At 41.8% G+C, this 288,358-nt stretch overlaps 2 protein-coding genes across 22 annotated transcripts; both read left to right on the forward strand.

Annotated features, from left to right (window-relative positions):
* The first annotated feature begins 4,713 nt into the window (after positions 1-4,713).
* On the forward strand, positions 4,714-42,858 carry LOC126353915 (histone H1-I-like). Of its 2 annotated transcripts, none has more exons than XM_050003148.1 (3): positions 4,714-4,987; positions 29,246-29,717; positions 42,433-42,858. In XM_050003148.1, the coding sequence occupies exons 1-3, from the start codon at positions 4,972-4,974 to the stop codon at positions 42,557-42,559; spliced, it is 615 nt and encodes a 204-aa protein (XP_049859105.1). In that variant the 5' UTR covers positions 4,714-4,971; the 3' UTR covers positions 42,560-42,858. The 2 variants fall into 2 exon arrangements, with proteins under 2 accessions (XP_049859105.1, XP_049859104.1); XM_050003147.1 differs by having other exon boundaries at positions 4,858-4,987; positions 29,243-29,717.
* Positions 42,859-83,696: 40,838 nt separating this feature from the next.
* LOC126353916 (cyclin-dependent kinase 11B) lies at positions 83,697-211,618 on the forward strand. 20 transcript variants are annotated; one of them, XR_007565232.1, is made up of 15 exons: positions 83,810-84,022; positions 107,358-107,511; positions 127,758-127,864; positions 144,086-144,444; positions 145,155-145,346; positions 162,954-163,193; positions 167,406-167,688; positions 169,306-169,450; positions 170,572-170,716; positions 176,359-176,588; positions 183,430-183,546; positions 186,528-186,676; positions 193,205-193,397; positions 208,556-208,787; positions 209,200-211,618. XR_007565232.1 is itself a non-coding variant. In XM_050003149.1 (14 exons), exons 1-14 carry the CDS (start codon positions 83,901-83,903, stop codon positions 208,649-208,651), a joined length of 2,532 nt encoding a protein of 843 aa, XP_049859106.1. In that variant the 5' UTR covers positions 83,697-83,900; the 3' UTR covers positions 208,652-211,618. The 20 variants fall into 20 exon arrangements, 10 of the variants coding, with proteins under 10 accessions (XP_049859106.1, XP_049859107.1, XP_049859114.1 ...); XR_007565233.1 differs by having other exon boundaries at positions 167,409-167,688; XR_007565234.1 differs by having other exon boundaries at positions 162,996-163,193; positions 167,409-167,688.
* The last annotated feature ends 76,740 nt before the right edge of the window (positions 211,619-288,358 follow it).

Below are 288,358 nucleotides of genomic sequence, written 5' to 3' on the forward strand. Positions count from 1 at the left end.
GACCTTTCCCGCCAAAGGAATTGTCTTTGCTTTCTTTGGCGGCGGAGAATCAGCATGTTTCGACTGCTTTGACTGTTGTTTTGTGTCTGCAGTATAGTAGTGCACCCTAGTTTCATCTGTGGTCACAAGCTGGAGCAAAAAATCTTGCCAAACATTGCTCTGGTATGTCCATTCTCGTGCGTTTTTGTTCCAGCATCAAGAGTCGCAGCACCAATCTTGCAGATAATTCTTTCACTTCTAATTCTTCAGTTAAAATGTGATATACCGTTTCAGATGACATGTGGTATGCGTGATCAATTTCACGCACTTTCAGTCGGCGTTCCTCCATGACCATTTTGTGCACTTTTGCTATGATTTCTGGAGTAGTGAGAAATCTTGGCCTACTGTTGCGCAGATCATCATCTAAGCTCTCCCGATCAAATTTAAATTCATTTGTCCACTAGGTAACAGTTGAATACGAAGGAGCAGAGTCCCCCAGTGTATTCTGCAAATCGGCATGAATGTCCTTTGCTTTCATATTTTTCTTTATTAAGTACTCAATCACTGCTCGAATCTCGAATTTTTCCATCATCGTAAACCACTACGCGAGAACAACAGAGCCACGTCACCGCCACAGTTCTCTTCCAAGGGCACTGACATGGCTCGTGTTTACAAGCAGCAGTTCAAAGAATATCACGTGAACAACTCGTCGTGCTAGAGCTGACCTCTCGTGGTGATTCCGAGAACTTTTCAAACCACCCTCGTACAACCACCGTCCGCAGTGCTCGACGATCCCTGTCCTCCAGTTCATGAGTCTGCGTAGTGTTGGTTTAGCTTTGGTTGTTCCTTCGCATGTCCACTTCACATTCCCATCACCTACCGTCGACTTGGTCAGCTCTGGAAGGGTTGAGAAGGTTTTGCATTTGTTACTCAGGTGACATCCAGTGACTAGTCCACTTTCAAAGTCTCTGAACTCTCCCGGCCAACCCATTCTGCTGTTACTGCTTCTGTACTAACGACACACAGCCTCCTTTCAAACTGCCGGCTCCTCCCCTCGTGTCTTCTAGTGGTCAATTCCGCACTGCGAAGCGGTGTCGGTGTACTTTCAATCAGATAGTGTAGATCAAGATAAGATGGGAGATACGAAATTGCGAGAAGATTTTGACATAGCACTGGAATATGTGTGTCGAAACAAGCGTCCTGGAACAGACGATATTCTGTCATAGCTACTGATATCCTTGGAGAGCCAGCCATAACAAAATTCTTCCATCTGATGTCCAAGATGCATGAGACAGGCAAAATATTCTCAGACTTCAAGAAGAACGTAGCATTTCCAATTCCAAACAAAGTAGTTGCTGGTATGTGTGAAAATTACTGAACTATCAGTTTAATAAGTCGTGGCTGGAAATTATTAATACGAATTCTTCACAGAAGAACTAAAAAAGCTGGTAGAAGCTGACCTCGGGGAAGATCAGTTTGGATTCCAGAGAAATGTAGGAATATGCAAGGCAACAGTGACCCTACGCTTTATCTTACAAGATGGGTTAATGAAAGGCAAACCAACGCTTACAGCATTTGTAGGCTTAGAGAAAGCTTTTCGGAATAGTTATTGGAATACTCTCTTTCCAACTCTGAGCGTGGCAGCTGCAAAATATAGGGATCAAAGGGCTCTTTTCGAATTGTATGAAAGCCAGGCAGCAATTATAAGTGTCGAGGGCATGAAAGGCAACCAACAGTTGCGAAGGGAGTGAGACAGAGTTGTGGCCTATCCACAATGTTATTCAATCTGTACACTGATCAAACAGTAAAGGAAACCAAAGAAAAATTTGGAGTAGGAATTAAAGTTCAGGGAGAAGAAAGGAAAACTTGAGGTTTACCGATGACATTGTAATTTTGTCAGGGACAGCAAAGGAGTTGAAATCCGGTTGAATGGAATTGCCAGTGTCCTGAAAGGAGGATACAAGATGAACATTAACAAAAGTCTGACAAGAATAATGGAATGTACTCGAATTAAATTAGATGACGCTGAGGGAATTAAATTAGGAAACAAGACTCTGGAGGTAGTAGATTAGATACACTATTTGGGGCGTAAAATGACTGATGATGGCCGAAGTAGAGGGGGTATAAAATGCAGACTAGCAACGGGAAGAGAAGCATTTTTGAAGAAGAGAAATTTGTTAACACAGAATGTAGATTTCAGTGTTGGGAAGCCTTTTGCGAAGGCATTTGTCTGGAGTATAGCCGTGTATGCGAGTGAAACATGGACGATAAATAGTTTGGACGAAAAGAGAACAGAAGCTTTTGAAATGTGATTCTAAGAAGAATGATGAAGATTAGATGGATAGATTACGTAACTAACGTGGAGCTACTGAACAGAATTAAGAAAACAAGAAATTTGTAGCACAAACTGAAGAGAAGGAATCGGTTGACAGGAACATTCTGAGGCATCAAGGGATCACCAATTTAGTGTTGGAGGGAAGGTTGGGGGTAAAATCGGTAAAGAGAGAATAAGAGATGAATACAATAAGCAGATCAAGAAGGATGTAGGTTGCAGCAGTTATTCGGAGAGGAAGAGGCTTCTACAGAATGCAGTAGCATAGAAAGCTGCTTCAAACCAGTCTTCGGACTGAAGACCACAACAACAACAGTGTACATGTAGGCGTAAATGCATGTTGTCTACAAGTATGTCTACTCTCTTGCTGGAAAAACCCAGCAGCTCCAAAGCTTTTCCGAGCACGTAGAGTCGAAATGGATGTCTCTTAGCCAGAAGTCAGAGCTTCATTGTCATTTGGCGAGGCCAGCAAGGAAGTAGTAACGTTCTCAAGTGTGCAATACATTAAGTTTATAGCAGTCATCATGTACTTTAAATATCTTAGAAGAAACGACAACATTTTCGGCGGAAAATGTTATACTTTTAAAATACTGCAGGACTGTGGAGGCAAGTTAACGGAAAATAATCGTATCTTAGAAGATATAACGACCTACCTACGAGTTTCGCGTCAGATAAATCTGGAACAGAGCTTCAGCTTGGTATTCGACACAAACTTGGTGTTCGCAAAAAGTAACGGGAACTTTGAAATTCGCCGTGTTGTGTTACTCTGATCCGCGGGCGTTCTTCATTGTCGTTGGTAAAGAAGTCTGAGGAAGTTTCTAAACGGTTTTAGCTGTATCTGGTATTTAGCCCGCTGTCAAAAAGGGTACATGTGTTTTCACAATATCAGTGATTATTATTATTATTCTGTAATAAAATGGATCATAGAATTTGGACTCAGTTTTGCTGTAAGTACGCAATAAAGTGAAGCAGTTTTAGAATTGTTAAATATTGCTTTTCGTGAGCTTGCTATGAGTAAAACAAGAGCTTACGATTGGTATATGCATTCTGAAGGCCGTGAAGACATTAAGAGCACCTCGTACGCCTTAGCACATCATCAGTAAAAGTGAAACAAAATCTATGAATAATTACCTAATCACAACAAGAGAAGTTGTTGATGATGTTGGTGCATCAATTGACTCTCGCCATGAATTTTTTTCGGATGTTTTTAGTATAAAATGTACAATAGCAAACTTTGTTTCAGAAATTTGGAATTCAAAAACAGCGGCAAATATTAGTTTCTCAGGAGTCTCTAGACGAAGTACGAGCTAACGACGATGCAGAAACACTGATAATAATAATTACGTGTGACTCAGTGGTCGAGCGTGAGCCTTTCAGTAAGACGGCACTTCGGTGAGTTGCGTGTCCCTAATCCACACCAGTTATCCAGACAGGGAGAGGGGATCTACAGTTAAACGTGGAGTCCTCACATCGTCGAGAGGGAAAGCGAGATTAAAGACAAACTGTAAATTCCCCTACATCTGGCCGGGATTCTGTCCCGCAACCTCTTGGTTTCCAGGCCACTAAACACGGCCTTATAGAACTTCTAAAAAGTGACATAATAGGTAATGAAACTTGGGGTTTACGGATATGATGTCGGAACTGAATCACTCGCCTAGTAGAAGCATTCTGCATCCCCAAGACTGATTAATTGGTTGAGTTGGGGTAGGGGACGAAACAGCGAGGTCATCGGTCCCATTGGATTAGGGAAGGATGTGGAAGGAAGTCGACCGTGCTCTTTCAAGGGAACCATCCCGGAATTTGCCTGAAGCGATTTAGTGAAACCACGGAAAACCATATCAGGATGGCCGGACGTGGCTGAACCGTCGTCGTTCCGAATGCGAGTCCAGTGTGCTAACCACTGCGCCACCTCGCTCGGTATCAAGATCGGAAAAAGCTCTGCTGAGAGAGGTAAACGCTATCGCCAAGATCGAGTTCCAGAAGTGTTTCGTGAGTTGGATGAAGCGCTGACATATCTGTGTCATATATGATAGGGACCATTATAAAGCGGATAACATTGATGTAGACGATTAAATAAATTTAATCAAAACAACCCTTGTAAACGAATGGTGCAGCAACTCTGGCACAACGAAGAAACAAACAGAAAAATTTATAAACTTGTTCATATATGTGTGTTGTGCTATTCATTTTTTTTTATTTCAAGTGCAAAATTCAACACGGAGCTTTTTCTGATAGTACTGTCGGCCGCTGTGGAAAAAGCTCTGATGGCTGTTACGATTTACCTACATCCGTTCTGACAATACATAAAGATGTTCTCCTAATGATATGGCATTCGATCTTTCTATTTCTCTAAGATGGTCTCTGCATTGAAAATACTAACGTACCTGATCGGTAGGAGTATGTGTCACTCAGCCGATTTGGAAGGCCGAGTTGCTTATGTCTGTCTTGAAAACATCCGTTTCTTTATGAATAAAGAAATGTCGGGCAACATTTTCTTTGCACCAACGACCAAACAGAAATACCGAGGTGTTATCACTGCGCTATCAAGGAAAGGTTAGTTTTGTTGACACGAGAGGTCTCTGCAGTCTACGCCAGAACCTCCCTTCGAAGGTTGACTAAGTTACTCAGTGTCCGCCGTGTAGCGTTGTTGACAAGGACACATGGAGAAGAGTTGGGGTAAGACCGTGCTCGCTGAGTGAATGTTGTGTGTGATAGCTTTTCTGTGAACGAATACTTTTACCGCATTTTCTTATTTGTCGGGTGGATTCAAGCTTGAGTTAGCAGTCCGAATACAGCCGCAGCTGTTATTTTCAATAAAATGTTGTTGCCTGTTATATAGCCAGAAGTTTCCGCCAGTATAGCTAGTTGCATTTCAAGGTGGTATATCTGACTTACTGTCAGATAAAGGCGGAAAAGGTGTTATGATGAGGGGGTAGCGTAATTGGAAAAGTTTTATGGAATATTTTGTTTGCTGGTGACTGATCATACGACTGTAGTGGACTTGTTCGCTGGAAGCTACCAGTAGATTATTTACGCACTTGTATAACTGCTTGTGATTCTGCTATAGGTGTGTTTAAAGAACAAAACTCTCGCGTGATGTTGCATGGAAAGGAAAAATGCTTCCAATAATCATTGAAGCTTTTATTAGTTCGTAATAGTGTCATTTTAAGGACTAGAGTAATAATTGACAGTGTTCGCTCCTTTTACAGTACTGACAGCTTCTGTGTATTGCATACGTGTGGTGGATCTGTCAATGTTAACTTCGTTCTTTGGAAAAAATGTCTTGGAAATATCAACTTAGATGGTGAGCTTTTACCGCATAGTAGTCAGAATGCGCCCTTTGTTTCGCCTTATCTGACAGATTGGTCAGACTTGCTCTGAGGACCGGGTTCTATGAAAACGTCCCGTATCTGTAAGTCAGTTTACTGATGGAGGGTAAAGGTAAACACTTATATCCAGATTACGTACGTTATCGGATAGGGCGCTAGCTTGCACCACACCGCTTCGTATGCTATTTACTTTCCTTTAGGCTACTGATTTTGAGCAGCTGTTGCTATTAAGTGTCTAGGATTATTTTACTGATTGCTCATTTATCGTGCGTCTGTCACTTAAGGTCGATATTTTTCTAAGATCTACCAAGAAATCTGACGTGGCGCAAAAAGGGGTATTATACTGTTGTCAAATATTTCGTCGTGGTTTCTTCAGAATGAGTGGCATGTAGTAACAGAACAGCAGTGCGAGAAAAGCAGAGAAATTTCTATTTTAACGCTGTTAGGTACGTAGTTCCCAGTGACCTCTCCAACAAGAGTATGAAACGTAATTGAACTGATATCCCTCCTGTTAATGTTAACATAATAGTGCAATGCAGTGCGTACAGTTAAAGTAGCATAGCTGTAATCGTATTTTCGAAAATGCGTTAACATGAGGATTGAGCTGTGACCTGATGATCAGACGAAATTGAGTAAATATATCCACGTGCTTGCCAAGTACTTTCTGACGCTTTACGCAGACAGTATCGGGTTGGTGCACAGATTCTTTGTTTTTCCATAAATTTAATAAACGATAGACGACTTTGGGCATCAATGTATTTTCGTTCATCACTTAAGTCTGCCAAGGCTGGGATAACCGAGTCGAAGACTGTAGAAATCACGTGGTATGGAAGCGAAGAACTTGAGCCATGTTCGGAGCCCTTTCACCCGGAAAGGAAGCTCATTGGAAGCGGAAAAGGTGAAACTCTGAGGGCGGAAGATCAGGTGAATAACGTGGGTGCGGAATGATTTCTCAGCCCAGCTCCTTTTCAGTGATTTTTGTCAATCAAGCAAAATGCGAGCAGGAGCTATCGTGGAGTAACATCACTGCACGCATTCTTCCTGGTGGTTGTTCTGGGATTGCGTCTGCAAGGCTTCAATTGTTGACAAATGTCAGCGGTGATTATCCCACCTCGGGGTAGCAATTCGTAGTAAACCACACCGTCGCTGTTCCACTACACGCACAACAATCTTTTATGGTCTATGTATGGGGAGTTGCTGCTTTGTTCGGGCTCAACTATTGCTTTTTCCTTGTGTTAGCGTAAAGACACCATTTATCAGTAACGATACAGGATAGGTATCGCTGGTGCTCAGACATCCGCTGATTTTTCGTGTTTTTTAAATTTATTTATTAGAGCATGCTGTACTCACGTATTCCAATTTTGAACCTGCCCCACTGCAAGCAGAGGTCGCACGATGATGAAATGATCAGTTCATCACATCTGCCAGTTCTCGAACACACCGACTTGGATCATTGTGGATTAATGCTTCTAAACGATCTCAACCAAATCCCGAAGGTCTTCCTGAACGTAGAATCACTGTCAGAATGATTCTCCTTAACACGAGAAAGATTTCTTGCCGTGCTGTCCAGTAACATTATCCCCCATACACGGCGCAAATATTTTGGGTGCCGTCGCCCGCGACTGCACTCCAACATGAGAATGTTCCAATTTCCTCAATTGGGATTCCAGTTTCTAGCATCCACAGCTCTATTCACTATCTCCAAATCACAAAATGACAATATGTAAACTCAAATAGAAACGGTGAACGACAAAAAATTGAGTCAATAAATAAATCCATAACAAACGGAATAAAACCTTGTAAAACAAAAACGCTACTAAATTATGCGCCAACCTAGTAGCTCGTTTCACTAATTTTACAGATTTCACTACTATTCACACATTCAAAACTAGGCACGGCTTTAAAATTCTTGGATATTAGCTGCTATTAAGTCTTAGAAAAGTACTTTTGGCCTTGTCCTTGTTTCTATGCCTTGCGTGTGCCTACAAAGTTTCTCGGCTGCAGCACCTGTGATGCTTTACTCTTGAAGTGCATATCTTAACCTACAGCTAGCCCATGTTCCATCACATTTGGCACAATACTTAATTTCTATTAACTTTCAGCTACCACTGCTGCATCACCAGTGAACTGTATTGTGCTAATATATTATTATATATATTATATATGTTATTATATTATATATTATATATGTTATTATATTATATATTATATATGTTATTATATTATATATATTATATATGTTATTATATTATATATATTAATAGTGCATGGCAATGTTTCATTATGACAGCGTGTTAATTCTGTAAATATTAGCTGTTCCAGTTTACCTCATTGTAATCACCTATTTAGATAATCTGAAAAAGGATCGGGGTAGTACTATATTCAAATGTTTTAAGTTTTTTTATGCTAACTTGTCCCACACCCACGAGAATCACCTCATGTTTTGAGTCTATGGAACGAAAAATGAATCTGATCTATCTTAACAAAAAAATTCAATTTCCTTTTCAACAAGTAAACTGATGACAATGAACTTGGCTTAGATCTTTCCTTGTTTTGACTTATACAGACCTGTGAGTGCAGGCAATTATAATTCGCTTTGAGGAAAAACTGAATTTCCCTCTTCCTGCCCAAAAGCGGGAAAGTTTCATTCCAGATTATAAAACGCGTTCTCATTCAAAGAGCCACGATACGCTCAGAATACGACCTACTTTGTTTTCAACATGCTTCTCCACTCCATATACACAACACACAATGGTTTCAGTGTTTACACATGCCAGCCGCTTGCGGCAAATATAAGACGCCCGCTTTCTTTGATCAAATGAAAGCTGGGGCGCTAGCGTTAATAAAATAAATTTGACCAAAGTGAACTGACAGAAGTTCCTATTTGACTACGCCAAATATATTTGACAGAGCAACTCTTTCAAAGAAATTTCTGTAATGTCTTATTAACGCACTTCAGTGATTAAAGCAATTGTACAATTGTAATGTCAGATTCAGCGAAGTTCAGATTTTGGGGATATGTATATTTGTAAATCCTCTTAGTGACACAAATGAATTTGGTTTCCGTGAGTACGAACGGTTACTCCATGGCTGCGTCTCCCTGTAAATTAGGATATTTACAGATACTGTGTAGCATTCGTACGCTGGTCCACCGGGACTTAACAATCGCAAAACGCCTGCGAGGGAGGGGAAAAAGAGTTAAGGGGACGGAAATAAGTTTGTGATCCTTTTAAAGTTAAATGTGTTATTCATTACCGTATCGCTCATAATGAAGTAATGTAAATTTTGTCATGCGGCACAGTGGATATTATGTATGAACAGTATCATCAGAACTGTCATCTTTTCAATATATTTCTTAGTTAACATTTTAAAAATGGCAAAGAGATAGTTTCCACTTTGTGATGTGGCTTTCAGTACTAGCTGCTGGTGTGGGTAACACGGTAGATATTAGGTATACGACCAATACGTGAGCGAAGAAGGTAAGAGGGAAAATGTTGGAGACATCTCTCCAAATGGTTTCTCAGCTTCTGAGCTGTTAGCGTTAGTAATCCTGAACTTCTCCACATCGCTTATCCCATTACCAGAACGTCAGTTAGTAACAAGAGAGCCTCGGAACTCTCGATAAAACTGGAACACTTAAAGCCATACCATGACGGTTTCAAAAACTTTATAGGGAGATTTTTCATAGGTTAATTATTTAATCTTGCGATATTTTTGAGGTATAGCCTCATCAGCTTAAAATAGCAATAAAAAAGCTAAGCCTATTAGATCTTAAAGAAGTTACACTGACTTGGTGTGTGCTGTGACCTGCTCAGTTAATCTGAAGCGTTTCTCTGGTGGCGTGTTCCCTTGGGTCCACTCCTGTGGCTAACTAGATGTTGTATATTGTTTACAAACTACGTTGTCAACAATGCTGTGCAATTAAATATTTATGTATATAGATTAAGAGTTTTTATTTTTTTAGCTACTCGAAACGGGTGGATGGAGTGTCCACTCTTATCAGATAATTGTCTAGGATTCGTAATGGTCGTATAAGTAATTACATTTGCAATGACGTATCTACCTACGAGATTAGTTCACTAAATTCCACTGTCCTTAGTGGAACATCTATATTTGAGTGTAATCTTTTATTGAAACTACATAAAGTTTGACTTATTGGTGCTCTGTTTATCAAGAAGTCGCATGCTAGGCAGTTTCTCAATATTATCAGAGACAAGGTTTAAATGCAGCTTTGCTTCAGACGTTCTCGCTGTTGATATGGAGACAGAGCAGAGAGATTCAAGAAATAATTGTTTGTGGCGCTAATCACCAGAATTCTGCGAACATTCACTAGGAATTTGGCACAAAAGCTTCGTATATCATCCTGCTCCTTCGGAATAGAACCTTGGATGCTCTGGGAGACGATCCAGTAGTTTTGCGACTGCGTAGAGAGTTCGCTCTGTTGTGTTAAATCCGTCACTGTCTGATCAGGTGGTCTACTCCCAAAAGTCAAATACTGTACAGAAAGCGGTGGTTTACAATAAAATCCATCAGCCCAATCTTTTTTTCTCTACTGTTGCTACAATCATTATTAACTGAACAACTTTCATTTACAACTTAACGTCTGTTACGGCTAATGTTAATAGTGCTTATTTGAACTACACACATATGACTTGCTCGTGGGAAACATGCTAGTCCCTTCCGATAGCACTCGCCATCTTAAACTAATAAGGAACTGAATACTTGGATAGAAATGTTCAGTTTAATGTAGTGAAGTAAAGTACTGTATCTGGCAGTTTAGATACAGAAATTTCGGGAAGAGATCTGTCACTGCCGGTACTAGACTGAAGTTCGGTTCAGGTAGCAGTTATATAGTTACGTACAATAATTGTCATTCTGAAGCACAGAACAAGCATAGCCAAAGTTGCCCCTCATTATAGACTATTATTGGAATAGCAAGTTAGTAGCTTCGGCACAGGAAGCTGTATAAATTTTGGCTGTCATTTTCCGGCTCGTCATTTAAACCACGAAAATTGCGCTAAAATAATCGTATGGTATCTGGATATCACAACCAATTCTTTTTGGAGTCATCAGTCTTCTAAGTGGTTAGATGCGGCCCGCTACGTATTCCTCTTGTGGCAACCTGTTCAGCTCGGGGTAGCATTTGCACTCTACTTCAGTAATTTGTTGGATGTATTAGTCTATTTTCCACTATAGTTTTTACTCTCTACGGCTCCCTCTGGTACCAGGAAGTTAATTCCTGATGCATGTACACATGTCTTTAAGTCCTGTTCCTTCTTATTAATACTTCCCACTCGTTTCATCGCAGTTTCTACGGAGAACCAACTTATTTACAATATCTTTCTATAGCGCCACATCCCAAATGCTTCTCTCCCGTTCCCGTTTTCCCACTGTGCCTCATTCATTGCCGTAAAATGCTGTGCTCAAAGCGCGCATTTTCAGAAAATACTTCCTAATGTTAGTCGAGGTTTGGTACTAGTAGACTTTCGGCCAGCACCGGTCTACTTAAATCCTCCTTGCTTTATTGTCTATTAAGGCAAAATTACTTAGCTTCGCCTACTGGTCCCCAATTTCTGATAACTTCATCGCTAATTTGTCTGCTGCTTTTCGTTACTTCATGTTTACTCTACATTTTATTTTTTGAGTTTTCTATACCCATTGCTTTTAATTCTATTAGACACTTACTATAACTCTTATTCACTTTCAGTGAGAATGTCATTAGGGAACCTTACTGATGTCCTTTCACCCTGAAGTTTAATCCAGTCTTGAACCTTTCTTTCACCTCCGTCATCGCTTATTAGATTTATTGCTTGAACACGCTTTTTAACCTGAGCACTTCAAAAATGGTTCAAATGGCTCTGAGCGCTATGGGACTTTACTTCTGAGGTCATCAGTCCTCTAGAACTTAGAACGATTTTACATTGTCATACTCTTTCTAGTTCTCAAATTCTGTGAGCGTCTTGATTTTTCTTCAGTCTTGCTTCCGCTATCGCATCGGCAGAACTGCCGCTCCGGTGCCTTTACCTCTCCTAAAGCCGAACTGATACTCATCAAAGAAATCCTCAGTTTTCTTTTTCGTTGCGTATTACTTAGGTCAGTAGCTTGGATACATGAGCTTGTTAACAAGGTGAGGTTGGTTCTGACATCTGAGTCACAGATTTTGATAGTTTTGCAAGGGCGTTTTTATTGAAAATACGTGTTTCAGCTTTTTGCAACACTTTCTGAAAAGAAGCGACGATGAAGACGAAAAATCGTATTTTCATTACTATACATCGAAAGATCGTCTAAAAACATTTTTATTAATATGGGCTCAAAATTAATGACGTTACGTATTGTTTGTTCTCATGCGGTACCTTAGGTACCTGCAGGTCGAGCTGTAGGTCAGTGGCCGAGCGGTCAAGGAATTATACTACCAAACTGATGGCTCGAGTTCGATTATTGGTCGTGGCATTTTTCTTTAGACTTTTTTCGTTGTACCTTACAATCAACCGACCTGCACAGAAAAGTAACTCTATTAAACGTGTGAAGTTTTTTCATAGCTTGACTTCAGAATCACGAGACATCCCAGCAGACCAGCGGTTTACAAGACAAGGCGGATGGTGTATCAAAATCCATAACAAGATATCCACGCCAGTCATAATAGATATGCTTCTATAAGTTTAGTACATATCCGGTATATGACAGATCTATTCTTATCGATGTGAATCTGAATAATGTACTGGAAAAGTCAGTTTGGACAGATTTCGTTCGTGTTGCGAGACATTTGATTAGTTCGTTTCTGTGACAACGCTCGGGAACATCTCTTAGGATTACGAATCCGACTTAAGTTGTATGTTTGTACTATGTATCACTATAAAAACCTGTCGCTAAATTATATCTTTAACACCTCCCGATGTGTTACTTCGAAAACGGGCAAAGAAAAGTATTCAGATCAGAATATTATCAGGTGCAGAGAAAACATACTGAATGAAGAAGAGCTACGACCACGAATTGAAAACAGATCAGCAGCTTGAGAGTCTAATGCCTTGCCTGCTCAACTCGAATGTTATTAACTTTAGTCCACATATTATAATTAAAAAGTTATTACGTGATCTTTCATCCGTTCAATTTGGCCTTGATTTTTAAAAACTAGGATGTCTAGAAAAAAAGCAGAGAAGCGTTTTTATTTTAGATATAGGGCGTCCCTGCAAAACTTGGTCAAAATCGGTGACCCACATGCCAGACCCTCCCGTTGTAAGCCGATAGCACGATATTGAAAGTATCTTCGGGTTTGGTGCCGGATCCTAAAATCAACTTGACTCTATTTCGTCGATCCAGTGTTCCACACACCTGTCATTCACTGTGCGAATAGAACGGCCGACGTAAGCTTCCACACTGACACGGATTTTGTACACCCCGGGTTTCTTAAGTCCCAAATCATCCTTCACAGAGCCGAGCAGAGCCCTAATCTTAGGTGGACGGAACACACTTTTAATGAATGACAGGTGTGTGGAACATCGCCGTCACACGAGGCTACAACAGCCGGGAAAAATCCGCCATAGCAGAACACTGCCTAAATAAGGGACACAAAATGAAATTTGAGGAAACTTGATTGCCAACATTTCCGGTTTTTGGAATAGTCTATAAAGAGGCGATTGAAATTAGGTTGGCTGATAATTTAGTCATGACAATGGGTTTCCTCTTAGCAAAACGTGGAATCCTGTATTATCTCGCATCAAAACTGAACGTTCTTCGGTGCGGCATTGATTGCGTAATGTTGCCAGCAGTGTTTCACTAAGGGCGGCGCCACCTCCCTGTTATGGAAGGCAAAAACCGTGATGGGCGGCGCATGCGCCGTGTACTGAACGGTGGCATATATAGGACGTCGATTTGCAACCTGGCGTCAGTTCTCAGCGGGACTCACCAGCAAAAGCAGCATTTCCTGAAGATGGCGAACAGTTGGATCGCCGAAATATCGAGTCAAGTTGATTTTAGGATCCGGCAGCAAACCCGAAGAGACTTTAAAGACTTATTACGCCGGGAAAGCCTACGTAATCACAGATAGTACGATAATTTTCGCACCTGTCTGCCCTTGATATCTTAGAAACTGCTTTGACGATAATTTTCAGAGACTCTGATGGTACGTCGCCAATCTGATTCTACACGCCAACCTAAATAGTTTGACTGATTCCCCAAATGATTAGAAATTCCGGTAGTTGTCTATCCGTTCTGTCTTATTTGATAGCAAGTCTCCCAAAGCTCTGCTAAATTCTGACTCTAGTAATGTATCCTTACGTCCTCTCCAATTTCTTCTATCAACTCACCAGACAGGGCCTTCCCCTCAGAGGCCTTCAAATGTACATTCCAACTATCCATTCCGTCCTCTTAACAGTGGAAGTCTCATTGCACACTTAATGTTGGCTACATTATCGTGGTCACTGTAGACTATTTTGACTTTTCTACACGCTGACTGTACTTTCAATCACCGTTACATTTTAGATTCCTTCACATGTTCACTGCAAGCATTTCGCGTTGGTTTCCCTGCCTGCACTTAGTATTTTTCATTCCTAAATGGCTTACATTTCCGTAATCCTGAATTTCTCAGAACATTTTGTACTTTCTTTGCCACAGATGCAATTGTGACAATCTGTTTTTCACATAAGAAGGCTGGTCAGTGATACTAATTTCTAGACGATTACTAATGCTTATCCGTCATTTGTTACAGCTGCTGGCACCTTCTTCGTCATTTGTCTCATATCTCCTACGTGCTCTGTTTAAAAGGCTGTTGCTTCCATGATGTATCCCATAAGGCATCCATTTTTTCCAGGCTTGTAATCAATTGGGTTCAATCAAAGAATGAGAAGAAATGCCCCTATTCTGTTGATTTCAATGAGTCTCAAAACATGGCACTGCATTTTACACAAGGCTGCAACTGCTCTTCCATACATGTTCCGTGTGCGTGCCCAAGATCTACCACACGCTGAATCTTTTTAGTTCAGAGGCAATCATACTCATAGCTTAGGTTCCCCTTTTATATACTGTAGTGGACTTGGAAAAATTGGTCATAGAAACACTTGTCTACATGTCGTTGCACGGTTTAAAGATTTTATTTAGTTTGTTTGTAAAATTTCAGTGAACAGTTTTCGTTTACTGTGATGTGTAGGTTAGATTGGTATTAAAATTTATGGTGAAAGGATGCCAATAAGATTCACTAGTTACATTGCTATCCTCAGTGAACGTGAATAATTACAGGACAATTTGAGTGGAATGAAGTCTAAGGAATCAGAATGCGGATTGAAAATAAACTGAAGGAAAAACGTAGTAACGAACAACAAACGAGATTAGGGATAAACAAAATTGAAGTCAACAAAGTAGGAATTTCGAAGTAGTAGTGGAGAAATTCTGTTAGCTAAGAATTCGAATAACACGCAAAGCAAGGACAAAAATAAATCTACATCTATACTCCGCAAGCCACCCAACGGCGTGTGGCGAGGGCACTCTACGTGCCACTGTCATTACCTCCATTTCGTGTTCCAGTCGCGTATGGTTCGCGGGAAGAACGACTGCCGGAAAGCCTCCGTGTGCGCTCGAATCTCTCTAATTTTACATTCGTGATCTCCTCGGGAGGTATAGGTAGGGGGGAGCAATATAAGATACCTCATCCAGAAACTCACCCTCTACAGAGACAGCGAGCTACACAACGATGCACAGCGCTTCTCTTGCAGAGTCTGCCACTTGAGTTTGTTAAAGATCTCCGTAACGCTATCACGCTTACCAAATAACCCTGGATCTTCTCTATCTATTGTCAACCCGACCTGGTACTTACCCCACACTGATGAACAATAATAAAGTATAGGTCGAACGAGTGTTTTGTGGACTACATTTTCTAAGGACTCTCCCAATGAATCTGAACCTGGCACCCGCCTTATGAACAATTTTATATGATCATTTCACTTCAAATCATTCCGTACGCATACTCACAGATATTTTACAGAAGTAACTGCTGCCAGTGTTCGTTCCGCTATCATATAATACAATAAAGGAGCCTTCTTTCTATGTATTACCAACACATTACATTTGTCTATGTTCAGGGCCAGTTGCCACTCCCTGCACCAAGTTCCTATCCTCTGCATATCTTCTTACATTTCGCTGCAATTTTCTAATGTTGCAACTTCTCTGTACACTACACCATCATCCACGACAAGCCGCATGGAACTTCAGACACTGAAGGTAATTTATATGTATTGTGAAAAGCAATGGTCCCATAACACTCCCCTGTGGCACGCCAGAAGTTACTTTGTTTGTAGACGTCTCTCCATTGAGAACATGTGATCTGTTTGCTAAAAACTTTTCAATCCAGCCACGCAGCTGGTCTGATATTCCGTAGGCTCTTACTTTATCAGGCGACAGTACGAAACTGTATCGAACTCCTTCTGGAAGTAAAGGAAAATGGCATCTACCTGGGAGCGTGTATCAAATATTTTCTGGGTCTCGTGAACAAATAAAGCGAGTTGGGTCACACGATCGCTGTTTCCAGAACCCATGTTGATTCCTACAGAGTAAATTCTGGGTTTCCAGAAACAAGCGAGCAAAAAATGTGTTCTAAAATTCTACAACTGATCGATGTCAGATAAAAGGCTATAGTTCTGCGCAGGTAATGAGGGAATTAATGCCAAACAGATATCTTCTAATATCAAACTCAACCACTCGACATCGCTCAACGAACTGAGTTGTACTTCTTGTCGGCTTTGTGCACTCGACGAACGGCGCTCGGTCCTGCATTTGGAAACATTCGGGTGTACAAAGTGTATTTAGTTATACAAAAGTGGCAGGGTCCATTTGATATTTTCACATTAGTTTTTGCCAAGAGGTTGAGACGAACAATTACGCTGAATAGTTTCAAATTTCATGTGGATACACTGGATCAGCGATTCAGGCAATGATCTTTCGCACTCTCAAACGGCGGATGGAAGGTAATCTCGTTCACTACACCGCACAGTGAACCCTATAACCTATCTACAGAGTGGGAGTTCCTCAGTGCCCTTGTACATTACCCCGACACAGCTCCTGGGCCAGATCGGATCCACAGTCAGATAAATATCTCGTCTCTCTGAGACATCTCCTCTTGATCATCAACCAGATCTGGTGCGATGGCGTCTTTCCATCATTCCAGTGCTGAAACCCAGCAAAAAACACGCTTAATATGGATAGCTACCTGCCCATCAGCCTCACCAACGTTCTTTGTAAGCTGCTGGAACGTATGGTGCTGCGTTGTCCTTTAGTCAAGTGACCTACTGGCTCCATGCTAGGGCGGCTTCCGCCTGGGTCACTTTTTTTCGTCATCTGTCTACCGACTGGTTTGATGCCGCCCGCCACGAATTCCTTTCTCAGAGTAGCACTTGCAAAACTACGTCCTCAATTATTTGCTTGACATATTCCAATCTCTGTTTTCCTCTACAGTTTTTACCCTCTACAGTTCCCTCTAGCACCATGGAAGTCATTTCCTCATGTCTTAGATGTCCTATCATCCTGTCCCTTCTCCTTATCAGTGTTTTCCACAGATTCCTTTCCTCTCCGATTCTGCGTAGAACCTCCTCATGCCTTACCTTATCAGTCCACCTAATTTTCAACATTCGTCTATAGCACCACATCTCAAATGCTTCGATTCTCTTCTGTTCCGGTTTTCCCACAGTCCATGTTTCACTACTATACAATGCTGTACTCCAGACGTGCATCCTCAGAAATTTCTTCCTCAAATTAAGGCCGGTATTTGATATTAGTAGCCTTCTCTTGGCCAGAAATGCCTTTTTTGCCATAGCGAGTCTGCTTTTGATGTCTTCCTTGCTCCGTCCGTCATTGGTTATTTTACTGCCTAGGTAGCAGAATTCCTTAACTTCATTGACTCCGTGACCATCAATCCTGATAAGTTTCTCGCTATTTTCATTTCTACTACTTCTCATTACCTTCGTCTTTCTCCGATTTACTCTCAAACCATACTGTGTACTCATTAGACTGTTCATTCCGTTCAGCAGATCATTTAATTCTTCTTTACATTCACTCAGGATAGCAATGTCATCAGCGAATCGTATCATTGATATCCTTTCACCTTGTATTTTAATTCCACTCCTGAACCTTCCTTTTATTTCCAGCATTGCTTCCTCGATGTACAGATTGAAGAGTAGGGGCGAAAGGCTACAGACTTATCTTACTCCCTTCTTAATACGAGCACTTCGTTCTTGATCGTCCACTCTCATTATTCCCTCTTGGTTGTTGTACATATTCTCGCACTAATCAGCTCTTGCCGTCTTCGGAATTGTGTGGATGACGCTTTTCCGAAAGTCAGATGGTATGTCGCCAGACTCATATTCTACACACGAACGTGAATAGTATTGTTGCCACTTCCCCTAATGATTTTAGAAATTCTGATGGAATGTTATCTATCCCTTCTGCCTTATTTGACCGTAAGTTCTCCAAAGCTCTTTTATATTCCGATTCTAATACTGGATCCCCTATCTCTTCTAAATCGACTCCTGTTTCTTCTTTTATCACATCAGACAAATCTTCACCCTCATAGAGGCTTTCAATGTATTCTTTCCACCTATCTGCTCTCTCCTCTGCATTTAACAGTGGAATTCCCGTTGTACTTTTAATGTTACCACCGTTGCTTTTAATATCACCAAAGGTTGTTTTGACTTTCCTGTATGCTGAGTCTGTCCTTCCGACAATCATATCTTTTTCGATGTCTTCACATTTTTCCTGCAGTCATTTCGTCTTAGCTTCCCTGCACTTCCTATTTATTTCATTCCTCAGCGACTTGTATTTCTGTATTCCTGATTTTCCCGGAACATGTTTGTACTTCCTCCTTTAATCAATGAACTGAAGTATTTCTTCTGTTATCCATGGTTTCTTCGCAGATACCTTCTTTGTGCCTATGTTTTCCTTCCCAACTTCTGTGATGGCCCTTTTTAGAGATGTCCATTCCTCTTCAACTGTGTTGCCTACTGCGCTATTCCTTATTGCTGTATCTATAGCGTTAGAGAACTTCAAGCGTATCTCGTCATTCCTTAGAACTTCCGTATCCCACTTCTTTGCGTATTGATTCTTCCTGACTAATGTCTTGAACTTCAGCCTACTCTTCGTCACTACTATATTGTGATGTGAGTATATTTGCTCCTGGGTACACCTTACAATCCAGTATCTGATTACGGAATATCTGTCTGACCATGATGTAATCTAATTGAAATCTTCCCGTATCTCCCATCCTTTTCCAAGTATACCTCCTCCTCTTGTGATTCTTGAACAGGGTATTAGCTATTACTAGCTGAAACTTGTTACAGAACTCTTTCATTCCTCGTCCCAAGCCCATATTCTCCTGTAACCTTTTCTTCTACTCCTTCCCCTACAACTGCTTCCAGTCGCCCATGACTATTCGATTTTCGTTCCCCTTTACATACTGCATTACCCTTTCAATATCCTCATACACTTTCTCTATCTGTTAAGCTTGCGACGTCGGCATGTATACCTGAACTATCGTTGTCGGTGTTGGTCCGCTGTCGATTCTGATTAGAACAACCTGGTCACTGAACTGTTCACAGTAACACACCCTCTGCCCTACCTTCCTATTCATAACGAATCCTACACCTGTTATCCCATTTTCTGCTGCTGTTGATATTACCTGATACTCATCTGACCAGAAATCCCTGTCTTCCTTCCACTTCACTGACCCCTACTATATCTAGATTGTCTTTGCATTTCCCTTTTCAGATTTTCTAGTTTCCCTACCACGTTCAAGCTTCTGACATTCCACGCCCCGACTCGTAGAACGTTATCCTTTCGTTGAGTATTCAATCTTTTTCTCATGGTAACCTCCCCCTTGGCAGTCTCCTCCCGGAGATCCGAATGGGGGAATATTCCGGAAACTTTTGCCAATGGAGAGATCATGACACTTCAACTACAGGCCACATGTCCTGTGGATACACGTTCGTGTCTTTAATGCAGTGGTTTCCATTGCCTTCTGCATCCTCATGTCGTTGATCATTGCTGATTCTTCCGCCTTTAGGGGCAATTTCCCACCCCTAGGACAAGAGTGCCCTGAACCTCTATCCGCTCCTCCGCCCTCTTTGAAAAGGCCGTTTGCAGAATGAGGCTGACTTCTTATGCCGGAAGTCTCCGGCCGCCAATGCTGATTATTTATCAAAATTTAGGCAGTGGCGGGATCGAACCCGGGACCGAAGACGTTTTGATTATGAATCAAAGACGCTACCCCTAGACCACGGGTAGAACTGGTCAATCTACTACTGATAATCTTGTTCCTCGAGTCTGCCATCCGAATAGCCTTTTCCAGACGCGAACACCTTGTTGCCATCTTCTCTGATTAACGAAAAGCGTGTGACACCACTTGGTGAAATCATATCCTTGGCACATTATACGAGTGTGGCATCAGAGGCCCACTCCCGATTTTTATCCAGAATTTCTTGTATTTTGTGTCAAAGTTGGCGCCTCCCATATCCAGGAGAATGGGTTCCTACAGGTATCTGTATTGCGTCTATTTTTAGTTGCCATTAACGGTAGGGCCGTCCGTCTCACCCTCTCTGTATGCAGACGACTTCTACATTTGGTACTGCTCCACCAGTACTGATGTTGCTGAGCGGCGCCTACAGGGAACCATCCACAAAGCGTAATGATGGGTTCATGATGGGTTCTAGCCCATGGCCTTGATTTCGGCAGCTAGTGGTGTGTTATGAACTTCTGTTGGCGTCGTACCGTTTATCTGGAACCAGAACATTACCTTACTGGCGATCCCCTCACTGTAGTGGAGACATATCGATTTTTAGAACTGGTTTTCGACGCCCGATTGACTTGGCATCCTCACCTTCGTCAGCTTAAGCGGAAGTGCTGGCAGCACCTCAATGGCCTCCACTGCCTGAGCAATACCAATTGAGGTGTAGATAACTCTAGCCTGCTGCAGCTGTACAGAGCCATTGTTAAATCCCATGTTGACTAGGGGAGTCTGGTTTATGGTTCGGCGGCGCCCTCAGTGTTGCGTTTTCTCGAGCCAGTGTACCACTGCGGGGTTCGCCTAGCGGCAAGGGCTTTTAGGAAGAGTCCAGTGACCGGCGTCCTTGTGGCAGCCGGAGTCCCTCCATTGCAAGTTTGGCGTGTGCAACTGCTGGCCAGTTACATTGCACATATTTGTAGTTCTCCTGTGCATCCGAATCACCCACGACAGTTCATCTCGCGTACTGGTGGCCCAGGTCAGGGCTTCCAATTGCAGTTCGTGTCTGATCCCTTCTTTCTGGAGTCCTTGCCTTTACCACCTATACTTGGAGGTCCATTCACGTACACATCCATGGTGTACACTTAGGCAGCGGCTTTGCCTGGACCTTTCACATGGCCCTAAGGACTCGGTTGACCTTGTGGCTCTCTGCTGCCACTTCCTCTAGGTTCTTGACATGTACTGAGGCCATGCTGTGGTTTACACTGACAGCTCGATGGCTGATCACGTCAGCTTCGCGTATTTCCATGGACATATTGAACAGCAGTGTTTTCACTGCCAAGCTGGTGGCTATATCTCGTGCTCTTCAGCGCATATGTTCATGCTCTGAGGAGTCTTCTGTGTACTGACCCGTTGAGCAGCCTACAAGCTATCGACTAATGATACCCTCGTCATCCTTTGGTAGCGACCATCCAGGAGTCAATCTATGGTTCAAATGGCTCTGAGCACTATGGGACTTAACGTCTGAGGTCGTCAGTCACCTAGAACTTAGAACTACTTAACCCTAACTAACCTAAGGACATCACACACATCCATGCCCGAGGCAGGATTCGACCCGCGGCCGTAGCCAGTCAATCTATGCCCTGGAATGGTCCAGTCGGTTAGTGGTGTTTGTCTGGACCCCAGGTCACGCCGGAATCAAAGGCAACGAACTTGCCGACAGGCTGGCCAAACAGGCTACCTGGAAACCGCTTATGGAGATCTGCTTCTCTCCAACTAACATGTGTTCTGTACTATGCTGAAAGGTTATGCGGCTTTTGGAGGCGAAATGGTATAACCTCAGCACGCACAACAAACTGTGTGCTAATAAAGAGAATGTGTGGCAGTCCTCCATGCGGGCCTCTCACAGGGGCTCTGTGGTTCTCTGCCAGCTCCGCTCCGGCCAAGCTTGGGTGACACACGGCTACCACCTGCACTGTAGTGACCCACCTCAGTATTGGTGCAGCGCCCGGTTGACAGTGGTCCACATCTTGGTGAGCTGTCCTCCTTTGGCTACCGTGCGATGCACTCATCAGTTACTGGACACAATGCTATTTATTGTAGCTGACAACGCTTCATCGGCTAATTTAGTTCTTTGTTTTATACGCGGTGGTAGGTATTATCACTCTGTATAAATTTTTGCGCATATCCTATGTCCGTTTGTGTTCTCCACTCTAATACTTTTAGGGTGGGTGTTTTAATGTGTCGCAGAGTGGTTCGCTTTTCCTTTCTACTCTCGTGGTCAGCCAGCCAGTCATCTGCTCTCTTTTTTTTTTTTTTACCCCTTCTACTCGTTTCTTGCTTCTCTCTGTGGTTTACTTTCCCGTTTTTGTCTATAGTAGTGTTGGTTGTCCTTCTGTCGTTCTTCCTTTTCCCTGTTATTGTGCTGTAGGTCTCCTTTTCTTCTTTCCCTTGTGTAATTATTTTACTGGGAGCAGGGATTGATGACTTCGCAGTTTTGTACCTCCGCCCCCCCCCCTATCTCTCTTAAACCAACCAGATCCATATTCGGCATATTAAGTGAAAGTCCTGGATGCAGCTAAATACACTTCGCCGCCTGGGTCGCACCTGCTGGGGCGCAGATCACACTGCACTGCGGTCCCCCCATTGTGAATCAGGTAGCAACAGCAGTTTGTTAATTACGTGACACACATGCATGGCTCTTAAGCATCCAAACTAAGATCTCCTCTTTCCAAACCGAGAGATCCATCTCCCACAATGGCGACCCAGATCAGGAATTACGATCGCATCTGTGTCCAGTCTCTCCTCTCTGAACTCCAGCTGTATCCTTTACAATATTTCCTCTGCCCAACCCGTGTCCACCTTGCGGTACATCCCTCGGTCACTGCATCGTCTTGACCTATCCCAAGGCCTTCCGTTACCAATTTATCTCCATCCTTGGCGTATCTTGAGGTTCAGAAGTAGTTTACACTGATGACTAGAGGACTGCTGGTAACGTTGTCTTTGCTTGTGTGGGCTGTACTGAACTGTACTCCTTGCTGGATGGATGTAGTGTTTTCACTGTGGAGCTGGTAGCCATTTCTCATGCCCTTGAGCATATCTGTTCCTGCACCAGTGAATCCTTTCCCATCTGCAGCCATTCCTTGAGCAGTTTTAAAGCTGTTTACCAATGTTACCTTCGCAATCACTAGGTCATGGATTTCCTGTATGCACTCAATGTGGATGCTCAGTGATCATCTGGACGCTGTGCCACGTTGCTATCCTGGGAATGAACTAGATTAGCCAAACCAGCTACCAGTAAGCCTACTCTTGAGAATTATTCCGGAAACAGAGCTCTGATCGGTATTATGCCACAAAGTTTTAGGAACTTTGACTACAGAATGGCTCTGACTTCACCAACCTAAGTGATAAGGGACTATGTATCTGTGGAGGTCCTCTACGCAGGCCGCTTGCTGGCTTCACATCGGCCTTACGTGGCCAACTCAAGGTAATTTCCTCCATTGTGAGGACCCACTCCACTGTCATTATGGTTCCCAATTGGTGACTCATATTTTGCTGGGCTGTCTCAACTCTTTAATCTCCCTTATTGTTTCTAAACAGCTCATCTTGCTGGTGTTGGTAGCATTTGTTAAAATTAAATGTCTGGCAGTTAGACTTTGGGTCATTTACGATATAGCAAAGAAACACAAACTGCACAGGCTCCTGGCGTAGTGGATTGATATGTACCTGCACAAATGCTGAAGTAGCTGGTTCGTGTCCTATTTAATTTTTTTTTTTTTGCCTTCATGTTCCTACAAGAGTGGGGCTATTAATTTAACACTGCTCTCTTAGGAGTGAGTTGTCATTCTCAGTAATTTACGAACTTAGCAGGAGACGTGTAAATCAACGTACTCACACACGTTGATCATTTGGTAAAATAAACTACCATGAGAATAAAAAGCATAGTGGCCAAAAACCAGAAGCAATTTGTATCAACCGTCTTGCAGCCTTTGACGAGAAATATAAATAATTTTTGACCATTTGGGAGCTGTGATGATAAAACCTGCTTTCACACCGAATCGTATTTTTAAGATAGACGAGACGGGGATAACACTGTCAAAGATCCTGGAAAGTTGTTAGCATACTATATGGAAAAGTTTTCTTTGTGGTTAGCTGGGAGTGAGGAAAAATAACCGACTTGCTATGCGAATGCTGCAGAGGGCTATATCCTGTCTGTTTATATTCCCCCCAAAAGAATATCCAACATTTGCAAAAGGATGGCCCTCCATGCGGATTGTATAGTTGTTCCCATAATGGTTAGGCAAACGAAGCTTTGTTAATCGTTTAGCTTAAGCAATTGTAGACAAAGTGCTTCTGGTATTTGACAACTGTGGTAGCCATGGCACCTCTGCAGTATTTGTCTTAACGGCATAATTATGCTCTCGATCCCGCCATACACTTCTCATCGGCTTTTGCTGCTCGACATCTCACTGTATTCACCATTCAAATCTGCCTTTCAATATAAATCTGACATCAAAATCGAATTCACCTGCCACAGAAACCCAACATGACGTTGCTGGAATGTTTACCACTGCGTATTCCAAAGTACCAGTATTAGAAATGCTGATGCTGGTTTCAAGCAGGTATTTTTACTATAAACCCAGATACATTCGCAGATTACTTGCTTGTTCTAACCATTTGGTTTCATAAAGGGATTCCAGAAATAGCAGTAGTGATTAGCGAACAAGTAAATCAGCTATGAGCAAAAAGATGTCGAATAACTCGGCGCGTTCAGCATTCTGTTTGGCAAGCAATCAATCCACATCAACACTCACTGGTCATTTGGCTCCAGTGCCTCAGCTCAAAAAAAACTCTGAACATTGCTTCTCAATCAAAACGTAGGTATAATTGTGACTTACGAGAAGCCCAAAGCAAAGAAACAAAGTAAACCCCAAATAACATTCAGAAATTTTGAGTGGAAGTGCTAAAGTGAAGAAGCTACTCAAAAAGAAACGTAAGGAATGTAGGACGAAAGAGACAAAGCAAAGGAAACCAGTTACAAAACGCAACCACAATTCAAACTTCGGTTCGGATTCTGAAGACTGTGATATTAACATAAATGAAGATAAGTTGTATTTCGAATTTCATGATTTGCCATACAATGGAAAGGAAGAAATGTAGTACATTTATGGTCAGTTTGGGATGAATAGCCTGTGGGCTTTAGATCAATGCTCTTTGCAAGGTGACTGTGGTGCAAAGTGTTTTTGTGACATTTGCTTGCAGAAATAGGCCTAAGCTTCAGTTTAAATAAAAAATACTCACTTGTTTCCCTCAGATAGGCTAAACACATTGACTGATAAGTTAATTTTCTTGCGAGGTGTTATTGCTTATAAATATTTGGATTTAAAGCATTATAACCGTTAGTCTTAATTTGTAAAATGTTTGTATTAATTTTTTTGTAAGCCATAAATTTGTCAGATGAGCTAATGTTTTCATTAAAATTATTGCGATTTAGGTTATTTGTAAGAATTTTTAACACAGTGGATAAAACAAATGTATAAAATAATTAAATTTCAATGTTTCCCACATAAAACACGTCAGTGATCTATGGGTAGAGAAATGCTGATGAAAGCTGTTTTGGTTTTGACACTTCTGTTCTAAAGAATAGAACTTGGGCGACTTTTAATTCTAGACTACATGCAGTAATATATATATTTGATGCAAAATTTTAAATTTCCATATACTTGTATTAAGTGATATTTGTCCTTATGTAATGGGTGCTTCCCCATTCTCCCAAACATTGATATGTAGGCCTGTGTAAACGCCCAAGTATATCTTGGGAAGGAGGAGTGCCACAGTACCTCATGTCTGTCACATGTAAACAAAGGCGCATCATGTAATACTGTTTGTGAGAAACAGTTTTCTGAAATTAGGTTTTTAGTCTTCCGAAAGTTGCACTTGTAAAAGTACGAGGATCACTCAAAAAGAACTGCACACTATTTTTCAATCCATCTTTTATTCTAAACGTTTGACAGTTCTACATTGTGAAGATGCACCCTTCAGGAACAATATCATTTCTCCACATAATTTCCATCCCTCGCAACTGCCTTACGCCATCTTGGAACCAGCGCCTGTATACCCGCATGGTAAAATTCTGGACCAACCTATTGGAGCCACTGTTTGGCAGCGTGCACAAGGAGTCATCTTCAAACATTGTTCCACGAAGAGAATCTTTTAGTTTGCCAAAGAGATGATAGTCACATGGAGCCAGGTCAGGACTGTCGGGTGTTTCAGTGTTGTCCATCAGAGTTTTGTGATGGCTTCCATGGTTTTTTGACTGACATGTTCCCGTGCATTGTCGTGCAACAGCAAAACATCCTGCTTTTGCCAATGTGGTCGAACACGATTCAATCTTGAAGTTTCTTCAGTGTCTTCATATGTACATCAGAATTTATGGTGGTTCCACTTGGTACGATGTGCACAAGCAAGAGTCCTCCGGAATCGAAAATCTCTACAGCCATAACGTTTCCAGCAGAAGGTGTGGTTTTGAATTTTTTTTCCTTGGGTGAATTTGCATGATGCCACTCCACCGATTGCCACTTCGTCTCTGGTGAAAAACGATGGAGCCATGTTTCATCACCTGTCACAATTCTTCCAAGAAATTAATCTCCATTCTTGTAGTGTTCCAAAAGTTCGTTGCATACCGTTTTTCTTGTTTCTTTGTGAGCCACTTCCTACTCCTATCCCAACGTAGCGTGACAATTCGTTCACTGTGATGCGTCTGTCAGCAGTCACCAATTCGTTAACCCTGCGCATTGTGTAGAGTGTGTGCAGTACGTGGCCTGCCGCTGCGAGGGCAATCCTCAATATTGCCGTGCCCGCTTTCATCACGTAAACTGCTTGCCCACCGACTAACTGTACTGCGATCGACAGCAGCATGTCCATACACCTTGCATGATACCACGTGTGGGATGGAGAAAGATGTGTGAATTTTGATATAAATTCTATAAATGAAATGCAAGGAGTGCTGTTCAGCATATATGTGGTTTAGTCAGTGAAACTGCATTAAACGGAACATGCAATAATTATTGAAATTTTATCAAATTCATTTAACAATGACTCACAACTTATTCAAATTATGATAAAAATAAAGGGTTGCCAGATACTGTAAAGTATCAAAAATAAAAAAAAACAAATAGAATTGAATTGACACCAAGAGTTCACAAGTGAATTATATAAGTCGCCTGCTCTGGTATTTGCCTTCTAACATAGCATTGTATGACTTCATTCTAATTTAAAATATAAATTACGCGAGACGGGTTGACCTGATGTATTAAATGAGGAAGGAATAAAAAACCAGCTGAAAATATGGCTCTCTTAGCGGGCAAACGGTGAATACTGTGCCTTGCGTCTTTATGGGCATCTAACACATTGCAAGGAAATTGAAGAAAGCGAAAGAATGCACAGCTAGGAAAGCTGGCGTTTTCTGTGTTATCATGGTCATAGCGTGGTCGGCGTGGCGGTGGAGTCGGCTGATTGCGTGCGGCTGCATCAAGACTCTGCCGGCGACGTAGTTGATAGCGTCTAACATGCCCTACGCTGAAAATAGTGACCCAAACCTGCTACTGGAAGTTATAATTACTGGACGATGGTATACGTCCATCTGCAACTGCAAACCTACGTCAAACTGCATTAAACAAATCTGGAAACTGTTGTAACAGTACTACCGTCATCGACATGTAGTAAATCAAAATGTGATCCTGAGTTAAGCTCTTGATAACGCGCGCAGTGAGTGAAGCTCGCCTACTGGGATCTAACAAAATTTGCTCTCTACGCTGTTTGCGACGAATGCAAAGTGCATTGTCTCATGACAAGCGATAAGAGTCCTTGCGACTTATCGGAAGCAATATTCGGAATGCCCAACACCAAAACTCGTGCACTCCTTGGGGGGAGAGAGAGAGAGAGAGAGAGAGAGAGAGAGAGAGAGAGAGAGAGAGAGAGAGAGAGAGACTGACTCACTCATGCTAGTAGTTGTTCGTGTTTCAAATCCTGGAATATTTCGTTCGTCTTCCTTGGTGAAGGAATTTCGGAAAACAGCGTTCAATAAACTAAGACTTCTCCCTTTGAGTATTGCCGCTACGTTCCCAGGTGTTCTGCTCGCGGGAAACGGCCAAAATTCCTCGGGTCACTTGAGATTCTTGGACACCCAAGTCGTGTTGTTGCTATTTAACTCGCCGCTCTACGCGCGTTACCTAGAATCGTGACAAAACTGCTTTTCGCTGTACGTTTGTAGTTTCCGCTGGCTCGGGCACACGTGCGACAGTCCACGGCTTCCCTTGGCAGCGTGTTGATGTATGCAGCGTCTTTGCCTGTCGCTAACCCTCTGGGGGCCTGACCTCTGTGAAGCGTGCCGACATGGGCGCGCGACCACCGTTCGCCCGTGGGCGCACTACCTGTGTCAAGCTGGTCGCCGGGCTTCCCAGCTAGGAACGCATCAGAAGAATTCCTTTCACGCACAAAGTGTACCAAGTTTGCAAAGAGAAGAATCATAGCCCTTTACCGCTGCTTAATGACACAATAATTAACCTTTATCACACTTCATATATTGCAATAACTAATGACTGATTTTAAAAGCAACTATCTCCTTCAATTAAAAACGAGGAGCTTTCTACCTTTTTCTACCTTTTTCTACCTTTTTCTACCTTTTTCTACCTTTTTCTACCTTTTTCTACCTTTTTCTACCTTTTTCTACCTTTTTCTACCTTTTTCTACCTTTTTCTACCTTTTTCTACCTTTTTCTACCTTTTTCTACCTTTTTCTACCTTTTTCTACCTTTTTCTACCTTTTTCTACCTTTTTCTACCTTTTTCTACCTTTTTCTACCTTTTTCTACCTTTTTCTACCTTTTTCTACCTTTTTCTACCTTTTTCTACCTTTTTCTACCTTTTTCTACCTTTTTCTACCTTTTTCTACCTTTTTCTACCTTTTTCTACCTTTTTCTACCTTTTTCTACCTTTTTCTACCTTTTTCTACCTTTTTCTACCTTTTTCTACCTTTTTCTACCTTTTTCTACCTTTTTCTACCTTTTTCTACCTTTTTCTACCTTTTTCTACCTTTTTCTACCTTTTTCTACCTTTTTCTACCTTTTGGAGATGTTTCCGACTGTCTCGTTTTCACAGCACAGGAATTCTATGACAGCACATAGCTTCTGGCGAACGTAAAGTGTAGTAACGGCGCCACTCGCGGAACAGGTTGAACTAAGTTTGAAAACAAGCGGGAAGGATGTATCTACACACTGTAAAACTTTCACACACGCAGGATGAAAACTGTATTTTTACAAAAATAGTGGGCATTTCTTTTGGAGTGACCCTCGTAGTACGCGCTGACGATAAACGCCGTAGCGGGTTGTAAACAAACGTGCGGCACTCAGCAGGTAGCGTGACGACAGCGGCGGGGAGCGGCGCGGAGCAGGAGCAGCGGTGCCGGCAGCAGATGCAGCGCGCCGGCGAGCTGTGCAAGCGGCTGCTGCGCCGGCTGGACGTCGCTGGCGCCAGCCTGCGGCGCGCGCTCGACGGCTGCCGGCGGGGGCTGGAGCGCCTCGAGGACGACAACCGCCAGCGCCAGCAGCAGGGGGCCGGCCGCCAGCCGGGCGAGGAGCAACTGCAGGCGCAGCCGGCGGCTGTGGCGCCACCGAAGCCGCCGCCGCTGAAGACGCGGGCGAGGCCGCAGACACCGCCGCCGAAGCAGAAGACCCCGCCGCAGGCCAGGCACAGCAAACCTACCAGGAGGGCGCTGACGCAGATTCAGCTGAAGCAGGTCCCCCTGCAGAAACAACCGTCGCCACCCGTGCCAGCGAAGGTCGCAGCTAGGACCGGCGCTCGTGCCACCAGGGACGTTCCAGCCAGGTAAACTACTGCAGACGGTTTGTTTTTGTGTGCTTCAACCCAGACACACGTCTGGTGCAGCTATCGACTCTATAGTCAGATCAAAACTACTTAATAGTTCACACTTCATACGCTCGACCTTGTTTCCTTCAATCAGACCACTCACACCACTCAAATCACACACGAACCATCCGCCATTGCCGAACTACTGTAACAATAGTTTACTTCCAATTCTTTGTTCGGCAATCTTTCTTAGTGTTCGGATCCTGAACAATGAGTCCGGCGCTTTTAAAACCGAAGTTAACGGAATACACTCGTTTCATACATAGAACTAAACACTACCTGATGCTTCTACACAAGAAGCGATTCAGTATCATTCACTGAACTGCCAAGCAAACTGGTAAAGGCATGCATATTCAAATACAGAGATCAATAAACGGGCAGAATACAGAATATGGCGCTGCAGCTGCTGACACCTATATGACAAGTGTCTGGTGCAGATGTTACAGACCCCCTGTGGGTCTGGGGTAAGAATAGGCCCGAGGTATTCCCGCCTGTCATAAGAGGTGACTAGAAGGACCCCCCCCCCCTCCCCCTCAAGGGGATAGTTTGCACCTGTGTCCAGAGACGGTGCGACGACTTACATTTGTGGTCATTTTGGTTTTTCGCTTATTCTGGTTTCTTCCTTAGTTTGTTTCCTTGCCCCCTTCCTTGCCTCCCCTTCCTTGCCTCCCCTTCCTTGCCTCCCCTTCCTTGCCTCCCCTTCCTTGCCTCCCCTTCCTTGCCTCCCCTTCCTTGCCTCCTCTTCCTTGCCTCCTCTTCCTTGCCTCCTCTTCCTTGCCTCCTCTTCCTTGCCTCCTCTTCCTTGCCTCCTCTTCCTTGCCTCCTCTTCCTTGCCTCCTCTTCCTTGCCTCCTCTTCCTTGCCTCCTCTTCCTTGCCTCCTCTTCCTTGCCTCCTCTTCCTTGCCTCCTCTTCCTTGCCTCCTCTTCCTTGCCTCCTCTTCCTTGCCTCCTCTTCCTTGCCTCCTCTTCCTTGCCTCCTCTTCCTTGCCTCCTCTTCCTTGCCTCCTCGAAGGCTGACCCACGTGTAATTCCCCACCCTGGGTAGAAAAGTAAGGCATGCATGTACTGTCAGGTAAAGGCCAGGCCGAGGGAGGGGAGATAGCCTGAGCTGACACCTTGCGACCATCCCGATTGGTCCCTCCGTCCGTTTCTCGGGCGGTGCGACCTGAGATGTGAACAATCATCTAAGGCGGGAGTGTAGTCAGAGACGGCCCCCACAAGAGAGGAGCGCGCCATCGGAGACGCCGGTAATCATGGGGGATACTTCTGCAATGGTTTCATCTTCCACTATGTCTGCTCACAAGTGTAAGTTCACTGAGTCTCAGCCACAGACAGTTCTTCCATCGTTGCCACAGTTCCTTCTTGTTTCTCGGTCTGACGAAGGTCACGACTTCTCCATGGTCACACCTTTCATTATTCAGAAAGGTGTCGCCGCAATTGCAGGTCCTGTAAAGTCTTGTTCCAGATTACGAAATGGCACCTTGATGTTAGAAACAGTTAGTGCCCTCCAGGCACAAAAATTGCTTCTTGCTTCACGGCTCCACACCTTCCCTGTCCAGGTGGAAGTGCACCGCACTTTAAATTCCTCACGTGGAGTCGTTGATACACGCTCCCTCGACGGATTGTCCGAGGAAATTCAACACTACCTGACCAGGGCGTAACGGCTGTTCATAGTCATGAAAAGGGTTGACACGAACATCATTCCAACCCGTACTGTCTTGACATTTGACATAGTTAAACTCCCATCGAACAATAAAGCGGGCTTTGAGAATTTCCGTTTGCCCTAACATCCCAAACCCTACATGTTGCTATCGGTGTCACCAGTTCAATCATACCAGCCAGTCCTCTTCCAATCTGGCCAAATGGGTTGTGTGTGGCAAGGATGCCCATGAGGGTGCATGTCCACCTCCATCCCCTCATTCCATTAACTGTATGTGTGACCACGCTGCTTCCTCTAGAGATTGCCCCATTTTCAAAGACTAAAAGCTCATTCAGGAAATCAGAGTGAAGGAAAAGGTGTCGACCTTTGCTGCTCGAAAATTATTCGCCAGTCGAAAGCCCACTGTGCCTCAGACAGGAAAATACAGCACTGTCCTTGCCTCTCCTTGGCCAACAAAGGCGGCGCCCACACAGACTTGTGATCTCACCTTTAGTGACCTGGTCGTCAGAACGGCCAGCGTAAAGGTCGCCCGTTCAACTTCCCCACTTTCACCTGCTCACTTCATGGCTCATCCTTCATTGGGTTCTGCTAAATCTCGATCCCAAGTCAGGCACCCGGACTTCCAAAAAAGAGCATACTCGTGAGTATTTTTTTACATACTCCAATTTCACAACCATCGGTTCCTCCATCTAAACAGTTTCCAAGAAGGCTAATAAGAAACCCAGTTCCTCTCCTCTGCCATTGCGTGTCAGGAGCTGCTTCTGAACAACCTATGGATCAAGATCTTCTGCCTTTGGCTGAGTGCCGTTCCACGCTGTCGGTCACAAGCTCTGAGCAGTCGTTGAGTTGACGGAAACCTTGGTCACATTCTTCCATTTTATGTCCACCCTATGTCCATTATCCTTTGGAATACCCGTGGCATTCGAGCCAATCGGGATGAAGCGACGATCCTCTTACGATCCTACTCGCCAGTCATTTTTTGTCTTCAGGAAACAAAGCTACGTCTCCATGACCGCTTTTCACCCATTTTCAGACAGTCCGATTTGATCTCCCCTCTGTTGAAGGCACTCCATCACATGAACTCATGATTCTTCTCCATGATAGTCTCCATTATCACCCAATCCCCTTTAAACTTCCTTCCAAGCAGTCGCTGTCCGTCTTTCCCTTTCTGGATACACCTCTCTTTGTACTGTAGACATTCCATCGTCCACACCAATGGCACGAGCTGATCTCCATCTTCTTGGTCAGCCTACACCCCCCCCCCCCTCCCTATTTGCTAGTTGGGGACTTAAATGACCACCAGCCGCCTTGGGGATCTCCACGTCCTTGTCTGCGTGGCTTACTATTGATAGACTTCTTCCACCAAGCAGACCTTGTTTGCCTCAACACTGGGGATCCTACATTTTTGTCTGCCTCCACGACAAATTTCTCTCATTTGGAACCTTTCGGTCGGTACTGTTCTGCTAGCTCGGCGCTTCGAATGGTTCGCCCTTGCTGATACACTCGAGTGACCACTTGCCCTGTGTCCTTCGATTACAGCCACAACTGCTATATATGCGCCCAAGACGGTGGAAGTTTGCCCAAGCCGATTGGACACTTTTCGTCTCTAGGGACATTCGATGACCGTCGCTTTCCTAGCGTCGACGATGTCACTCATATTACAAACGTTATTCCTACAGCTGCGGAACGTTCAATACCTCGCACCTCCGAATTAGCTCGGCGCCCCCCCAGTTCCTTGGTGGAATGAGACATGCCGTGACGCAATACGTGAGCGCGACGTGTTCTTCGCGTTTTCAGACACCATCCTACTTTGGCCAACTGTATCCGCTATAAGCAGTTCCGTGCGCGATGCCGTCACGTCATCCGCGATAGCAAGAAAGCAAGCTGGGACTTCTTTACTAGCTCATTTAACACCTTCACTCCTTCCTCGGAAGTTTGGAGTCGGATTCGGCGGTTATCAGACGCGCCTAGTTTCTCCCCGGTCTCTGGGCTCACTGTCGAGCATGATACATTAGTGGACCCCGTCGCAATTTCTCATTGGTGAGATTTCGGGCTCTTCAAATTGCCCGCCAGCGTTTCTCCCGGAAAACGTTCAGCGGAATTGCGACCTCTTCCTTTCTCCTCAAAATCGCGAAAGCTACAAACTGTTTTCTCCATGCGGGAACTCCGCCATGCTCTCATCTCGCTCCTCCGCCCCAGGACCGGATGGTATCCACATCCAAATGTTGCTGCATTTATCATACCATAGTCTGTTCCCTTCTTTGAATTTGGACCGACAGTACTCTTCCCAGACGATGGCGGGGAGCTATCGTTCCTGTTCCGAAACCTGGAAAAGACAAATATCTCCCCTCTAGCTATCGCCCCATTGCTCTCACGAGTAGTGTAAGTAAGGTTTTGGAGCGTATGGTGAATTTCCGTTTAGCTTGGTGGCTGGAGTCCCGCAGTCTTTTAAAATCTGCCAAATGCGGTTTCCGAAAGCATCGTTCTGCAATTGACCATCTTGTTGCTCTCTCCACTTATATCATTAACAATTTTCTCCGGAAACGCCAAACAGTAGCAACATCTCATGATCTGGAGAGAGCATACGATACCTGTTCGAGGACAGGCATCCTCCGCACACTGTTCTCTTGGGTCTTTCGCGGTCGGTTGCCCCTTCTTCTTTGCGAATTTATGGCAGAGCGCACATTTCGAGTGCTGGTGAACACTACTCTCCCGTACTTTTTCCCAAGAACCTGGGGTACCCCAGCGCTCCGTGCTATGTGGTGTAGTTTGCCATTGCCATTAATCCAATTATGAATTGTCTCCTTCCTGATGTCTCGTGGACGATTTTGCGATCTAATGTTTTTTGTCATCAGTCTACTGACTGGTTTGATGCGGCCCGCCACGAATTCCTTTCCTGTGCTAACCTCTTCATCTCAGAGTAGCACTTGCAACCTACGTCCTGAATTATTTGCTTGACGTATTCCAATCTGTCTCCCTCTACAGTTTTTGCCCTCTACAGCTCCCTCTAGTACCATGGAAGTCATTCCCTTATGTCTTAGATGTCCTATCATCCTGTCCCTTCTCCTTCTTAGTGTTTTCCACATATTCCTTTCCTCTCGGATTCTGCGTAGAACCTCCTCGTTCCTTACCTTATCAGTCCACCTAATTTTCAACATTGGTCTACAGCACATCTCAAATGCTTCGATTCTCTTCTATTCCGGTTTTCCCACAGTCCATGTTTCACTACCATACGATGCTGTACTCCAGACGTACATCCTCAAAAATTTCTTCCTCAAATTAAGGCCGGTATTAGACATAAGTAGACTTCTCTTAGCCAGAAATGCCTTGTTTTCCATAGCGAGTCTGCTTTTGATGTCCTCCTCGCTCCGTCCGTCATTGGTTATTTTACTGCCTAGGTAGCAGAATTCCTTAACTTCATTGACTTCGTGACCATCAATCCTGATGTTACGTTTCTGACTGTTCTCATTTCTACTACTTCTCATTACCTTCGTCTTCCTCCGATTTACTCTCAAACCATACTGTGTACTCATTAGACTGTTCATTCCGTTCAGCAGATCATTTAATTCTTCTTCACTTTCACTCAGGATAGCAATGTCATCAGAGAATCGTATCATTGATATCCTTTCACCTTGTATTTTAATTCCACTCCTGAACATTTCTTTTATTTCCAGCATTGCTTCCTCGATGTACAGATTGAAGAGAAGGGGCGAAAGGCTACAGCCTCTTCTTACTCCCTTCTTAATATGAACACTTCGCTCTTGATGGTCCACTGTTATTATTCCCTCTTGGTTGTTGTACATATTGAATGACCCGTCTCTCCCTATAGCTTACCCTACTTTTTTCAGAATCTTGATCAGCTTGCACCATTTTATATTGTCGAACGCTTTTTCCAGGTCGACAAATCCTATGAACGTGTCTTGATTTTTCTTCAGCCTTGGTTCCATTATTAGCCGTAACGTCAGAATTGCCTCTCTCGTGCCTTTACTTTTCCTAAAGCCAAACTGATCGTCACCTAGCGCATTCTCAATTTTTTCTATTCTTCTGTATATTATTCTTGTACGCAGCTTCGATGCCTGAGCTGTTAATCTGATTGTGCGATAATTCTCGCACTAGTCAGCTCTTGCCGTCTTCGGAATTGTGTGGATGATGCTTTCTCGAAAGTCAGATGGTATGTCGCCAGACTCATATTCTACACACCAACGTGAACAGTCGTTTTGTTGCCACTTCCCCTAATGATTTTAGAAATTCTGATGGAATGTTATCTATCCCTTCTGCCTTATTTGACCGTAAGTTCTCCAAAGCTCTTTTAAATTCCGATTCTAATACTGGATCCCCTATCTCTTCTAAATCGACTCCTGTTTCTTCTTCTATCACATCAGACAAATCTTCACCCTCATAGAGGCTTTCAATGTATTGTTTCCACCTATCTGCTCTCTCCTCTGCATTTAACAATGGAATTCCCGTTGCACTCTTAATGTTACCACCGTTGCTTTTAATGTCACCAAAGGTTGTTTAGACTTTCCTGTATGCTGAGTCTGTCCTTCCTACAATCATATCTTTTTCGATGTCTTCACATTTTTCCTGCAGCCATTTCGTATTAGCTTCCCTGCACTTCCTATTTCATTCCTCAGCGACTTGTATTTCTTTATTCCTGATTTTCCCGGAACACGTTTGTACTTCCTCCTTTAATCAATCAACTGAAGTATTTCTTCTGTTACCCATGGTTTCTTCGCACCTACCTTCTTTGTACCTGTGTTTTCCTTCCAAACTTCTGTGACGGCCCTTTTTAGAGACGTCCATTCCTCTTCAACTGTGTTGCCTACTGCGCCATTCCTTATTGCTGTATCTATACTGTTAGAGAACTTCAAACGTACCTCGTCATTCCTTAGAACTTCCGTATCCCACTTCTTCGCGTATTGATTCTTCCTGACTGTCTTGAACTACAGCCTACTCCTCATCACTACCATATTGTGATCTGAGTCTATATCTGCTCCTGGGTACGCCTTACAATCCAGTATCTGGTTTCGGAATCTCTGTCTGACCATGACGTAATCTAATTGAAATCTTCCCGTATCTCCCGGCCCTTTCCAAGTATACCTCCTCCTCTTGTGATTCTTGAACAGGGTATTAGCTATTACTAGCTGAAACTTGTTACAGAACTCAATTAGTCTTTCTCCTCTTTCATTCTTCTTCCCAAGCCCATATTCTCCTGTAACCTTTTCTTCTACTCTTTCCCCTACAACTGCATACCAGTCGCCCATGACTATTCGATTTTCATTCCCCTTTACATACTGCATTACCCTTTCAATATCATACACTTTCTCTACCTGTTCATCTTCAGCTTGCGACGTCGGCATGTATACCTGAACTATCGTTGTCGGTGTTGGTCTGCTGTCGATTCTGATTAGAACAACCCGGTCACTGAACTGTTCACAGTAACACACCCTCTGCCCTACCTTCCTATTCATAACTAATCCTACACCTGTTATCCCATTTTCTGCTGCTGTTATTACTCGATACTCATCTGACCAGAAATCCCTGTCTTCCTTCTACTTCACTTCACTGACCCCTACTATATCTAGATTGAGCCTTTGCATTTCCCTTTTCAGATTTTCTAGTTTCCCTACCACGTTCAAGCTTCTGACATTCCACGCCCCGACTCGTAGAACGTTATCCTTTCGTTGAGTATTCAATCTTTTTCTCATGGTAACCTCCCCCTTGGCAGTCCCCTCCCGGAGATCCGAATGGGGGACTATTCCGGAATCTTTTGCCAATGGAGAGATCATGACACTTCAACTACAGGCCACACGTCCTGTGGATACACATTACGTGTCTTTAATGCAGTGGTTTCCATTGCCTTCTGCATCCTCATGTCGTTGATCATTGCTGATTCTTCCGCCTTTAGGGGCAATTTCCCACCCCTAGGACAAGAGCGCCCTGAACCTCTATCCGCTCCTCCGCCCTCTTTAAGGCCGTTGGCAGAATGAGGCTGACTTCTTATGCCGGAAGTCTTCGACGGCCAATGCTGATTATTTATCAAAATTTAGGCAGTGGTGTGGATCGAACCCGGGACCGAAGACCACGGGTTCATCTTTTACGATCTACTACAGCTCTCAATGGACCAGCCTTCTTGAACGTTTTCAGGGCTGTCTCGATCGCCTCCCCTCTTGGAGCATCGAAACAGGCTTCCGCTTTTCTTCCAGTAAGACAGTTTGTATTAATTTTTGGCGTTGTACGGAGTTTCTTCCACCTTCTTTACATCTAGGACCTGTAGATTTTCTGTTTTCGGACGTCGCTAAATTCTTGGGTCTTATGTTTGACAGAAAACTGTGCTGCTCCTCCCACGTTTCCTATCTTTCGGCTCGCTGTCTGCGATCCCTCAACACCCTCCGTGTCCTGAATGGTACGTCCTGGGGAGCGGACCGAGTGGTCCTTCTCCGCCTCTATCGCGCCTTAGTGAGCTCGAAATTGGACTATGGAAGCATAGTTTACTCCTCTTCTCGGCCGCCTATTCTTCGGCGTCTCGACTCAATCCACCACCGTGGATTACGTTTAGTGTCTGGAGCTTTTTACACCAGCCCTGCGGAATGCCTTTGTTGAGACTACTGAACCTCCGCTGTCCAATCGCCGAGCTGTGCTTCTGAGTCGTTATGCTGTCTTCCATGCCTGCTAATCCGGCCCATGACATTTTTTTTTTGACGCCTCCTTGGATTTAGGGCATGCAGGCCGCCCTTCCTTCCCACTACCACCGGGAGTCCTCTTCCGTCAACTTCTCCATTCTCTTTCCTTCCGCTTTCCTAAAACTTTCTTGGCAACTTGGGATACAGCACCGCCTTGGCTCCATCCGCAGACCTGGCTGCTCCGTGACCTTTGTCAGTTTTCCAAGGATGGTACATCTTGTTTATCGTCGGGCATTCGCTGCTCTATGCTCACAAATGATGGGGGCCACATTTATTTACACTGATGGCTCGAAAACATCGTTAGTTGTTGGGAGTGCCTATATTGTTGGCGACACCCCAGATAGATTTCGGCTTCCCGACCAGTGTTTGGTTTATACTGCGGAGCTTTAAGCTGTTCTCCAGGCTGTCCAATACATCCGTCGCCATCTGCGGATACAGTATGTTATCTGTTCAGATTCTCTCAGCTCTCTCCTCAGTGTCCATGCTCTCTACCCTGTCCGCCCTCTGCTCCATCGGATTCAGGACTGCTTCCACTTGCTCCACTTGGGGGCGTCTCTGTGGCGTTCCTCTGGATCCCAGGACATGTTGGTATCTGTGGAAATGAGGCGGCCGATATAGTGACCAAGGCAGCAGTCTCTCTTCTTCGACCAGCTATTCGCATGATTCCCTTCGCCGATCTACGGAGTGGTTTATGTCATCGTGTTCTTTTTTTATGGCGCGATAATAAATTGCGGGACGTGAAAGCTCTTCCCTGTTCTTGGACCTCTTCCTCCCGAACGCGTCGTCGGGAGGAGGTAATTTTAACTAGACTCCGGATAGGACATTGTCTTTTTAGCCATCGACATATTTTAAGCGGCGATCCTCCCCCACTGCTCTCTGCTGTGGACGGTGACACCTTTTACTTGAGTGCCCATATTTTACGCGCCCGTCTACAGCTGCCGCCTGAAATATCGTCCATTATAGCAGATGACACGCGCTCAGCCGATCGCGTTTTCGAGTTTGTGCCAGTGAGATGTCAGTCATTTGAAGCTCTTTCGGGACAACCAACCCCTTTCTGTAGTGGTATTTTAAGCTTTCTTTCTGCTTTTAGTTTCTCCAATTTTTTGTTTCGTTCCCATTGCTGCTGGTTTCCATTTTCGTTTTTTACCTTTTCCTAAGTCACAGACCGTGCGCTAATGGCCATAGCAGTTTTGCGTCCTAAAACCAAAACAAAAAAGGAAAAGAAACGTCATCGCCGGCCGGAGTGGCTGAGTGGTTCTAGGCGCTTGTCTGGAACCGCGAGACCGTTACGGTCGCAGGTTCGAATCCTGCCTCGGGCATGGATGTGTGTGATGTCCTTAGATAAGTTAGGTTTAAGTAGTTCTAATATCTACGGGACTGATGACCTTAGAAGTTAAGTCCCATAGTGCTCAAAGCCATTTGAAGTCGTCTGTGATCTCTCTGAGAAGATAATCCTCACTGCTAATATTGCCATGCCCTGCTTGATAAGCCCTGTTCGCCATCGGCCAATTCTGTGGTGGAGCACCACTATGGTCACTGCAATCCATGATTGTCATCGCGCCTTGAAACATCTTAAGTGGCTCCTGTCCTCTGCCAATCTTATTACCTTCAAACATCTTCACGCCAAAACTCTTTACTTAGAGAAAACAAGTACGTTAAGAACTCCCTCTCTAGGTTCAAATGTCCCTTCATGCGTGTCGGCTACACTCCACACCATCAATGGTTCTCTGTGGCAGTCAGTCGTTCCAGGTCTCGCCCTTCCAGGTGGTGTTTGTACAGATCCATCAGTTCTCACGAAAAACATCGTGACCAATTTTGCGACAGCATCCATGTCAGCCTCATATCCAGCTGCCTCCCTCCTCCAGAGTGAGCAGGCTGAAGCAAGTGGAATACTATAATAACCTTTTACTGGGTGGGAGCTTCTTCTGGTAATCCCCACTTTCCACTCCTGTCCTCTTTCCATCCATAACTAATTGATTTAACCCTCAAACCTCCATAACACCGCTATCACCTCCAGGTGTTTAACTACATGTGGCTCCAAGGTATTTGCTTTCCAAAGTATTGTGCTTTCTGTCCTTAAGCCTGGCAAACGTTACTGACCCATCAGTCTGACCAATGTTACCTGAGGTTACTAGAATGAATGATGGTTCACCAGCTCAATTTGGTCCTTGAATCTTAGGACCTTTCATCTCCTAACCATTGTGGGTTTAGGGAAGGACAGTCTGATAAATCATCTGCTTAGGTTGTAAACCACTGTTCAGCAGGCGTTTTCTCAGCGCCGCCATCTTGTCGAAGTTTTCTTCGATCTTCGTAAGGCCTAAGACAGAGCTTGGCGCTATCGCATCCTCCTTACTCTGTGGGCGTGCTGTTTCGTGCACCTCCCGAATTTTATTTACCAGTTCCACTAGTCATTCAGACTCCAGGTTGGCACCGTTTTCAGAACTCTAGACACAGGAGAATGGTTATCCACAGGGCTCAGTATTCTTTCTTCAAATCGCCATTAGTGGTCCTGTGGTCACCCTTGCTCTGTGTATAGATTTCTGTACTTGGGCTAGCTACCACTGGGTGGCCTCTGCAAAACGATTGCTTCAGGGTGCCATCCAGTGCACTTCCATGTAGACACTCTCGCATTGTTTCCAGTTATCTTAAGTCATGGCTGGTGAATTTCTGTTGCTGTACTACAGCTCTTCGTGATCTGGAGCTCTACTGTGTTGCCCATTACCTGACTGCACTCCCCAGTTAAATTTCTGGGGTCTTCCTGACAACAAGCTTATTTGGTTGCCCTATATCTGTCATCTGAAGCTTGGCTGATTTGTAAACTGTCCTTTGCTTCCTTGGCTTCCTTCGACCCTTCCCAGCCTTTACCAGGCCTCAGTTTTGTCCTGTCTGGACTATGGCTCTCTGATTTATGGATCAGATGCCCCTTCCATGTTGCTCCTGTTGATCCTGATTCACCATTGTGGTATCTGTTCAGCCACTGGTGTCTTTCACACTAACCCTGTGCATAATCTTTTGGTTCATGGTGGAATCCCACCCACTATGTAGATTCAGCTATTCCAGATCCTAGTCTTTACATCAAATCCCTTTTTGCTTAATTGTGGGCTGACTCTTGGGAAGCTACCCTGTTGCCTAATAAACTCTGTACCATCAAGGTGACTGCCACACAGTGGAATTCTTACCTCTGCCTCCCCAGTGGAAATCTACCATCCTCTGTGGTCTTCATATTTGCCATACTGGATTGACACATGGGTTTTTGCTCTGCAATTAGCTGCTCCCCTTTGTAGTTGTGGAGCACCACTCACTGTGATCTATATTTTGCTGGACTGCCCCTTGCCTTTTGGCCCTCCAACCTTCCTTGTCTTGGGTGTTAGCAGACGACCCTCACATTATGTGATATGTACTTTCGTTTATAAGTCCTTGAATCTTCCTCTTGAATTAGTCCCTCAATGTAGGCATTGGTTATGGAGACCTTGACATTTCCTTCTCGCTGACCAAGTTGTCCCCTCCTTTTCCTTAAATCTGTTGTGCTGTTTCTCCTTTTCTTGTCTTATTCCCCTGATGTTGCCCATTGTTTCCGATAATGGTATATTGTGAGCCTTGGGACGAGTCGATGGCTGTGCCCCACCATGCACAGCATTTTTAGGGCACCCCTGCTCTCCCCACCCCCTCCTGTTATTTCCTTTTCCTGCTGCCTGATGCCCCTTTTCCCCTTCTTTGTCTGCACATTGACTGGGCTGTGCTATTTGTTGTCCCTGCCTTGTTTCCTGCCTTCCTAGACCATAGGACCAATTACCTAATTATCTCACTGTTTGGTCCTCTGCTCCAAATCAATAAACCAACCAATAACCAAGGATCAACGTGCTTCTTTGTCTTCGAAAGCAATTCGTGAACATATGGCCACTAGATGACTTAGACGCAAGTTACGCAAACTCCTCTGTTGGAACCAGTGTATTTAAGAAAGTTAGTTTTCAGAATCTTGGAGTGCAGCTTGATCTACTCAGTTAGTTCTAGCAGCATAAACATTTAATATTAAACCTACACTCAGAGAAAATAATTGACACAAGATCTTATTTCAAATGCTTGTAACCGTACTTAACATTTTAAGTCCATACTTATCTATAAGGTAGCATAGTGGAACAATAAAAATTGTGCTTTAGAAACAATGTGGAACAATTGCCAAGTCCATCAGTGTCACTTTTGTTATAGTGTTTCCAGAGTGGTAACCATCTCTTTTCCTTGCAACTTTGGTAAGAATGTTTTATGGCAGGGAAGACTGTTTTAATGTGATTGTGTGAAACTGAGAGACTTAAATTTATGGCTTTGTTTTTAGGAAGAATGAGAAGGGGAAAACGTCTCCCACTCTACTGGAACAGAAACCTGCAATCAAGGTGCAACCGAAAAAACCGAACTGGAAGAAATTTGTACCGAAACCATGCAAAAAAGGCTTAGGGGACTAGTTTTGGTACGAAGTCTGAAAAATAAGAAACTAATATGGAATATCAGTGCAGTAAAAGAGAAGTCTCAACAGACAAAAATTTTGTAAATGCAACGTTATTTCTTCTATTCAAAAACTAAACCTAGAACACTTTAAATGGTTACATGTACTCCCAAGCTTGCGTGTAGTTTTCAGTGTTCACTAGTAAGCTGGGAAACTTGTTGAATTTTTTTGTATTTTATTATGTTCATGTTAGTCACTGAACGTTCATATTTTTTAAGACTGTGGATCTTCTCAAATAAACTTGAGCACGTTATGAAAGGCTTGTGTGTAGATCCTACAGATTATTTATCATTAGGATTACTTTTCCTCTCCTGCATACCACGTTACTGATGTAGACACAAAATAAGTTTTCGTGTGGTGCTAACTAAATTACTTCCAAAGACAGTAATGTTAAATAAATGAACCTTATAGAAGAGCAAAAATTACAAAGCATCTTTCATTTCTATGTCTGTGAAACGGCAGAGAAGACATTGGTCCACTTACCTATGTACTTAAGTCACTCCTGCAATGTACTTAGTTAATCAAAACTATACTTAATTTGGAAATGGATCCTTACAGTAACATATTTCGAATACAGACGTGACTGATTCTGAGTTTGAACCCATAACATTTGTCTTATGCACTTGTGAAAAGCTTGCACGTTTGCACTTAGTTTTAATCTGTCAGGAAGTTTTATAATATTTACCTCTGTGTGCTGGACAGACACTCGAACTCGGGACCTTTGCCTTTTGCAGGCAAGTGCACTACCATCTTTACTTTTTTGTTGAGGTGAGAAAAATTGTAGTGACCCAGATATTAAAATGTAAATGTTGAGACTTTTTGTTTTTTGGCTACAAACCTAAGCCCTCTTTAATTTCCCTTTTTTATTTTTTGTTTTAATCTATAGTCTCATTAAGAAAGTTTAATCTCCAAAAATAAAAGATAGAAAATCAAATCAACCCCTAATTGGCAGTGCCACTTTGACTTTACTATAAAAAGAAATGAACTAATCTTTGTCAGGCATTGCCCTTTACTATTGCTTCACCTTTTTTTATTTTTTTTACATGATTGTATTTAGGAAACGTGTACAAATAATTTTTCTAGTAACTGAGTGTTAAAACAAAGGTGGCAATTAAAGAGTAAACAAAAATAAAAATGTAAATCACTAATGCAATTCCAGCTCAAAAAGTTCAATAAACGTAATTGCTTCCATTTGGTACTTTGCCATCGTTCTCAAACAGCCCCTTTGAAGGGTATCTGCAACGAAGGCATTCTGCTTTGCAAGTGCCTCAAGCGAAACAGCAATCCTTGAAGTAGACTGCCTCTTCTTTCTCTCATTGTTGACAAGGCACAACGTTCAGCCGTAAACGTGACGTGGCACAGAACATTAACAGCAGCTTGGCACTTCCCAACTGAGTGCGGGTTAACGAAACAGTCAATTTACGAAGAGTGTACGGTATGTCGGTGGGCGTTAGAGGGCATTGTGAGCATTGTAGGAGTCACTACTAATCAAGCTGATCTTTCTCTCTCTAGTTAAAGATATAGGCGACGGTAATTCCTCTTAACCATATAAGGGCATATTATTTTGCGGCGGGAAAATAACGCTCATCTGGACAGATGATCTGAGGGTCTGTCATCTCAGGTGTGACCTGGGGGTAATAAGCCAATATCTTCTACATTAGTCGCCAAACTCCGGACGACGATACACAAGTAAAACGATGTTCATCGGTATCCAGGAGGTAACAATCTGGGCAATAAGGTGAGTCTGTCAGTCCAATAACGTTAAATCGCAGTCGTGTTGCTTTTTTTTTTCAATCTGATACCACTGTGGACGATAGAAAGTTATGGTGTATCATTTTCCACACTCTCGACGAATGAACCGTAGAGTACTTGTTTTCCACATTATGGGGAGCAACCTGCAGAAGGTTGGTATAAAGATCTTTCGCCTTTGGACGTGTGGTGGGAAGTTAGAGCTGACACAGCTGTAGTCAAGAATGAAGGTCGACACTTGGGATAGCTGTGGTGAGACCTGCACAACCAACACTGGCGGGACGTGAGAGACTGGCATCAGAACCTGTAGTAAATGACCCGTGAGAGAGGAATGTTGAATTTTCCATCATTTCCTCATATTGCTCACGTTAAGGGCAGCTACTCTCGCCCTGACGTTGACCAATCCCAGTCCCCTTCGTGCACTGGGAGGGCAAGTGTGTCGTATCGTATTTTAAATATGACATGTGGATATGTAGTAACTGAAGGCCGCCTGAAGCCCGTGACCTATCTGCAGCGGTAGTAGGACGACTTGGGCCACATGGTTGAGTTTTGATGCCAGGTAGAGGTTAAAGTATTAAACACTTTGTAGCTGATAGAAGTCCCAGATCAGGTTCGGCGCACCAACGCGCGTATGATCGTTTGCTGCATCTGTTTTGCGTTTATCCTTTGCGAACGTGATTCCCAAATATCGCAGATCAGAATCTGGTGGGAGGGGAGCGAGGACTTCCGGTCAGAGATCACACCCCATATTCAGCGCTACCGACCTGTTGATGTTCAGAAGACTGCATGCAGCCTGCCCATATTGCTCGATCCAGGTTAGGACGCTTTGAACTTAATCATTGGAACGAACTAGCAGTAGGTCGTCAGCGTATGCCCTATAGCGAAAGGTGATGTCCCACAGCATGATGCGTGATAGCCGGTGGTCAAGGCCCCCTGGAGTGGCTGGAGTGCGATTGCATAAAGGTAGGTAGAAAGTGGACAATCTTATTATACACACCTCTTAATGGTTGGTGGTCCTACTGTCCCTCCATTGGCCTGGATGTGAGTTAGCTGCGTCCAAAGACGCCGTAGTGTGTCAATGAGGCCCAGGGGAAATCCCATACGGTCCATCACTCGTAGGAGGAAGTTATGGTGCACTCCATCAAAGGCTCGATTGAGATCTGAGACGATCGCTGCTCTCAGACGGCACGCAGAGGCGATCGCTATTAAGTCCCTGCAGTCACTGGTGGCCATGTGTGTTCGCTTTTCCCCCTGTGATGTCTGTTCTGGGGCGCGAATCACCGGCAAAGTCGTCTCAATACGGCCCACCATAAGCCTGGCGAAAATCTTGTAGTCGGCGTTCAGCATTGAGATTGGCCGCTAGTCGTTAACTGATCGCCCTCCACTTGGCTTTTGTACCGGTATCACAAGTCGTCCTACAAACACCGCCGGCACAACAGTCTGGAGACACAACTTCGCGGAACATCGTAACCCAGCGAGGCATGTCACGGAAGGTCCAGTAGAATTCGATGGTCAATCCATCAGGCCCAGGAGATTTGTTGGCCGCACCCTTTGTCCACGCCGTCCTCGACTTAGAGTGAGACTTCCTCCGTTAGCAGGTAACGTGTACTATGGACGAGGCTACCGTGAATGCACTATCACACTTCAGTAGTGGCCTCGTCATCTACGGTTTTTTCTGGTAAAGATGACAAAATGATCCTCCACCGCCTTCACTATGGTTGCTTGGGTGGTGCAGAAGCGACCAGTTTGTGTCCTGAGTTGTGTGATTAAGTGTTGGCGATGTCGGCTCTCACCCGCCCACGATGTGGGGCATAGTGGGTTCCTCTGCAGCCGTTCGGTCGTGCCGTCGTGAGCGGAGTACTGTACCTTCTAGTCGGCGCTTCGTCAATGATAGTATGTGAGCCTTGATTCCGCTTTGGACATGATCTCTCTCCGGGGAAGGAGGTAAGGCGTCGAGGTCCCTGAGTGCCGCGTAGTAAAAATCGATGGTCTGCCGATGCCACGCAGCCACATCATTGCCAAACTGCATAAGTGTCCTGCGGATTGCCTGGTTTGGCACAGAGGAGCGACTTCTCTGCACTCGAGGTGTATCGGGGGGTGACGGCTTTGTCGGTCCACATTGCTTCAACTTGCCGACGGCAATTGTAACGTCCTTCGGATCTTCGGTATTGGCTAACACTCAGCGGTAGAGCAATAAGATTATTTCTTGTGTATTGGTATCGACTTTACAAACAAAACATTGATGAACTGAACTCGCGACTTGTGCGAGATATTTATTTCTACAAATGCCTTAATTCGTTTATAATCGATGCTCTATCAGTTGCTATTTAAATATTAAGTTCAAATTAGTTCCAAAGACACAAAATCCCCTATAGACTAGTTGTAATCTCAAATTTATGTCAACAGTCTTTATTAATTCCTAACGTCAAGGAGTTTCTATATAAGCGCCGAGCGCTTCAGTCAAATAATATCGCAGCACATTATCTCTATAAATAATATTGTAAAACGTGAATGATAAATACGTGAATTGACAAGATATGCTGGTTTATTACACATTATTAGTCACTTCCTAACAGCGGCGTGAGGAAGAGGCTATCCCAGGTGTTTGGAATTATACATTATATGCTTCGTAGCTATCGTCAAGTTCCATAGTCCATTAGTTATTACGTATGACATTTTCTGTCTGTTCACTTCCTAAATCTTGTAAACTTAGTCACCTCTGTCTAATATATGCAAGTCCTCTTTCTGAATTCTAAATAATGTAATATTTGAAGTCAAAGTATAGTTTCACTGCGTCATAGTAGATCGCTATCAATTCTGAAAAAGTGTACACTACTGGCCATTAAAATTGCTACACCACGAAGATGACGTGCTACAGACGCGAAATTTCACACAGGAAGAAGTTGCTGTGATATGCAAATGGTTAGCTTTTCAGAGCATTCGCGCAAGGTTGGCGCCGGTGGCGACACCTACAACGTGCTGACATGAGGAAAGTTTCCAACCGATTTCTCATACACAATCAGTTGACCGGCGTTGCCTAGTGAAACGTTGTTGTGATGCCTCGTGTAAGTAGGAGAAATGCCTACCATCACATTTCCAACTTTGATAAAGGTCGGATTGTAGCCTATCGCGATTGCGGTTTATCGTATCGCGACATTGCTGCTCGCGTTGGTAGAGATCCAATGACTGTTAGCAGAATATAGAATCGGTGGCTTCAGGAGGGTAATACGGAACGCCGTGCTGGATCCCAACGGCCTCGTATCACTAGCAGTCGAGATGACAGGCATCGTATCCGCATGGCTATAACGGATCGTGGAGCAAAGTCTCGATCCCTGAGTCAACACACGGGGACGTTTGCAGCAGCATGGACTCTCAGCTCGGAGATTATGGCTGCGGTTGGCCTTGACGGTGCATCACAGACAGGAGCGCCTGCGATGATGTACTCATTGACGAGCCTGGGTGCACGAATGGCAAAATGTCATTTTTCTGGAGGAATCCGGGTTCTGTTTACCCCATCATAACTGTCGCATCCGTGTTTGGCGACATCGCGGTGAAAGCACATTGGAAGCGTGCATCCATCGCCGTACTGACGTATCAGACGGCCTGATGGTAAGGGGTGCCATTGGTTACACGTCTCGGTCACGTCTTGTTCGCATTGACGGCACTTTGAACAGTTGACGTTACATTTGAGATGTTACGACCCGTGGCTCTACCCTTCATTCGATCCCTGCAAAACCCCACATTTCAGCAGGATAATGCACGACGCATTTTGTTGGTCCTGTACGGGCCTTTCTGGATACAGAAAATGTTAGACTGCTGCCCTGGCCAGCACATTCTACAGATCTCACCGATTGAAAACGTCTGGTCAATGGTGGCCGAGCAACTGGCTCGTCACAATACGCCAGTCACTACTCTTGATGAACTGTGGTATTGTGTTGAAGCTGCATGAGCAGCTGTACCTGTACACGCCATCCAAGCTCTGTTCTATTCAATGCCCAGGCTATCAAGGCTGTAATTACGGCCAGAGGTGGTTGTTCTGGGTACTGATTTCTCGGGATCTATGCACCCAAATTTCGTGAAAATGTCAGTTCTAGTATAATGTATTTGTCAAATGAATATCCGTTTATCTGCATTTCTTCTTGGTGTAGCAATTTTAATGGCCAGTAGTGTAATTATATATATTTCAAAAGTAGGGCCTCCTTCGGCTAACTCTCGTAACGTAGTGACAATGAACTGAATTATCCTTAGCCGTTACTCAAGAATCTGACTACTCTCACGGAGTATTCTTGGAAACTTTGGTTCTACTGGCTCTGAGCACTATGGGACTTAACATCTGTGGTCATCAGTCCCCTAGAACTTAGAACTACTTAAACCTAACTAACCTAAAGACAACACACACATCCATGCCCGAGGCAGGATTCGAACCTGCAACCGTAGCAGTCGCGTTTCCCGACTGAGCGCCTAGAACCGCTAGACCACCGCGGCCGACGTTGGTTATACTTTGCGAACTTTAATTAAGATTTTTCGAATTACTATGATTTTGAATTTTGAGTTTGATTTTACTGGAATCCTATTTCTTTCGTATGTTAATAAATTACTAAGTATTAGATTGCTGATTCAATTACTGGTTAATATCCAAATAATAGTGTTAGCGGGAAATTTGTTTGCTTGTTCATTTATGGAATTTGGAACTTGTTTTGGGGGAAATCTTTGGGAATTTTGGAGCTAATTTTTGATTTTCATTTCTCGTCGAAGGAAGTGCCATTACAAAATTCAGGTTTTGGAGGTGTTATATTAAGCTTCCAAAAGCCATTGATGGGCCAGACTTGTTGGGGGAAGAGATGTATAGCGCAGATATAGGCACTCTGATCTGAATAGGCCGGAGGCCATAGTTCGACGACCCCCACTCCTTGTGTGAGGCCTAGCGAAACATACATGCGATCAAGTCGGCTGGCCGAATTACTGGTAAGGTGCGTGTGGCCAGAGCGATTACTGTGGAATTTTTCCCACGTGTTGCAAAAGTGAAGTTCCTGGATCATCGCACCCATTTCCGGACAGGGCATGTAGTGTGGGATTTGGTCCTTGGGGTGAAGTACGCAATTAAAATCGCCACCGAAGACGCTGTTTACGTGCCGTCTGAGGAAAAAGGGGGCGACATCCGTAGAGTAGAATCTGGCGCATTCCTGACGTCTGGTGGTACCTGACGGCGCGTAAACATTGAGTCGGGTGTTGAGCGGGCGTCGTAAGTGCTATTCCTTGAGCAGAGAGAAGATACGTGACGTCAGTAACTTCAATACCATTGAATCGTGCATTTATTTTCAAAGAATTTTCTAAGAATATTCTTAAGAATTTATTTTATTTACTAGCGATTCATCAAGAACATTAACACAATCACATCACATTACGTAAGCGTGAAAGTAGTTGCCAGGGAGTAACTGATGGAATCATAATCAAATTGCTTTTAACAAATGGGGAATTTTATTCACTTTACTAGTGCCTAAAAGCATTTTTTTAAAAAAGAAAGATTTAAAATTATAATCAGAAAGCACCCTCTAAATATAAGTTACAATTTATTCAGAGACAGAAAGAAACAAGTTTTGACTGTATGAGCTTTCAGGCAGAGAATCTTGAGCTCCCTTTTGACACGGCCGTAGTTACGACCGCTCACGACAGCCTCTGAAAGGCTACACTGGTGCAAATTTGCAACACGCCAGATTACTTAAAACTAAGATTTTTAAAAATTTACACAAGCACACAAACTATGCACCCCAGTAGGATTGATGGAAATAGTACAAAACACTAAAAATTAATATTTTAATTTTGCCACGAAAGGTGCAACTTGATTGTAACTTCTAAAACAGCTTTGCTGTGAAAGGGGGGCAACTTTATGTACTAAAATGATCACTTAAATAAAATCCCATGAAATTCAATCTTAAATAAAAATTCTACAGCGTTGGCCAAACAAGATACTCTACAGTACACAGGTACCGCCTCTCAAGAAGATAGGCAAGATCAAAACATGTTTCAGGAATCAGGCCGTTACACTCGAAGTAATAAATTCAACACACCAAATCCGACAAACATGACAGAGGCAGCTCCGAGCGACACACTAACTGCGTAACAAATGCGGACGAGACAGACGAGCAAGCTGGGGGAGGAGAGACTGACCAAGAAAACAAGTAGAATTTAACAAGACTAAATCACACAACATATCACCAATCACTTAACCTCTAACAAACTACGATTTCTCGAGGACCTGGCGCAGCACCCCCAAATTGCTCTCCCGAATCGTCCGCTGCCAGCCGCTTCAACGGACGCAGGAAGGCGCGCCGATCCTCCATCTCACGGGGTTGCAGCTCGCACCGGCCAGACCGATGTCGTGGGTTGACTCCTGTTGCTCTCGTGTCGACCGCAAAGTCACTACCCCTCGCGATACGCCGCGGCCCACTGGACTCACGTGGCGACCTCAGATGCGCCGACGCTCAAGACGGACAAGTCATCCCGTGTCCCAGTGCGCGACCGACCAAACGATCGATCCGACCGCCAATGATCATTGCCTGAGCAAACTAGAGCAGACTGGCGGCCTAAGGCGCAGACTCCAGACGCAGGAACTAAGCCCCGACCGGGCGACCACTCGCTGCGTTCTCTTACTGACGGAGTGGAAAGATTCTCATTTTGCCGGCTTTAAAGGTTGATCCGAACGACAGGCATACTAGCTCTCCGAACGACACACACTGCCTCACAAAAGCGGAAGAGAGGCTGACCCTAGACTCACTTACTGGCGGGCTCATAGCGCCCCTTAAATGCACGTGAACAGGCAACCTTTCACCTTTCCGCTTTCCCACCAGAGGAGACACCAAAGCTGCGATTGCCACAGCGGCGCCACCACCAGAAACGGAAGGCGACTGCTTCACATTACGCGCTGCAGCGAGCTTTTCAAAACAGCAATTTTTACCACGGCTCAACCATCACGCACTAATATTGCCACTCCGGTGTCTGCAGGGCCACCGGGCGTCACATATGTGGGGTAACCATAAAAGTTCGGGAGTGCGGTCGTTTTCACTTCTTGTAGCAAAGGAAAATCTTCTTTCAGAAGTTGGGTCTTGACAGGAGAACTTGATGATATTCATTGGCGCCAGGCCGTAAGCCTGGCAACCCGTTGGTTGGGCGAGGTTATACATGTTGATGTTGGAGAGAGGCGAACATCGGAAGTGATGTCAGCCCGCGTTCGGCGCGGTCCTACTTGTGCTTATGATGCACGGTCCGGCGGCGCCTCAGCTGACCGCGGATCGGGATCTTCTGTCTCGACGTCCTCGGCCCACGATGCGGGCGCGGATGTCTGTTCATGTTCCATAGCCTCGAAATGTTTGATAGTAAGAGACTGGGCGACTTGGCTGCCTGCACTGGTACCTTCCTGCTGCTCACTGTTTCTGTCAATGGACTGGTAGTCGAACGTTGCTTGTTTCTCTGTCTGTTCTCCAAGGCTGGAGTCAGTGGAAACGGCCCCAGCCTCGCGGTTGGCTTCGAGTGGTCAGTTGTTCTTCCCCGGACGAATGTGAACCGCCGTGTTGCGACACAGTCCGACGACGGCGCTTTCGGCGTTTCGGTGACAGCTGTTTCCGTGCGTGGCCTTTGTCAGAGGAAGGCACTGGCTCACGGCCCTCCGGGACAAATGCTTCAGTCGGTATAATAAGGGGATCAACTGCCATCTTGCTGTCGTCAATGTCTGACGCGTTCGGTAGCTCCAGACTCGCAGTACTATTTTCAACCACTGGCCAGGCCGGTGGATCATCCATGTTTCTGTCCGTGGAAGATGATTCCTGTACTGCTAAATCGGTCGGCTGTGCCTGTTTTGTGGAGAACGTCGTGAGCGCTTCCGCCTAAGTCACGGGGAGAATAGTCTTCGTCGGTGGACGTGCAACGTCCGTCGGTGGGAGTTGTGTGATCCAACGCTGGAGGCACTCGGAACGAAGGTGACCTTCCTCGCCGCATCCAGAACACGCCTTTAGCTGGCTGTCATAAATAACTATGGCCTGGCAGGGTTTCGTAACCACAGGTAGTTCCCTGAACAGATCTTGAACCTTAAGATATACTGCAACACAAACAGAACATAACCATCACCTTCGTCGACTTCAATAAAGAGATAAACCCTCTTTAAAATCCTGAAATAATACAGGGTAGATAGGAAGACACTAACTATAACTCAGCAGACACTAACAAACGAGACGTCTAAAGTGAAGTTCTGTGAAGATCTCTCAAAAAAAATTCGAAATGAGAAGAGGGGTCATGCAGGGCGACAGCCTCTCGCCATTGCTGTTAAACATAGTACTGGACAAAGTAGTGAAGGAATGGGAAAAGACAGAGAGAGGGGTCCTGTTAGGAAAAGTAAGTCAAGTGCCTAGCGTTCGCAGACGATTTAGCCATCGTAACAGAAACAATATCAATAGGAGCCATAGAGGAACCGGACTACAGATACCATACGAGAAAGCGCAGTTCACGGGCACTCAAAAAACACACATCACTACCTACAAAATACGGGACAAGACACAGAACAGAAAATTTCAAGTACTTAGGAAAAAGAATACATATGACAGGAAGAAATAAGGTATCTAATGAAGAGAGAAGAGCGAAACTAGAGAAGGCCTACAAACTGGCTTGGAATCACTACAATAAGAAAGCCATCTCACGAAAGATGAAGCTACGACACTACATGATGGTGGTGTTACCAAAAGCGCTATACGCAGCCGAGACCACAGTAGTACAAGTACAGACACGGATCAGAGAAGGCGGAACGAAAAATACTTAGGAAAATATTACGGGCGACGCAAAAAGACGTGGTATGGATAAAGAGGTCATCTGAAGAACTATACGAACTCACAGAGAAAATAAGACCAAATCTGGAAACGAAGACTAGTTTTACGGACACCTCAGCAGAATGGCACCACATAGTATGAGACAGATGTCGGACTGGGTTGGCATAAGGAAAAACAACGAATGTATGAATCAATGAAATGAAGAAATGACAGGGAACAACTCAACATCACTCAGAAAACGATATAATACAACACAATACACTTCTTAGGAACCTGATCAGAAAAACTAACTGCATGACGCACCACACAACAAACGGACACAAGAGACTGGACAGACAACACAGCCAGAGGATGAAGGAACACTGGGCTAACAGGGAAAAAGAGAAGCCGAAGAGAACACAGGAGCTAAAGTGGACAGAAGAATGGAAGCAGAGCACACGAATGAGGGAAGTTTGGACAGAACGCCCCATTTTACAATTGCTAACAGCAGAACGCGAAACTAAGCTTTTACATACTGACGGGGCCGAGGGCAGTACTGGACAGTACACGGATGACTCAAGTGGCTCAGCATTGTGTACAGTCACGTTATTGTAATAGTGCGTTACTACTGCTGCTCCTGCTGCTGCTGCTGTGTGTTCTTAGCGTCCGCTGGGATGGACGCAAACACGTTATCAAAGAGTACGCTCAGACGGAAAAATCTTGACTAACGACGTAGTTCAGTTCTGTGGAGAAGAAAAAAGGAAAGTTTTGCTGATGAAGTTAGAAAGAGCTCTGGAGAGAGAGCAGCAGCCGCAGTAGGAAAGACGTAAGGATCGTGCGAAATGCTGAGAACGATGTTAAAGCCAGTCGTAGTGATCAGAAAAGTGACACAAAGGAAGAGGCGGAGGAAGAAAGCCAAGTGTCTCGACGATTTTGATAGGTGTTTACTGAAAAGAAAGACGTTAAGGGAAATACCCACTCTTCGGAAGCCTTAAAGTTGGGTGAAGGAGGATCCAGACATTAATTTCATGGGGAAACGAACAACTTTCTGGAAAATTTGGAATGATATGAGGTTTAGTTTTGAAAAAATATAAAGCTAGACGTACATTTCTTGTTGAGAGGAAGGACACCACACCATGGCATGGTGTGCAAACTTTTTAGAGTTCTGAGAGAAAACGAGGAAGATGCTAAGAAACCCGTCGTGTATAATGGTGAAACATGGATGCATGCACCCGTACTGCCAGCAAATGCTGACAGTATAGTGACGAAGCTATCGAGAGGGTAATTATTAAACTTAAACCAGACAGTGAAACTTCGTGGCGTGGATCTGAGGATGTACCGGACGAGGCAGATTCAGACTCGACAGACATCTACTTCGGACATCAGCAACAGCTCTACCGAGTCAACAGGTGAGACAGAATTGTGTGCAGAAGTGCTAGGTGATAAGCCATTACATAACAATTAAAAGTTGTTGAAAACATTGTATTAACTTTTCACTAGGTCAGTTTTTTGTTCCTGTATTTTTTCATTTGGAATCATAGTAAGTGATTTTAATTATTTTTATGTATCCATCATATTTTAACGTTTGAAAATGCTGTATTGATTAAAAAACAAAAGTAAAGTAATGTTTTTATTGCTTGTGCAGTGTGATCAAAAGTATATGTTTCACTTCAAGATTTAATAATACAGTGGAAACTAAGCAGATATGTTGTCCAATGCACTACTTCAACGGACAGTACATAGTCTCGATTTTAATTGTACAGGATCTCGTGCAAAATTCTGAACCTTCTTTTTCGTCTATTACTTGTAAACGAAGGCTTGAGATGTAATACCTACACCACTGTATATTTTGTTTCAAAAATCTCTCCCCCCGTGGGGGGAGTAAACTTGCTTTGGTGCATCGGATTTAAGCTACTGGTCCACCAGGTGATGCTCCATGTTTCGTCTTCTGACCTTGCAGATAAGTAGGCTTGGAGACTAAAGCTCTGAATTTGCGACGACATTTCTGGGTTACATTCTGACTAGGAAGCTTCGAGAGTTACACTAAACTTGCTTTGGTGCATCGGATTTAAGCTACTGGTCCACCAGGTGATGCTCCATGGTACCTCTGCTGACCTTGCAGATAAGTAGGCTTGGAGACTAAAGTTCTGAATTGCGACGAAATTTCTGGGTTACATTCTCATTAGGAAGCATCGAGAGTTACAGTAAACTCGCTTTGGTGCATCGGATTTCAGCTACTGATACACCAGGTGATGCTCCATGGTTCCACTGCCGATCTTGCAGATAAGTAGGCTTTTAGAATAAAGTTCTGAATTGCGACGAAATTTCTGGGTTATATTCTCACTAGGAAGCTATGAGAGTTACAGTAAACTTGCTTTGGTGCATCGGATTTAAGCTACTCTATTTGTTAATGATTAGATATTACATCAAAATTTATCTCCTTTTTATTTCTTATGCTTTTCTGTATAGTAAGTTATTAGATCCAAAAACAACATTCTTCAGATTCTCTGTAGAATGTTGTAGTAGCAAATGTATAACACGTTCACTTCAGTTACTAGATCATAGCTCAAGGGTTTTTTTTCATTTCCTGTGAAGCAGGAGAATATATTAAAAGCGAATGTAATGTTGTCTCCTAAACGCATGCGCAGCTGCACTCTTAAATTGTAAAACAAGTTTTATATTGTTGTTGTTCCTTTAGATTGCTTTCTGTACAAGAATGTGTTAACAGACTGTAGGCATATCTGATGCACGTACGCCAAGTACAGTTCGCGAACCGTGTTACATTTTCATTCAACTCTGTTACATCGCTGCGAAACAAGCAGCAGCAGCAGCAGCAGCACACGTGAACAGTTCGCAGCGCACCCAGCTACGAGTGCACATTACGTCCGGGAATCAGGTGAAGCTGCGAGCAACGAGGATAATATACAGTGAACGCTGCATGTGTAAAGTGCAACAATTTGAGAATTTGGGACGGACGGTAAATCTGCTCGGATGGCAAAAGTGGTTCAGGTGACCACTCGTGTAATGCGGGAAATCCGGTTCGCGTCACGGTCTGGCAAAAAATTTTTACTTGTTGCCATTGGATTTATTTTAATGACCGGCTACATCTGAGGCCTAAATTTCTCTTACAAAAGTTATGTGGGCAAATACAGGCAACATGTTAGAATACTACCTTATTAATCCCGCCTGATACAATTTTCTCGTAACTCTAACAACGGTGTCGTTCTGTTACTGTTCCACGAGAAACCGGATCAAATGTTTACGTCCACGATGTCTAGCCAATCTCTGAAAACGTCTGTCTACGTATGTATGCGCCGGGAGTGATACCCGGGTGGTATAGGGCTTCTTGTAACGTTTCGCACGGCTCCATCCGTCGGAGATTCGAGTCCTCTCCCTCGGGCATGGGTATGTGTGCGTTCTTAGCGTAAGTTAAAGTTAAATTAAGTAGTGAGTAAGCTTAGGGTATGATGACCCCAGTAGTTTGGTCCCATAAGACCTTACACAAATTTCCAATTTATGTTCGTTCGTTCCCTCCCCACCACCTCCTAAAATAGTGGACAGTCTCCAACCAGACCGGGTATAAGTTTCATTTATTGGCTGGAAAGAATCGCTGTGTGTACGTAACAACCACATACTTATCAAAGGGGTGGGGGATTCAAAAGACGTGTAGCTCATGACGCGCGAATACCCATGACTTCATTAATCCAGTTTTTGAGAATGAGAGCACTTTGTGACTTGCAACAAACCTTGCACACATTTTCAAACCTTTACCAAAAAATTTTCTCTCTGACAACCACTGACGCATCAGTCATAGCGTTTTAACTTATTATACTTCTTTACTAGTCACTGTATTCACGACACATCATGCAGGCAGTATTCACATATACCAATGAATGTACCAGCAAAATTATATCCTTTTTGATTCTTAGTTCAGGACATATGACGTCATAAAAATTGAGATGCCTGAAAATTAACTACAGGGTGAAATCCGTTACAGATACATGCGAAATATGTGTGACGTGCTTACTTTGCAAAGCTATGGGTAAAAAGCTCGTCGCAACACCTGGATCTATTTCAACCAAATTTTGTACACGTATTACTATCTCGGTATAAATACTGTGGGAGTATGAACGACCAACCTGTTATCTGAGTGGGAGTCATAAGTTGGTATTGGAGACAAATAGGGGAGGTGGAAATGAACACGCAGGGGAGAGTAGGAGATTGACAAAGGGAGGGAGAAGCAGATGGACAAGAAAAAGGAGAGGGAATAAAAGGAGTGGTTCGACACTGGACTCGCATTCGGGAGGACGGCGGTTCAATCCCTCGTCCGGCCATCCTCATTTAGGTTTTCCGTGATTTCCGGGTAAGTCGCCCCAGGAAAATGCCAGGATGGTTCCTTTGAAACGCCACGGCCGACTTCCTTCCCTAATCCGATGAGACCGATGACCTCGCTGTCTGGTCTCCTTCCCCAAACAACCCAACCCCCCTGTCCCCGATGGTGTCCTATGGAACACAGTCTTGTGATTTCCACTGTCTACATATTTTCCGTCCAAGTCTTCGAATTTCTATACTGATTAGTAATCATTGAACTTGGATACAGAAACATTATATGCCAACGTTTGATGGAGAGTTTTGTGTGCTACAACAATGTTTATACACCAATGCTATGTGATTTTTCCTTCATTGGGCAGAAGTGAGCAAATAGGAAAATGATAGTTAAAGGAATCTGCTCAGTAGTATGCAGGGCATGAATTAAAAGTTTGTGGTCTGAAGGACACTGTAGGGAAGCGGCCTACTCACACCATATAGAATTCATATGCTTTCCGTTGTGTACCAGCCTAGTCCACTCTAACTAGCTACAGCATCATTAATGTTGCGCAATATCTTAAAAGTAAAGTAAATGATCTGAAAAGTTAATAGCATGTCAGGAGTGATGCTAAAATAACAATGTGTTTGTTAACTTTCAGTTTAGTAACTTTAACAGTTTTCGAAATTTGGACGTTTTACATAAAAATCATTGGCGCAACAGAAAGGAGCTAGAAACTTCAAAATTTCTATTCGGATTCCTTTTTCATTATAACTTAATGGAAACAGCATGCTGGTCTCACAAAGTAATATTTTGGTGGAAATTCATGATTTTCTATTTTTGTGTCCCAAAATTACCGAAGCAACATAGATTAAGTAAGTGATTAGATAAAGTAGGATGTTTACGTTTAGGTAGAATGGAGATACGGTATAATAACAAAGATGTGAGAAGTTTCCAAAAGGTAGCTATATAACTATAGCTGCAGCGTCTCTCCAAAGGGCCTGTTCAGAGCTCATCTATTGCTCGCAGTGCAACTAAAATAATTCTCTCGCCAAAAGTATTTAACCCAGACACATCAGAATTTTATTACAGATACTTACCTGTGTGCTGATAGCTTAATTAAATTGAGAGCTTCATGGGCCTTCAGAGAACGAAGCAATTAATTATTTAGTAACTTGAAGCGGTGTTGTACTAGCCCGAGCGGCTAGTCAGGAAGGCAAATGTTGTGGACTGCGTCTTCGGCGGTCCGCACCGCGGCTATATAAACAAGTGCTGCGAGCTAGAGTCAGGCCCCAGTTTTCTTCTAGATTCGTATCAGCGCGCACTCTTGTCTTGGAAGCTTGGATGCCGTATTATGTAACTCTACATCTACATCTACATCTACATCCATACTCCGCAAGCCACCTGACGGTGTGTGGCGGAGGGTATCCTGAGTAACGCTATCGGTTCTCCCTTCTATTCCAGTCTCGTATCGTTCGTGGAAAGAAGGATTGTCGGTATGCTTCTGTGTGGGCTCTAATTTCTCTGATTTTATCCTCATGGTCTCTTCTCGAGATATACGTAGGAGGGAGCAATATACTGCTTAACTCTTCTGTGAAGGTATGTTCTCGAAACTTTAACAAAAGCCCGTACCGAGCTACTGAGCGTCTCTCCTGCAGAGTCTTTCACTGGAGTTTATCTATCATCTCCGTAACGCTTTCGCGATTACTAAATGATCCTGTAACGAAGCGGGCTGCTCTCCGTTGGTTCTTCTCTATCTCTTCTATCAAACCTATCTGGTACGGATCCCACACTGCTGAGCAGTATTCAAACAGTGGGCGAACAAGAGTACTGTAACATACTTCCTTTGTTTTCGGATTGAATTTGCTTAGGATTCTTCCAATGAATCTCAGTCTGGCATCTGCTTTACCGACGATCAACTTTATATGATCATTCCATTTTAAATCACTCCTAATGCGTACTCCCAGATAATTTATGGAATTAACTGCTTCCAGTTGCTGACCTGCTATTTTGTAGCCAAATGATGAGGTATCTATCTTTCTATGTATTCGCAGCACATTACACTTGTCTACATTGAGATTCAATTGCCATTCCCTGCACCATGCGTCAATTCGGTGCAGATCCTCCTGCATTTCAGTACAATTTTTCATTGTTGCAACCTCTCGATACAGCACAGCATCATCTGCAAAAAGCCTCAGTGAACTTCCGATGTCATCCACCAGGTCATTTATGTATATTGTGAATAGCAACGGTCCTATGACATTCCCCTGCGGCACACCTGAAATCACTCTTACTTCGGAAGACTTCCCTCCATTGAGAATGACATGCTACTTTCTGTTATCTAGGAACTCCTAAATCCAATCACACAATTGGTCTGATAGTCCATATGCTCTTACTTTGTTCATTAAACGACTGTGGGGAACTGTATCGAACGCCTTGCGGAAGTTAAGAAACACGGCATCCACCTGTGAACCCATGTCTATGGCCCTCTGAGTCTCGTGGACGAATAGCGCGAGCTGGGTTTCACACGACCGACTTTTTCGAAACCCATGCTGATTCCTACAGAGTAGATTTCTAGTCTCCACGAAAGTCATTATACTCGAACATAATTTGTGTTCCAAAATTCTACAACTGATCGACGTTAAAGATATAGGTCTATAGTCCTGCACATCTGTTCGACTTCCCTTCTTGAAAACGGGGATGACCTGTGCCGTTTTCCAATCCTTTGGAACGCTACGCTCTTCTAGAGACCTACGGTACACCGCTGCAAGAAGGGGGGCAAGTTCTTTCGCGTACTCTGTGTAAAATCGAATTGGTATCCCATCAGGTCCAGCGGCCTTTCCTCTTTTGAGCGATTTTAATTGTTTCTCTACCCCTCTGTCGTCTATTTCGATATCTACCATTTTGTCATCTGTGCGACAATCTAGAGAAGGAACTACAGTGCAGTCTTCCTCTGTGAAACAGCTTTGGAAAAAGTCATTTAGTATTTCGGCCTTTAGTCTGTCATCCGCTATTTCAGTACCATTTTGGTCACATAGTGTCTGGACATTTTGTTTTGATCCACCTACCGCTTTGACATAGGACCAAAATTTCTTAGGATTTTCTGCCAAGTCAGTACATAGAACTTTACTTTCGAATTCATTGAACGGCTCTCGCATAGCTCTCCTCACACAACATTCCGCTTCGCGTAATTTTTGTGTGTCTGCAAGGCTTTGGCTATGTTTACGTTTGCTGTGAAGTTCTCGGTATGCATGTAACAGTGAGTTCGCATTGTGGTAAAGTGTTAATTGAGGAACGAATTCAGGAATTTATTCTCAGTTTGCGTATGTCGTATTTTCACGTGTCGCCGCAGAACAGACCTTCTATCATTACTAGCATGACATTTGATGAATATGAGCATCAAATTTTGGCGAGCATTCACTTTGAACATTTACATTGATAACGATTATTGAACATTTTTGTTATCTAGGGATAATAGGATCCGCACAATAGACTCTGAACAGCTCTGATAGTACAATAGCTGACAGTAGCATTGCTTGGTTAAATATTTGTCTGGAACTTTACGCTTTGTCGTTTTCAGAATATAGTGAAAATGGTTATAGTAAATTGAACTTTCTATGAATCCCAGACATCATCCTAAATCCTCAGCGTAATGAACTCCAATGATCCATCACTTTATTTCTCCATCAGAATGGGCAAAGTGAATTTATTTACAGGCATCACTTTTTTTGCTAATCACCATCTGGTTGCAACATTGTAGTTAAAGAGCCTGTGTTGAGAATGGCAACAATAGAACAAATTTTCCACCTGCCGCCGCACAACAGGATACAAAAGCGACAGTACGATGTACTGGACATACATACAAACAATTGAAAACATAAATTACCTTGTTGAGTACTGAGTTCCCGCAAGAAAAATTAAATCATTATAGCTTACTGACTGGTGAGTGTATCAGGCCGTGGGTGCTGATTGTTCGATAAGCAAACTGATAGTGAAAAATGTTACTTTAATTTCCACCTTAAATGGTGGTAGAAAAACTGAATCGTACTTTGTATTTAAAGATGCAGGTTCCGTTCGGAATACAATGCTCAAACTGCAAGACACGATCCGCGATTGGTTTGATTGATTTGTAACAATGTATGTTACCCATCCCAACACACCGTCTCTAAAACAGAAAACGCAGAGCAATTAAAAAATGACAAATCTATATGTGACTGCATCAATAGTAGACACTTTTAATAATTAGTCGAGTTGTTATTCAGAACAATATAGAGTACAAAATTTGCCTGTTACTCATACGTACGTCTGCTTTTTGAGGACGGACAAACGATGCTGATTGACGGGAAGGAGCGTCTTCCCTCAACAGCCTTCCACTGTTTAACAGCTGACAGTTTTTCATACGTCGACGCCTTACCTTTATACTATTATTGTATCGTCCATTCTCTATTTATCTTACGCTTCGGTGGTGTACAGTTTGTCCGTATGGATAAATAAAAACGAATATAGCAAAATTTTACTCCTTACAAATGAGCTGGTTACTGTGACCATCCAATGCTATGTCCAATGTTCGTCTTTTGCTCGCAGCCTCTGAGCTTTCTATGTTCACTTTATAACAGACAACAGCGATGACAGGAGTGGAGCTATTAGTGTTACAATTAAAACTGCTGTCGTTTTACAGAGGATAAAACTTACATATGGCAATATCCGGCAGTAGCACCTTGTTTCATTGAATGTGAGAAAATTGCACATAGCCAGCTGCAGCGCTTTGCGTAGCTGATAATGGCGTTACTGCGTTAGCTGCGGAATATTGCTAACAGTAACACTGATCTGAGGAGAATGGTGTACGTACATGTGCAGATACATTTCTCACCTCGTCCTGTAGCAAACGTAACGCCCATATCGCGTTACATTAACTCTAAACTGCAGAACGTCATTGTTTCCGTTGGGGATAAGTTAGTTTCATTTTAAGCTTACCAGAAAGTGGCATTAAAATTACATGTCGCTCGAAGCGACTGCGGAAACATAGCTGTCGACTCAGTAAGCTGCGAGCGGCACAGCTAAGTATTTGTGACAAGTAAGAACATAATATGTCAATGCGGCTCGCTTCACTCGCAGCAATTCATATTGCCACACCTCGAAATTCGAGACATACTCGGAAAATACACTCCTGGAAATTGAAATAAGAACACCGTGAATTCATTGTCCCAGGAAGGGGAAACTTTATTGACACATTCCTGGGGTCAGATACATCACATGATCACACTGACAGAACCACAGGCACATAGACACAGGCAACAGAGCATGCACAATGTCGGCGCTAGTACAGTGTATATCCACCTTTCGCAGCAATGCAGGCTACTATTCTCCCATGGAGACGCTCGTAGAGATGCTGGATGTAGTCCTGTGGAACGGCTTGCCATGCCATTTCCACCTGGCGCCTCAGTTGGACCAGCGTTCGTGCTGGACGTGCAGACCGCGCGAGACGACGCTTCATCCAGCCCCAAACATGCTCAATGGGGGACAGATCCGGAGATCTTGCTGGCCAGGGTAGTTGACTTATACCTTCTAGAGCACGTTGGGTGGCACGGGATACATGCGGACGTGCATTGTCCTGTTGGAACAGCAAGTTCCCTTGCCGGTCTAGGAATGGTAGAACGATGGGTTCGATGACGGTTTGGATGTACCGTGCACTATTCAGTGTCCCCTCGACGATCACCAGAGGTGTACGGCCAGTGTACGAGATCGCTCCCCACACCATGATGCCGGGTGTTGGCCCTGTGTGCCTCGGTCGTATGCAGTCCTGATTGTGGCGCTCACCTGCACGGCGCCAAACACGCATACGACCATCATTGGCACCAAGGCAGAAGCGACTCTCATTGCTGAAAACGACACGTCTCCATTCGTCCCTCCATTCACGCCTGTCGCGACACCACTGGAGGCGGGCTGCACGATGTTGGGGCGTGAGCGGAAGACGGCCTAAAGGTGTGCGGGACCGTAGCCCAGCTTCATGGAGACGGTTGCGAATGGTCCTCGCCGATACCCCAGGAGCAACAGTGTCCCTAATTTGCTGGGAAGTGGCGGTGCGGTCCCCTACGGCACTGCGTAGGATCTTACGGCCTTGGCGTGCATCCGTGCGTCGCTGCGGTCCGGTCCCAGGTCGACGGGCACATGCACCTTCCGCCGACCACTGGCGACAACATCGACGTACTGTGGAGACCTCACGCCCCACGTGTTGAGCAATTCGGCGGTACGTCCACCCGGCCTCCCGCATGACCACTATACGCCCTCGCTCCAAGTCCGTCAACTGCACATACGGTTCACGTCCACGCTGTCGCGGCATGCTACCAGTGTTAAAGACTGCGATGGAGCTCCGTATGCCACGGCAAACTGGCTGACACTGACGGCGGCGGTGCACAAATGCTGCGCAGCTAGCGCCATTCGACGGCCAACACCGCGGTTCCTGGTGTGTCCGCTGTGCCGTGGTGTGATCATTGCTTGTACAGCCCTCTCGCAGTGTCCGGAGCAAATATGGTGGGTCTGACACACCGGTGTCAATGTGTTCTTTTTTCCATTTCCAGGAGTGTAACAGCCAAATATTTGTGACGAGCTAGAATACAAATGTCACTGTTGCTCGTTTCGGTATTTTGATCTTTCGTTTTTTAATCAGAGTGAAGTAAAAAAAAGTCCGAATCTTCAGAGTGTGTTATATGTGAATGTGTAAATGACTATTAATATTGTAGAACATACCTCTGTTACACCATGTAGGGAAGACGCCAAATTCAGGCGTCTCTTCATAGTGTAAGATGTGGAGTGATGGGCCATTGGGGTCCAGTTACAGACTGTTGGTTGAGAGAGAAATTTTATCGGACTTCAGATTCACATTGCGTCGTTGAAATGCGAGGCAGACACGCCCCACTCTGGCGCACCATGTTGGCGGACGGAGGGCTTCCACACCCTGCGATGAGGCCGTCAGTATTGGGACAACCTGCCCTGTGGTGCACTCAGCATTGTTGCCAGATATATCCAAGATTGCGGCGATGACGTCATCCAAAATGGTGGCCATGAGTCATTCAGTGTGGCTGGTTTTGGCGGGAAGTTTGAATTTTGGTGGGAAGATAGGTCAATTGGACTACCTCCACTAACGTAATCTCCTCCCCCAGAAAATGGCATGAAGTTCAAATTCCATCAGGACAACGCAACACACCTCTACTAACCTACGAAAATAGTGGAAAGATAGGTCAGTTGGGCTACCTCCACTAGCCTAACCTCCCTACCACAGAAAAATGGCGGGAAGTTCAAATTCCATCAGGATAATGCATCACACTACAACTATCTCTACTAACTTAAGAAAATCGCAGGAAGAAAGGTCACCTGGTCTGCCTCCACTAACCTAAGTCATCCAGCCACCACCTCATCCTAGGAACTGGCGCCAGGTTTGAATTTTGGCACTAAAGAAAGGTCACTTGGGCTATCTCTAGCCTAAGAAAATGGCGGGAAAGAAGGGGCAGCTGGGCTACCTCCACTAATCTAAGTCACACGACTGCCACCAGGGATTGGCTGGGGAGAGGACTGAACCTGTGCTTGCTATAAGTATTTATTATTTTGCATACACTATTTTATTTAAACAATTTGAGACACTACCACCATCCATTGTGGTTGTACCCATGCATGGTATGACAGATGAGATCCGCATCACTTCGCGTGGGGCTGCTGGTAGCCTCCTGTGCGGTATAGTGGACAGGGGGTGGAGAGTGGTGCTTTGCGCATTGATTGCATGTCTGTTGCATTACTTTGTGAGCAGGTCTGTAGCCTGCGCTACGCACTGTTTGGACAGTTTTCGAGTTGATTTCGTGTCTGCACATCTGTGTACTCCATTATTTTGGAGGAGTCTGCATGTCTGTACTGAAATTATTTCGGTAATTTAGGGGTTGTTTGCGTGTCTGCAGAGAATTATTTTGGAGTAGTTTACAGGTCTGTGGGCTGTGTGGTGTGACCCCAAGCATGTCAGAGCGTGTGTTCTGTATCTGTCTCATAAATATACTCCATCCCTAAATAAATTGTTCCAAAATAAATAAACTCCTTCCTTACTCTCTCCAGCAGCCCAGCACAGGCTGAGTCATTTTCGCGCCATTTTTCCCCTCCGGACCACCATCTTGGATAGCATAACAGGAGGGATGACAGCACCCTCTGGTGGCAGTACTGTGTACTAGGTCAATTGGACTGCAAAATAAAGACTTATGTCCAGCACAAGCAGAGTCCTTTTCCTGCCATTTCCCCCACCCCAACCGAGCGAGGTGGCACAGTGGTTAGCACACTGGACTTGCATTCGGGAGGACGACAGTTCAATCCCATCTCCAACCATCCTGATTTAGGTTTTCCGTGATTTCTCTAAATAGTTTCAGGCAAATGCCGGGATAGTTCCTTTGAAAGGGCACAGCCGATTTCCTTCCCAATCCTTCCCTAACCCGAGCTTGCGCTCCGTCTCTAATGACCTCGTTGTCGATGGGACATTAAACACTAACCACCACCACCACCACCACCACCACCACCACCACCATCACCACCCCCACCCCCACCCCAAACCATCATCTTGGATTACATCATGGAACAGTCAACAGCACTCTGTGGTGGTGTTACTGTGTACTAGACCCAGACCTCATGGCGAACACACTTTTTGCTGCCATCTTTAAAAATGATACTTGCATCATCAGCTGACATCATGACAGCCATTTTTGATTACATCACAGATGAGAGCACCCTCTGGTGGTGGTACTGTGTACTAGGTCATTTGGAGTCTGGCTCTCAAGGTGACCACACTGTTTCCCACCATTCCTCCCCCCCCCCCCCCACCATCTTGGATTATGTCACAGGAGGGATGAAGCACCCTCTTGTGGTGGTACTGTGTACTAGGTCAGTTGGAGTCCAGGCCCCTTGGCGACCACACTGGATCATGGTAGTGGCTTAGAGCATCATTTCCATAGGCAGATTCGAGAAGAATTTAGTGTTAAATACACTGCTACCCTGGCACCTCGCAACCTTTGATGTACGCAACTCCAGTCTGGGGTTATGCAGCTGCAACTCGATTTCCCTGCTTGCAGGTCATACACAAGGTGCAACGTACCATAAGCAGTGCTCCACGATACACACACACACACACACACACACACACACACACACACACACACACACACACACACACACCACCACCACCACCACCACCACCACCACACGACATACCTTCACAGACAATACCGCCTTCATACTCTCACAGAGTTATTCAAAAGAACACCAACAATCCCATCATCATGAACCTGGGAAACTACGTTCCAGTCATACATGCAAAGACACTCTTTGCTAGGGGCAAGCACAAGCTCACAGATAAAGTAAATACTGGTGTACCCCTGCATCGACTGTGATGCTTTAGGCTCTTATGGTTCTCAGCGCCTCAGATGTATTACCATACAATTACTATAACACATTCAGAAACCCACAATATAGGTTTTGCTATCAGTATAACTATTACATATTCTGACACACAATCTAATTTTACTACATAGTGACTGAATTGGCATCTGAGGAACGTACTACCACCTAGTGGGATTTACATCCAGTGTATGGGAATGTGTGCTGCAATGTGCTACCACCTGGTGGCACTTATGTAAACTTATTGTTGAATGGCAGGGGCTAGCTCCGCACTCTGTGAACTGTACACATTGTGCATCAAATTCGTATGTATTTGATCCATAAGGCAGTTATGTCGGTCCAGCTGAGCATGCACAAAACCTCCTTCAGACGTGTACAACTGGAGCTGGGCTCACAGCCATGATGCCAAGTTTCACAGAGTCAATAGGAGTAGCAATGTGGCATAGCATTGTAGATGTAGTGCCATATATTTCAGATTACCGCATCTGTGTTACGTTTCGCAGCATTCAAAGAAAAATAACAAATAAATCATCAAGATGTCAAAAGTTTGCTCTTACAAAGCAGCTGCCACTGTCCAGGGGTTCATCCAGTCAACACTGCTGTGGTTGTGTTATACCTAAAAGCTGGTAAACGGAATGTTGGATCCATGCCACACATGGTCACACTTATTAACAACCCACTGCCCCTAACTCCAAGCTTCTTGCTCCCATGATCTTCCTTTGTTCATAGCCCACTTTCCACTACTATGAAGTCGTCTTATCACCGAGAATACCCAATGCAGATCTGCTCACCTGAAGAATGGTGGACTCTCTGCCTCGCCCCTAAACAATTCCTGCCTGGATCTAGCGAGCAGCACACATGGTGAACAGCCTGGTTTGATATTTCTGTGGCTCTCCCTCAGTCCTAACTGCATGCCAAGCTCCCCTTTGAGCTATCAGTAACACACCACCCTACTATCTATACTGACTTCCCCAGTGTGTATAACTTCATTGGATAGGTGTGCACCGTGTGAAACCTGCACAATGGATGCTTTTGTGCCACTGTTACCTTCAATGCCATGTAGAGCCATGCGCTATCCGTTTTTACTTCTCCAGTTGCCCCATGGTAGTAGAAAAGCAGTTTCGGACTGCTAGGCCCTACTACTAACTATAGTTCCTGTGGTAATTCCTTCTGCACCTTCCTCAGTCTGTTAAAATACTGCTTGGGTGGCAACAGGACCAGACTCGGATGTCCATGTAGAGCTTGATGAAAGTCTTCTCGCAGACTCGTTAATTCCATTCTTGCATCCAAATACTTTCATTTGTGCTTTAACTGCCTCTAAATACTGGTTTGGAGCACTAGCTGAAGTTCTGGCGTAATGCGTTATCTCTAGTTGTGGAGGTATGTGTGTGTAGTTTAGCATGCCACTCTCCAGACTATAATCCGTGTGGAATGCCACCCTACAGTCTCCCTATTCCCTTCTGCCAATTCTCTTGCGGCTTCTGCTGTCCTATTTGGTTCTCTTTCGTCGATTGCATCCGTTGTCCCAAATATTGTCTTTAGTATCCTTACTCCCGCACCTACCCATCCCCTGGAATTCACGTGGCACTGCTTCTACTACATATGCTCCTTTAGCCACACACATGCTGAAAGCAACTTCTTGTACTCCTCAGCCACCTTCTTGACTACTCCATTACTGTGCGACAGCTGTTGCAAACGCGAAAACACCTCTTCCAACCTCTGTTTGGTTTCATAGCTGCCATGCATTAAATATCAAACTTAATGTCACAAAAAAACTACTCCGCCCAGTTGATAATCTTGCTGTAACCCTACTCCACACTAGGCGAAGAGGTACATTCATAACCATAATCACAAGAGTCATAATAAAACACAAAACAATGAGTACCTGCTCAGCCTTAATACACAAAGTGTACAAGGTACAGTGAGTTCCTTTTTCTAATCCTCCAATTTCTTACTTTCCTCTTTTCTTCTTGGTTCCCATAATGTTCTTTCTGAGATTGCTTCTGGTTCATCACTGAACAATCGTAAATATCTGACATGTACAATCATTGATCCCCCTGGAAACTGTAATTTCATATTCACAGGTGACATGGTTTCAGTTATTTGGTAAGGTACTGTGTCACAAACCAACTCCTCCTCCTTTTTTTTTAATATAAAGCCTCGACAGCATCATCGACTGGCCGATCTTGTAGTGAGGTGAAGTTCCCATACACTTCACTGCCATACTTTACCCCTCTAATGCCTTCGGGTTTGCTTATTGGACCTTCTTCCACACCTCTCTCACTATTCTTGCAAATTCTCTGACTGTCTTTCCATTCTGTTTAATAGTGATGGCATCATCTTACCATGCATCACCTCAAACAGCGACAGTCTAGTGCTCGCATGTACCTTTGAATCATACACACTCTCTAGAAAATATAAATACTTGTACCAATATGGAGTTCATGTAGTAACTAAGCATCCTCCCAATCGTCTGATAAAGCCTTCTGTTTGACTGAGGTTGAAGGGGACTAGTTCTTAACTTTTTTCTTTCAACAACAGATAAAACTTCTTCATCAGGCCTCATAGAAGTTTGATTCTTGATCCATAGTTATAGTCTCTGGCACCCCACACTTCTACACCCATCTGTTCACCAACGCCTGCAACTGTGATAGCCTGCTGACCCAGCATGAGCATCATCTTGATGCAATGAGAAAAATGGTCTGTTATAGCCACCAAAATACGATTCCCTGCTAGTACTCTCAATGAACAGTGCTAACACATCTACCAAAATAAAACTAAGCGGTTCCGTTGCTTCTTGTAATCTCACTAATATTACTTGTTTCCAACATAAATCCGCACATTGCACACTCTATATACAATTTCTGATGTACCGGTCGACCTAGCTTTTCAGTCCTCTCCACCAGTACTTCTCTGCTACCCTCAGATTCGTCGCTGTGCATCCCCTATGGCCAGGCAAAACGTGATCATGCATTACTCTCAGCACCTCTTCCCTTAATTTCTCTGGCAAAATCCCTTGTCACCCTAATCTCATCTTCCTATACAACAAAGTATCACACTCTGAACTGCTCCTCTTACTTTGCTGCTTTCACTATGTGTCAGAACTCTACTGCTTGCCACTCAGCAAAGTCTTGAAATAGTGCTTCTGAGTCAATGCATCTGCATTTCCGCATCTCTTCCCTGGTCTGCAGATAACTTTGTACTCAAATTCACCGAGTTTTGATACCCATTTCATCTGTTTGCTGGACGGATTCTTCAAACCTAGTAACCATTTCAAAGCAGCATACTTTATATGGATATGGATATATGACACTATATCCATATAAAGTATATAGTTCTGGCAATACCGGCCATGACCTTCTTCTTCCTTGCGTATGCACACACATTCCCCGAACTCTAACGGGACTTGGTAAGAATGTCTTCCACGAGTAATGAGTGTGTTGGGGTAGTACACTACGAATGTATTGTGTGGACATACAAGGTGAAAATGTGGGTCTCGTGGGAGGCGTGGGCGAGATAGTCTCTACAGTCGCACTATCCTCTGTGCCCTCGTTGGCTTAGATGGATAGAGCGTCTGCCATGTAAGCAGGAGATCCCCGCTTCGAGTCCCAGCCGGGGCACACATTTTCACCTGTCCCCGTTGATATATATCAACGCCCGTCAGCAGCTGAAGGTATTAATTCCAATTTCGTCAAAGCAGCATGGTCAGTCACTACTGCAAACCTCCTCCCATATAGGTAACGCCAGAAGTATGTTACTCCCTACACCTGGCCAGGCATCCATCTCTCTCTCTCTCTCTCTCTCTCTCTCTCTCTCTCTCTCTCTCTCTCTCTCTGTGTGTGTGTGTGTGTGTGTGTGTGTGTGTGTGTGTGTGTGTGTGGTAGAAAAATGCCTCTCAGTCCCTTTTAATTGTCTCAGTGCAAAGCAACAGGGTGCCTTTGTCCACTCAAGAGCATGGTTTGGTGTATTACTTGACAACAAATTCCTTCTGAAAATTCAGGAATACGAACACTGGACTCAAAGTCAGTACTTACTCTAACTAGTCAAATGCTTTCTAGCACTCCTCAGACCATACATATTTCTATATCTTTTCTTAGTAATTGTGTGACTAGTCATGCCATATTCGTGAAGCCTCTCACAAATTCTCAATAATAATTTGTGTGGCTCAGAAGAGAAACACTTTGCTTGTCCCTCGTACTGGAAAATCTCATATTGCCTGTATCCATCTCAGATAAGTCCTCAAATGATCCTTACTAATTACATGACGCACACAATGTACTTCTTCCAGAGCGAAATGACCCTTCTCAGTACTCAGTGTTATATGTACAGCTCATTCCCTCTGTAACTTTTCCATCAGTTGCTGCCAATGTTCATTCATACCCCTTAAAGAAAGAATGTCGTCCAAATGTACTAAACATTGTGGAGAATTAAGCCCTTCAATACTCCATCCAAAAAATGCTGGAATGTTGCATTTTTCAAACCAAAAGACACTCTATTATACTTATAATGACGCCAAGGTACTCAAAACTCAGTCCTTGATCTATTCTCTGAAGCCGTCTCCAACTGATTGTACCCACTTCTCAATTCCATCGTCGAGAATGCCAGCACTGTCCAAGATTATCAACAGTTTCCATGATGTTTGGAATTGGGTAAGCATCTGTTACCTTACTGTTCAAATAGAGGTAGCTGCAATAGAATCTATACTTCCTTGAAGTGACTGTAATTTTTGCAGTACAATTAAAACTCCTGCCCCCACCCCCCACTGCTCCAACTCCCTGCTGTTATGTAAACTAAACTTTGACTTATTAATTATTCTAAGATCTGCTGCAGAGATGTGGTATTCTTTATGGCCTCTGGTACACTGGCGTTTCGTTCCCTGTAGGACTTCTGTCTTGTGTTACAGGCGATGGTACTCAACGAAAGAAAAAGTATTTAAATTCCAACAACAATTATATCTGCGCCCAGTCTGTTTCCCTCAAATGCATAACCGTCTCATATAGTGCAGTCTTGACGTCATCCTGTGCCTTTCCGTAGTTCAGACATACTTTACTTCAATCTTCCTGCTCCATAATTTCAAACCTTGTCGCCATCGTTACCTTAAACAACTTAACGCCCATAGCGCCAAAATTATCCACATTGATGGATATTACCTCGCCTCCGTTTCTTTCCTGCACATGCACAATACTCTGTCTTACTAAACAAGATTCTGCATCTAATACATCAATGTACTCCAGTAGTCTAGTTATATACAACATGCCAGCTGGGAAGTCAGGGTCCATGCTTACCCATCGAGACTTCCTGAAGCCAGTTCACACACAAATATGCAGATTAAGCCTTACTGTCATTTGTCGCAGTTCAAATGCATTTTCTTGTATGACATACATTCCCTGCAAGAGATCAACATTGATGACACCTTTCCAACTGGAATGTCTTTACACTAAGTTCCACCACATGTTGCCAAATGTCAGTTAAGGCATAATGTTGATGCAGAAAGTCTAACCTTAGGATCACGTTGTAGCCCTGGCTTACATGAGATGTCACTTCTCTGTACTGACTAAACTTAGTACAAATGAAAAATCGCTATTATTGACCCCAGTGGTCGTACTGTACATAGTTATCACCTACCACACGCAGATAGCATGGTGGATCCCATTGCCTCGTACCCATTAAATCTCTTGATAACACCGACACATGTGTCCAGGCGTCCAACAAAAACATCTACACGTCTACTTCTTACTTTACTTTACATTTCCTTCTTACAACACCCATTATGGCACATTTCGCCTCTCCATTCGTATTTACTGAATTTGCTTTTACAGGGAATGCCTTTTGGCGGTTCTGGAGTAGTCTTTTGACTTTAAAGGGTTCTTATTACCACCAAGTCAACTTCCATCGTTATTCCCAGAATATCGCTGCTGGTTCACGCCGTCCCTACTGTTATTCCCATGATACAGCTGACAGTTCATACCACCCCTATTATTCCGTGGCTGGCGGCGCAGCCTCTGCACATGCCCCATACACCCACAGTTAAGGAATCCTATATTCGCTGAAAACATATTTCGTCAACCTGCTACCACTGTCACAATACCAAGCTCTTCAAATTTCATTGCTAGTCTATTTGCTGCTTAGAGATCATTAGGCGCACCAATGATTACCCTTCTAGATATTTCCAGTGCTAAAACCCTCATAGAAGCATCAAATGTCTCTATTCAGCTTCCTGTAACACTACCTCATCACTCTACATCAGTTTGTATGTATGCACAACAATTTTTCTAATCCTGACCGCAAAATCCTCTTTGCCTTCGTATGGCCTCTTAGAAATGGCACTTAACTGCTCATGAAAACAACTGTGCCCTGGAGCACTTCTTATATCTTTGCACCAATCGTTGCCTGAACTGCTCAAAAGTTTTTGCCCAGTGCGTGTGTACTGTACAAAGGACTTTGCTTCACCTCAAAGGCGGAATCTTGCTATCTGCAACTACTGCTTGTCGAGCGGACCCCTTGCGTCTTCCAACGACAAGAGATCCTCCATAAATGATAAAACGTCTTTAGATGACCTAACGGAAAAGGGAGTAACTACCTTCACAACAGATGCATCTACCTGGAGACTGATTTCAACAAACTCAACTCATCCTTCCATGCTAGCTTACTATTCACAATTGTGTTCTCTCCTATTCACCACACCATCTGTCTGCCCCCGGTAGCTGAGTGGTCAGTGCGACAGAATGTCAATCCTAAGGGCCCAGGTTCGATTCCCGGCTGGATCGGAGATTTTCTCCGCTCAGGAGCTGGGTGTTGCGTTGTCCTAATCATCATCATTTCATCCCCATCGAAGCGCAAGTCGCCGAAGTGGCGTCAAATCGAAAGACTTTCACCTGACGAGCGGTCTACCTGACAGGAGGCCCTAGTCACACGACATTTTTACCACACTACCTGATCAATTAATTATTGCATAGCTTCCTCATTGGTGTGTGTGTGTGTGTGTGTGTGTGTGTGTGTGTGTGTGTGTGTGCGTGTGCGTGCGTGCGCTATTTCGCCGTTGCCTGACACTTACTCGTACACTATGTGGTCAAAAGTATCTGGACATCACCAAAAACAAACGTTTTTCATGTTAGGTACATTGTGCTGCCACCTACTGCCAGGTGCTCCATATCAGCGACCTCAGTAGTCATTAGTAGGGCCCGGATTTTAATTACCCAAAACACAGTAAAATATGCAAGCATTTAAGACCTAAAACTTACATAAATATGACCTTAAAAAATAAAATATGATTTAATAGAAGTTTATTTAAAGCATTCTTGTTTATTTAATTTTTTATTCACCATAAGGTAATACAAAATTCACTTCTCAATTTATTGTGAGTATGAAACTTCCTGGCAGATTAAAACTGTGTGCCCGACCGAGACTCGAACTCGGGACCTTTGCCTTTCGCGGGCAAGTGCTCTACCAACTGAGCTACCGAAGCACGACTCACGCCCGGTACTCACAGCTTTACTTCTGCCAGTACCTCGTCTCCTACCTTCCAAACTTTACAGAAGCTCTCCTGCGAGACATGCAGAACTAGCACTCCTGAAAGAAAGGATATTGCGGAGACATGGCTTAGCCACAGCCTGGGGGATGTTTCCAGACTGAGATTTTCACTCTGCAGCGGAGTGTGCGCTGATATGAAACTTCCTGGCAGATTAAAACTGTGTGCCCGCGAAAGGCAAAGGTCCCGAGTTCGAGTCTCGGTCGGGCACACAGTTTTAATCTGCCAGGAAGTTTCATATCAGCGCACACTCCGCTGCAGAGTGAAAATCTCATTCTGGTATTGTGAGTATAGTTCTTTCTTTCTGTAGGGTTAGTGGCTAATTTGCACCTATTTTTTGAATGTCTGAATGTTTTATTTTCTAAAGACAAAGTACAGTGAAAAGATCATCTATCGAAACAGTAAAACAACTTTTTTATTTATACATACTATTTAAAGCGTTTCACACTTTATAACACCGTATGTCAGTCTTCAGTATCTGCAAAGTTGCACTGGATCACAAGGTGCATTTTCAGGTTTTCCATTGTCAAAGATCTACGGTTGTCACTGAGGATAGTTTTGTACTTGGAAAAGCTCCCCTCCACTTCACAAGACGTCACTGGAGCGTATTTGAAGGTAGCCAGGTCACTGAACTTCAGCTTTGTTTTAGTATCTTCAAATGTTGCTGCATTCCCTGAAAGACTGTCACTAATTTTACATAATGTAGAATATCCAGGACTCCGTTGGAGAACACTTTGCAATTCGGTTTTCACTTTGTAAGGCACATGACCACAAGCTCGACCCAACTCACTCTGCACATGTTGCACAATACTGAGTGCTAACAGCTTCCAGTCGTTTGATGGCTTTTGATATCACTGAAAAATTAGCTTTGAGGTATACCAAGTTTCGAGACAATGTATCTGTAACAATTTATTTCACAGAAGATTGTCTTCATTTGGGTGTAGTTGGTGCGGTAATACTCAGCAGCATTAAGCCAAGAACCCCATTGTGTAAGAACAGCTTTAGGTGCGAGGGGCGTTGAAGGTGCTTGTTCCTTGACTTTCTGCATCCGTAGCGGAACCTTCATGTAGATTTTGTTGCCACAGGAAATTAGTTTGTTCATGTCAGGGTAATTTGATCGCACCTCTTCGGCAACTCTGTGCAACGCATGTGCAAGGCAAGTGGCGTACACCATACTGGGGTAGAGAATCTGAAGCCCTTTGACAGCTTTAGTCATATATCAAGCACCATCTGTTGCAAGCAGCAAAACGTTGTCTCTTTCCACACCATCTGGATACAGCAGCTTCAGACAATTGTTTACTCTATCGAGAGCTTCACACATTAGTAGGAACGCATCTCCAGGGCCATCAACTTTTAGAACACCAACAACATTTGCAATATATCGCCCAATAATATTCGTAGTTTCATCTATCGACAGCCAGATCTTTTGTTCAGCAATAGTAATTTGTATGTTGTTGAGCACATCATTGTAGCATACGGACAAATAGTTCTTTCTCAGTGTAGATTCATCTGGAACTGGATGTGTTGTGTACTTCTCCAAGAACCGTCTGAAGCGTGGATTCTTCGGCTTTTCCAGTGGGAAGTTGCAGGACACCATCATCTCACACAAATCCTTGCAGAATGATTGCACAGTTGACGATTGACCTATCCGTTCAAATAACAGCGTTTGCCTGCTGTTATTTTCAGCACTTCGTTTCACACAGCTGCTGTGTTTAGCGGTATTACAGCGCTTTTCTGAACTAACTTCACACAGTTTACAAAATAATGTTTTACCATCAGTACTAAAGAACTTCATCCAAATTCTCGAACATATCCTCGCAACTTCACGCTGTCGGAGCACTTTGCTTTGGGCATGTTGAACAAGGCAAAGGCTGTATTCAAACTGGTTACTGGGAATACCTGTGCGACTGCGAAGATTATTACGGCAGAAGCCGCCTTTGTTGGCTCTGATAGCGTATTGTCGACTCTGTGCAACAATGTTTTATGTCCGCGAAATGACTGTTGTGGTACACCAATTTTCTGCTAAAGTCCTGAGAAATAAAGCTGTGTACTAATTTATCTGTTTATCTTTCATAATAGCACGTTAAATACTGTCTCGTGAGCAACATATTCATTTTGTTATTAGTGTGTCCCGTAAGATACGAGAAAAACAGTATATGCATTTTTGGCAAAAGATGACGGAAATATGACCTATTATATTAAAAATTAACCGCAATATGACCTATTACTAAAATTTGTTTCAATATGACTTTATATACACAATCAAAATACATTTTTCGACACTAAAATGCCTACATTTGTGTATAAATTGTTTTAAAATTCACCCTATAGTTCAGAAAAAAATATGACTTGTCATTAAAATCCGGGCCCTAGTCATTAGACATCGTGAGAGAGCAGAATGGGGCGCTCCGCGAAACTCACGACCTTCGAACGTAGTCCTAGGATTGGGTTTCACTTGTGTCATACGTCTGTATGCGAGATTTCCACGCTACTAAACATCCCTAAGTCCCTTGTTTGCGATGTGATAGTGAAGTGGAAACGTGAAGGGACACGTACAGCACAAAAGCGTACAGACCGACCTCGTCTGTTGACTAACAGAGACCGCCGACAGTTGAAGAGGGTCATAATGTGTAATACGCAGACATCTATCGAGATAATCACACAGGAATTCCAAACTGCATCAGGATCCACTGCAAGTACTATAACAGTTAGGCGGGAGGTGAGAAAACTTGGATTTCATGGTCGAGCGGCCGCTCATAAGCCACACATCACGCTTGTAAATGCCAAACGACGCCTCGCGTAAACATTGGACGATTGAACAGTGGAAAAACGTTGTGTGGAGTGACGAATTACGGTACACAATGTGGCGATCCGATGGCAGGTTGTGGGTATGGTGAATTCTCGGCGAACGTCATCTGCCAGCGTGTGTAGTGCCAATTGTAAAACTCGGAGGCGGTGGTGTTATGGTGTGGTCGTGTTTTTCATGGATGGGGCTTGCAACCTGATTGTTTTGCGTAACACTATCACAGCAGAAGCCTACATTGATGTTTTAAACACTTTCTTGCTTCCCACTGTTGAAGAACAATTCGGGGATTGCGATTGCATCTTTCAATACGATCGTACACCTATTCATTGCACGGCCCGTAGCAGAGTGGTTACACGACAATAACAGCCCTGCAATGGACTGCCCTGCACAGATTCCTGACCTGAGTCCTGTGGAACACCACTGGGATGTTTTGAAACCCTGACTTCGTGCCAGGCCTCACTGACCGACATCGATACCTTTCCTCAGTGCAGCACTCCGTGAAGAATGGGCCGCCATTTCCCAACATACCTTCCAGCACCTGATGGAACGTATGCCTGCGATAGTGGAAGCTGTCATCAAAGCTAAGGGTGGGCCAACACCATACTGAATTCCGGCATTACCGATGGAGGGATGCATGAACCTGTAAACCATTTTCAGCCAGGTATCCAGATACTTTTGATCACATAGTTCATATACGAATTTCAAAATAAAAACTCAACCATAAAAAGAACAGAACACTCCTTAGTTACTAAAACTACCACATTTCTCTACTGCACCCTCAGCATTGCTTTACCATGTAGCCAAAACGATGGCACAAAAATTTGGTGCAACGGGCAGAATGCCCAAGCAAATTACAATGTGCACATTGCATGAGCTCCAGTGACTGATGCTTGCAATTTCCCCTCACCTGTGAGACATCCACTGGTCCTCGCCTCACAAAAATAACTTTGCCGTTATTATGAGCCTTAACTCAAGATCCCATAATGCCAGCAAAACCTCCACCTGCATTCTGCTGCAGAACGCATAAGTGCAGGTGACTTGGCCCTACTCATGTCCACCACGGTATGGAGGGAAGACTGCCTTCCACGAGAACGACCTGCTGATCCCTGGCACGAGTCTGGTGGCAGTTATTGTGGATGCCTGGTCTGCAGTGCTGTGGCACTATGTCCCACAAAGAGGACAAGAGGCAGGAGGCGGCTGTCCCATCCCACTCTCGAACCCAGTGCTGCAGCTCTCAGTTCCTAGTCTTCCCCTTGTCTGGTGTAGCCCTGGCTCTGTGGTAGTGCTGCTGGACTCCAAATGAATCTGCCTCAAATTGAACAGTTATTTACGCAGCTCTAGGGTGCATTTATTGCGTTACTGCCCAGGTCACAGTACTTAATGTAGTTCTTGCCCTGGTGTGGTGACGCAATCTTGTGCACTCTATTACCACTGCATGGACTAGATTTTGCCCAGTGTGGATAGTCCATGTCACAATAATATCGCATGCAAGTTGCTGTAGCCAATACGTCGCCATAATGCACTCTCTGGCCAGTAGCCACATGAGCTAGTCACGCGGTCTGAGGCGCCTTGCCACAGTTCTCACGCCCCTCTGTCGGAGTTTAAGAGTCCTCTCTCGGGCATGGGTGTGTGTGCTGTCCTTATCGTAAGTTAGTTTAAGTTACATTAAGTAGTGTGTAAGCCTATGGATCAATGATGACAGTAGTTAGTCCCATAGGAACCTACCATCACCACCACCACCACCACCACCACCACCACCACCACCACCAACATCAACACCAGCAGCAGCAGCACCCTTACAAATTCCCTTTACTTAAAACTGAGTAGCGACAATACAGTTAATAAGAAAGTCCCAGAAACGCCAAGATGTAAAGAAACATTAGAATATAGCAGCATAGAAACATACACCTCTAGACTCAATAATTCCACATCTACTAACGACTTTTGATTATATTTATTTAAGTGTTTCTTTATTTATTTATTTAACCTGGTCTGATTAGGGCCTCCAGGCCTCCATTTGTATCGGAGCAGGGTTCCACACACGCAGTACCCCCTTTACATCATTGTTACCTAAGAAGAAGAAATAATAATAATTAGTGACAGATATAAAAGACGGAAGCTGTGACAAAATCAAGGAGGTGGCAAGTGACCACGTTGAAAAATATATGTAGCCTACAAATGGCGGATTGAGTCAATGATGAAGAATTGGCGCAATTGTAAATGGTGGTGCATACTAATATAGCTTAAAGATAATTGGCAATGATAGCAATAAAATAAGCTTGCTTGTGGGTGTCAAATGTGAAACAAATGCTTGCTTCAAATGAAATAAAGAGTCATACTCGCATGTGCAACACTATCTGGCGTCTAACACTTGTACCCTCATCAATGGTCACAATGAAAGCACTGTCTATATTACTACATAATTTTCTTTATACTACACTTACCTTCTGTGAACTTTTATTGCCATTATTATGCATTACATTTTAATTCTCTTGGTTTATTACTGTTTGTAGGTCAAAAATCCATACAATAACTGTGGAGCGCCGCAGTCACTCTTGTAATGCCATCTGGTGTTCAAAATTGGTTGTCTGGTGTGAAGTGAAATGAATTAAACTGCAAGTTCATCAGTCCCTTCACCTATCAAGTGGCAAACCAAGATTGGTCATCAAAGGAAGGAGGTGAATGGCAAATCTTGGAAACCCTAAGTGTAATGAACGCACTGACAAGACTAGGAGAGGTGTGCTCCACCAACACCTCAGGCAGTCATTGAGATCAAAAAGCTCTACCTTAAAGAGTTGAATAGTAACTACCTTCAAGGGCAAAACTTAGCATCAGGTCAGCTGCTTTGGCATTGTCTGCTACCACCAGAAGTAGCGTATCTAAAAGAATAAGATACCGCCCCAAAGCAGCCAAATGAGGACAGTATATGAGTAAATGGGCCACCATCTGGTGGGCTCCATATCAGCAGTGAGGGGGATCCTAATGTTGGAGAATGTGGCCATGAGTCAGTCAAGTGTGGCCAATGTGGAGTCAACATAGGATGGTGGATTCCCTGTGGAGAAGCACACAGTGAAGACTGCCAAGTGGTAGTGGTCTCCTTAATTGTCCTCTGTCTGGGAGATCGGGTTCAGTATTCTGAGTCCCATATTTCCAGCAACTGATGGCGTATAAACAGACTGAAGGTTTGGTTCAGAATTGGGATCCTGGGTTTCAGCTTGGACAACCGGCCAGTTCATTCATTTCCCTAAATCCCAATGTGATTGGAGTCCAAACTAAAACGACTGCCATCCAGCTTGATGGAGGTCAGAGACAAGATCCTGGATAGCTGTAACACAGTGGGTGAGGAGAGTAACACTGCTCTATAGCCTGAACGCTGCCAAGCAGTCACCTCAGATTAGAGCACTCTTGCCAGTGCAAGAACAAACACTGCTAAGGGCAGGTTTAATGGTAATCAATTCAGCAGTGAAGAGGCTGCAGCCATTTGGCAGACAGTGGAGGTCACTGCACCATGCATGTGCACATAAAAAGCCTATTCATCTGTCGACTGTTGAGTGATCAGTGAAGACGGCCTCTGAACAAGGATACATATCAAAGACAGCCAAGAACACATGGCGTAAAATCGCATGGTAAACGGAATTCAAGCCTAATATGAAGTCAGTGCACAAGCCATAGAGGCAGATATGGTGTCTCTCTGACAATGGGAAAAGTTACAGATCTGAACAGAAGCACTGGAGGCGTCCAGCAAGTATTTGTAAAATGTTTATAGCTTACGTGCGATATTCTGGAAGTCAGAGCACATCGGTTAATATGGCATGTACGATGTTCATGCAAATAATTAAAGAGACAAATTGTGCTGGAGAAAAAAGCGTTTATTTTTACAAAACAATACTTTTTCTGCTTTTCAACATAATCCTCTTGAACATTTATGGACTTGTTCCAACGAGCTACAAGCTTTCTTATTATGGCTGAAAAGAACCTTTTATGTTGATGTTTGAACCAATTTCCCACAAACTTTTTCACATCCTCATTGTCCTGGAACCTCTTCCCATGTACTGCCTCCTTCAGTGCACCAAACAAATGGAAATCACTAGGTGCTAAATCAGGACAGTAATGGGGATTAGGCACTACTTCCCAGCCCATTTTGTCGATGGTTTCTTGGGCTAGTTGAGCAAGATGAGGACGTGTGTTGTCTTGCTGGAGAATCACATCTCTCCTCTGAGATCCACGACATATCTCTCTCTCATGGCTGGCTTCACCTTGTTTAAAAGCAAATCCGAGTAGCATTGGCTGTTCATAGTATGCTGCTCTTCGAGATAATCACAAAAAAACTGGACCTTCAGCATCCCAAAACACTGTCAACAGGACGTTTCCTGCTGATGCTTGGGTTTTGAATTTTTTCTTGACAAGAATGTTCGTGTGCCTCCACTCCATGCTTTGTCTTTCTGATTCTGGCTCATAACATTGAACCCAAGTTTCATCACAAGTTAAAATATTATTCAACAAGTACTCACTTTCTCTTTCATAACGTTCCTTTAGCTCTGTGCACACTCTCAACCTTGTTTCCTTGTGTAGCCACGTCAACTCCTTTGGGACCCATCTAGCACATGTTTTGCAGTAGTTCAGCTTGTTTCAGATAATGTTATGAACTGTACCAGTACTAACTTGAACCATATCAACTATCATTTCCACAGTCATGCAGCGGTCAGCACGAATAATGTCATCAGTTCGACTTTCAAGTGAGGGAGTTGAAACTGCAACTGGTCGGCCAGCAAGATATGCGTCAGTCACTGAGTTGCGACAATTTTTGAACTGCTTTATCCGGTTGTAAACATTTGCACGATTCATGCAATAATCACCAATAACATTAGACATTCTGATATTCACTAGTTTCTCGCATTGAGCAAGTAGAAAACGAATAACAGAACGTCGTTCAACTAATGTGGACGTTTCAAGCTGACTCGCCATCTTGAAATGTATTTTTAGGTTATAAACAAAACAATGTTGATACATCAGCTGATCAGGTCTCATCCCAATGACGCCAAATTAAAGCCATAAAAGTACCAAACTTGCCCTACTAACAGTTTTTTCCCCAGACTAATTTGTCTTTTTAAGTACTGAATGACACTCGAAGTTTCATTATTTCATGTATGAAAAATATTATGTCATAATTTCTTTCCTTTTTGAATAAGATTGTTATATTTTAATGGCACATCTTAGAGTTATAGTAGTTACCACAATAGAAGATATCCCGAGGGTTTGTTATATTCAAGTACATGTCGTAAAGGTTTGCTTCACGAGTTTAACAATTACTCGAGACTAACAAAAGATGTAGTACTGTAAATGTAGGGGACCTAAAGGAATTTGGCAGTTACATTCAATTTCCTTGCTGTGGTTTTAACGATAACCAGTGCACCTCTCTTTCTGCTACAGACAGTTACAAATTGTGATACTTAAGGTGATGGTGATGTCAGGTTCTTATTCAGATACATGTGCGACACTCCAGCAGCTATCATGATATGCTACACTCTGTAGTAACATGTTCGAAAGAATATTTCATGGATGGTTGATAAAGAGTTAGTAGAGCAATGTGGTCTCTCAGCAATGTTTACCATTTCATCATCAACAGGTTCACAGAAGAAAATAAAAACTCTTTATTCCTTCTTCCTTTTTTTATACCAGCAATTGTATCTACTGTTTTCTAAATTTGGTGGCAGTTTATTTCGAAACCACAACGATTTTTCTTCAGACACAAACTGTGGAAATCGCTGTACAGAATGTAGGTTTACATAAATTTAATGATCCAGTTGTATTTCGATTGCCTCATTTTACGCTTGAAAATTGACTTCGAAGTCAATTGTAATTAAATGTGGAAGACAATAAATACAGGTGCAGATATAGAAATGAAAAGGAAATTAAAAGTACTTATTGTCCATCGTAAAATCGTTAGCATGTGACGTGCCCACGACTGCCATCACTATATAAGCTGCAAGATTACTGTCAATATTGCAACTGAGTTTGTTTCTTACCTGCTCGTAGTACCACATATTCGATTGTCTCACTTCACTTCCCTAAGCTGGCCAGATGAAATACGTTATACAGTCGTGCCTGCTTGCGAATGTCACGTATTTCACCGATCTATAGCAAACATTCATCTATTTTTTGCCTCGACTAGCCAACATGGAGAAGCCCGAATTTAAATTCATCATGTGTGGGTAAGCGCCTAGCAGAAGCCGTAGGACAATGTTACAGTAATTTTTATTTGTGCTAAAAATTAAATGACTGTAAAATTTTATTCCGGTGTCTAAGCCCTGGAACTATCAGGTAATCGTCAGTGTAGTTATGTTATTTCGTGGTGCAACTTGACTGACACCAATCTTTTGACGTTAAGTCATTGCTTCATTTTAAATTTGATGTATTAGCTCACTCACGCTCATGGTAACTGACTTATTTCGGTGAAAATATTTTGTTGAATTAATGTTTTTCTGGCTTCAGAACCACTGCACGCGAAAGTCTTTGTCCGACAGGCACCATGGCACACATGAAACCTCGCATGACACATACTGGTGTTTCTTTGTTGGGCGACAATCGTTGCTACCTTTCATTGATGATCTTTGATTTGTGTATTGTGGAGCATAGAGTTGATTGTGTACATCACGAAGGCAAAAAGTTTTATACAAAGTTGGTTGACATCAACAGATGTCTGACAATGCATTGGAAATGGAATCTGAGGATCAGATAGAGGATGGGGAGTTACTAAGAAGTCCACCGAAACAGTCTCCAATACAGTTGTCGAAGGAAATGGATGACACGGTTTTCACGTAAGTTTTGTTTTCTTCGTAAGGAGAAGGTATCGATGTTGGAGGTTTCGCATTAGAAACATTACACGCGCAGGGCTATATAATTATGCGCATTTAAAAAGTTATTTATTTTAATAAATGATATTGTCTTCTGAACTAGATACCCGCTCTGACTCATGTTGAAAGCGGTATCTGTTCTAAACGTTATTTCAGTTGCGCATTTTAAGGTACAATCTATTGCAGCTAGTGTATTCAAAATGATTCCGGTTCCATGTTCATTCTCTGCCACAGTTGTACCGCGGCTTTGCCCATCAATGTTAGGAAGATTTCGGGTGTCTTGTAGATTTTTGTAACTGTCATGGATTGGTCGTGTTGTAGCAGTGCAACGAGAAGCTTAGAAAATTTTATACGCATCCTTCCATAATATTTTTTCGTTGTGTTGTAGCTTTATACTAATGAAAAGATGCGAAACACGATTATAAGGTTTGTGGCAAACGTGAACGACAGATAATAAGAACTAATTGTAAGAGACGGTTCTCTTTAGTATTTTTAAAAGACCAATTCAGTCGATGTTAACGCTCTTGAATTCAAATGGGCATCTGGTATTTATATAAACACAAAGAATATTGTTCTTCCCAGTTTGTAACACTTTATTTTTAATCATACAGCGATCCTTGTATTAAGTTGACTAATGCTATATTATTGTGAAACTATCCTGGGACGAATAAATTACTAATACTATATGCTTTTCTTAAGATACGAGAACAAATTCTTTTTAATGCCCCCTTTGTTACATTTGTGTTTGTTAGTTCGATATTCAAAATGACAGTAACAAATGAAATGTGCGATGCGCCCTTCCACGTCAATGGGATCAGTATTAAAAAGTGTTTCCGCTTGACTGTCTCCAAATTCAATAAAATTTGGTGTGAAGGTTCTATATGGTATTTGAATGCTATGTAAGAAATTTCAGTCCAGTATCTTCAGTGGTTGAATTTTTAGAGGCTTTTAAAAGGAGGCTACTCATCTTCATGTCACATACAAGAATGACAATTTGCCAAGTTAGCTAGGCTTTTTCAGAAGTTCTAGCAAACATTTGGTCATTTAATTTTGTAAACATAGACAACTTTTTATGCCGAATCACATGATGACAAAAATTAGGGATTTAGCCACACCTAAATATAGATACAAGGCTCAAAGTGGCTTAAAAGTTCTTCCCACTTTTCCAGGAGCCAAGATTTGACCACTGCTACTTTTCATACTAACCAATCACACCGAAACTTCAGAGGGTTAGATTTGACCACTGCTACTTTTCATACTAACCAATCACACCGAAACTTCAGAGGGTTATTCTTATGTATGATCCCTATAGATGAATCAAGTTTAATTAAAATTGGATGCCTAGGTGAACAGATATTCATCTGTAACAATGGCCAAATTTTCTATGTGTAAATTTTAGGGTATTTTTGAGGGGCAATATCACAACCGTATCTTGTTCAATCACTTTTTTCTTGCCACAGCTGAAAAAAGCATGCTTTAAACTTTCAAAGCCATATTGTTTAATTTCTGGATCTTGCAATTTGTTGAGTAAGAATACATTTCAAAAGTTATTATTTTAGCGCTTCAAGAAGATTGAAAATTGAAATACTTTGCTGATTAAGTCCCATAATTAATCATTTTTTATTCGAGTATTTACATCAGTTTCAAACATTAATCTAACATATGCCATAAAAACAAGTGTAATACACAACACAGCAAATCTGCAAAGTGAAAATTTTTTGGTTAAACAGTTCTACAATTTTGTCAAGAACAGATTGTGGATACCTGTATTGTCTTCCTTCTAAAGTCATTGTCTTCCTTCCAAAGTCTTGAAAATATGTTGCTCAGAACTTCAGCATTAGCAGTTGGCCAATGGAAGGAACGAGCAGAACCATGTGGGTGCTTAAAGCTGATGAGGACATCGTGTTGTTCATGTGAAACTTCACACATGCTTCCAACCCACCAAGAACTGTCATACATACCTGCAAGATATGCCCCTGGTTGTAAACATGCAGTTGAAAGTGCTGGAATTTCTTCATCTGCTTCGAGGTCATTAACTGTGAATGCTGTAGCATCATTGGAAACTCTGCTTACTACGAGCTGATTACAGTTAACTGGCTTAAATTCATCATTTTCTCTTGTTCTTGATATTGTATGGCCCATGGCAAACCTGCTTTCTTGACCAAGCTTATTTTTTTTTTTAATTTCTTCTTTTGTTGCATAAAAAACCTTGGCATTACAGAAGCATCCAAGTCCTCTCATCTGCTTTGACCCATGACATCATCAGAATGGCAGAAATGACAACTTCCAGCATATACAAAATGACGTCACTACATACACACGTCAACAAATGCGAACAAAAATAAAAATGACACAATAATGTTTCACTCCAAAAATAAAATGAAAGTAATTGGAAAAAACGTGGAAAATGGGGAGGGGGGGCGGTGTTCAGGGTGGGGACAAGCTAACTATACAAAATATAAAATCACCAGGCCTTTCCAAAATAAATGGTACCTAAAGTAATTTAAATTACAGAAATCCGTTGCACCAACAAAACTACAGGGTATGTGCCATTCCCCTAACCTACACAGCTCAACCACAGCTACCGATATCAAAAAGACCAACACTTACAATCTTAAATAAGGGGATCGTACATTTCCCTCGACCCATACAACTCAACCTCACCTATCATTATCTAAACAACCAACACCCACAACTTGAAAAAGTGAATCCAAAACCAACAACCAAAGTACCCCATAGTCACTACATCAATTAAAACACAATCAACCTACCGTAAATCTACAACACACAAAAATCACAATTACTATGGAACAAAATCAAAACCAACAGAAGCCTCCAGCAATACCACATAGGTTGGCTACCACACGAACACTTGCGTGCAATCTCTTGTTGTTGCCACAAACATGACATATCTTCATCCATCTCAAAATGTAGTGATACACTCATAAACTTCACTGTCATATCCATACCTAACAAAAAGAGAAATAAATTAAGACTTCTTTCTGCACAACAAACACCCAACTAATCAGACCTAACAAAACTGCCAAACATGTAAACAAACAAAAAAAGACCCTTAATAACTCACTGAAAACACTTCCACAACCCATGTTATCGCACAAACAACATTAGCACAATGACAACGAAAATTCAAATGAATCCAATACTACATGTTAATCTCAGCATTTCCACATCTACCAGCAGAGGGCACCATCAAATATGACCACACAACATCTGCAAACACAACTCAAAAACTCTGTTCTGTAGTGACATCACACACCATAAAGCTATTATGTCACAGCTCAAAGCAGATGCATGGAATCGGACGCTTCCATTGATCCTAAAACTTTATGCCTGGAATACTGTCATGACAGAATTTGTACAAATCACATGGAATCAATATTTGGCTATCTGAGGGCCTCTGCAGACTAGCATTTTTCTATTCCCCCAATGGCATCACAAGTCAAGTGGCTTGTTCCAAAAAAATTCCATTTGGCAGTACTTTTTGTCCAGAGATATATTGATGAAATTTTCGATAGTCTTGTATTGGGTAGCTGAATATATTACTGAAATAATAAATGTTCTTAATGTTTTCAGTATGTGTCTTTAAATATGCTATTAACTTTATCTGAAATGCATGGACAGAAATTTGGACAGCAATGGCATCATGGCGGAGACGGTCGCTGATCATTTAAATGCTAATACCCTGATGCTCTATGCCACCAAAATAGGCCAGAAATGCACTTACTATGGCCTGACTATTATCCCAATGAAATCCTTACACAGCGTATTGAACAACAAATGAATAATTCTCAGCAAAATTCAATATAATTAGTTTCCTGTAAGATATTTTTTTAGCTGCTTAATGTATAAACTTTGGTGTTTTCACAAAACGTGATGGCTCCTTAAACTAGTAATTTTCAAAAATCAGTGCTTTCATGAAATCTTCAACAATTCTCTGACATGTCTCCAATGTGTGTCTGTCCCTATGGACCTATTGCTTGTATTCCATAGTTTCTTCGGGGTCGCAGTTTTTGAAAGCGTCTTCAAGAAAAGCCACTAGTTGCATTTTCCTTGGCCATTCTTCACAACAATGCAGCATATAATCTTTTGATCCAAACTGCATATGTTTTTCCTTCATTAGATCCTTGTAGTCATCTTGGATAGATGTTGCAGATGCCAACATTAATTTGACATTTTGATGAATTTCACATGCACATACTGAATGTGATCCAGAAGCACCAACTGCAGCACACCATTTCAGCCTGAGCTCACAAAATTTTGAGAAGTGCAGTTAATATCCTTATTGCTTACAATAAGCAGTGAACATTTCTTTCAGGTTACAAAGGAGCAGGCATTTCTGCTCGTGAGTCTTATCCCTATTTATTCTTACTGCAATACAATCCTTTTTGGCTGGGCATTAACGAGAAAACTCATTACCTTCCAAAAAAGTGAAGACATTTTGTTTTAATTCAGCATTAAGATTTTTCCTGTTTCAGTTTGCAAGTGTTGCCAAAATCCCATCTTCCTTCTTTAGCTTCACCATTTTTTGATTCAGCAAATTCTTTAGCCCTTTTTTCTCAAATAGTCCAGCTATTTGGATACGTCAATTTTGAACTTTACTGCAATTACTTGAAGTCTGGAGCTTAACCTTAAGTTCTTCACTTAAGAAGTCCATATCTTTTCATTTTTGACACTAGTCTGTTTATATCTGAGCAAAATCTACTTGGCTCACACCAACAGATGTGGCAATTACCTTAGTATTGCTGCCATGGGCTTTCAGAACTTAGCACTTTAAGTATCCCATTGAATCCCTTTTTCTGATCCGGTGAAGATTTAATGGTGACTCTTCAAGTTATGTAATGAAGTATTAGCAGTAAAACAAGCATCAGCAACATCCATGTCTTCAGTGGATGGTGATTATTGCTTATTGTGGTAGAATGATTCTTTTTGGGCTATTTTGTGTCTTCATTAGTCAGTACCTTCGATCTATCGGACATTGCAGTGGTCACTGGTGTTAAAGCCTTGTTAGTCTTCTGCAGGGATTGAAATTTTATGATCAACAAGGCGATATGAAGAAGTATGAGCATCTTCAGTAAAATCAAGCCCAGATCTTGGTCATAGAAGCTCCTTGTCTATTGATGACATTTTCTTAACTGATTGTTGTTGAATTTGTCGTAATAGAATGGTAGTGATTTATGACAATCAGCTCCATCTGATACACCGAGCGAGGTGGCGCAGTGGTTAGACACTGGACTTGCATTCGGGAGGACGACGGTTCAATCCCGCGTCCGGCCATCCTGATTTAGGTTTTCCATGATTTCCCTAAATCGCTCCAGGCAAATGCCGGGATGGTCTCTTTCAAAGGGCACAGCCGACTTCCTTCTCCGTCCTTCCCTAATCTGATGACCTCGCTGTCTGGTCTCCTTCCCCAAACAAACGAACCAGTCCATCTGATACACCAAAGGAGGATGATGTAAGGGGCTCTTGGTTCTTTTTATACAATAGTTTATTAACCTATAACAATCAATTTTGAAAGCTCATGAATATCCTGCTTTGAAGCATAGCAGATTCAGTCTTGTTCGTCTGTAAAATATACAAATTAGGCCATCAAAACATATTGTTTCAGTGCTTTCCTTCAGCTACAACAATGATAATTGATTATTCAAATACTCAATACTTAACATTAAGATTGTACAATGTCAACACCAAAGATTACACAGCACAGAAGACAGACACTGTGAAAATTGCCAATAATGAAAGCAGCAATTGAAAATTGTAATTCAGCAATCTGTCACCACTGTGAGGATAGTGTTACAAAACTATTGCTGCTTTATAATGCCGATGGAATCTGAGTGACAATGCATGTGTGCACCATCATGCATTGTAGGGTTAAAACATTCTAAAGCATCATAACATTCCATTATCATCTTGATTTTATAATCTTGGGAACATTTTCTGAGCTTTTATTATATGTGTATTCTGTACCATACAATAATGTAAAAACAAGTGTTACTAGTATAGTTACATTCCCTAAACGTATTGTATTACAAGACACCACAATTACACACATTTTGATTTACAACTTCAAATTGTATTAATTGTTTGTATTTATCGATAATCCCTTTTTCCCTACTTTTGATAGATATTCTTGGTTATCAGCAGGCAAGATCCAGAAATTAAATAATTTAGCTTTGAAAGTTTAAAGCATGCTCATTTCAGCTGTGGCAAGAAAAAAAAGGATTGAACAAGACACAGTTGGGATATTGCCCCCCAAAAATACTTTAAAATTTGCACATAGAAAATTTTGACCAACTTTGCAGATGCATAACTTTCATCTAGGCATCCAGTTTTAATTAAACTTGATCCTTATATAGGGATCATAAATAGGAGTAACCCTCTGATGTGTGGTTAGTGCATACGAAAAGTAGCAGCGGTCAGTCAAATATTGGCTCTCGAATAATGTGGCAAATTTTTTTAGCCACTTTACAGCCATATATCTACATTTAGGTGTGCCTAAATCCCTAATTTTTGCCATGGTGTGATTCAGCATAAAAAGTTGTCTACATATGTTAAAGCAAATGCAACATTTGCAAGAACTTTTAAGAAAGCCTAGCAAACTTGGCACATTGTCAGTCTCATTTTTGATGCGAATGTGAGTAGCCTCTCTTTAAAAGCCTCTAAAAATTCAATCACTGAAGGTGCTGAACTGACCATACAGAACCTTCACACTAGATTTCATTAGATTTTGGAGTTGTTAAAGTGGGGACCCCCGGTCCTCTTGACATGTAATGACCCTGATGTAAATAGTGTATTTTTTTCTTTTTTTATGTTTGTTCTCTCTTTTTATAAATTTCGAACTTCTGTGTTGTTTTACAGTAAAAACAATGGAACATAATTAATACATTTTTCAAAGTATAATGTTGCACGCAGGCAATGAGTGGAACAGATTATTTCCCCGTTGACTTGAAAATGTGTCCTGTTAGGGCTGAATATATGTGAGAATTTTTGTGTCTTAATCACTGTTAGCAGCACCAAATGTTAGCTCTCCAGAAATATTTTACAACTGATATCTGCTCTCTGATAATTGTGAGCAGAGCCTTTTGCAGTAAGGAAACACCCTATTCATGGAGAGAAATTTGCCACCTCTCTGATTGCTGTCAGCAAAAAATGGATGTCGCATCATGTACTGCCATTATTTGCCATGAGTGAGCTTTTAGCTTGAAAACTGCGAATAGTGTAAATGTTACCAATAACTACTCTCAGATATTTTTTGAAATTTTTTCATAGCTACTATCAGATAGTAACTTTGTGTAAAAAATATTTTACTGATAATGGTACACTCAAACAATGGAAACAGCAGCATGGAATGTAACAATATTATGAGAAGGAAAGTTGCTACTCACCTATCTGCGACTCAGCATCTCCGCTGTATGGTGAATAGCAACTTTACTTCTCATAATATTGTTGAGAATGGTATACTTTTGCTATTGGAAGTGCAATTACCACAGATCTGATAATTAGCCCTTTACTTTAAAATCATAATACTTTTGGCTTATAATACTTATCCCAGCATGCCTTTATTTTAAATATAGCACATTTGATATAGATTGCAAAAGAACCATTACCTTACTTTAACTAAATTGCAAGTCTGCTACACTACAGAGTTCCTTGTTATGAAATAAAAATTAGGCTTGATTATTCAGTCGTTGGAAGGAGTACTTCAGTCCTTGTATTCATCGAATTATGGTTATCTCTGTGTACCCACCACCTATATTGGAATTGTTTCAACTGCAGTTAACTAGTTGAGTTGTCACAGTTGTTACATTACTGGATTCCCTCTCAGCAGAAGCAAAGCTGATCTTTGCCTGGTCATTGAGTTTAAGGTTCTTGATGTCACTTAAAGTGATTACAGGACTTCCTCATTTATGACACACTCGTCCAACTATGTCTAACTGAGCTAGGGTTCTGTCCATAGTGACCATAATTTTGGGGCTCTCAACTACATGTAGTCTTCCTCTTCAGTATAATTATTTTGGCAAGAACTCATACCATTGTGATTACTGTTTGCTTTCAAGCAGTGTAACACTGTTCAAACTTAGTTTATACTGTAATTCATACCGAAACATAATTTTAATATCAGTGCAGTCTTCATAGGTTATTTTCATGCCTCTGTTCTGCCATATCCATGTTCATTTACTTACTTATTTTTTTAACTAATTGTTCCTGCATGTATGGACCCAACTTCAAGTTTTTTTTTTTTTTTCCATTTGAGTGGTGTGATTTCTCTTTCTGATGTGGGCTGTTGTTGTTTTGTACCCTACTACTCCTGCGTCATTGGAAGTGTCAGATTCCACTCATCTACTTTGACCCATGACGTAATGGTGTTATGATATGTGACATCACTATTGCACAGTGTTTTTGAGCTGACTCGTATTTGTAGATGTGTTGTTGTATTGGATAGCATCCTGTGATGGTGGATGTTGATGCGTTGAATTTGAAGTGTGGTATTCGGTTCATTTGAGTCTTGGTTATTACACTGGTATTGTGGGCTTATTTTAGTCTGTAACATGGATTTTCTATGTTTGCTTTGTTTTCAGAGGTGTTTGGCATTTCTGTTAGTCGTGATTGGTTTGGTGTCTTGTGTCATGTTCTTTTATGTGTGTGTGTGGGTGGGGGGGGGGGTGGAACCTAGGTAATTTTGTCAGAGACTTTTGTTGGTAAGTAATTTTTGTTACGGTTTTATTCTGTAGTTATTGTGATGTTTTGCCTGTTTTATATCTATGGTATTTTGGTTGTGTTCCAACTGGCATAGTGAACATGGCAGTTTTTGGGTTTTTGAGTTGTTGGGGTTTTGTGAGTGATGTAGGTGTCTGAAGGTTTTATTATTATTATTTTTTTTTATTATTAAAGTAGGTATTTTTTATTTTTAATTTTTATTATTATTATTTTTTTTTTTAAAAAGGTCTTCGTTTGAGTTATATACGAGGGTCAGTCAAAAAGTAATGCCTCCTTTTTTTTTTCTACGTTTAATTGTCAGGAAATTTAAATGCAATTACATAGGTTGAAAACCACAACATTGAGGATCATTTTGTTATTTTTCAATGTAATCTCCGCCCATCTCTACAGTTTTGGTCCATCTTTGAACAAGGGCATGTATCCCAGCATGGTAAAAATCACAGCTCTGCTTCCTAAGCCATTGACGCACGGATGTTTTGACGGCCTCCTCATCTTCAAAATGAATCCCACGATGAGCTTCTTTTAGTGGCCCGAACAGATGGAAGTCTGATGGTGCCAGGTCAGGGCTGTATGGGGGATGAGGCAAAACTTCCCATCCAATTTTGACAATCTCGTCAGAGGTGTGACGACTGGTGTGTGGTCTTGCATTGTCATGCAAAAGAAGAACATCTGCCATTGATTTTGTTGGGCGAACTCGCTGAAGACGTGCTTTAAGTTTTTTGAGGGTTGTGACATATTGAACAGAATTTATTGTGCATCCCTGCTCCAAAAAATCAACCAGAATCACACCCTCTGTATCCCAGAAAACTGTTGCCATAACTTTCCCTGCCGATCGCACAGTTTTGAATTTTTTCTTCCTCGGCGAGCTTGTGTGACGCCACTCCATTGACTGCCTCTTTGATTCGGGTTCAAAAAAATGCACCCATGTTTCGTCCCCGGTCACAATTTTTTTCAGAAACTCATCTCCCTCCAAACGGAAGCGCTGCAAGTGTTGGGAGGCTATTGTTTTCCTTGCCTCTTTATTCTGATCGGTTAACATTCTTGGAACCCACCTTGCACAAACTTTTGAGTACCCCAATTGTTTAATAATCGTGATCACACTGCCTTTACTAAGAGAAATAATGCGACACACTTCATCTGCAGTCACCCGACGGTCACCACGAATGATGTCATCAACTTGCTGAATGTTGTGTGGAGTCACTGCACTCACCGGCCTGCCGCTCAGCTTTTCGTCAGTCAACAGTGTTAGCCCTTCAGCTTCCTTACAACGACGAACCCATCGTCTAACAGTGCTGACATCCACTGTCACAACACCATACACCTTCTTCAGTCTGTCATGAATGCGTATGGGCGTTTCACCTTCTGCATTCAAGAATTCAATCACACAACGCTGTCTCAAATGAACATCGATGTCGGCCATCTTACAAACTTCTGCTGTGCTGCCACCTGTTGACACAGAAAGTTACTACTGCAGTCGATTGCAGAAGAAGGTTTGAGGAATGGCGCCAAATTCAAATTTTTCACTTAACTTAATTTTTTTAAGTAGAAAAAAAATGGGAGGCATTACTTTTTGACCGACCCTCGTATATAGAGTGAAGTGAACGATTTCTGTTGGTTTTGTGGCTGTAGCGTTATATTGAAAGTTGAGAATTTTTTATTTTGTTATGTTTGTTTTAGGTTGCTGCAGTGTGTTGTATTGTTATATATTTAGTTTGTCACATGGTTTTTCCATTAGTGTTATTTTCTTGGTGGAGTGAGGCATTCTTTTGTTGTTTTTATTTTTGTTCACATTTGTTGGCGTGTGAATATAGTGACGACATTGTCACCATTTTGTATACACTGGACCTAGGTGTTCCTGCCATATTGATGACGTCACAGGTCAGAGCAGACGGTTGGAACTAGACATTTACCTGATGCCCTAATTCTTGTTTTGTTGTGGCTTCCATTCTTTTTAAGCAAGTCAAAAAAGGCACCAGTGTGTCATTTGTGAGTAAAGCCCAAAATATTGATCTTAACTTCATTGCATCCTGTATGGAGTGCTATTGCAGATGTGTGTCCTCCACCGCCCCCCTCCCCCCCCCCCCCCCTCCCCACATTGTGCTTCTGAAAACTTGTAGTGAGATGGCTGAGAGATTAAGGTAATAAATTTCCGTGGACGCTGTAATTAGCATTAGTACAACTGCTGCTACATTGGATTTGATGGCATTTATATTCTTCAAGAAACTTGGTCAGTACTAAATGCACATTTACTAAATGACCACAAATTTCTAGCTCCCAAATTTTAAATTTGAGAGTAGGGGCCTCTTAAGAGAAGGACACTCAAATGGTGTAGCAACATTTCAAAATATTTTAGTCATTTTTGAAGTGCTATAATTCAGTGAATAATTGTGGTAAAGCTACAAAATGTCACCAGAAAGTTGCAAAGTTTTCATTTTGCACATCCTGTCGCGTCAATTGTCCCATTACTTTTGCTCCAAGTGGCACTCAGAGCTGCCAGTTAATTTTACTGCAACTAAATTTCTTCCAAGTTGGAGTAGCGATCGCAGTATGTAGATGGTTCAGAAGTCTCTCCTGTTGTGAACTTATTGTCTGGTAGCTTTTTATAAAGACTATAAGTTTTCAGTGTTACCACAGGTTCTGGAAATCAGAGAATATCAGGGAATTTCAAACACACCAGGGAAATCTGAAAAAATAGAAAAATCTCATTTTTGTCTCAGTAGATGAAAGGGTTTGTTACTGAGGTGTCACGTATCGTCGCCCGCTGGGTGCAGCTAAATACGTGTGTCACTTCCGTACTCCCTCATTCCTACTGCTTCTCTCCTTCTTACCACTCCCTTCTGCTTGAACTCAGTGCTGCCACCACTTATTTCCGCTTGCCTAGCAGCTCAGATGAGAGGTGGGGAGGCATGAGGAGTGGTTTGTTTGGGTCTGATTCTCAGAGACTGTAGGTGCAGCAGCCAGAGATGGCAGTCATGTGTGCATGAGTTGTGTCTGAGTGATTGTATGAATGTGTGTGCGCTCTCTTTTTCTGATAAAAGCTATGGCTGAAAATTTAGTTGTGAGTGTGTGATTGTCTCTTCTACATGCCTGTCTGCAACTCAGTGATCATCTATACAGTGAGCTGCTACCTATCCTCATTAGTTTTGATTCTCAGAGTATTCACGCAAGTTATCTGTTGCGTGAATTGATCACCGTGGGTATATTTCATCAACATGCTGTGTGTGGCTCGTGAATAGCTGGCCACATGAGTGGATTTCCAAGAAGGCCAAAACCGCAGGCCGTTTCTACAGGAATCTGAAATGGATCGAGCCTGCCAATCTGAAGCCTTTCAGTATCCACTAATGTGCAGGCCCTGCCCTTTGGATCTGCAAGGTGGGTCTGTTTGTGTGTGGCATAATGCAGCAGATTTTCATGGTTTATCTATGGACTCAGGACTACTATGCTCCTCAGTGGGCCAGAGACCATGGGCGATGGATCTCAGTAATTGCGACTGTCTCACCACAAGCCATTGTACAGTGTGGTGTTTTAAAGACATTTTATTTGTTCTAGTACATTTTGACACTTCAAAAGAAGTTTAAATGTTAGAAAGTATGGATGATAAGAAGAAGAAAATGGTCATTCACTGGCAGTTTGTATGCCATGTACTCATATATTTCTCAAAAGAAAAATCACCCAATACCTGTAAAATAATAGATATAGCACAGAGGATAATAAGTGACAATAATGAACATAGTTGAACCACATTTTATTGGCGGTCACTTGCAGTGTTGGTTTACACAATTCTTCCCCACGTTATACACTTCTTTCCAGAGGCCTACTCTTTTCTGAGGTTATTTCTGAAATCAGTGAAGCTATTTTAAATCCTTCTGGCGACTCCAAGGAAATGCATATTTTTGTCATCAAATTTTAATGAAATAAAGTAACATCAGTGGTCTTAATGAAACACATATAGCATTTGGTTTGCTTTCTCCATTTAAAAACAGTTCATTACTGAAGATGTAGACGTTAGTACATCAGATGTTTCTTCCCTTCAGGAAATGTCATCTACTTGCAATGTTTTTTTAGATATTTCCTCCTCCACGCTATTGTTTGTTGTACTGTAGATGCAAAGATAGATTGTCAACTTACGAGTTAACCTTGAGATCTCAAAATTTGTCAAGGAAAAATGCTGAAACTTACATGGAAATCAGGGAATTCCACTTTGGGAAACTGGTGCTAATCCTGGTTTTTCATTTTTAGGTTTATAGTTTTTAGACAGACAAGAATGAGTTTGCCTGGAAACAAACTTCCTGCCAATGAATGTGAATTTTGAAACTTTTTATATCAGAAGGGATGCTTGGTACATACTTTCACCAATTGCCATTTAAAATAGCATCTTTTTCTCTACACAATATTGGATTTCTGTGAACGTTTTTTCCCTGAAGGGTCTGCAGTTAGCCACTAGAACTTTCTCATGCAAATCAATGTATTAGAGTATCAGAAAACATAGGATTTTTAAAGTAGACTTCAGTTGAAACACAATTTAAAAAGCTTGCTTTGGTCAATGGTGGCTTTTAGTAAAATATATGAGCATCCCCATGGTCAAGGGGCCACACCCAATACCTGAGCAAGTCGAGCTATTGATTGAGTACTTTTCCAGATTCCTGGTCCTGCTGGAGGGTTACTTAATAAAGGTTTTCAATCCTTGTGTTTCTTAAACCGGTTCCCAAGCATTTGGGGAACTTAACAAAAACGCGTGCACAAAAATTTGTGGAAAGAATGTGTGTGTGTGTGTGTGTGTGTGTGTGTGTGTGTTCCTGTGCCCACACATTGCCTCATTGTGCAACCGATCTGCTGGGAATCCCCATCTTTGCTTGGGAGCTTGTGCTGAAAAGCTCTCTAATGAAAAGACAACAGAAAAAGAAAACACAAAAGCGGCTATAGATAAAGAAGTATCTAATAACAGATGTGGGGGAAGAAATAAAAATTGACGACGATATTTTATTTGCGAATTTCAGGAGGTCACAGCAAGATTATAAATTTTCTGCTTGGGAAACTGTAGCAATAAGGCTGGCAATAACATTTTGATAGCTAGTAAACACATTTTGAAACGAGCATTTTTGTGATTTTTTTTTCCCTAACACTGAGAAATAATTAAGGGAGGTTCTTAGTCATTATGAAAAGGTTAATTAAGTTTCAATGTGTTATTTGCTTTTTATTTTATGAAAAAAGTTGTTTACACCATTTTAATCATTAAGGATTATAAGTAGATATACAGTTTTCATAAATTTGTGGCTTATTCTTCTGTATTTTCTTACTTTGAAACGTACAGTACTTGATTGTTTACAGCAGTATGATGGGAAACCTTTTATCTGATTCTTGACAGTCAGGGCATCACAGCTCAAGTTTTTATTCAAATAATCTTTGCAAGTGCCATTCCACAAGACTTTTCTTTGTCTGTAATCACCTATAAATTTAAGCGTGCTTTGTTTTGACTCGACAGACATCATTGCACGTACATCGCTTCACAGCATAACCTAAGCACACTGCACAAACAAACACACTCGGGCCCCAGCTGTGTGTCGTCTGCTGAAAAGTGCAAAGATTCTCACTTTAGGAGGGAAGCAATGCACTGTACTCAGGCCAACAAATGATAAGAAGCTCCTTGACAACCTTGTCACTTGAATTTTTTTCCCGCCAGTTGGAATAAACTGCTGATTTTCTCTTATTCCAGCAACTTTCAAAGTAAAAGAAAACCTTCTTTCTTGGAAGCTCAGGCTGATTAAGTTTAGAACTTGCAAATGAAAATCAGTTCAGTATTGCTCAGATACAAAGCTGAGGATTTGGTTTGCATTTGTTCATTGTAGGCTAGCTCATGTATCCAGTCAACAATATTGAGAAAAGGATGGCACTCGCCATAAAGATGACACATTGAGTTGCAGACAGGGAAAATTAGAAGACTGTTAAGCACTTAGCTTTTGGCCAAAGCCTTCTTCAGAAACGTAAAGAAAAAACAAACACAAGCAAGCACACCTCTCTATGTGACCACTCTTCTGGGTACTGCAGCCAGGGGGGTAGAGGAGTCAGTGTTGCCTGATGTAGTGTGCATGGACTATATGCTGCACAGACAGGGTTGCCTGGCATGACATTGGGTAGCTGTAAGGGAGTGGGGGGGGGGGGGGGGGGGAGAATGGGGAGTGAAAAAAAAGAGCAGCAGAGAGGGGCGTTGGCAGAGATCGGAGCACTGTGAGGGTCGGGGGATGTGAATTGGAGGTGGTGATAAGACAGGGGGGGGCAGAAACTGTTGAGTTGAGGGTGTGGGGAAAGTAGGTTACCTTAAGTTGAGGCTGGAATGGATTTGGGAGCTGAGAATGTGTTAAAAGGGATAACTTCCATCTCTGCAGTTTAGAGAAGTTAGTGGGGGACAGGAGGATCTAGGTGGCCCGTGTTGCGAAGCAGTCATTGAAATCAAGCATGTTACGTACAGCTGCATGTTGTGTCTCTGGTCTGCTTTGCTCTTGGCAGTTTGGCAGCATCCATTAATCCTGGTAGACAACTGACTGATAATCATGCCAATATAAAAAGTTGTATTAAAATTTCAGAAGAGATGGTGTATGACATGGCTGATTCACAGGTGACCAAGTGTCTGATGGGGTGGGATAAGCCTGTGCCTGTGACAGGTCTGGAATGGTGCTGGATGGGTGGAATGGACATGTCTTGCGCCTGGATCGTCCACAGGCAGATCCTGTCACAAATGGATGAAATAGGATGTGGAGGATGGGTGGGTGATGGAACTCCACTAAAGGAGGGGTGGGAAGAATCTTGGATAGGATATCAATCGTAGAGAATCAAAGCCCTGATGGAGTCTGGGGTGTTACTGGGTAACAAAGGAGGTGCTCCTTGGTGGTGGTGGGAGGATTGAAGTTGTTTGAATATTGCACGGGAACTTTGTTTGCAGATCAGGTCTGTGGGATAGTGCCCATCTGTGAAGGTCTGTGTGAGACCTTCAGCATAGGGAGTTCTCATCACTGCAGATACACTATCCCCTGGTGGCAAGGCTGTATGGGAGGGACTTTTTTGTGTGGAAGGGATGGCAACAGTCAAAATGTAGATAAAGTTGGTGGGTTTAAAATGAACAGAGGTGTGGATGGAGCCTTTTTGTGGATGGAGCCATTAGAAAGGAGGTGGTCAACCTCCATGAAGGTAGCACACTGACTTAAGGAGGACCAGATGAAACAGATGGGATAGAAGGTGTTGAGGTTGTGAAGGAATGAAGATAGTGTCTTGGATCTGAGTCCAGATCATGAAGATATCGTTAATGAACCTGAACCACACCAGGGGTTTGACATTTTGGGGGGCTAGGAAGGTTTCCTCTAGATGGTCCATAATCAGGTTAACATAGGATGGTACCATGCAGGTGCCCATGGCTGTGCCACCTATTTGTTTGCTTACCTTCCCTTAAAAGAAGTAGTTGAGAGTTAAGATAAAGGTAGTAAGATGTAAGAGGAATGAAGTAGTGGGTTTGGAGTCTGAAGGATATTGGGAAAAGTAGTGTCCAATAGTGGCAAGATCATTGGCTTGTTTGCGTATTGGGAAGAGACATTAACAATGAAGAGTAAGTATGTAGGATGTAAAGAGGTGGGTATGGTGGAGAGTTGGTAAGGGAAGTAATTGGTATCTTTGATGTGGGAGGCTAGATTTTAGGCAATTGGTTGGAGATGTTAGTTAATATGGACCATTTTTTTCAGTGGGAGTACAACCTCCAACATCTCCTCTGTCTGCTTCACCTGGTGTTCCTCAACCCAGCATGTCACATTCCTGGATGTTGACCTCCTACTCTCTGATGGGCCCTCCACACCTCTCTCCACATTAAACCCACTAACCACCAACACTACATGCATTTCAGCAGCTGCTGTCCCTTCCATACCAAAAAAATCCCTCCCATACAGTCCGGCCACCTGGGGATGGCATATCTGCAGTGATAAGAACTCCCGTATCCAATATGCTGAAGGTCTCACAAAGGCCTTCATAGACAGGCACTATCCTCCAGAACTAGTTCACACACAGATTTCCTTTGCCATATCCCTACAGCCCTCAGGGGCTTGACATTCATTTTCTGGGTACTGTCTTGGCAACCCCTGGGTTCCTGAGCTGGGTACTGGTATGTGCCAAAAGTCCTGCTCTTCGCACGCTACAATGACCACTGTGCAGCGCAATGGTGGCATGTTGTGTGTCACAGGGAGTAGGAAAATTGGCCCGACTGCCAGATTGCAGGGTTGGTAAAAACTCGCAATCTCAAGGTGTGTGGTGGGGGCTATTCCTTCTTGCAGAGATGTATTGAATATGTTGCATAATACTGGACTTATATATTTTATTTCACTATTTTACAGGAAACAGTGTCCACTCAAAAAGATAATCATCTAATTTTATAGTTTGGTCCTTTAAATATTTATCTATGCCCTTGCAAGTGTTTATTTCGAATTCTGACATTGTTTTAGGCGGATCCTCAAATTGTACACTAGGCTTCAAGTAACTACTTTCACAGTTACAGATTTTCACTAACTTTAGCGATAAATTCGGTGTGCAGGTTAGTCAAATCAATGGAAACTTTTATTTCTAATTCACCAAATTTAGTATTTAATCGTTCTCCCCACTCTACTTTTAAGTTATCAATTTTCTCATTTAATTGTCTATTATCATCTTTAAGTGACTCGAACTTGTTGCCAAATTTTTCATTGAGTAAACCCATTTGGGTGTTGAATTTTTCAGTTTCTGAATCAAATTTAGTATCAAACTTATCATTTAAACGTCACATATTCTCAGTTAACTGATGTTGCATGCTCGCCGTGAATTTAATAATATCATCATCTTTAAGCTCTGTAACATTTGATGTAAGATTCACTCTTCTCTGTGTAACTTTGGTATTTATAGACTCCTGTATATTACTATTTCTACTTGTGCTCGGGTCTGCTTCTACTGTCGCCTTCACATCAATGATATTACTATCACTTAAATTATGTGATTGCTGTCCAACGATTATTACATTTGGGACTCTTTCACCAAGATTTTTGTCACTCAAATTATGTAATCATTGGTCCATAATTGGCTCCCTAATTACCTCCTCCTGAGGATTATATCCAGTTTCACTTCTCTCACCTGTCACTTCCAAACTCTGGGTTGCATTATCTCACACCCTCCTTGTTCGGGTGTACATTTTTCCTAATACCTTTGTTGTTGTTGTTGTTGTTGTTGTTGTTGTTGTTGTGGTGGTCTTCAGTCCTGAGACTGGTTTTATGCAGCTCTCCATGCTACTCTATCTTGTACAAGCTTCTTCATCTCCCAGTACTTACTGCAACCTACATCCTTCTGAATCTGCCTAGTGTATTCATCTCTTGGCCTCTCTCTACGATTTTTACCCTCCACGCTGCCCTCCAATGCTAAATTTGTTTTCCCTTGATGCCTCAGAACTTTTCCTACCAACCGGTCTCTTCTTCTTGTCAAGTTGTGCTACAAACTCCTGTTCTCCCCAATTGTGTTCAATACCTCCTTATTAGTTATGTGATCTACCCATCTATCTTCAGCATTCGTCTGTAGCACCACATTTCGAAAGCTTCTATTCTCTTCTTGTCCAAACTATTTATCGTCCATGTTTCACTTCCATACATGGCTACACTCCATTCAAATACTTTCAGAAAAGACTTCCCGACACTTAAATCTATACTCCATGTTAACAAATTACTCTTCTTCAGAAACGCTTTCCTTGCCATTGCCAGTCTACATTTTATATCCTCTCTACTTCGACCATCATCAGTTATTTGGCTCCCCAAATAGCAAAACTCCCTTACTACTTTAAGTGTCTTATTTCCGAATCTAATTCCCTCAGCATCACCCGACTTAATTTGACTACATTCCATTATCCTCGTTTTGCTTTTGTTGATGCTCATCTTATATCCTCCTTTCAAAACACTGTCCAATCCGTTCAACTGCTCTTCCAAGTCCTTTGCTGTCTCTGACAGAATTACAATGTAATCGGCGAATCTCAAAGTTTTTATTTCTTCTCCATGGATTTTAATACCTACTCCAACTTTTTCTTTTGTTTCCTTTACTGCTTGCTCAATATACAGATTGAATAACATTGGGGATAGGCTACAACCCTGTCTCACTCCCTTCCCAACCGCTGCTTCCCTTTCATGGCCCTCAACTCTTCTAACTGGTTTCTGTACAAATTGTAAATAGCCTTTCGCTCCCTGTATTTTACTCCTGCCACCTTTAGAATTTGAAAGAGAGTATCCCAGTCAACATTGTCAAAAGCTTTCTCTAAGTCTACAAATGCTAGAAATGTAGGTTTGCCCTTCCTTAATCTATTTTCTAAACTAAGTCGTAGGGTCAGTATTGCCTCACGTGTTCCAACATTTCTATGGAATCCAAACTGATCTTCCCCGAGGTTGGCTTCTACCAGTTTTTCGATTCGTCTGTAAAGAATTAGTGTTAGTATTTTGCAGCTGTGGCTTATTAAACTGATAGTTCGGTAATTTTCACATCTGTCAACATCTGCTTTCTTTGAGATTTGAATTATTATATTCTTCTTGAAGTCTGAGGGTATTTCACCTGTCTCATACATCTTGCTCACCACATGGTAGAGTTTTGTCAGGACTGGCTCTCCCAAGGATGTCAGTGGTTCCAGTGGAATGTTGTCTACTCCCGGGCCCTTGTTTCGACTCAGGTCTTTCAGTGCTCTGTCAAACTCTTCACGGAGGATCATATCTCCAATTTCATCTTCATCTACATCCTCTTCTATTTCCATAATATTGTCCTCATGTACATCACCCTTGTATAGACCCTCTATATACTCCTTCCACCTTTCTACTTTCCCTTCTTTGCTTAGAACTGGATTGCCATCTGAGCTCTTGATATTCATACAAGTGGCTCTCTTTTCTCCCAAGGTCTCTTTCTTTTTTCCTGTAGGCAGTATCTATCTTGCCCCTAGTGAGATAAGCCTCTACATCTTTACATTTGTCCTCTAGCCATCCCTGCTTAGCCATTTTGCATTTCCTGTCGATCTAATTTTTTGAGACGTTTGTATTCCTCTTTGGCTGCTTCATTTACTGTGTTTTTATATTTTCTCCTTTCATCAAATAAATTCAATATTTCTTCTGTTACCCTAGGATTTCTACTAGCCCTCGTCTTTGTACCTACTTTATCCTCTGCTGCCTTCACTACTTCATCCCTCAGAGCTACCCATTCTTCTTCTACTGTATTTCTTTCCCCTATTCCTGTCAATTGTTCCCTTATGCTCTCCCTGAAACTCTGTACAACCTCTGGTTCTTTCAGTTTATCCAGGTCCCATCTCCTTAATTTCCCACATTTTTGCAGTTTCTTCAGTTCTAATCTACAGGTCATAACCAATAGATTGTGGTCAGAGTCCACATCTGCCCCTGGAAATGTCTTACAACTTAAAACCTGGTTCCTAAATCTCTGTCTTACCATTACATAATATATCTGATACCTTCTAGTATCTCCAGGATTCTTCCATGTATACAACCTTCTATTATGGTTCTTGAACCACGTGTTAGCTATGATTAAGTTATGCTCTGTGCAAAATTCTACCAGTCAGCTTACTCTTTCATTTCTTCCCCCCAATCCATATTCACCTACTATGTTTCCTTCTCTCCCTTTTCCTACTGAAGAATTCCAGTCCCCCATGACTATTAAATTTTTGTCTCCCTTCACTACCTGAATAATTTCTTTTATCTCATCATATATTTCATCAATTTCTTCATCATCTGCAGAGCTAGTTGGCATATAAACTTGTACTACTGTAGTAGGCATGGGTTTCGTGTCTATCGTGGCCACAATAATGCGTTCACTATGCTGTTTGTAGTAGCTTACCTGTACTCCTATTTTTTAATTCATTATTAAACCTACTCCTGCATTACCCCTATTTGATTTTGTATTTATAACCCTGTATTCACCTGACCAAAGTCTTGTTCCTCCTGCCACCGAACTTCACTAATTCCCACTATATCTAACTTTAACCTATCCATTTCTCTTTGTAAATTTTCTAACATACCTGCCCGATTAAGTGATCTGACATTCCACGCTCCGATCCGTAGAACGCCAGTATTCTTTCTCATAACAACTACGTCCTCTTGAGTAGTCCCCACCCGGAGATCCGAATGGGGGACTATTTTACCTCCAGAATATTTTACCCAAGATGACACCATCATCATTTAACCATACAGTAAAGCTTTATACAAAGTTAAAATATCAATATCAACTCAAAATATACTTTCACCAACCGTAGAACTGTTCTTTTGTACTGTGTCTATCCTACTCATACCTGCGAGTATCTCACGTTAGCTGTGAGTACTTATCCTTTCCGATGGGTTGAAGTTCGTGCCTTGTCTGAAGTTGTTAGTGTATCCTTTTCAAGCCCCAAGTTGCAGCGCCAAATATAACAATGCCTCTTCTCTAGTCTTTTTCCTCTTCCTGTTTATCCCGGCTTCTTGAGATCTCTTGTGAAGACACACGATACTACAAGTTCTATAGTGGTGTAGGACAATCAATGAAGTTACGCAACAGTTAAATTATTAACTTTTGAAATTGCCAGTTTATTGGCATTTATGGAAAGAAAAATGCTTTCATACTGTCATGCGGTCAGCAAACTTCGTGTAACATTGTGTGTGTGTAAAGTGCCTTACTACATCACAAATCATTCTAATGAATTAATTAAGCTATTTTGCAATGTTGATAGGCAACGTAATCAACAAGGTGATACGTCTCTCAATTAAAACTGGACCTCGATATTTTGTATAAACTTTTGGTTCATTTTTTGTTGTTGTCAAAATCAGCACTTGTCTCAAAATTAATTTACAGCTTCGTGTGTTAAGCCCGAACGCATTTTCAACTAATGTATGCGATTTACATGTGTAACGTATTTCAAATCGAGCATGCTGGTTTCAGTTTTCCCTAACGGGCTAAACGACTCTTTTGTAATAACATGATATGTCTATTTCACGTAAAGTTTAAATGAAACTAGATCTACTCTCCATTCGGGTCAAGATCACAAAATAAAATTCACCACATAGGTCAGCGAACTGTACATGCGCACTTTTAGCACTCTTAAGTGATAACTCATCTCAGAGTGAAACTTTTATCATCATTATCATTTAAGACTGATTATGCCTTTCAGCGTTCAGTCAGTAAAATTTTTATGCATACAAAATTCAAAACACCTTCATATTAAACAAATAAATTATGGCATGTAATTACTAATTAAACATTTCTGATTTGAATAAACTTCAAGAACTTGTATTTCATAATCAATAAAATTTTATCACCCGAGAGAAATTATTAGTTTGCTAAAAAGGATTCAGATTACAGTCAACTCATGCCTGGATGATGTCGTCACGAATTGACACTTTCTTGGAATGAATGAAATACCTGTACTGAAAAATTTCTGTCCGTTGAGTAATTTACTGACTTTTATAACAAATTTGGTACCCCTTGCATTGCTACAGGACGGCTACTATGGAACATTAAAGATGATCGGGAATTTATGATATGTCTTGCCAAAGCAGTGGCATGTCACATATTGGACAATCTACAAGAAGTGTTGACATCAGATGCCAAGAATATCAGTACCACACTTGTTTGCAATAAGCCTTCGCTGGGCACTGCTTGGACCTTGATCATTCTATGAGCTGTGAGGAGAATATAGTCCTGGCCCGAAGACCCGATATTGAGACAGTTGTAACAAGGAAGTTGATAGAGATTCATGTAATGGAGAACCTAGTCATTAGGGTAATGGACTGTTGGTGAGTAAAGCTGGAATCCTGCTGCAGATCTGTTGAAAACACAACAGATGCAGAACTCATTACCACAGGAACCTCTAACATGCTATCAGGTGGAACAGACTGACAACAGAACATCCCGGTACAACCCAAACAGAACGTGACCATTTGACTTGTACTGAAAAAGGAACACTTGAGGGTGGTGTCAGCAGACACTGTCATCTGAGAGCAGCACAAGTGGGATCAGACTGCAGATAGAGCAAGAAGGCAGACGGTACAAATTATGAATATGACCCATCCTTCAGTGTTAGATATCATCTGATGAAGGCGACAAGTAAGGTGACTGAAATATCATGCAAGGAAGACTGCAGTATCCAGCAGTACACCCAACTATTCAAGAATGTTGGCAAATCACTGGGAAATCCTGAAGAATTACATCAAAAAACTGTGGTGAGGAGGTGTGCCAGAATATCAAACATCTGGATGAGCTTTGACAGAGGAAAGGAAACTAACCCTAGAGCACTTTACATGGAATCACCCCGTTAGGGATTTTTTCCCCGAAGTGACTCATCTGGGCAGAGTGAATAATATAGATTTCCTAGTAACCTCATTGTTTTAGACTTGATCTTGCTCATCTTTAATATACTGAGAAGTTCTCAGAAACATCCTGTGGCTAAAGTTTATTAATATCTTCTGTGCTTCAAACTGTATAACTCTTCTTATCTTTCCTTTCATTCAGTAGTATATCAAATAAATTGTTGCTGAAATGTTATCATCATATACTATTTCAGAATGTCAGAAGAGGAGGCAGATGACACTGCAGATTCATTAGACATTAAACCACCACAAGCTGCAATTCTGCATCATCATCATCACAAATCGAGCTCACGCAGCGGTGGAAGCTCCAAGCGTGACAAGCACTCTGAAAGTGGACGCCGAGATCATGTAAGTATTTGTGCTCTGTACAGCGAAAGTGAAGCCCTGACATCTGACAGTGCTGTTGCCAGCTTTCAACTGCAAATTGCAAGAGACTGCTGGCAGTACCAAAGCTACATGACTGAAAACAACAGTTGCATATAAAGTTGCATCATCACTGAGCCTTTGTCATAGAGATGTATACAAAATTGTGTTACATGATTGATTGTTGTAGATACACACAACACATGTGCAAAGGCTACTGTAACTGTCAGGGCCTGTCTTTCGCCATATAGACTACAGCTGTATTCGAAGAAAATTTTATACACGTACCATTTAAGTGTTCTTGCTTTGGGTAAATAATAGAAAATATGGGGTGGACTCATCTAAAAAGAGAGTTTGAAATGTAACCCAAGTCAGAATAAGTGGAAAGAAAGAAAAAAAAATTAAACTAGTGTGATCATGCCAATAGCCAAAGTGGCAATAAGAATACATAGTCAGCATGAATTGCTGTAACACAAATAAAATGCTGCTAAAAATGCTGAGCCAAAAATTGAGGAAATCACTACTGGAATATGAAATAGAAGCTCTATGAGTGACAGTGGCTTTTTGATTAGCCTATATCACCAACATCCACCTAATGGAGGGGGCAGAGTACAGAAAAACTAAAATTGAAGAAAATTAGTGTACATTTGATAATTACCCTTCGAAGATGTGCAATCCACAGTTTGCATGGGTGAACCTCCCAGTTAGTCAGCAACAATCCATTTGTTGGTATCTGACCAAGAAAAAGAGTATGAGGAGGGGAAAAAATATTGCCTCTGATATGAGATACACATGGCGGAAAAGAGAGTAAAACTCCATAGGAAGGATAATCTCAGTGGTGAGGGGTTGTAGATGGTGTGGCTGTTTCTGTAACAAATTATGGTTATTGACCATGTGCCATATAATGTGACTTATTGCTCCTTTATCTCCCATTACATTACACTCTTGGCAATGAACTGTCAACAATTTCATCAGCTTCCACAACCATTTGTGCTTTGTGGAGATTTTGATGCTTATTTCAGGCTGTGGGACTTTCGTTTTTTTTTAAATTTACTGTTGCACCATAAATCAAGTACACTTCTCTTTTCTGTGTAATCCCCTACTTTAGAAATCCTATTGACCCAATGTGTTAGCTGTTCCTTGATGCCCTGACCATTAAAAGAGTAAGGTTGAATCACCAGCCGATTATGTATGTTTTCTAAAGTTACATCATCCTCAGAGCATTCACACACTAGTGCCTGCCTGTGTAGTTCAAAGAGGGTTGTAAGGAGGGCAGTCATGCTATCACTCTTATTTCTTTCATTGGGGGCAGGTATTTTCATAAAGGAGACTGGCTTGAGTGGATGCACCACAGGCTGCAGTATTCAAATCTAACATCACTCCAACGGTCCCAGAAATGTGCTATGTTGCTGGTGTGTTGCTCATGCCAAAAATCAAAATGAAAAATGAGATGCTAGTCAAAAAACATTGCATTAATGTTACTGATACTAGAGTTTTCTCACCCATCCTTCACAATTTCTTACTGGCTTGTTTTGACTAGGCCATGTAATTTTGTATGCAAGTTTTATCAGAGATGACAGAGCCAGTCAAAAATGCATCTCCTTCATCTGCAGACATTACTGACAGTCTTTCTTCTTCGTTCATTATAGCCTCTTCACAACCATGGATAGCTCCTTTGTGGATTGCATTTTCTTCTTCTCCTCCTCCCCCAAAATCCTCTTCATCCTTCCTGTTCTTTCAAACTGAAGAAGATGGTGCAGTGGTTAACACACTGAACTCTCAACATTCGGGGGGACAACGGGTCAGACTTGTGTCGGCCATCTAGATTTAGGTTTTCCGTGAATTCCCCCCTTATATCACTGCAGGCAGATGCTAGGATGGTTCCTTTGAAAGGACATGGCCGATTCCCTTCCTCATCCTTGACACAATGCAAGCTTGTGCTCCATCTCTGATGATCTTGATGTCAATGGGATGTTAAATCCAATTGTTCTGAGATCTTCAGTATTGTTTTCTTGTGCCTGCTTCACTGGTGGCTCTATATCTATCTGTCATTGAGCTCTTGTGAATTCACTGGTGGTTAATTGCTTCGCCCATTTTCCTTCCCTTCCATCCTGTTTCCCAGTTCCAACCAGTTCTTAAGTTGAACAACCTATTTGGTTCTTGCCTTTCCTTGTGTCCTGTCCATTATTTCCTGTACATTCTTTGTCATTCTCTCCATTTTCATCCTGATCACATATCGTGCAAATCTTGTCCTTTTCAGTTTGATTTCTCCTAAATTTGTTCTCATGCTCCTGTACAGTTCTTCACTAGGTCTTCACATCCATCTCGCACCATCACTTTTCTTCGCAATCCCAGCTTTAGAAATCTTCTTGATGCCATGTTTTAAATCCCAGTGTTTTCCTCAGTATTTTTCTGCCTCTTTCTCTAGTTGTTTGACACTACGCCTTCCTAGTGCTACTGTCTCAGCTGCATGTACTACTTCAGTCTTCACCATTGCTCTGTAGTGTCTAATCTTAACATCTGTAGATATATTCTTTGTATTGTATTTCTGGTCATACTAAAGGCTGACCTTGCCCTCTTTATTACTCCCTCATTGCTTCTATTTTTTCATGATATGTATTCTCCCTGGTATTTAAATTTGTCCACCTTTTACCCCCCAGTGCCTTTGTTTTGTTTTGGTGATCCTCAGTCCCATTCTTCAGGCTGTCATGCATAGGTCCTCAAGTTATTTCCATGCCTTTTCTTCCATCTTACTATTACGGTTCTGCAAAGTCCATCTCCCTGTTTGACACAGGAGCTGATTTCAACCTCACCTGGCAGTACTCCTTTGAATCTTACCTATAATTCTGATAGTTCATTACTATCTTCCACCAAACTTGAAAGATTAAATCATGCGATTTCAGTTATCTTTCCCTCGTTCTAAAACATATAACCAGACTGTATTGTCTGATATCTGCCTAGGCACTTCAAAAACATCCTGGCCTGCAACTTCTTTAATATGTTTCAAATAATTATTTACTTCCATGGGTTGCTTATTAAGTTATTTTATTACTAAATCAACATTGTCTAGTTTTCTCATTATGTAACTCCTCGTTGAAAGTGGGTAGCATAAATATTTTAATATAGATCTCATTTTTCTCTTTATGAGTATCAGTAATGTTACTCAAGCTTTGTATTTCATGTGTCTGCTTTAGTACTTAACTCAGTGATTGAGTTACTTAATCTAGTACTTAACTCAGTACTTAGCTTAGTGCTTAGATCAGTATTTGGAGTATCTATTCTAGTACTTAGTTGTTGTTGTCGTTGTTGTGGTCTTCAGTCCTGAGACTGGTTTGATGCAGCTCTCCATGCTACTCTATCCTGTGCAAGCTTCTTCATCTCCCAGTACCTACTGCAACGTACATCCTTCTGAATCTGCTTAGTGTAGTCATCTCTTGGTTCCCTCTACGATTTTTACCCTCCACGCTGCCCTCCAATACTAAATTGGTGATCCCTTGATGCCACAGAACATATCCTACCAACCGATCCCTTCTTCTGGTCAAGTTGTGCCACAAACTTCTCTTCTCCCCAAACCGATTCAATACTTCCTCATTAGTTATGTGATCTACCCATCTAATCTTCAGCAGTACTTAGTTCTGTACTTAAATTAGTGCTGAATTGTGCACTCCAACTTTTGAATCACCTGATATATTTGCCCCCATATGTTTTGTCGTGACTGGCATACAGTGACACAGAAAATAAGCTTATTATCAGTCCAGATCAGCTCTGAAATATCACAGTATATTAGAGCGCCCCTCCATAAACTGGTTGTCGCACCACTCTTAATTCCCCACAGCCAACACATCACCACAATAAACAACAATAAAAATCCTGTTTTTACTGAGTACAGCTCACAAAATTTCTTGCATAATTTGCGGCATCATGATATCGATGTGCAGGTGAAGTTATGTGAACAGCAAACTGCATAACTGGGTATGGTTGCATAACTACAGCTGCCAGAGCTGTAGACTGATGAGCCACAGATATGACTGCAGTCATTTACCGGGGTGTCATCTAGATATTGATGACCCAGTTGTAAACCTTTGTAGATGCAGTTGACCATTTTCCGACTCATGGAATTACATAATCTTATTTAATGTTTTTGTTGCCAAGCAATTTAATATTTTTCCCTCGACTACCAAATTCATCTTAAAATGTCTTTAGTTCCAATGCAGTTATCTCATTTGTACCCTGTGTCTTAGTGTCCCCTGTTGACTTTATTGTTAAGAACAACACTGATTTATCTTTATGATAACTTCTTTCCAATGTATTTTTTAAAATTTGTATTTGATTTAGTCTTCTTCTTAAAATTTCCTCATTTTTGTAACACAGAAGTATTCGGGGGCTGTCCCTTTAACATATATCTTTAGATTTTGTCCCCACTGCAACTTCTTGTGTGCTAGCTGAAACACCATTTGAGAAACTATGTTCTACCAAATAATATAGAGTTTTTCTTTGATGTGTATGCATATATTATGCTTTCCAAAACATCACGGAATCACTCCATATATTGTACATTTACAGAACTGTCTCAGTACATAGGTGTCAGACTAAACTAAAAGTCAATTATTTTGACATGAAGACATTGCAGTCCTTTTTTTTATTGCCCACAGTGCACTTTCTAGGTCGGATGGCAGTGGGACCAAGTGCTGCGACTTGTGGAAAGACTGCTGTCATTGTCCCATCTGGCATATATGCTGTTTTTGCCCCAACTTGGGCACATGCATATAAGATACAAAATTCCTTGCACAGTATGCTAGTTGAAATGGACTACCTAACTAACACGAAAATTACTTCAAAATCTCACAATCATCATTCACTGGTAAGATAGCTGTGGTCCAACACATCACTTTCCCTGAAGTGATATGTTGCATCACTGTAGTTACTAGTGGACTCACTTCATGATCTGACAAAACCTGTATGTGTAACACAGATAATGGTGCTACAAATTTGTAGACTGACTGCCTCTGGTTGAGAGGCCACAGCTGTTCCAGATAAAGACACTGGGAATTTGTGACAAACATTTATGAACTACTTCATGTGAACTGGTTTCAAGACCATCTGTATCTTGTCATGCAACACATGGTCGTGACTGAGTCTGTTATGCTAATTTCAGTGCCTCACAGAGATGACCAGAGAGATCCTCCTCACCCAGTTCAAACACATCTTGGAAGCCCAATTCATGGATCCTAGTATCACTCATGAACTTTGAAACACAGTGGTTGTGGTATTGTGCTTGCCATCTGCTTAGGAATTCAGTGTATTGTGAACTGCCAACTTTTCTGGGTTATTGAAGCCAAACTTCCTACTTGCTACCAGTGAGAATTCAGGAGATACCATCCCATCATTAATAACATAGACCACCTAGAGTGAGCAATACAGCATTGTTTGCATGCAAGTCTCATCTATTTGGCAAGATTTTTGATCTTGTGGAGGCTTGGGATCTCAGGAGCATGTTACTACGTTTGTAGTAACCACAACCAACAGCGGGAACGCCTTGGGCTGCGGATCGGAGCTGCCAGGCGGGGAAGCAGCCAGGCTGTGGAGCACGCACCACCGGGTAAACACAGCATGAGTTGGACGACAACTGACAACAACCGACCACGACCGACTATGAGCGACACAACAAGGAAGAGAGAAACAACGGAGGCTTGTGGAAACCACAACACCAAACACCAAACGTAAATCCACTCGGAACCAGAGCCAGGCAAATGTCAACAACGAGCAACGACCAGAACGCAGTACCGCCAAAATAGAAACGAAATCCAGAGTGAGTACCAGACTGGCTGCACTAGGGCAGAGTGGGTCCCTATATACGAAACCGGAGGGAGCGACTATTGGCTGCTGTCTGCATGTGGTTTAGCGGTGGCGCCCTCGCTGCGCGGAATAGCCGCCGCGGAGGCAGAGACCTCTATGGGCTGACCACGTCCATTTGTTGTGCCGCGTGTTCGACTTCCGCGGCAGAAGGTACTAGATCCCTCCCCCTCGAAATTGGTGCATAGGGGCGGAAATGCTCTGGACGATGCCGAGGCGGGCGGAACGAGGGCACGGGTTGTGAGACGTCCGGAGGGACCACTGGGGGAGGGCAGACTGTCTGCGGCATCCATCAAGGTGTCACCAGAGGGCAGGGGGTCAGTGGGCGTCTATACCCCAGCGAGGCGGAAGGGGTGCCTGCAGAGCCAGCGAGGAGATGGAGGTTGAAGGGAAGGGCTCCACCTCGAGGGATGTGTCCACACCAGGAAGCAGGGAAGGCGGTGGGGGAGGAATCAAGGCTGGGGCCCGAGGGCAGAGTTGGTTATGGTGGCGACGCTCGAGCCCTCTGTGTGTCTGTACGGTTGTCACTCGCTGCCCATTAGCTGCTGTCACCATAGCGGGCATCCATGCAGGTGTGCTGCCATAGGAGCGGGCCCACACGGCCATGCCCGGGGCGAGAGCGGGGCCCAGAAGGGGATGGTGTCAGCAGGTGGAGGAGGGTCCGAGGTTGTCACACGTGAAGGAGTTCGGCAGGACTATGACCGGCCACTGGTGTAGTGCGGTAGGTGCTTAGAAACAAGATGAGGGCTGAGGTGGTGGCCGACAACTCCACTGATTTCATTAGCTGCTGTTTGAAAGTGCGGTCCAGGCGTTCCGCCGCGCCATTGGGTGAAGGATGGAAAGGGGGAGAGTGAATGTGTTTGATACCGTTGGCGGAGCAGAAGGTCTGGAACAAGGACGCCGTGAATTGGGGACCGTTATCTGTGACCAACGTCTGCGGAAGGCCTTCAATGGCCAACACGTGCGCCAAGGCGGTGAGGGTGGCGTCAGTGGTGGTGGACGCCATGCGAACCCCATATGGGTATTTGGAATAGACATCAATGATGAGGAGCCACATGGAGCCTAAGAAAGGGCCTGCAAAATCGAGATGGATCCTGTCCCAGGGTTGGCTGGGTGTTGGCCAGAGCCCAAAATATTGTGGAGGACTAGCCTGATGACGCGCACACACACACTGTGCAACCACGGACCAGGTGCTCAATGTCTCCGTCGATCCCTGGCCAATAGACATGTCGTCGAGCCAATGCCTTCATGCGAGACATCCCCCCGTGTCTGTGGTGTAATAAGTGCAGGACGCGGTGGCGTAAGTCCAGAGGGATGATCACCTGATGGGCGTCCGAGTCAGTGGGCAACAGGAGGACATCCTCCATCACCGAAAGTCTGTGTGAGACGTGACGCCATGGGCTGAAGTCAGTTTTCAAACGTCAGGTAAGGTAGGGAGGCCAACCATGGGTCACATAGTGGAGGACTTGCCGCAGAATGGGGTCCCTGCACGTGGAAGCGGTGATTTGCGTGGCTGCCAGAGGAAATCCATCGAGAGTCTCTCGGTGGCCAGAGCCGATGTGGAAGCACGGACTTCCTGCTGATTGAACGCCGGATCGGGTCCCGCTGGGAGACGTGACAAGGCATCTGCATTAGTGTGTTGACTGGTAGGCTTATAGCGGATGGTGTAAGTGTAATTATGCAAGAACAACACCCAGTGCTGAAGACGCTGAGCCGTCCATTCTGGGAGGTGCAAATGGGGCCCGAAAAGCGACACTAAGGGCTTGTGATCCGTGAGGAGGGTGAACCGCACCCCAAACAGGTAAATGTGAAATTTTTGAACTGCAAAAATAACGGCAAGAGCCTTCTTTTCGATCTGAGAGTAATTCTTTTGCGCAGGCGTTAACATCTTGGATGCATATGCCACAGGTTGTTCCAACCCATCCTCATTCCTGTGTGCCAGGACTGCAGCAATACCGTACGCTGAGGCATCAGCCGCCACCACCAAGGGACGATCTGGAGAGAAAGGCATCAGGCAAGGGGCAGATTTCAGCATTGTCTTCAGGCGAGTGAAAGCCTGATCGCAGGCAGAAGTCCACTTGTAAGGTACCCCTTTGCAACGCAGGCGATTTAGGGGATGCGCGACGTGGGTGACTTGGGGTAAGAACTTTAAGTAATAATTGACTTTTCCCAAAAATACCTGGAGTTCGGATAAGCCATCGATGGCTGCGACATTGCCAGTTTAGCGAGAAGGTCTTCCTGTTGAGGAATGGGATAAGTTTCGACCAAAGACTGAGCGTTGACCGTAGCCCCAAAATCCCCACAAAGACGAAGCGATCCATTGGGTTTCTTGATGACCATTAAGGGCGTTGCCCAGGCACTCGATTGTACTGGTTCGATAACCCCTGCAGCCTGGAGCCGATCATACAGTCTTTCCTGATATTTTAGAATTTACTATGTCGAAGAGCAGTATAGTGCTTTGTGTTAAAAACATATTTGCTTTTATTTTTGCACCTTAAACCTATCAACATGTTCATTGCAACTGATGCTAAAGAAATTGAAAGAAAAAAGTTTGCATACATGGCACATTTGCCCTCCACTTGCATTGAAATTGTGATATTTCATTCTGAGTATGAGAGAGAAACTGAAGTTTCTGAGTTCTGTTTTTGAGCACAAGCTCTCTCTGTGACCACACTTGAACAACGCAATTCTTAGGTCCGTAAAAACCACGTAACATTTTAAAGGACTTTAGCCATTGGTGTTGGGGGGCTTTGATCAGTTTATATCACTGAAGTTAAATTCTGAGTGCCAAATGTATGTATGGGTCAGTGACCTTTCAAGTTATTCATGTTTCAGTTTTAGACATTCTAATCACATATGTCAGTTTCAGCAAGAACGCTAATAACCTTGGTACTGAATACCCTAAACAAGCAATTAACTCATCGATCTCCAAAACTCCCTCTTCATAAGTTGTGTTGCAAATAAATTCACTGTATATGAAGAGGTATTGGAGCACATCTGGTGCGAGTGAAGGAAGAGCTTGCTCATTTACTCAATTTTCGCTGTCACTCCAGTCAGAAGTACCCAACAATGAAAACTATTCTGAAATATGTAAGACAACCTTAGTTTACCAGAAAAGTTACAGAAGGTTTAGTGTTTCGTTTGGTGCCTGAGCATGTTGTAGTACCATAAAACAGTAGGTTGACATAGCAGTCAAGGCAGAGTGTATGCAAAACTATAGCTCCTTTCATAATCCCCACACTCTGGTAACTTCATGCCCCAACAAAATTCAGACAGTCTTATTCTCCAGTGGAAGCGTGTAATGAATTTTTCCACCACCTGGCTGAGCTATTGCAGCTTTTAAGCAGTTATCCTGCATTCTGTAGTGCCGTCCAGGAACTGTGGTTCCCAGCAACTCGAAACCCTGCCCTTTGTGGCTACTAGAGTTATTTAAAGAATTATACCAACTGTGAGAGAGTACTAGGTGGTGTTAGTTTGTATGTGCTGGAAACTATATACAGTGACCTTCTGCCTCTTGATACGCCGTTGGAGGTTGTGGCTGTTCGGGTTAGGGCAAGTCAGAATTTTACTATCCATAATATTTATCTCCCTCCCAATGATGTCGTGTCCCAGGATGTACTGTCTACATTAGTCTCTTAGCATCCCCCACCTTTCCTAATCTTGGGTGACTCCAACACCCATAACTCCTTGTGGGGTGGTACAAATGATCAATGGCTACAATAAAGACACTAAAACTTCAGTGGCACAGCTCAATTTTTGCCTCTTGAACTCGGGTGCCACCGCACACTTATGTGTGGCACACAGCACTTATTTCGCCATTGATATCTCCTTTTGTAGCCCTGGTCTTTCACCATCAATCCATTGGATGGTCAATGATGACCTGTGTGGTAGTGACCCCTTCCCTATCTTTCTATTCCTCCTTTAGTGTTGCTCCCTTGGACGTTCTTCATAATGCTCACTGGGATGGGTTCCCCTCTGCTATCATCCTTAGCTTCCCATTGCAAGGCAGTATTGATGAGGCTGTTCAGTGTACAATAGCAGCCATTCTTTTGGTAGTCGACCAAGCCATCCCCTGTTCCTCGGAATCCCCCCGTCGGAAGATTGTACCCTGGTGGACCCGAGAGATTGCTGTGGCCATTAGAGATCATAGACGGGCTCTCCAATGCCATAAGTGGTACTCTTCATTGGCGCACCACATTGCATTTAAACACTCCTTGTTCTTGTACACTACATCATAAAACGGTGAAGACAAGAATTCTGAGAATGGTACGTTTCCGCCATTAGATCATGTACTTTTCCATGACAGGTATGGGCAAAGTCAGACATCTCCATAGCTTCCAGTCCCCCACAGGTGTACCAAGTATTTCCTTAGATGGCGCCATTTATACTGATCCATCCACTGTTGCCGAACATTTTGCTGAACATTATGCCCACATATCTTCGACCTAGAACTACTGCCCCACCTTTCATCTCATTAAACAGCCAGTGGGGCGAATGCTCTTATCTTGTACTACCCGCCATCTAGAGCCATACAATGATCCACTCAGTGAATGGGAATTCTCCAGTACCCTAGCCCATTGCCCTGATACGGGCCCAGGGGTAGATTGCATCCACAAGCAAATGCTGCAACATCTCTCAGTGAATTGTCAGTGTCACATCCTTGCCATCTTTAATCGGATCTGGAATGAGGGCGAGTTCCCATCTCAGTGGTGAGAGAGCACGATAGTTCTGGAATGGAAACTGGGTAAGTACCCAATAGAGATGAACAGTTATCAGCCTTGCTGACATTGTCTGTAAGTTGCTCAAACGCATCGTGAGCAAGCAGCTGTGTTGTCTCTATGAGTCTCTGGATCTTTTGGCTGCATCTCGGCAGTTTTTGCAAAGCTCCCGTGCTGCTCCACTGCTGATAATTTGGTTCACCTGGAGTCCATCTGGACAGCCTTTGCATGTCACCAGCACCTCATCCCTGTCTTTTTCAACCCACAGAAGGCTTATGACACAACATGGTGTCACCACATACTTACGAAGTTACATGATTGGGGTCTCTGGAGCCCACTCCCCGATTTTTGTTAAGAACTTCCTGTCACACTGTATGTGCAGGTTCAGGTGGGTGTTTCCTGCAGTGCCCCCCATATCCTAGAGAACAGGGTCCTGCAGGGCTCTCTGACCCTCTTTCTAGTCGCCATCAGTGGTCTAGCGTCGGGTCTTTGGTATAACCCTTGTTACATGTCGACAATTTTGGCTTTTATTATTGCTCCTCTGGTATTAGTGTTGCTGAGCATTGCCTGAGGAGTGCCATATGAAAGGTGCAGTCGTGGGTTCTCATCTGTGGCTTTCGGTTTTCAGCTGCCAAGACTTGTGTAAGCACTTCTGTCTCCAACATACTGCCTACCCACACACAAAGCTTTACCTGGATGATCAATTACTACTTTTAGTTGAGACACACCACTTTTGGGACTGGTCTTCGATTCCCAGATGTTGCTTCTCCACCTTCGTCAACTTAAGTGAAAGTGCTGGTAACACTTCAGTACTCTTTGCTACCTTAGTTACACTAGCTGGGCTGCAGATCTATCTGACCTTTAGTGGCTCTACAAAGCTCTGATTTTGTCTCATATTGATTATGGGAGTTTTACAGATGTTTTAGAATCATCCTTAGAATTGCAGATACTGGATGCCATTCATCATTGTGGGATCCAACTTGCAACGGGAGTCTTCCGAACTAGCCCTGTAAACAGCCTAGCAGCCAATGCTGGAGTCCGTTCATTACCTATCAGGTGCCAACAACAGCTGCTATATGCATTTGAAGCTTTCATGAACGTCCCAACTACTGTGTCCTTTTCCATGAAAGGGAGCCCCATCTTCCACAACAGCAACCCAGAACAGGATTTGCAATTGCTCCATGCATGTAGTGTCTCTGTTCATAACTGCAACTTTGTCCACAGTCGTCGATGGTCAGGGAGACATTGCATCTGCCCCCTTGGCTTGTGCCCTGACCTCAGATTTGTCTTGAAGTCTCCTTTGATCCAAAAGATTCCGTTGACTGCAAGATTTTTTGCCGCCTGTTCTTGGCTGTCTTTGATACATATCTTGGTTCAAAAGTGATTTTTACTGATTGCTTAACAATTGATGGATGAACAGGCTTTGCATACACACATGCATGGTGAAGTGTACTCCACTGTCTTCCAAATGGCTGCAGTGTCTTCACTGTTTAACTGATGACTGTTAAACTAGCCCTTAGCAGTGTTCATTCTTGCACCGGCAAGAGTATCCTAATCTGTAGTAACTCCCTGGCAGCTTTCAGGCTATAGAGTACTGCTACTCTCCTCACCCACGGGTTACTGCTATCCAGGACGTCGTTTCTGACATCCACCAAGCTGTATGGCCAGTCATTATCATTTGGACCCCAGTCATGCGGGGATTTCGGGAGATGGTGAGCTGACTGGTTGTCCAAGTTGGCCCCCAGGATGCCAGTTCCGTGGAAAAGGTGGTCCCAGAACCAGACCTTCAGTCGGTTATACGGCATCAATTGCTGGAAGTCTGGAAATCGGAATAGTCTGGCTTGATCACCCCCAAACAAACTGAGGACAATTAAGGAGACCACAGCTATGTGGCAGTCTTCCCTGTGTGCTTGTTGCAGGGCATCCTCTGTCGACTCCACATTGGCCAAACTTGGCTAACTCATGGCCACATTCTCCAACATTAGGATCCCCCTCACTGCCAATCTGGAGCCCATCTGACGGTGGCCCACTTACTCATAGATCCCCAATGTATCACTCACATAGGGATCAAGAGGGTAAGATTAGAATAATTACTGCACGCACAGACATATACAAACAATCAACCTTTCCACACTCAATACATGAATGGAACAGGAAGAAAACCAATAACTGGTACACAGGATATACTCTCTGCCTTGCACCTCATGATGGTTTGCAGAGTATAGATGTAGATGTAGGGTATCCTAATTTGGCTGCTTTGAGGTGGCATCTTAATCTTTGTGACACGCTCCCTCTGGTGCTAGCAGATGATGCCAAAGCGGCTAATCTGGTGTTAAGTTTTGCCCACGAAGGTGGTTTCTATTCATCCCTGCAACATAGAATCACAAGAGGAGAAGGTATACTTGAAAAAGGCTGGGAAGATTCCAGTTAGATTACATCATGGTCAGGTAGAGATGCCTTGTAGGGTAGAATCACAAGAGAAAGTATGCGTGGAAAAGGTTGTTTGATACGGGAAGATTTAAATTATGTTACATCATGAATGAGATTCCAAAATCATGATACTGGATTGTAAGGCATACCCATGAGTAGATATAGACTCAAATCATAATGTAGTAGTGATGAAGAGCAGTCTCAAGTTTAAGAGATTAGTCAGAAAGAATCAATACTCGAAGTGGGACACGGAGGTACTAAGGAATGACAAGATAGTTTGAAGTTTTCTAAGGCCATATATACAGCAATAAGGAACAGCTCAGTGATCAAATAAGACAGAAGGGGTAGATAATATTCCATCAGAATTTCTAAACACACTGGGGAAGAGGCAACAAAACGACTATTCAGGCTGGTGTGTAGAATGTATGACTCAGGCAACGTACCATCTGACTTTTGGAAAAATATCATGCACACAATTCTGAAGATTGCAAGAACTGACAAGTGTGAGAATTATCACATAATCAGCTTAACAGCTCATGCGTACAATTTGCTGAATGGAAAAGAAAATCTACGATGTGTTAGATGATGATCAGTTTGGCTTTAGGAAATGTAAAGGCACCAGAGGCAATTCTGACATTGTGGTTGATAATGGAAGCAAGGCTAAAGAAAAATCGAGGCACGTCCATAGGACTCATTGACCTGGAAAAAAGCATTTGACAATGTAAAATGGTGCAAGATGTTTAAAATTCTGAGAAAAATAGGGGTAAGCTATAGGGAGAGACAGGTAACATACAATATTCACAAGAGTCAAGAGTGGACAACCAAGAACGAAGTGCTTGGTTTAAAAAGGGTGTAAGACAGGCATGTAGTCTTTTGCCCCTACTGTTTGATCTGTACATTGAAGAAACAATAGTGGAAATAAAAGAAAGGTTCAGGAGTGGAAATAAAATTCAAGATGAAAGGATATCAGTGATACACTTTGCTGATGATATTGCTATCCTGAATGAAAGTGAAGAAGAACTACATGATCTGCTGAATGGAATAAACTGTCTGAGTGAAGAGTATGGATTAAGAGTAAAAGCAATGAAACACAAAAGTAATGAAAAATAGCAGAAATGAGAACAATGAGAAACTTAACATTAGATGAAGTTAAGGAATTCTACTACCTTGACAGCAAAATAACCAGTGGCAGATTGAACAAGGAGGACATCAAAAGCAGACTAGCACTGGCAAAAAGGGCATTCCTAACCAGCAGAAGTCTACTATTATGAAATATAGACCTTAATTTTGAGGAAGAAATTTCTGAGAATGTATGTTAGGAGCACAGCATTGTATTGTAGTGAAACATGACTGTTGGAAAACTGGAACAGAAGAGAATAGAAGCATTTGAGATGTGGTGTTACAGACGAATGTTGAAAATTAGGTGGGCTGATAAGGTAAGCAATGAAGAGATTCTGTGCAGAATCGGAGAGAAAAGGAATTATTGGAAAACACTGCAAGAAGAAGGGACAGGATGATAGGACATCTGTTAAAATATCAGGGAATGACTTCCATGGTACTGAGGGAGCCATAGAGGGCAAAAACTGTAGAGGAAGGTAGACTGGAATACATTCAGCAAATAATTGAGCACATTTCGGGAGATGAGTGAGCTGACTGGTTTTCCAAGTTGGCCCCCAGGATGCCAGTTCCGTGGAAAAGGTGGTCCCAGAACCAGACCTTCAGTCGGTTATACGGCATCAATTGCTGGAAGTCTGGAAATCGGAATAGTCTGGCTTGATCACCCCCAAACAAACTGGCTACTCTGAGATGAAGAGTTTGGAACAGGAGAGGAATTCTTGGCGGACCACTTCAAACCAGCCAGAGCACTGATGACTCAAAAAAAGTGGTAGGGCTTTTTGGCCCTGTTGACCACCTCCTGTCCCCCACTCCCCCTGCCCTCGCCTCATTTCTGGGGTTTTTTGTCAGCCCTTGCTCGGTGGCCTAGCCTGGTCTCTAACCTTTCCACCCTTTTATTCTCTATATTCTTTTTCTGGTTGTAATGCCTTGTCTTGACTGATCTTTTAATGACCTGGCTGCGCTGCCTTTTTTGTGAGTTTTATCTCCGTTTTTTAGTTCTGTTAATTACACTAGGTTTTCCAGAATTTTGCCTTTTGCTTCCTTCCTTTGACGACCACTCCTATGTTTCCTCCCCCTGTGGATCTGGGGGTAAGAAGAGGCCCGAGGTATTGCTGCCTGTCGTAAGAGGTGCCTAAAAGTTTCGCACGTCTCGGCCTTTATGTGATGGTGCCCTGTAGGATTTGACCTCCAGTCTTCAAAATTTTCCTGAAGAGCAAGCCAATTGGGGAAGGGCGCTTTACATGGTGCATCGTGTCCATAGTGCATTGAGATCTTTAGCCCTTTTGTCGTTGTCGCATTTCAGTCCCGCTCATTCTCCATCTCTTGGTCAAGGACACCTTCCTGGGTGCGTTTTCCACCATGCACTATGCAATGTCGATTTCTGCATTGACGATGACCATGGACTTCTTTGCACCTGATATCCAGCACGGTAGCCAGTCCGTTGTGGTGGGGTTGCCATGTACCCTGTTGGGTGTAGACCCCTGGCCATACAGGGATCACTCTGCTGATGCCTGTGCCGTTAACTCCCCATGTATGCCAAGGGGTAGATGCCCAAATTGTTCCCTTCCGTGGTCACACCATTGGAGGAATGTTAGAGAGCTGATGGGGAATCTTTCATGATGACGAAGCCTCAAAAATGAGATCTGGATCAGTCTTGATCAGAACAGCATCCTCTTCCGAGTCACGGACGTTATCGCTTGTGATGAGCCGGAGGATCTTTTTGTAGCCATCACACCCCATAAATATCGTCCAGGGTCTCATATTTCACAGGGACTTTCTTTTGCAGTCTTGATGATAAGCTGCGTGCCAATTTAGAGCAGTGAGGTGTACATTTGATCTGGTGTCTCCAATGGGGTCCCAGAGATAATCAGGTTGCCAGCGGAGCCTTCATCTTGACCTTTGAGGGTGATACATTGCCTGAGAAGGTCAAGGTGATGGTCTACCGCTGTGACTTCAACCCCTATATCCGTCCTCCGTTGGTGCTTTAAGTGCTGCAAGTTCAGCCATATGTCTTCCCTCAGTACTTTCAGCGTCACATGTCGAGATTGTGGATACCCATCACATCCCAATACTCCATGTGCCCCGCCTCCCATCTGTGTCAACTGCGGAGAGCACCATTTGCCTTGCTCACCAGACTGCAGGATGCTCCAGAAAGAAAGGAAAATCATTGAGTAAAAGACCCTGGACTGCCTGACTTACACTGAGTCTAAGAGAAAACTTGAACGCCTGCATACCATATGTATGACAATGTGTTATGTCGCCGCTACAAGAGTTCTGGCACCATCAGCTCCACCAACCCCAGTCACCTCTCACAGCTGGAAGACTACACCTGCCCCCTTGGTGGTGGTGGTGGGGGAAGGGGCATTTCCCTCCCTGTTGCTCCCACACCACCTACTTCAGAAGCAACACCCCCCCCCCCTCCCCCCCCCCCCCAACCATCAGGGACATCCGTCCCTACTTCTAAGCCAGAGAAGCATAAGCCTTCTTTGGCCTCTCTCACTAGGAAGGGGTCCCTTGGGTCACTCCCTTCCCAGGTTTCTGCCAGTGGGAAAGATGACTTCTGCCAGTGGCTGAAGAGCTCAAAAGCAACTGGTCTTAGGGCTTCACGCTCATCCTCAGCCCTGGAGACTGAGCCAGTGAAGTCCTCCCAGACAGGAAACCCAAGGAGCAGTGAGAGAAATCCAAAAAGAAGACCCTTAAGACCAAGGAAATTGAGGTGGCACCCACACCACCGCTACCTACAAGCTCTGTGTTTGAGGAGGGGGTGGAGATTCTGGCGTCTGCTGAGGACCTAGATCTCGCCGGACCCTCAGACACAATGGATATAGACTGCTCAGGCAATAAGTTGGTGGCAGCAGGTGACTCTGAGGTGTAAACTGCCTCATTGAATGTTCCATGCCTTCTCAGTCTCATGACGACGTCATCCTCCAGTGGAATTGTGGCAATTTTTTCCACCCCCTGGCAGAGCTACGGCAACTGTTATGCTTTACATCTGCTATCTGCATTGGCCTCCAGGAAACCTGGTTGCAGGCAATGCGGAGCCGTGGCCTCCTCCGATTTAAGAGATATTGCAGGAAGCGTAGTGACAATAAGCAAGCGTCAGATGGAGTTTGTGTTTATGTCCTAAACTCGGTCTGTAGTGACACTGTGCCCCTTCAAACCCCTCTTGAAGCTATGGCTGTCAGAATAAGGACAGTGCAGGAAATAACTGTCTGCAATGTATATCTTCCTCCAGATATTGCAGTACCTCTGGTTGTTTTAGCTGCACTGATTTATCAACTCACTAAATCTTTCCTACTTTTGGGAGGTTTTAATGCCCATAACCCCCTGTGGGGTGGCACTGTGCTGACTGGCCGAGGCAGAGATGTCGAAACTTTACTGTTTCAGTTCGACCTCTGCCTCTTAAATACTGGGGCTGCCACACATTTTATTGTGGCTCATGGTAATTACTCGGTCATTAGTTTATCAATTTGCAGCTCAGGACTTCTCCCATATATCTATAGGAGAGAACATGACGACCTGTGTAGTAGTGACCACTTCCCCATCTTCGTGTAACTGCCCTGGTGTCAGGCCCATGGACATCTGCCCAGATGGGCTTTAAACAAGGCGGGCTGGGAAACTTGCACCACCTCTGCTGTCACCATACCCACACGGTAACATCGATATGATGGTTAAGCAGGTCACAAAAACAATTGTTTCTCGGCAGAAAACGCGATCCATCGCTCTTTAGGGTGCCCCCGGCGTAAGGCAGTCCCTTGGTGGTCGCTGGAAGTCACTGAAGCAATTAAGGAGTGTTGGCAAGCTCTACAGTGGTATAAGCGGCATCCTTCCCTGGAGCACCTCATATCCTATAACGGATACATGCCCGTGTTCACCAACTTATCAAACGATGGAAGCAGGAGTGTTGATCGTGATACATCTTGCACATTGCACATTGCGCCGACACAGCTCCTGGGCCTGATGGGATCCACAGCAGCTGGATGATTAAACTTTTCTCATCTGACTACAAGCGACATATCCTCATCATCTTCAGCCGGATCTGGTGCGATGGCATCTTCCCATCGCAATGGCAGGAGAGCACCATCATTCCAGTGCTGAAACCCAGTAAAGACCTGCTTGATGTCGATAGCTATTGGCCTATCAGCCTCACCAATGTTCTTTGTAAGCTGCTGGAACGTACGGTGTCGGTGGTTGGGTTGGGTCCTGGAGTCACTTGGCCTACTGGCTCCATGACAGGGCGGCTCTCGCCAGGGTCGCTCTACCACTGATAATTTCGTGTCCCTCAAATCTGTCATCTGAACAGCCTTTTCCAGACGCCAACACCTGGTTGCCATCTTTTTTGAATTATGTAAAGCATGGCAGGTTAATGCTGGGACAGAACAACCTAAGATGCCATGCTTATTGACCAAGTCACCTGACTTTGAATTGTCACACAAGATCCTCTTAACCAAATAAGAACCAGCTCTGGACAGCATGCCAACTCTTTGCAGATGTGCAAGAAAATAACTTCTCCTAGTTGTGTGTGTGGGGCTGAGAATCAGATTATTTGCCATGTGTGAGGGTGGTTTGAAAAGTTCTCGAAATTACCACGAGAGGTCAGCACTAGTGCGATGAGCCGTTCACGTGATATTCATTGGATTGTTGTTGCCTGTAAACACATGCCATGTCGGTGCTCTTAGAAGAAAGCTTTTTCGGTGATGCGGCTCTATTGTTGTTCCTGCCTAGTGATTTGAGAAGATGGAAAAAATTGAGATTCAAGCAGTGATTAAGTACTTCATAAAGAAAGGTATGAAAGGAAAGGACATTCATGCCGACTTCCAGAATACACTGGGGGACTTTGCACCTTCATATTCAACTGTTGCCAAGAGAGCAAATGAATTTAAATTTGGTCAGGAGAGCTTAAGATGATGATTCGTGCAGTGGTCTGCCAAGATGTGTCACTACTCCAGAAATCATTGCAAAAGCACACAAAATGGAGGATTGCCGATTGAAAGTGCGTGAAATTGCTAACACTTGCCAGATGTCATCTGAAAGGGTATATCACATTTTAACTGAAGAATTAGAAATGAAAAAATTATCTGCAAGATGGGTGCTGCGACTCTTGATGCGTGCCCACACACATGTGGCGTCGCGATGGCAGAATTACATGAACTAAGGCACGAATTGTTGCCACACCCGCCTTATTCACCTGATATGGCTCTTTCAGACTTCCATCTCTTACCAAAACTGAAAATTATTCATGGTGGACAAAGATTCACTTCAAACGAATAATTGACAGCCAGAGTTGATAACTATTTTGCAGGGCTGGAGGAAGCTCATTTTCGATATGGGATCAAGGCACTGGAACATCATTGGACTTAGTGCATTAGTCTACAAGGAGACTGCATTGAAAAATAAAAAAAGTTTCAGTGATGTAACTTTTCAAATCACCCTCGTAATTTGAGAAAGTCTTCTGAGAGCGTTCCTTGGCGATCCAATCGAGTTCCTGGTCATACTGGAGGTATAGATTATATTTGTGACCCAGATATTAATTTTTAGATTTAGCTAGTTGTAATCTAATTTTTATGATGTTGTCATACAGTAAATAAATAAACAAATAAAATAATAATTATGAAAGGTTTGGGAAATACACATATAAAATATCCTCAGTGGACTAAAAACTTTCTCCTCTCATAATCTCCTTTGGGTGCAGAAATGGTTGAAGAAACAGTGGGTTGACAACTCTGGCACAAGTCATGCTTTAATCCTTTTTTTCTGATTGACATAAGACTGTTGCGGGCAAATGCATTGTCTGAGAAAAGATGATTTTTTTAAGGAGTGAGAAGGGGCGGTTGTTAGGAGGAAGGGAGAGAATGCTTTCTCGTTCACTAGGTAAAGCCAAGCTGAGTAACATGCCTCTCATAGTCCTCAAGACTTTTATACTTCAGTTTTGGCATAAATCAGTTAACCTAACACACCCATAACAACAGTTTCCTATTTATACAATTAACAGTTTTAAGTGGTACCTTCTGTAATATTAAATAAAAGCTGTGTAACTTAACAGTCATTTGAAAAGTTGCATAACTTTCTGACAATTCTCCAGCTTATAATGTCTAACATATACATTTGTTTAAGGTTCATCCTAACAAGTCTGATGCGTCATCGAGGAGAAAAACCCATCACAGATCAAGGGAGCACAGGGAGCGTAGAGAAGAGCGAATCAGAGAGAAACATCATCACAGGTACAGTTTAACCTTTTTGGAAGACTAAAATGTCTGTAGTGTCACTGGTTTTTCTAATAAAAGTTGTTGATTCTCCAATAAAATGATTGATCACCTTACTTTATCCATTTTAGTTCTACCCAGATGTGCTGGTCTTTCAAAATGGTTTTCAATCCATTTTGAAATTTTATTATACTGATACCTCGCAGTATAAACATTTTCCAGTGTTTGTCTGTGGTGTTATGCATGTCACGAAGAGACATGGAAAAAACTTAATAGTTTGAAGTGATTGTATCATGCATTTAAGTTGCATCCTTGAGATTTGTTTCTTTTAAAATTTTTGATGCATGGTGATTCACATATACAAGATAAAATTATGATTTCTGAAGGTTTCTTAGTGTTAGTGATTCATCAAATTGTATTTCGTGTGTCCAGTCTGTAGTTAGGTCTAAGACTATTCCTCATATTGCCTGATAAATGCTGCTAAGTTAGTTCTCAGTACCAGAAAGTTGAAACCACCAACTTTCCGGATATTTAGAAAATTATCTTCTCCATATAAATTATAAAATAATTTTGCTGCCATATTTTTAAAGTAGAACAACTAAAGAGTGGGCTCATAATTATATTATGGAAGGCTGGCTTATGTAGTCATACAGCTGATTTTAAAATGTGTGAGAAATGTTCTGCAACTTTTGGCTCCGAGAAGTTAGCGCTGATTAGTTAGCGTCAAAAGCTATCACAATCACGTTAGAAAATAGTAGAATGGCAAACAATTTTATTGAGGAGTAACAGTAGATTGGAGCCTTGTGGAAATGCCATCAGTGTTTGGAGAAGACAACCGCCCTACCACTCTCAGATAGTTGAAAAGGTTATTTCAACTTCAGAACAATTTCTCACCAAGGTTTGTTCACTTCATTGATCACTGAAGGGGCATTTTTTTAGATGAGTTTACCGTTAGCAATGGTGATGGTTGGGCTAACTGTCCAATGCTATTTTTCGGCAGGTAGACTGGTTGTGGTTTGGGTGGAGTGGGTAGAGGAAAAGGGAGGCAGGGAGAGGGAACAGAGATGGGTGGCTAGCAGCTCGGAGGGAGGTGGTTGGTTCGCCCGGCTACAAATGCAGGAGGGAGGTGTGGCATGGCGGGGATAAGAGCTGGCATAATTGCAGCAGCCAGTGGGAAGTGGCACAAGCTGAAGGCAACATGGGGACAAAGGAAGGGGAAACTGAAACTTTCTGACAGATTATAACTGTGTGCCCGACCGAGACTCGAACTCAGGACCTTTGCCTTTCGTGGGCAAGTGCTCTACCAAGCTGTTTGTGTTGCTTAGTTGGTAGAGCACTTGCCTGCGAAAGGCAAAGGTCCCAAGTTCGAGTCTCGGTCCGGCACACAGTTTTAATCTGCCAGAAAGTTTCATACCAGCTCACACTCCTCTGCAGAGTGAAAAATCTCATTCTGGAAGGGGAAACTGTTAGGTGGGGTGTGTGGGGACAATAGGTTACCTGAGATAGAAGCCAGGACGATTACGGAAACAGAGCATGTGTTATAAGAGTAACACTCGTATGTGTAGTTCAGAGAGAAGCAGGAGGGAAGTTCCTGATATCTCGGGTTGTGAAGCAGCCATAGAAATTGAGCATTTTGTGTTCAACTGCATGTTGTGAAACTAGGTGGTCAACTTTGTTCTTGGCCACAGTTTGGCAGTGGCCATTTGTCCTTGTGGACAGCTGGTTAGCAGTCATACTGACATAAAAAGCCATACAAAGATGGTATTTGATATGGCTGCTTTGAGAGGTGGCCCAGCCATTGATACAGTAGGAATAAGCCTGTAATAGGATTGGAATAGGAAGTGATGTGTGGGTGGATTGGGTTGATCTTGCATGTTGGTCTGCCAAAGGGATCACATTCCTGTGGCAAGAGGTTGGGAATGTGAGTGGCATAGAGATGGACTAGGGTGTTTTGTAAGTTGGTTCGGCGATGGAACACCAATTTAGGAAGGATGGGCAGGAGTCCCTTGTCAACCCCTCACACAATCATGCCTAACTGATCTCTTCTACTTACCACAGCTTCTAAAACTTGCTCCCAACAATCCACAAAACTGAGAACCCATGCAAATCCAAAATGCTGTTGTTAACTCTCCACCAGAAACCTCAGTCTTCTAGAAGTTTCAGTCCTATCCACGGGCCTAACCTCCAGCCCACCCAATCTTAGCCATGTTGGATTTGTCAGAGACTTAGTCTCCTTCTCCCGATCCCTACGATGGATATACTTCTTTGCCATCAATCCCCCAGCTAAAGCCAACCTAATCCCAACAATGAATGTTGCCCCTCCCAGTTCATACCACCATCTAACAGTGACCCTCCTCTCCTTCAAACTAACCTTGCCCTAATTAGCTTCCAGGAATTCCTTACCTCCATTTTGACCTCCCCATCCTTCCCCCACTCCCTTCATAAGAACATTAACCTTTCGGCAGAAGAAAAGACAAACCAGGAAACAGACTCAAACATAATCATACTCCTTGCAGACAAAGGCTTCATCATTTTCATGATGAGCTGCAGTGACTGCCTAATGGAAGGTCTCTGCCAACAGATTCCTCTACCTACGAGCTCTGCCAGAGTGATCCCATCCTGGAAGTCCAACATAACCTTCAGTCCATAGGCCCTTCCAGAACTCCCCCGCTGAGTTCGTCTTCTTCCTCACCCCAACAACACGCTGCACATCCATCTTCTATGTGCTCCCCAAAATCCACAAACCCAACAATGCTGGGTGCTCCATTGTAGCTGACTATTGTACTCCCGCCAAAAGAATTAATACTCTTGTTGACCAACACCTTCAACCGATTGCCCAAAATCTAGCCTCCCACATTAAAGATACTAATCACTTCCTACACTGACTTATCACAATCCCCATTCCTTTACCTCCTGGATCCCTACTCGTCAATGTTGATGCCACCGTCCTACACACCAACATCCCTCATGCCATGACCTTGTTGATATTGACATCTTTCAGACTCCAAACAACCACCTCATTCCTTGTTCACTTTACCCACTAAATTTTGACCCATAACTACAGTCCTGAGCACCTGCATGAGGCTTTCCCCTATGACAACCTGTTTATGAGCCATCTAGTGCAGGGTTCCGTGGAACACTGGTGTCCTGTGGGAAGTGAATAGGTGCTTCATGGAAAACTCTTAACAAAATGGCCTTTTTTATATTTACTTTTTAGAATTTTATTATGGTTTCTGTGTTACAAATTATCATTTAAAACTGAAGTAATCATTGAATAAAACAAGATTGTCTGTTATTATTATTATTATTATTATTTTAAATTTTATTAACCTTCAAAATAAGATGACCCGCCATAGTACCAGCATTTTCAAATTGTTCTGAGCTGTGTTACTGTCCAAATTATGTGCTACAAAAACCAAATTGCAATTTAACCACAGCTACTCAAAAGAGATAGGAAGCTAGGGATCTTTGCTGATGCACAAAATCGTGGTTGGTACATAATTTTAATGTCAACTTCAGGACAAATTTCATTATTACAAAGTTACAAATCAGATAACAGTATGAAAATTTAATTCAGACCTTTGTCCCCTTAAGAAAATATACAACTGACATTAACCAGCAAAACTGTGTGATTGGATCTTGGATTAACATAACAAACAGTATTTTAAAAGTAATAATTAGATCTGATTGCAAAAGGATCACAGACAGTCACCACCATAAACAGACTATCAACTTCATTGCTATCGTAACCAAAATTTACACAACACTAATGATTCAGCTTGAGTTACTCAAGAAAAGGCATCATCCATCCCGGCGGACAGGCTAGATAATTAACTAAAAGACGGAAGTGTGGCTTATACACGGTGGTACTCAGAACAAATGAGTAGAAAGCAACCGCCAAACAATTTTGAAGATGATCAGGCTGCAAGCCAGAGCAGAAAACATGCCGAACACACAAACGACCTCGGCCTGCCCTCCAAGGCGACAAACCCCAGCTGCCGCACATACCAGACTATTTCTTTAACAGCAAATAATTCACGTGGCCGATAAATGCAACTCGTGATTCACCCTTTTCAAGACCATGCAAGGCTTACTAACTACGTGACTATCTGTAACATAACTGAAAACCAAACTGAGACATTTACCGAATAAAAGAACAATTAAAATTACACTGAGTTGACAAAAGCTCTGCCCTTCATATAAAAAAAAAAAAAGTCTGGAACCAAAACTGAGCAAAGAGTGAGCACACTAATTAACATACTACATCGAATTAATACTGCAAGGAACCTTTAAAACAGGCAGTGAAATTCTAGACTTCACAAGTTCAGTATAACACTTAACTGAACTCCGGCAGGTACAGCATGCCACCATAAGTTTCCCAAATCTTCACAGGTTAACAGCAGAATATGAATCATACGTAACTTAATGCTTCCAGTTATGCAATGAGGAGATGTCCAGTATGAGATGATGGACTCACCACCGTTTTACACGCAAATGCGGCAACTAATCAGCTCCGTACACATGGCGTGGACGGCAAGGCCCGGGCGCAGTGGATAGAGACAAGGGCCTGTTTTCAAAACATGTATCCTCATTGAACGCCAACCGGAGAGAGAGCCTGGCCACATCCCAAGCCAGAAAATCAAAGCGGAACAGTCAGAGACACAAGACCAGACGAGTCTTGATATCAGCAATGCTAGTGGTGCCTAACTAGCACCAGTCACCATGGCCCTCCTATTCAAGAACCACCCACGAGAGGGGCTAACACCAGAAACTCTCACGCCAACTTAACCTGGCTCAAGTGTACTCTGGAAACCCTATCCGAGCTATGCTTATTTACCTGGAAATTCACTGGACTAAGAATCTTACAGATTCGGCACAGCCCACGATATCTTGGGTTAAGCTTCCTCTTTTCATCCTGACCCATGGGAGCGGCCAAATTGCAAAGACATACCAAATCGCCCATTTTCCCCAATAAGGGTTTTCACCCTTTATTGTACATCTTTGCCTGCCAACTGTGTGATAAATATATATTATTCCTTGCCCGTTGCCAGTTTTCTCTCAAACCTTCAGGAGTGATTGATGTCGGCAACAAATCACTGATACTCCACAAGTTTGAGAGGGGAGTATTAACAGAATACGCAAACATTAACACATTGGGTATGACACCAGTGCCCTCATGTCTTGCAGAATTAAATGCCTGATTAACCCAGGGAAGACTCAAATCCCATCTACTCGGTGACTTAGAATGATATATGGTCAAGGCTGCCTTTAAATTCTGGTTGACCCTTTACCGTAAGAACGCCTTCGGATTGTATGGAGTGTTGGTAATATGTTTTATTCCATGGTTGAAAGAATAGGCCTTAAAGACCTTCGATAAGAAGGCCAGGGCATTGTCACTCGCCAAGGATTTAGGTGGCCCAAGCCATGAAATTATTCTACCCAACTGGTCAGTGGTAATATCAGCAGTAACCCCACGAGTTGGTAGCAAACGCACGCACGAAGCGATAGAAGGCATCAACTACAACCAATACATATTTGTTACCCCTTCTACTGCGCGGCAGCGATCCGATGTAATCAATAAAGACTCTATCGAGAGGGTAATCTGCACTTTGAGATTGTAACAGACCATGAGCAGTGCTCGAGTTGGGTTTCACCCTTTTACGTGCCTGACAACTAGCATCCAAATGATGCATGTCGCAATACAGTGAGGGCCAAACAGATCTTTCACGTACCTTGCCTAAGGTCTTATACAGGCCTAAATGACCACCAACTACAAACTCATGGAAGTACTTAAATACCATAGGTACGAAACACATCGGCAAGCAAATCTTTAACTGCTGGTCATTGCCCACCTGCTTGCAAAGGAAGGACACCACGAGTGAGACAATACCCGGGTAAAGCTCCCCTGCCATTAACTTCTGCCTCACCAGTCCACAGACAGAGTCCTCTGACTGTTTTTCATGCAGGTCGCAAAATAGGTCCGGAAAATCCAACAATATAGTTCCCACCACACACTGGGGTTCAGTCCTTTGGGCTTCAGAAGGCTCCTCAGTAAACATATTTAACGCGTCAGCTATCGCGTTATCGGACCCCTTGATATGTTTGACGTCAAAACGAAATGCTGAGATACGCACAGCCCAACGAGCGATTCAATGTTTTTCGTGGCCTAGCCAGAACCTTGCTCAAAGCCTGGTTATCTGTCTCCCGGAGAAACTTATGCTCAAGGTAAAAGTGTAACTTCTCTAAGACAAATATAACTGCCAGGACCTCCAGTTCATAAACAGAATAAGACTCTGTGGCAGATAAACAGCGAGATGCATAGGCTAAGGGCCTCCTTTCTCCCTCCTCCTCCTGGAATAAAACTGCTGCAATACCCACATGGGAAGCATCAGTTTGTATGACCTAGTTTTTATCGGAATTCAGTACAGCCAGTAAGGGTGGATTAGAAATGGCAGCCTTAAACTCTTGAAAGACAATTTGCTGGACCTCGCCCCAAACAAACTCCTTATCCTTCTTACAATGATCGTTGAGGGGAGCAGCTAATTGGGAAACATTCAGTATGATCTTGTGAAAGAAATTCGCTATTCCCACAAAACGGGCCATTTCCTTCTTATTCTGTGGAAGGGGGAACTTGTGCAAAACCTTAGTTTTTTCTGGATCAATGCTGACCCCCTTAACCGAGACCAAGTGTCCCAAAAACGAAATCTTCTAGCTACAATGGGTAATCTTAGAGGGTTTGACGGTCAGCCCTGCCAAACTTAAGTGGGTAAAAACTTGATCCAGATGGCCTATATGATCCTCAAGGGTTCGACTACAGACCACTACATCGTCAAGGTAATTATACATGCAGACAAATTTCAAATTGCCCAGAATGGCATCTAGCAAACGAAATAATGCAGCTACACCCATGGCCAAACCAAAGGGAACTAGATTGAATTCGTAAAGGTTCTAGTTGGTGCAAAATTCTGTGACCAGCTTAGACAGTTCTGATAAGGGAATCTGGTAATACGCCTGGTTTAAATCGAGGATGGTAAACATGGTTGCGCCAGAAAACCAGGTGAAACAATTGTGTAAATCTGGAAGTGGCACAGATTCCAGTATTACCTTCTTAAGACAACACGGAAATCCTTGCCTTGTTCTTTTGGAACCAACAGGTGCAGCATATGGCAAAGTAGATGGCCTAATTACCCCTTCCTGAAGCATTTAATTAATTTTTTGCCATAGTATCCCCATCTTCGGAGGTTACACACTGTACAGTGCCTGGCGGACAGGAACACCGTTAATCCAAGATTATCTCATACTCCAACAGTTTCGTCTCGCCCTACCATTAGACAACACCTCTGGGTACCGTTGAAGGACCTGTCTCAAACTCCGCACGTGCTTGATGGAAAGATGACCCATCTCCACCTGCACATTACCCAAATAGCCGACACTGGTCCCCCTTCACTATTACACGAATAAAGCAACATGCAGAATCAGGAGCAAATTTAAAATGGATAACTGGCCACGTAATCAGTAACCAGCCCGGTACATCACACAAAATCGCATCCCAATATCACGGGAATCTTCAAATTACTAGCAATGATAAAGTTATGTGGCCAAGAAAACCCATTAATGTGCAAATAACACCGCACTTCCTCTGTCAAAGGCAACTCACGGCTGTCTACACCCCGACATCTTTGCACAGGAGGGAGTGGTAAGGAAAATTTACACAAATGTCGGAATTCTGGATACCATGTCTGGTCAATTAGAGATAGTGAACTACCGGAATCAACTAAAAACCGGCTCATTTCCAATCCGAGCACAAACATATGGCAAGGGAGAACGACTGAAACCTCTAATTGCCTTACAATTCAAAATCCAGTTGCGGTCTTTGCTACCCTTACCTCGCCTCTGGCGTCAGCTACTCGGCCTAGGGCTCCTGGACGCGGGACACTGCCGCAGTAAGGAATTGGTAGCTTGTCAGCAATAACATCATTGCGGATGTTGATCATCAACTAGGGAGACCTTTTCTACATAATCAATTATCTGCTGGAACTGTGCCAATGAAATCGGATGCTGCATAAAAGTTAAGCACGAACGATCTTGAGGATGTAGCCCCTCAAGCAGATGTTCAATATTATCTATTTCTGAAACTGACATGTCAAGAGCAATAACTGCTGTACGTATGCGATCAAAATATTGGGTTAGCGTCTCATCATCTGCTTGTATCCTCCAATATAAATCACACTCCAACTGTACTGGTATTTGATGCGAGAGCTTTCTCTCTAAAATTTTCTGATGGAGTTCAACCAATGCAACTCCTCCGCGAACATCTTACCGAAGCACCTTCGAGCCATAGGATACAATAAATACAAAATTATGCATTGCTCCATCCCCAATGCATCAGCACAAACTTGTAACCAGACTAACAACCACAATTCCTGAATATGAGCTGAGGCTTCAATATGTAATTCTGAAATTCCTTCAAACAATTTTACAATAGGATTCGGCAATTTCAAAAAACAATCAGAATACACAGTTTTACATTGCACTCCCACACCTTTATCTTTACTCTTTACGATGGACTCGTCTCCCAAACCTCCCTCACCCAAAGCAAGCATAATGGTAGAAGCCTGCAAATCACGAATGTCACAAATAATCTGATTTCAAAGTCCCTCCATTGTGTCACTGAGATCGACAGTCGATAAGTCCGTTAAACAGTTATTATAGTGATTTAGGTGGCACGCAGCAAATTTGCCTCTGTGTGACTTGAGACGATCTTAAAAAGTCGAGTGTACGGCCAATGTCATCCACCGACGCTTTAATGCGTGTAAGCCACTCACCCACATCAGCAAGGTAATCAACAGTAAGGGAGACCAGAGCCACGTCGCCAGCTGGTCAACATTGCCCTCCACAGGCAAACCGTGTACGCGAGGCTTGTAAATAAAATGCTCTCGGTGCAAATATGAAATTCCAGGGCAGGTCTGTTTAGTCATGATGGGCAGCTTCCTGAGACAGCAAAATGTATTAGCTAAATTTACCAGACACTATTATCACAAGTTTTGACCATCAACACTAAGGGTATGAAGGAATCCCTCCCCCCTTTATTAGCTCTGCTACCAGTTGAGCTGTGTTACTGTTCAAATTACGCCGTGCAAGAAAAACCAAATTGCAATTTAACCACAGCTTCGCAAAGGAGATAGGAAGCTGGGGATCTTTGCTGATGGACAAACTCGTAGTTGGTACCTAATTTTAATTTCAATACAGGAAAAATTTTATTATTACAAAACTACAAATCAGAATAACAAATTAAAAATTAAATTCGGACCTTTGTCCTCGCAAGAAAATATATAGCTAACTTGAACCAGAAAAACTATGTGATTGGATCATGAATTAATATAACAAACAGTATTTTAAAAATAATAATTAGATTTGATTGCAAAAGGGTCACAGTCAGTCACCACCATAAGCAGACTATTAAGTTCATTGCTTTCATAACCAAAATTTGCACAACACTAATGATTTGAGCTGGAGTTACTTAAGAAAAGATCTCGTCCATCCCGGCGGACAGGCCAGATAATTAACTAAAGGATGGAAGCACGGCTTATACATGGAGGTACTCATAACGAAAGAGTAGAAAGCAACCGCCAAACAATTTTGAAGATGATCAGGCTGCAAGCCAGAGCAGAAAACATGCCGAACACACACACAATCTCAGCCTGCCCGCCAAGGTGACAAACCTCAACTGCCCCACATACCAGACCATTTCTGTAACAGCAAATAATTCACATGGCAGATAAATGCAACTCGTGATTCACCTTTTTCAAGACTATGCAAGGCTTACTATCTACATGACTATCTGTAAAATAACTGAAAACCAAACTGAGACCTCTACCGAATAAAAGAGCAATTAAAATTACACTGAGTTGACAAAAGCTCTGTCCTTCATATTAAAAAAAAGTCTAAAACCAAAACATACTACATCAAATTAATACTGTAAGGAACCTTTAAAACAGACAGTAAAACTCTAGACTTTGCAAGTTCAGTATAACACTTAACTGATCTCCAGCAGGTTACAGCATGCCACCATAAGTTTCCCAAATCTTCACAGGTTAACAGCAGAATATCAATCATACGTAACTTAATGCTTCCAGTTACTCGATGAAATGTCCAGTATGAGATGATGGACCCACCACCATTTCACACACAAACACGGCGACTACCCAGCTCCGTATAACCGGCGCGCGGCAAAACGTCATGGATGGCGAGGCCCAGGCACAGTGGATAGAGACGAGAGCCTGTTTCAAAACATGTTGCCTCATTGAACACCGACCAGAGAGCGAGCCCGGTCACACGCCAAGCCGGAAAACCAAAGCAGAACAGTCAGAGATACAAGAGCAGACGAGTGTCGATATCAGTGACACAAGTGGCGCCTAAATAGCGCCAGTCTCCACAGCTCATGTTTCGCCAGAGTCCCCGATCTAGAGGAAACCTACCTAGCCCCCCCCCCCCCCCTCCCTGGATCTGGTTCAGACTCATTATCACTATCTTTGTGATATGGATTCAGGGCCAAAACACCCTATTTACAATTCATCATAACCTCATCACCATCTATCCCATCTGCTTCACGTGGTCCTGGAAGTTGACCTCCACCTCTCTGATGGCCCCATCCATATTTGTATCCACATTAAACCCATGAACTATGAACATTACCTGCATTGCGACAGTTACAATCCCTTCCACACCAAAGAATCCCTCCCATACATTCTAGCCAGATGTTGTAAATTCAGTGATGAGAACTTCCTTGCCCAGTAGTCTAAGGCCCTGACAAAGACCTTCACAGATGAGCAGTACCACCCACACATCCCACCTCGCCCCCTCTCACTTGCCCCACCCCACCCGCAAACCTAATCCACAAACAGATTTTCTGTGCCATATCCTCACACACATCCAATCCTCCCACCACCCCTAAGAATCACATACAAAGGAGCAGCCACTTCATTATCCTGGGCTTGAACAGCTGAACCACATCCTTTATCAGGGTTTGAATTATCTCTCATCCTGTCTTGAAATGAGGGAGGTCCTACCCAAGATCCCTTCTACCCCTTATCCCTAATAAAGTGGTGTTCTGTAACTCGCACAACCTACACAAAATCCTAGTCCATCCCTATACCGCTTTCACTCACAACCCAGGTATTATATCCCTGTGGCAGACCATGATGCAAGACCTGCCCAATCCACCCATCCAGCAGCTCCTGCTCCAGTCCTGTCACAAGATTATCCTACCAGCCCTGTCACAGGTTTATCCTCACCCATCAGAAGCCAGGCTGCCTGTGAAAACAGCCATGTCATATACCCACTCTGCAGCAGACAATGCACAGCTTTTTATGTCAGTATGATTACCAAACAGCTGTTCACCAGGATGAATGACCACCGCCAAACTATTGCCAAAAACATAGTTGACCACCCAGTGGCACAACATGCAGCTGAGAACAGTGTGCTCAATTTCAGTGGCTGCTTCACAATCTGAGCCATGTAGATCCTTCCATCACCAGCTTCTCTGAACTACTCAGATAGGAATTACCTTAAAACACATATCAGGTAGCCCAAACCCCCACACCCTCCACTCAAGTTTCCCCTTGCTCTGTCCTGTCACCTCCTCTAAATTCACGTCCCCACATCACTTTCAGTGTGTGCCGCTTCAACTTCCCACCGGCCACTACAATCATGACAGCCCCTACAGTGAAACCCTGCTTTTAAAGTTTTCAAAGGACCATTTTTGAAATGGTGTAAAACACAGGAAAATGTAAAATGTGGGAAATAACATTTTAAACTGTAAAAGTCACGTATAGGGTACCTCCTTGCACTTTCTATATGATATATGTACATAACGAGCATCTAAAGACTTGTCAGGGTCTTATTTATTATCTAATGAAGGGTTTATTATCTAAAAAAAATCGCTGATGTAACTGTAACTGTAACTGATAACTGTCTAGGAAGTAGGAACGTTTGACTCAATTTCATATGCCATAATTGATTTTGTTAAAAGCCTGCAGCTGTCATTTATTATTTAAATGATGAAATACTGTGCTAGTTACATATTTTTTCATGCTTAGCAGGATGTGCTTCAAGAATTTTTTTTCGTTGTCAAGTGAAAATATGTAAATAAGTATTTTGTGTGGTGTTTGAATATGTGTTATTTTACGTCTCTTGCACTGTAGTAATCTTTTTGAGGTTATCAGGCACTGTGCCTCATAGGTTATGTAGAAAGCCACGCACACACATGCAAACTATCAATCACATTGATTGTTTGTGTAACATAACATTGCACTTGACAACGAAAATAAATTCTCAAAACACGTTTTTCCCAGCATGAATAAAGTATGTAACAGGTACTGTGTTTAAACTAAAAACATTTGAGCAATGCAAAGTGAATGACAATGTCACCTAGTGCTCTAAGTGGCCATATGCTGAAACACGCTAAATATTGTTCAACAAATGTGTCTTGAGGATCACAACAATCACGAAACTGTATTTGTGCAGTAGAGACAGTTTGGAAATGGTGGTGATTGGTCATGATATCTTCATTCAAACGAACATAGTTACTCCCATCAGCCACCATGCCAAGTAGATCTTGGCAGGATGGGAGATATGGCACGAATTGTTCCAACTTTTACACGTTTACCAGTTCAAATCTGCTGATTAGAGTGCCTAGGTGTCAAGAAGATTAACCACTACTGAACGGCCAACATCATACCTGCATCATTTTTTTCTCCACAAACATTTTTTTCCTAATGTGTAAATCATGGGAAAATTATAAAGATTTTGATGCAAAATCAGGTGCAAATTAACATTGTGGGCATAGAAAATTTGATGGGACCAATCAAAAATGTTGTAAACAGCGGGGAAACATTAATTACGGGAACACAAAAGTTTAGTTATAATGTATATTTGTGTTATGTGGGTTATGTATAAGGGAAAAGGAAGTGAGGAAGGAAGAGATTTCAGATACTGGATGATGTGATGGACGGTACAACATACAGCACCCTTAAGAAGGAAGAAATGGGTCACAGAAAATGGAGAGACAAAGGACCTGATAATGTAGCAGAAAACATGATGATGATGATGATGATGACTGTATATCTACCAGCCCTCCCTTCCACATTCCTATCCATCAAATCAGTTGCCTCCTTCTGAGCCACTAGCCACTCACCCCCAAATCCCTCTCGCTGCCTCTCACCTCCCTTTCCCTCTATGCACCCCACCGACAATACCCTCACCACAACTAGGTCACATGCCTCTAAAAATAGCATTTGCTCTGTTAGTCCATCCATCACCATGCAGGGGCCTAGAAAGCTTTCTTTCTTCTGTATGTGCCTGTCAACAACTCGACTCATCTGCTTTTCAGTGAGTGGTCTCCTTGCTGTAATAATTTGGTGACCCAACCATGTCACGAAAGAAGATAAATATGTTAATAGATGATGGTGCTGCATATGTAGCTTTGGCTATTATCCCAGTTTCTCGAAAAAAAATTAGTTAAATGAAAATGAATTACCAGATTTCCTCAGTACGATTACTGGAGTGCTTTTAGTTATTAAGCCAAGTTGCTGTTTCTAGTTTTCTATGTGATATTACATGTAATCACTGCCTATTAGTTGTGTCCATCCAGCAAGTACACCTAATAACATGTCTGTTTACGAAAGCCTATCAAATATGTATCTACTAATATTAACAGAAATAATTACTTTATAGTTAAAAGGTAAAGTACAGTGTTTTTACAATAATATGCTTTTTGTTTACTTATATACTTGCAACTGATGTACATAACTGCATTATGAAGCATTACAGGCACTTGTAAGGGTAGTGCAAAGTGCACAGTTTATCAGTTTTCTTGGAATGTCTGCTATGCAGTAAGAAAACATACCTTGGGGTATGACGATGCGGTGCATTTGACCTGCGGTCGTTACATGTTGGCGCTGGCATCAGTTCACATACCCAGAGGTGTGTGGGTGCATGTCATAGCACAGTGCAGCAAGTAAGTGTGCAGACATTTTCAGATGTGCTAATGGCCAAACACCGCAGGTCATAGCACGGGCCCTCCATGTGCCACAAAGTGTGATCTCAAGATTATGGCAATGATTCCAGCAGACAGGAAACGTGTCCAGGTGCTACAGTACGGGACCTCCACAGTGAACATGGCCGTTACCTCACCATCAGTGCCTGCAGACAGCCATGGAGTACAGCCGGTAGCCTTGCTTGGGACCTTACTGCAGCCACTGGAACAGTTGTCTCCTGACACACAGTCTACAGACGAGTGAACAGACATGATATATTTGCCTGGAGACCTACAATGTGCAATCCACTGACCCCTGGTCACAGGAGAGCCCTTAAAGCCTGGTGTCAAGAACACAGACATGGTCATTGGAGACAGTGGTCCCAGGTTATGTTCATGGACGGGTCTAAGTATAGTCTGTGATTCTCGCTGGGTTTTCATCTGGAGTGAACCATGAACCAGATTCCAACCCCTTAATGTCCTTGAAAGAGACCTGTATGGAGGTCATGATTATGATTGGTGCACGTACACCCCTAAATGTCTCTGACAGAGGAACTGTAACAGGTCAGGAGTATCGGGACATTATTTTGCACCATTATGTCCACCTTTTCAGGGGTGCCGCGGGTCCCACCTTCCTCCTGATGGATGATAACACACGGCCCCACTGAGCTGCCATCGTGGAGGAGTACCTTAAAACTGAAGATATCAGGCAAATGGAGTTGCCTGCCTATTCTCCAGACCTAAACCCCATTGAGCACGTCTGGGATGCTCTCAGTCGACGTGTCGCTGCACGTTTTCAGACCCCTACGACACTTCAGGAACTCCGACATGCACTGGTGCAAGAATGGGAGGCTGTACCCCAGCAGCTGCTCAACCCCTGATCCAGAATATGCCAACCCGTTTTGTGGCCTGTGTACGTGTGCATCACATATTGATGTTGGGGTACATGCACAGGAAACAGTGACGTTTTGTAGCACCACGTGTTTCGGGACAGTTTTCTCAACTTATTACCAATATCTTGGACTTACAGATCTGTGTCATGTGTGTTCCCTATGTGGCTATGCTATTGGCACCAGTTTTGTGTGGCACCACATTCTGCATTTATCCTTAATTTATGAGCATGAGTGTATATATGTAGATATAGATAGCGAAATTATGATGTCAATAGGAGAGAAGACATTTTAAATTTTAGGTAACAAATTGATACACATGAGATAGGGTCTGGCTAATAGAAAAGCCACAGGTGATTCAAACATGCTTTGATGTTGAAATATTATGAGTACATAAAGGAATGACCTTGTGTAAGACAGTCCCACTCTGTGCCAGGGTACAGTTAGAATAATTGTCTGTAAGGATGGCAAACATTATCTAAGTGAACTTTATTTGAGTGTCGTGGGACTCCGGGAATTTTACTGACGAACTAAATTTGGTTGTAGAGCCCTTCGTATTATCATTTTTAAAATTTTCACTAGCACCTAACATCTGCTCTAACATTTTCAATCTAGTATTGAGATATAGTTGAATGTAGTATGAATACAAAGGTAAATCGTGTAACTTTTAATATACGTATTAAATTGTGCAACAGTTGATATAAACAACAGTTTTCAGAAGTGATCACATGGCTGTATGTTTTGTTGAAAAGTCTTCTTCATACATGGGTGCCATAAATCATATGTCAGCTGTAGGCTTAAAGTTGAGCATTGTTTTTATGGTGTTGGACAAGTTTCTCTTGGAATACAGATGTTTTGTGAGACATATAAAGAACTTGAAGAAATTTTGAGTGCTTTTGTTAATGAAATTTATTGGTGTCCGTGACGCTAATGATGAACCATTGTTTTTTTCTTATCGACACTGGACTTGGTCTGCTAGAATGATCATTTTATGGGTGGACAAACTGTGCCTTGTATGATAATATTTTTAGATTTGGAGAGGTGATTAATTATTTGGTATGTTGTGAGTCGGCATGTGCAGAAATAGTGCAGTTCATACAAATTGCAAATGACGGAAATATCAGACCTGGCCAGTTTATGAGCAGTATTGTTATGTGCTCTTCTTTGATCTGTGGTAACTAAATTGAGTTTATTATTAGTATTTTTTTTTTAAAAAAAAGAGAGAGTATGAGCCCAAGTTGTACAGTAATGTACAATAATCTCCGGTACTGTCAGATGAGAACCAAACTAACATTACTTCCATCACATTTGCAGAGAGAGAAGAGAACAGATGCCGACCAGTCGTGGTGAGTCAAAGCGTTCTTCTGATGGAAGAGGAGGTGGTAGCAGCAGCAGTAGTAAACAGCAGCAGCAGGAGAGGGGAGACCGTATGTTGGAGGATCTGCGAGAACGTCTTTTGGATAAAAGAAGGGCCCAGGAAAGCTCTGATAGAAGAATGAAGATGGATCAACGAAGTCGACGCTCACAGCAACAACAACAGGATATGATGATGCAGCAACACCAACAACAGATGCAGCAACAACCGCCACCACCACCAGTTAGACATGAGACAGCACGGGAAAAAGCAGAGAGACTGGAAAAAGAGTTAAGGAAAGAACGGCTTTTGGAAGCAGGTAATGCTTTAATGATAATGAACTGAATTGAAATACTGTAGTGAATGCTAAATTGATGGAGACCATTGGTACCATTAACTTATTGAGTGGCTTTGTTGATAAGGTGGGAAATATGATGGTGTATTTTGTTGACTTGTCTCAATTTTAAAGCTTTGTGAAAATTTAAGCTTTTAGATCTATTGAATGTTGTAAAAGTTCATTATTCTGGATCTTTGATACTGTATCAAGTGACTTGGTGTGTCTGTCAGAAACTGGACGCACATTCAACAAATACCAGGGTAAAACCCTCGTTTTGGCAATTCTTATTATGATCTCTATGGATTTTCCTAATCACTCCTGGGGAATGGCAAACTGGTTCTTTCATCAAGATCATGGGCAATACATTCCTCAAAATAGACCAAAACAGAGTTGGTAGTACGTATTCCTAAAGAAAGAAGGTAGAAATTTCATAATTTATCTTGACGTACCCATATCTCTTTCCTAGTGGTGTTTGAAATGTTGAAATGATTTGTCTTCCTCTGAGTATCTGTTGCCTGATAATTTCCTTTCATCATAGAAAAGACTCGACCATATGGTTTCCTCTTTGTCAGTGAATTTTTCTCTTTTATTTGCCTGTATTGTTACCTCAATCAGATAGCTGGGGTGTTTTAAATTGAATTATCATGGTATTCCGGTGAGGTTAAAGATTGCACTGTGTTATGTGTTTACAGACCGGGAAATGGTTCGCCAGAAAGAGGTATACAGGAGAGAACTAGAAGCCAGACGAGAGCGACGCCACTTAGAGAAAGAAAAAGAACGTACCTTACACGAGGTCAACGTGAAGGGAGAGCGAAGTGAGAGCCGTGAGCGAAAGAGACGAAAGCTGGAAAGTGGTGAACAACAAAGTGAATCTGATGGTGAAGGTACAGAATTTATTGGAAACATTCTGTAAGCTGATGCTAATTAACTAGCCATGAATTAAACCCTTTTCTTTCTTGTAAATGAAGGACAGCTTTCTGATGCCTGGCTTTTCTGCTGTCACATTCTCACCAGCCTAATGGGTAGGAGGATTGTTCTCTTTCACAAATGACAGTGAAGTTCAGTTGTTTGAGTGTCTTTCTCTCATGTTTCTACTGTGGAAAACCTACGTCACATTTGGTACTGGGTTTCTGTAACCTATGCTAGCTCCTGCTTACAAATGAATGGAATGATACACCTTCATTTTGGAAAAATGTTGTTGCCACCCAAAATAACCATTTGAGAATTGCAATTGACTAATGCTACTCCTGAACTGCTGCATGTGGTGCTTGCAGCAGCAGCAACAGTTGTAGAACATCTGTTAGACTGATCATAAGAATCTGATCTCTTATTTATCTATCTGCTAATCTGTCCTTTTTTTCTGCATTGGTAATCCAAGTATAACATTCACATCAAAAGGAAAAATTACTAGAGAAGTGACAAGGAGGCAGAATGGATGGCCAGGAGACGACCCTCCAGCACTGTTGATACACACAAATAAAAGTACAAAAAACTATCCAATTTTCAGAGCTATTAATTTCTTCCAGAGAGAGGAAAGGAGGATGGGCTGGGAAAGGTTATAAAAGGAGGACGGGTTTCTCAGGGTGAGATGGACTCATCTGTTGTGAGGACAAAGAGAGCTAAAGATCCAGTAGTACCAAAAGCTGGGATAGGCATTTTGTACTTTTGTGTTTGTCTATTGGCAATACTTAAATTTATCTTTTGAAGGCAACTACAGGCAATTCATTCTATCCCCCTAAAACCACTTATATCTACATATTAAAAATATTACCCGCACCTGAAACCCTCCATTAGCTTGAGACAAAAATATTATGTGCATCTTAGGCAAATGTGGGAACGGCCTTTTAGTAGTGGCTTCGGTCAAGAATACCATCACATGACCGGGAGAGCGGTGTGTTGACCCCACGCCCCTCCTATCTACATCCTCCACGGAGGATGATTCGGTGGTTGGATGGTCCCAGTAGGCCACTCGTGGCCTGAAGAAGGAGAACTCTCTCTCTCTCTCTCTCTCTCTCTCTCTCTCTCTCTCTCTCTCTCTCTCTCTCTCTCTCTCTCTCTCTTTCCCCTCCTCAGGCAAATAATATACCAATAAATGCTGGTGGAGGATGGGGACAGAGTGCAACATTTCAGAATCTACAGATCAAGAGTTATTCTCTTTGAATTACTGTTAAGTGCAGTGCAGAGGATACTTTTCACTGTGTGACACATTAATGTATCTTTCCATTCCATTTATGGATGGAGTGGGTGATTAAAGCAGGCTAAGGTACCTCCACAAGATTTTATTACAAATATCATCTTCATAGGCCCTGCGGGGGAGTGGGGGAACAATAAAACAATAAGTAAAGTGGTAAAAAAGTTCACAAATTCTATCCTAAAAATTGGTTTTTGATATTTTCCAAGTAGTTGTTTTACTAGATGTTAGACAACTTCCTTCAGAGTTAACAGTAGTTGAGGTTTTTCAGCATTGCTATGACACTCTCCTGTGATCCAAATAACACTGTCACCATCTGCATTGCTCTTCATACACTCTGTATGTTCTTTGTTAGCCCAATCTATTCCTGTATAAGCCATACAAGTGTTTTATAAGCAATTCATAGACCAATATCCGCATTGTACCAATAAACCAAAGCCTAACATTTGCTTTCCCAACTCTTGAGTGTCGGCAATTGTTGAACTTTATATCCATATTCTTTGTTACACTCAGGTGTAATTAATTGTGACACACTTAATTGTGTGTTTTCATTAATCACATATTTTCCTGAAGTACCCACCTCAAAATTTCTCTGTCTCAATAGCTAAATGTCTGTCTTTACTCAAAGGCAACATTTTATCTAGCTCCAATTGGGTGTTACTGGTGTTTCTACAGGATATTGTATCATAAGTAACTGCTTCACCTTCAAAAGTCTCAAGTTTCCAACTGCTACTTATGTTACAGTTATGGTGACGGGTCTGTACATTTTCTTATGACACATCTACTATTACTTCTTCTTCTTTGAAGATCCAGGATAAAATGCTTTGTCCTGTCTGCCAGGCAATTCACTCCAGTGACAAACCAGAATACATATCCTTAAAACGTGTTTCCTTTAGTAGACGTATTGATTGAAAGCTTGGAAATGGTCACTGATCACAAACCTATTTCTGCATAGGACAGACACATAATTGGGGGTCTTGTAACCTGTTAGATGTTGGTAACAGCTGCCCCAAGTAGTTACGTGAAATGATAGATTACTACATGAATTTTCGTGTAGTGTTAAGAGTGCAAAGATAAAATGACTCTGCACGCTGTTGGCAAAAATGTGTTCTATTTTGAAAAATTTTAAAACATCCGTTGAGTAATTTTGTCCTTAACAGAATTTGTAGATTGAATGGATATGTTCAAATTACTTAGCAGGATGCAGCATGGTAACATCCTTCACAACCCCTGTTATTTTCACAATTGAACATCCTGTCATTTTTAAGGCACAAATGCAGTGAGAGATCTCTGTGTGGCAATTTAAACCTAGGGTGGGCTTAGCTGTGTGGGAGGTTAATCAAAAGATAGTGTAAGTAGAAAAATATCACACACAGCATGAATTCTGTAAAGTGTTGTGGCAGCTGGCAGTCATTGCTGAATACACACATGTGCAAATATCTTCACTGCTCTAGGGGAACTCGTCTTTGTTGCATTTTTCCCATATCGTAATTAGCACAGTAACGTAAGGCTCATTGTGCTGAAGAACTTGATGCCTGCAAGTCCTTAAATAAAAATCTGCATTCAGTAGCAATGCATGAAAGGAAATAGGCTGTTGGACAAAAGAATGGAGGGCTCCCTGCTATTTGCATTTCCAATAGAGCCTATGATAAGACTCTGGTGTCACATTATACTTCAGAACCTTACACTGTTTATCTTTCACTTCATACTAAATCTGTGGTATGAGAAGAGGAAATGACTTACAAGCTTCTCAGAAACATTTGTTTTTTTGTCTTTACTTTCGCACTTTATACTAAAACAAGAATGTTGAGATGAGAGGAGGAAATGAAGTATATGCTTCCAAGAAGTAATATTTCCTTGTGTGCTACTACTGCTTGCATGAAAGCTCAGCAGTTAATTTTTGTGTGTTGGATAAATTTTGATATCGCTTCACATTGTTTTGTGAGAAGATTCCTATTTTCTTGGGATTCAAATAGAGTAGACATTTCATCACTGGTTAATATTCTGATGACTGATGACATGATACCCATTCCATTTGCTCCATAGCACCTATGAACATAGTCTCACTTTGGTTGCAATAAGAATATACAGCCAGTAGTGTATGCTCACTGCAGTCAGAGCCAAGGTGATTTCTTTATGTTTATGGTGAAGCATCTGCTGCTGTGTCCACATTCAGCCAATAGTTGCAGTGTCCACACCCAGCCAACATAAACAAATCAGGGCAACATTGGGCACTGCTAATCGCTGCACTTGCCACGAGCCACGACAAAGAGTGCACTGTCCCTGCTAACAATATTATGGAGTTAATACATCTTTCTTACTTAATGTAACATGCAGGACATGGGTTGGGTAAAAATTTTAACTAGCCATTGCATTAAAATACTTGACAGTTATTTTTGATGTAATATTTATTCTTGTTTGTCTCTCTAATGTTAATAGTATTGATTCAGATTGTGTTTGAACATGAACACACACACACACACACACACACACACACACACACACACACACACACACACACACACACACAGAGAGAGAGAGAGAGAGAGAGAGAGAGAGAGAGAGAGAGAGAGAGAGAACACAGCACACAGTCATTTATTCCAGTGAGAGTGATAACTGCTGTCTGTTGAACAACACATGTGCCAATCAGTTATGCAGATACACTGTGACCAAAAGGTGTCTCAGTTGTTGGCAACAAATTCCAGCTGTGACGGACACTTCCTTGGGGAAGAATTCGTAGTGCAAAACACACTATTGGAACTATCACACGGAAAATATTATGTTCACACAACTCTTTGCTCCAGTTTACGTCTTTTGGTAGGGTTTAGCCCTTCATTTCTTAGTAAGTTAATGATAAAGGCATCATAATACATCACCAGTAAGAGTATTGCATAGGTATGCTCAGTGAGTGACCTGATGACGTTCAAGAAAAACTGCAATAATAGTCACTCCAATGATTTTTGTTGTTTCTAATTAGAGCATCCAGTACTCCCACACCTGACTTCTGAACCTTGCCTGTTGAATGCAAATGTCGCATGATGATTAAATGGTAATTCATCACTTATATTAGTAGTCGAGACTTACGTAATGTGGAAAATCGTTCATGCCAGAATGATATTTGTTGAAACAAGAATATATTTTTCTGGCGTATTTTTCCCAAAAGTATTTGCTCCACTCACACTGTTCAAATCTTTCGGGTTGTCTCCTCTGCATTCACCCCTCTCTTTTACCAAAATACTTTGTTGCAGACATTACACCTTTTTTCACTTGCAACCCAGTTTTACAAATTGCTCTAATGGCTCTGAGCACTATGGGACTTAACTTCTGAGGTCATCGGTCGCCTAGAACTTAGAACTACTTAAACCTAACTAACCTAAAGACATCACACACATCCATGCCCGAGGCAGGATCCAAACCTGCGACTGTGGCGGTCACGCGGTTCCAGACTGTAGCGCCTAGAACAGCTCGACCACCCCGGCTGGCCCAGTTTTACAACATCTAACCGTAGTTCATAATTTTCAAGTATGCAAAATCCAATGCTTAACTGTGAGATGATAAATAGAACTTCAAATTTCGAAAATGACAGTTGAGACAAACACTGACAGCATTATGCCGTATTCACCTAGGTGGCGCTCAATTTCAGGCAACAGGTGGCATCTGGCCGATGGCCAGTAGCCGCTGCAGCGTGAGGAAACGCTCGAGTATAAGGTGTTCTGATTGTGATGCAGCCACAAGCTGTCCTGCGGAATTGTTTCTGGAAGTATTTGTTATTAATGGTGGGTAGAATGGATAGCAACTTACCTTTAATGTTCGATCAGACTCATAGCTTTAGAAGAGGGCCGAAATGTGGTGGGGGTGGGAGGGGGGGGGGGAATACAGTTGGCTGCTAACACATGACTGTAAGTTTAGAATGCACGACAATTACCACTAGACCACGGGCTCACATGACACGTCATCTCGGAAGTAGACAACACTTCCTCCTGACACTTCCACATTATACAGTGTTGCCAGATTGTGCAGATGGCTGGACTTAGTGTGGTCGGGGGCATTTGGTCTTATTGGCCACCTTTAGTGAACAACTTGGACTTAATCTCTGTGGCGGCTGACGGGCAGTCAGTTTTCAAGTCTAAGACTTGATGCAAGATGCACTTGGTTTCAGAATCGTGTCCATACTGTTCACAGACATGCTTATAGGGGCCACCTGGGTTGGCCCCCTTGCGTGCTCTGGTGAGCCACCAAGAAATAGTATTACTTATACGATTGCAAACAAGTGTTTGGCCTTTTCTGTAACCTGTATTATTGTTGTCCATTCAATGGGTTCAGTGCTACACGCAACCTGTATTTCATTGTTTCTTACATTGACTCTATAAAGTACTGTGTTACATAAATCGTGTTTGTTCTTGCTATAACAGTGCTAGGTTAATCTGAAAAGATTTCTAAATAAAACTTAATGATTTGAATATGACAGAATCCATGTGTTGTTATATTCCATAGGATGACCAGTACTAAGCAACTGTTTTTTAGATGCAGCATTGCTGGCTGTTGTAAACATATGTAATGCTTATTCTCCATAGAACGGTCCTAATGATCTGCCTGATGTACAGGAAAACTCCATGTTAATGAACCCTCTTTTAAATAATTCCCACTTTTAACAAATGTTTGTTTCCATTGGTCCCAGTGGTGAAGTTTTCATAAGAACAATGTTGACGAAATTCATTTCTTCTTTTAAAGAAATAAATATTAAATAGTTTGCAAACTGAAACCCAACTCGATCATTTCTTGTTGCTGATATCTAGGTCATAGTTTTTGTTTGTTAATTTTGAACCATTGCCGGTTTCCACATGTAGGACCTGTGATCAGATATGACAGAAAGCATTGCAAAGTGCACAGATTAACGACATTGTGTTGTTTATCGAAGTGTTGATTTCTACACAATGGAAGTCTTGAGTAGCTATGGCGAGCAGAAGCAGAAAGCTTAAGATTCAGCATAAATTAATCAATGTGGCTAAGAAACACAATTTGGTGCTATCTTCTTTATCTGGTACACAGTGAAAAATGAGGAGGCTATCATGAATGCAGAAACACACTCCTTCTGCATTAAAAAGGATTTGTTAAAACTGAATGTAGGCCAGACCACCCCCATTTCTTAATGGGTTTGATGCCCTGTATCATCTCAAATTTTTTCTGCGGTAGTCAGGTCTGGTAGGGGGTCTATTCAGTCCTTGTGAGACCAAATGAGGAGCTGCTTGGATAAAGGAGTGGGTGCATCATCAGGAATTATCTACTGGCAATAATGACTGAAGGGATTGGTGACATGCAGATTACATGCCTCACAATCATAGGTCGCTCCTCGTATTGCCTGTAGGCAGCAGTCAGTCAGTCGGAACAGGCCTAATGACTAATATGTGAGTAGTGTTTGTGTTTTTATCCCAATTCTGATGTTCTGTGCAGTGTTAGTGGTGATGGGGGGAGGAAAAAGGGGAATTGTAGTTTGTTGCAGTTTTATTGTTTCTTCAATTCCTTCCAAAGCACAGATCAGTAGTTGTTTATTTTCATCATCACACCATCAAAAGTTGTGTCAGGCCCTAGAATGTTTCAGTTTTTGTATTAATACATTCTATGTGGCAACTATACTTTTAAAAAAATTTCAGGAATATTCTAGAAACCTTCAGCAAAATCCAAAGGTGCGTCTTTGCCAGAGTGAACTGTGCAGTTCAAGACTGCTAAAGACTATGCAGACAGCCTGCCTGAAATGAAATGCATGGTTACATTCAGTAATTGTACAGTTTGATGCACAGACATGATATCACTTTTGATAAGCTGCACAACAGAACGCATGGTGTGTAGGCCCCCTAAGGATTTATACACCATCATCTTAATCATAAAATGGCTTCATGAAATGACAGGTGGAAACATTCCAATAGGCGAAAATTTACTATGGGAAAGGTCCGATAAATTGCCCCAAAGCTCTGAAGATTTCAGTGCATCAAATTGCTGTCAGGATTGCTTGAGGAAGAGGGGGTAATGAATATGGAAGAAGAATGTTTTACCATGGCTGATAACAGATATGGGCCCAAGGATGTCTTTGATGCTGATGAAACAAGGGTTCTTTTGTAATTTACTTCCCTCAAAAACAGAAAATATAATGAACAAAAAAGAAGAAGGAAAGAAAGAATTATTGCCTGCTGTCTGTCAATAGCAACAACAGAAATTGTAAATTTTATTGTGATTTAAACACTGCTGTGCACCTATGATTGTATTGGCAGTGTCTGCTGACTGCTGAAATTAATGAGAAATTTCTTAGCATTTTAAATGCCAAGAGGGGCGCAACAAGAAGCTAGATTGACAGATGTCCTACACACCAAAAGATGATGACATACTTCATGTGTGTCGACATCGTGTTTCTTCGTACTAACTGTATACAGATACCTGTAGCCTCTAGACCAGGGCATAATTCATGCTGTGAAAGCTAAATTGAGAATAACTGTTGTACAGTAAATTTCATTCCTTGCAAAAAAAAAAAGGATGTAAAGAGAATGAATATATTACAGACTGTGCACATGTTTTTTGCTGGCTCGAATGCTGTAACCCAGCATGTGTTGAGACAGTTTACAAATACCGGCATCAGTTGCCATAAAAGATGACGACAATTATGATCATCCTGAAAGGTGGCACAGAAATTTCAGCAAGATGTAAGGAACTGTGCAATGCTTATGCAAAAAAACTGGGAAGAGGTGGATGAAAAACAGGGTGAGGGATTATGATGATGACAATTGGTTTGTGGGGCACTCAACTGCTCTGTCACCAGCACCCGTACAAAGTTACAATTTTCACACTGTCCAACTTTTTCACGTTCCAATCCAACCACTGTCACAAATGATTACGACGACGACGATGACGACGACGACATAAGCACCCAGTCCCCGGGCAGAGAAAATCCCCAACCCAGCCGGGAACCGAACCCAGGACCCCGTGATTGAGACAGCAATGCTAGCCACGAGACCACAAACTGTGGGTGATGATTGTGATGATGATGATGATGAGGAGGAGGAGGAGGAGGAGATGGGAGCTTCAGCTGTAAGTTTTGTATTAGATCTTTGTCAGCACATTATGCTGACAGGAAAAATTGAACTCTTACTTAATTTTTTTTTTTTTTTTCAAGATATAAAGGGTAATATGTAAGGATTTTTCCCTCTTGTTTAATTGTAGGCCAGTTTTTCTATACCATTAGTTGAATAAAGCAAATTCTGAATATAAACAGTTTCTTCTTCAGCCTGGATGCTGGCTTTAAATGGTGACACCCATAGATTAGACTTTAAAACAAATACCTAATGAATTAATGAGAGTATGTGGCACAAAGTCCTGTGCGATGGTGATACGGTCTAAAAACCTCGAAATTCCAATTTTTTGTCACTTTGTCAGCATAATGGAACTAAACTTCCATTTAGGGAAAAACTATTTCGATCTGTAAATTCGTTAAAAAGAGGTCTTAGTAGATAAAGTGCAACAACTGCAGGTGAGTTCAATGTTTGACAACAATAAGCTAACTTATTACAGGAGCCTACGGATGCTATTATTAGACAGTGGTCAAAAACACATTGTGTTATTTAAGAATATAACAATCATTTGCAGATACTACCTATGTAAGGCAAAAATGCTAAAAACTTGGGCATAATGTCATTATTCTCATCACTCGCTTAGTTCACATTTGGTCACTAGCGCAATGCTAATCTTATATCTCTCACTGCACTCATTCTGGTGAAAGGTAACCTCTGTTGGCCTAATTCGACTGACAAACTTTCTGGGTTTTAGATAACATGCACCCTATGAGTCGAGACAGGGACTACCCCTTCTTGCTGGCATGGATTGTGACAACTATGAGCCTGAAAATACGTATCAGTGCAGATTGGCTTCTTATAAACAGCATATTCCAATGACCACCTCTTCAAGGATGTGAAGGCATCCATCATTTCCCAATTCCATATCCATCATTTCCCAATTCCATAGCGAAATGAATATTTTAGTGGCTTTAACTGAGATCTTTGAAAAATGTATGAAAATTGTCACTGTCATGAGGTCAAATAACAGGCAGGTTTCAACACACTCAACTGCCGGACACGTTCCTCAAACCTTCCATAAAAATATTAGCAACAGTAGGTAACATGGCTCTCCATCTGTCTGCTGTTAGCACTGGTCACTGAATAAAACCTAAGTGGAAGTCAACACAGAGGAATGTGAGTGAAGGGAGAGGCCACATCAAAACTTATTAGAATGTCAAGGTTACATGTGGGCAGTCTCCCTAATTTACGTACAAAATCTGCCAAATTTCTAATGTGATGTGGACACTAACCTACCCCTGTCAACAGTGTAACAAGGTATCTTGCTATATAATTTCTTGGAGCACCTTTGTTACTGACTATCAGCCTAAAAGGAATCCCTTCCTTGTGTATCTTTGAAAGGCTGTATAATTTAGGTTGTGACTTCATAATAAGAATTAAGACTCTTTGTATATTCTCTGAGGAGAAACTTCTTTTCAGGGAGGATGTTAGTCTGCCTCTGCAGCCCTTTCGTCATGTCAACACTGAATGCTAAATGTTGGAACATTGTATTATCTGAACATAACCCCACTTATCCCAACACAAGTGTTGCATTTCCCGTACCAGCAGGTAAGATAACAATGTCAGGATTTGCCTGAGGGAACACGTATCAGGTCTCTGTGCTGCTGTAATATCACTTTTTGAGAAAATGTGTCCTCATCAACACATGGCATGCTTCTCTCCTTACACAATCATTACTGGCAAGTATCTGTTGTCCCTAGGACAGATCAAGCTACATTAACAAAAGATTTCTTGATGAAATTCATCAATGAAAGTTGAGATGTAAAGTTCCCAGTGATGCTGGGGCCAGGAAGCAGTGTCTAGCCAATCCCAAGAAAATATCAATATTGTTCAAGCAATCCTCAAATGAAGCTGAAATAATTCTTTAGAAATTAAATCCACCTATCTGTGAGTATAACAGGTCATCTCATGAGCAAGAACTAAACTGACGTATTCCTTGATGTGATTGTCAGCTGGAGAGGAGAATTAATGTAAAGAATTTTACTTTGGTAAAACAGCATTATGGTCTTGACACTATAACAAAAATGAAAGTGCACATGGCAGTCTCACACTTCTACTGCAAAGCATTTCATATGTAACTACTGCAAGTGATGATAAATTTCCTCGTGCAGAGGTAAGCAATGTGAACTCAGCTTCTCATGGCATATATTCAGTGTTCAAATAACTTATGGTAATGCAACCAATATCCTTGACAACAGATATGAGGGTGGATTTTAAAAAAAGGGAGTGACGAATTTGTTATAACCTCTTTATTTCTTAATATTTTTACACCAACTTTTGATCACCTTCTAAGTATTCTTCATTGACCACAACACACATCTTCAAATAATCCCTCCATGTCAAAACAGTTTTTAAATTCACTTATCGGTATGCTCTTTATGCCTTACAGCGTTTTTTGTTTTACCTCCTCCACAGTGGCAAAATGCAATCCTTTCATGTCCATTTTGAGTCTGGGGAATAAAAAGAAATCACTGGGACTAGATACAGTGAGTAAAAGGGGCAGACGATCGGTGTCAGAAACTGATTTATGGAGAGGACGGTGTGGGCCATCGCGTTGTCATGATGGGGAAACCAGTTTTGTGTGTTCCAAAGGTCTGCCCCTTTTCTTCCAGATACTCTCCCTCAGTCCTTTTAAAACCTCCAAGTAGAACTCCTGGTTGACTGTCTGACCCAGGGGAACCAAATCCACATGCACAACACCTCTTCAATCGAAGAAACAAATGAAAATTGTCTCAATGTTTCATATCACTTAGTGAGCTTTTTTGGGACAAGGAGAGCCACTTGTCTTCCACTGGCTTTGAATGCTACTTTATTTCAGGTTCATATCCATAGCACCACAATTCATCACCATTAACCACCTTGGAAACAAATTTAGGGCTCTTTTTTGAGCTGATTTTGAAGCTCAAAACATGCCTGAAGTCGAAGCTTCCTTTGCCCGTCTCTGAGAAAGCGAGGGACAAATTTGACTGCAACTGTTCCCATGTGCAAATCTTTGGATAAAATTCTCTGAATTGAACTCTATGATATTCCAGACATCTCACAGAATTGATCAATGGTTTGGCAACTGTCTTCATGAACAAAGGCATTGATTTTGTTGACATTTTCATCACTTCTTGATGTTGAAGAGCATGCTGAATGTGGTTGGTCTTCAATTGACATTTCTCCATTTTTAAAACATGAAAACCACTGGTAGACTGTGGTTGTATATAGGGCAGCATTCCCAAAGCAGTCTTAAGCATTACAATAGTTTTTGCAGCCAATTTCCTCAACAGGAAACAAAATTTCACAGCCGCGCATTTCTCTCGACAATCTTCCATCACGTTTTCACTGAAATGGAAAGTTGTTTTCCTAAAAACCTCTCGTGAGCGAATTGATGCACTCACAGCGACACAACTTCGCACACTGACTCAGGTGGCATGACCGTAACAGACACCTGGACAAACATTGGGTTCCCACACTCTCCCTCCTCACTGCAGCCCAATTCCCATTACTTTTGGTCCCCCCTCCCTCGTATTTATAGTTGAGGCGGAGTTAGCAGTACTTAGCCGCCTGTTGCTGATTAACATTTCATTTTCAGTTAGCCTGACATTGGTCGTCTTTGGTTGTTTGGCAGTGCAAGTTGTTATCTGCCCTTTTGGTTTCAATATTAGAACAACCCTGCCCACCAATGTCATAAATTGCCTTGCACAGCAATATCTCGTTCATTTGTGCCTTGAAAATGGTGGGATATTCACCTGTCAAAATATCCCTGGCTGTCAAGAATGTTACTTGTCTGGTTTGTATGTGACAAATATTTCTTTCCCTCAGTTTAGTTTCATTTTAAATCTTCCAAGTTAAAAATGTCTCTCATGATATGCATGTTAATAGGGACAACATGTAACTGTTCAGAAGATTCAGCAGATAAAACCCAAAAAAAGATGTAAATGTAAGTGACCATTAGATAAGTGCATTGAAGTTTTAAAAAATAATAGTCAATAATAAATTTGTTTTCTATTCTTTGTATCTTTTTCATTTTAGATAGACAGGTTGATGTTATAATACTTTGTTTGTTCTTGGTTAATTTTCTGAGATCTTAGACTTTTAACATGAATTTACTCTTCTAAAAAAGTCTTCATGTGTGAAACACAGTTGGAAGATTTCTTTTTTCCCATACTCAAAGGTATGAAGGGGCCACATAGCATTCTCTTGTGACTGTGAATTTATTTCTGATTTGTGATTTAATTTTGAAATTTGTGAGGTGTGATATAAGAAAAGTGGTAGTATGTGATAGCATGTTTGAAATTTAGAGATTTTTCAGTGCTAGTTGGTTAAGAAACTTTTGAAAGGTACTAAGTGTGCCACATTTCAATGTAGGCTGGCAAACAAGACAAAAGGAAAAACTAATCCTGTGCCGAGAATTGTAGAATTAACAGTCAGTTATACAATCTTACTATTTGGGAACCTTAGTTCAAAATGCCTCCCCCCATGAACCATGGACCTTGCCGTTGGTGGGGTGGCTTGTGTGCCTCAGCGATACAGATGGCCGTACCGTAGGTGCAACCACAACAGAGGGGTATCTGTTGAGAGGCCAGACAAACGTGTGGTTCCTGAAGAGGGGCAGCAGCCTTTTCAGTAGTCGCAGGGGCAACAGTCTGGATGATTGACTGATCTGGCCTTGCAACATTAACCAAAACGGCCTTGCTGTGCTGGTACTGCGAACGGCTGAAAGCAAGGGGAAACTACAGCCGTAATTTTTCCCAAGGACATGCAGCTTTACTGTATGATTAAATGATGATGGCATCCTCTTGGGTAAAATATTCCGGAGGTAAAATAGTCCCCCATTCGGATCTCCGGGCGGGGACTACTCAGGAGGATGTCGTTATCAGGAGAAAGAAAACTGGCGTTCTACGGATCGGAGCGTGGAATGTCAGATCCCTTAATCGGGCAGGTAGGTTGGAAAATTTAAAAAGGGAAATGGATAGGTTAAAGTTAGATATAGTGGGAATTAGTGACGTTTGGTGGCAAGAGGAACAAGACTTCTGGTAAGGTGACTACAGAGTTATAAACACAAAATCAAATAGGGGTAATGCAGGAGTAGGTTTAATAATGAATAGGAAAATAGGAATGCGGGTAAGCTACTACAAACAGCATAGTGAACGCATTATTGTGGCCAAGATAGATACGAAGCCCACACCTACTACAGTAGTACAAGTTTATATGCCAACTAGCTCTGCAGATGATGAAGAAATTGAAGAGATGTACGATGAAATAAAAGAAATTATTCAGATAGTGAAGGGAGACAAAAATTTAATAGTAATGGGTGACTGGAATTCGAGTGTAGGAAAAGGGAGAGAAGGAAACATAGTAGGTGAATATGGATTGGGGCTAAGAAATGAAAGAGGAAGCCGCCTAGTAGAATTTTGCACAGAGCACAACTTAATCATAGCTAACACTTGGTTTAAGAATCATGAAAGAAGGTTGTATACGTGGAAGAACCCTGGAGATACTGAAAGGTATCAGATAGATTATATAATGGTAAGACAGAGATTTAGGAACCAGGTTTTAAGTTGTAAGACATTTCCAGGGGCAGATGTGGACTCTGACCACAATCTATTGGTTATGACCTGTAGATTAGAACTGAAGAAACTGCAAAAATGTGGGAAATTAAGGAGATGGAACCTGGATAAACTGAAAGAACCAGAGGTTGTACAGAGTTTCAGGGAGAGCATAAGGGAACAATTGACAGGAATAGGGGAAAGAAATACAGTAGAAGAAGAATGGGTAGCTCTGAGGGATGAAGTAGTGAAGGCAGCAGAGGATAAAGTAGGTACAAAGACGAGGGCTAGTAGAAATCCTTGGGTAACAGAAGAAATACTGAATTTAATTGATGAAAGGAGAAAATATAAAAATGCAGTAAATGAAGCAGGCAAAAAGGAATACAAACATCTCAAAAATGAGATCGACAGGAAGTGCAAAATGGCTAAACAGGGATGGCTAGAGGACAAATGTAAGGATGTAGAAGCTTATCTCACTAGGGATAAGATAGATACTGCCTACAGGAAAATTAAAGAGACCTTTGGAGAGAAGAGAACCATGTGTATGAATATCAAGAGCTCAGATGGCAGCCCAGTTGTAAGCAAAGAAGGGAAGGCAGAAAGGTGGAAGGAGTATATAGAAGGTTTATACAAGGGCGATGTACTTGAGGACAATATTATGGAAATGGAAGAGGATGTAGATGAAGACGAAATGGGAGATACGATACTGCGTGAAGAGTTTGACAGAGCACTGAAAGACCTGAGTCGAAACAAGGCCCCGGAGTAGACAACATTCCATTAGAACTACTGGCGGCCTTGGGAGAACCAGTCCTGACAAAACTCTACCAGCTGGTGAGCAAGATGTATGAGACAGGCGAAATACCCTCAGACTTCAAGAAGAATATAATAATTCCAATCCCAAAGAAAGCAGGTGCAGACAGATGTGAAAATTACCGAACTATCAGTTTAATAAGCCACGGCTGCAAAATACTAACGCGAATTCTTTACAGACGAATGGAAAAACTGGTAGATGCAGACCTCGGGGAGGATCAGTTTGGATTCCGTCGAAATGTTGGAACACGTGAGGCAATACTGACCTTACGACTTATCTTAGAAGAAAGATTAAGAAAAGGCAAACCTACGTTTCTAGCATTTGTAGACTTAGAGAAAGCTTTAGACAATATTGACTGGAATATTTTTTTTCAAATTCTAAAGGTGGCAGGGGTAAAATACAGGAGCGAAAGGCTATTTATAATTTGTACAGAAACCAGATGGCAGTCATAAGAGTCGAGGGGCATGAAAGGGAAGCAGTGGTTGGGAAAGGAGTGCGACGGGGTTGTAGCCTCTCCCCGATGTTATTCAATCTGTATATTGAGCAAGCAGTAAAGGAAACAAAAGAAAAATTTGGAGTAGGTATTAAAATTCATGGAGACGAAGTAAAAACTTTGAGGTTCGCCGATGACATTGTAATTCTGTCAGAGATGGCAAAGGACTTGGAAGAGCAGTTGAACGGAATGGACAGTGTCTTGAAAGGAGGATATAAGATGAACATTAACAAAAGCAAAACGAGGATAATGGAATGTAGTCAAATTAAATTGGGTGATGCTGAGGGAATTAGATTAGGAAATGAGACACTTAAAGTAGTAAAGGAGTTTTGCTATTTAGGAAGTAAAATAACTGATGATGGTCGAAGTAGAGAGGATATAAAATGTAGACTGGCAATGGCAAGGAAAGCGTTTCTGAAGAAGAGAAATTTGTTAACATCGAATATAGATTTATGTATCAGGAAGTCGTTTCTGAAAGTATTTGTTTGGAGTGTAGCCATGTATGGAAGTGAAACATGGGCGATAAATAGTTTGGACAAGAAGAGAATAGAAGCTTTCGAAATGTGGTGCTACAGAAGAATACTGAAGATAAGGTGGATAGATCACGTAACTAATGAGGAGGTATTGAATAGGATTGGGGAGAAGAGAAGTTTGTGGCACAACTTGACTAGAAGAAGGGATCGGTTGGTAGGACATGTTTTGAGGCATCAAGGGATCACAAATTTAGCATTAGAGGGCAGCGTGGAGGGTAAAAATCGTAGAGGGAGACCGAGAGATGAGTACACTAAGCAGATTCAGAAGGATGTAGGTTGCAGTAGGTACTGGGAGATGAAGCAGCTTGCACAGGATAGAATAGCATGGAGAGCTGCATCAAACCAGTCTCAGGACTGAAGACAACAACAACAACAGTTCAAAATGTAGACTCAGTCTCATTTGTAACATGTTGTTAATGTAATATTTTTTAACTACAAAAGTTACTAACTGATAAATATTTGTTTAGACTGTTATACAACTCTGAAGCTCACAACAGTGACAATCTGTCTCTTCTCCATGACACCTGGGTTAAGATAATCTGTGACATTTCATAAAAGTAGGACATCTTCGAACTGTTCTGATGTATACTTTGTCGCAAAACTGCCAAAAAATGAAGTGTCCTTTTAAATACATACCACAGTCATTGTAAAGTTCTTGTGTTTCATATGTGCATAAAATGAGAGGTACTGTTTAATGAAAAATACAAACTAGTTGTGGGAGAATTGTTTGCACTACCAGTCCTCCTCCTCCTCCTCCTCCTCCTCCTCCTCCTCCTCCTCCTCCTTCTTCTTCTTCTTCTGCTTCTTCTTCTTCTCATTCAGTGGGAAAAAGTCTTTAATTCTTCTTATGATTCAACAACATGCAATCTTGTTCGTGTAGAAGAAGGAAAAATAATAAAATGTTTCATTTTGATTATCTGACTGCATGATACATTGATTTTTGTCTTGCATTACAAATATAGCATTATGTTGCACCAAGTTGCTATAGGAATTACTCAGTGAAGTAGAGAAATTTACAAATGGAAAATATGGTCCATTGTGGGCAATCTGTTAAGGTTCTTTATTTAATTTGTGAAATTAGCTTATTTTGACTTTGCATCATTTTCAATCACTTGCATGACATCAACTTACCCATACAATGTAAAATGTGATGTACGTAACACATTCATCTTGCACATATATGGTCACATGCAATAATCCGCAAGTACATGAGAACAGAGTCCAGATCATAATACAGTTAGTATTATGTGACATTATAGTGTAGTATTATGATCTGGATTCTGTCCACATGTATTTATGGATTATGGTGTGTGGCCATATATTTGCAAGTTTAGTCCGTTACTTTCACATTGTAAAATGTGATGTGCTTGAAAAGCTTGTATGCTCGAAAATGGTGCAAAGTTGAAACAAATTAATTATATAGATTAAATAAAGAAGGTTAATATACAGCCTATAGTGGACCATATTTTCATTTGTAAAATATTTAGAGGCTCTAGATCCACACAGAAACAAAATTTTTAGCTGTTCATGATGATTTAACAGGTATCTGATGCATACTATGCTTAAAAGCAAACTGTTCTTTAGTGGTAAAATAATATTTAATGTTGTACAACAGATTGCAATTGGTGGTGTGTTTCTCACTACCTAAATCGATACAAAGTAGCTCACCTAATTAACCATTCTTGCATTTTTTAGGTGTATTGCTTAGTGTGCAATGTCTGTTGAAATACATTGCTGTCTTCTCAATGTTTTTGTGTGACATTATATTAAAATAATTTAAATCTTGTCCTTCATTAGCTCTCATTTCGCAGATGTACTTGGTAAAGATGAACTTATGGTGGTTACTCTGTCAGATGATTCAGATGGTTCACAAGAAGAAAGAATGGAGACAAACTCAGGTGCAAATGTTTCCGCAGGAGAAGGTGATATAGTAGTAGAAGAAGTGTCGAGTGGAGGTGAGGAAGCTTCAAGTGATGTAGAAGAAGAAGAAGATGATGATGAGGAGGAGGAAGACAGTGAAACCAGTTCTGGGTCAGATGATGATGGTGCAGGTTTGTATCACTTAGTAAATATATTGATGGAAAAAAATAGTGACATCAAAAAATAATTAATGTAGAGTAATGAAATTTTGGGAATAAATTTGTTTAGGTAGTATATATAAAGACATTGCAAGGCCACAGGTTAGTGTGAGATAAGTCATTGCAAATGCAAAATGTGTGGTACATTAGTAATTGCCAGAATATCAATATAAGCATACAGATGTGCATGCATCATATTGTACAGGTGCCAGATGTCAGTTTGTGAGATGGATTTTCATCCCTGTTGCATTTGGTCAGTCAATACAGGGACAGTTAATGTTGTTTGTAGATGATGCTAATTATAAAATTAGGGAATAGATAATTAATTACTGTATCTGTGGTACTGCCACTGAGTTATAAAAATTTGAACGACAGAATGATTTGATTTTTCTGAATAGTTTTTTTTATTAATCACTTCATGTTTCACAGTTTAATAATTTATTCAATTTCCTGGTGCAGTTAAATATTGATTTGATGTAGATAGCATATTCTGCATTTGCAAACTATTTTATGTTTTTTTCTTAACTGATCATAGATAAAGGGGATATTTCTCAGTATAAACTTATTACATGATTGAACATTTATGTCTTTCATATTTTACAAATTTTATTGTATCAAAAACTCAAAATTGTTGTTAGCAAATTGCACCTCTCAGTACAAAAACATTGTCTTTACCGTCATTTATCATACATTGTTTTGGATGTACTTGTGATAGTACAAAGCTGCAAACACAGTTGACATCAAAGCTGTCTTTGAAGCAGTAACACAACTTAGGGAGAACAATAAATCACTAAATACTTTCTCTGACAGCTACCTATGACAGATAGTTTGGAAGCGCACTCATGACAGAAATATATTAGTTTTAACTGCAGCAAATAGACGATCATCTTGTTGAAGATTCCTACATTAAAATTAGCCTCTGTAATCACGATGCAATTTTAGTAACAATGATTACAAAGGCATCTAAAACAAGTAGAAAGATTTAAAAGTTCAGTGAACTAGATATGGTAGTGGTAGTGTCATATCAAGGAAGAACTCAAAATGTTTAGCTCTGGCCGTAAGCACATAGACACTGTGGCTGGAGTTTATAGAAGTAGTTTACCAAGTACTGGATGAATATGTATAGTAGAACAATTCACAATGGAAAAGCCCCTCCATGGAATACAGTCTATAAAGAATCATCTCAAGAAACAGTGCTTACCGAAAAATGGATGTAAAACAATGCTTTGGCCTATAGATAGATTCAAAATGAAACATATTTGGATCTCTCATAAGACTCACAGAAATCCTGGTCGTTGTAAGAGTTGTCAGTAGTACAGAAACTGAAATTGAGGGTAGGAAAGCAAAATCAGAAATACTGAACTCTGTTTCAAAAGTTCCTTTACAAAGGAACTTCCAGTAGTACTGCTCCATTCTAATTCTCACATCACTGTGAGGATTAATGTTGTAGATATTTATGTCACTGAAACCACTTAAACTAGAAATTACCCCAGAGTCTGATGAAAACTATATCAGATTCCATAAGCAGTTTGCACCTGAGTTAGATTCCCTTTCTACTAAAATATCCCATAGACTTCTTGAACAAAATATTGTGCCCATTGGTTGGAAGAAAGCAATGGTCACACCTACCTAGGAGGAGGTTAGCAATAGTGATGCACTACTGTACCATACAATCAACATCCATCTGTTACAGGCTGTGAGAACATATTATGAGCTCAGCTGTAATGAGGTACTGCAAACAAAATTATTTATGTCATTCCAGCCAGCACTGATTTAAAAACATTGATCATGCAAAATTGAATTCACATTTTTTTGCTTCTGAAGGCCATGATCCAAGGTAATCAGGTCGACATAGTTATTCCTGACTTCTGAAAAGCATTTCACTTGGTATCACTCCAACACATGTCCAGGAAGGACACAACACATTATGTTGGATTTAGAGCCATAGAAAACTGTTGAAATTCCTTCAGGCATGGCACAGTGAAGTGTGTTTGGGCCCTTACTGATCATGTTGTATATTAATGACATGGGAGAAAATATTATTAGTAACCTCAGACTTTTCACAGATCATGTTGTGTACAATTAAGTAATACCTGAGAAAAGTTAGCGGATATATAGTCAAATCTTGATAATCTGTCAAAGTGGTCCAATGATTGCAACTTGTTTCAAATGTTCAAAAATTGAACACTTCACAAAACACACAAACATCATACCCTATGATTGCAATTAGTCAACCTCAGCAAATATGTTGGTATAACAGTTTTGAGGATATGAAATGGGTTGACCACATATGCTCAGTCGCTGGTAAACAAGGTAGCAGACTTTGCTCCTTGGAAGGATAGTAGGAAAATGGAGCCAGTCTACTTAAGAGATTGCTTATAAAACATTTGTGTGTCCCATCCTAGAAATTCCTTTAGTATGTAGGACTCATTTAATATGTCTAACAAGAAACATTGAATTGATACAAAGAAGGGTAGCACAGATTTGTTTGACCCGTGGGATAGCATTTCAGAAATGTTAAAAAAACCTGAACAGGCAGATGCTGGAATATAGATAGAAACAGTTTCACAAAAGTGTTTTTAAAGAATTTGAAGAACAAGTAGTAAGTGAAGAATTCAGCAGTAGACTACAGTCCTCTGTGTATCGCTCCATGTAGCAGTTTATTCAGTACTCTTTCATTATAGTGTTGTGAGATGGCTTCGGAAGTTGATGAAAAGTATTTTCTTACCTGACTATCACAGGATGAGGCTCGGTGACATATATATATTCATTTATTTGTCATTTTTTTCCCTTTTGGTGTATTTTGGGCTTATTTATATATATTTCAATATGAATGGTTTTCTCTGCAGCTACACCCTCTTTCAGCTAGTACTCACTATTCTCAAATCGAATCATCATCAGGTGGCCTCTGATACCTGTTTTTGTATTAATTAGGAGCATATCTGAAAGTTGAGATCCTTTACAACTAAGAACCTGAAGATGTCTATTATACTGCAATGGAAACTAAACAAAGGCCTTGATAGACGAAAGCTATAATTGTGTGAATCCTTTTGTTATGCCTATCGCGACTCAGCATCTCCGCTATATGGTGAATAGCAACTTTCCGTCTCTAATATTGTTACATTCCATCCTGGATTTTCCATTGTTTGATTCTGCGTATCTTAGTGTGTTTCAGTCGAATATTACCCTAGTTTTACCAATTTTAATTACTCTTTCCATAATGTGTATTGTGGGTTCACTAATCCATTCTAAGTGCCCACAATAGTTCAGTCTCTTTCCCCAAATGAATTGTAGATATCATGAAGCTCATGTTTCATACTATGTTAATCAGAAAGTATATGTCTGTAAGAAGAAGCTTTTCTTTCATACTAAGTTTTTTTCACACTATGTTACACACCACCAGAACTTGGTTTTTGATACCCACTGTGCCCTTTTTTTTTTCCTTCCCCTGTTTCAGTCAACGTTTGCCCTAAATTTAGAAAGCCTATATGCTGCTAAATGACATCAAATCCTTAGCACGTATTTCCAGACTCTTGTCAACCACTAAGTCTTTTTCCTCTTTCAAAGTATTTATGTAGTGAGGAATTACTGGACAAATTTACAAACATGTCATAACATATTCGAGGTTCCTGGATACGTGTTAAGTAACTTCTTAAACACATGCATTCTGTTTCATGACTGGTATATATTCATGAAATCTTGATTTCTTCTCAATGTCCCTTAAATTTAGTTTCTTCATCTTCATGCTTCCACCGTTATGATAAAAGAGCTGCAGTGAAACTACCTACACAAAAATATACCCGACTAGGCACATTGGACTTACAGCGCAACCTGTTGTCAGTCGCAGCTGGCTGAATGGGTCCGTGAAGCTTGCCAGGCTTGCAGGAACCCAAGTTGGCCAGTTGTGACAGGTTGAGGTGCTTTAATGGTTGCGGTGGAGATAGGAGCAGGCAAGCTGGAGGGAGAATTTATACACCTCTGTGCCACTTATTACTAATTTGAAATTTGACACTTAAGTCATTGTTGCTTAAATTTGGGGATTAAATTCATATTTGTATGGGTTTTGCCCATATGCCACAACTTGTATTGTTCAAATTTAAGTCACTGGATAAACTTTCAGACCCTCTGTTTGTTACAGTGATTGTATTGATTCAGAATTTGAATCAGGATTCTTTTTGTTTCCAGCAGCTGCTGATACTGATGACTCACGTGGACATCACACTGAAAATGAAGAATATGAAGGTAGTCCTGGATCTGTAAAGAGGGAGCGAGATAGTCCTGAGAGAGAAAGTCCTCCTGCAGCAGCTGTTGGAGTAAATGAGAAAAAACCTACAAAAACAGATGAGAATGGCATACCATTCATCAGTGATTCGCCGAAGGCCGAGAACGCGTTGAAAGAAGAATTGCCCCCATACCTCCCTGCCATCCAAGGATGTCGTAATGTGGAAGAGTTTCAGTGTTTAAATAGGTTGGTATGATAAAACATAGAAAAAAATTGAACTGTTTTGAAATATGTGCTCAGCTGCATAATTTTCTTTTTGTTTTCCACAAATTTTTCTCATCAGAATCTCTTAAGTAGTACCATTTTGTCTAATGAAAAGAGGGTTGGGGCATATAGTGAAGATACTACAATGCTTGACACTTTCACATTAAGTTCCATATTCTGAATAGGATTCCTTTCTTTCACAAAATGATGCACTGCTCTTTCTTAAGGAACTATGCAATCACTCTGATGAAGGAACACATCCATCAATGCACTTGTATTTGTGTAAGTACCACAAATTCCTTTTTATAGCTATGGATATTCAACTCTTACGTGAAAGTTTAATCTTCTTCTGACATATGCTGTTTGACACGTAGCGCTACTAACTGGTTGAGTAAAAGGATCATATAACATTTTAGCTGTTTCCATGATTTGGAGGCAACCAACAGATCACCAACAGATTGCTATTTTCGTCTCACAGCAATAGTTGGGATTATTAAAAACAAAATAAAAATGTAATATCCCCACTTCCCAACCAGTGTAAGTCCTATCACAATGGAAAACTACTGATATCAGTAGCATACTGATACATGAATGATGACCCCACATTTCAAGACCTATGTCATCTGCAGAGACAAATATGACCACAATTGCAGGGGGAAAATGGCATGCTGGAAATAAACTACTGGTTCAACAGAAAAATTAAGATTGTTATCTCTAATGGAAGATGATGAAAGCAAGGGAAATGGATTCATTCAAATGGAAAATGTTCGGCCTCATATCAGAAACAGTAGGGGAAGGTTAACTTTTTTTTTAGAAATTTACGTTGGCGTCTCTGTGACACAAATTTAGAAAGATAATTGGATTAGAAGTGTATGTTCATGCATTAATTTGTTTAGATTATAAATGGTATTATATGTATTTCAGAATGGCTCATCAGGTTACATTTAATTTGTTGCAGAATTGCTGTAACCATGTTGAAAACAGAATACAAATTATCATGAGTTGATAGCCACCAAAAGTCACTGTCAGTGATATAAAAACCCCATAAATTTTTATTCCACTGCATAGTCGCAAGCTGTAGTGATTCCATATAAATGACATAAAAAACATAAATGCACAGTTCTACATGTTACCGTCATGTAAATAAAAGAAAACCTGTTTCCCTTTCAACTTAAGCAGTATGTATATTGAAAATTAGTAAACTTGTCTATAGTTACTCTTTCTTTAAAATGTTATTTTTACCAGTAATAGTTACTAAATGTTTTATGAATAGAGTGTTCATATGCAGATTCATGTACAACTGGATGTAGGATAGTCTGTCTCTGAAGCTTCAATCCAGGACGACAACCGCTGTAAAGTGGACTGCCTGATAAGTCACCACATGTCATAAGATTTAGATGTGAATATAAATGCTGTAGTAGTCGCAGTGCAGATTTGGCCATGTCATTGTGGGGAACACCTAATACATTGACAAATGACATAATTGTGGTGACAAAAATTCTTAAGTTCTGTCAATAGTATGCCCAAAATGAAAAACTTTCAATTGTTTTTATTTGTACTGTTTACATAAATTAATCTTACATTAATGTTTTCTTGTAGGATTGAAGAAGGGACTTATGGTGTAGTGTATCGTGCTCGTGATAAACGAACCAGTGAAGTGGTAGCGCTGAAAAGATTAAAGATGGAGAAAGAGAAAGAAGGTTTTCCAATTACATCACTAAGAGAAATTAATACACTTCTGAAGGTTAGTTAATGCAATCGATATTGTGCATTAAGGTAACTTAGACCTTACCTCAGTACAATAAGAGTGAATATTACTAGCCAATTGTATAGTTTCCAAAGAAATGCAAGTAATTACAGTAGTAAATTGCTTGTCCACTAGAACTAAATCAGTCCTTTTGATAAAATGTATCCTAGAGTAACAACACTGTTTAAGGTCAAGGAACTTTCTGGCATAAATTTGCCTTTTCAGATTGTACTTAGTGTTTTGAGCATTCCTGTGTCTTTAAGTGTAAAGGTACTATGTTGAAGATAAATTGTGAAATTATTTCAAAGTCCTTATAGGGAAAGACAGCAAAAAGCAAACAAATACAAAGCAAACTGTAAGACTTGACTTGTGAGGCTGACACACAGGAAAAGCCAAGATAGACTGTAAAAATAGAATTGGTAGTCAACACACTAGATTGTTGTTGGTGTTTGGGATAAGAATGCATGACATTGTATTCAGTCACAGTTGCAAGGCATTAGTGAACAGTGCTGCTAAAGTGAGAGAGGTTGCAGTTACACAGAAGTTAGGAAAGATGACAAAAAGAGTTCAGTGAAGCCAGAGTCAGTTACTAGGGGCTTTGGAAAGGGGAAACTGGAAGAAAAGTAGAAGAAATAGCAGAAAGAAAGTAATAGCAGCTACTCAGAGATAGCACAGATAATAAAGACTGAGCAAAGAAAAAGGAGCTGGATGAAGAAGTACAGAAAAAGAAATTAGTTTCATTAGCTGCAGGTCAGTGACATAGGTTTGATGGTTGTTTAAACAAATATAATTCCTGTCGTGTAGTTTAACACTTTTCTTTGTTATTGTGTGCATCTCATTTGTGCTCAAATTTGGCATATTCTGTCAATGTACTATCTTTTGACAAGTATGGTAGTTTCACTTAGCTTTTCTGTAGCCTGTGGTTTTCATTTGCAATTCACCTGTTCAATCTGTTTTTAAACACCCTCAGTATACATTAACACACAATGCCAAAAATGTAATTCCAAATTCTTAGTACAACAAAAATCCTAATATCCTTTGTTAGTTTCAAGCAGTGACATTTAAAAAAGCTAATTTTCATTAATTTTTCTGGTTGATCTTAATTGTTTTATTTTTAGGCCCAGCATCCAAACATAGTGACTGTACGTGAAATAGTTGTGGGCAGTAACATGGACAAAATTTTTATTGTTATGGACTACGTGGAACATGATTTGAAGTCACTAATGGAGACCATGAAACAAAAGAAGCAGGTGTTTATTCCAGGTAATTGTTCACAATTAGGATAGTTATGTTTGTTTTGTAAAGAGTATGTTGTGGCTAATGGAAATCTGAGACAGACCAAGACGGATTTTCATTAGCTATGAAATATTAATGGCGTTGCTGTATGAAATTTTTTGACCATCTTTGGCTGGTACTGTTAGGTCTTCATTTATTTTATCAATATCATTTATTCACCTGATCCATTCTGTATGTTGTTTTTGTTTATTTCTTTTATGTGGAATGCTAATTTTTTTGATACAATAAGTACGCTAATACTTTCTACAGAAATACTTTGATACTCCGTGTATTGTGAAGAAATAACATTCTATGCCATCTCTATTACTTATATGTGCAAATTCCAAAAACATGTAGTTTGAGGCTGATTGTTCTACTGTTATGGGAACTGGGATATTTTCTATTTCTCATTTGCATATTGACCACCTGTTACCACATCCTGTTTTCGTTTCAACCAAATTACTACATTAAAAATGGAAAAACATATTAAAAACAAAGATTCCAATACTTACCAAGCGGGAAAGCGGCGGCAGACAGGCACAACGAACAAAACACACAAACACACACACAGAATTACCAGCTCTCGCAACCGATGGTTGCTTCTTCAGGAAGGAGGGAAGGAAAAGGAAAGATGAAAGGATCTGGGTTTTAAGGGAGAGGGTAAGGAGTCATTCCAATCCCGGGAGCGGAAAGACTTACCTTAGGGGGAAAAAAGGATAGGTATATACTCGCGCGCGCACACACACACACACACACACACACACACACACACACACACACACATCCATCCATACATACACAGACACAAGCAGACATATTTAAAGGCAAAGAGTATGGGCAGAGATGTAAGTCAAGGCGGAAGTGTGGAGGCAAAGATGATGTTGAATGACAGGTGAGGTGTGAGTGGCGGCAACTTGAAATTAGCGGAGATTGAGGCCTGGTGGATAACGAGAAGAGAGGATATATTGAAGGGCAAGTTCCCATCTCCGGAGTTCGGATAGGTTGGTGTTGGTGGGAAGTATCCAGATAACTCGGACGGTGTAACACTGCCAAGATGTGCTGGTCGTGCACCAAGGCATGTTTAGCCACAGGGTGATCCTCATTACCAACAAACACTGTCTGCCTGTGTTCATTCATGCGAATGGACAGTTGGTTGCTGGTCATTCCCACATAGAAAGCGTCACAGTGTAGGCAGGTCAGTTGGTAAATCACGTGGGTGCTTTCACACGTGGCTCTGCCTTTGATCGTGTACAACTTCTGGGTTACAGGACTGGAGTAGGTGGTGGTGGTGGTGGGAGGGTGCATAGGACAGGTTTTACACCGGGGGCGGTTGCAAGGGTAGGAGCCAGACGATAGGGAAGGTGGTTTGGGGATTTCATAGGGATGAACCAAAAGGTTACGAAGGTTAGGTGGATGGCGGAAAGACACTCTTGGTGGAGTGGGGAGGATTTCATGAAGGATGGCTCTCATTTTGGGGCAGGATTTTAGGAAGTCGTATCCCTGCTGGAGAGCCACATTCAGAGTTGATCCAGTCCCGGGAAGTATCCTGTCACAAGTGGGGCACTTTTGGGGTTCTTCTGTGAAAGGTTCTGGGTTTGAGGGGATGAGGAAGTGGCTCTGGTTATCTGCTTCTGTACCAGGTTGGGAGGGTAGTTGCGGGTTGCGAAAGCTGTTTTCAGGTTGTTGGTATAATGGTCGAGGGATTCAGGACTGGAGCAGATTCGTTTGCCACGAAGGCCTAGGCTGTAGGGAAGGGACCGTTTGATATGGAATGGGTGGCAGCTGTCATAATGGAGGTACTGTTGCTTGTTGGTGGGTTTGATGTGGACGGATGTGTGAAGCTGGCCATTGGACAGATGGAGGTCAACGTTAGGAGTAGGACCAGGTGAATCTGATGGAACCAAAGGAGTTGAGGTTGGAGAGGAAATTCTGGAGTTGTTCTTCACTGTGAGTCCAGATCATGAAGATGTCATCAATAAATCTGTGCCAAACTTCGGGTTGGCAGGCTTGGGTAACCAAGAAGGCTTCCTCTAAGTGACCCGTAAATAGGTTGGCATCGAGGGGGCCATCCTGGTACCCATGGCTGTTCCCTTTAATTGTTGGTATGTCTGGCCTTCAAAAGTGAAGAAATTTTGGGTCAGGATGAAGCTGACTAAGGTGACGAGGAAAGAGGTTTTAGGTAGGGTGGCAGGTGATCGGCGTGAAAGGAAGTGCTCCATTGCAGCGAGGCCCTGGACGTGCGGGATATTTGTGTATAGGGAAGTGGCATCAATGGTTACAAGGATGGTTTCCGGGGGTAACAGATTGGGTACGGATTCCAGGCATTCGAGAAAGTGGTTGGTGTCTTTGATGAAGGATGGGAGACTGCATGTAATGGGTTGAAGATGTTGATCTACGTAGGCAGAGATACGTTCTGTGGGGGCTTGGTAACCAGCTACAATGGGGCGGCCAGGATGTTTAGGTTTGTGAATTTTAGGAAGTAGGTAGAAGGTAGGAGTGCGAGGTGTCGGTGGGGTCAGGAGTTTGATGGAGTCAGGTGAAAGGTTTTGTAGGGGGCCTAAGGTTCTGAGGATTCCTTGAAGCTCCGCCTGGACATCAGGAATGGGATTACCTTGGCAAACTTTGTATGTAGAGTTGTCTGAAAGCTGACGCAGTCCCTCAGCCACATACTCCCAACGATCAAGTACCACAGTCGTGGAACCCTTGTCAGCCGGAAGAATGATGATGGATCGGTCAGCTTTCAGATCACGGATAGCCTGGGCTTCGGCTGTGGTGATGTTGGGTAGGATTAAGGTTTTTCAAGAAAGATTGAGAGGCAAGGCTGGAAGTGAGAAATTCCTGGAAGGTTTGGAGAGAGTGATTTTGAGGAAGAGGAGGTGGGTCCTGCTGTGATGGAGGACGGAACTGTTCCAGGCAGGGTTCAATTTGGATAGTGTCTTGGGGAATTGGATAATTAGGAGTGGGATCAGGATTATTTTTCTTCGTGGCAAAGTGATATTTCCAGCAGAGACTACAAGTGCAGGACAGTAAATCTTTGACAAGGGCAGTTTGGTTGAACTCGGGAGTGGGGCTGAAGGTGAGCCCTTTTGATAGGACAGAGGTTTCGGATTGGGAGAGAGGTTTGGAGGAAAGGTTAACTACTGAATTGGGGTGTTGTGGTTCCAGATTGTGTTGACTAGAATTTTTAGGTGTTGGTGGGAGTGGAGCTGGAAGTGGGAGATTGAGTAGATGGGAGAGACTGGGTCTGTGTGCAATGAGAGGAGGTTGAGGTTTGTTGGAAAGGTTGTGGAGGGTGAGTGAGTTGCCTTTCCAGAGGTGGAAACCAGGAGATTGGATAGTTTTTTGAGGTGGAGGGTGGCATGCTGTTCTAATTTGCGATTGGCCTGTAGGAGGATGCTATGAACAGCTGGTGTGGATGTGGGAGAGGAAAGACTGAGGACTTTGATTTGGGATAGGAGTTGACGGGTGTGTTCATTGGCCGAGTCGATGTATAGGTGAAGGATTAGGCGGGTGAGGGCTATGGATTGTGCTGTTTGGAATTGGTATAAGGACTGATGGAAAGAAGGATTGCAGCCAGAGATGGGAACTTTAAGTGTGAGGCCTTTGGAGGTAATGCCAAATGTCAGACAAGCCTGAGTAAATAAAATGTGGGAGCGTAATCTGACTAGGGTGAAGGCATGTTTGCGGAGGGAATGTAAATAAAATTTAATGGGGTCGTTGTAGGGATGTTGTGAGGTTGACATGGTATTAGAAGGTGGAAAGGGTAATATGAGGTTAAAGTGAAAATAAATAGAAATTTATATAGGGAGAGATAAAGGTGTGAAAAAAGTCGAAAAAGTGTTGGTTTGAGATGAGCTATGTTGATCCTGTGCTGAACTTAGGTTGGTGAATAACAATGGGCGCAAAGGTTAGGTAGTTGTGTTGTCTCCAAAACACGTTAAAGCCTGGGGAAATTCAGGAAAATTTCGAAAAAAATTTCTCGAGAAAAGTTTTGGAAAAAAAAAATTCGAAAAAAGTTTCGAAAAAGATTTCCCGAAAAAATAAAATTTCTAAAAATTTTTTCGAATAAAATCTCGAAAAATATGCATGTAAATGTATTCAAAGGACTGGTTGTGTACTGGCAGGTTATGAGAATGAGGCTAACAATTGTTTGATGAAGAAATAATAACGTTTAAACCTGTGGGAAGCTGCTAAAAAATGATAGGTTATGGGGGAAAAACGGGAATGGAAATAAAACTAAAGTTGTTGGAAATAGCTGAGATGGTTGTTTAATGGGTGAAAGGAACTGAAGCTGTGAAATAGTATTCACGAGTTTACACAAAATGTTTGTAAACTTGGAACAGTGGATTTTATAGCAGCGGTTATGTTGAAAGCGTTAAAAATTTTTAGGTTATTTCTAGCTTTCGCAACCGACGGTTGCTTCTTCAGGAAAGAGGGAAAGACGAAAGGATGTGGGTTTTAAGGGAGAGGGTATGGAGTCATTCCAATCCCGGGAGCGGAAAGACTTCCCTTAGGGGGAAAAAAGAACAGGTGTACACTTGCGCGCACACACACACACATATCCATCCGCACATACACAGACACAAGCAGACATTTGTAAAGGCAAAGAGTTCGGGCAGAGATGTCAGTCGAGGCGGAAGTACAGAGGCAAAGAAGTTGTTGCAAGGCAGGTGAGGTATGAGCGGCAGCAACTTGAAATTAGCGGAAATTGAGGCCTGATGGATAACGAGAAGAGAGGATATATTGAAGGGCAAGTTCCCATCTCCGGAGTTCGGATAGGTTGGTGTTGGTGGGAAGTATCCAGATAACCCGGAGGGTGTAACACTGTGCCAAGATGTGCTGGCCGTGCACCAAGGCATGTTTAGCCACAGGGTGCCTTGGTGCACGGCCAGCACATCTTGGCACAGTGTTACACCATCCGGGTTATCTGGATACTTCCCACCAACACCAACCTATCCAAACTTCGGAGATGGGAACTCGCCCTTCAGTATATCCTCTCTTCTCGATATCCGCCAAACCTCAACCTCCGCTAATTTCAAGTTGCCGCCGCTCATACCTCACCTGTCTTTCAACAACTTCTTTGCCTCTGTACTTCCGCCTCGACTGACATCTCTGCCCGAACTCTTTGCCTTTACAAATGTCTGCTTGCGTCTGTGTATGTGTGGATGGATATGTGTGTGTGTGCGCGCGTGTGTACACCTGTCCTTTTTTCCCTCTAAGGGAAGTCTTTCCACTCCCGGGACTGGAATGACTCCTTACCCTCTCCCTTAAAACCCACATCCTTTCGTCTTTCCCTCTCCTTCCCTCTTTCCTGAAGAAGCAACCGTCGGTTGCGAAAGCTAGAAATTCTGTGTGCGTGTTTGTGTGTTTTATTTATTGTGCCTATCTACCGGCGCTTTCACGCTTGGTAAGTCTTGGAATCTTTGTTTTTAATATATATATATATATATATATAATCACCCCACTTCAATCATATACATGATAATGTACTTTCAACCAAATTAGACCAGAGACATTTTAGTCATTGATTTCTGGTCAGTGTACTCATGAATTAGCTTTGCACACTGAAATACTTGAACTGTACTGTATTTTTTGAAGATATGTGTAGTTGATTTTAAACACTGTTTCAGGTGAAGTGAAGTGTCTTATGCAGCAACTTCTGCGTGCAGTAGCCCATTTACATGACAACTGGATATTGCACCGTGATCTAAAGACATCTAATCTACTACTGAGCCATAAGGGGATACTGAAGGTTGGCGATTTTGGCTTGGCTCGTGAATATGGTTCTCCACTGAAACCGTATACTCCAGTAGTTGTAACACTTTGGTATCGAGCACCAGAACTACTTCTGTGTACAAAGGTTAGTATATCTGTGCTGTGTAATGACTGATACATATCACAAATGTTGTAGACTCCTCTCATCATAATTATGAACTACATGTGGGCATACAGAAACACAAAAATGTATTCCCAATACACCAGAAGAAAGGGTGACGCAGTAGTATGTAAGAACTGAAAGAGAAATATCGAGTGTAGCAAGGGGAAACAAAATGCTTGCAAAGTACACTGAACATGGTATAGGATTTATATGTTTATTGACCATATATCATTTAGGTATAAGACTATGACTTAATTTGGATTGGTTGTCATGTACAAAGACATTTCTTGTCCTGGTCCCTAACTACAAACACAAAATGTAGTTATTAGCGCTTCTTTACAAGAGAATCAAGTTGTAGTTTCAGAACTAACTCCCCACAGATAAGGTACTAGGCATGACTTCTGAATTAACAGAAAACAAAAATGTTCACAAACCTAGACCAACAAGCAGTCATTTCCAACTAGCATTGTTAGAACTGTATACTGAGATGCAAATGTCAATTAACAAATAAGGCAATTCTTATTGTTCAAAAACGACTAACCAGCAGTATTGTTAAACCTTCATCATTCCCTGGAGACTCCCTAAAAAAGAATGGACCAATGATCCGATTGTGCACAAGTTTGCACCACACATTGGCCTTTCCTATTTCTCTTTATTTTGTGTGTAACATGAGGATTCTTTGGTTCCCATGTACAAACATTATCATGGTTTTCTGGAGCATAAAATGTTAGCTCATCGGACAAAAATTTTTTTTTTCCAAAATCTCATTGTTTTCATCACTCATGGCTTGTATATACACTTCAAACTGTCTGTAGGAATGGTCTCCAGCCGTCCTCTACCACTAACGTAGCCAAATCCAAAATAATATGCCAACTATTCGAAAATATGGTATAAGGCCAGGGAGGAGGAGGAGAAATTTATTCCTTGAGAGGCAGTCACAATCACGGACTTATGATTTAGGCTCTTCACAAAGACTGAAATATGATCTCCTCATTGTAGCTGTTTGGCATTTTCACTGAGCAAGGTAGCGCAGTGGTTAGCACACTGGACTAACATTCGGGAGGACGATGGTTCAAACCCTTATCCGGCCATCTTTATTTAGGTTTTCCCTGATTTCTCTAAACCGCTTCAGGCAAATGCCAGAATGGTTCCCGTGAAAGGGCATGGCCGATTTCCTTCCCTAATCAGGCTTGTGCTCCATCTCTAATGACCTCGATGTGGACTGGACATTAAACACTGTCTTTTATTAAATAGTATATTGGGTGAAGCACAAACTATGACTCCTTTGATGGAAAACCATCAGAAGTGTTTGTTTGTGCAGCTTCCTTTATGGTTTGAAAAGGAGTGATGTTATAGCACAGCAGTTATCACATTATATTATTATTATTATTATTATTATTATTATTATTATTGTTTAAATATTTCCCTATTCCTTTATTAGTAAAATCATCTGTTATGGCATAGTAAGTGGAAAATGTTAAGTGTTATCTCTCAACAAATGATACAGAAACACCATACTAGTTTGTGGACAGTATAAACAACAGTCAGATTGCCTTGCTGTGGATTGAGTAGGAACCACATTCTCAGCATAAAAATCTTGAGCTCTTATAGTGGTGTACATGTAAGAAGGCAGCTGCATTCCTCACAGAGAAGGATGAAAATAACTTTGCGGCATGACTAGTGTGCTCGCTGTCTCATGCCGCATGTTCCAGCCGTTTGTGCGCACTTCCAACTGGCAAAGCTGTGGTGCACACCACATCAGGCCACTGTTTCTGCTTCTTACACTACCTAGAAAAATTTACTCACTTGGAAAACTATGACTATCACTTTAATGAAAAACGTGTCATGTTTGTTTTTATGCCACATTACAGTTGGTAAATACCCTCACCATAACTAAATTAACATGAAAATAAAAGCTAAATTTTCTATGCACAACCTAAAGCACATGCTGCAGACAGACACCAAAGAGAGAGGCTATTGGCTCGAGCTTCATGTGACATGCATCTCCCTTCCACTGTGCATTGCTGACCATCTGTATTCACATGTGCACAGCACTGTAACCAGTGGTATATTTGACTTGGTGAAAAAGTGTTATATAATGTTGAACATTGTTCAGAGTGCAAACATTATAGACAAGCCAAACTAACATGAGCATAGCTCATGCAATTAACTGAATTTATTGTGACCTTCACAAGGTCAGACAGTCCTTTGAAATAATTGAAAACATGTAGACCTTAGGAGTCAGCTGTGTATTAGTGGTAATGTTAATGGTCTAAGGGAGCTGCACATACTCATCGTCCTGATTATGGTTGTTGGAATGTAACATCACTGTTTTGTAGCTGAACTGAACAAAGGTGATGTGTTACCTTTCAAACGATCTGTCACCTTGCTGCTATCAGTGATAATATTACCTTAATTATTTTCTTGTGCAGTTGCTTCACTTCAAATTCCTTGATGTAGTGGACATGCTATGCAGAGCCACCAATTCTTGCCGTGTGACTTTGTCATCTTCTGCAGAGGGTCAATGGCTGGAAGAGAGCTTCAAACTATTTGAGTTACTGAATGAAGTAAACGTCTTTCAATAACTCATGTATATTTAATTTTCAGTGTATTTTAGCATTTACCACAGTGGGTGTACAAATCTCTTGTGAATTTGTAGAGCAGAACATCATCTCCAGAACAGAATGTAATGGAATGATATTATTCTCTTAAGCTTCTTTCACCTGTTTTTGGGTGTTATGATTGCCAGCAGTGCTTCTTGTGCTGTGCCTTCCAAAACACCTTCCAAAACATCGCCAAGCCATGATGCTGCCACAGCAGATGGGGACACTCAGTAGCCATCGTGCTTTGCTCACACTTCTCTCATCATATCTGCACATGAATCAAATCAGAGTGTGCACAGCGGGATGTTTTCCACTTAAATTCTATATAAACAGTGTTTTTACACAGCCATCTTTCATAAGCTTGAGAGGCAGAAATGTAATGTTACTCTGCATGAACAACATGTCACACAACAGATCCCCCCTGCTAAGATGAAAGAAGTTGCTGAATACAACTTACTTAACTAATTACATGCATTTTATTATCTTTAACTTTCTGTCAAATTGTTGTTACTACTAAACTTAAGGTCTTGTAAGACCAAACTATTTTTTTCCTTTCGTACAATAAAAACATGCCTGATCATATTTCTATATCAGTTCTTTCAATAAGTATTAGTAGCATTCAATAAGAATTAAGATGTTCATTATCTAAGGTCATTTTGCCCACTTTTACCAAAACAAAATTAGTATCTTGTTATTGGTTAACCTCATTCCTTTCAAGGTAAATCTTGTGCCATTTCTCTTCCTAGAAGTGCTGCAAGCCCACATAAAGGGTGACTTACACATCCCTAAAATAAATCTTCAGTATCCATTTAATGTTCAATTCTAATGAAGTGAAGATTGGGTTTAATATGCAGAAACACCATAGTGTCTGCAAGAGAATTGTTCAATTTTAAGCTTATGCTTTGTTGCTGAACCAGCGAATACATTTAACTCTAAATTTTCTGCTGCAGCAGATGAAAACAAATGTGCACCTAATAACATTTCTTAGGTTATGTAAAACATAAACTTTTGTATTTCCATTTAAGAACCCATAAATAATAAGGCTAACTTCACCTCAGGTAATGATTTCTATAATGGAAAACTATAAATCTCAATAATCAACTTATAAAGTAAACAAGACTTTCTTGTTCTTGCATGAATTATGTGAGTAACACCACTTCAGCAATGATTCTGTGTGCAGTCAATAGAAGGTAACCACAGTAGTTAGGAAGTAGATATACATTAATTTTATCTCTGCTCTTCCATTGAATAGTGCTCCTCCTCTAAGTATATACTTCTTATCTCCATACTGTAAGACTCTTTCCTTCTCATCCCATCCAGGAAGCTTCCCCTGGCCAGGGGGTTCTGGGCAACTTTTCCGAACTGTCCCGATTTCCTGAAGCTTACCAGTGCCTTCCATTCACCCCTTCTGCCAGGAGGAGCCACTGGCTCCAAAAGCTTGACATTTCTATACATTTATGAGTTTTCTCCTGCCACTGCTTGATGATTAGGTTTTTTACTCACCCAATTAATTTAAAAAAATTGATGATGATTGTTGATTTACATTTATTGCTTTTTATTATGTTTAATTGCTGAACCCCTACTTAAATCAAACTAATCTGCATGTAAAAAAAAGAAGGAAAAAGAACAAAGAAACCAACTGCTACTGCATAATTTTAGGCTCCAAACTGCATCTCAGGAGAATGGTGTACACAGTACACCATGCAAGCAATAAATGAACAAAAAGAGGCACAACTACCCAAGGGTTAACAATAATCTACCAACCTCAACATTCAGCTGCATGGTAGCTTTTCCCAGTACTTTGTTGTTTGTTGCCCATTGTTTTCTTTTCTGATTTTCAAATGAGTGAAGCAATTAAACCTGGTAAATCACGGATTTCGATTACGACCCTCCCAACACCAGAAGGGATCAGCGATCCCCTTGTCAGTGTATCAGTTCTGTTATCACAGAAAATAGCTGTTGGCTAGGATTGTTGATATTTTTAAAAATATTGGGAATCTGGTATATCAATATTTAAGAAAATGTTATTATTGGGTCTCAATACATCAACAGAAAAATATCAATGTACTGCCCTATAAAAATATTGGCTGCCCATTGTACATATACTGCCGGTTATAGAGCTGTATATACTGGTATTGATTTATTATTAGATATTCTGTACATCAACAAGCTAGCATCCTTCGCATATCCCACTTAGAGCAAGAATTGAAAGAAAAATAATGCTTGTTCACACTTGGCAATCACCACTTTGCTAACACGTGTAACTGCATGTAAGTGGCACAATAAAAGGTATATGATGGGTCCATCATTCGCTTTCATCACTATCAGATTTGTCCGGAACACTTCATGTCAACTTCCTGTTTTTTTAAACTTAGTGATCTAGTTGTAGTGTCAAAATTACGTGGTGAAGTTAAATGTTGCAGTTTCTGTTAGTAGCGCTCATTAAGTCAGCATTTCCTCTCACACGTCACTGTCCACTGCAAAGACCCATCTTGTTATTTATATTTTTGTTCCTCATTTACGGCAACTGGTTTTGAAGAATGGCAATGTGAAGAAATAGAACACTAGTTGTGTGTGAAGAAATAGAACACTAGTTGTGCTATTTTTATACATTCAAAATCTTGTTATTTCATTCACACTGCCACTGCCCAGCACAAGCGGACTTCTTCTGTGTGTTTCACACAAAGAAAGAAATAGCTTGGACATGATGAAAGCTCACAAAGTAAGAATCCTTCACACAGTGAAAGTAAAATTATGTTCTACTACAATTTAAAAAAAAAATTGACATTTGATATTGCTATTTCGATATCAATATATTGGGAAAAGAAATGTCACCAATATATATCAGTATTTTTTGGGGAAAAAATGTGTATATTGATATTGTATCAACAGCCCTAGTGTAGGTTGCTGCCCTGTGAGAAGGAAATGGGGCTTGTTTCCCTGCACTAATCCTCTCCCCTCTGGTGGTCAAAACTACTATTGCAGTCCACCACTACATAGTATATGGTGCACTATAGCAACTGGGAAACAATACTGTCACCTATTTCGATCAAGCTGGAATTCTTCCCCTAAAAATTGAACAGCGTTTCTTTTGGTTCTAATGATAAGCTACGTGGCTTGTCAGTTCTATCCACAGCAGCATTCTCAAGCATGGACCACACAGCTATTAATTCCCACAAAAGATCGAAATTAATGTTCTGATGGTTTTTTAATTACAGCCAAATGAAGAAAACAAAAGGCCATTTCAGAAAATAAAAAACTTTCGAAGTTTTCACAGTAGCAAATGTTTCATTCAAAAGGTGCACAATCAGCATTCTGATTTAAAAAGAAAGTTCAAAGCACTAAGGATTTGTCTTCACTCACGTAACAATGGTGACCTTTTACATTTGTGTGTCTAATCATAAGAGTCCACTGCTCCTGGTCTCGCGGTAATGTTCTCCCTTCCCAAGCATCGGGTCCCCGGTTCGAATCCTAGCAAGGTCAGGGATTTCCATCTGTCCTGAGATAACTGGGTGTTGTTGTGTCCTCTTCATCATGATGATGATGATCATCATCATTCATCCCCATTACGGTCGGAGGAAGGCAATGGCAAACCACCTCCATTAAGACGTTACCTAGTAAGGCGGCGCGGGTTTCCTGCATTGTTCCCCTACACTCTGTCAAGAAGCATGAGACTTCATTTCCATTCCAATCATAAAAGAAGAGAGAAAATGAAAGATGTAAATTTTGTTCAAAAATAGATGCTACTTGTTCTGGTTCCTAATAATAAATGTTCTTTTAGTGCTATGTGTTGTACTTCATTGATAGCCCTGCTTTCAGATTTTGGCTTCATTGCCTTTACAGTGTAACAATATCTTTTAAAACAGATTGCTTTTCACCCCACACAGATGTTGAGAAGCGGACTGGTACATTTAAAAGTAGTTCAAACTTCATCAGATGTAGAAAAATAAACAAACACACACACACACACACACACACACACACACACACACACACGGCTTTCTACTTTTAAATGTGCCTCTGTCACTCAACGCCTCCTTGATGTGGTGAGTAGCAGTCTATCCTCACTAGTTTCTGTTATCCTGAAAAAGCAATAACAGTAATTCATTGCAATTAGATGTTTTTAGTCCATAAATTACTTCTTGTTGTTGTTGTTCAATGTGCAGTATTTACTGTTATAAAACACATGAAACAAAGAATTCTGTTTTTGATTTGTATAGGAATACTCAACGCCTGTCGATATGTGGTCAGTGGGCTGTATATTTGGTGAATTCTTGTCAATGGAAGCACTTTTTCCTGGGAAGACTGAAGTCGATCAGTTAAACAGGATATTTAAGGTGATTATGTTTTTTAATTTTACTCTAATGTACTTGGTGAGAAAGCTTATTAAGTGACTTTATTCGACAATCAGTCTGTTGTTGGCTAATAAAATAAACCAGATGATGTGTAAAACCAAAGAATATGTTGTAGACAGCATACGAGACTGAGAACGCTATTGAAATACCAGTGTGCTGAGCCCTAGTGTTCAGTAAAAGTAAGAGGCGATCAAAGGCTGAAGACAAGGCACGGGAGATGTTTCTTGACAAAGTGGTAGTAGTGGTAAGATGTATGTGACAGGTCTTCAGTCTGCATCTATTGCAGGGATGCCTTGTCTCACCAGCCATTTATCATCCCCCACATACTCACAGTCCAACCAAAAAGGAGCACTTCTCACCCAGGACTGGTGTCATTGAGTCACATTCGGTGCCATTCCTGCCCTGTAATAGAAATATCCCACCCACTATCTTCCCACAGTGGTAATCTGCCACCGAGCCCACCTACACAATATCCTTGTATGTCCCTAATTCAACTCTGCTCACAACCCCTTGCTTCATATACCTGCAATGGACTCAGATGCAAGATTTGCCCCATAAATCTTGCTACAACCACCTACTCCAGTCCTTTCACTGGCATCTCCTACCCCACTAAAGGCAGGGGTATGTATGAAAGCAGCCACGTGATCTACCAACTTAGCTGCCAACACTATGCTGCGGATTCTTTCAACCAATACCACCTTTTCTGAATTGCATAGCTGGGAACTCTCCCTACAGTTTCTGTGTTCCTGTAACCTCTTCAACCTTAACTTCTGCTGGTCCCTGTCCTCCACTTGCCTATCTGCTTCCTTGCTCCCATTACATTACACACATGATTTCTGTCCCACCAGTCCTCTTACAAGTTCTCACCTCTCCTCTATTCCTAAATCTCCTCCCCCCCCCCCCCCCCCCCCACCACCTCCACCACAGCCATCCTGTGCTGCATCTAGCAGCCACACCCTGTCCCCACCACATCCCTGCACACTCCCACAGGCAGCACTAGCATCTTTCTCTACCACTACCCTGCTATTCTTCCCCATCCCCACTTCATGCTGCCTCCTCTTCATCCACCCCCCCCCCTCCCCACCTACACTCACTCAACACATTGTTCACATCAGATGCAGTTTCAGTCAGGCCTTAGCACCCAGAGGCAGTAGGTGTGTGTGTGTGTGTGTGTGTGTGTGTGTGTGTGTGTGTGTGTTTTACTTCTGAGGAAGAGCTTTGTCCAAAAGCTCAAATATTTCTATATTTCTAAGAGTCTTCATTGCTTGTGCCTGTGACTCAATGCCTCCTCTACGTAGTGAGTAGCAATCTATCCTTTCCGTGTTTTGTTATTCCATTTTGGTCTTGCCATTGTTTATAATTATATTAATATTTCTCTGTATGTTTTACGAGGTCTGTTCAAAACATTTCGGAACATTCGTAATTTCATGCCGATGTTGTTTTGGAGCGAAATGCCGTTGGCATCCTTGCACAAGCCTGTGTTTAATGTATAATTGCCAGAAGTTTCATGTTTTATGTCTGTTGCTTATTGTTCAGTGCTATTTTGAGTAGAACATTGTATTGCACACTTTGCGAATTTCAAGGTGGCAGTGTTAGAGGAGAAATGCGTCTACATTAAATTTCACACAAAACTCAAGAAAACCTTTACGGAGATACACCAAATGATGCAGAAAGCCTACAGTGATGAGTGCTAAAGCTGTACTTGATGTTACAAATGGTTCACACAGCTTAAAAAAGGCAGATGGAAGTTGAAGATAATCCTCATTCAGGATGCCCTTCAATATCTACCGACGACGCTGATGCCAAGAGAAGACTGACTGACTGAGAGATAAGAGTGTAACATTTCAGTTGAATTGTCATGAAATCCGTACAAAGCATCTTGGAATGCACCGTGTTGCTGCCAGATTTGTCCTATGGCTCATGAGTCAAGACCAGAAAGACCTTTGCCTCGTAATCTGTGAAGAGCTCTTGGATCACGCAAATGAGAATGAGGTGTTCCTTAAGAGAATAATAACTGGTGATGAGATGTGGGTCTATGGTTATGGTTATGAGACCAAGGTTTAGCCTTCACAGTGGGTTGGGAAAGGTCCTCAAAGACCAAAAGAAGCTCGTCAGGCCAGGTCAAACGTCAAAACCATGCTTATAGTTTTATTTGACTATGAGGGATTAGGTCATCATGGATTCACTACCACATAGCCAAACTGTTAATCGATAGTACTATCAGGATGTGTTTAGACACATGCGAGAAAATGTGAGAAGGAAATAGCCTGAAATGTTGTGAGAAAATTCATGGTTCTTGCATCATGATAATGCACCCTCGCATTCATCCCTGTTGGTGCGTCACTATTGCACTAAAAATGAAATCTCTGTTGAAAGGACAAAGATTTGCAGTTGTAGACAAAATAAAAGAAAATTCACAGGAGCAGTATATCTATTATGGAGGAGAGTATTTGGAAGGAGACAATGCACAATAAGTAAAAGGTAAGTGCAGAAATATTTTATGGGCTAAATTCTTGGTCTTTTTTGAACAGACCTTGTATTTTTAACACCGACAATATTTTCTCCTGTTGAGTTTCATAACTGTTAGTGGTCAGTCTTGTGGTGGCTGTCTATTGTGGGTGGTAATGCATTGATTATATTTTGGTTCCTTGACAATTGGTTGATTGCTGTGCACTCTGATTACCTCACTAAGTGGTGTATGGTACCAGTTGTATTAGAGCTGTCATATTTGTTACATCTTGAGTCTTCGTGTATGTGATTTCCCTCCTCTTTTTCAGAGATCTGGAGATGATTGTTCAGCAGCTGAAACTGCTTACCTAACAGCTTCGTTGTGATCCTATCTACATAAATAAATTTATAGTGTACTATTGTTGATCGCAAGTCTCTCTCTAACTGATTGTGTCAGACTCTCTTAATAAAATTAATATTCTGATAGTAACATTATTATTATTATTCATTTCTAGGATCTGGGCACTCCAAATGAGAAAATTTGGCCTGGTTACAGTAAGCTTCCTGCTGTTCAGAAGATGACATTTGCTGAATATCCTGTAAATCAGTTGCGCAACAGGTTTGGTGCTATGATTACTGATGTGGGTATGGATCTTATGAACAGGTGCGTTCTTATTTGCAAGTTTTTGTCATCATTGTCTGGTTAATACTAAACTAGATGGCACTAGTGTTGACATTATTTATCATTATTAGATGCCAGGTGTGTTCTTTTCCTACTTGGACCTACTAAAGTGATTGTTAGATGTGAAACAGTTTGTTGAAATCAGATTTTTTGGTATTTGACAACAAAGGGTCATCATTCAATAAATTTATAAAATGTAAACCAAGTAACTTACGCAGTGAATGCTAGAAATTTTCAGTGTTTTCTTTCTTTCCATGTAGCAACAGTCTCTCTTAAACTGCAAGATGCAAGAAATAATGTGTACTGAATTCACAAATACAAGCATTATGTAGCCCTTTGTTTGACACTGGTTAGTCCAGTGTACCAACCTTCATTAATTTCATCGTGCTATTTCAAATTTTTTAATGAATTGCATTGTGTTGTCCCATCCAAGCAACTACATCTTATAAATGTTACAGATTTTTCAGTCATTTTCGCTGTTGATACACTTTTCAAGTTTACTTTGGTTTTCTGCAATTTCTCTAAACTTTTTAAGGCAAGTGTTAGGTCATTCTTTTGAATGGACATGCTCATTTCTTTGTCCATACTTTTTTTACAGTAGTTTGTGTTCTATCTATAATGATCTCATTGTCAATGGGGCATTAACACCAATCTTCCTTCTTTCAAGTGGACCGAACAAGTCAGGTGTCATATATCTGTGTTCATTAACTCCAAATGTTCTATTTATATTCATTTTATTAGTCATTAGATCTCTTATTAAATTGTCGCTGATAGTAAAGATTTTTTTTTCTTTAAGTAATTTGTTTGTCATTATTGTTTATTCACTCAATTGTTCTTTTTCTTCCAATTTGTGCAACTACTTATTGATTGATAGGTATCTATCTTCACAGTGCAGAAAGCTTTCAGTTCAATCGAGGGAGGGGGGGCCTCCAAATTCATATTCTTGATGAGAAAGACCTTGTTTCACAAAGCACCTAGCATCCGGCGCACTTTGGTCTAGCATCCCTGTAGGATTTTGAACATTTTTTAACAAATTCTAAGTTGATTTTTGAATGCGTGGATAGTGTACGTGATGTCTCCACCAGGGGAATCCCCGTCGCATCTAGAAATAAACTTTCCTGCAGACAAAAGGGGACGGCGCTACATGAGCTAAGCGGAACAAAGCCAAACGGTTGAATGCCAGTCGCTCTTTATATGGTTGACCAGGATTGCGTTGTTATAATTACTAGCAAAATCCATAGGTTGAGACTACCAGAGAGGGAATAAACGAGTAACAGGAATAAGAGGTTAAAAAGATTATGTATTATCTTCTCGGTGTATCCAAGAAAATGAAGTTTTGATAGAAAAGTTTTGGCCAGAAGTGCTCTTGTTCTTCCGGTTCCAAATAATCCCATCCAATATTAATTGTGAGTTTGTTTTGAAGAGGGACAGGGTGTCAAACAGGCCGACACAGGGTGTCAAGGCCGACTGGGAGCAGGAGAGGTACCACAGGACATTTTAATTTCCACTGTCTTGAATATAGTTTGATAACATCCATTACAAAATATTGCACGTTTGAATTTGACAGAGCGAACTACAGTAACGTGCAATAGAAAAATGTTGTGTGAAGAGGCGTGGCACTGCACTTCGACACACTGAAGACCAACTATCAAGTCTTACGTTTCCTCAAACATGTGTGTTTTATGTATCGGACTGTTCTGAAAGATGTGTGCAGCAATATGAACATTTTTTGAAAAGTCGATTTTTTAAACTTTTGGCATTCTATCTCAAACACTTTGGTCGGGGTACGCAAATATCGTAGATGCGGGGCAAATGCGCAGAGCAGTCAAAGTTGTTGTGGGGAGGTTGGTATTCTCCACGTGACCCGTGTTTACGTTTAGTGATTTTGCCATTTCTTCTTTGTTTACTACTCTCACGTCAAATGAACACAAAATGTATTTTTGTGACTGGGAGCTATCAAGTGAAATAAAATACATTCACATAATTACGGAAGGCTAATATTTGTTATTAGTTTCAGACTATTTTATTTCTGCGTTTCTGACAGTCAAGCATTAATCGCATTGCCGAAAAATGAAGTTATTTTTTCGGTTTGCTTAAGAAATTTGGCTTTTATTAATCTTTCCCGCTGAGGCAGTCAATTTATTTGAAATTAAGTGTTTAATTCAACACTATTGGCTGGCTTTAATTGTTGCTGAATTTCAAGCACACGTTTACATCTTCTAGCACGTTTGGCATTATGTCATAATAAAGAACTAAATATGAGATAATACAGTACTCGTACTCCAAAAAAATTTACATCCAAATCTGGACATGCAAATGTGCACTTTAAGCTGAATTATGCATTTCAGTATGGTTCACCAAATTCGGATGCGCTTGGAGTATCCTCTTAAGTCTTGTTCCTTTATGACATAATGTAAGATCTTTTAATGTTTTACATACACGAACAATCGAGCTTCCTGAATCATCATAGCTGCGCAAGCGCAGTGACGCCTGTTTTCTGTCCCCCTCTGACAACTGCTAAAACAAACCTATTTCCAACAAGTCGCGAGAAAATATTGCGAATGATTGTTTGAAAAGCATTACTTCCAAAGTAAATTTCCTTTTACGCAAGATGATCTATATGCGACAAGGTACGATGCATTTCTTAAATCACAGAGCATTTTACTCTCATTCAAAAAACAACTCTTTGAGGACGACCATTTAAAATAATTTTGAGCCCAGAAGCTCAGACATTTATGTTGTTGTTTCAAAATTTTACTGGCACATTTGTGTAATGTATCTTAAAATGTAGCACGCGCTAAAAAGATCAACATTATATGTGAAAGCTTATTTTCTCTTGCAGCTTATTAATCTTTGAGACTAATATATGGAAGCTTTTCGTTTCTTGTAGCAACACTATGTATATTAATTTAAACCATTAACGTTTCCTATTTGTGTTCACGCTACTTAACAGAGATGGTCCTATTGGCTGACTACATCATGTGTCCTGGGCTCTGAATATCCGCTGTCGTCGGCTGGCGAGATCACGTGACATGAGCTATGACTGGTATACAAAAACGCATTGCAATCTCAATTTCAATGCTTCGAAAAGTAACATGTGGTGTTCGGTGGAATTCGAATTCCTTGAGCAGTTAAACAGAGAACCAACTTGTGACGATAACATATTAGACCTTCTGGTGACAAACAGACCCGAACTATTTGAATCTGTTAATGCAGAACAGGGAATCAGCGATCATAAAGCGGTTACTGCATCGATGATTTCAGCAGTAAATAGAAATATTAAAAAAGGCAGGAAGATTTTTCTGTTTAGCAAAAGTGACCAAAAGCAGATTACACAGTACCTGGCGGCTCAACACAAAAGTTTTGTCTCAAGTGCAGATAGTGTTTAGGATCAGTGGACAAAGTTCAAAACCATGGTACAATATGCGTTAGATGAGTATGTGCCAAGCAAGATCGTAAGAGATGGGAAAGAGCCACCGTGGTACAACAACCGAGTTAGAAAACTGCTGCGGAAGCAAAGGGTACTTCACAGCAAACATAAACATAGCCAAAGCCTTGCAGACAAACAAAAATTACGCGAAGCGAAATGTAGTGTGAGGAGGCTATGCGAGAGGCGTTCAATGAATTCGAAAGTAAAATCCTATGTACTGACTTGGCAGAAAATCCTAAGAAATTTTGGTCCTTTGTCAAAGCGGTAGGTGGATCAAAACAAAAGGTCCAGACACTCTGTGACCAAAATGGTACTGAAACAGAGGATGACAGACTAAAGGCCGAAATACTAAATGTCTTCTTCCAAAGCTTTTTCACAGAGGAAGACTGCACTGTAGTTCCTTCTCTAGATTGTCGCACAGATGACAAAATGGTAGATATCGAAGTAGACGACAGAGGGATAGAGAAACAATTAAAATCGCTCAAAAGGGGAAAGGCCGCTGGACCTGATGGGATACCAGTTCGATTTTACACAGAGTACGCGAAGGAACTTGCCCCCCCTTCTTGCAGCGGTGTACCGTAGGTCTCTAGAAGAGCGAAGCGTTCCAAAGGATTGGAAAAGGGCACAGGTCATCCCTGTTTTCAAGAAGGGACGTCGAACAGATGTGCAGAACTACAGACCTATATATCTAACGTCGATCAGTTGTAGATTTTTGGAACACGTATTATGTTCGAGTTTCTAGTCAGAAATCTACTCTGTAGGAATCAGCATGGGTTTCGAAAGAGACGGTCGTGTGAAACCCAGCTCGCGCTATTCGTCCACGAGACTCAGAGGGCCTTAGACACGGGTTCACAGGTAGATGCCGTGTTTCTTGACTTCCGCAAGGCGTTTCACGCAGTTCCCCACAGTCGTTTAATGAACAAAGTAAGAGCATATGGACTATCAGATCAATTGTCTGATTGGATTGAGGAGTTCCTAGATAACAGAACACAGCATGTCATTCTCAATGGAGAGAAGTATACCGAAGCAAGAGTGATTTCAGGTGTGCCGCAGGGGAGTGTCATAGGACCGTTGCTATTCACAATATACATAAATGACCTGTTGGATGACATCGGAAGTTCACTGAGGCTTTTTGCGGATGATGCTGTGGTGTATCGAGAGGTTGCAACAATGGAAAATTGTACTGAAATGCAGGAGGATCTGCAGCGAATTGACGCATGGTGCAGGGAATGGCAATTAAATCTCAATGTAGAAAAGTGTAATGTGCTGTGAATACGTAGAAAGATAGATCCCTTATCATTTAGCTACAAAATAGCAGGTCAGCAACTGGAAGCAGTTAATTCCATAAATTATCTGGGAGTACGCATTAGGAGTGATTTAAAATGGAATGATCATATTAAGTTGATCCTCGGTAAAGCAGATGCCAGACTGAGATTCATTGGAAGAATCCTAAGGAAATGCAATCCGACAACAAAGGAAGTAGGTTACAGTACGCTTGTTCGTCCACTGCTTGAATACTGCTCAGTAGTGTGGAATCCGTACCAGATAGGGTTGATAGAAGAGGTAGAGATCTAACGGAGAGCAGCGCGCTTCGTTACAGGATCATTTAGTAATTACGAAAGCGTTACGGAGATGATAGATAAACTCCAGTGGAAGACTCTGCAGAAGAGAAGCTCAGTAGCTCAGTACGGGCTTTTGTTAAAGTTTCGAGAACATATCTTCACTGAAGAGTCAAGCAGTATATTGCTCCCTCCTACGTATATCTTGCGAAGAGACCATGAGGATAAAATCAGAGAGATTAGAGCCCACACAGAAGCGTACCGACAATCCTTCTTTCCACAAACAATACAAGACTGAAATAGAAGGGAGAACCGATAGAGGTACTCAGGGTACCCTCAGTCACACACCGTCAGGTGGCTTGCGGAGTATGGATGTAGATGTAGATGAATACTTTCGTTATGTGAAAATATTGTGTACCTGTTGCTTCACATCAGACATATTTCCAAAATGTGTTTTTCCCCTGAATTTCATTTCCTAAAGTGCCGGGAAATTCTATGCCGGTGTATAAAACCATAACCATTCAAAGGGTTGATAAGTTTTACAGTTTCGAGGAATAGTATATGGTCACTTAACATGGAAAATGTGTATTTTCACACAGAAGAAAGTTTATTTTTTACCTTGAAATTTGGGAAACATCAAAGAATTCCGCCCCCCCCCCCCCCCCCCTCTCCTCCCTTGTCCACACAGTCTCAGCACAGCATGCTTAGATGTTTTCAGTGGGCACTGTTTATCAGAGTACTGCACTGTGGAATGGTAGCTTATGAACTGAGTGGCAAAGTGTTGCTATTGATTTTTATTAGAACTATAGCATCTCTTGTCATTTGATCATTTTTGTGGCTTTGCCTAGTTTGCGCAGTAATATGGGTATAAGTTGCTGTGCACAACCTGATATGAATTTGGGTAGTTTGTTTGAAGATATCCTTGTGACCTGCAGTTCACTGATGACATATAATTGTGTGTTGCAGCTATTTAACATCCATAATTTTGCCCAGAACCTCAGATGAATGAAAATATATGGTTTCTAGTTACCAGACTGCACACTGATACCATAGGTTAACTCGTGAACTACTTAAATTTATATTAAATTACAAAAACATCTCCTTCCCTGTAATCTTCATGCATTGGTGATGTATCTGTCTCACTGCTCTTTACATTCAGTACATTCCTTTTCTATGTAAAAGTACTTGATGCTTATGCCTCTTGTCCTCATTCAGTGCATCCAGAAGCCATGTTTCTTGTTTTTCACTTGATTGTGTATCATTGTACTTTAATTATTTCTGTTTCAGCTACCATTTTAAGCTGATTTATTCTCTGTCTTATTGTTAGTGTCAACTTCCATATGCTTCTCTACTTCAAGCCAGCATTAAAATGCAAATATCAGTGAACTAATCATGTAATTCCTTGCTGTACAGCTTATTCACAAAGTGGAATGGAGTTTATAGCCATACAGTTTATCTTATAATTGAGAGTTTAAATATTTGAAACACTGATATATTAATAACACAATGGTTGTGTTACAGGTTTCTAACATATGATCCAGCACAACGCATCACCGCCGAAGCAGCCTTGAACCATGATTACTTTAAGGAGGCCCCTTTACCTATTGACCCTGCTATGTTTCCAACATGGCCAGCAAAGAGTGAGCTTGGACATCGCAAAGCAGCTGCTGCTTCTCCTAAACCACCACCTGGTGGTCATGAATATAAGCAACTAGTACGTTATGTTAAACTGAGATGATACATAACTTAATTGAAAGTGCTCTATCTGCATTGAAAGATGCAGCTCGGAATACATTTTGTAAATGTTTTTTCCCATAGCTGTCGTCTTGATTTAGCTCATAACTTTTGCTATAAAAGATGGGTCAAGATTGCCATTAATAATGTATTCAGGATTAAATGCATTTTTAGTTTTGCAAAGAGCAGCAACAAAACAAATATACCTTCTGATAACTATTAATATAGTCACATTTCTTGTACATCAGTGTACATGCATTTCTTCTGTCACCGCACATTTTCTTGATGTGTGAAATATAAATTAAGAGTGGAAACAGCTATTTAAGAGAGAACCGCATGCACGTGCACACACATCCTGCTAACTTTCATAATTATTTCACTTCTTTACTACATAATTCATAAATGCTTTACGCTACGGAAAGTGTTTTAGTAAGTATGAACATACCTCACTCAGCAAGATACTTATAATTTAGACCATCTTAATGTTTCCCCCCAACAGTTTTGAAAATGTTATTCACTGACAAAATGTTCTGGCAGAAAAATAAATTAACTATCAACTGTTAACAAAAAACTGCACAGTAGCACATAAAATGCTGAAAAATGTAAAAAGCAAAAGTAAACTAAAAGTGCCTTGCAATAATTTTTGTTAAGCGCATATATGAAAACAGGAAGAGTACCCAAAAATTTATTACTCTCTCCTAAGTTAAATCATTTATTGGCAGTTACAGACATTTCATTGTAGCTTGCGCTTCTCATTCTATAATACTAATTATCAGTATCGCCGCCATTCAGCTATGTCTAAAAGTCACCAGTGCTAGTGTTTGTTTTCTTGTTTATTTTAATAGTTTTAGTACTGTTGATTTGTGCTGCCAGGAGCACCACAGTCAGGTAACTTGAACATTGTAATGATAGAAAACGGGGCTCCTTTTTGTCTTTTTTCTAGTGCTTCCACTTGCATTTTAATAGTAGGATAGACAGGGAGGGTGTGTGGATGCAGGAGCTGGCTGCAGTTCACAAACAACTGAAGCTGTTGTTAGCCACCTGCAGTCGGCTTCTTTGGGGTGTGGGTATGATGGAGAAACTGGTATGTTGCATGGGATAACTCAAGTTTCACTTTTTTGGTCCAGAGGCTTAAAAAATGTAGGGACTGGCTGTCTGGTGTCACCCATTCACTCTGTGAATGAACAAGTGGCTGCCCATTCAGCAGAATACAAGTAGGTACAAGGGAGGGTGGGTTTGCTAGTTATGGGAGCTCCAATGTTGGGCAAATTATGGAATCCTTTAAGGAAGTAGCATCCATGGCCATAATGATAAGAATTTTAGTTAAAATATGCACCCCTTTGGCTGGTAATTCAACCTGCCTTTGTCTGGGCACTTTCCTCTGCACTGTCATTCTCCTCATACCATTAATTATGTTATCCAGTTTTATTAAACATACGAATAGTTTAAGTAATACTTAAGACTTTAAATAAAGTTTATTGATTTAATTTTAGAAAGTGATGTGGAGAAGAACATGTAATTTCAATTATTGAGTAAGGTATATGAGAGGGTATGGACATGTTGTTGTTGCGGTCTTCAGTCCTGAGACTGGTTTGATGCAGCTCTCCATGCTACTCTATCCTGTGCAAGCTTCTTCATCTCCCAGTACCTACTGCAACCTACATCCTTCTGAATCTGCTTAGTGTATTCATCTCTTGGTCTCCCTCTACGATTTTTACTCTCCACACTGCCCTCCAATACCAAATTGGTGATCCCTTGATGCCTCAGAACATGTCCTACCAACCGATCCCTTCTTCTGGTCAAGTTGTGCCACAAACATCTCTTCTCCCCAATCCTATTCAATACTTCCTCATTAGTTATGTGATCTACCCATCTAATCTTCAGCATTCTTCTGTAGCACCACATTTCGAAAGCTTCTATTCTCTTCTTGTCCAAACTATTTAACGTCCATGTTTCACTTTCATACATGGCTACACTCCATACAAATACTTTCAGAAATGACTTCCTGACACTTAAATCTATACTCGATGTTAACAAATTTCTCTTCTTCAGAAATGCTTTCCTTGCCATTGCCAGTCTACATTTTATATCCTCTCTACTTCGACCATCATCAGTTATTTTGCTCCCCAAATAGCAAAACTCTGATACTACTTTAAGTGTCTCATTTCCTAATCTAATTCCCTCAGCATCACCCCACTTAATTCGACTACATTCCATTATCCTCGTTTTGCTTTTGTTGATGTTCATCTTATATCCTCCTATCAAGACACTGTCCGTTCCATTCAACTGCTCTCTCTCTGACAGAATTACAATGTCATCGGCGAATCTCAAAGTTTTTATTTCTTCTCCGTGCATTTTAATACCTACTCCGAATTTTTCTTTTGTTTCCTTTACTGCTTGCCCAATGTACAGATTGAATAACATCGGGGAGAGGTTATAACCCTGTCTTACTCCCTTCCCGACCACTGCTTCCCTTTCATGTCCCTCGACTCTTATAACTGCCATCTGGTTTCTGTACAAATTGTAAATAGCCTTTCGTTCCCTGTATTTTACCCGTCATCTTTATAATTTGAAAGAGAGTATTGCAGTCAACATTGTCTAAAGCTTTCTCTAAGTCTACAAATGCTAGAAACGTAAGTTTGCTTTCCTTAATCTTTCTTCTAACATAAGTCGTAGGGTCAGTATTGCCTCACGTGTTCCAGTGTTTCTACGGAATCCAAACTGATCTTCCCCGAGGTCGGCTTCTACTAGTTTTTCCTTTCGTCTGTAAATAATTCGTGTTAGTATTTTGCAGCTTTGGTTTATTAAACTGACTGTTCGGTAATTTTCACATCTGTCAAAACCTGATTTCTTTGGGATTGGAATTATTATATTCTTCTTGAAGTCTGAGGGTATTTCGCCTGTTTCAAACATCTTGCTCACCAGATGGTAGAGTTTTGTCAGGACTGGCTCTCCCAAGGCCGTCAGTAGTTCCAATGGAATGTTGTCTACTCCGGGGGGCCTTGTTTCGACTCAGGTCTTTCAGTGCTCTGTCAAACTCTTCACGCAATATCATATCTCCCATTTCATCTTCATCTACATCCTCTTCCATTTCCATAATATTGTCCTCAAGTGCATAGCCTCTACATCCTTACATTTGTCATCTAGCCATCCCTGCTTAGCCATTTTGCACTTCCTGTCAATCTCATTTTTGAGACGTTTGTATTCCTTTTTGCCTGCTTCATTTACTGCATTTTTATATTTTCTCCTTTCATCAGTTAAATTCAATATTTCTTCTGTTACCCAAAGATTTCTACTAGCCCTCGTCTTTTTACCTACTTGATCCTCTGCTGCCTTCACTACTTCATCCCTCAAAGCTACCCATTCTTCTTCTACTGTGTTTCTTTCTCCCATTTCTGTCAATTGTTCCCTTATGTTTTCCCTGAAACTCTGTACAACCTCTGGTTTAGTCAGATTATCCAGGTCTCATCTCCTTAAATTCCCAACTTTTTGCAGTTTCTTCAGTTTTAATCTACAGTTCATAACCAATAGATTGTGGTCAGAGTCCACATCTGCCCCTGGAAATGTCTTACAACTTAAAACCTGGTTCCTAAATCTCTGTCTTACCATTATATAATCTATCTGATACCTTTCAGTATCTCCAGGGTTCTTCCACGTATACAACCTTCTTTCATGATTCTTAAACCAAGTGTTAGCTATGATTAAGTTGTGCTCTGTGCAAAATTCTACTAGGCGGCTTCCTCTTTCATTTCTTAGCCCCAATCCATATTCACCTACTATGTTTCCTTCTCTCCCTTTTCCTACACTCGAATTCCAGTCACCAATGACTATTAAATTTTCTACTCCCTTCACTATCTGAATAATTTCTTTTATTTCATCATACATTTCTTCAATTTCTTCGTCATCTGCAGAGCTAGTTGGCATATAAACTTGTACTACTGTAGTAGGTGTGGGCTTCGTATCTATCTTGGCCACAATAATGCGTTCACTATGCTGTTTGTAGTAGCTTACCCGCATTCCTATTTTCCTATTCATTATTAAACTGACTCCTGCATTACCCCCATTTGATTTTGTGTTTATAACCCTGTAGTCACCTGACCAAAAGTCTTGTTCCTCCTGCCACCGAACTTCACTAATTCCCACTATATCTAACTTTAACCTATCCATTTCCCTTTGTAAATTTTCTAACATACCTGCCCGATTAAGGGATCTGAAATTCCACGTTCCGATCCGTAGAATGCCAGTTTCATTTCTCCTGATAACGACATCCTCTTGAGTAGTCCCTCTTGAGTATGGACATAACAGAGGATGAACTAAAAGAGACAGACAAAACAACTAATGTGGGTGGGAGAGTTGGAAGCAGGGCTTAGTGGTCACATCTCAGTCAGACTGAGGATGTTTTTAGTAGGGACCAGCTTAGGAGTACCCTAATTAAGTTAATAACAGTGTACCTATCTGTATATTTATTTTTACAAATTTTTGCTCCCAAGAGAAATTTCAGCCATACTGCTGCCAGATTCTGCTCTGTTGACTAAATGAGTTTGGTGATCACTGGCCTAGATGAACTTGGGTTAATCACTCATGGTTTTACTAGCTAATTGATTCCAGTAGAATAGTTGTAGAATAATTCAAAGAGCATCTACTCTCAGTTGCATGGAATCAACCTGATCGTGCAATTTTAAGATTTCAGTTGAAGACGACTTCAACTTACCGAATATAGACTGTGATGCCTATGGAGTCATTGCAGCTGGTGAAGACAGACAGTTGTGGAAGTGGTTGTAAACATATTTTACTAAAACGGTCTTCAGCAGCTAGTTCAACAACCCACATCTATATTTTAGACCTTGTAGTTACAAACAGGCCTGATTTTATTGGCATTGGCAGAATAGAAACAGCAATTGCTGGTCAAAATGTTGTCATAATGTCAATGCTTACTAAAATTAATACATCCATCAAGAATTCTAGGAGGGTTTCTATGCTGGAAAGAACAGATAAGCAGTTTTTAGCATTCTACGTAGACAAGTAATGGATGTCATTTAGTTTCAAAATGTTAGACATACGAGAATTATGGACAACATTTAAGGATTAATGATGGGAAAGACCCACTGTGGTTTGATGATAAAATTTGAAAATTACTTAAGTAGCAGCGATTGTTACGTTCTCAGTTCAAAACAGAATGCAAAATTTAGAAATTCATGCTCCTATAACAGTATCAATGCATGAAAATGATCCCATGTCAAATCATGAAGCAGATTGAAGGCCCCTCTTCCGATCACTAATGACACGTCCGCTCTGATAACATAAGTGATCAATAGGAAAGCTGAAATTTTAAATTTTGCATTAAAAAAAATCATTCACTTAAGAGGATTGTACAGATATACCATTGCTTGATGTCACACAGGAAGACATAGAAATGGACATCCCTGATGGTGACAGGCAGTGCTTTTTTTTCTGGGGGAATGCATACCCCTAAACTTTTTCACCGACAAAGTAATTTTTTTACGATGTTGAGGAGTTTGAAGAGTGCCAAAGAATTATTTCACGGACATAAATTTTTTATTTCATTTTTTCGTGCTGGTAATTGCAATACGAACTAGACCAGTGCAGTTTCTGGTGGGGAAAAGCGATGTAATTGACTGTTTCAAGCATTTCGAAGGTTCAGCAACCATTCTCAACAACTGAATCGCTGGCAGCCAGTTCGACAAGCATGTAGTGCCCTCGCCCGCTAATAGTGGGCGATGGTAGTGCTAAACGGATACGTGTACACTCAAATGCCGAGCTACCGATAGATGTCTCTACAGTCTCACTACCATGATCCTTCGTGCAGTTCATTGCCATCTTTATTTTGTTGTTCTTTCTTCAGTTGCATTTGATGTTCTGTTCCTGTCGGTTGTGCGAAATTTTACAGTGTGTCCTGTCTTTCGTTGCAACTTGTAAGTTAAGTTGGAGGTGAGAGATGGGCAGAAAACTAAAAAACTATTTTACTTGTTCTTTTAGAGGTGTTTTATAGGTTAAAATATATGTTCGGTAATATTTCCTTGTATTATTATGTATGTCGGAGGATTGATTGGACTCACCTGTTTCATTGGAGGTGTAATATAGATCAACAGAAGTGTACGATTATTGTTCAGGGGTTGATAGGAATGACATGCTATATTTGATGTGATGTAAACTAAAGTGTTTGATACCACATTCTCTTGTATGTTTCGTTGTTTGTCGGTATCACCTGCTTCATTTGAGCTGTAGTAACGTCAACTGAAGAATTCAATAGGCTTTTTAAGTTTGACATGTTGATGACGTCATGGCTAAAAGCAGACGGATATTATATCCAGTGTCAGAGTACCGTCAAATTTTTTTTTTTTTTTTTTTTTTTTTTTTTTTTTTTTTTTTTTTTTTTTGGAAAAAAAAGCATTGGTGACAGGCAACTGATAAAGTGTTGAAAACAAATAAGCCACAGTCAATTCTGGATGGGATCCACTTCCATTTTGCAGAGAGTACTCATTGCAGTTGGCCCCTTACATGTATCACAAATTTCTTGTGCATCACAAATTCCCAAGTGACGGAAAACAATTGTTGGTGAGTCCTGTATATAATAAGTGTAAAAGAACAAACCCACAAAATTTGTAGAATTCATGAGAGTATTACAAGACCAAATATAAAATAAATTTCTCTGAAATAGAAACATGGATTTAGACAGCTACACTTTTATGAACTCAGCTGACCCTATTCTGCACAGTATGAACTCAGCTGACCCTATTCTGCAGAGTATGAACTCAGCTTACCCTATTGTGCACAGTATCCTGTGAACCATGGATGAAGGGCAGCAGACAGATTGCAGATTTCCAGAAAGCTTTTTATACAATGCCCCACTGCTGACTGTTAAATGAAGATCCCATCATAAGGAATAGGCTCCTCAATATCCGAATGGCTCAGATATTTCTTAAATAATAGAATCAGTATGTTATCCTTTGCAACATTGCATTTGGAGCAATTCAGAGGCATGCTGCTAGTTTAGTTACTGGCGAACATGCTGCAAGTATTACAGAGAGGTTTTGTGAACTCGAAGGGGAAGCCCTGGAGGGGGAATCCCTGGAGGGAAGATGTTATAAAACACTAAAATTAAGAGTTCCAGCATTTGTGTCTGTATGCAGAACGATTCTACTGCCATCAGTGCACATTTTGTATAAGGACCATGAAGACAAGATAAAACATCGGCTCATGTGGAGGCACAGAGTGCTCTATTTGCGAGTCGAATGACTAGTAATGGTACATGGCACCCATCACCATGTACGATATGGTGGCTTGGGGAGTAGGTGTGTAGATATGGTGTGACATATTTTAGAGAAACTAATGCTGTCTGTCCACATCTGTAATGTGTGAAAAATAGGTTATTCTGCAATTAGACACTGTTTCATTTTCCAAACATTTTATAATCTATTACACAGCTAAAAGCTCTGTTCATATTTAAAGCCTTATTGCAGGAGTCTGTTGATCTTAAATGTTAATCAGTTTACAGTGTGCTTGACAGTAAACTGCTGTATTTGCATGAATGAAATTTGAGAATGAGCAAATGTTTCAGTATGTCTTCCTATCCTTTTGGTCACCCCCTCCCTCCTCCCCCATCCCCCCCCCCCCCCACATATTTCCCATGGGTTCAATTATTATGCAGCTTTATTTGTAACCAATCATGCTTTTCAAATACTCAGCAGGTAGAAATGGAGTATTGTCAGTAAGTGTTTGCATAAGGTTTTCTAGCACTTTATTGTCTCAGCTGCAAACCTTTCCTCTTAAACCTACTTTCTGATGAAAAACACTAACGTATTAAGACACTGAGTAGGTTCAGATCATGATAACTTATAATAATACCGTAAAGTAGGCCATGAAGTCAGCAGTTTTTATGAAATGTCATAAAATGTGGTATTTTCCCCATGCCCATGGCAAAAGGTAAATTTGAATGCAGTGGTTACTAATTTTGATAACTGAGTTCTTTAATGTTGAAACTGTATCTTGAATTTTCTGTCATGGCTGAGGTTCATGTCTGACATTCAAATGACCATTCAGTTTTCATGTAAAATGATGCCCTACATTGATATCACACAAAAATACCCTATTGTCCACAAATTCCTTTACAGTAACAGTTCCACATTTCTATCTATACTCTGCAAACCACTGTGATGTGCATGGCACAGGATACTTCCTTTTATACCGGCTACTAGGGCTTCTTCCCATTCCACTTACACATGGAACACTGACTGCTTCAAACATCACTGTGCACTGCGGACCTAGTGTAATCTTGTCGTAACGATTTCTACAGAAATGGTACATAGGGGCTTATAGTATGTTCCTAGGTTCCTCACTTAGTTGGTTCTTGAAATTTTGTTAGCAGGCTTTCACAGGATAGTTTGCACCTGTTTTCAAGTGTCTGCCATTCAGTTTTTCAGCATCTCTAGGATGATCTCTTGTGAATGACAAATACATGTGACCATGGTTCCCCCTGGTCAGCCCAGTATGGTACAGGGCTCACTCACTCGAACAATATTCTGCAATGATTAACACAATGTTTTATAAGCTCTTTATTGATATTGTAATCATAGGGTACTGCATTTGCGCCACTTTAAAAACTTATCAAGATTTGACTGTATCTCTTTTCCCCAGACAGTACTTCATTATAGATAACTGAAACATCAGTGAAAAGTCAAGTTTCTATTCATATTGTCTACAACATCATGCAGCATGAGCAGCAAGAGTCCAACACATTTCCCTTGGGCACACCTATACCTAAGTTACTTATACTTCTTCTTCATCTGACAATCTACCATCCAAGATAATGTGCTGCAGCTTCCTACAAAAATTCTCATTTCGGTCACAAATTTCACTTGATACCACATACAAGAGTACTTTGGATCATACGTATGGATGTGGTACTGAGTCAAATGCTTTTTGGACATTGAGAAGTACTGCATATGCCTGACTGCTTTCATCCACAGCTTTCATTATGTCATGTAAGAAAAATACAAGTTGGAATTCACATTACTGATGTTTTTAGAATCCATGCGCTGGTGGGTATGGAGATCATTCTGTTCAAAGTGTCTTGAGTGTTCAAAATATGTTCTAAGATTCTACAACAAATTGATGTCAGTGATACAGGATGGTAGTTTTGTGGATCACTTCTGCTACTCTTCTTGTAGATGGATTTCTTCAAACTGTGAGCACAGTTTTATGTTCAGGATATTTATGATACATTCCGAAGAGGGGCTAGCTCAGCTACAAATTTGCTGTAGAATCCGGCAGAGATTACATCAGATACGGGAGCTTTGTTCAGTTATATAATCGTATCAGCTGTTTACCTAAACTACAGACACTAGTGCCAACAACATGTGGTGCAAAAATTAAATTTGGGGCCAGCCATTGTGGCCGAGCGGTTCTAGACGCTTCAGACTCGAACCTAGCGACCGCTACGGTTGCAGGTTCGAATCCTGCCTCGGGCATGGATGTATGTGATGTCCTTAGGTTAGTTAGGGTTAAGTAGTTCTAACAAGGGAACCTTCCCATCGCCCCCCCCCCCCCCTGCCCTCAGATTTAGTTATAAGTTGGCACAGTGGATAGGCCTTGAAAAACTGAACACAGATCAATCGAGAAAACAGGAAGAAGTTATGCAGAACTATGAAAAAAATAAGCAAAATATACAAACTGAGTAGTCCATGCGCAAGATAGGCAACATCAAGGAAAGTGCGAGCTGAGGAGCGCCGTGGTCCCGTGGTTAGCATGAGCAGCTGCGGAATGAGAGGTCCTTGGTTCAAGTCTTCCCTAGAGTAAAATGTTTATTTTCGCAAAGTTATGATCTGTCCGTTCGTTCATTGACGTCTCTGCTCACTGTAATAAGTTTAGTGTCTGTGTTTTGCGACCACACCGCAAAATCGTGCGATTAGTAGACGAAAGGACGTGCCTCTCCAATGCGAACCGAAAACATTTGATCACAAGGTCATAGGTCAACCGATTCCTCCACAGGAAAGCATGTCTGATATTTTCTATACGACACTGTTAACGGCATGTGCGTCACATGACAGGAATATGTTGTCGACCCACATAACTTGTACACTTGACGAATGGTAACAAGATACTTCTACCTTGCCTGATTTAGGTTTTCATGTGGATGTGGTAATCACTCCCAAAAAAGTGATGAAAACATAAGAGTTTGTCACATAAACTGAAAATAAAAAATTAAACTTTTCACTCGAGGGAAGACTTGAACCAAGGACCTCTCGTTCCGCAGCTGCGCACGCTAACCGCGAGACCACGGTGCTCCTGAGCTCACACTATCCTTGATGTTGTCTATCTTGCGCATGGACTACTCAGTTTGTATATTTTGCTTATTTTTTTCATAGTTCCACACAACTTCTTCCTATTTTCTCGATTGATCTGTATTCATTTTTTCAAGGCCTATCCACTGTGCCAACTTATAACTAAATCTGAGGGGGGTGCGATGGGGAGGTTCCCTTGTAAGTTCTAGGGGACTATGACCTCAGATGTTAAGTCCCATAGTGCTGAGAGCCATTTGAACCATTAAATATGGGCAGTAGCTCTGGCTAATCTTTTGTAAAGGAATATTTGAAAATGTTTTACAGCATTTCTGCTTTTGCTTTACCATTCTCAGTTTCAGCTCCAGAGTCATCCATAAATATTTGAACATTAACTCTGGTGCTACAACAGCTCTTATATGTGACCAGAATTTCTTTGCATTTGTAAGAGATCTGCCAAGCATATCCTTTTACAGCAGTCATTCAAGGCACAACAGATTGCCCTCATGACAAACACACACATTTCATTCAAAATCTGTCTGTGACCTAATTTTTGTTTTACACCTATTATGCTGTAGGGGGTAACAGTGGTTAGCACACTGGACTCGCATGCAGAAGGATTTCAGCAAACCCGCATCCCGCCATCCTGATTCAGGTTTTCCGTTTCCCTAAATCGCTTAAGGCAAATACCAAGATGGTTCTGTTGAAACACAGTCACTTTCTTTCTCCATTCTTCCCTAATCTGAACTTATGCTGCTCAGTCTCTAATGATCACACTGTCAATGGGTAACCTCCTCCTCCTACTATGTAGTAATCTTTAGTTTCTTCAGAAGTTTGTTTACATCTACATTGACATGGATATTCTGCAAATCAGATTTAAGTGCCTGGCAGAGGGTTCACCCATGGAACCACCTTCACAATTCTCTATTATTCCAATCTCGTATACCGCATGGAAAGAACAAACACCTGTATATTTCCATACAAGCTCTGGTTTCCCTTATTTTATCATGGTGATTGTTTTCCCCTATATTGGTGTCAACAAAATAATTTCACATTCAGAAGAGACAGTTGGTGACTGGAATTTTGTGAGAAGATTCCGCCACAACAAAAACGCCTCTATTTTAAAGATGTCCACCCCAAATCCTGTATCATTTCAGAGACATTCTCTCCCCTATTTCACAGTAATACAAAAGTGCTGCCCTTCTATGAACTACTCTGTCAATACTATCTGGTAAGGGTCCCGCACCGCTGCAGTATTCTAAAAGGGGACAGAGAAGCATAGTGCAGGCAGTCTGCTTAGTAGCTGACGGGAAATCGCAAATCCATTCACGTAACTGAGACGATATTCCATAGGCACACAATTTCACCACAAGCCGCTTGTGTGTTACAGTGTCAAAAGCCTTCTGGAAATCCAGAAATATAGACCCAATCTGAAATCACTTGTCAATAGCACTCAACACTTCGTGCAAGTAAACAGCTAGTTGTATAGGCACGACATTTTCTAAATCCATGTTGACTGTGTGTTAATCAACTGTTTTCTTCGAGGTAATTCATAAGGTTCGAACACAATATATGTTCCAAAATCCTGCTGCGTATCGACGTTAATGATGTGGATCAGTAATTTAGTCGATTACTCCTATTACCTTTCTTGAATATTGGTGGACCTGTGAAACTTTCCAGTCTTTGGGTGCGGATCTTTCCTTGAGCAAACGATTGTATATAATTGGTAAGTAGGAGCTATTGTATCAGCATACTGTGAAAGGGACCTAATTGGTATACAGTCTGGACCAGAAGACTTGGCTTTTATTAAGTCATTTAAGTTGCTTCACTGCTCCGAGGGTGTTTACTTCTAAATTACTCTTGCTGGCAACTGTTCTAGATTCAATTTCTTGAATATTTACTTCTTCTTTTGTGACGGAGGCTGAATTTAGTATGTCTGTTTTGCAGCACTGTCACTGACAGTATTTCCTAAGCTATCATGCAGAGAAGGCATTGATTGTGTCTTACCGCTAGCATACTTCACATACAACCAGAATCTCTTTGGATTTTCTGCCAGGTTTCAAGACAAAGTTTCATTGTGGAAACTATTATACTCATCTCGCATTGAAATCTGCACTAATTTTCGAGCTTCTGTGAAAGATCAGCAATCTTGGGGATTTTGTGTCTGTTTTAATTTGGCATGCTTGTTTTGTTGTTTCTGCAAGTGTTATCACCCGTTTCGTGTACCAAGGAGGATCAGCCCCATCTTTTGTTAATTTATTTGGAATAAATTTCTCAATTGCTGCCGACACTATATCTTTGAATTCAAGCCACATCTGGCCTACACTTACATTGTTAATTTGGAAGGAGTGGAGATTGCCTCTCAGGAAGGCATCAAGTGAATTTTTATCTGCTTTTTTGAATAAGTATATTTTTCATTTATTTTTGGAGGATTTTGGGGTTGCAATATTCAATCTCACTACGACAACCCTGTGTTCACTATCCCTGTATCCGTTTTGATGCTCGCTATTAACTCAGGATTATTTGTTGCTAAGAGGTAAAGTGTGTTTTCATAACCGTTTACTATTCACGAGGGCTCATGAACTAACTGCTCGAAATAATTTTCAGAGAATGTGTTTAGCACCAGACAGTGACTGTATATTACAGAGGGTTCTTCTCATCACCAACTGATCTAGGCACATAGGTGTATAGTGGAAGGTCAATTAGCCTTTTAATTTTGATCCATAGTTCTTCTGCAAGCTTCTGTTCAGAGTTAAATCTGCCTCATGGTCACTGATACCAGTTTCTACATTGTTGTCATTAGATCCAATTATTTCCATCATGAGTGGGCTTCCATTATTGTCATTAGATCCAATTACTTCCATCATGAGTGGGCTTCTGAACTATTTGTCCTATGTAGATTTCAGAAAGAGATTTATTTTTGTAATGTTTTGTCAAGCCTACTACTTCAAAAGCTGCAATTATCTGAACTGATTCTTGGATGTATGGATATTAACCAACTGTTTTGGTAAACAAATACCCCAGAAAATTATTTTGGAGAGATCTTCAATATCTTCAACGTGGTACATCAATTAAACTACGTTATTTTCATAGTATGAAGTATAGATACAAGTACCATCATATATGGCACTTCAGGTTTTCAAACACCTGAATCAACATGTTGTCTGCTTGCTTTGCTTCTATTAACCAGTCAAACAGTGGGACGAGACTAGAGATCAAACTGAACAACAAACTTCATTTCGCAAAATAGCAAAAATAATATTGAGTAAGTAATAAAATAAATATTCTCAGTGTTCTGTTTTACTGCATTTGCATGAATTCAATCAAGTCGGCATCATGTTTGTGAAGCTTAAGTGCCGTAGTTGGTGTTATTTACAAGTGCATACTATGGAAAATATGCTGTCCAGTTGATGCACTGCAGTAGAAATCTTTTCAAAATGTGTTGCTTTTGGTAGAATTTGCCTTAAAGTGCCACAAAATATGTTGTTATCTATGTTTCAAGTTTGACCTGATGCATTTATTACTCTGGGAAAAGGAATATATAATGATGAAACTAAACAGTGATATGCTCCTCCAGATGAAGCTGTCAACACTTACAGCCACTGATCCATGCAAGTCTCTGTTAACTGTTGGGTCTAGGTTCTTGTTTCAACCCCCAGGATGATGATGATGATTGACTTTTAATGATGTGGCAAGTTAGTAGCAATATTGGCATTCTCAAATGTCTGCTTTCGTCTTGGATGGAGTTTGTCTTACATAATCAAATTTAGACCCCAAGAGCCTCTTTTCGCACTAGAATGAAATGTTGACAGATCAGCAACAAAATGCCTCACAAGAGGACTTTAAGTTTGTAAAACTTTTTGATCTCTCGGAATTATTAAGCCTGTCAATTATATTTGACAGGTTTAAAGTAAACATTTCATTTTCCATTAATGAAATAAAGATGATGACAGTGCAAATAAATATTTTCAACATAATACTGAAAAACAATGAAATAAAACAAAAATAAGAACATGTTTAAAATATAAACTGTTAGGAAAAAAGCACAATTGGTCATAAAACAGTACTATATTTATTGTCCTTAGCTATAGCTTGAGGTGTAAAATATAGTCTTACAAATGTCTTCATTGCTCTTAAGTTGCATTTCCCCATGAGAAGAAAATGTATAATTTACAGCAAGCAGCTTACACAAGTTATTTCTATTGCATTTTCCATCATAAATTTTCATCAGATGGCATATAATAGCACCTTTCTTCACCTGCTTACAATGTCAAGTATTATTAATGCCACACTACATAATCAGAAAAGTTTGCTGGCAGTTTCAGGATTGCAGACCATGCCTCACATAGATTTATGTGAACATTTATCCATCTTAGTGACTTTTCTGTTCCTGTAAAACTGTTCAAATATTAATAATTTGAGTTAGTTATGCATATGTTCCTGCCAGAAAGCCATACCAACAGCTGAAACTAATAATATGGAATAAAGTTTAGCAAGATTTAGAGACACTCAGTTTCCATTTTTTAGTTTGTTATTAACTGTTAATTTTTATTTTTTAATCTTGCATTAGTGCCTTCATTCTTAGTCTTTTTTGCTTTCTTATTCTTTTACAGTACCTTCATTCTTTCACTATTTCTTATTCCTGTCTTTAGCCCACTTTGTGCCAGTTTTCTTTTTCCTCTTGCCTTGGAATACCTCCAGTTTGTAAACGTTTTCCCTAAAATTTTATTTCAGTGTTATATAATTTTAGTTTCTAGTATATACATATTTTTAAAAATACTGAATTCCAAGATTACTGTATTTTGGGTTAGTGACTTTAAGTATAATTCAATTGTTTCAGGGAGATGATGAAGAAGTCCCTGCTGGTGGGTTTCACATGGGAGTTGTTGAGAAAGGACGTGTTGCAGTTGGAGCTGGCTTCAGCCTGAAATTCTGAATTACTGGAAACACAGAATTTACCTTTGTGTTTTCACGAAGGTTATTTGATTCTGTGCACCATTGATTAAGGTTAACATTGTCGTGAAATTAGTGTGATGGCGGTATCAGTGGAACTTAATTTATGCTGAACTTAGGTAATTTCGATAAACAGTTTTACGCATTTTTTTACCGTGTAATTATAAATAACTATTTTGCTTGGTTTTAGTACACTCCAGAAAACTTTTTTCTTTGTTAAAATGTACTTTCAGTATTTAAAATTTTCATGTACATGTGAACCTACCTGTTATGTCTTATTTTTTGCTGTCTAGACCCTCTGTTTTATTACATTTGTATGTGGTAGTCACGATTAAAATGTTTTTGTGTATTCTCTTACAAATCCAGCAAGAAATTTGTAATTCTGTTATGAGGCATTACTTATAGATGTTGCTGTTTAAAATCTGACAATCCTCACTATTCTCCCCACATTTGCAACAGCAAAACCAGTAATATACATTTTTTATTGATTCCTGTAAAAAAGTACATTTAAATTTTCAGTCATTTTTTCAGCTGGATGGTTAGCACAAAGGAGATCAATTAGCCAAACTGAAGACTGAAGCAAATATTGGACATTTCTTGAGTATTCTTCTTGCTGTAACACAATCATAATGAAGCAGTTTAAAATGTTATATGATGTGCTGCTGCCACATGGTCCTTCATAAATTTGGGGAGAAACAACTGAATGCAAATCTGATTCAGCAAGAGTACTTAAAGAAAAAACTGTTGTTAGTATCTGACATGGAAAACCATATGAAACTTTTGTGCGTCTACCTCATCCTCGTCAAAATCTTCTGCATTCTTAAATACAAGTAGTAAAAGAAAAAAAAAATGCTGAATGTGTTCGGAGAGCAGAAAAAGTCATAAACCAGAGAATCATGAATAAATATTCCCACATCTTTCTTCTTTTTTGTATTTTTTAGAACAACCTTTTTGTCTCTGTCTCATAAGACTAGTCTTTTTACATTTCAACCAAACTCGTGCTAAACAGTGTGTGCCTATTAACATTGGAAAAAAAAAAAAAGCAAATATATTGACTGCTGTACTTGGTATGCTCTGCAACCTATTGGGAGCCATTTACATTTATGTAATTTGAGAATAAAAGTTCATGGCATAGTTTGAAAGGTGTGTTGTTACATATAATTTTTTATATTTGATATTTTCTATCAAATAGCAATGACTGAAAATAGGATAGTGTGACTAAGTAAGGGATTGGAAAATTAGTGCTCTGCAGATTCATGTATTAATGGAACACTGAATGTTTTGTTCCATTTATGCAGCTTCTGGTAGAACTGATTTTCATTTATTTCATTTTAGTTGTAGAATTCTTTTCCCTTAATTTTCAAAATGTGTCACGTTAAAAATTATATGCATTTGTTCAATGTCACACTCTTGATATAAAAACAAGTATTGGGTATTGATATTCCAAAACTAGCAATGGGACTTCAGTTTTTCTCTGCTTCTTGGAATTTTGGCAGCAAGTTTTGCCTGCCTTTCAGCTCATCATTTTGCAACCCATAATTTCAATTCCCTCTTTTGGTATGTCAAAGATTCAATTGTGGTTTTAGAAACATTTATTCACTCTCCAGTTATTGCCCAGCTGCTCCTGCAGATGAGGTGTTCTAACCATTAGCATTCTTTGTATGTAGTTGATTTACAGTTGTATTCCTTAGCAGCATATTTTGAGAGATGGCAAATCCCATCATTGATTTAGGTTGTTATGGAATGATTGTTTGTTCTTTCTTCTGAGATTTCCACCAAACTTCACCCAATAATGCTCTTAATGGTGACACATGAATTAGATGTCTCACTGTTAAAATCATTTTGGCTGTTGTGAAAGAAGGACTAATACTGGTTATGATGCTCTGCTGATAATATCTACAAAGCTCTGAAAAATTCTGTGTGAAACTATGAAGACACAAGAGAGATGTTTCTTTACCTCACATGCAGATACTGAGAAAATGTATGTTTCATGTTGGGGAGTAATGACAGCCATGTTGTGTGAAAATAGAGGACCACGGAAATGAAATGACATTTTGATATTAGACCAAGAAGAAAGAAAAAGTAGTATAAACATTATTGTTAGCAGCTGATAACTGACACAAATATTTCACTGTTATCTGATTACATATTGAAAACATTCTAAACTGGTTAAAATAAATAATTTGAGCTCATGAAAAATCACACATTCTATGAAGAAGTTAGATAAATGCAGACCTAATTTTTTTCCAATCCTCAAAGAAAAAGATATGAAAATATGGTATTTTTCCTTACGCAAATCTCTGCCTCAGTACCTCGTTTTCTGGAATAATTTTCTTTCTCAAAATTCCAAACTTTGTTTCTTTGCAGTGCAGATTAAAGTGTTAGTTTTATTTATGTCTATGAATTCCTTTTTCAAATAGTATTTTTCCATTTCAGTCTTGACACAAATATTTAATCAAGACCAGAACTGCATTCCATGTTTCAGTTGTATTTTGAATGTGATATGTTCTTCATATTTCAAAAATATTTTATTCAGGAAGTGATAATTCTAGAACTGTACCAATATTGGCAGTGAGACTTTGTTGGCATAGAAAAAGTCTTGTCGTGAAATTTATTATTGATTATTTACATATAAGAAACTCAGTGTAAACATTGATGAGTAAGGACATAGTGACAGAAATATAGTTCCTATTACAAAGTATCTTGTGCCTCTTGTCTCTATTTTTATCAGCTACGTATAGCACTATCAGTTATCTGTCATTGCAAAAATTGCTAGTTAATGTGTCATACTGTAGGGAAAAATTGCAAGCAGTACATAACAGGTTTGTAGTAAAACAATGATCTCTTTGTGTTGTTACAGAATTTTATGAAAAAATTGTTATAATGATTCTTTGTGACATATTATCGAAATATGTATCTGTTGTAAATAAAGTCCTAGTTTATAATAATCTTTTCTCGTACTTTCTTCACCTTCTTCCTTTTCCATGTAATTTATGTCCAGCAGAGACAACATTTTGTACAATATTTATGCATACAATACATTATATAACATGACAATGGTTAAGATGATTTTTCTCAACAATAGTGTGAAAAGTTTGTATTTAGGCTTTACTACCAGCTGTTTGATATCGAGTCTCTAGAAGAAAAAGGCAAACACGATGAAAGCTGTGTGTACATAGTCTAGATCAGTGGTTGTCAAACTGCAGCCCAAATCAAGTATTTTTGTGGACTGTGTTTTAATCCAATTTCATAGTAATATGTATCTAACAGCCAAATTCAAAAACTTCCACTAATGCCAAGTGCTTGTTAATCCTTTCCAGACCCTCTGGCTAAAACTGTGTACATTAATGTTTACTATGAATTAGCTGTAACAGAAATAATTTTCCTCAATGGAAACCTCATGTACACATTTGTGGATGTTCATATAAGTCTTGCATCTAAAATCATTTTAAAAAATCACCTAAGAACTAGCATAACAAAAAATTTTCTTTCCTCCAGAGAAAATTTCCAGTCTGAAAGGGTTGAGTGTAATTTTTTTGCTCAATAACACACACAAATGCTTAGAGACAGTAATATTTTAGTATGTGCTTAATTTTAATTGACACTGGTGCAACTGGATGTCAGCTAAATAAAATGGGCTGCTTTCCTCTGATGTATAAATAGCATGGGCACTGCAGGATTAGAAGTACAGACTGGTCAGTGACACGAGTTACTTGTAGTGATAAACTGCTGTGGTGTAAATTTCAAACGGAATTAATATGGAGTCAGAAAAACTGCACAATAGACACACACATCTTCAAATGTGGTACTTACTGTGGCAAACTGCAATGAGTGCAGTGTGGCATAGCGATTAGCATCAGTGCTCGCATGCTGTGAGTTGCCAGTGCTAATCTGACTACCGGAAAATGATTGCTGTTTAGCATTTATCATTTCTGGAATGCTCTTGAAGTATCATATGTTTGATTTTCTGGATATTCAATGTCTGTATAAACAGTTGCACTCTCCATCCGGGAAGTCAGTTCTGTTTGGATGTCCACTGGTGTTAGTAATAAACATGCTTTCATCAATAGCTACTTGACTACTCTGCAGTTGACATGTATGTTACTGACAGAGGTTTCACTGAACCACTTCTACCACTTTCACACTGTGTGTGTGTGTGTGTGTGTGTGTGTGGTCTGAGGTGTGGTCTGAGGTTTTCGGGAGCTAAACAGCATGGTCATCAGCGCCAAAATGCTGCATGGAAACAGGAACACATGCGTCCACACTCTTAACAGTGTGTAGCAAAAACAAATACTTAAATGATGACTAACTGACAACCTCAGCTGCTGACAGGTGTTGTTGATACACCTCGATGTGGACAGCTGAAAATTTGTGCCTCGACCGGGACTCGAACCCGGGATCTCCTGCTTACATGGCAGACGCTCTATCCATCTGAGCCACTGAGGACACAGATGAATAACGCGACTGCAGGGACTTTCCCTTGCACGCTTCCCGTGAGACTCACATTCCCAACTGTCCACAATTCTACATATGTATTGTACCTTATAGACATTTGCCCATCAACTCATTACTCGCGCACGCATTGGCGATTCCCGTAAGAGGTTGGGCAACCTGTGCGCATTCGCACAGACAAAGGTCAATGGCTGGGTAGCCTTTAACTATATATACGAAGACAGTAACTTGTTCTCGAAAGAACAGTTACTGTTGATGATCGTCCAGCTTGTAGAATTGTGGACAGTTGGGAATGTGAGTCTCACGGGAAGCGTGCAAGGGATAAGTCCCTGCAGTCACGCTATTCATCTGTGTCCTCGGTGGCTCAGATGGATAGAGCGTCTGCCATGTAAGCAGGAGATCCCGGGTTCGAGCCCCTGTCCGGGCACACATTTTCAGCTGTCCACATCGAGGTGTATCAACAACACCTGTCGGCAGCTGAGGTTGTCAGTTAGTCATCATTTATTCCAGGGAAAAGCTGCACGGTCATCAACAGTAACTGTTCTGTCGAGAACAAGTTACTGTCTTCGTATAAATATTTAAATCATTCTGTGCGAGCTCTGATTTCTCTTATTTTATGACAATGATACTTGTTTTAATGATTCCACTCCAACTCACATATCACATCCGTGACACACTCTTTCCCTGATTTTGCGATAATACAAAATGAGCTGCCCATCTTTGAACACTTTTAATTTCCTCTGTCCACCCAATCCGGTAAAGATCCCATACTATGCGCAATACTCTAGCAGAGGACAGATAAGCATAGTGCAGGCAATCTCTGTGATAGGCCTGTTGTGGAGGACAGACAAGCCTAGTGTAGGCAGTATTTTTAGTAGACCGTTGATGTGTTCTGCCAATAAAACACAGTCTTTTGTTTGCCTTCCTCACGACATTATCTACATGATCATTCCAATTTAAGTTTTTCCGTAACAGTAATTACTAGCTATTTAGTTGAACTGACAGCCTTTAGGTTTGTGTGATTTGTTGGGTAATCAAAATTTAACAGATTATTTAGTACTCATGTGGAGGACCTCACACTTGAAATTTAAGGTCAGTTTCCACTTTTCACACCATGCAGTATCCGGTCTAAATCATTTTGCAATTGGTTTTAATTTCTGATGATGATTTTTCTATATGGTAAATGACAGCATTATTTGCAAACAATCTCAGAGGGCTGCTCATATTGTCTCCTATATTGTTTGTATGGATTAGGAGTAGCAGAGTTCATATAACGCTTTCTTGGTGAACGCCAGATAGCACTTCTGTTTTACTCGATGTCTTTCCATCAATTACTGCAAACTGTAATCTTCCCAGCAGGAAATCACAAATCCAGTTGCACAAGTGAAACAATACTCCATAGGCATGCAATTTGATTATAAGCTGCTTGTGAGGAGCAGTATCATAAACTCTTTGGAAGTATAGAAATATGGAATCAGTTTGAGTTCCCCCGTCTATAGCACTTATTATTTTGTGAAAATAAAGAATTAGTTGTGTTTAACAAGAACAATATTTTTGCATCAGTGCTAAGTATTGTATATTTGATTGACTGCCCTGCCTTTTGGATTATCTGGCAATGATGTGAAAGTATTCATAGCAAGGAATAAGGAACTAAATTAAGGCTGGTGCAGTAGAATGCAATGAGCAGAACAAAAATTACATTCAAAGCATTCAATAAAAATTTATGATTGTATATCATAGTGCATGAAAATATAAGTACAATAATTACTTTTATTAATCATCCACCACAAAGAAAAGACAAAAATACAGGCAATTATATGTCAAAACTTTGTGGTTGTTACGGTAGCGGCAATCAGAAACACAAAACAATCAGAAGATTAGTGCTTGGTGCCGGAGGCCAACTTACTGTTCCCTAACTATAGCAACTCTATTGGGGGCTGGTAACTTACTAACTCATTTAAGTTATTAATTAGTAACAAGGTCGGTAAATAATGTTGTGTATTCCTTTTAAAATATCAAACATGTCTTCTGCTAGAGTCTTCAAAAGTAATAAGTAATATGTTCCGATAACCAGAGTGGATTGGCAGAGAGAGCCTTCATGATCGTCATTTAACATAAATTCTCTGTCAGTCGCAAAATGCTTTCTGTAGCCATAATGATAAAATCAGCAGTGATTAAGCTTGTAATGCTCTGCTGCAAACATATGCAGTCTCAGCACTTCAAGTTGTCTGATGCGCTATGTTCTAAATACTTAATAAATAATAATAAAAAATATTAAATAAACCCTGATCAGTTCTTTGTTAGTGACAACAGCTATGTTTATCATAACCTGATTGACAGCAGTGTTCTTTTAAGATTGCAATATTGCCATTTGATACACTAAAATGTCACTGTGCAAAAATATGTTAACCACGTGGCTGTTGCAACATTTTTTTTAACTTGCTACGCAGGTTACTGCAGATTAAAAGTTTAAAACTCATGAAGCTAATCGTATCCCAATTTCATTAATCATAATTTGACTGCTTACCTGTTCATTTGGGACAGGGTTCACTTCCCTATCTGGCCGTCCAGATTTAAGTTTTCTGTTGTTTGCCTGAATCATTTAAGACAAATGCCAAGATGGTTCCTTTCGAAAGGAGAGGACAGATTTTCTTCTCCTTCTGCAGATTTTCTTCTCCTTCTCCTCTCTGACTACAAGAATTTAAATCCTGATGTTCCTGTCATATTTACCTCTTGTAGTTTGGTCTTGCATGATGTCAGGTGAGTTACATAACATTTAACCTCCATATAGCCATTCCTAAAGGACTTTCCCAAAAAGCAGTGTATATGGACTGCGAAGAAAACATTGTTTGCGCCACAGAACTCAGTTGCATGTTTAAGAAGTAATACTACCAGCATGTTTCATAGCGGAAAGGTCGGGGAAGAAGGCCAGTGTTCACTCTGTCTGCTTGCCGGGGGGTCTCATCCGAGATGTGGAGGAGGCCCTACCGGCGGCGATAGAGAGCACTGGGTGCACCCGACTACAAATTGTTGCTCATGTCGGCACCAATGACTCCTGCTGTCTGGGTTCAGAGGTCATCCTCAGTTCGTACAGGTGGTTGGCGGAGTCGGTGAAGGCGGAAAGCCTCGCTTGCGGGCTGGAATCAGAGCTAACTATTTGTAGTATCGTTCCCAGAACCGATCGCGGTCCTCTGGTTTGGAGCCGAGTGGAAGGCTTAAACCAGAGGCTCAGACGATTCTGTGGAGAGCTGGGGTGCAAATTTCTCGACCTCCGCTATCGGGTGGAGAAATGTAGGGTCCCCCTGAATAGGTCAGGTGTGCACTACACGCCGGAAGCGGCTACGAGGGTAGCGGAGTACGTGTGGAGTGCACATGGGGTTTTTTTAGGTTAGAGAATTCCCTCCCTAGGCCCGACAAGACGCCTCCTGAGACGCGGCAAGGCAGGAGTAGGCAAAATGCAACAAGGAATAACAATATTAATGTGCTAATAGTAAACTGCAGGAGCGTCTATAGAAAGGTCCCAGAACTGCTCTCATTAATAAACGGTCACAACGCCCATATAGTACTAGGAACAGAAAGTTGGCTGAAACCAGACGTAAACAGTAATGAAATCCTAAACTCGGATTGGAATGTATACCGCAGAGATAGGCTGGACAGTGAAGGGGGAGGCGTGTTTATAGCAATAAGAAGTGCAATAGTATCGAAGGAAATTGACGGAGATTCGAATTGTGAAATGATTTGGGTGAAGGTCACGGTTAAAGCAGGCTCAGACATGGTAATTGGATGGCTCTATAGGCCCCCGGGCTCAGCAGCTGTTGTGGCTCAGCACCTGAAGAATAATTTGGAAAATATTTCGAGTAGATTTCCCCACCATGTTATAGTTCTGGCTGGAGATTTTAATTTGCCGGATATAGACTGGGAGACTCAAACGTTCATAACGGGTGGCAGGGACAAAGAATCCAGTGAAATATTTTTAAGTGCTTTATCTGAAAACTACCTTGAGCAGTTAAACAGAAAGCCCACTCGTGGCGATAACATATTAGACCTTCTGGTGACAAACAGACCTGAACTATTTGAATCAGTTAATGCAGAACAGGGAATCAGCGATTATAAAGCGGTTACTGCATCGATGATTTCAGCCGTAAATAGAAATATTAAAAAAGGTAGGAAGATTTTTCTGTTTAGCAAAAGTGACAAAAAGCAGATTACACAGTACCTGACGGCTCAACACAAAAGTTTTGTCTCAAGTGCAGATAGTGTTGAGGATCAGTGGACAAAGTTCAAAACCATGGTACAATATGCGTTAGATGAGTATGTGCCAAGCAAGATCGTAAGAGATGGGAAAGAGCCACCGTGGTACAACAACCGAGTTAGAAAACTGCTGCGGAAGCAAAGGGAACTTCACAGCAAACATAAACATAGCCAAAGCCTTGCAGACAAACAAAAATCACGCGAAGCGAAATGCAGTGTGAGGAGGGCTATGCGAGAGGCTTTCAATGAATTCGAAAGTAAAGTTCTATGTACTGACTTGGCAGACTAAAGGCCAAAATACTAAATGTCTTCTTCCAAAGCTGTTTCACAGAGGAAGACTGCACTGTGCTTCCTTCTCTAGATTGTCGCACAGTTGACAAAATGGTAGATATCGAAGTAGACGACAGAGGGATAGAGAAACAATTAAAATCGCTCAAAAGAGGAAAGGCCGCTGGTCTTGATGGGATACCAGTTCGATTTTACACAGAGTATGCGAAGGAACTTGCCCCCCTTCTTGCAGCGGTGTACCGTAGGTCTCTAGAAGAGCAAAGCGTTCCAAAGGATTGGAAAATGGCACAGGTCATCCCCGTTTTCAAGAAGGGACGTCGAACAGATGTGCAGAACTACAGACCTATATGTCTAACGTCGATCAGTTGTAGATTTTTGGAACACGTATTATGTTCGAGTATAATGTCTTTTCTGGAGACTAGAAATCTACTCTGTAGGAATCAGCATGGGTTTCGAAAAAGACGGTCGTGTGAAACCCAGCTCACGCTATTCGTCCACGAGACTCAGAGGGCCTTAGACACGGGTTCACAGGTAGATGCCGTGTTTCTTGACTTCCGCAAGGCGTTTGACACAGTTCCCCACAGTCGTTTAATGAACAAAGTAAGAGCATACGGACTATCAGATCAATTGTCTGATTGGATTGAGGAGATCCTAGATAACAGAATGCAGCATGTCATTCTCAATGGAGAGAAGTCTTCCGAAGTAAGAGTGATTTCAGGTGTGCCGCAGGGGAGTGTCATAGGACCGTTGCTATTCACAATATACATAAATGACCTGGTGGATGACATCGGAAGTTCACTGAGGCTTTTTGCGGATGATGCTGTGGTGTATCGAGAGGTTGCAACAATGGAAAATTGTACTGAAATGCAGGAGGATCTGCAGCGAATTGACGCATGGTGCACGGAATGGCAATTGAATCTCAATGTAGACAAGTGTAATGTGATGCGAATACATAGAAAGATAGGCCCCTTATCATTTAGCTACAAAATAGCAGGTCAGCAACTGGGAGCAGTTAATTCCATAAATTATCTGGGAGTACGGATTAGGAGTGATTTAAAATGGAATGATCATATAAAGTTGATCGTCGGTAAAGCAGATGCCAGACTGAGATTCATTGGAAGAATCCTAAGGAAATGCAATCCGACAACAAAGGAAGTAGGTTACAATACGCTTGTTCACCCAATGCTTGAATACTGCTCAGCAGTGTGGGATCCGCACCAGGTAGGGTTGATAGAAGAGATAGAGAAGATCCAACGGAGAGCAGCGCGCTTCGTTACAGGATCATTTAGTAATTGCGAAAGCGTTACGGAGATGATAGATAAACTCCAGTGGAAGACTCTGCAGGAGAGACGCTCAGTAGCTCGGTACGGGCTTTTGTTAAAGTTTCGAGAACATACCTTCACCGAAGAGTCAAGCAGTATATTGCTCCCTCCTACGTATATCTCGCGAAGAGACCATGAGGATAAAATCAGAGAAATTAGAGCCCACACAGAAGCATACCGACAATCCTTCTTTCCACGTACAATAAGAGACTGGAATAGAAGGGAGAACCGATAGAGGTACGCAGGGTACCCTCCGCCACACACCGTCAGGTGGCTTGCGGAGTATGGATGTAGATGTAGATGTAGAATGTTGCTATTCAAACTTATTCTTCTGCAGGAACAAATATTTGTGTAGATAATGGTGTGTTAAAGTAAACATTTTCTCAATCTGTGTTTGCAGATGAAGTGTAGCTACTTTCTCTACTAGTGCAACACAGAACAAACTAGAACTTTTGCTATGGTAGTCATATAGAGCAACTACTGAATGTCCACATTTGGATAAAATCAAGTAATGTAGTGGCCAATTACATTCAAATCAAAGAAAGACATTTGCTGCAGATACAACAGCACAAAGATTTCACTTTTACTTGTTTTTCTTGTTCCGGTCCAATAAAACATTGTCACATGAGGAGGCACATATTTCATAACAGGGTGGGGAGAGATTATGGCATAAACTTCTTGTTCACCAGATTCACAATAAAATTATGGACAAAATTCCAGTTGTCTTCACGATATCTGAAAGAAAGGGGATTTGTGTCACTATTGATAGTGGGTCTGTCCACTGCATTGTAGTATATATCTCAATGGCCTTCTTGATACGATTTGAGAGGAGTAAGCTGTTTGCCAGAACCGAGCTCACCCTCTCCCTTCTACCGCTAGCACCAAGTGTCACACTCTCCCTTCTTCTCTTCTTCTACCACTAATGACAGACCAATCGAAGTGTGCCTTCACTGCAAGTTCCTTGATATGATGGCCACCGATAGCATGTGTTCGTAGACTGTCCAAAAAGGAGTGCTGTTGATGTGGACAATTGTTGCTCCAGCCCAGCACTATTTGTTTGGTCACACAGCAGAGTTACAAATGCGTGTGACACTGTCCGCAATTACAAGCATAATATGCTGCCAATGAAAGAATATCTGAAGAAAGGAGAAGTTCAGTTCACGCCGTCTAATATGTTACTAACAGTCAAAAGATACAATAAAGTTGGATTATAATAACTTTCAGTGTAGCAAAGTTAGTGGGTGGAAAAAAAATCTGACTGCAACACTGGCAAGAAGGTCCAGAAATTGCAGATGTGTTCTTGACTGCACTGAATCAAAGGTTACAATGGATCACTTGAGGAAGTAAGAGTAATTTTGGAGTTGCGTAGCAAAGAAAAAAAATTACGTCATTTAAAAAAATCAGTAGATGCACCACCCCTTTAGCTAACACAATGTCACTTTCCAAGTTCAATTTACAATGCTAAAAGATAGCAAAAATAACAAAATAATGTTCAACATAAATGGTGTGGGATTGTGCACTGAATCCTGCTTCAAAATAGACCACATAAAACTTTTTTTTTAAAAAAAAAAAAAAAAGCTATTCAGTGTTATCCAGAGAATCACAGTTTCAATTCATTCCCTCTTTTACTTCCATTTTGGAAATATGTTTTGAGTAAAGTAACATATAAATTTGAAACTTTCTATTCCTGACAATGCTTTGCTCTGTGGCTCTGTCCAGTTGAATGGAAAAGAAATAAAAGAGAAAGCATGTGTTTCAAATATGTGTGGAATTCAATATATGTCCTAATCTTCTCGTCTCCCCTGTCACTGGGCATCTTCTCTTCCCCCTCTCTTTGTCCACCTTCTCTTCCTCCCTCTCTCTCACTCTCAGTCCATCTTCTTCTCCCTTCTCATTCTCTATCTCCTCCTGCCCAATCAGTCTACCCCTCTCTGTTTGTCACATCCATCCCTTTTTCTACGCCCATCTTCTTCCCCCCTCCATCTTCCACTGCCCCACCTTTCTTCCCATCTCTTCCTTTTGGAACAGGTGTAGAACTTTTGGAGATTACAATTTTGAACAAACATACATTCACATTTTTATTTATGTGGATGATAAATTTCAGTACATCAGTTAATTTTTCCTCCATTTCTAGCTTGCCAGTTTATAATAAAATGAAATTGAAGTTAGAATATATCAAACAATAACAAAATGACATATAAAAACATAAAACTGAATACCAACAACAACACAGAAAAAGTAGTAGTTCAACCACTCATCGAATACCACAATATGGGAAATCATTTTTTATTGTTGAGCACAACTGGTCATTCCTTATCAAAACAAAGATGATGTAATATGTGCCCGCTTTTGTTACATAAAATTAACTGAGTATGTCATGTGAAAAACAATAACAACCATCCGAAAAATGTACTTGTCAGTGCTGATCCACAACCTGAATCCACGAGAAGAATGGGAAATATGTCCTTTAGTTTGTCACATTTAGTCTCATGCCATTTGTCCACATGCTGAGACATAATTTACATGTACAGCAGAGCTCACTTCTATGAGCAATTCCATATTATGGTAGGTCACTACTTGGTGCTATAAAACTGGTGTTAAAAAGGGTTAATTCATTCATGAAGAATCAGTACCTGTCAGTTATAAGTTAAAACAGATATATATATCGTACGTCACTAACTCACCCTAAGTACTTTACCTACCATTCTCTGTCAAGTTTTTCAACATTGATAAATTTAATTTACATACATGAAACCGCACACTTACTAAAATTTAGACTACTGTACTCTTCAATTATGGCAGCGTGCTTCACTAGGATTTTTCTATTAATAAGGGCAGATGGTTGATGTTCCAAGGCTATATGCAAAACACAGGTACAGCTTTGAATCTTTTTCATTGATTTAAGTATTGCTTATATCATTTCCAAGCCCCTATGAATACAGAACGGCTTATGAATGGATACAGCTTCTCATACATCTCCTCTTCATAATTAAAACATATTTTGTCATATTTCTCTTACTAAATATATGATCAGGACTACCTTTCTTGGATGTCTTGATAATTTAGATGTTGTCACTATTCACTCACTCAAAGCTGCACTGCTGGGATTAGTTCTGGTGTAATTAGTACACTACTGGCCATTAAAAATTGCTACACCAAGAAGAAATGCAGATGATAAACGGGTATTCATTGGTCAAATATATTATAATAGAACTGACATGAGATTACATTTTCACGCAATTTGGGTGCATAGAAACCAGTACCCAGAACAGCCACCTCTGGCCGTAATAATGGCCTTGATATGCATAGGCATTGAGTCAAACAGAGCTTGTGTGGCATGTACAGGTACAGCTGCCCATACTCCTTTAACACAATACCACAGTTCAACAAGTGTAGTGACTGGTGTATTGTGACGAGCTAGTTGCTCGGACGCCATTGACCACATGTTTTCAATTGGTGAGAGATCTGGAGAATGTACTGGCCAGGGCAGCAGATGAACATCTGTATCCAGAAAGGTCCGTACAGTACCTGCAACATGCGGTCGTGCATTATCCTGCTGAAATGTAGGGTTTCGCAGGGATCGAATGAAGGGTAAAGCCAAAGGGCGTAACACATTTGAAATATAACATCCACTGTTCAAAGTACTGTCAATGCGTACAAGAGGTGACCGAGACGTGTAACCAATGGCATCCCATACCATCACACCGGGTGATACGCCAGTATGGCGATGACGAATACACACTTACGATGTGTGTTCACTGCAATGGCACCAAACATGGATGCGACCATCATGATCCTGTAAACAGAACCTGGATTCATCCGAAGAAATGATGTTTTGCCATTCGTGCACCCAGGTTCGTCGTTGAGTACACCATCGCAGGCGCTCCTGTCTGTGATGCAGCGTCAAGGGTAACCGCAGCCATGGTCTCCAAGCTGATAGTCCATGCTACTCCAAACGTCAATGAACTGTTCGTGCAGATGATTATGTCTTGCAAACGTCCCCATTTGTTGACTCAGGGATTGAGACGTGGCTGCACGATCCGTTACAGCCATGCAGATAAGATGCCTGTCATCTTGACTGCTAGTGATACGAGGCCGTTCGGATCCAGCACGGCATTCCATATTACCCTCCTGAACCCACCGATTCCATATCAGGCTATCAGTCATTGGATCTCAACCAAAACGAGTAGCAATCTCGCGATACAATAAACCGCAATCGCGATAGGCTACAAACCGACCCTATCAAAGTCGGAAACGTGATGGTACACATTTCTCCTCCTTACACGAGGCATCACAACAACATTTCACCAGGCAACACTGCTCAACTGCTGTTTGTGTATGAGAAATCGGTTAGAAACTTTCCTCATGTAAGCATGTTGTAGGTGTCAACCTTGAGTGAATGCTCCGAAAAACTAATTTGCACATCACAGAATCTTCTTCCTGTCGGTTAAATTTCGCGTCAGTAGCACGTCATTTTTGTGGTGTAGCAATTTTAATGGCCAGTAGTGTATGACACACTTTTATGCCACAAGGAACTATGGAGAAGATAGTTGACCCAACCTAGCTCTATGCATTTGAGCAAGCCTATTACAAACTCTTGCAGCATGTTTAGAGGCTGGTTACCAGGAACTGTTTCGCCTCGACAGTCATTTACCATTTTGGTAATGAAGATAATGTTAATATATATAGTCTTGTACCATCTTGTACAATCCAATTGCTTAAGACAAGATTTCCACGAGTCTTAATGTGCTACAGTCCATCACAGGTTCTAGTGCTAATGGCTAAATAACACACAGCAATTACGATTATAGGCAGCTAAAGGCAGTGACCAGCTCCAAGCTGATGAATCCTGCATTTGCTATCCGTGGACACACAGCCAGGACTGAAAGTTTCCCGAGTAGTCACAAAACCAACTAGAACATAAATGTTACTTTAACTAAGAAAAAGATTAATCAGTTTATTACTAAGAGGGGGAGGCACCACTCACATATTCAATGTCTGTATAAACAGTTGCACTCTCCATCCGGGAAGTCAGTTCTGTTTGGATGTCCGCTGGTGTTAGCAATAAACATGCTTTCATCAATAGCTACTTGACTACTCTGCAGTTGACATGTATGTTACTGACAGAGGTTTCACTGAACCACTTCTACCACTTTCACACTGTGTGTGTGTGTGTGTGTGTGTGTGTGTGTGTGTGTGTGTGTGTGGTCTGAGGTTTTCGGGAGCTAAACAGCATGGTCATCAGCGCCAAAATGCATGGAAACAGGAACACATGCGTCCTCACTCTTAACAGTGTGTAGCAAAAACAAATACTTAAATGATGACTAACTGACAACCTCAGCTGCTGACAGGTGTTGTTGATACACCTCGATGTGGACAGCTGAAAATGTGTGCCTCGACCGGGACTCGAACCCGGGATCTCCTGCTTACATGGCAGACGCTCTATCCATCTCCGCCACCGAGGACACAGATGAATAACGCGACTGCAGGGACTTATCCCTTGCACGCTTCCCGTGAGACTCACATTCCCAACTGTCCACAATTCTACATATGTATTGTACCTTATAGACATTTGCCCATCCACTCATTACTCGCGCACGCTTTGGCGATTCCCGTAAGAGCTTGGGCAACCTGTGCGCATTCGCACAGACAAAGGTCAATGGCTGGGTAGCCTTTAACTATATATACGAAGACAGTAACTTGTTCTGGAAAGAACAGTTACTGTTGATGATCATGCAACTAGAGCATAAATGTTACTCTAACTAAGAAAAAGATTAATCAGTTTATTACTAAGAGGGGGAGGCACCACTCACAGTGACATACAAAACTGTTGAGGTCGTCAACCAGGACAAGCACAGATTTGTACTACTACTGTTTAATCCATAACTCTTTATAATAGTATTTTCAAGTTCCAAATAAAAACAATACAAACTTAAGATGTTTGTGGGTAATATAACACCATAGTATGGCAATATCTCATGTCATAAGTGAACTATACAAACTATCACGTTTCAGAATTTCAATATAATTTTCTTGCTACTATTGTACAACTTAAATATCAGGCATGGCAAGTGTGGTGTAACACACGTCATGTAGTAAACTGATTGATCATAGTCAGCAATTGTTTACAGTACATAAGTTACTTGAATGTAAAATTAATATGCAAGTATAAACAGTACATAATTACTTGAATGTATAATTAATACATGAGTATAAACAATGGAGGTAATTACTGACAAATATGTGTGCTAAGGCTTTTGCAGTTGGTGTCAATGGTGTCTAAAGAGTTTAGTGAATTATAGGTTATCATTCAACAGGTCTGCTCCTTTTCCCTCACACACATAAGACTGAATTATCAGGAGAATTCAAGATCTCTGTAGATGCCTGGCACAGTACAAGCAGAATGTCAGGAATGAGATGCAAACCATTTAGGCCATAGTGTTCCAGACTAAGCTTTGCATGTGTCACAAATGAGAGTTTCAAAAAAATTGCTGTGATAAAGTTCTCATTAGTCTAATTGTGCTACTTCTGGTGATTCAAAGTGTATTGATAGTTTTTATCAATTTAAGGAAAACCTTTCACCAAAACAACAACAAAATCTAATATTTATTTATCAAAGAAGCATCAGATTATCATAGAGGGAGATGGTGGAAAAGAGTTGTATAAAATATCTGGAAGTACATATACATGATCTCCCAAAACTTTAGGGTCAAAATCATAAACATGGTAAGAGGATTCAATACCAAGTATTTTTGAGATAAGGAACCAATGGTCAAAAATGAATAATTTCAGGCACTATGATGTCTTTAATGAGCAATATGTGTGAGGCACATTATTGCCTACTGCTTATGTTTCATAACAAACATGAGTGCCACATCAACACTGGCTGAGCTACCTTGAGCACAACCCACAACCATCTGTGAAGTTTCCACAGTAGAGTTTTCCACTTTTTATAGTTCATGATAAGTGGAGTATTATTATACGGAATTGCAGACATGCATTTAATCTACGGAGCAGCAGGATTTAGTGCCAGGAAAGATGAACGAGTGTACAGAGAAAAATTTTTCAACAGACATCATCATAATTGGAAGAAATTTATCTCCATAGATAGGAACTTATAAGGAACTTGTTTATACAAGCTGCAAGCTGCAAAGAACTAGTCAAGGTTCTCAATGCAGGATTATTCCCTGAGTTGAAATCGAAGAGATGGTTTTGGATACAGTGGAGAAGATTAATCAATACATGACTATTGACTTTCCTGGAAACAACACACTTGAAAAAATGCAGTGTGAATTGTCCTGGTGGAGCAGCAATTACACTCATGTCATAAACAATGCATGTGAGATATGATGATTAAATTATTTTGAATCCAGAACCAAGGTCTGTCTATAGGTTACCCCAACACAGTCCTTCAGTGCCAGAATTCCTATGGTTTGAAGGACGACGTTTCTTTCAACTGAGATACGACATTTCTTTCAACTGAGATAGAGTTTTCAATTGCTATGACAGTGATGTTTGGAGAGATATGGTACACTTATCTCCCATCACCAATAATGATTCCCTTATTAGTGTGTGGGTTTAAATATACAAGATCAACTAACAGGACCCTATTTTCTGCAACCTCATTTAAATGGTTCACATTACCTGGTGTTCATTTGAGACATGCTGCAATAATTGTCTCCGGCTTGAAACATAGAAAGTGGATTTCATTCACCTGCTACCATTCTACTTCTTTAAATAATTAGTTTCTCCTTTTCTAACAAATAATTCCAATTATGCATGTAATGTATATAGCAAGTGTATACAGAAATGCTACATTCTTGTTTAGGTAATCATTGATGAAATATTATGTACTTGAGATAATAACAATTACTTCTCAAAAAACTTAACTACATGGGTAGCCCTAATCATGTTTCACACCAATTGCTTCAGTCTTTTCAAAAATTCATTAATTAATAAGATGTCCATAATGAAACATTGGCCACAGTCTAAACATGGAAATTTTATGTGAAAATAAGGAATCCACCACATAGATATACAATACTTTATTCAAATGGTAGCTTGAACTAATACTTTTCTAACCAAATATCATTTAGTTAAACGAAATTACTGATGGATCCAAGAAATTGACAACGCTATTAAATATTCACCTTGCAGTATTACAATGCTCTGCTAAACTTAAATAAGGGACAGATAAAGTAACATTATGTATTAACATCTTGGCCATGTTGCCAGATAGCTCCCAATCAGGCACACAAAGCTGGATGCCGTATGGCATGAGGACAGCATGACTACAGTGCTAAATGAGGCTTACCCCACAACGCTAGGTAATTGAAGGAATGGGAATAGACAGTATGTGTCAATCAGGAAGCCATTATGTTGCAATGTGGAGCTGTTCTTTGTTATAACATGGTTCAGAGACAGCATCTGGATGACTTCACACTGGGAAGTCAATGGAAAACTTGAAGACGGACAGAGTATGTTGATCATAGCCCAGAGTTTGGTATTGCTCGCAGCATTGATTCACATGCATAAGTTGCATTCCAAATCAGAGAAAGGAGATGATCCACCAAGGTCAACTGCAGCAGCAGATGACCACCACATTGTCAGCAGGCTAGAAGGGGTACACATTAAACATTGGATGTAACTGCAGTCCATTTGACGTGACAGGAAGGCATGCAATCTCATCCTCCACAATGGCATGACAACTGCACGGGGGTGGTCTCTTTGCCCAATGTCCAGTACGTTGTGTTCTGTTGACTCCCGCACAACAGCAGCAGTGTTTGTGATAGTACAAACAGCATAGGGACTGGACCAATAAGGAGTACTGAACTCCGAATCTTTGAACACAGTACAAGTATACACTCCGGTCCCTGTTATTGTGACACTGTATTCCTTCCCCATGCACATCTTTTGAAGGGTACAACTGGCACTGACTTCTTTTTTATGGACGGCACTGTGTGACTACAGTAAACCGCATAGGTATGAGAGGATATTTGGTGGATGACTTAAATCCCATTGAGAACATAAAAGTTGCATTGGGGAGACATATTGCAGCATATCCAAATGAACCAAAGACCATCCAACAGTTGTCAACCATGCTAGTAGAGGGATGGATTGTCCTATCACAAGAGCTCCTTCCAACCTTGTGGCCAATGAGGGAGCACATCACAAAGCATGCAATGCCATCTGTGTTGATTACACATTCTATTAAGAACCATGTCCTGCTTTTTGTAATGTTTAGGGGACTATCATAAATCATGACGACTTCAAGGGTAATTATTGTCTTTGAATAAAAGTTCCTTTTGTGTTTGTCTCATTGTGTATTTTTTAGTTACCTTCTGTATACTGTAGCAGTTTTTTCTACATTGGGTCCAAGTCTTATTGAGCTATTTTACTTGACAGTGACACATGATGTTAAAAGTTACTTTCATCCTTAAGTTTTGCACACCAGTGTATAAATCATAATGTAATCACCCAGTTTACAAAATGTCATTATGTCAGTTTTTATATACCGCCCAAACCAGCAAAGCTTCAGTCTGTGCTTGGCAGTCACACTGATAACGTCACTATATGAAAGTTCACAGCTAGATCCACTCAAGTAACCTTTCCAAGTTAGTGTTTGCACTTATCTACATAAAAGTCTGAACTGCAACACAGTTGACATCTCCAGTGTAAATAATTGGACACCTAGGTGCAAGGATTTCTTATTGTAGTGTGTCTTCCATGTGGACTGTTGTTTGAGAACACACTTGTGTATACAGCTGTTAGCTCATGAACTTAAATGAATTACTATTTACATAGATACTGTTATGTGTGAACTCTACAAACATGCTATCTGTGTTACATGAAAGAGATATGAAGAGAGGCATTAGAAATGAACTTGTACAAAAGCTACCAATGAATTATCGTAATGCTGCCTGAACACGAATTATGGAACACAGTACTTTATAAAGCAACATGCATGACACGGGTTAAGCATGACACTGAACACATTGACTGGTCAACATCAATACAGGGCCAAGCACTCATTTGTGACTACATAAAAAATACTGTTTCTTTGGCGGCCCATCAGAGTGTGCCAGAGGACCAGCCCAGGTGATCTCTATAAGTGGGCCTGTGAACTGTATTGGCGCATGATCCATGAAATTGCGTGCATCATGAGTGAATTAATCACACTTCTTCCTTCCGGGGGTGGAAAACCACGAGGTCAGTGGTTGGCACCAGAGGCATCAGTGGGGACGTTGGGGATGACGGCCGCACAGGATCCACCAACAGAAATGGCAGCAACTGCAGCATCAGTTGTGGTGTGGGCTGCACCGGCAATGTCAGTCGAGGAGTGTGGGCAGGGGCAGGAACCCCTGACTGATTTGACAGACTGTGAGCCCTGCTGCAGAGCAAACCAGACTGTCTAAGACACGAGATAGTTATCAACAGCGGCAGGGGCGGGGGAGGCGTGGGATGGAACAGACTCTGCCGTATGCAGCTGCAGCTAGTCGGAAGCGATGGGATGTCAGCCCATCAAGAGTGTGGGTTGCACTCAGGCACTGGCCCCGGTAATGCTCAATGACGGCAAGAACCCAGTTCAGCTGGAGGCTGAAATCGTGAGCCCAGATGGAGGATGCGGAATCGGATGCAGCAGGTGAAGGACATGTAGCAGTTCTGCCAGGCTCTTGTCCCCCACCGGAGTCAAACAGTAGGAATTTAAAAAATGGTCTGATCAGCTTGAGGAAATCTGCCAGATACATACTTCCATATCTGAGGTTTAAATGTCTGAACAGTGCATTCGGCCTCGCCATTAGACTGTGGATGAAGCAGGGGAGCTGTGAGATGAGCACAACTAGCTTGACGAAAAGATGCAAATTCTCAAGAAACAAACTGTTGGCCAGTATTGGTAATCACAGTATACGGAAGTCCCTCCATTGCAAAAATCTTAGACAGGGCTGAAATAATGGCCGCTGCGGACGTGGTTGGATAATGTGCCACCAATGGAAATATAGACTTGACATCCACTACAATGAGCCAATAATGATTTAGAAAGGGCCTCGCAAAATCGACATTTAGACCTCTCGCAGGTGCTGCGACATTGGCCAGGGGGAAAGAGACATCTGCAGAGCCACCTGTTGCTGAATACAAACAGTGGTTAGCCACACAATGTCCCCATCTATGCCCCACCAATACACATGCCGGCACACCAAAACTTTGTTGTGAGAGGTTCCCAATGACTGACTTGCAGAAGCCACAGGACATTATGGCGTAAGGAAAAGGGAATCACAACCTAGGGAGCAGTGTCCTCTGTAGCTAACAAAAGAAACTCGCCAAACACAGAAAGGTGGTGCTGGAGGGTGAAATAATTATTACTCGTTTGAGTACAGGATCCGTGGCAATGGCCAATGCTATTGTGCACTAGTGATGGGAAAACCATCGACCATATTCTGGTTCTCAGTACATAAATAGAAACAAAGCAACTTGTTCTGATCAAATGCCAGTTCTGGCCCGATTGAAAAGTGAGATAAGGCATCGGCGTTGGCGTGTTGCGCTGTCGGACGGTTCCATAACGATAACACGACAGGAAGAATGCCCACGGCTATAAACAATGTGCTGCCTTGTTCAGCAAGGAAGCCAAAGGGTTAAAAAGAGCAACCATTGATTTGTGATCTGTGATTAAATGGAACTTACAACCATACAAGAAGATGTGAAATGTCTTGAGGGCGAACACAATCACTAAAGGCTTCTTCTCAATCTGAGAATACCAATGCTGAGCAGGATTTAAGTCTTAAAGGCTTAAGTAATGGGTTGTTCAGACCTGTCCATGCATTTGTGCACCAACACTGCACCAGGACTGTGCTGAGAGGCATCTGTAGCCAACATGAGAAGCTGACATGGCTGAAAAGTTGCCACACTCTGGAGAGATTGAAGCTTAGATTTTAGAAAAGCAAATGCTTGATTACAATCTGGGGACGAGAAAAAAAAGGCATATTTTTATGCAAAAACAGGTGGCAATAGTGGATGTGTCCACTAAAAACTTACAGTAGTATTCAACTTTACCTAGTCAACAGAGGTCAGCTGTGTCAACATGGTGCTACAGTGGCTTGACCCATAAGCGAGAAACCTCTAAATCCAGGTCTTAATTGGCAGCTGAAAAAACTGTGATCTGGCAAGATTGCACTTGAGATCCACAGACTGCAAAACTGAAAACAACGGTCAGAGATTTCTAATGTGGTCTTTGATAGAAGAGTCTGAAACAATATCGTAAACATAATTGTTGCACCCAGGCACAGAGGCTGTCAGCTGTTCTAAAAAATTGCGGGTGCACTGGTAACACCAAAAGGCAAGCATTGTCATTGGTATAGGCTGAAAGGCGTATTGACAATGGGAAGGTGCCAAGTAGCCTCATCCAAAGGGAGCTGGAGGTACGCTTCTGATAAATCAGTCTTGAAAATTAGTGGCTGCCTCATAATTTTGCTAGCAATTCATCAGGGTGGGGCAAAGGGTGTGCACGTGTCACAGACTGTGCATTAATCATGACACTGAAGTCACCGCAGGGGCGAAGCTTAGCACATCGGCTTCTTAATGATGATCAGTGGTGTAGTCCATTCACTTGAAGAAATAGGCTGAATGACATCGAGCGATGCCAAACAGTCTAATTCCGCCTTGACAGAGTCCTGCAATGTGATATGCACCTGCAAAAAACTTCACGGGTGTGGGTGGACTCTTTCATGGTAATGGGTACGTGAAAACTGATAGCACAGCTGTGCCCAGAGGAAAACATAGACGAAAACTCAGAGCAGAGAGTCCCCAGTGTTGATACGGTACCTGATCTGACACTACATTTACCTCATTGGCAATGGAGAAATCTTAAATGTCAACGCATGTAACCTGAACAGGTCTGCAGTATGGGAAGGATCCACAACAAGGAAGGTGGGAGGGCGAACAAAAGATTTGCAAGAGAGAGGAGTGGAGAACTGACCTAGGTTTGTAATCCGCTGTTTATTGTAGCTAACCAACTTCCACGAAACCTGCATGGGAAGAGTGGAGTCCAAGTCCAGGTATGTCCATGTATTTAATAAAGTCACTGCAGTGGTTTATTAAACACAAGCAAGTAATAAATAATTTGTTTGGGGGGACAGTCATTGTAATGATACAGTTTATGTGCATCAGTACTACTGTGTTCGCCATATTTTGAAGAGTTTTACACCGATGCATTGTGGCACTTCTTTCAACAATTGTTGCAAACAGCCCAATGTTTAGTGCATGCAGCACACTCGTGTTGGACAAAATGGTTCAAATGGCTCTGAGCACTGTGAGACTTAACATCTGAGGTCATCAATCCCCTGGAACTTAGAACTACTTAAACCTAACTAATCTAAATGTATCACACACATCCATGACCAAGGCAGAATTCGAACCTGCGACCATAGCAGTCGTGCGGTTTCAGACTGAAGCGCCTAGAACTGCTCGGCCACAGCGGCCGGCCGTGTTGGACAAAGCAGTATGAGCAAGACGGAAAGAGGGCAGACAGATACACACAGATACTGCTGTGACGCAATCTGTTAGTGCTATGGCTGTAACTGATGCTGCCCCCTGCAACGCTGAATCACAGATTGTACCGCTGCAATGACTCCCCCATCCTCCTGAACACTTACAGCGTGCCTAACAGGGGATGACTGAGCAACTTCCAGTACTTCCCCCCCATGCAGTAATCTGATTGCCTGCGGTCTGTGACACTTCAAAGCACTATTACATATTGAACACATCTGTAAACATTGGATTCTCACATTGATGCACTTTTTCATGGATTTCCCTACCCACGGACAGACAAATAACAACATCATGCACCATTGTGATCAGCAAAGGATTCATGATGGCTGCTATTGACAAATTTACAACGGCTCAACCTATTTAATCCTGCAGCCCAGGCTTTGTAAGATTGGTTTGGGCATTTCTGACAATGGTAAAATTCTACATACATCACAATGACATGCATTATTCAAAGTAATAGGGTGAGAGAAGCTTGCACGTTTCATCAAATGATTAGCTGGCTGGTTCTTGTAAAGGTGCAAGTTGGCACAACAACTGTTGAACATCCATTGAATTCCTGGTAAGAAAGAAAGACCTACACAGGTTTGCATCATCCATATGGAAAACCTGGAAATATTGACGTAAGCACGCCTTGTAGGAGTCCCAATCTGCAGCTGATTCATCGTATGCCGGAAATGGCAACGGTTCCACTGACGGGAGAGTAACATGCTGTGAACATGTAGACGCCACTTGACTGAGAGCAGTGGCGAGAGTGTGCTGTTGTTCTGCGAAAGCTTGCTACTGGGCAATGAGACATTTGTTCCATCAAGATGTTTGTTGGGTAATTTAACATTGACAGCAACACACAGGGAAAATGTAACCCTCATTTGCTGCAAAGTTTGCCATAGAAAGAACAAACATGATTTATGGAACGCAGTACTTTACACAGCAACGCGTAAGATACAGGTCGTGCTTAACACTGAACATACTGTTTCTTTGATGGCTCACCAGAGCACGCCAGGTGGCTGACCCAGTTGGCCTGTATATGCAGGCCTGAGAACTGTATGGATGCGCAATCTCTGAAACCGCGTGCATCATGAGTGAAGGTGCATGACTCAGGGATAAAACAACAAACTGACAATTGTATGAGGGACTATATAAAGAACTGATCATCACTCAGTGGTAATTTAAACTGAATTAAATATACCAAATAATGAACTTAAAAGCTGCAGTGTTAAATCTGTTATTTCCCGAAATAGTCAAATAGCCAAGCCAACTTTTGGCAAGAGACTACTAGTTTAAAGGTGCTGTCAAGGAAGGAAATTTTTACAACCAAGTAAGTAATCTTGCAGACTTTATTTACTTCTTGTTGTCAATCGAGCAAGGCAGTGCAGTGCTTAGCACACTTGACTTCAGGAGGACGATGCTTCAAACCCACATCCAGCCATCCTAATTTAGGTTTTCCGTGATTTCCCTAAATCGTTTCTGGCAAATGCCGGGATTGTTCATATGAAAGGACATGGTTGGTTTCCTTCCCAATCCTTCCTATGCCTCGAATGACCTTGCTGTTGACAGGACATTAAACACTAATCTCCTCCTCCTCTCATTGTCCGTGAGAGGGGATGGTTTCCACACAACAGAGCAATCATCTCACTTCAGTACTAACGTCTGTAAGTATCAGAACAGTCATTTCCCGGAATGCTAGCCAAAGGGCAGCATGATTGTCAGATTTCATTCCTTTGGAATTTTTTTCTATAGAGCTTCATTAAGTCATTGGTTTTCAAAATGTCCACCCAATCTACTGAGGAATGGGAGAGTTTCACGTAAATGCTGAAAAATCTGAATTGACAGACAGCTGAAGTCGGGCTCTAACGATCATGCAAAAACCTCCTTATGAAGTTCCAAGCACCGGCATTTAAGTGAGGGGATCTAGAAGTATACCACAGCCTTAATATATAACTCCCATTGGGATCATGAAGACAAGATTAGACTTATTACAGCACACTTTGTAGCGTTGGTTGGTTGGTTTGTGGGGTTAAAGGGACCAGACTGCTACGGTCATCGGTCCCTTTTTCCAAATACTAAGAACACCCACAGAGAATAAAAACGATCAACAGACGATAAGACAGACAACACAGAACAAGAGAAACGTAGACAAAGACCAGACAAGACGAACTAAAATCACACAGTGTGTGACGGTGGTTGGCCGACCATACAAACAAAAAGGGAAAAGCCATCCACCGAGAAACACATGAAAAAAAAAAAAATCAAAAAAAAATCAGACAAATCGTAGGCCATAGGCCAGAATCAACACAAAAACTCACACACTTACATTAAGTAAAATGCAGAACTATGTCCGCTATGGAAGAGTCGTCAGATAAAAGCGCTGAGAGTGTATCAGGCAGTGCAAAAGTCTGCCTGAGCACAGATAAAAGGACGCACTCCAACAGAATAAGGACCACCGTCAAGGACGCCCCACAACGACAAAGAGGGGGATCCTCACGCCACAGTAAATAATTGTGCTGCCGTCGGCAGGAAAGAACTAATGATCAACTTTGAACACACTTTATTTAACTAAAAATGCCTTCTTGGCGTGCACTAATTTCCAAACTCAAGAACAACAAGAAACTCAGCAATTCTTGTGGTGGCAAAAGCCTGATAATAGTACAAGACAATGAAAAGAAGTAATAACCAAAATACTATGCTACACAATTACAAAGTGGCGTTACGCCCAACAAGATACAACTTTCTACTGAAGGCTAACGTAAGTGTCTACAAGGCTACAGCTGGCATACATATTGGCCAGAGTATGCCTAGCTGTGGGTACACACTTAATCGTCTGACTCTGCTGACGTGCTTATAATACCGATTTGGCGGAGTGCTACACGTAGACACATTAGTACCAATTGGTGGATCTTGTCACATGGCTTTTCACAAAGTAGTGCCATGTTTATGTGGAGAGTATGTTGTTTACATCCACTGGCGAGCTCTTGAAGAGAGGTTGACAGCCCACCTTGCTTGTCTGTTGTGTGGGTCCTCTAACTGATAAGGGGCCGCTACATTTCTCCCCTGGAAAAAAGAATGCACAGTACCACAAATATCCGTAGGAGTAGGGGCGTCCTGGTTGATGTCCATAGGTTCATGGCCGGCAGGGGCGGGAGGTGACAACACAGATGGAGCAGCTGGCAGCAGAGGCAATAGCTGAGGCGGAGGCGAAAGCAGAGGGTCTGTCACAAGTCAGCCAGCAACAGGCACTGGCAGCTCCCTGGGGCATCATGGTCCACCAGATGGGGACAGAGCTGGTTGAGGTGCCAGTGGGTGGCAGAACCATTGGCCCAATGGAGAGACACCATCACCAGGCCATAGAGCTTGGTGAAGATGGCAGACGCCCAGTGTGCCTGTGGATGAGAGATCTGCATCTAGACCTCCTGCTCGACGTCGAAGTAAACTGTGGACCATTACCCGTAATGATCATTTTGGGGAGTCCCTCGACGGCAAAGTGGCACCGGAAAATTTTGATAGTCTCAGCAGAAGAGGTGTTCATCATGTGGGATACATAAGAGTATCCCGACCTGGAGTCAATCAGAATAAGCCACTGGGAACCATGAAATGGCCCTGCAAAATTCAAGTGGAGATGTTCCCATGAATGCAATGTGTTTGCCACATGGTGTGGGCTGACAGGAGGGAGGCAATGTCTTTATCCAATCCACGCGATTAAAGGTGTTGGCAGGCAAGCTGTTTGGTGAGGACGATTCCCCAATGGCCAGTGTGGAGGAGGACGTGGACACGGCGGCGCAATGCATGTGGTATTACCACCCTGGGAACATCTGAATCACTATGCAAAGGGATGGTGCCACTGCAGAAAAAGAGACTGTCCCAATCATCCCTAAAATGCTGGACTTCTGCATCACCGATGCTAAGATGGCTGGTTGGCCAACCCGCAGCGATTTGATGGCGGAGAGCTTGCAGTGTCTGATCTTGAGTGGTGGCTCACCGGAACGCATCGGCGTCCAATGGGAGCATGTTCAGAGCTGCGTCCACATTCAGTTCACACATGGAAATAAACCAAGGGGGAGGCGTCAATCTCACGGTCTGCTCCAGCAGGCAGCCGGGAAAGGAAATTGGTGTTTGCATGCCATTCAGAGGTGTGATGGACAGTATCACAGTCAAATGTTGCCAGGAAGAGTGTCCCAACACTAGAGGCAGCGAGCTGTCTGGGTGGGCACTGTGGCACCCATGTAACACAAACAAACCAAGGGTTTGCGGTTGGTCTGCAGAGTGAAATGACAACAATACATGAAATAGTAGAATTTCGTCAGACCGAAAACCTGCACCAAAGCGTCCATTTCAATTTGACTACACTTGGTTTGAGCATTGGCCAATTTTTTGGATGCAAAAGCCATGGGCCTCAAAGCCGTTGCCCACTTGTGAGAGGACCGCACCCAGGTTATAGTCCAATGCATCGGCAGCGATGATGAGGGACAGGGAAACGTCATAAGCAACCAGACACGGAGGGCAGGAAAGAACCAACTTGAGACTTGTGAAAGCCTGCACACACGCCACGTCCCAAATGCAATGCACACCCTTGTGCAACAACCCAGTCAGGGGCGCCAAAATCTCGGTAGTGTGGGGTATAAAACGCTGATGATAGTTAATTTGACTGAGGGTGCATTTTAGTTGCTTCATGTTGATGCGAGGAGGCAGGTTTCAAATCATCTCGACATACTCCTTAGAGGTATGTAGGCTACAGCCGTCAATCATGAACCCAAGATAACTGACCCCGAGTGCAAAAAAGTCACAGTTTTCTTTCCGGCAATGCTGGTTAGCCTCAGAAAAAACCTGAAACGGCCTATCCAGCTTGTCTGTGAGGTCCACTGTGGATGAGCCACCGATGATGACATCGTCCAGATAATTTGCCACAACGGGCACCTGACTTGTGAGGTGTTCCAAATGAATTGTAAAATGGCAGGGGTGCTGGCAATGCCAAACGGGAGGCAGTTGTACCGGAAAAGGCCATGCGGGGTATTGATGACTAGGTATCTGCTGTGATTCCTCATTCAATGGCAGCTACAAATAAGCATCGCGTAAATCAATTTTGGCAAAAACAGTTGAGCCTGCAAGACGTGTGAGTACCTCATCCACCAATGGGACAGGATATGCACCGATGACGGACTGACAATTGACCGTGACCTTAAAATTGCCACAGATGCATAAAGCACTGTTCAGCTTCTTGACTAACATGATAGGCATCGCTCAGTGACTGTACGCAACGTAGGAAGGATGCCTTTGTCTTGTAAGCAGCGAAGTTACACCTCGAGTCTGTTGTGGAGAACAAAGGGGACTGGGCGGGCCTTAAAAAAATGATGGACAGCAGAGGGAAGAAGCTCAACATGTGCGGTGAAACCCTTCACCCCTGTTGTGGAGGATGAAAATAAAGTTTCGTATTTGCTGAGCAATGGAGCGAGGAGGGTATCTAAGGAGGGGATCGAAACCACCTGTATCTCATCCTGCATTGACAAAAACAGATGACCAAAAATGTCCACACCAGGAAGATTAGTACTGCCGGGGGAGCCGACCCCCAAAAACTGGGCGGTGAAGGAACGACCGCTGTAGGAGACCTGTGTTAAAAAACTCCATTGACTGATATATGGTGATTACTGCAACTACACAAAGCGCAAGTGTACAGAGACAAAGCTGGTGAGCCCAAGTGTTGGTATGTGGCACCATCCACAAGAGAAATGGAAGATGCCGTGTCTATTTGGAAGGCAACAGGAATATGCGCGACCTCCAAGGTAAGGAGGAATGATGGAGAAAAATGCCCGTCAATGGAATGCGAGGCTTCCAGGTCAGGCGGTGATAATTTGTAACGAGTCTGTGCATCTGCAGGAAGCGTGGCATCTAGGTGATGTTTCTGCGAAGCCTGACACACCACTGTGATATGGCCCATTTGGCTGCAAGCCGTGCACCTTGCTCACCAGTGGGGGCACTCCGACCACTGGTGAATACGGAAAGTGTCCAGATGTGATGGAAATGGGCCAAAGACTTTCTGTCACGGGATTTACCTATGGACCAACAAGACTCCCACTCGGCACTAGGCTACTGGCGGGCTGCGAAAACAGCTGGCTCGAGACGTGGTGGTTGTAGCCAGTGAGACTGCTCAAACGCACGACAGACAGTTGTCGAGGGGCGGGTCCTGTAACTTCAGAATATCAGCCCAGAGACCCTCATCTGGTGCGTGAAACACCACCATATCTCGAATCGATGAAGATGCATAAGACTGCTTGCAGGCAACACTGGCACACTGGAATTTGCAGTTGTGGAAGAGACCCTGGAGCATTGTAATCTGTTCCCGATATGTCTGACCTGGGGACTTTTGACAAGAAAAGCAAGTCTGGTAGGCACAGGTGACATGTATCTGTGCTTTAAAATACTCAAAAAGGCAGTTCTTAATATGGGTAAATGATAAATCTCGAGGGGACTGCTCAGGGTTCAATTGTTGAATTAAACAATACTCCTGTGGACCGACTGTTGCTTAAAACAAAAAAAGCCTGACTTCGGTTTTTGCTGTGAAGCCCATGTGCCAGTAAATGTTGTTCCAACCATTCGACATAATTTAACCATGGTTCGACAGACCTATTGAAACCCGGAAACATCAATGGAGCCACAAAGTGTTCAATTTATCCACAATGGAATCCTCTATGAGCTACCACTTGCAATAATGGGGAGTGAGGGCGATGTTCTGACCTTGTGAGCGCTGTCTGAATCTGCTCTAAAGTTTCCATCAAAGAATGAAGAAATTCCTCTAAGGAGGCCATTTTGCTGAAAAATGAAAGTTTTATCCTTATTGCCAATAACTGTAGTGTCCTGCAGTCAGCAGGAAAGAACTAACAATCAAGTTTTAACACTTTATTTAACTAAAATGCCTTCTTGGCGTACATTAATTTCCACACAGAAGAGCAACAAGAAACCCAACAATTCTTGTGGTGGCAAAAGTCACATAAGACAATGAAAAGAAATAATAACCAAATACTATGTTACACAATTGCAAAGTGGCATTACGCCCAACAAGATACAACTGTCTACTGAAGGCCACAGCAAGTGCCTACAAGGCTAGAGCTAGTGTAGGTATTGGCCGGAGCTGTCCTATCTGTAGGTACACACTGCCAATCTGACTCTGCTGGTGTGCTTATAACACGGATTTGGCAGAGTGCTACATGCAGTCACATTAGTTACAATTGGTGGATCCCTGTCACATGGCTTTTCACAAAGTAATGCTGTGTGTATGCAGAAAGTCTGTTGATGTTTACATCCACTGGCGAGCTCTTGAAGGAAGGTTAGCAGCCCACCTTGCTTGTCTGTTGTGCGGCCCCTATAACTGATAATGGGCTGCTATGATACACTTAAAGGCATTTAACCAACCATTTATCCCTGTTCCACATGAACATGGAATAGGAAGAAACCCTAATAGGAGGAACAATAGGAAGCACCCTCTTCCATGCAATTTGCAGTTGTTTGCCAAGTATGGATGTGGATGTATATGACTGGCAGTCTTAGATGGCTCTGTCATTATACAATAGATAACAGGGATGTTTCAGAGAGGGTAGCAAAACTTTCTGTGACACTGTAATATATGTATTAATACGGGTGTTTACTTTGAACAGTTGCCATGAGGTTACATTGTCACTACAAGATTTAAATTTTTTATTGCAAAAACATTAGCTGAACATTAGTTCTTTACTGCATAGTACCTCAGTTTGGATCCTCTACTACCCACTTAATTTTGGACCCAAAGATATCACAAGTCACACATATCAGCAGAATTGTTAATATCTGCAGAAATATTGTACGAAGATAGTCTGAGAGCACTGACGTCATTCTTGAAATTCACAGCTTAAACACTCGAAAAGTTATGTGTGTGTGTGTGTGTGTGTGTGTGTGTGTGTGTGTGTGACACTTCTCAGGTCTTCTTGACCACTTTCTTCTTGACCACATCTTTTCTATTCAGTCATGGTGTTTTGTTCATCTTATCATGAAGGAGAACCTTAAAGAATGGTTAAAAGAGAGGATATCTAATAACAGAGACAAAGAGTTGTTAGAAAATAATTTCAACTGCATGCACATTTCATCTTGGCACCTGAACTCCTCAGTTATGAGCTCGTAGAAATCAGAAGATTGAGAGCCACTATTGTTTTGTGATCAGCCACTATGAACCTTAGCAATGAACCAATAATATGTGCAGTATAATTGTAGCAGCCACTGCCATGTTCATTTCAATGTGCTTTGTACTAAAGGGCAATGAAGCAATCCCTAATGTATCATGAACACTACATATTACTCCTTTGTACAAAGGAAATTTCACTATACACAATAAGAATAGATATTTACAATAAAGAACAAAGCACAGATTTGGCACCTGCACTGTGTGGAGGGAGAAGGGCTTTACCCACAACTCTGCTTTTCACAACACTCTTAAGAATGAATGCTTTCTCCATACCTTACAATTTCCTCTAAAAGCAGCCAAAATAAAGTGTAAGATGGAGTGTAACAATACCATGAAAAGGATAGTTGCTACTCATCATATAGCGGAGATGCTGACTCATGGATAGGACAGTAAAAAGACTGTCATAAAATAAGCTTTCGGCCTCGTTGGCCAAAAGCTTATTTTGTGACAGCCTTTTTGTTGTACTTATGTGTAATCCAGCATCTCTGTTATATGGTTAGCAGCAACTATCTTTTTCATAATATTGTTACAAAATAAAGTGCATACACAGCACAATAATTGCCTGTCACTAAACTGCTGCTATAGATGTGCTTGTGCATATTAAAATCATGGTACAGAAAGAAGCAAGAAAGTTACTACATCTTACCTTTTTTTTCTTTTTCCTTTTTTAAGGGGGTGGACAAGAAAAGAATAAGCCCTTGTACAATCTAGCTGCAGTTTATATACTAATTGCTTGCTTTATATTTACGTCATCAGCCTCTTTTTTTTATCACAGAATTACAATTATCTATGTGCTGTTACAACTGAAGCCTGTTAACTAGGAAAACATTTACAAAGCCTGTTAACATGTATCTTCAAGCACTGCAGTCCACCTGCTTACTTGGGTGGTAACGTGCTCGCCTCCCATGTAAGTGGGCCGGGGTTTGATTCCCGGTTAGGTTGGAGATTTTCTCCACTCATGGACTGAGTCTTGAGTTGACCTCATCATAATTTCAACCTCATCACCGGCGCGCAATTCGCCCAATGTGCACTTGGCAGCCACACTCCCCCGAACTGGGGCCTCTCGGCCAACAAAGCCATACTCTCATTTCATTTCAAGCACTGCACAAAAAGAATCTGACAGTATGTAAGAGTAGTAGCTAATAGCATTGTTTCTCAATTCTATTTTGAATTTGTAAATTTCCTACTTCTTGTTTTATCTCTTAATGACAGTTTCTTTTGTACCACTAACCCTAGGCAAACAAGTCAATTTTTTATTTTTATGTTTGGTCATGAATACGAATAAATGCATTGAAAAGTGAGTATGAGAATTACAAAGATCTTGAAAATTAGGCAATTCCCTACTTTGTCCATTATTCTTACACTCATTTTTGCTGAATAAGTACTTGTCTTTCTTCAGCTGATTGAAAGAAACCTACATCTTTGCTGGAAGATGGCTCTGAATTTCCTTATTACTTGTATTTTGCTGAGGATGAAGCTTTTCTCTCACAAAATATATAATGACACTATATCCTCATACATAATTAACCAATGAAATATGCATAATTAATTACAGATTATCTAGTGTAAGAAGGCCTGTAGAGTGTTCCTTCAGTATGATAGTCTCTAAGATCTGGATCTTCAATGCTACAATAAACTGTGACCTGAATAAAACCAATGTGATAGTTCAGGCTACTTGTCTGTTTAATTACTTTATATAGATTCATGATGGTGTGTATTCTAAGTCACTGGTGAATAATGCTGATTACTTTATAAGTTATAAAACCACCAGGAACTACAAACAATGCTATGAAGTTGAGGAATTAGCTCTGTAAATTTCCTTCTTTGTCAAAGCTGAGCATTACCTTTGCAGAATGAAGTATCTACTGTATGTAGATACACTGTAAGGATCTGATATTACATTAGATCCAGCAGATGGGTACAAATACCTGCAGATACGTCGCACAGAAAACCACCTTACATATTTCTATTTAGTTACACATCTTCTTTCCCTCCCACATATAAATTAAATGAATTTCAATTAGTATAGTCTACCTCTCTACAATGTTTCACTTTTAACTCTTTCTCACACTTTATATTCACCATTCATTTTACTGTGTTCAGCACAGCTGTGATCATAAATGTAGATATTTCTCCACAAGATCAAATGAATGTTGAGCTCAGGAACATTTATCATTTTCCTGGGTACAGAGACAATTGCACAATCAAAGTAGAAACTTTCATAAACTGTCATTAGCACAGACATGACATGTGGCAAAAGCAGAACATGCTATGTTAACCTGGCAAGGACTAGACATGCTGAATGACTCAGCTACACCCTGTCAATCCAGTAAGTGCTGTCCCATTATGTGTTTGTTCCATCTGAAGTTGCGAGCTAGATGCAAGCCATGTGCCACAGCACATCACTTGCCATCATTACTATAGTAGATGCCCTACCTAGAAAACTCTGTTCACTGATGGTACAACATTATTAGTAAAAAAGAAATGAAGATTTACAACATGTTGTAACTCTGAAGTCAGCTCAGTAAATGGTCAACAACAAATCAGCTCATAACAAACAACAAGAAAACAGTGTCTAATTTCCGTAGCTGTCAAAACAGCAGCTTGCATTATCTTGATGTCACGATCAACCTGTTATAAAGGACTGTGCAACAATCTTTCTTAGTATTTTAATACAAAAGTGCCTGAAATGAGGAAAACAGAATGAAAATATCAATTCCAAGCTGAATATAGGTTGTAACTTCTTAAATGCCCTATACAAGTGTATAAATGATCAGTTACTAATGAGTGCTTACTAAGTATACTTCAATGTGCAGCTGGAATATGGTCTCATATTCTGTGGAAATGTACCAGATGCTCTAGGAACGTACAGTATCTAAAAGAGGGTCATTGGAGTTAAAGAGAATGTCTACAGCACTACTGCTTTTATTTTGAAAGCCAGTACATGACCATCAATATAGGTAATTTGTAATATGAACATATAAACATGGTTTCTTTTTTCCTAATAAACACTAGAGTGAAGTTAAGTTGAGACTTACTTAGTGCACTGTTCTACATATGACCGACAGGCTAGATAAACAAATAAAAAAGTAGTTACTAACATTTTTCTTTCTTGATGTACTGATAATTTGCATATTAATACCATGTGCTGTCAGACTGTAGCTGAATACCTCCATAGTTTGGATGTGGTATATGAAGCACTGAAACTAATGTCCTGCAGCATCTCTTGAAACTTTTCTTGGACTTACATGGTTTGACCATAATCTAGTCATCTGATCGGGCCCTAACATAGCTGCTGTTAACTGCAGCTTGCAATTGGGCTTACTCTTCCTGCACAACAGCCAAAAAACTTGAAGTTTGACTGCCACTCTTTTTCAATGCTGGTATTGCAAACCATGGATGCAATCACTGCAACACCAAATGCATCCAGCATGACTTTTTAGGTCTGAATTGGAAGTGGACAATATTCCTCATTAATGCAAAGAGATTACACTTATCTCTGCTTATAACATATTTACACCACAATTCCATAACAGTAATTATGTTTCACTGAGTAATTGGTTTAGATAGATAATGATTAGCCAACAGGATATCTAAATATCATGGCACAGTGTATATAAAAAGGATAACGAAGCAAGAAAAATGGCACCCTTTCTTGATGCAGACTCAAAGATTTCAATAATTTCTTTTCTCTGAAGTTTGTGGTGTTACAAAACAGAAGGGGAAGACTAAATTATGTGCAGATAACAGAACGCATTAGAATATCACATAAGACTAATATGAGCAAAGCATAACCACCAATAATTCACATTTCCAATACTACTATAAACTTTACAAGAAAAGCCTAAACAAAGTACTTTTAGAAGACTAAGCAACTGCACATCAACAGGCACATAAGTGAATTCACCAACAAAAGAAAAGCCTAAATACAGTACTTTTAGAGGACTAAGCAACTGCATGCTGTTACGTACGTAAGTGAATTCACCAACAAATGTAAGGCCTTGTGAGACACTTGTCGAAGGAACATTTCAAAGCAGCAACAACCAGAATACACTTGCTAGAACAGAAATATAATTGCAGGCACAACAGAAAGTGTGATGCATTTAATCTGCGCTTCACCAGCATTGCTAATGGCTTGTCATTTGGGCGCAGGCTCCCTTCTAAAACACCCATAATGAAAAGCACAGAGTTTTTTTTTTTTTTTTTTTTTTTCTTGCTGCCTGTATTCAAGCACAAAGTTCTGTAAATCATTAGGCTAATAAAATAGTCTTATGCTTCCAAAACCAATGGACTATCCAACATCTTAATAAAAAACCACTCAAACTGTTCAAGCACTATGTGATGTTGTCAACTGTTTTCTCTGCCCTTGCATTTCCCATGAAACTTTCAAGATGGATAACACAGCTCCAATGTTCAAGAAAAGAAACATGAATGATGTTAACAATACTCTGCCTGTCTCCATTGTATCGTGGTTTTACAAAATGCCCGAAAAGGACATCTATACATGTCCTGCAGCTTTACTTGAAAGCGACAACTTATTATTAAAACACATTTGGATTTCGAAAAAACCGATCAATAACAAAGGGACTTCCACTTCCATAAACTACATTACATCTATAAACTAATAACACTGGAACTGGTTTTTTTTTCTATTTCTATTTATTACATCTCAAGGCTAGTTAAATGAATAAAAAACAGTGTAAGAACAATTATCAGAGTTTTAATTTTCGACATAAATGCCATTGGCATGTGACAACTCTAGGCACTTACAGGAGCTAATATTCCACATTTACATAAGCACTCAATAAAGGTAGGAAGTGACCATATTTAGATATACAATCAATCATTTAGAGTGCACCATTCACCAAAGTATAGATATAACAATCACATACGTATACAGTAAATTAATTATTAGATAAACAATACATCACAGATCTAGTGGGAATGAAACAGAATGAAATAATCACTGCATTATCCTCCTCTGCATTTTTACAAAGTGTTGTGCAGATGCTCTTACAGCTCCTTTCAGAGGCACATGGGACTAACATAACAACATATTTGCTATTTCCCACTCAACTTTTCTGCATAGCTACATCAAGCATCCATGTCAACAGAAGCCAATACCATTTCTTGCTATGAAATCCAGTTCAGTAGCAATCCAGATTTTATCTCATATGGTCTGTACGTGTTATACCTTGCAATTACTTCAGGCCTCGTGCTTGTCACATGCCTCTTTTCTGAGAAAACATATTAACTGTACCAACTGGTTGGCTGCCACATGAGGAGGAGATCATTGTGGATATGGTACTTTCCACCCAAAGGACACACAGCAAGCCATCATTTATATCAATTACTGCTCACTGTACCCACAATCTTTCGTCGAACAGGATGGCTACTCAAACTTGAACAAAAAATTCCCTGAGAATTCCAGGTGTGAGGAGGAAAATGGTATCACTTAGCTACACACCAGCCATTAATGATAATTTACGTGCAGTTTTTAAACATCTATAATTTATATAATTAACACATTTTGAGATAGTAAGTATTTTGAAATTTAGGATTTATAAAACTCAATAAAATTCCATTTCAATGCTTGCTTAGAAATGTAGAATTCCCTGAATATTATGAAATTTCTAAAATATCCTCAATTTGCCTTGTGAAATGTAATTCTCTGAGAATTCCAGGTTTTCCAGAAGAAATGCCACCCTGTTGGCTAAATTTCCCTTACTTTGAAGTGGGAAGTTTTAGTTCCAATGGCTGAATATCTGGAGAATTTCAAAAGTGAGAAATGTGCAGAACCTGGGAACAGATTATCCATGAAAAATGTATAATGTTAAGTCCTTCTTCTGTGGTGGAATTTCATCATCTAATTCCTGTAAGGGACCCACTGCCTTACCAAATACCTTTCTGTACTCTGTGTTTCCTTTCAGACATTTGCCCTGGTAAAGCTCAAAAATGACCAAATAACCATTGTTTGCATTGAAGCTCCATAATTTGAACCCAATTCTTATTGGTTTATGCCTAATATATCACATGAAACTGTGGCAATCAAAATAATCAACCATGCCTTCGTTATATCCCAGGTTTCCTTCAGCTGCAAAATTTCTATACATTACTTCTTTAGCATTTCCATAACCAGACGGATTTTCCAAGCCTTTCACTAGGGTCAGTTCTCGTGGTATTGGTGCAATGCACATACTGCCAGATTTGTAGAAATCTGTGCCACCTCTCAAGGAATTACACATAGCTCAGTTCTTCACGTCATCAATATTATCCCAACAAAATCTTTTAGATGGTGGAATATTGAACCTACTAACAAACAAAATTGCAATGAAGCATTAAATCTCATCAGCTGTTATATTTGGATCAGGACAGTTAATAAATAACACATGAAGTCTTGTTTCATCAACTAAATGCTTAATTATCTCCTTTTTTATAAGCCTTTCAAAAATCTCCTGAATTGATGTGCTTCTATATTTAGAATAATCAGCTTCAAAAAATGAAATATTGGAGTATAGGATTGAAAGTCAAAATTTGCTCTGTTTATCCACTGTGATGGACTTGCTTCTCTTTCATTGCTCCATTTCGGTATCTCTGACAATGAAGGGTTTGGTACAGCATCATCATTGGTTGAAGGTAGAAAAGGAAGTGAAGGTCGTGCCAATGAAGCATAAAAGGAACACAAACAATAACACAGGTAATACAAATGCCTAATGGTGCCATACAGCAGCAGCAATGTGCAAACTAAGATACTCTGGCCATCATTTATTCAAATTACTAAATATTATAACATCAGCTGGCCACTGTGGCCAAGCGGTTCTAGGTGCTTCAGTCCAGAACCGTGCTGCTGCTATGGTTGCTGGTTCGAATCCTGTCTCGGGCATGGATGTATGTGATGTCCTTAGGTTAGTTATGTTTAAGTAGTTCTAAGTCTAGGGGACAGATGACCTCCTCAGGTGTTAAGTCCCAAAGTGCTTAGAGCCATTATAATATCACATTCAGCTGTATAGATATAACACCACTACCTAACACGTTTCTTGAACAATCACGTACTTCATAATAAACGTACTTGAAGTGCACACTCATGTTTCTTGCAGCATTTGTCAACTGTCCTGTTTCTTCTGTGATAGCACAACAGATAGGTGAAGAACAACACTCACCATATTGTTGAGTTCCACATACATCAGTGCATTCAATGCAATGCTCCTTACCACTCTAGTTTGAAATCTGAATAAACAATAGAGCCATGCACAACATTGCCGTATTGCAACATGAGGCTTTAATGTGTTAATGACTCTCACAAAAACATTTGATTTTGTTAAGTGCTCCCCGCTACTGCATAAGCTGGAAGCTTATGGAATTAGATGAGTCTGAAATGAAGGATTCTGCTCTTATCTCTCAGGGAAGCAATTTGTTGAATTCAATCCACTGAAAGCACTCGTAACCTGTGGTATCCCACAGGGCTCCACCATAGTGCCTTCCCTCTTCCTGCTGTGTATCAATGACCTACTCAGTAATTTAGCAGGCACAAATCCTGTCGATTTGCTGATGATACGAACCTGCTCTACCAGAACATTTCATTGAAATGTATAAGTACTGGCATAGTTGATAGCAAGATTTCTGCACTCGTTCTACAACAACAAACTACTGCTAAATAGAAGCAGAACAGCCCTCATGGTCTTAAGTTTCTTATAAAGGAATGGAATTCACATCACACTCACATTTCTTCATAACAAAGTTATAGAGCAAGTGAAAGAAATAAACTTACTGAGAGTATGGATGGACTTTTTGCAACAGAATGTGCACAAACATAACCTACTTAAAAGAATGAGCACCTTTGCCAGGGCTTAACAATATTCCATCAAAGATGTGACTTAATGACCTGTACTCAATTCTGTCTTTATGCTCCCTATACCTTTGTGAGGCTCATTATAAACAAAAAAGGTTCATGATGAAGACAATAATGTTTAAAGATAGCAAAAAAGTACCACCTCACATTACTATAGACCAATATAAGTATTTTACATCTTCCCTGCATTTATTCTTGAAAATATGCATTTCTTCAAATTGGACAATGATATTCACTGTCATCAAACTCCACTTAACAGGCCATAGGTTTCACAAATCTCACTATTGTTTTAAGAGATAGCGTATACGGAGATCTTTCTTGATAATAAATTACCAACTTCTATATAAAAAAAGTCTCCCATGAGAAGTGTGTCAAAAAGTTACTTCTCCGACACAGATTCTTCTCAGTGTACGACTGGTATTGAAATAATTCGTTAAATGAAATAAATTTAGGATACAAATGGACTAAAAGAAGAGATAAAGAGGCTTGCACAAGATACGACAGCTGCATCAAACAAGACTTCGGAAGACTACAACAGCAATAACAAAGTAAAAAGAATATATATATATATATATATATATATATATATATATATATATATATATATATATATATATATTACTTCTATGTAGGTGTCTATGTATATGTATAGGCAAGGCAGTTCTGAGACAAACAATTGTTCTGATCCTACTGCGTGTAATTACTTAATACTGTCCTACACTGAAATGCATTTTAAATGTTTATAAGATTCATTGAACAAATAAACAGCGACATATATGATTATTTTGCCAAAAAAGGTCGCAAATGAGAATTATTCAAAGGCGTAAATCAAAATTACGGTAGTCACAAAAGATGAGGTTAAAACAGGCTCTGCCAGCCGAGGTGACCGAGCGGTTCTAGGCGTTTGTCTGGAACCGCGCGACCGATAAGGTCGCAGGTTCGAATCCTACCTCGGGCATGGATGTGTATGATGTTAGGTTTACGTAGTTCTAAGTTCTAGGTAACTGATGACTTCAGATGTTAAGTCCCATAGCGCTCAGAGCCATTTGAACCATTTTGTTAAGCCCCATAGTGCTCAGAGCCATTTGAGCCATTTTTTTTAAAACAGGCACTCTGGTCTCAACAGTTTTATTAATGAACCTTGTACAGTACGACAAAGGTACCGGCAATGTTCAAGAAACTGCTGCTGAATCGAACGCCAGATATGGTGACAATAAAATGCATAAAATTAATCATAAAAATTTATCAAATAATTTATATGACTTAATGTTCTAGTAACACTGAAGTGAATCAAAATTACTAATTACGTAAATGAAATTAGTATGTTATAAACAAAAACTTAGCCTTTACAAATCTTGAGTTGTTGCGACGAACACGCAGTTTCTTGGGGTGGCGGTACCGTATAATATCTCTGTAGCTGTAAAGCACTGAAATTAAAATTTTAAAACTATTACTTTAACGGAATTTAGGAACACTCTGAGAATTAGGCACTTTTTCTAACCCCAACAATATGTATTCGGATCCTGCCGTAGTCTCAGCTGCCATAACTACAACGTCTCAGAGTTCTAAATTTTATTTGTTGTCAGGATTTCATTGTTGATTTCAAGTCTTCCTTGACAAGATGCGCTGGCTGAGTTACTATAAACGCCCCGATAAATATTATTTCTTACACATCTTTCCTAATTTTAGCAACTGATTGAATATGCGGGTCCGAAAACAGCAGTTTTAAGTATGCGCTTCCTTCTCCTTCCCAGTGGTTATGTTTTAAATGTGAGTCGTTTAGTTCAGGTGTGTCGGAAAAAAAAATAAAAGCAACACACTGATTTCAGGGCAACTTAACATTCAGTGAAAGGGACCAGACTTTCTCTAGATTCTTGCAACCATTATCTCCTTATTTTCTTAAGCTCATATTCCAGTCTCCCTTCAATACTTACTATTTTAAACGCTGACGGAGATTAATGTGTTCGATAAACTAACATGATAGCACAGATTCATCGGTCGACCGACAAACAAATCGTGCGTCTGTGTTGGGCATCAGACAGACCGAATGGGCTACCTCTGCCCGCTTGAAACCAACATGTAATTGCAAGACTGATGTTGGAAGGCAAAAAGTGGAGTTTCTGTCATTCAGAACTTTGCGAATTGGAACGGACAGTTATAGTTCTTTCCCATTTAGAGCTGAAATCCAGAACTAATTTCAGCAGTTAAATGACTGATATGTATTAGTATTATACTTCTAGTAGTCTAGTTAACCTAATTTGAAAGTCCCAATTTTAATGTGAAGGTTAGTCCATCGTTTTTCAACTGACCAGGCGAAAGGGTAACAACAGTTTGAAACGCTTTATTGGCAGCTATTTCTCTTAAGATACGATAGAATTAAATTCTCTAGTTAATTCCTATGTTGTTGCACTGTGAGTGAGAAGCTGAAGACGAAATACGGCAGCAATCTTTTGGAATTATTAATCAACCACTGACCTTATACTGGTACATGATTTGGGTTTCGTTAACTGAACGCATATTTTTGGATACAGACATATGTCATGCATACACACATTTTGTACATTCCTATGTGAACACACTTTTACACATGTAACACAATGTATCACGTACCTGGTACATACATTACTTTGCAAGGTAACAAGAACCCCTTTAGTTTCCAGCCACGTACTTTACCAACAGATTACAAGGCCCATGTACAAAGTGTCAACGAAACGTGTTGTCATCTAATAACTCATACTTCTAAGAGCAATATTACGCATTTTTGCTCCATATTTTCCCCGATTCGGAGTTCACTGCCATGTGATAAAAAACATTTCGGTTTCAAGGCACGCGCAGCGCCACTGGACTGAAGTACCTAGTACATAAAAATGATGTCATGTAACATGGGCGTACCTAGCGAGGGGCACGACTGGGGGGCAACCCCCCCCCCCCCCCGCCCCCTAGAAGATATTCGAAGTTTTTCACTAGTTTACTGTTTTATTTAATAAGAAATGCTGCATGTTTTCTCGAATTGTAAAAGTGCATTCTTGTATTTAAAATATTTATTGAAAGCAGTTTTTCACTGGTTTACTGTTATATTTAATAAGAAGTGCTGTATGTTTTTTCGAGTCCTTGTTTCCATAGACTAGTATGACCTCCCCCCCCCCCCCCCCCCCCTCCGCCAGTTTAGTTCCTGGGTACGCCCTTGTCATCTAATCTGCGAGTTTCGAAAGGCAAGAATGAGATTTTTAGCGCAATATTTTTCCTTACTCGAAGTACACTGCACCGACGCTTGGAGCGCTGCTGCTACTGCGTCTCGTAACATGGGCTTTGTACCTCTTACATTTATGGTGTTCTGGGTTTTCAGACTTGCACTCTTATGCATTTCATCCAGCGTCTCTCTGTCTGCAGCTCCCTGATTTTTCTACACCTATTATGCACAAGTGTCTTCACTTCATTCAGAATCTTTCTGTTCTTAGCCCTGTGACTTTTTACAACTATTATGCAGTAGTGTCCTTTTCTTTAGAAGTTTCTTTATAATCACTGTAGATCTTGGAGGGTCCCTCTCATCATAAACTGTTCTACTAGGTTCATATCTATCCAATGCATCGTCAGCTGACATTCATCTGTCTAGAGCTAAATATTTCAAGTTCCTCTTTGGCATACGACACTACCGCCTCTTATCTAATTTTCTGAACATATAAATATTTCTACTTGTTTTAGTTGCCCTTTGTACTTTTGGTAATTACTGTTGCTACATCTGTCACTGATATCAGTTTCATTGTGGACATTCTCAAAGAGTTAGAGTCTGTTGATGTTAGACCTAATATAAAATCTGTTTCACATTTGCAATTACCGGCTTTTAGAGGTTGCAGAGGGAACTTAGTAGATAAAGTCTGTTAAGGGACCCATGTCCGGAAACGTACAGTTTGGATACCGTACAAAATAAATTTGTAGTACAATCACTTTCAAATCTCCAGCTTCATGGTAAGCAAACAAACAGAACGGGATGCCGTCATCAGTTCCTGTTTTCCAGCAACGTCAAGAGTTAGATTGAGGGTCATCTCTTCTTGACAGTTTTCGGAGGAGACGTTTAGTAATTTTTCGCAATGTGGCTTGTCACGCGTATCACTACCAAAACTACGATTATCCCAACTGATTGTTAGATAAGTACGGGGGGGGGGGGGTGAATTTACGTATATATAAACTGTGATTTTCTCTGAAGCTTACAGCTGTATGTGGAAGTAAGTCTAGTAATCACTAAACGGTGCCTGAGTCTTGCCCAAAAAATCTTGCATGCAGTTTCGATTGCTATCTTGGTGCATTTCAGTTTCTTGTCTACTGCAACAATCGCCCCACCTCCATGCCCCATTGGCCTATCCTTTCAATATATACTTAAGATCTTCCCAAAAATTGCACCGTTATCAGTTTCTGCTTTTAACCAGCATTCTCTGCCTAGTGTTACGTGAGCTCCACTACTTTTCAGGAGTACTTCAAATTCTAGCACTTTGTGATGAATGTTTCGGCAGTTAACCACTAGCCCGTCAACACTCTCTCCTGCAGGTCACAGGGGGGAGTATTTCTTTGGATCCTAAAATGATACCTCCGGGTCTTGTACAGCTACCATTATCCTGCGTAAACCCCCATACACAGTCAGCTACCTGGGTAGCAGCTTCTTACGTTTAGTACACAACTTACCCATTTACCAACTTAGGTGGACTCTAAAGCTCTCAACGGTATGGCACAAGTCTAGGGAGTCACAGCCTAACTTGTTATAGAACCGTCCCAGTCTATTGTTTAGCCTTCCATTCGATTCAGAACCTGCGGGCCACTGGTAATTCTGAGGACAACGCTGCAGATTGTCGCTGAAGCTCCATGAACAAAGCTCTGATCTTCTCAACTTTGCTACCAGTCACTGGAATGAACCAAGTATGATCTTGGAGTCCAGGCGACAGGCATAATGTGTCCAAATGGCGCCTCAATCTGCAGTTGGTTGCACTCTGTTTCCTCCGTAGCTTCCGTAACAGACACTTCAACATAGTGAATGAGTTTCTGCTGCCACTTCCATAATGGGTATAATTCTTTGCTGCACGTCTGATCTGCCGCCTTTAATACACCCCTACCCTGTACGTTTGCTTCTGCTTGACAAGGGACAGAACACATTTCCCAACAAAAGAAGTAAGTCTCACTCAGTCAGTTTCAGTTTCACTGGAAGACTGCATCTTGAAGTTGTTGGTTAGGGAAAATGGGTGTAACATCCTTAGTTCTCCCTTGTTGCTAACATACAACTCAGAGACAAGTGGGCGAGTGATGACAAATACCATATTTCCTGCAGAGGAGGCCAAGACCTACAGGAGTAGATACTACTTGAGGTTCCTTTCGTAGCTCTGGTACACAACTATCAAACCATTCACAGCATCTGCCAATCGTTCGACGGTAGTCAGGGCAAATTCCAGCTGCTTACATCAGCTAACACATCCTGTTTTCGAGAACAGCTTTTGCAGTGGATTTGTATTGTGGTTGGTACAATGTTTTACAGAATATTTTTAAAAAACTTTAAAAGCAGCCTGCTGAATCTCTTGTAATTTCTGTGTCTGTTATTTCTAATTCCCTTTAAGAAATGAAGCAATTAATGCGCAAAATAATATTTGTATAAAGGCAACGCAGAAACCTGGGATGAAAGCTACTATTAGGTTGGTGCATGAGTTGGTAGCGTTTTTGTTTTGCATGTTGGTATTCCGGTTGCTGCTGGTGAATTTCTCGATTACCATTTTTTATTTGTAGTTCACTGTTGCTTTTTGAAATTACATATTGGTCGTTTTGTCATTCGGAGACACTTACCCGAACTCTGGATGCTAGAAAATGGAGTACCAAATGGAGAAACAGGAACATTTCCGATATATTCTTCTGCTTGACTTATGTAGAGGGGTGACAGCAGCGGAGACAGCCAGAAACGTTTGCTCCGTGTATGGGGATAATGCCACCGAACAGTGTTCTAGTTTTAACGAGGATCGTTTTGACTTTAGTGACTCTCGACGTCTTGGAAGACCGTCAGGGTTTAATGAAGATCATTTAAACGCATTAATCCACAGTTATACACTACTGACCATTAAAATTTCTACACCAAGAAGAAATGCAGATGATAAACGGGTATTCATTGGACAAATATATTATACTAGAACTCACATGTGATTACATTTTCACGCAATTTGGGTGCATAGATCCTGAGAAATCAGTACCCACAACAACCACCTCTGGCCATAATAACGGCCTTGATACGCCTGGGCGTTGAGTCAAAATGAGCTTGGATGGCGTGTACAGGTAGAGCTGCCAACGCAGCTTCAACACGATATCACAGTTCGTCAAGAGCAGTGACTGGTGTATTGTGACGAGCCAGTTACTCGGTCACCATTGATCAGACGTATTTAGTTGGTGAGAGATCTGGAGAATGTGCTGGCCAGGGCAGCAGTCGAACATTTTCTATATCCAGAAAGGCCCTGCAACATGCGGTCGTGCATTATCCTGCTGAAATGTAGGGTTTCGCAGAGATCGAATGAACGGTAGAGCCACGGTTCGAAACACATCTCAAATGTAACGTCCACTGTTCAAAGTGCCGTCAATGTGAACAAGAGGCCACTGAGACGTGTAACTAATGGCACCCCATACCATTACGCCGCGTGATACACCGGTATGGCGATGACGAATACACGCTTCCAATTTGCGTTGTCCGTGATGTCGCCAAACAGGGCTGCGACCCTCATGATGCTGTAAACAGAACCTGGATTCATCCTAAAAATGTTTTGCCATTCGTGCACCCAGGTTCGTGGTTGAGTACACCATCGCAGGCTCTCCTGTCTGTGATGTAGCGTCAAGGGTTACTGCAGCCATGGTCTCCGAGTTATTAGTCCATACTACTGCAAACGTCGTCGAACTGTTCGTGCAGATGGTTGTTGTCTCGCAAACGTCCCCATCTGTCGACGCAGGGATCGACACAAGGTTGCATGATCCGTTACAGCCATGAGGATAAGATGACTGTCATCTCGACTGCTAGTGATACGAGGCCGTTGGGATCCAGCACGGCGTTCCGTATTACCCTCCTGAACCCACCGATTCCATTTTCTGCTAACAGTCATTGGATCTCGACCAGTGCGAGCAGCAATGTCGCGATACGATAAACCGCAATCGCGATAGGCTACAATCCGACCTTTGTCAAAGTCGTAAACGTGATGGTACGCATTTCTCCTTCTAACACAAGGCATCACAACAACCTTTCATCATGGATCGCCGGTTAACTTCTGTGTGTGTATGAGAAATCGGTTGGAAACTTTCCTCATGTCAGCACGTTGTAGGTGTCGCCACCGGCGCAAACCTTCTGTGAATGCTCTAAAGCGTAATCATTTGTATATCACAGCATCTTCTTCCTGTCGGTTAAATTTCGCGTCTGTAGCACGTCATCTTCGTGGTGTAGCAATTTTAATGGCCAGTAGTGTATTATTATTATTCTCATGTCGGAAACAAACAATTATTGACAGATCAGCACAATTCATACAATCTTTGACCAAAATCTGACTGCTTCCAGTGCATTTTCCGTTGCCTGGTGAAGATCGTCTTCTGTGCAGGTGGCTGGACACAATCGGCACTGAAGCATACGTTCAACGGTCTGTTGTTCCCCGCAGTCACACTGGAGTTTGTTTTCTGCAATGTATCCCCACTTTGCCAGGTTGGGCCGTGATCCGCCCACTCACGACCTCAGACTATACAAGGACTTCCAGGTTGGCCAATTCTCATCATGACCAGGGCGTGAAGATTCTGAAAATCTTTTCCAACAAGGAGGGTGGGATGTCTCAGCCCTCCACAGTTGCAGCCTGGCTTCTTTATCAGTAGTCCTTAGTTTCTCCGATGTTCTGAGGAAGCTTTACCTTGACCTTGGGGGTAGGGATGTTGCCAATGCATGGGATGCGTTTTTTCGTGATCGAGTTTCGTTCTTTCCCTGTTTGCTGCCGTTTCTCGTCGAACAGGAGGTGGTGCAGTTCCTGCGAGGTGATAGAACCATTCGAATGGTGTTAATTTCAGTCAAAAAAATGGTTCAAATGGCTCTGAGGACTATGAGACTTAACATCTATGGTCATCAGTCCCCAAGAACTTAGAACTACTTAAACCCAACTAACCTAAGGACCTCACACAACACCCAGCCATCCACATCTACATGACTACATTTAAGTGCTTGGCACAGGGTTCATCGAACCACAATCATACTATCTCTCTACCATTCCACTCCGAACAGCGCGCGGGAAAAACGAACATCTAAACCTTTCTGTTCGAGCTCTGATTTCTCTTATTTTATTTTGATGATCATTCCTACCTATGTAGGTTGGGCTCAACAAAATATTTTCGCATTCGGAAGAGAAAGTTGGTGACTGAAATATCGTAAACAGATCTCGCCGAGACGAAAGACGTCTTTGCTTTAATGACTTACATACCAATTCGCGTATCATATCTGCCACACTCTCCCCTCTATTACGTGATAATACAAAACGAGCTGCCCTTTTTTGCACCCTTTCGATGTCCTCCGCCAATCCCACCTGGTAAGGATCCCACACCGCGCAGCAATATTGTAATAGACGACGAACGAGTGTAGTGGTTCAAATGGTTCAAATGGCTCTGAGCACTATGGGACTTAACATCTTTGGTCATCAGTCCCCTAGAACTTAGAACTACTTAAACCTAACTAACCTAAGGACATCACACACATCCATGCCCGAGGCAGGATTCGAACCTGCGACCGTAGCAGTCGCGCGGTTCCTGACTGCGCGCCTAGAACCGCGAGACCACCGCGGCCGGCGAACGAGTGTAGTGGACTTGTTGCATCTTCTAAGTGTCCTGCCAATGAAACGCAACCTTTGGCTCGCCTTCCCCACAATATTATCTATGTGGTCTTTCCAATTGAAGTTGTTCGTAATTTTTTACACCCAGGTACTTAGTTGAATTGACAGCCTTGAGAATTGTACTATTTATCGAGTAATCTAAATCCAACGGATTTCTTTTGGAACTCAAGTGGATCACCTCACACTTTTCGTTATTTAGCGTCAGCTGCCACCTGCCCCACCATACAGCAATCTTTTCTAAATCGCTTTGCAACTGATACTGGTCTTCGGATGACCTTACTAGACGGTAAATTACAGCATCGTCTGCGAACAACCTAAGAGAACTGCTCAGATTGTCACCCAGGTTATTTATATAGATCAGGAACAGCAGAGCCATCACGAGGCAGAGAAAATCCCTGACCCCGCCGGGAATCGAACCCGGGAACCCGGGCGTGGGAAGCGAGAACGCTACCGCACGACCACGAAATGCGGGCTAACTTCAGTCAGCCTGTTATAATTCTGCATATGTCGTTTAGGGCAATATCCACCTGTTTGACATGTATCGACTTATACCAAACAGGACACGCATACTCTGCAGCAGAGTAGCATAATTAAACTCAACTCCGTCCGAACAGGCCTTGCAAAGCCCAACGGTACCGACCGGCCACCGTGTCATCCTCAGGCCACAGGCGTCCCTGGGTGCGGATATGGAGGGGCATGTGGCTAGCACACCGCTCTCCCGGCCCTAAGTCAGTTTACGAGACCGGAGCCGCCACTTCTGAATCAAGTAGCTCCTCAATTTGCCTCACGAGGGCTGAGTGCACCCCGCTCGCCAACAGCGCTCGCCAGACTGGATGGTCACCCATCCAAGTGCTGACAGCGCTTAACTTCGTTAATATGACGGGATATGATTTCAGGTGTGCCGCAGGGGAGCGTCATAGGACCGTTGCTATTCACAACATACATAAATAACCTTGTGGATGACATCGGAAGTTCACTGAGGCTTTTTGCAGATGATGCTGTGGTGTATCGAGATGTAACAATGGAAAATTGTACTGAAATGCAGGAGGATCTGCAGCGAATTGACGCGTAGTGCAGGGAATGGCAATTGAATCTCTATGTAGACAAGTGTAATGTGATGCGAATACATAGAAAGATAGGCCCCTTATCATTTAGCTACAAAATAGCAGGTCAGCAACTGGAAGCAGTTAATTCCGTAAATTATCTGGGAGTACGAATTAGGAGTGATTTAAAATGGAATGATCATATAAAGTTGGTCGTCGCTAAAGCAGATGCCAGACTGAGACTCATTGGAAGAATCCTAAGGAAATGCAATCCGACAACAAAGGAAGTAGGTTACAATACACTTGTTCCCCCACTGCTTGAATACTGCTCACCGGTGTGGGATCTGTACCAGATAGGGTTGATAGAAGAGATGGAGAAGATCCAACGGAGAGCAGCGCGCTTCGTTACAGGATCATTTAGTAATCGCGAAAGCGTTACGTAGATGATAGATAAACTCCAGTGGAACACTCTGCAGGAGAGACGCTGAGTAGCTCGATACGGGCTTTTGTTAAAGTTTCGAGAACATACCTTCACCAAAGAGTCAAGCAGTATATTGCTCCCTCCTACGTATATCTCGCGAAGAGACCATGAGGATAAAATCAGAGAGATTAGAGCCCACACATAAGCATACCGACAATCCTTTTCTCCACGAACAATACGAGACTGGAATAGAAGGGAAAACCGATAGAGGTACTCAGGGTACCCTCCACCACACACCGTCAGGTGGCTTGCGGAGTATGGATGTAGATGTAGATGTAGATCCGGTGTTACCACTGTGGCAAGGTCGTTGGCCTGGAGTAGCATAATGTCATTACAGAAGTTCGGATGGTTTTAGCTTTACTGCCCCACTGAGTTCCAGCCAGTTTTCTCAGTAGGTCGTTCTTGGTGGTGGCTCCATTTAAAATTCTTGTAGCGGTTTTTGAACGTTAGACATCTGTCGAGTGTTTTCTAAGGTATTTTGGAGTGTCACAGTGTTCCAATTTAACCTCTGACCATTGTGGCTTTAACTTTCCGTTGGTTTCCCTATTTCTCAGATGGGAAGCACATACTTGTGTTTGTGCTAGGTTTGGTTTAAGCTGGTTTATCCTGTAGTATTTTGACAGATCTTCAAGAGCACTCTTTAGGGTGATTTCTATTGAATCGAAGTTTGTTCTTCGGGCTGCGTGAACGAGATCATCAACACACAAGAAACTCCTGCAGTTGGGGACTATGGGTTGGTCATTAGTATACAGGGTGGTCCATTGATATTGACCGGGCCAAATATCTCACGAAATAAGCATCAAACGAAAAAACTACGAAGAACGAATCTTGAAGGGGGAAACCAGATGGCGCTTTGGTTGGCCCGCAAGATGGCGCTGCCATAGGTCAAACGGATATCAACTGCGTTTTTTTTTTTTTTTACATATTAACCCCCATTTTTATTACACATTCGTGTAGTACGTAAAGAAATATGAATGTTTTAGTTGGACCACTTTCTCCGCTTTGTGATATATGGCGCTGTAATAGTCACAAACGTATGTGGTATCACGTAACATTCTGCCAGTGCGGGCAGTATTTGCTTCGTGATACATTACCCGTGTTAAAATGGACCGTTTACCAATTGCGGAAAAGGTCGATATCGTCTTGATGTATGGCTATTGTGATCAAACTGCCCAACGGGCGTGTGCTATGCATGCTGCTCGGTATCCTGGACGACATCATCCAAGTGTCCGGACTGTTCGCCGGATAGTTACGTTATTTAAGAAAACAGGAAGTGTTCAACCACGATCTGCAAGTAAGTATTTTAGCTGCTGTCGCGGCTAATCCGCACATCAGTAGCATACAAACTGCTCGAGAATCGGGAATCTCAAAAACGTCGGTGTTGATAATGCTACATCAACATCGATTGCACCCGCACCATATCTCTATGTACCAGGAATTGCATGTCGACGACTTTGAACGTCGTGTACAGTTCTGCCACTGGTACAAGAGAAATTACTGGGCGATGACAGATTTTTCGCAAGCGTTCTATTTAGAGACGAAGCGTCATTCACCAACAGCGGTAACGTAAACCGGCATAATATGCACTATTGGGCAACGGAAAATCCACGATGGCTGCGACAAATGGAACATCAGCGTCCTTGCCGGGTTAATGTATGGTGCGGCATTATGGGAGGAAGCATAATTGGCCGCCATTTTATCGATGGCAGTCTAAATGGTGCAATGTATGCTGATTTCCTACGTAATGTTCTACCGATGTTACTACACGATGTTTCACTGTATAACAGAATGGCGATGTTCTTCCAACATGATGGACGTCCGGCACATAGCTCGCGTGCGGTTGAAGCGGTAAAGAACAGCATATTTCATGACAAGTGGATTGGTCATCGAAGCAAGATCACCGCATCTGACGTCCCCGGATTTCTTTCTGTGGGGAAACTTGAACGATATTTGCTATAGTGATCCACCGACAACCCCTGACAAGATGTGTCAGCCCATTGTCAATGCATGTGCGAACGTTACGGAAGGCGAACTGCTCGCTGTTATGAGGAATGTCGTTACATGTACTGCTAAATGCATTGAGGTTGACGGACATCATTTTGAGCATTTATTGCATTAATGTGGTATTTACAGGAAATCACGCTGTAACAGCGTGCATTCTCAGAAACGATAGATTCACAAAGGTACATGTATCACATTGGAACAACCGAAATAAAATGTTCAAACGTACCTACGTTCTGTATTTTAATTTAAAAAACGTACCTGTTACCAACTGTTCCTCTGAAATTGTGAGCCATATGTTTGTGACTACTACAGCGCCATCTATCACAAAGCATAAAAATTGGTCCAACTAAAACATTCATATTTCTTTACGTACTACACGAATATGTAATAAAAAATGGGGGTTTCTATTTTTAAAAAATGAAGTTGAAATCAGTTTGACCCATGGCAGCGCCATCTAGCTGGTCAACCATAGCGCCATCTGGTTTTCCCCTTGAAGCTGGACAAGTTTCGTTCTTTGCAGTTTTTTCGTTTGACGCTTACTTCATGAGATATTTGGCCCGGCCACGATCAATGGACCATCCTGTATATATTGAACAGAACTGGAGCCAACATACTTCCCTGGGGAAGGCCATTTTTCTGTAGCCTCTATCGGCTGCCCTGTCCTTGGAGATCAATGAAGAATCTTCGGTCCTGCTGAAGAATGGCGATGAGCTTGGTTAGACTGTAGACTTTGTTTAATAGTAATTGGTGGCTGACTGTGTCGTACGTCGGTGTCAAGTCCACGAATACCACTCCTGTCACCTTAAGGGCTACAAAGGCATCTTCTATAAACTGCGTAAGACTGAGTAATTGCCCTGTGCAGCTCTTACCAGGGCAGAATCCAGCTTGCTGAAGCATAAGCAAGGGATCAATAACATTTGAGAGACGTTTTAAAATCATTTTCTGTAGCAGTCTGCAAAGGTGACACTGTAGTGCGATTGGTGTAAATTTTTTTGGACTTTTTCCTTCTTTACCAGGTTTTAGTATAGCAATAACTCAGCTCTTCCGCCATATTTTTGGAATTTGACATCTGTCAACTAATTTATTGAAGAACTGGAAGATCCATTCCTTTGTTGTTAATCCAAAGTGCTTGATTTTTTTAGTTCGCACATCGTCCAAGCCAGCTGACTTACCAGTTTTACTCTGTTTAAAAGGCTTCTGTAATACATCCATCGTGAGTGGGAGTGAAAAGTAGCTATTGTCCTGTTGCTCAGTTCTTCACAGGTTAAGGTTTTTGAATTTATGGCTGGACTTCCCATTTAGCAGTAGCTTGTGTGCTATTCGGTTAGCGGCGATATTTTGGTGTGTAGTTAGATCATTTCACAGGTGTCGCAGAAGTCTCCAAGCCATATGACTTCCTCTTTTCAGGTCCAAGTTTTTTATTGTTTTAACCATTTTTCTCTTCTCGCCTCTCTTATAAAAGAAATGAGTTTGTTTCTTGTTTCTATAGTTGTTTCACTGAAAGGGTTTTCTCTAAATAAGTTGCTATATTCCGTAAATAAGGCTGCCTAGTCTCATGTGAGCCCAGGGATGTAAGGTGGCCGGCCGCAGTGGCCGAGGGGTTCTGGGCGCATCAGTCCGGAACCGCGCGACTGCTACGGTCGCAGGTTCGAATCCTGCCTCGGGCATGGATGTGTGTGATGTCCTTAGGTTAGTTACGTTTAAGTAGTTCTAAGTTTTATGGGACTGATGACCTCAGAAGTTAAGTCCCATAGTGCTCGGAGCCATTTGAACCATTTTGATGTAAGATGTTCGACAGCCACGTTGGACAGATATTTTGGAACATCTCTTTTCGGTCGTGGTGAAAATGTCGTACTGCTCTTCGGTTATATAGAACACACTTGGGCTTGCAGTAAATTAGGGTAAGGCGATTGTTGCTGCCCACAGTGATCCACGTCATTATCCTAGAGAACTGGCAGATGAACTTTATTCATTCCACCATCATGCGACATTTGCATGCAATCGGGAAGGTTGAAAATCGGATGTACGGGTATTGCACGTTCTACGCCAAAATCACAAAAATCTACAGTTGGCCACAGGTGCATATCTGCTTGTTTGTCATCAAATGACTCGTGAAAACCGCCGACCATTCCTATACTGTATCACTACTAGGAAGAGACGAGAAATGGTGTCTTTATGGTAACACAGGGATAAAAAGGAATGGTTAACCACAAACAAAACACTGACCCCCAGTACAGAGCCCTGCGCTCATCCACAGAACATAATGTTGTGCATCTGGTGGAACGGCGACGGTGTGGTGTACTAAGAATTGCTTCCCCGAAGTGTAACCATCACTGCTGACATTTATTGTCAACAACTGAGACATCTTGCAGGCGTAATCCAAGAACAGCGGCTAGGAAGACTACGTGAAGTAATGCTACTCCACGATAACGCTAGCCCGCATTCTGCTAGAAAGGCAACGAATGCTATACAGGAGTTAAGTTGTGAAGTCATTTCGCACTCACCTTATTCAGCTGACCTTGTGCCTTCACATTTTTACCTTTTCCGCTCTGAATAGAGAAACCTTAACGGAACTTCCTCTTCGGATGAAAATACGTTCCGAACTCGGCCCGACAAGTTATTTCCTCAAAACCACGTGATTTCTACAGTCGCGGAATCTGTAAGTTACCAAAGCGTTCACAGACTGTTGTAAATTGTGAAGGAGAATATATTGTTGATGACTAACATCTGTGTTATATTTGTCAGTAGTGTTAAAGATATGGAGAAACGTTACGAACTTATGCAACAATCCTATAACTTCCTGATGCAGATATAGGTATAGTCGCTAACAATCTCGGAAAATAGCTTTAATTTGCCGTAACACAGACCATGCCCTGACTCACGTGTCATAGCGTTCAGTCTGGATGCCCCCTCCCCTCCCCTTTCCCAACCCCCTCCACTCCTTGCATTCCGTTCAGGCTGGATGCCCACTCCAACACTAGACCTCAGTCTGTGACGGAGGAGGGGGAAAAAGGGGAAACTACGAACGTGTCCTATTTAGATGACAGTGTAGTTGCACTGCATATGACATGGTTTCCTATTTCATGTTTCTCAGTTACAATGATCACAAACGAAACAAATTTCCAATATTATGTAATTATTTTTGGCTCACTGAAGGCGTAACACAATTTTTTTCTAGTTGAAACTGTTAGCATACAGACAGTCGCAGACGATTTCACAGATTTTCACGCTCAGGTTGCCTGTTAATCGTGACTTATTTAGTTTCATAATGGAAACAAGTCTTTCACACATATACGTTGATCGAAATATTGCAGTGTTTTTGCAACCTCATTATGAAATTGTGGAAATTCTATTTGAGGAAAATAATGCAGATCTCCTGGATAGCATTAACGAAAAAGGATTTGTCTTTAAAGCAGGAATTAAGTTGCAGGATAATCAGGCACAGGGGGACTTTCAATGAAATACTTTCTCGAAACTTTCTCGAAAACAGCTCGAAAGAAGATGTAAGAGTTGTAGTGACCTCACAACGTTTAGAAAACTATCCTTGTAATTCTTTCAAGGCCACAATCAATTCTTCACACTTTGCGGTTTCTTTGACGCCAGTGAGCTTAGGGAGCTCAAGTGTGTTTGTCATAATTTGTTCCTTCTACATTACGATTTTCTTTTTAAATACATAGGCATCAAATCAGAAATTAGTTGCTTCTCACCTTGCAGTGTCTTAATATTGGCAGTGTGTAGTAAGGTCCATTTATAATTCGAGGCCTGCCGGCCATTCTGTACGTTCTAATTTTCGTTCCTGCTCTTGTTTTTCCTTCATAAACTCAACAATAGCGGGTTTTCAATCGAAACTCGTTCTAGACGTACCTCTTGCCTTTACCAACATACAGTACTGACCATTAAAATTGCTACACCAAGAAGAAATGCAGATGATAAGCGGATTTTCATTGTACAAACACATTATACTAGAACTGACATGTGATTACATTTTCACGCAGTTTGGGTGCATAGATCCTGAGAAATCAGTACCCAGAACAACCACCTATGACCATAATAATGGCCTTGATTCGCCGGGGCATTGAGTCAAACAGAACTTGGATGGTGTGTACAGGTACAGCTGCCCATGCAGCGTCAAGGGTAACCGAGCCATGGTCTCCTAGCTGATAGTCCATGCTGCTGCAAACGTCGTCGTCGAACTGTTCGTGCAGATGGTTGTTGTCTTGCAAACGTCCCCATCTATTGACTCAGGGATCGAGACGTGGCTGCACGATCCGTTACAGCCATGCGGATAAGATGCCTGTCATCTCGACTGCTAGTGATGCAGCACGGCGTTCCGTATTACCCTCCTGAACCCACCGATTCCATATTCTGCTAACAGTCATTGGATCTCGACCAATGCGAGCAGCAATGTCGCGATACGATAAACCGCAATCGCGATAGGCTACAATCCGACCTTTGTCAAAGTCGTAAACGTGATGGTGCGCATTTCTCCTCCTTACACGAGGCATCACAACAACGTTTCACCTTGGAACGCCGGTTAACTGCTGTGTGTGTATGAGAAATCGGTTGGAAACTTTCCTCATGTCTGGTAGTTGTAGGTGTCGCCACCGGCGCCAACCTTGTGTGAATACTCTGAAAAGCTAATCATTTGCATATCACAGCATCTTCTTCCTGTCGGTTAAATTTCACGTCTGTAGCACGTCATCTTCGTGGTATAGCAATTTTAATGGCCAATAGTGTACTTTGCAGTAACATACAAAGTCTCCATACTCTTCATTCAATTCCATCGAAAACTGTTGCAACTGATTGTGGAGTAATCTGTGCGACTTGAGTAATTTCTTCGCTTGCTCCATGCCTGCAAATTAAGCTCGAAGTCCTTCTTGGCACACAGAACAGTGTATCACGAATGTCGTCTTTTGTCATTTATCGCTCTTTCCTTGTCAACTAAACTGTTAACTCATTTCTGTATGGTGTTGCCCGGTTCAAAGGTGTGCAACAACCAGGAAATATTTATATTAATCACATAAAATCGTAAGTGACAAATCAAAATCCAGGGGCTTCTCCACCTCCCACCCCTCCCAATACGACCCACCAGTTAACCATACAATACAACCCATCGCTTATAGTGACGTCAAAGCACAACCACATACAGAATAGGATGACGTATACTGTAAACCATGATATTTTATTCGCACATTAGCCACTTGCCAATACCACAATTAAAATACCCTAAAAATGTCAGATCTACAGCGCCATTTACATTTTCGTTTCTGCCGGCCGCGGTGGTCTCGCGGTTCTAGGCGCGCAGTCCGGAACCGTGCGACTGCTACGGTCGCAGGTTCGAATCCTGCCTCGGGCATGGATGTGTGTGATGTCTTTAGGTTAGTTAGGTTTAAGTAGTTCTAAGTTCTAGGGGACTAATGACCACAGCAGCTGAGCCCCTTAGTGCTCAGAGCCATTTGAACCATTTTCGTTTCTAAAACAATTACGTGACATGCATCGTCGTTTCGAATTCAAATAAATCCTTCCATAGAAAATCAACCTCAAATAGTAACCACCCGAGGTTTCAAGAGGTACAATACAGTCAATATATGGGGATACCAAATACTCAGTGCTCAAAACATTAGCAGTAAGAATAGCTACAATTATCACATACTACTTTTTTTTACTTTACATGTGGCAAGGGCCTTATCGACCATACGCCTGCTCTATGAGCCTCTTCCACTTCTGCCTGTCCAATGCGCTGTTTGTCCAGTTGCTGTTGCTGTTCATCCTAGTTGTGTCCTCCCAAATGTTGTCCCGCCATCTGATTCAGGGTCTCCCTCTTCCTCTCGTTCCATCTATTGTTCTGATGAATGCCATTCTAGGTAGTATATTCTCTGTGATTCTTGCTATATGGCGTGCCCAATTCAACCTTCTCCTCTTGAGCACTTCGACGATGTTACGGTTTTTGTATAGCTCTCTTAATTCTTCATTTCTTCTTATTCTCCATTCCATGTTATTTTCGTCGTATACAGGTCCAAAAATTTTCCTTAGTACTTTTCTTTCGAATATTAACAGTTTTTCTTCATCTTTATTTCTAAATATTAATGTTTCACATCCATATAACATCACAGGTACAATGGTCGATTGATATAAGCGGATTTTGAGGTTACTGCTAAGTGATCTTTTTCTTAGAATTTCGATGAAATTAAAAAGTGTCTGTTAGCTGTTGATAAACGGGCATCTATTTCTATATCTGTTCTGTTGTTATTACTAAAAAGACTTCCTAGGTACTTGAAGTGGTCAACAGTCTTGAAATTGAACCCATTTACAGTCAGAGGTGCATCTTTTCTGGTTTTCTTACTTACGGGCAGGTATTCTGTCTTTTCTTCATTAACATGTAATCCTGTTTTCTCAGCAATTTTGTAGTAATTTTGCATCATTCTGATTAATTCTCTTTTGGAACTACTTATTAGTGCTACATCATCTGCATAGGTAAATCTTGTAATGTTCACATCCTGTAGCTGGACCCCTTGTGGATTGGTTTTAGAAAATTTTCTATCAAGGACAAGGTTAAATAAAATAGGTGAAATGGCATCCCCTTGTCTCAGTCCAGTACACACCTTAAAATCTTCAGTTTCTCCTACTGGTGCCTTTATACGACATAAAGTTTCTCATCTATACACATTTTAACTAATCTGATTAATTTTGATGGCATTTTAAATTCCTTCATTATATTTAGGAGTGTATGTCGGTGTATGCTATCATAGGCCTTTTTAATATCTACGAATAATATGTGAACATCTACATTGAATTCCTATGGCTTCTCAGTTACTTGTCTTACGGTGAATAAGTGATCTAACGTGGATCTGATTCTGCGGAAACCGCATATGGGCTTAGAAAAAACGCAACTGCTGTTAGTCAAATGGCAACGTAAGTCAATATGGAATTTACGACTGCTAGTCAATAGTAAATAGAAAACATATGTACGAACAAAGAACACAATTAGCTTTAAACTTATGAGTAAGGTAAGAAATTCCAGCATTGCAGCGCGTCAGCAATCGTAACTATCGAAATAATTATTCCAGCCAGGAAACTAAATTATTTTCAAAAGATCATTACTATCATCACAACTTTGTAGGACTCTAATACTGATTGTATGAGTTATTAACAATTACACTACGGGCCATTAAAATTGCTACACCAAGAAGAAATGCAAATTATAAAAGGGTATTCATTAGACAAATATATTATACTAAAACTGACATGTGATTACATTTTTGCATAATTTGGATACATAGATCCTCAGAAATCAGTACCCAGAACAACCTCCTCTGGCCGTAATAACGGCCTTGATACGCCTGGGCATTGAGTGAAACAGAGCTTGGATGGCGTGCACAGGTGCAGCTGCCCATGCAGCTTCAACACGATACGACAGTTCATCAAGAGTAGTGACTGGTGTATTGTGACGAGCCAGTTGATCGGCCACCACTAACCAGACGTTTTCAATTGGTGAGAGATCTGGAGAATGTGCTGGCCAGGGCAACAGTGGAACATTTTCTATTTCCAAAAAGGCCCGTACAGGACCTGCAACATGTGGTTGTGCATTATTCTGCTGAAATGTAGGGTTTCGCAGGGATCGAATGAAGAGTAGAGCCACGAGTCGTAACACATCTGAAATGTAACGTCCACTGTTCAAAGTGCCGTCAATGTGAACAAGAGGCCACTGAGACGTGTAACTAATGGCACCCCATACCATCACGCAGGGTGATACGCCAGTATGCCGATGACGAATACTCGTTTCCAATGTGCGTTCAGCGCGATGTGGCCAAACACGGATGCGACCATCATGATGCTGTAAACAGAACCTGGATTCATCCGAAAAAATGACGTTTCGCCATTCGTGCGCAGAGGTTCGTCGTTGAGTACACCATCGCAGGCGCTCCTGTCTGTGATGCAGCGCCAAGGGTAGCCGCAGCCATGGTCTCCGAGCTGCTGCAAACGTCGTCGTCGAACTGTTCGTGCAGATGGTTGTAGTCTTGCAAACGTCCCCATCTGTTGACTCAGGGATCGAGACGTGGCTGCACGATCCGTTACAGCCATGCGGATAAGATGTCTGTCATCTCGACTGCTAGTGATACGAGGACGTAGGGATCCAGCACGGCGTTCCGTATTACCCCACTGAACCCACCGATTCCATATTCTGCTAACAGTCATTGGATCTCGACCAACGCGAGCAGCAATGTCGCGATACGATAAACCGCAATCGCGATAGGCTACAATCCGACCTTAGGCGAGGCATCACAACAACGTTTCACCAGGTAACGCCGGTCAAGTGCTGTTTGTGTATGAGAAATCGGTTGGAAACTTTCCTCATGTTAGCCCGTTGTAGGTGTCGCCACCGGCGCCAACCTTGTGTGAATGGTCTGAAAAGCTAATCATTTGCATATCACAGCATCTTCTTCCTGTCGGTTTAATTTGGCGTCTGTAGCACATCTTCGTGTTGTAGCAAATTTTAATGGCCAGTAGTGTAATAGTAATGCGGTAGAGGTTACTGGTTCCTCACATAGTCCACCCGCTACAAACATGTTGTGTTTTGCCCCCTACATGGACGGCGATAAAAGTGAGACTTATACGGAACAAATGCTACATATCTCAAGAAAACGTCTTCTCCAAGTTGTAGATAGTACCTGCAGTAGTCCAGAAATTGCTTCATTACTAGCTACGAAAAAAAAATTAAAAAAAAATGGATCAGTTGACATTACGATACATCTGTACTTACGTAAGTGCTTGTACAGTGCTGTACAGCACTGTTATTATTATAGAGGCTGTGGTCAGACGCAAAGCATTATAAGCCTGAAGTCTTCCAATTTCTGCCAGTTCAGAAGTAAGGAGTGCAGGAATCATGTGTTTTAAAAGCAGTAAGTACAGTGCACACATTTTGACTTGGTTGATTTTAAATGGGGTTGCAGTGTGCAGGTCAAGCAGGTGCTTCTGTGGAGAGATGATGATGATGATGATGATGATGACGTTTGATTTGTGGAGCGCTCAACTGCGCGGTCATCAGCGCCCATACAATGTCCCAACTTCTTCCCAGTCCAATTTGTTTTTCACAGTCCAATCCAGCCAATGTCACGAGTGATGAGGATGATGATTATGAAGACAACACAAACACAAAGTCTCCGGGAAAAGAAAATCCTCAACCCGGCCAGGAATCGAACCTGAGACCTCGTGGTCCAGAGGTAGCAACGCTAGCCACTGGACCACGACGTGCGGACACCGCAATGGAGAGTGTAGTGCGAGGGAGGTATGTTTTGCAACAAGTGTCTACCATCACTATGGATGGTTACCTTTCTTATCTGAGAGGGATTGTTGGTAGCACTTGCTGTGCACCACGAATTCCTTCGTCATTCATTCTAACACACACAAGCACGCACACACACACACACACACACACACACACACACACACACACACACACAAACTAAATATCATTCAACTTCCATCATTTTAAAAATAATAGTATTCCAAGAAAAGGCTTTCATTCTACAGTTTAGTTACGCACTAAAGTTGGTGACAATGTTGGGGAGGGGGGGCATAGAGGGGCAATAGATGGCACGGAGGGAAGAGGGCAGGGGTATTAGCTAATGTCTGGTTGCGCCCGGGGATAATGGTCTTAGAAAGGTTGGGAATCAGTGATGTAGTGTGGACTTCTGTGGCGCCTCGCTCAGGACTCGAGAGAGCCGACTGGCAGCTGTTCAAAACGGCTCGGTACCGTGACGTTTGTGAATCGGTGAATCGTCACAGATACAACTAATTACAGAAAAATTGCGACGCACATTGGTGCTGACATAAATCGTGAGTATTTAGCGTCTATAAACTGGATGTTGGGTGACAGTTCATCTCAAATGTTTTCTTTCTCAGCATAGTATATTTGAAAAGAAAGAACTTTACAGAACATGGCATGCATCTGGTTAACCGGGAAAAGCATTAGTCGACCTGCACATTAGTGTTTCTGAAAGTCTTAAGAGTAAATATAAGAAGCATTGTGTGAAGTATTGACTGTATCCACACCAAGTTTGCTAGTTGGATGGTTGGTTGGTTTAAGAGGGGGGGGGGGGCGGGGGCGGTGGGCGGAGGGGGGGGGGGGTTGGGGACCAAACTACTTGGTCATCGGTCCCTTGTTCCTATAAAACTAGTCCACCATGGAAAGAATAAAACAAACAGGACTTACGGCACAAAACCTGGAGAAAAGAAAAACCACAAGAACTACAGAAGGGCAACAAACAGTACAAGGGACAAAATGAGACAAGAAAGTCATAGAGAGACGCAAGAAACAGGAAGAAGAGATTAGAACAACAGAGCAAATGATCGTGGCTGGCTGATCATGACAATAAAAAAGGAGAAGCCAGCCACTCTGTAACACATTGAGACCTCCAGCCTAAAAGCACTATGGTAGAGAACACAGATTAACAACGACATGCGCTAAAACTTAGATGGTATGATAAAACACCCATAAAGTATAAAACGCAAATCAGGCAATGAGGCGTTGCCAGCTAAAACTAATGGCAACGAGACAGGTAACTGAAAATTCCGTCACAGGGCAGCTGAAGTGGGACAGTGCAACAGAAAGTGGTTGACCGCCACCCGGCCGCCGCACCGACACTGGGGTGGGTCTTCACGGGGGAGGAGATAGCCGTGGATCAGCCCAGCCAAGTGTGACCGATGCAGAGCCGGCAGAGGACCACAGAGTCCCTGCGAGAGGCCCGCATCGAGGACTTCCACACATTCGTAGTTTCCTTTATGGCACACAGTTTGTTGGTCGTACTTAGATTATGCCATTCCGAATCCCAAATCCAAAAAACCTTGCAGCGTAACACCGAGCGCAGATCAGTTTCAGAGATGCCGATCTCCAGAACCGATTTATGAGTAACCTGTTTGGCCAACCTGTCAGCAAGTTTCCTGGGATTCCTATGTGTCCTGGGGTCCAGACAAGCACCACCATGCGTTCCAGCGCATAGACCGACTCCTGGGTGGTCGGTACCAAAGGATGTCGGAGGTAGCACTGGTCAGTAGCTTGTAAGCTGCTCAAGGAGTCACTACAGACAAGGAAGGACTCACTAAAGCAGGAACGGATATGCTCAAGAGCATGTTATGGCCAGCAGCTCTGCGTGAAAACACTGCAGCCACCTGGCAAGGAGCAATGTTCAACATGTCCTGTTTGAGCATAGGCGAAGCCATCGTGACCATCAGCCATTGAGCCGTCGGTGTAGACTACTTCAGACCCCTGGGACGCGTCAAGAATCGAGAGAAAGTGACAGCGGAGAGCCTCAGGAGGAACTGAGTCCTCAGGCCACGCGAAAGGTCCAACCGAAGCACAAGTCTAGGTACAGACCATGGAGGTGTAGATGAATGGACCGAGAGGAGAGATGGTTAAGGGAAGGACTCTAGTTCACACAGAAGAGATCACATCCAAACCACAATCGTAATCCCTGACCTGGGCCGCCGATACGGGAGATGAACCGCCGTGGTCGGGAAAAGGAGACGATAATTTGGATGCTCAGGAGAGCTACGAATGTGGTTGACATCACTGTCGAGCAGTTGTCGCCGCCTGATATGCAATGGAAGGACCCCAGCCTTCGTCAGTAGGCTGATCACCGGACTCGTCCTACAAGCTCCGGTCGCTAGTCGAACCCCACAGTGGTGCACTGGGTCTCGTAACTGCAACGCCGAGGTCGCCGTCGAACCATAAATAAGACTCCCATAGTCAAGGTGAGACTGAACAAGGGCTTTGCAGCGCCGCAACAGTGCAGGGTGATGTGCACCCTAGTTGGTGTTGCTTAGGCAGCGGAGGGCATTTAGGTACTGCCAGCACTTCGACTTAAGCTGACGAAGAAGAGGAAGTCAAGTCAATTGGACGTCAAAAACCAGTCCTAAGAATCGATATGTCGCCACTACCGTGAGTGGATCATCATGATGGTGAAGTTCTGGTTCCGGATGAACGGTACGACGCCAACAGAAGTGCACGACGCACGACTTCGCGGTTGAAAACTGGAAGCCGTGGGCTAGAGCCCATGGCTGCGCCTTGTAGATGGCTCCCTGTAGGCGCCGCTCAGCAATGCCAGTACTGGAGGAGCGGTAGGAAATGCAAAAGCCGTCTGGATACAGAGACGGACAGACGGAAGGCCCCACAGCTGCTGGTAGACCGTTGTTGTTGTTGTTGTTGTTGTTGTGGTCTTCAGTCCTGAGAATGGTTTGACACAGCTCTCCATGCTACTCTATCTTGTGCAAGCTTCTTCATCTCCCAGTATCTACTGCAACCTACATCCTTCTGAATCTGCTTAGTGTATTCATCTCTTGGTCTCCCTCTACGATTTTTACCCTCCACGCTGCCCTCCAATACTAAATTGGTGATCCCTTGATGCCTCAGAACATGTTCTGCAAACCGATCCCTTCTTCTAGTGCCACAAACTCCTCTTCTCCCAAATTCTATTCAATACCTCCTCATTAGTTATGTGATCTACCCATCTAATCTTCAGCATTCTTCTGTAGCACCACATTTCGAAGGCTTCTATTCTCTTCTTGTCCAAGCTATTTATCGTACATGCTTCGCTTCCATACACCGCTACACTAAAAAAAATGGCGCTGAGCACTATGCGACTTAATTGCTAAGGTCATCAGTCGCCTAGAACTTAGAACTAATTAAACCTAACTAACCTAAGGTCATCACACACATCCATGCCCGAGGCAGGATTCGAACCTGCGACCGTAGCGGTCGCTCGGTTCCAGACTGTTGCGCCTAGAACCGCACGGCCACTTCGGCCGGCGGCTACACTCCATACAAATACTTTCAGCAATGACTTAAATCTATACTCGATGTTATCAAATTTCTCTTCTTCAGAACCGTTGTCCTTGCAAATGCCAGTCTACATTTTATATCCTCTCTACTTCGAGCATCATTAGTTATTTTGCTCCCCAAATATCAAAACTTCTTTACTACTTTAAGTGTCTCATTTCTTAATCTAATTCCCCCATCATCACCCGACTTAATTCGACTACACTCCATTATCCTCGTTTTGCTTATGTTGATGTTCATCTTATATCCTCCTTTCAAGACACTGTCCATTCCGTTCAACTGCTCTTCCAAGTCCTTTGCTGTCTCTGACAGAATTACAATGTCATCGGCGAACCTCCAAGTTTTTATTTCTTCTCCATGGATTTTAATACCTACTCCGAATTTTTCTTTTGTTTCCTTTACTGCTTGCTCAATACAAAGATTCACGTTAATGACTACTAAAAATGAAAAGACACTCAATACTGACCGCTTTATCCTGGATATGAGGGGAACTACGGGAGGAACCAACACCAAGTATGTTTTTCTACGGGTCAGTAAATAAATTAGTCATGGCTCCAAGTAATCAAATATAAAACAAAGATACCACCAAGTAATAAGCACATTGTGATTCTACATTTTCCCCCGGCGTATTTCTTGCTCGAACAGTCCACGGGTGTGCTGCCGGTCCATAGCGTCCAACGGGCACAATATTTCGGCCTTCAGACACGTCGCCATCGTCAGGTGCGCTAACGAACTGAGGGAGGATGAGGCAGTTACACAGACGCCACCACGGACGCCGTCGCCAGCGTTTCAGCGACCGCCGACGCGCAGCCGCGGAGAGAACGCCTCGTAGGGGGAGGAGATTCAGGCTGCCGCCCGCCCTCAGGAGCTCAGTTCGTCAGCGCACCTGACGATGGAGACATGTCTGATCGCCGAAATATTGTGCCCGCTCGACACTATGGACCGGCACTACACCCGTGGACTGTTCGAGCAATATGCATATTGATGAACAACACTCAAGAATCGGCCGAACAAGTGCCTTGTAAGCCATTTATTTAGTGAATGAATTATATTTCCTTGAGATTCTTTCTGTGAATCTCAGTCTGGCATCTGTTTTACCTACACTATTTATGGTAGCTCCGGATTGGTACTCCTAGATATACACTCCTGGAAATGGAAAAAAGAACACATTGACACCGGTGTATCAGACCCACCATACTTGCTCCGGACACTGCGAGAGGGCTGTACAAGCAATGATCACACGCACGGCACAGCGGACACACCAGTAACCGCGGTGTTGGCCGTCGAATGGCGCTAGCTGCGCAGCATTTGTGCACCGCCGCCGTCAGTGTCAGCCAGTTTGCCGTGGCATACGGAGCTCCATCGCAGTCTTTAACACTGGTAGCATGCCGCGACAGCGTGGACGTAAACCGTATGTGCAGTTGACGGACTTTGAGCGAGGGCGTATAGAGGGCATGCGGGAGGCCGGGTGGACGTACCGCCGAATTGCTCAACACGTGGGGCGTGAGGTCTCCACAGTACATCGATGTTGTCGCCAGTGGTCGGCGGAAGGTGCACGTGCCCGTCGACCTGGGACCGGACCGCAGCGACGCACGGATGCACGCCAAGACCGTAGGATCCTACGCAGTGCCGTAGGGGACCGCACCGCCACTTCCCAGCAAATTAGGGACACTGTTGCTCCTGGGGTATCGGCGAGGACCATTCGCAACCGTCTCCATGAAGCTGGGCTACGGTTCCGCTCACGGTTAGGCTGTCTTCCGCTCACGCCCCAACATCGTGCAGCCCGCCTCCAGTGGTGTCGCGACAGGCGTGAATGGAGGGACGAATGGAGACGTGTCGTCTTCAGCGATGAGAGTCGCTTCTGCCTTGGTGCCAATGATGGTCGTATGCGTGTTTGGCGCCGTGCAGGTGAGCGCCACAATCAGGACTGCATACGACCGAGGCACACAGGGCCAACACCCGGCATCATGGTGTGGGGAGCGATCTCCTACACTGGCCGTACACCTCTGGTGATCGTCGAGGGGACACTGAATAATGCACGGTACATGCAAACCGTCATCGAACCCATCGTTCTACCATTCCTAGACCGGCAAGGGAACTTGCTGTTCCAACAGGACAATGCACGTCCGCATGTATCCCGTGCCACCCAACGTGCTCTAGAAGGTGTAAGTCAACTACCCTGGCCAGCAAGATCTCCGGATCTGTCCCCCATTGAGCATGTTTGGGACTGGATGAAGCGTCGTCTCACGTGGTCTGCACGTCCAGCACGAACGCTGGTCCAACTGAGGCGCCAGGTGGAAATGGCATGGCAAGCCGTTCCACAGGACTACATCCAGCATCTCTACGATCGTCTCCATGGGAGAATAGCAGCCTGCATTGCTGCGAAAGGTGGATATACACTGTACTAGTGCCGACATTGTGCATGCTCTGTTGCCTGTGTCTATGCGCCTGTGTTTCTGTCAGTGTGATCATGTGATGTATCTGACCGCAGGAATGTGTCAATAAAGTTTCCCCTTCCTGGGACAATGAATTCACGGTGTTCTTATTTCAATTTCCAGGAGTGTATTACGGTGGTTATTGTTTCCAGAAATTTGTCATCAACAGTGTAGTTGTACAGTAGTGGATTTCTTTTCTTGCATGTGTGCAGTCTGTCACATTCACTTACCTCCAGGATATACTTACCTCCAGGGTCAACTACCAGCCCCTGCACCACCTATCAATCCTCTGTTGGTCATTCTGCAAATCCTTACTGCCTTGCGGCGTTGCTGCCAATCGCGTTATCTTGTAGCGACCTTGAACGTCATTCTGCTAGATAGTTTATATACATTGTAATCACACTTCCTTGGGCACCCCCGAAATAATCGATATCTATCGATTTTGTTCCGTTAAGAGCGACTCATTGAGTTCTATCCGCGAGAAAATACTGAATCCAGTCACAAATCCAGTACAGTGTTCCGTAAGCCCATAGTGTCGAAAGCCTTCCGGAAGTCGAGTAACACGGCATCTGCCTGAACACCGAAGTCTACAGCGCTGTAGGTTTCATGGAAGGTGTTACAAAAAGGTACGGCCAAACTTTCAGGAAACATTCCTCACACACAAATAAAGAAAAGATGTTATGTGGACATGTGTCCGGAAACGCTTAATTTCCATGTTAGAGCTCATTTTAGTTTCGTCAGTATGTTCTGCCACCTTCGCTCAATGGAGCACGTTATCATGATTTCTTACGAGATACTCTACCTGTGCTGCTAGAACATGTGCCTTTACAAGTACGACACAATGTGTGGTTCGTACACAATGGAGCTCCTGCACATTTCAGTCGAAGTGTTCGTACGCTTCTCAACAACAGATTCGGTGACCGATGGATTGGTAGAGGCGGACCAATTCCATGACCTCAACGCTCTCCTGACCTCAACCCTCTTGGCTTCCATTTATGTGGGCATTTGTATACGCAACCCCGGTACCAAATGTAGAGACTCTTCGTGCTCGTATTGTGGACGGCTGTGAGACAATACGCCATTTTCCAGGCCTGCACCAGCGCATCAGGGATTCCATGCGGCGGAGGGTGGATGCACGTATCCTCGGTAACGGAGGACATTTTGAACATTTCCTGTAACAAAGTGTTTGAAGTCACGCTGGTACGTTCTGTTGCTGTGTGTTTCCATTCCATGATTAATGTGAGTTAAAGAGAAGTAATAAAATGAGCTCTAACATGGAAAGTAAGCGTTTCCGGACACATGTCCACATAACATATTTTCTTTCTTTGTGTGTGAGGAATGTTTCCTGAAAGTTTGGCCGTACCTTTTTGTAACACCCTGTATGCAGATGGCGCTAGTATCTCGTAGACGAGACATGAAAGGCCAGTGCATTGGCCGAGCAGTCATTTGCACTCAAGTGGTTCATGTGAAAAGGGTTCAGTCGTGATTCTGGCCGCACGACGGGAATTAACAGACTTTGAACGCGGAATGGTAGTTGGAGCTAGACGCATGGGACATTCCGTTTCGAAAATCGTTAGGGAATTCAGTATTCAGAGATCCAATGTATCAACAGTGTGCCGAGAATACTGAATTTCAGGCATTACCTCTCACCACGAACCGCACAGTGGCCGACGGCCTTCACTTAATGACTGAGAGCAGCCGCATTTGCGTAGCCAGTGCTAACAGACAAGCAACAGTGCGTGAAATCAATGCAGACATCAATGTGAGACGTATGACAAACGTATCCGTTAGGACAGTGCGGTGAACTTAAGCGTTGATGGGGTATGGCAGCAGACGATTGGCGAGAGTGCCTCTGCCAAGAGCACGACATCTCTTGCAGCGCCTTTCCTGGGCTCGCGGCCATAATGGTTGCATCCTAGACTATTGGGAAACAGTGGCCTAGTGAGATGAGTCGGGTGGTAAGAGGTGAGGGTAGGGTTAGAGTGCGGTGCAGACCCCACGAAGCCATGGACTCAAGCTGTCAACAAGGCACTGTGCAACCTGGTGGTAACCCATAATTCACTACTGGCCATTAAAATTGCTACACCACGAAGATGACGTGCTACAGACGTGAAATGTAACCGACAGGAAGAAGACGCTGTGATATACAAATGATTAGCTTTTCAGAGCATTCACACAAAGTTGGCGCCGGTGGCGACACCTAAAACGTGTTGACATGAGGAAAGTTTAAAACCGATTTCTCATACAAAAACAGCAGTTGACCGGTGTTGCCTGGTGAAACGTTGTTGTGATGCCTCGTGTAAGGAGGAGAAATGCGTACCATCACGTTTCCGACTTTGATAACGGTCGGATTGTAGCCTATCGCGATTGCGGTTTATCGTATCGCGACATTGCTTCTCGCGTTGGTCGAGATCCAATGACTGTTGGCAAAATATGAATTGGTGGTTTCAGGAGGGTAATACGGAACGCCGTGCTGGATCCCAACGGCCTCGTATCACTAGCAGTCGAGATGACAGGCATCTTATCCGCATGGCTGTAACGGATCGTGCAGCCACGTCTCGATCCCTGAGTCAACAGATGGGGACGTTTGCAAGACAACAACCATCTGCACGAACAGTTCGACGACGACGTTTGCAGCAGCATGGACTGTCAGCTCGGAGACCATGGCTGCGGCTACCCTTGACGCTGTATTACAGACAGGAGCGCCTGCGATGGTACACTCAACGTCGAACCTGGGTGCACGAATGCCAAAATGTCATTTTTTTCGGATGAATCCAGGTTCTGTTTACAGCATCATGATGGCCGCATCCGTGTTTGGCCACATCGCGCTGAACGCACATTGGAAACGAGTATTCGTCATCGACATACTGGCGTATCACCCTGCGTGATGGTATGGGGTGCCATTGGTTACACGTCTCGGTCACCTCTTGTTCACATTGACGGCACTTTGAACAGTCGACGTTACATTTCAGATGTGTTACGACTCGTGGCTCTACCCTTCATTCGATCCCTGCGAAACCCTACATTTCAGCAGGATAAAGCACGACTGCATTTTGCAGGTGCTGCACGTGCTTTTCTGGATACAGAAAATGTTCGACTGCTGCCCTGACCAGCACATTCTCCAAATCTTTCACCAACTGAATACGAATGGTCAATGGTGGCCAAGCAACTGACTCGTCACAATACCCTAGTCACTACTCTTGATGAACTGTGGTATCGTGTTGAAGCTGCATGGGCACCTGCACCTGTACACGCTGTCCAAGGTCTGTTTGTCTCAATGCCCAGGCGTATCAAGGCCGTTATTAGGGCCAGAGGTGGTTGTTGTGGGTACTGATTTCTCAGAATCTATGCACCCAAACAGGGTGAAAATGTAATGTCAGTTCTAGTATAATATATTTGTCCAATGAATACCCGTTTATCATTTGCATTCCGTCTTGGTGTAGCAATTTTAATGGACAGTAGCGTATAAGTAAAATGAAACTGATGTTTTATTTTATGAAAAGCAATGACATAGCTTAAGACTCAGTGACATGACTATTAGGAAAAGTGATTGCTACAAAGATATGAAGCATTGGGAGCACCACCGTATCCCTGGCTACACATCCAGTCACTAATACGAATGCAACCCAACAAGGGTTTCAGTTACTCCAGTGGTTGACTGAGTCACACATGAAAACGATACCATTGCTGGGGTCGGAATTAACGGTACTGCGGCAACGGTACTTCCTCTTTGCAAACATCGACGCCCTCTATCGACGGTGCTGATATATACTCTCATCCATCTGCTGTGGCCGTAAGTCGGCCGTGCGTGATCGCATATAAGAACCGGAATCTCAGACACCGCGAAGTCCCTTCCACCGTGTGAATTCAGAGTCCTCGACATCTAAAACCGGCAACCATTCACCATCAAAATCCAAACCTAAAGTGTCTGTTTTCACGCGTCCCTGCTCCCGACTCTGCTGTTCGCACCGTTCCGGCCGCAACCACCAAACAAGAAAAATGTTACTCTTTCCGCCAATAGCGTGAAAACTGAATTACCACCACAGAAAGTCTCCAGTCGCGGGCCACTCGGAGTAAATCTCCCTCGCCAGTCTGCTTTACAAATTACCGTCTGCTGTTAGCAGGCGATGGGCGAATCAGAGCGTTGTTTATACACTTCTGGACAACGCGAGGGGAACTTCCCGAAGCTTCTGCTTCCACTGCGCTTGCCAAGACATTCTAAGACGTGTGATTTCTCACCATAAATCATTAGTTGGCAGCCAGTACTCAACCTTCTACTGGGCCGAACCGTGCCGAATACTGCAAATTCCGCCCTGGCTCGATGGACAGGGGAGTTGCGTGGGCTCTCTCACGCGGTTTCTTGACACGCGTAAGCCAGAACAAAGCCTCTGAGTGTCGTTTGGTATCTCCTGTCGTTCTCAGAGTTGAGCGCGAACTGAGCGGTTCTCACGCATTCTTAGAAGAATTCTCAAAAGAAGACGAAGTAAATATTTCAGAATTCGAATCGAGCCGCCAACATGAGTAAGGTAGAAGTAAATATCCTCAAAGTAGTGAAGCAATTCAAATCACTTAATAAAAGCAAGTCTTCAGGTCCAGACTATATACCAATTAGGTTCCTTTCGGAGTATGCTGATGCATTAGCTCCATACTTAGCTATCATATACAAGCGTTCGCTCTACGAAAGATCCGTACCCAAAGACTGGAAAGTTGCACAGGTCACACCAATATTCAAGAAAGGTAGTAGGAGTAATCCACTAAATTACAGACCCGTATCGTTAACGTCGATAAGCAGCAGGATTTTAGAACATATATTGTGTTCGAACATAATGAATTACCTCGAACACACAGTCAACATGGGTTTAGAAAACATCACTCTTGTGAAACACAACTAGCTCTTTATTCACATGAAGTGCTGAGTGCCAGATCGATTCGGTATTTCTGGATTTCCGGAAGGCTTTTGACATTGTACCACACAAGCGGCTCGTAGTGAAATTGCGTGCTTATGGTATATCGTCTCAGTTATGTGACTGGATCTGTGATTTCCTGTCAGAGAGGTCACAGTTCGTAGTAATTGACGGAAAGTCATCGAGTAAAACAGAAGTGATTTCTGGCTTTTCCCAAGGTAGTGTTATAGGCCCTTTGCTGTTCCTTATCTATAAAAATTATTTGGGAGATAATCTGAGCAGCCGTCTTCGGTTCTTTGCAGATGACGCTGTCGCGTATCGACTAATAAAGTCATCAGAAGATCAAAACAAACTGCAAAACGATTTAGAAGAGATATCGGAATGGTGCTAAAAGTGGCAATTGTCCTTAAATAACGAAAAGTGGGAGGTCATCTACATGAAGGATAAAAGGAACGCGTTACACGATAAATCAGTCTAATCTAAAAGCTGTAAATTCAGCTAAATACCTAGGTATTACAATTACGATCATCTTAAATTGGAAGGAATACATAGAAAATGTCGTGGGGAAGGCTAACTAAAGACTGCGTTTTATTGGTAGGAGACTTAGAAAATTTAACAGATCTACTAAGGAGAGTGCCTGCACTACGCTTGTCCGTCCTCTTTTAGAATACTGCTGCACGGTGTGGGATCCTTACCAGATATGACTGACGGAGCACATCAAAAAAGCTGAAAGAAAGGCAGCACGTTTTGTATAATCGCGAATTATGGCAGAGAGTGTCACAGAAATGATACAGGATTTGGGATGGATATCATTACAATAAAGGCGACGGAATCTTCTCACGAAATTCCAATCGCCAACTTTCTCCTCCGAATGCGAAAATATTTTGTTGATACATAGGTAGGAACGATCACCACGATAAAGTAAGGGAAATCAGAGCTTGTACGGAAAGATATAGGTGTTTATTCTTCCCGCGCGCTATACGTGATTGGAATAATAGAGAATTGTGAAGGTGGTTCGATGAACACTCTGCCAGGCACTTAAATGTGATTTGCAGAGTATCCATGTAGATGTAGATGTAGAAATAACGTCATGAGACATTTAACATGATGAAACTAGAGTGTTCTTTTCAAGTACACTTCTTTTCGTGCAGCTTGGACCCCTTGTCTTCGGAAGACCTTAGGGCTTAGGCACTGATCCACCTACACCGACCTGATTACACCCTGCATTTATCGCTTAATGTTTCGTTAATTATGTGGAGATTATTCATCGCATGTCCGCTACATGTTCATTTACTCATGCTCTAAAGCGCGCGCTAAAGTAATGCAGCTGCTCTGTTATATGCTGTGACAGCGAAACACGAAAGGATAAAAACGGTCATGGTGAACGAAAAAAATGGATGAGCAGGTGCGACTGCGGGAGTAGAACGGACGTTTGAGATTCCTTCGAAAGTAATTTCTTTTAGATAACAAATACTCGTTTCTGAATTGAGTATGTCTAGGATGGTATGTCCACGTAAGCAGAAGAAACTAACGATCAAAGTCCGAAAACAATTTATTGGACTGTTCAATTAACCAAAAGAAATTCTCCAAGTATAACACCAACACAAAACAGTGATCCGTCTTCGAATCACAGCTACGTACAAGAATAACAAAGAAGACAACTGAAATAATTTCCTACTAGTCTCCGCCAGGGACCACGCCTAATCCAGAGATCAGCGAGTAGATGCAAGCTGGGCTGCCGGGCTGGCAGCTATCCACATCTGCTTTCGGTCGATGAACTGCCGATGTGCGGCAGAGCGCCGGCCTTCATAGCGCTTCGGCGGATGACTACCTTGGAACTATTTCTCATCATGTGGTTTGACGTGTGAAAATAGTTCCAGGACCTGCAGCGACCTCTTCCTCATGTTTATATGTGGGCTGGTAGTGGCCGCTGGTGTCTTTTCTGTGGTGTTGTTGTTGTTGTGGCCATTCATCAATATTGCCTGTCAGTTGTGTAGTGCTTCGGTGTGCCTGCGAAGCGGGCAACCCGTGGCTGCAGGCTGTCAGTTTGGTTGCTGATACTCTAGGCGCCGTGATGTCTCGTGGAGAAGGCAACAGCATAGGAAACTTATCGATTCGTACTAAACCTTGTGCAACAGAATTTAACGAAGCAAGACGATGTGATGAGAAAAGCGTTTACTGTTTCCAAGAAGTTATCGGCTACTCTCTCATTTCGTGCCACTGGTGCACCATAGACAGTAGAAAAACTACACTTTTGGTACCATAACCAGCACTCAGCTTTCTTGTCTGGAACTCGTTAAGTGCTATCATAGGCGGTGAGGTCTGCACAATAAATTCTGTTGTTGCGATGTTAGCTGATTGGCGCCATATTGACATGTTTATATTTATCATTTGTTGCGTCGTTCAACTCGAACTTTACAATTGCGTTGTGTATGAGTATTCCCAGGTTCTAGGTTCCCTGTAGATTTTATTTCAATATCCTCTGACATGTTTTAAAGAAATACTATTGATTTCGACAAATATCTTCATTTACTCACAGATAGGCTAGTCACTACACAGTATGTATAAAAATGGTTCAAATGGCTCTGAGCACTATGGGACTTAACATCTGAGGTCATCAGTCTAGAACTTAGAACTAATTAAACCTAACTAACCTAAGGACATCACACACATCCATGCCCGAGGCAGGATTCGCACCTGTGACCGTAGCAGTCGCGCAGTTCCAGACTGTAGCGCCTAGAACCGCTCGGCCACTCTGGCCGGCACAGTATGTATAGTGCATCAACTTTATCAGTGCTGCACACTAAATAAATTTACAGAGAAAACTTCATATACGTTTGTACTCTAGAGCAATGAAAAAATAGAGCTTTGAGAACCCAAACTTTAAAAAATAATTTTGTCAGGATAGCAGCAAGTTTCAGTCTTTAATCAAATTATGTGTACTATTAACAACCTAAACAGTAAAAACACAGCCGGAAGATGGGAAGGCAAGCAAGATTCCTTTAGCGAGCGTGGGTTGAGCATAGCTTGACTTGCTTGGGGGCAGAGCGGTCTGCCCGTTCTGCTCATCGATATGATCCGTAAAGTGTTACAGTATGTAGACATTCTCACTGCCAGCAACACTTCTCTGTAAAATCTGAATGACACGCCTTTCTCCGCAATATTGTCAATGCAGAGGCTTTATTTTATTTATATTTTCCTCCACTATTGTTTACAGCCTTCAATTTTTCAGCGTACAACATATTTCGTGACTGCTGTATCACAGTTGTTTCTGTTTGATAATTACTTCTCATGTCAAAAAGATACAGTTTCAGTTACTTTTGTTTAGTTTTACTCGCGTGTTCTTTCTTCTCGAAAACACTTTGCGGTGCTCGTGAGAGCTGTGAACAGCACAGCTGTAAACATCTTTACCCCTGAAATCAGAGAACTTCGCCTGCTTTCGGCAGAATTCCTGTAACATAGTATGTGTTCCCACGCATGGAAACAGACTTGCCTACAGTTCCGAGAAATCCGCGGCAGCAAGGTGGGGGTTGTGGGTTTAGGCAGTCTGCGTAACCCCACGTGCCCCCGCATCTTAAAAGGAATTTGCATACAGACATTAACATTGCACTGAGATGTCAAAAGTCATGGGATACCTTTTTCCTGGCGTAATGCAGCAACTCCACGAGGCACGGATTCAATAAATCGTTGGAAGTCCCATGCATAAATACGGGGTGTTCAAAAAGTCTCCCCGCAGTGCCGTATGATTGTTAGCCGCGCTTGCCGTATGATTGTTCGTTTGCCTGGGTTTTTCAACAAAACAATAAACGCGCAACGATACTGCAGTGATATTCTGAACCCAGTCATAGGAGAACTTGTGTTAAGTGAAATACTGAACAGTTATTTTCAGCAAGATGGTGCAACCGCGCATACAGCTCGCGTTTCAATGTCACTGCTTGCTGAAGTTTTTGGTGACCGCATAATTTCTCAGGGACTTTGGCCTCCATGATCGCCTGACCTAACACCATCTGACTTTTTCTTCTGGGGTGCAGCAAAAGCAACTGTCTATAAAAACTTGTAATGTTGATGCATTAATTCGTTCTGAAAGCAGTGCTGATATTCAAGACAATAAAAGCGGGTTAAAAGCTGTGAGCTATCTGGGAAAGTTAACTTTGCATTACTGAGCAACTGTTTCACCAGGTATCCAGGCTAGCGTACCATATTCCCAAACAGACTAACATTAATTATAATGTTTTAATAGTCATCTTACGACAACTGGTGATATATATATATATATATATATATATATATATAAAGAGAATTTAAATAAAAATCAGTTTATACTGGACATTTCTTTTAACATTGATCATTGTTCCGTTAAAATTTCAGCATATTAAACTTGATTCATAACTAAACTGGTGCCTTATTTAGGATTGTGAAAATGTGAGTTTGTAATCATACGCAACACAACAAATATGGAGCCAAGATTGGGAGACTGCATACAACACTGCATTCGAAAAATAGCACACGAAGAACGTAGAAACAGATGCAAGAGGAAATTAATCACAACCAAGCGATTCAATTTTCACCCAAAGAAATTACGGCAGTAGTGCAAGCCTGTCTCTCATGAAATTGCCACACACTTGTTTACTAAATTAATACGAACTCTCTGTGAAATCTTCCCGAAAAGAATAGCTGAGGGCTATTTTGAGGATTACACAACATGCTTCACGTGGTCAACTTGAGATACACAAAGAGTGTAACTCCACAATAACTTGGATAATTAAAATAAATTACAGCGAAACGCAATTTACAAAAGAAAAACCTCGAACTGGTTTCTATCATCTTACTATTAACCTAATGGGTCAAACAATTGTATAAGCATGTGGTACTGCTCTCACAAAGTACACATAAAGAAAATTTGCTATATTTAAAAATATTGTCAAGACGAGACGTTATAATGTCACGCACATGCGCATTTTAGATTGATGATCTTAGTTAGAGTTACGTGGTTCCACTTTACTCACAAAGTAGTGACAAAGCTACTACTGAAGATGTTCTGAACGTCACACTCTAATTGCACTGCATTGCAGTTTAAGATAAAATATTTTAGATCTAAACCTGAAATAAAGGTGATTAAATTTTCAGTTAGGCTGAACTTAAGACACCCATTGTCCTATGGACTTAGCACGTGCTTAGCCTGAGATCTTACCACATCAGACACTCGCCACGGACAGACTGGCCTGGGCCCCTACCAAGGGTGCTTCACAGATACAAACAGAAGTGACCAGAGAAGCAGCTTCCTATACCAACATGACAAGGGGAGGACCGGACCATAGTAAGAATAGAAAACTCCTTGCTTTTAGAAAGCGTAGCTACCTGTTCCAACGTCGGTCCTACTGTTCTATAGCAGACAGGCTTGTCTACTACCATCGAGCATGCAACTAGAAACACATTTGCTCATTCATCCTTTCACACAAAAAGGAAGGGGGATGACAGTATCTTATCATATACGGTATATAAAAGAAAGCCGATGTAGGTCCCATATGAGACTGTGTGACATGAATTACATATAAACTGTGATTTAAAGTGTAGTAGTGTGACAGATCGTTCTTGTTTATGTGTAAAAGTAACAAAAAATGGTTCAAATGGCTCTGAGCACTATGGGACTTAACTTCTGAGGTCATCAGTCCTCTAGAACTTAGAATTACTTAAACCTAACTAACCTAAGGACATGAGACATATCCATGACCGAGGCAGGATTCGAACCTGCGACAGTAGTGGTCACGCGGTTCCAGACTGTAGCGCCTAGAACTGGTCGGCCACTATGGCGGGCGTAAAGTAACAATTTCCACTGCTCAGTCTCCTCCCAGATAGTCAGAAACACCACCGTAAATTTAGAAGTGGAATGTATGCTGTAAATGACAACAGTTTTAAGAAATTAACATGAAAGGAATACAACAGAGATCTTTCATAACCCCAACACTCCGGTAGAAGACCTACAGGGAATTTTCTGGCTATGCTAGGACATTCTCAAACAGGTTTCTCACACACAACTTAAACCAAAAATGTAAAGAAAAGGCAAAAGGTCGTCAGCTACTTGCTAAAACACAATAATTTCAACACATCTTTAGAATTTACCAATTTCAAAACGAAAAAAAAAAATCTGTGACACCTATTTAAAAGATAGTGTAGACCTTATTCGGTCAGCAAGTAAAAACAATGGTCCCTGTGTCATTAATATGAAAACAATTTCTGGTTGTTACCCTTATGGAGTTCACCAGTATTTGCTAACTGATCACAGGAAATTTTATGACTGTTTATTAACAAAATAGCAAAGGTGCCACAGCAATTAAAAAAAAACAACATGAAAATAATATCAGTATTATGAAGCAGAACATTACAATGCACAATCCTCAAAAGCAAAAAAAAATGATAATAAGAGAAGAAACATGTTTTACAAAGTGGTTATCGCAAAAATTCTATATCTTGCAGAGATAATAACTTTGTGGCACTAATTTAATCACTCTACTATATTTCAGTTAGTTAGCAAAGAATGATCACTGTATCGTTATACTGAAACTACAATTAATTATGTGATTGTTACCCGTATGGGGTTCATCACTATAAATATGCCCCATGCAAAGGCTAATCGACACAGTCCAATGAGAGTGAGTAGCTATCTGACTGATAAATGAAGCAATGCCACAGGAACGAATTTATGAAACAAGATATCACAAATCTAATACATCACACAAAAACAAACATTGATAAATAAAACAGCTCTGAAAGTACAGTAGTCAACGCCTAAAAAAACACCAATAAATAAAACACCTGCAAAATACAAGAGTCAAAGAAAAAAAAACATTAAATCCAACCTCTGCAAAATACACAAGTCAAAGTTTCTCTGAAAGAAACACACATATATGCATTGCACTAAGAACTGTATAATCACTGTTCACTGGCACACTCAGTGGTTCCACTGTTCCAAGGCACAATATAAGGAGGGGGGGGGGGGGGGGGAGCTTGTCGCTGCAGCTGTCAGTAGGGATTTTTGTCCATCTGTTGTGTGCAATCCCGCCGTCTCTGCCCTCTCATGAAGTTTCTCTTAGTGGCCCGGGTCACATACATTTCGATTTGGTTCCATGTTTGTTTTGTCAAATTCGTGCGGTATCCTCGTTTGACATGCCAGGTTGATATTCCTGGGCAAGAATGACACTTAATGGCTCTTCTTTGTGTCA

This window comes from Schistocerca gregaria, chromosome 3 (assembly GCF_023897955.1).
Source record: "Schistocerca gregaria isolate iqSchGreg1 chromosome 3, iqSchGreg1.2, whole genome shotgun sequence".
NCBI lineage: Eukaryota > Metazoa > Arthropoda > Insecta > Orthoptera > Acrididae > Schistocerca > Schistocerca gregaria.

Coding starts and splice junctions, on each gene's coding strand:
- LOC126353915 (XM_050003147.1), top strand. Junction 29,718..42,432: donor ACCAGGGACGTTCCAGCCAG/GTAAACTACTGC, acceptor CTTTGTTTTTAG/GAAGAATGAGAAGGGGAAAA.
- LOC126353916 (XM_050003149.1), top strand. CDS start 83,901: ATGTCTGACAATGCATTGGAAATGGAATCTGAGGATCAGATAGAGGAT. Junction 167,689..169,305: donor GAGTTTCAGTGTTTAAATAG/GTTGGTATGATA, acceptor GTTTTCTTGTAG/GATTGAAGAAGGGACTTATG. Junction 169,451..170,571: donor AAATTAATACACTTCTGAAG/GTTAGTTAATGC, acceptor TTTTATTTTTAG/GCCCAGCATCCAAACATAGT.